At 23.7% G+C, this 247,113-nt stretch overlaps 2 protein-coding genes across 4 annotated transcripts; one reads left to right on the top strand and one right to left on the bottom strand.

The window, feature by feature from the left end:
- Positions 1-575: 575 nt before the first annotated feature.
- On the top strand, positions 576-1,624 carry LOC129614537 (RNA-binding motif protein, X-linked 2). The gene is made up of 4 exons (XM_055529191.1): positions 576-686; positions 748-875; positions 930-1,084; positions 1,168-1,624. The coding sequence occupies exons 1-4, from the start codon at positions 673-675 to the stop codon at positions 1,585-1,587; spliced, it is 717 nt and encodes a 238-aa protein (XP_055385166.1). The 5' UTR covers positions 576-672; the 3' UTR covers positions 1,588-1,624.
- A 15,624-nt stretch (positions 1,625-17,248) lies between these two features.
- LOC129614461 (acetylcholine receptor subunit alpha-like) lies at positions 17,249-241,762 on the bottom strand. Of its 3 annotated transcripts, none has more exons than XM_055529053.1 (12): positions 241,724-241,762; positions 145,613-147,159; positions 115,359-115,403; positions 97,658-97,767; positions 87,618-87,798; positions 49,220-49,335; positions 47,627-47,795; positions 39,888-40,024; positions 26,403-26,546; positions 25,817-25,936; positions 21,465-21,720; positions 17,249-18,982 (listed from the first exon to the last, which is right to left on the bottom strand). In XM_055529053.1, exons 2-12 carry the CDS (start codon positions 145,820-145,822, stop codon positions 18,785-18,787), a joined length of 1,686 nt encoding a protein of 561 aa, XP_055385028.1. In that variant the 5' UTR covers positions 145,823-147,159; positions 241,724-241,762; the 3' UTR covers positions 17,249-18,784. The 3 variants fall into 3 exon arrangements, with proteins under 3 accessions (XP_055385028.1, XP_055385027.1, XP_055385029.1); XM_055529052.1 differs by lacking the exon at positions 87,618-87,798 and adding an exon at positions 94,598-94,778 and having other exon boundaries at positions 17,251-18,982; XM_055529054.1 differs by lacking the exons at positions 25,817-25,936; positions 87,618-87,798 and adding an exon at positions 94,598-94,778 and having other exon boundaries at positions 17,251-18,982.
- Positions 241,763-247,113: the final 5,351 nt, after the last annotated feature.

Here is a 247,113-nt window from a genome sequence, read left to right as displayed (position 1 = left end):
ATATTTCGGAAAAATTGTCAACCAATAAAAAAAAAATTTTTTTTGAAATGCAAACTTCTTAATTGATTATTCTAATCCACTTCTTTTCCTTTCATTACTTTTAGGAAAACTGTAATTATATAAAAAAAAATTAATTTAAAACAAAACGAAAACAGATATTTTCTTTGCAAAACTAAAAACTTTTTAATAAGTTTTTATAAAATAGTATTCTTTTTTTAACATTTATTATTAAATATTTTATAATTTGCAATAATTAAGTAAAAAAACTACATTTGGCATTTGATGTTAATTTCAGTTTGACAATGCTCGGAGCAAATAAAGAGACTTACCTGAAATTTGTGGCTTCACTATGTTTTTTTTCAAGATTTTTTAGGAGGTAGAAACAAAGACGCTTCTTCCTTTAGTATTTGTGTTGTTGGAATCTAATGCCAATCTATTAATCTTGTGCGTGCATCTATGGATACGACTGACTAATAGCGCGGCTGACAGAGAAACCTTTGGTATGTCATGTCAATCAAGGTTTATAGACACGATTTGATTTGTTTACCAATAAACTTTTTAGTTTTTACTTTTCAGTTATTTTTCCATTACATATACTACTAGTGAAGAAATAAACTTAAAATATAAACTATTATAAATAATTTTAACTTGAAGGAACAAAAAGTCATTAAAATGAATCCATTAACGTAAGGCAATTTAATTTTAATTTAAATTAACTTATTTCAAAAATCGTCTTATATTTCATAGGAATATGAAAAATGTGTTGAAGTTAAGTGAGAATGAATTAAAATCTAATTCTAAAACATCTTGGCATGATATGTACAAGGACTCCGCTTGGATTTTTGTTGGAGGCTTACCATACGATTTGACAGAAGGTAATTTTTCGAGAAACAAATACCTAAATTTTAATATATGTATAATATTTTTAGGGGACATTATTTGTGTTTTTTCACAATATGGAGAAATTGTTAATATAAACTTAGTACGAGATAAGAAAACTGGGAAATCAAAAGGATTTTGTTTCATTTGTTTCGAAGATCAACGCTCTACTGTACTTTCGGTAGATAATTTAAATGGAATTAAGGTAAATATGTACTTTATTATATACAATTTAAATTAAACCGACTCCAGTTTTTTTAAGTGACTTAAAATTATAAATTGTTTTAGATTTTAGGGCGAACCTTAAGAGTCGATCATGTCGCTGAGTATAAAGTTCCAAAAGATGATGACAAGATAGATGAAGAAACTCGCCAGCTTCGATTAGAAGGTTGTGCGCCAAAATTACAAATACCATCAGACCTTATTAAGGAAGAAAAATCCAGTATCCCAGAAAGCGAAGGAGGGATTAAATTACCAGAAAGATTACCGATAGGAAATATTAGTGAAATGATAAAAATGAAGAAAGAGAAAAAGTCAAAGAAATCTAAGAAAGTAAAAAAGGAAAAAAAGGCAAGCAAAAAGCGTAAACATAAAAAAAAGAGCTCAGAGTCTGATTCTGGTGATAGTTCAACTAGTAGTGAAAAAAATGAACGGCGAAAGAAAAAACGTCGTAGGAGAAGTTATTCGAATAGCACTGATAGTGACTAGTAGTGATAATAGTGAATAAGAATATCAGTATAGGAATAAAGAATTTTAAAGTCTAAGTAATTTGTACATATTTTTTATTGTTGTCGTTTATTTCACTATATTTAACTTGCTTTTAAATTGGCTTTCTATTTAAGGACTTTCTATATTTCAAAAATTTGAAGATTGATTGGAATAAGGCTCCTTTTTTAATAAGATTGATATATTTTGGTGGTCCTTAAAACAGGCACCCAGTTTACTTTATCTGCAATATATCTCTAGTTATAAAGAAAAAATTGGCAATTTGAGGCTTTATAATTCAAGAAGTTTTTTGCTTATCTGGACCCATTCTAACGTCCTGCTTCGGGTTTATCATCTCTGGTATTTAAGATCTTAATAAGGTCGAAGCGTTTAACCCAATTTCTTAATTGGTCAAGCGTAATGTAATTACCAAGCTAAGTATTTGAAAAGATTTAGTTCAACATTTTCTAAAAAAAGATTAGGATTTGATACTGAAAGCAGTAGAAAATGAAGAATTTGGGTTTGAAGGTTTCTTATACATATTTATGTAAAAGTTAAAAGAGATCATTTTTAAATTTTTATAAATTTTGTTAACTAAACTAAAAAAATGTTGATTTTTGGTTAAATTAATTTAAGAAAACCTATCCAGAATTTTACATAGATACAAGGAAAGATTATGAATCATAAGCAAAAATCGGTATTCATATTTTTGAAGAGTTTTTGCGGCCAAAACGATTTCAGCTAGAAATAGTTTAATTTGAACTTTAACAACCAGTTTGGAAAAAATACACTACAAAATTTTTCGTTTGAATAAGGATTTGGCTTTGAATAAGGAAACAATTTGGTTTCATTGTAAAATTAATTTTTTTTTTATTAATTTTTCTTATTTTTTTTTTTTGCAACAATTTCATATTTCATAAAACATTTTTTTTTTTCACATAACATTATTTTTATTTATTATTTTTGTGTGTTTTTTGTTTTTGTTTAATTTTAATTTTAATTTTCTTAAACTTTTGTCGATTACTTTTAAATTCTTATTTTTAAAATTAATATTTTTTTTTTAATTTTCGTATTTTTTTTTTTGTTAGTTTAATCATTTTATTTTGTTTTTTTAAGAAATTTTTAACATACATTTTATTTTTCTTCTTTTTCTTCTATATTAATAATAATACCTTTTATTTACTCAATAATTATTTATGTATAATAATTTTCTAAAATATAAATAATAAAATGTTTGAGAATTAGGATTTTTTATATAATAATATGGAGAAATTAATTAAATTAATTTTAAAATAATGTGAAAAAAAAACTGTGGTAAAAAATTTTTTTTTGTTTTGTAATTGTTTTGTTTCTTCATCTCTATATTTTGATAATAACAATATTGCTAAATAATTAATAAAAACAACTTGTAATTTAATAATTGATTCATTTTTTTTTTAAATTTATTTACATAAAGTTTATCGCTATTAATGTTTTTCTTTATTTAAGAAAAAGTTTAGCTATTATACATACATATATACTAAATAAGGTTATTTTATTATAAATATATTTTTATATAATATTTATTTTTTTTTTATTTTTTCATTTTATTAATAAAATTTTTTCATTATTAAATATTCAACTACGTACTTAAATTGTTAAAAATGAACGATATATAATATAATATATAAATATATTTATATATATATATATAATTAAATATATTATGTTCAAATGTTATTATTCAATGTTTTTTTTTTTAATAAATTGCGAATAAATCATAAAAATCAAAGTTTTTTAAAAATTGTATGTTAATGATTTCATTGCGCAATTGTATACGGGAATAAATTAATAAAATATATAGGTTAAATAATTAACATTTAATTATAGGTAGATGTACACACATTAGATAGTTATGTATGCGCCGAATTATAATTTTATTTTTTAATTATTAGAAATAGGGAAGGCCGTTATACACATAATTAATAAATTTTGTTCTTAAAATTGCGGTAGACTTTTAAATTTATTTTGTTATAAACTTACATTCTTGCAGGTATAACAGTTTGGATGTGTTTATTCAAAGCATACGATAGTTAAGAATATTTGAATTTGAATTTTTTCGTACCTAGCAATTTGTGTTTTTCGTCTTTATTTTTTAAGTACATGATATCTTTGAGTTTTTACTCATTCAATTACTCATCTGAGGAAAGTAATAGTCTTTGATTAATTTAAATTTTTTTTCAAAAAAGGAAATGTCATTGTTGGAAAATCTGAGTTTTGTTGGAAGTCGTGAATACAAGTAATTAGTTTATTTACCATTTTATGTATGTAGGTATTTTATATATGTAGGTATGTATGTTGAATATCTATTTTCAATTGTATTTAAGTAAAAAATTAAATTATATTTTATTTCAAATGGTAAACTTTAATTTTTATGATTTTATACAATTGGATATTTTAATGAATTTTCTATTAAGAGAATGTGAAATTTTAAATTAATATTTTTAATTTATTTTTTAATTTTTCAAATTTAATATTTTAAATTTTAGTTGTTTGTATTTTACTTTAATATTTTTTTGTTATACTTTAATATGTATATTGTGTTTTCCATCACTTTATTTAGGTATTTACAAGATTTTTCATTTTTGCTTTTTTTTTATTATTTTATTAATGAAATTAACCAATTTGTAAGTTTTAATTTAATTTATAAATTTTTTCTATTATTTTTAGTTTTGGATATTATTTTTATTTTTTTTTGTTATTTTTTGAAATTTTATATGTAATATGATTTTTTTTTTAATAAATTTTATTTAAAAAAAAAATCAAATTTTTCCTAATTGTTTTCTTTTTTGTGGTTTTGGTTTTATTTAATTTATTTATTTTTTTTTACTTATAAATTATGTTAACTTTCTATTTCTTGTTTATTTAATTTTTAATTCTTCTAGCTTATAAATGTAAAATATAAATCTATATTTTTTTTATTCTTCAATTTTAATGTTTAAATAATTTTTTTTTTTGTGGCTTTTTTTGTTTAATTTTGTAACCTAATTAGTAATGTAATTAATATTATTTTATTGTTATTCAATTATAATTTATTAATTTTTTTACATATATATGGCTATATATACATATATATGTATATATATATATATATATATATATATATGTATATATATATATATTATATGTATATATAGAAATTTATATATTATTGTTTTTAGGTTTTCATTTTGCTTCTCTAATGGCAGTTGAGTATTTAAATTTATTTTTGGTTTTAATTTTTTTTTTTTGAAGATTTTTATTCAATTTTTTGTTTTTTCTTATATTTTAATTAAATTTTTTTTTGAAACAGTATACAGAAATTTGGAAAGATAAACTTGAAACGTTTTTTTTTGTGAGATTGTTCATAGTTTATTGTTTTTTTTTTCAATTTCTTTTACATTATAAATTTTTTTAATTACATAAAATGTAAATTTTTTTTTCATCTGCTATAGGATTTGATTTTTTTTTTTTAAAATATTTGAAATTTATATATATAAGTAGGTATATGGATATTTTTAAATGCTTTTAAAATATACAAATAAAATAAATAATTGAGTAAAAATTATTTTATGCTAAGAATATTTACAGAATATATTTATATACATATTATAAATGTATATTTATTTATATATATATATGTATATATATTTTTAATTACTCGTATTATGTAAATATTATTTATTTATTAAGCATGTGTACATATTGAAGAAAGTAACAGAAAATTTAAGAAATATTCATTTAAAATGAGTTAAAAAATATTTTCCATGTGTAAATGATTGATAAAATGTAGTTGTTTCACAAGTAGAGATTTTAAAAATTCAAGTATCTAAAATTAAGAAGAAATATGTGTAATAAAACATCATATTAAAAACAACGAAAAATTGATAAATTGACTAATTAAATACATACTAGTAAAGCCAGCGATATTTTTAACTTCACAATGCTTCATTTTTCAAAATGAAAAAAAAAAATTAAACAGGACGAAAGCATATTATTTGAAATTAAATTATTTGTTCAGAACATTTTTTGAACTCTGTTTATTTTAAGTAGATTTGTTCTAAGTAAAAGGCATACAGTATTACAAAAAATAAAGGATCGTTTTTTGAAAAATCTTTATACGAAAATTTATAAATATTTTCTTCAATTTGCGCCTCATTTAATTGAAATTTGCATTGACTTTTTAATTTTTTTTTTAATTGCAAAAATATGCTTAATTAAGGGTTTTCTTGAATATTAAATCTCTACTTGCACTATATAAAATGTATATAATGAATATTATATTAAGATTGATAGATTTTTAAAATTGTTATATTTAAATAAATATGCGATTTTGATTTTGAATATTTATTATTTTTGCAGAAAGAATAACTTTTATTAATTCTGTTTGTTTTTTTAGAAAGAAGGAAATCCTTCAAAAAAAAAAAATACATTGTTTCGTTTGATTATGTTTGTTTTAAAAAACAAAATATCCTATAATATGGATTTGAAACCTGAAATTCCAAAAGTGTTTTAATATTCATATATAATATGAGAATATCAGCTAGAAATAAATTATATTGAAATATTAACTTACGGTTTTCAGTTATACAAAAAAATCCTTTTCCAGAAACTAAACATTTATGTATATGGGTATGTATTATATATATTATCAATAGTATTGTGTTAAAATTCTTTGTATTAAATTCATTAAATACTTACGTATTTAATTTACCTAAATATTAAATGCATATAATTATATAATTTTTTTTGAAATAAATTTACTATTTTTTTATAATATTTAAATTATAATTTTTTAATACTAAAAATTTACTAAAAACAAAAGGTTATTTTAATATACAAAAATATTCTGTTCGGGACATTAATTGACTTAATTATATATTGAATTTATATACAATTAATGTAATTAAAAATATTTTATATATATAGTATATTTCTCAATTATTTATTTGTGAGACAGAATCATAATTAAAATTTCAATACTTAAAATGAAAATTAATTAATTTTTCAAAAATGATTTTTTCTTTACTATACCATACATAAATTGCTTTATTTTTTTTTGTTACTGAATTATGAAATCTGCGCATTCATTGCTCATATTATGTGTATATGTAGACTGGTATTGTGTTAATTTATCTGCTGCCCAAATACTAAATTCAATCACAAAATTAATTTTTTATTACATATTTATTAATCTTTTATGTTTAATTCAATGAATTTAATTAAAATTTTGAGATTTAAATTTAATAAACAAAACACAATAAATAAAATTAAATAATTTTGATGATTGCGTTTTTGTTATTAAAAAATAATTAGTTAAATCGAGAAGAGACGTTTGAGAATGAAATTAATGTCAATTCAGACAATTTAGTTATTAAGCATTTGTATTTTGTAAAAAATGTTGGTAACTATCATTTCCAAAATGGAACTGATAGTTATTTAAAGAAATTTAGTCCCGTTAAAGAAATTTTAAAAAATATGTTTTCACTCACACGTTCCTTTATGAATAAAGTGAATAAAGTGCTCTTTTTGGTGGCCTCCTTTCAGTTTACCTGAATTCTCATGAGAAACATAATTTGATATTAGCAAATTTAAATTTTTTTAATTGATTAATAAAATATATATACGCATATAAGACTATGAAATGAAAAAGAAATTGTTTTCAATAACTTATTGTGTAAAAAGTGACCAAAACAATTTTATTGCCCAGATATTAGATTTCTTTGAATTTATATATTCCCCCACATATTATGCACATAGTATGTGACGGTTGCAATATGAACAATATTACACCTAATATAATATTATATAATAAAGCTAATTTAAAAACAGTAATAATTTTACTGTTTTCGTTTTTTTTTTTTTGAAAAATTATATTTTTTTTTTATTTATTATATGCTTTTCTTCTATTGATATTTTTAATTAAATTTATGCGTGAATGGTGTAACATGAATTTATTACTTAATATTTATATTTACAACGAAAATTATGTATGTATAACAATGTGGAATTGCATATGGTGCTTTTTGATAATAAGGTTTTTTTGCTACATTTTATAATTACAGCTTTTCAATATAATTTTTTTTTCTTGTTTCTATTTAAATCTTTTGCTTTATTTATTTTTTTTTTGGTTTTAAATTTTTTGGAAAATTTAAGTTTTTGATTTTTTTTGTATACAATATTTTTGTTATTTTTAATTACCAGTTTTATTTTATATTTTTATTTTTTTTGTTTTTCTTTTGTTTTTTTTTGTTTTAGAATTGCGACGCTCCAATAGTTCAAATAGATATTTTTTTTTTAAATTTTAAAGTTTTTTTTAGAAAAATTATAATGTTTTGTTTTATTTTTTTTTTATTATATAATTTTTTAAATTTAATTCTTGGGATAAATGTAATTAATGTAATAGTTAAATTTAACTCTATATATAAATATTATGACAGATAAGAAGAGAGAAAGATTGAATACACAAATAAGATTTTTTTGTCACAATATTAAAATTTTAAAATTAAAAAATTACATCTAAATAATTTAGTATGTGTGTAGGTAATTATAATTGTAGTTATTTAATATTGTGTTCCTTGTTTTGGTTTTTTTTGCTTATGTCTTATACATATACCATTATGCTATCTGTTCTACATAATTCAATATTGAATAAATATGTACGTGTATACCTTGTTATGGTATATAAAATATTTTAAATTTTTATACTTTTTATATTTTATTATGGTATAATTATATACACGGCTTTTATACATCAACATGCGTTCTACTTTATGTATAACAAAAATAAACTCTTTATGGATTTTTAATATTAAATAGAAAACTTAGAATTAGGTTAATGTTATATAATTTGAAAGTTTTATTGAAATTTGTAATTAAAAGAAATTATCAAATGGTTTAACTTTAAATAGATAGGTAATAAGTTTTAAATTTACTAACCGCGCTACAAAATTGAATATCAAGTTAGAATGTATAAATAGCGGCAACACACATCATTAAAATACAATCGTGAATAAAACTTTATTATTCTTGATAAAGATGCGTTTAAGTTAATATGAAATTGGTTCTATAAAGTTTTGTTTTATTATGCAATTTTTAATGTATAAGTCATTTAAGAAATATTTGATGCTCGACATATTTTCTCAATTATATAATATATAACGGTTATCTGTAAAAAAAAAAACCTATACAGTGCTATAATATAAATAAAAGCCGAAATATATAAATGATCTTGTACACTCCTTTTTCTTAATAATTAATAAATAGTAATAATTTTAATATTTATATATTTTATATTTTATAATTGTTTTAATTAATTTTATTCTATTTGGGTCACAAAAAGTAATAAAGTTATAGATTGTGCAGTAAATATACTTAGAGTTATTTTACTATTCCCTTATTAATATTTAGTTTTATATGTATAGCGAATTTTATGCATTTAACTATACCGAAAAAATGAATCTATAATCGAAACTATGAACATGTTCCAAGTTTTTATTGTAAATTTGAAAATAGTGATATTAAATTAGAAAAAAGTTACTATTGGAAGAATAAATTGGTTTATTCTTTCAATAGTCATTTATATTTTTAGTATATTTTATGCTGCAAAATTGCATATGAACAGTTTCTAAGAATATAAGGTATTATGACTTTTAAAATTAACAAGCCAAAATGTTACATATATACATAGTATATCATAATATGTTAGTATATCGCACTCTTCCCTCTATCTACCTCAAATATAAAATTGCATTTTATAGGAGGGCGGTATGAAGAATAATTTTTCGTCTTTTCAATCTCGTTCGTTCTTTATTTGTTTTTAAGTACAGAATTGTTGAAGTACAGATGAGACAATTTTGATTTATTTTTAAAATTATATGTTGATGTGCTTATAAATTATCAAAACAAAAAAATTGGATTTTTTTACAAATTTGAAAAGTTAATAAATATTTTTTTTCATATATTTCTGTAGATTTATTTTAGTATTTTTGTATAAAATGTACTGTAAAATATAATTATAATAATATAAAATCTAATATTAATGGCAGTGGAATTATTTATTTATATAATTATTGTAATAAATTATTTAAATTTTTGAAAAAATGAAATGCAGAACGGGTCAAAAAGATGTAAAAATTTTTAAATTTTGTAAAATATTGTTTTCTATATTAAACTATATTGCGTACATTTTATATAATAATGGTATGTTATTTTTATTTACAAATATATTAGTTATAAAAAATTTAAAATAATTTTTACAACTTTTGATGTTTTCTACTTAAAATAAATTTTATATGAAAAATATAAAATAAATGCATACGATTATCTACTATTGTATATGTATTTTTTATTATATTAATATTAATTTATTAATAAAAATGAATTAAATTTTTTCTTTTAAATTATTAATATTTTAAATTTTTGTATACCCGCAGGTATTTTTCCTTTTCATATATAAAAAATATTATTAACTATTTTCATATATAAAAATATTACATTAAATTATACAATATATTACAATAAATCCACTAAAAATTAAATTTTTGTAAAAACGAAAAATGTTTGAGTGGAAAATAAATTGTTCAATAAATTTGAATTGAGCGTTTTAAATATGCCAATATTTTTAAAATTAATATTCGTATCCAATATTTTTTTTATCACTTTTTATATTTTTAAAATTTCCATTTTAATTAATACAAAATATGTACATAATGTAAGCATATTATATACCTTAACAATGTTTATATAATATGAATATAAAAAATTACAATTGAATTTATTTAATGAACATCAATGAAAATCCAAATATATTTGGCATTGTGCATATAGACCTAACAATTTTAATGTAATAAAATTATAACATCCTTGGTTTAATTATTAATGTTCCATTTGATAACAAAATCCATCTTGTAATTAAAAAAAAGAATAAAAATTATTTAGAGTGATTCGATGCAGAAAAAAAATAATAGCTAGCTAATTTTATAATTTATAATTTTTGTAAATTTTCTAAAAAAAAATTGTGCATATTGAAAATTAAATTATTTATTGCATACTTCCAGGATGAGAAAATTTAATTAAAAATACTTGTATTTTATAATTGGATAATCAATAAAAAATTTTGAATAAAACAAAGCATGAAGTAAACTTACATAATATATTCAATCGAAAAAATCTCTTGTTTGTTTATAACTGAATATGCATTTCGGAATTCATAACTGCTAGTTCTTCAGTCATTCGGATTACAGATTTAGTAAGTTTAAGTAAGTAATCCTATATGTATATGTCATTATAATAAAATGGTTTTAATAGCTCATACTTGGAGTTAATTAAATTTCAATTTAATATCAACATATAATCTGACCCTGGAGTTAACATAAAGTTTTAATTGTATAATTTAAATTAGAATATTGTAATAGCAAATTTTTATATGTATATTTTCAGTGAATAGCCTGTTATATATGTACATATGTATATGTAAATAATTTTCATTTTATATTTTTTTTTGTATAATTATTTATATCATGATATTTCAGTTATTTTTCCTAAACAAGCATACACGTACATATTAGTTTTAAAGTTATTGTTCTATACAATTAATTTATTTTTTTGAATTGTAATTATTTATTTAATTTATTTATGCGTTTATTAATTTCTTATTTATTTTTCTGGTAGTTTAGTTTTTTTGTTTAGCTTATATACCATTAATTTAATAACTATATTTGAATTTATAATGTAATGTGTTTAACTAACTTATTGAAACTAAGAAGTTCATAAGAAATTTCTCTTTTGTTTTAAATGTTTTGTTTATCAGTACAAAAAATTATTGGCTGTTTTTAATTTTCGTTTTTTTTGTTTTTTTTTCCCATTTTTATATATAAAAAAATTCATTTCATTAAAAAATCTAAATTATCTTATATATTTTTTGTTTTTTTTTTTTTTGGTTTTTTTTTTTGGCTTTTCCTTACTTTTTGACAATAATTAAATGGTTTGGGCTCAATGTATTCTCAAAGATATTTGAATTTAATGTAAATTTATATTAAATTTTCTTCTATAATGTTTATTTTAAAAACAAAAAATAGAAAAAAAAATTAATTTTGTTAATGTGACCATTCCTTAATTTAATTGATGAAAAATTGATTGATTATGTTAATATTGTTTTTTTTTAAGAAAACCAAAAACTATAGTATGTAATAGAAATCAATATATGCAGGGTACAGCAAAGTACATTTTAGCGTAATCTGCAATTGTATTGTAGGAAATTTAATTAATTTTTAGGGTATGACTCCAGTGAAATTTGTGCAATATTTAGTATAGTTAAGTATATTAGAATAGATTTTCATTTATTTCTATATAACTTTAATTATAAACTTTAAATGTACTGAAGTACAAAGCTATAATAACAACGTGTAGTTGTTGAAATACATAATTAAGTGAGAGAGTTAAGGAATAAAAAATAAAATTTTTGTTAAACTTTACTCGATTCCGTAATTTCCTGCTTCAAAGGCAGACGTTTTACAACTGAAATTTGCAAAGATATGAAAAAATCATTGGCAATAATCAAATTTTAATTAATCAGCTGTCTGTATAAACTGTCTGTGCATCATATCCATATACATGTATGAATACAAAAGAATACAATATATCTTCATTTTTGTCTTAGAATTTTTTTTCAAGTTTCTAAATAAATGAATTTATTGCATTTTGTTGCATAGCTTTAATATTGGTGTTGACTAAAAATAAATCTTAATATTCCGGCTCAAATAAGAAACAATATAAATTTCTTGACGGTACAGTAATGCCCTGCATTTTTTATCCTTCAAAAAGAAAACAACAAAATGGATAAAGTGAAAATGGAAAAGGTGAAGTTGAAAAGTCAAAGAAATCAACATATTAAACAACCCAATAGATATGACATTAGAAATGAAGAGTAAACACATGGCCATTCAATATTAATTGAAATTTAATAATTTAATAAAATGTTGAGGTTCTCATTCTCAATGTTTGATTTTTAACATTAGAAAAAATAATGTTATTTTTATGTTTTTTTTTCAATATATTTAATTGATTCAATCATTTTTAATGTCTCAAATTAAAATACATTACATATTTTTTAAAAAATAAAATAGTAACATTATTAATATTACATATAAAAGTTATATTGAATTAAAATGTTAATATTTTAAAGTGCATAGTATTTAAAATAGACATTGCAAATAAAATAATGTTGGAATATTATTGAATTTATGTATATGTTGTATAGAAATAGCATGTACATAAAATGAATTTTGTTAATAAATTTTCATTATTCTTATTAAAATACCTTTATATATATGGTAGAATTTTTGGATTTATATTTTTTCAAATTGATGAAATAAAATTTTTTTTGTGTAATTGGAATTTTAAATATTTACGAATATTTTGGAATATTACACATTTAATACTTTTATTAACTTCTCCAATAATCTTTATGAAAATAACATTTTTTTATCAATTCGATGAAGATATTTATTATGTTTTTTTATATTATTTAATGATATTGATAGTAACAATAGGTTCTATTATTACTTATTTATATAGGTTAATATATGATAATAAATTAAAATTATTAATAAATATTATAATTAAAATATATAAAATTTTACAATATGATGTTAAAAATGTATTTAATAAAAGATTTTTATATTTTTTATTAATTAAATTTATTACAATTTTTTATGAGCTTATCACTGATATACCATTAAATTCTCAAAATTTTCGTTTATTTGAATTAAGACATTATTTATATTGGCTACATGGTAACTATGTATATTTAATACATTTTAATTATATATCACTTTTATATGTTGGTATATTGGTAATTATAAATTATTTGGAGATATTGAATAAAAAAATGAAGGAAATATTAAATAACTTTAATTGTAATAAGAGTATGAATTAATCATAATTATGTATATATATGTATATACACATTATATAAATATACAATATAATTCTGATAATTGATTTTCCTTTTGATGAAAATAATAAAGCGATATAATTTGCACTTAAAGATTGATAAAAATTCATTTGTAAAATCATTCAGTTAAAATAAGGTTTTCAGACTTAATGAATGATTTTCTTTCATTTTTCATATTTCGGACATCTAAATAATAATAGTTTAGTAATACGAAAATTTCAAATTTTATGAAATGACGATTTTATTTCAAATCGACATAATTTAAGTTTTGTCGTATTGCCGCAGATAAAATTTCATACCGCACTTCTATTATATTTTTTATACATTTTATTTACGAATGTGTACATCTTCAAAAATGGAAAATTTTCGCTTATATCCTATTATAATATTTGGCATAAGTGTGCAAATTAATCCACAACACAATTATTATTTATCCGATTATTAGAATTGTGTTGTTTATTTTCTGTTTTTATTATATTTAAATTGAAAATATAGAAAATATAATTATTAATTAATTTTCTATTAAATTTATTTTTCTATTTTTATAGGTAATAATAATATTAATATGAATAATAAAAAACTAGAAACGAATATTAAATTATTTTGGAAATGTATAAAAATTATAAAATCATTTAATAAAATATTTAATTCACCATGTTTTTTTATACTTGCATTTAATTATATTTTAATAGTTTTATCACTTTATAAAATTATTTACCATATCGCATATACAAAAAATTTTTTTATTTTCGGTATTATTAATAATATTAAATTATATTTTGATATAATATTTTTTTTAATATTATTTAATAAAATTTCTAAAACAATAAATGTTACCAGCCATCTTTGGATCGATTGCATGTCAAATATAATATATGAAGGGGAGGTATGTATGTATGTTATACATATGTGTTGTAGTTTGAAATTTCTATAATTTCCTGAATTATTTATTGTTTTTTACAGATCGACATTCTACTTATAAGGAATCCATGTCAAAATATTAAATATTTTATTTTTAATATGTTTGTATTAGACAATCGTTTAACATTTCGTGTAATAGTTTCAACTTTTACTTCACTTATTATTTTAATTCAATTCAATTTAATTGATAATATGTAAAAGTATTTAGTATATATATGTTTAAATATAGTTTTGAGCGTTATGTTCAATTTATTTGATGTTTATTAGTACAATGTAATTGTTATTACTGTACAGATATGTAAATTTATGGCAAGACATTAATGGTGTTCCGAACTACAATTCCGGAATTCAAACATTTAGCTTTAGAATTAAGAAAACATCAAATATTTTCAGCAGTTTGTTAACAATATTTTTAATATTTTTCAAAATCTAATTCAATATGAAAATAATAATTTTGTAATTTGATAAAAATAAAATGTAATTTTGCAATACCAAAATAATTTTTTTAATTGCAATTTCTTTCTACTTTTTATTTCCAATTTTTTTTTTTTGAATCATTTTGTTTTTCATAAATAAAATTAATTGAATTTAATAAAATAATTTGTTAATATTATTTTTTTCCATTTAAATTCAATTATTGATTTGAAAACATAGTCTTTGTGCCCCGCATATCTCACACATACGAATAAAGAATAATTGGATTATAGTTGAAATTTTATGATTTCTTTATAATGCTGTTGTACTGTGATAAAAGAGTAAATAATGTTTATAAAATATTAATTACAGTATAGATTACCGTTATGTACAATAGCACATAATTGAAACGATATATTTTTATTTGAATAAAATTAATAATAAATAAAAGTAATTAGGCGAGTTTAGAATATGAATATTTTCATTATTTTAGATTCATCAATATACATACGTACGTATTATATGCAAAAAGTTGTATGTACTCGTATAAGTAATATTTTTATTTCATTTTGTTGAATTAAATATCCATATACTGTTGTACATTTGTATTGCACAATTATTATTATCGAGGAGTCATAATTGAATTTTTCAAATTGCGAATAAAAGGATATATTAATTAATTAATTTTGCTATTTTACTTTATTTTTTTTATTATTTTGTATTTCAATTAAATAGATTAACATTTTGTTTTTATTGACCAATTTACATAAACTTAATTAAATGCATTTTAATGTAATTGAAAGCAAATAAGAACTTTAATTATTAATTAATATATTACACGGGATTCACATATTTTAATGCATATAACAAATACACATGTATATATTCATAAGTATGGATATATTAATATGTACATATAAGTTAATATATTATATATCAACAGTATTATGGTGCATATTTATATTTTATATATAAGATTTGTATATAAACACATACGAGTATACGATTTTAATTTTAAAGGTGTCTGAAACCTTAATTAAAAATGAGTGAGTTTATTGTTCTTTTATTCTTAAACTTAAAAGTATATACAGATAAGTCCGTAAATATTGAATATATTATGTACAAATGAATGTATTTATGTATAATTGAAATTTTTGTTTAAGAATTTTTGAGTGAAATTTTCACGAATATTTTTACTACGAGTATACAAATAAATAAATTAAGTAACCTTTGAATTTTTTTCGTATTTCATTTTTTAATGTAGGTATTTCAGTGATTCTCAATGTTTTTTTTTTCGGTAGCGGCGTCTTTTATTAAAACATTCAACAGATAAGGCTTAAATATAAAGGTACATATATACGGAATTAAATTTTGTGCAGAATGTTTGAAATTGTAGGTCAAAAAACTCTTGCAAACTACTATTAAAATATCAATGTCTGATAAAATATACAATATTCTGAGAAAATAAAATTTAGGTAATTAAAAAAAGAAAATTATAAACCATATGAAATGCGTAGCGCTTGAATTGTAAAGCAAAATTTTTTGAGATGCTCACATATAGGTTAAGATTCGTTTATATAAATTTCATAATTAAAATTCAGTTGATTTTATTATGTTTTCTCTTATGAAGATCTTATTCTAATTTGATTTTTTGAGCTTAGAATGAATAATATTGAAAAATTAATTATGAGGTCTATGAAATTTGTCTTGACGGAAAATAATACAGCGCTAAGAATACAAAAAGTAACCAAAAATAAATTAGGAAAGAAGTGATCTAGTAAAACAAATATTTGAAAATATTGCAGCAAAATAAAAATATATCAAATAATTTTAATTAAAATAGAAAATTCATATTATAAATATTATAATATCATTTTTATATTTCTGAATCATTCAATTTTTCATCATTTTGTCTGTTCTTTGTTTTGTAATTACTTAATTTGTATAATTTAAAAATATTTGAGTTACTTTTAATATTTTTAATAAATAAACACTTTCCTAGTAAGTTGTTTTTAATATACAATTTTTCATATTCTACAATTATTTTTTTTTTATTTTTTTTTATTTTTTTTTTGATAAACTCTACTATTTTCTACATATTTCAAATTGTTTTTTTTTTTTTTAAACATCCATTTTATGATTTTTGTGTGTTTTAATTTTCTGTTTTCTTTGAATAAATTGGCATCATTGGCATAATACACTTTATTTATGTTTTATTTTCTATATTCAATCTTATAATTATTATTTTTAAATTTTTTTTTATTAATTAATTAATTATTTATATTAATAATTTTTATTTAAATTTTTGTTTTGTTTAATTTCTTAAAAAATTTCTTTTTGTTTTATAATTAGTTTTTCTTTTCTTTAAAATGGAGGATACCATTTATAACAGTAAAATATTGCTATATTTCTTGAAATTAATTTTTTTTTTAAATGTTTTTGGTACAATGTAAAGCAAGTAAGACAATGCATAAAGAATTTCGTATATGCCTACAAAACAAATTCGAAATAAAAAGCATTTCAAGTTGTTTTGTCTATAAGTATACGAGTATGTATTTCGTTGTATATTTATTTATATTTTAATTCTCGTATTTTGAGAAATGTATACTCGTAGATACTCGCAATTAATAATCGATTCGTTTGTACTCGAAATTCTATAATATTTTGCAATTGTAATTGCAATAGCATTTTTCATATTCCCTATTCATAAATTATAAATAGGAGCAACCTCTTTTTAGAAATTTTGTAATTTAAAAATTGAACAACTTTTGGTTCTCTGAACATTATTTTATAGCTCATTTTCTTCCAATAAGGCTTTTAATTTCGATTTAAGTACAAGGTATAAATTAAATTTCGAAATGGTATGAAGAAACTTAAATTTTCTTATAACTGTTTAAATAAAATGAAATCAATGAATGTGAATTTAATGTCACATACATATTATATATGTGAAAAGTGAAACAAAATAAATCTAAATCGAAATTTAAATTAATGACGATTAAAACGCTTATAATGCAATATGCAATACGCAATAAGATAGAAGTATCATATACATAGCTAGGTAATTAGAAGTTTTGAACAATCAAATGTATTGAATTTGTATAGCATTATGTATGTATGTTTATATGTTCATAAATGCATAGATATATGTATGTATTGCAATAATGTTAGTATCCTCCACATATTTTATTAAAATTTTATTTAAAAGCTATTAGAACTTCACAAATGCAATAGTAAATTTATAGAATATTTAATGTTGATGAAACAAAATATTGTGTAAGTTGTAAGTATTGTGGGTGGTATTAAAAGTAGGTAACATTTTTTTTTTGTATATTTGTTTTTTTTTTTTAATTTTTTGTAACCACATGGTTTGTTTCAAGTTTTTGACTTTTTTACCGTGATTTTTTTTTTTAATTTTTTTTTTACAAAAATTAAAAATATTCTAAAAATTTATTTTACAATTTAAAGTTCTAAAGCAAATTGTTAATTTTTATATAGATTTTGTTTTAAAAATCGACAAAAAAAATCCATTTAATTTCTATTCACTTTTTTCATTGCATTTCTCTTTTCACTAATTTTTAATTTACTTATATATTTTTTTTTTTATTTTTTTTTTTATGTAATTGATCGATTTATATAATATTGTTTTTTTTTATATAATATGTAATGTTTTTAATTATATATAATAATAATAATAATAATTAATAATAATTAATTTAAAAATAAATGAACAACTTTTGTTTTATTTTGTTTTCTTATATCAGACACCATAACACAGGCACTCATTCCTATTACACATAAAAATTTTGGGAAAAAACCATTATAATAATAATAATAGTAATAATAATAATTATAGTAGTAGTTATAAAAAATTTTTTTAAAATAAAACTGCTATTGAGGTGGACGACATTTTCCAGCTGTCGCTGTTGCAGCAAAATCTGAAAATGTTGTATCAATTGGAATTCTGTCATCGTATAATGTTGGAGCTTGTAATATTATTCCAGCTGTACCAGCTAATACTGCTAATGTAAATATCCATAAAAATAAACGATCTAATACCATTGCAACATATTTCCAATCTTCTTTCACCTATGTATGCAGAGATTTTTTTATAAAAATATCAATTGAGTATGAATAAATTTTATTTATAAATTTTAAAATTTTTATTAAAATATTTTATTTGTGAATTTTTATATTGTTAGTTTATGTCTAATCTTTACGTCAAATATAGTTAAAACGAATTTCATTATTGGATTTCATTACCTATGATCATGGATTTAGAAATTTATTGCATATGTCAAATCGTTCATTAAGATCAACCCTATACACTATAAAATTTTATTTTGGAAAAAAAAAGTTACTAGATGAATTAAAGCTAAGAATTCGAAATTTTCTGTTTAAATGACCAAGAATCACATCGGATCCTATATAAAAATCATATTGGATCCTCTTTTTTTGTTCTTTGAATATTTTTTAAGAATTCCAAAAATTTTCATTCATTTTTTTTACTAAATGTATCAATAATTTTTAAAATCAGGTAAGTTCTTTCGTACATTTGTGTTAGTAAATATTGGAATAATATAAGTATATATTGTGCATATGAAATATAAACCATTCTTGATTTTCTAGATGATATTTAAATCCTAATATAAGTTAAGAAAAATTCAAGTGATATTGAATAAAACATGATAAAATCATTTCTTAAGATTTAAATGCCCAACATCGTTATAGTTTAACTTAAATAAGTTTCTCATAATAGTTTTAAAATAAAAAAAAAAAAACATGAATTTCAAATTATTATGTAATCTCCAAGTAAATTGATTTCCAATATATATGTACATATATTTATATATATGTATTTATAAATATAAAATTCAATATAATTTTTATATTGATTTTTAAACTTACTTTAAAATTGAATTTTTTTTTCCTTTTCTGTAAAGTTTGTAATATTAAGACTTTTTATTCACTTTATACTCAACTTACATCACTTACATCAAAGTTTATTTATCTTGTATACTTATATAAGCAAATTGTACATGTGTAACAAACCTATATGACGATGCAATGAATATTGATTTATTCGCATCATTGGATATTAAGAGCTTTTAGGGTAACTAAATTGATTTAAAAAAAAAAAAATCTAAAAGAAAAACTTTTTATTTTTCTATTTTTGTTAGCGATGTGCTAAGGATAAAACATTATATAGAAAATAGGTACACACGTACATATATATAAGTAGTTTACCTATAGATACATGTATATACTTACAAAAACAAAACTTTAATACAATAATCTTCAATACTAAATATATGTTCTACGAATGTATACTTGTACATGTGAAAAGAAGAAGCCACTTTTATAATAAAAGGTTTAAAATAATTTATATTTATTTTTTTAAATAGAGAAGGGGCATAAAATTCAATTGAATTTGTGTAATGGTTTTATTTTTTATACTCTTAATTTATGTGATAAAATGGTAATGACATAAATATTAAGTAGCTATACAAGAATATCTCTATAGAGTGATAGAATTTAAATAAAAAAAGATGGAAAAATTTAACCTAAATTTTAATTTGACACATATAAGAATTTTAGGGGGAATATTGTTTCAAAAATAGCTTTTATTGAAACTGAATTTGCACTCGTAGTACCCTGGCAACTATTACCCAAAATTTTGTTTATATTTCTAGTAAAAATAAAATTAAATTATAAATTCTGTGTCATAATAATTTTTGTAATAATAAGCTCTTATATTGTACAATATTTATGTACATATATGGACAATTATATAATTCGAATTTATATTGACAAACAAAATGTATGAAAAGATCATCATAATAATAACCGAGTTAACAATAGGGCCTAGCAATAAAAAGAAAAATTGTTTCACTTTAATTGAATATGGGCAGAACTCTATTGCCAAGGTTAAATAGCTTGGGAGTTAAAATCTAATAGAAAAAATTAGTTACGCCAGGTTATCTTAGTTATAGACTTACAACAAAGAAGCATGCAAATACATATTATTCATAAAGATTAAATAATATAAAATAAGTAAGAAGCTAATTTTGGTCGTTGACAAAATTGAATATCCGTCAATTTTGAATTAAGAGTGACATTTTTTTAATGTTTTTCTAGATCTTCGCATATCTGAAGATTATTCTTAGAATCTGGGAAGGAACGCTATAAAAAAAAGTTATAGATCTGTGCGAAGTGAACATATATATTTGTTATAAATTCAAAATCTCTAGCTCCTTGCGTTCTCAAATGAGAGGAAAAATGAGCAAAAATACGGGTGTAACAAGATATTATAGTTTAACATCACAAATTTATATGGCTCATGTATTTTTTGACTACTAAGATCCCGTTCTTTTTTCTGTTTAAATTTTGTTGCCAATGAAAGTGATAAGTGAGCTTATCCATTTTAATATCTCTGTCGAAAATTGAAAACTATAGTCTTATATTAAAAAGAATCTTCGCCTGAACCTTATCAAATGATATTACAAAACGCACATATTATGCATATAAATACATAAAACGTTTCATAGGTTTCATTTAAATTTCTACTTACTTTTGTTGAATCTTCTTGCATTTTTGTATGTTCTGCAATAAAACGTACACAGAAACAACTTCTATGCACTCTCGGTGGACATTTTGAATGTGAAAATGCTGGATTATTAATAATTGGACTTTTGATACCTGATGTCGGTGGTTGTCCCATATCTAAATCTGGTACGGCAGTTAAATCATCTGATTCAGAATGTGGTATAGGTGGTATAGGTCCATGTATTTGACAACTTCCTCCAAATGGACCAGTACCAGTTAAACTGAAATTTTTCATATTATTCCGTTCAATTTATTAATTCACATTTATTTGAAAATTAGTGAACAATACGAAAAAATGAAAAAGAAAAATAAAAACAGAAGGAATGACAAATGAGATGATGTCAAAAAAAAAAACAAAAAATGACACAAAGAGGAATGAAGAAATATAAGATGTGATAGGAAAATATGAATTTAAAGGAAAAATTTAATTTCAAGAGCGATTAATAAAAAATTTCAAAAGGAAAAAAACGTAAAATGATAAACTGTGGTTCATAAAAAACAAAATGATGAAAAAGGAAATTTAATAAAATTGAAGGTTCTTTTGATGCAATCAAATTGATATCATAAACCGTTTAATGTCCTTGCAAATGAAATAGTTTCAAATTTCAATAAATTTTTTATTTTATTTCCTTTTTCTTTTAATTCATGAGAAAAAAAAAACTTTTCATAATTTTTTTTTTATTTTTCAATTATTAAATATAAAGAAGAAGAAATCCAAATTTAAAATAAAAGAAAAAAAAAGAGTCAAGGAATGTGGATGACGTCCTCAATCTTATTGAGATTTTTCATTTAAAAATATCTGTTTTACTCTTTTTCTTCAGCAAAATGGTTGATATATTTTTAAGTATAGAGCTCGTGTTTCAAATTCATTGCACAATGAAATGAAAAAATATTCAAATCTCAATTTATTACTCAAATTTTATTGAAAAATTTTATAATTTTTCATAATTTATTAATTACAAGAATTCATTAGAATTAAGAAGGTTAAAATAAATGTAAAGTATGAGAACTTGGTGGAATGCAATACAATGTAATTTAATAATTACAGCCCCCAAATAATTGATTTTTAAAAATATAATGTTAAAATTATTTGCTATCGTTAGAATGAATGTGAAAATTGCAATTGGAAATTATGTTCTAAAACAGTAAATGATAATTTTAAGTTGTTCAATATGAGCTTCTTAATTTTTCAAAAAATTTTTTATAAATGAAATCTAATGTTTCAACTAATATAAAAAGTTCTTGATTTGGGCTTGAATGCAAATTCGCTTTTGATCCTATTGTAAATTTGATCAATTAAATTAATATTCAAAATTTAAAAAACATATTTTATGTTAAGTCAATTCAGGAATTGATTTATGGAATTTGTTTCGTAACTGGTTAAAATTTATTACAAGATTTTTTATTCTAACTATTTACTGCTGATCATTTGAAGATTGAATACGGTTCGTAGTTTAATGTTGTAGAGAGTTGATTGAATGAAGTTATGCATAAATTACGAAATGATAATGAATGAAATGATGATTCCATTTAAAATAATATTAACATTTTTACATACTATATACATTATATTACAAATATTTAAAATTTTTATTCAGAAATAAAAGTTAATTCGATTCAAATGGACTACAAACTTAAAAAAACTTGATAGGTAAAATATATACGAATAATAAACCAGTTAAATAAGATTTTTTCAATTTCTCAAAAATTTTAAATAACATTAAATTTTCAATCAACATTACATTACATTTTGGTATTCCCACAGTACATATTACATAAATTGTTGGACATTACTTTAAAAAAATTCATGGACTATAAGGAGCAGTTACATATTTTCGGGGTTAACATTTTACTTCAATTTTGCTAGTTTTTGTTTTGAAGTTTTTATATGTATTTTTCGTAAGCCAGTAAAAGGTTTAGTTATAAAAATTCTTTAAATTTTTTTGTAGAAACAAGAATGTTTCATTTTCTTATTTAAACGGTTTTAAGCTATGCAAACTATTTATATGTATGTTAAGGGAAACCACTGCTTGTAGGGAAACCACTGCTTTAAATAAAATTTTTGCATATCAAAAAATGTTAGCTGGGATATTCTTTGTTTCAAGTAATTTCCCTCCGACACACATTACCACTTTAATATACAATTTGTTGATAAGTAAGAAATATTTATGAAAAAAATTCTTTCGCAATATTTTCTTAATGCAGCGCTAATTTCGAATAAATATGAAAACTCACTGTACGTCATTCCAAAAAGTGGTGGTTTTCTTCATGTGATTGGATTCATGTGCCAACTTTCAGTACTCCGAGTTTAATGAAATTTTGTTAGAATATATTATATACATATACATATAAATTTGAAAATGAAAACTGGAGGGCGGTAATATTTTGATTTTGTGATAAGTCAAGTTATATTGTTTTTCCTTATTGCCATAGAATTATTGAGAACGAAGTTGTTATATAACTACATCGAGTTAATTGAAAATCCTTTCCATGAAACATTATGAATTATTTCATATACCAAAATGAATTTTAGTTATTTATGAAAATTTAATTGACATAAATTTCTTGTCTTACTTTACTGGACTATAAATTTTGTTACAAATTTTTTAAAACTAAAGATAAAAAATACAAAAGAAGCTATGCAAAAACTAAAAAATATAAAATAATGTGAAGCCACCCTACTGTTTTTTTTTAAAGACATTTTAGAATTTTCGACATTTAAATGCAAAAGACACTAACAATGAAATAAAAAGAAATAGAAAAAAAAGGAATAAATTAAAAATTTACAACATCAAGATTTTATTAAGAATTTATCAACAGTGTATAACAGATTTATAACAGAATGCAGAGGTTTTTTAATATTGTTTTCGTAGTAAAGTCTGAGTTATCTCTTATTAAAGCTAAATATGTTGCATTGGTATAACAAGACCAAAATAATTTATACACATTTTTCTTAAAAAAAAAACTAAAATTTTAATTAATTTTCTCGTATCTAATGTTTGTATGTATGTATAATAGTATATTTTAGCACATTTACATGCAAGATATGTTATTATAAAGAAGTAATATAGACTAAGTAAAATTACAATGAAAATCGATTTAAGCAAATTTTTTGGAAAATAATATTTAGGTGCCGCTCTTTTCAAATTTATTTAAGGATTTGCCTAATCTTCTTCTGTTTTTATTAAATGGAAGTTTGGTATTTTACTTATTAAGAGAAAAATTGAAATATGCAGAAGCTATCATTGTAAAATATTAAGAAATTTTAAATGGTGATTAATAATTGGTTCTATTCTGAATTTTAGAAACTGAATTGTGAGAAAAACATATGAGACAGTGTTAAATCTTTTATTTTTAACGATCGTCTAAAATGGATTACAGTCTTAAAAAACAATATTAAACGTATATCAAGCAAAATTTCGGCAAATATTTGCAACACATTTATATGAGTTTAGCCTTATTGAATAATATTAAATATAGTCGAGGTTAAGATTTGCATCGAAATATATATATATAAATATAATATTTAATATACGTAAGATAATTGATGATCATTTATATAATATATATATATATATATATATAATTTCATGAGTGTTAACCTTAATGTTTTCTTTTTATTCCTGAAACACTAATTAAAACTACGCACCTAAAAATATGCAATTTTTTAAATGCGATTTACATACAAATTATGTCTAATAAAATGTCGACCAATGTCATTATTTAACAGAAGAATAAAACAAACAATTATTCTCATTATTTATTGATTAAAGAGATTTTGCAGTAGTGCGTGAGTGAGCCGCAAAATAATGCTTTAAAAGTATAAAAATTTTACTTTTTTTTTCAAACCTTCTCACTTGTGTGTTTACATATCTAAAATATGTATTCTGAATTTTATATATTATACTAATTAAACCACATTTGATTTTCTCAAATTAAATTTTTAATTTATGAATAATCAACTTATTACTTTTGTTAGTCTGCTATGTTGAATATTTAATATACTTAAAATTCAATAAATTCAGAATTTTCAAAATTTTAAATTAATTTTGTATGCAATTTCTTTTACCATATCCGAGCAACACCATATATTACAATTTATTTGTTATATAAATGAAATTCATTGCAATTTTTAAATATTAATTTTTACTTTAGATAATTTTTCTATAAAAAAAACTAGTATATGAAGGTATACATTTATATATAGTTGCAATATTTATTTCTTCTTACATAAGTTCATTTTTGAGGTAACCATTAAAATTATTTCATTACTTTTGTTTGATTTTTTGTTTAATTTTAAATTAACATTGAACTCACCTACTTGGTGACAAATCTTCTTTTGATGGTGTTCGACTATATCGAGTTGGGCTACGATCAAGATTTGTGGTCGAATAATAAGGATAGAAGCAGGCATGAGAATCCTTTAACAATAATCTACTGTAATATGAGAAAAATAATAATATAAAATGGAGTAAAACAAAAAAACGCAAATAGGACATTGAACAAAACAAAAAAGAGAAAAAAATAAAATAAAATGAAATAAAAAAAAAGAAATGAAAAAAAAAGGATTAAATATATTTTTTGCCAATGTTTTTTTTTTCTTCTTTAAATTCTTATTGTGATCATATAATAATTATTTTTAATCTAAAATAAGAATATTCTTTAAGTATTTTCTAAATATATAAATATATTATTTACAAATATGTATTTTATAATGTATGTACATTCAGTATTTATATATATGTAGGTATTTTTGTAAATGTATAATATGTATGTATGTGTTTATATTGTATTATAAAATATATGAGAAAAATTTATTTATTCATTTAATATTTTTTTTTTCAATTTCTGAATCAGTTTTTTATATTATATACTTATATTTTTTATTATTATATAAACTTACTTTGTTTCAAAATTATACTGAGGTCTTTTGATAAAAAGGAATTTCGGTAGAAAATTTATGAATATCCTTTTAACCCAAGGTGCCATCCGATGTGTTTGAGGTGAACGGAAGTGAACATTTAATACAACAACCGTAACACATATACTATTAAAAAAAAACACAAAATATTCAAATAAATAATATGATAAATTTATTGTTTGTTATATACTATATACCTATATAAATATTATTGTGTTGGAAAATTATTTCAAAATATTTATATTTTTTGTATAATATAATATTGGCGCGTTATTACCGGCGGAAATATTTCAATAAAATGTAATACATATATCTATATACATATATGATGAATATATTTTGAAAAATGTTGTAACATTAAAATTTAATTAAAACTCCTTTAATGGGATATATACACATAATAATTATAATATATTATTATTTTTCTTGATAAAGGATAAATATTTTTATATATAGATATTTACCCCGAAATTCTTTTTGGTGATAAATTAATGTTTGGTAAAACAATTTTTAATTTTTTTTTGATGTGAGGAGGATATTATTATTAAAATAACAATCATGTATGGTTATATTGAAAATTTGCAATATTATGATAAAATCTACCCGTATTATGTAAATAAATGGGTGTGAGTTTTTTCGAGTAATAAAACTTTTTAAAGTGTAAAAGTTAAATTAAGTTGTTCGCATATATGAAATTCTTGAAATGATCTTGATGGTTGGGTATTTATCTAAATTATTTTTTTTTTTTTTGGTTTATAATTGTGGTTTACTTGTGAATGTATGGATTCATATATAGATAAATTGTAAAAAGGTAGCAACATGATTTAAGTGTATACGGGGTCGAAATCAATCCAAGTAAATTTAAAAAAAAAAAAGAAATTTGAATAGTTTGTGTTTATCCAAATCTGTTCATCCTGTATGTAAACAAATGGAAATATTTTATGTTAGATACACTAAGGATAAATAGCGAAATAAACACTAGAGATAAAAAAAAATATTTGAATTACCGAAGGAGAACAGGTTTGATCTTGAAAAGTGATGCAAAAGGTTCAAAAAGTTTTTGGGAAGTTTCAACAACAAAGTTTTAAAATATATTGGAATATTTAATTCAATCTGAGTCTAAGATATTTATTTGTGAGGCTGAAACAGTGTAATATAAAAGTAATTTTATATTACTTTGTGTATGTTTTTAATACAGAGAAAGAATGTTTTTAATATATTTTAAGAAGTGCAAGAGAACCAAGTTATTGCTGTTAGCCTGATGGTATTTTTAAAAATTTTCTTCCAGTATTCTAAATTTTATTTAAAATAATAATGAAATTATTTGAAATAAAGGAAGGGTATGTGAGTTATTTATAAAAATGTTTGTTAAATTTACTATGTTTATTTTAATTATTCATTTTATTTGTTTAAATAATTGGAAAATAAAGCATAATATGAAATTTTTAATTTTTTGTTATTGTATATCTCATTTTTGATTTGATATCTTACCTACAAAATAATTTTAATTCATTGTATTAAAAAACTATTGAAGAATAAAAATTATTGAAATATAAATAAATACTTACATACATTATATTTCTTGTCTGTGTTTCTATTGTTGTACGAATATAACTATGCAAACATATTATGTATACTTACATATATGTATATCATTAAAATATTTTTTATTGTTTATTTTATATTGAGACCTCAAAACCCTTATAGCAAGTTATTTATTTGAAAACCTACATACATATGAAAGATATACAAATGTCCAATAAAAGCATTTCAAAATCTAAAATTTAAATACATGCATATGTATATGAATTATTGGCCCCCAAGAGTAGGTAATAAAATAATTATGAAAAAATTACTTCATTTAAAATCACATTTGAATAAAATTACTGCATGAATTATTAATATTAAAATTAAATAAGAATTAGAAAAATATTCTATTCTCATTCATAAGATTCGTTCTAAATTTTAACGAAAAATTTAAAATCTTATAATTTTATCTGCAGCCGAAAATAAATCAAATATGAAATAATTGCAGTGATTAAATTAAAAAATTTTTTAATACAAGAATTTTTAAATATTTTATTTAAAAATTTGATAATATTATATTTCTTCTATTCAAATCCGAAACCAGAATAACCAATATAGTTTCGATATTCCTATTCCATATTGCTTCTATTCCATATCGGAGTAGCAACTTCAAACGTTATGTACAAAAATATGTTCTCTGTACATGTTTTTACAGTTATATTCTCATTCAACATATTCGAGCGCACATATATGTATTTATGTGTTTTATAATGTATTCAGATATATGCCATAAAAATAATCCGAAAAAATGTGTACATACATATATACATAATATATACTATTAAATCTTTTTAAATTGCTCCCATTTTCGTTTTACAGTTCGTTTATCTTTTTCAAATAAAATATTTTTTTTTTCCAAAAATGGATTTTCCTTTTAATATTATTGTAAAAACGATGTATGTATATCTGTATATAAAGTGTGTGTATAAAATGTTAAGCGGAAAAACTTTAACAATTTTTTTTTTACTATAAAGAAATGTTCTATCAGTGCAACGTGTGAATTTAAACGGGTTTAAAATCACACGTTGTTTATCTTAATATTCTGATTCTATGTAAATTTAAAATTGAGTTTTTCAATTAGGAACCCATTTAAAGTTATATATGTTTAAGATCAAAATATAGAACCAAAGGTGTAAATCTATGATTCGGAAAACTAAATTGGAAAAGTGTGCCTCAAAAGCATTTTCAGTCAGAACATTGAAATTGGCTAATTGATCAAATTTTAAAAAAGAATATATGTATGTATATAGATAAACTCAACATTTTTATTAATTTTCAAAAAAATGTTAAATTTGGCTTAACAAATGAAGTCCTAAATTTAAATTTTTGTAGTAGTTGTTAATCTTTTTTTAAAGAAAATTAAAAAGATCGACATTTGGAACTAAATGGGGAACATATGGGGAAATTTTGTCAGAGAATAAATTAAACTATAAAATATTTGAAAAATATTTTGTATTACAAGTTTCAACAAAATCAATTTTTGGTTATTAGCGCAAAAAAAAGAATAAATTCAAAAATTTCAAATTTTTGGTCAAAAACTTCAAATTTTTCCCTTACCGTCAAAATTTCAGTTTTTGACTACTTATTTTTCCGAAACAGCATGTTTTCCGAATTTCTATTAAAGTAAAAACTTAACGAAAAATGGATTTCTAATATAATTTTTACCTATTTATAAATAAGTAGGATACAATTATTGGTCAAATTTGACCATTTATATTAACACTTCTTTTAATTTTTCTTTTCATCCTGAAAGTATGCTAAAATTAATTGGGCATATTAATGAGAATAATTTAAGTAGAAGATTTTAATGTTTAAATTTTAATATGAGAGTAAATGAAAAATTTAAAACGTCCTTATTGAAAAACCTGATTTACGTTTCGAATTCTTATCAATTATATAATCTATAGTCAAAATAACACTATAAAATTATAAGATTTTTAGTTTTTCAAAGTTCTACTTTATATACAAATTGAATGCTAAATATATTTTGAAAAGTTTTCAATATTAGGGAACAAAAAAGGTGAAAAGCATGTATTTTATACCCTCATAACCATAAATTAATTTACTATATAATGTGTACGTAATGTGTTGTATATTTCAATATATAAAATGTATTCAATGTATGGATGTTTCACGAATTTCAGATGTAGGCGTCACGTTTTTTTTCTTGTCTACACAGAATGAATAACCAAATACTCATCTTTCGTTAATTTTTTTTTTTTTTTATTTTTCAGAGATATTTTTAAGTAATGGTAATGTTTGACCATATTAGAGTGATTTGGTTTTAACGCCCTTATATAGTCGTATAACTCCTATATAAAATTTATACATATTTAATGGGGAATTTTTTATTGTTTTGAATATCCTTTCAGTGTTAAGTGGGAAATCTTGTTTTAAAATTGGTGTTTTATGTATTTAAGAAAAAATTTAACTGAAAGTATACCTATTAGAAAAAATCCATATTCCGTACTATCATTATAGGTACGAGTACCAATGAATTTTTTTTTTTAAGTATGTGTTAAAATATTTTTGTATTACTGATGCTTATTTGTGTATAATGTAGTTATATCAGGTTATATCAATGTTAAATGAGGGTTAAAAGTATAGTAAAATTTTTGGATAATAAAAAGTTTTTGTTAATTTTATTTGGTAATATTGCATGAATTTCAGGATAAAGGCTCTGTGTGCATATATACTCGTACCTATGTGTATTTATTAGTCTATTGAATATATGTGTAGATAAATATAAATTTTTAAAATATCTAAGTAAATACTTAGCTCTACTTATGAAGATTATCTTTTTTCTTCCATTAAATTTTAAACTATTAAGAATTATAATAAAAAAGTTATTGTGGGATGACATTACTAAAATAAAATTTTTCCCAAGGTCAACCAATGGTTAAATTATTAAGTTGTGAATTAAAATTAATTTTTATTGTGTATGTGAATATATAAGTAAATATGTGTTTTAAATTTTAAATTTAGAAAATTTTTACTATCATTAACAATTTTTTAGTTTTTCTTTTTTTTTTTAACTTTTAAGAGCTTTTGTATTGCCTTTTTTTTAGTTTAAACACACTTCCAAAAACAAATTGGGGGAAAAGGTGCTTATTAGTTGTACTCGATATGATCCGTGTGTCTGCCTGCAAAACTTCTGCATCCTTTAAAATGGAAAGCTAAAACTTTATACACAAATGACCTTAAAATTTTATATATTTCTCCAATTATATTTCCGAAACTATAAGATTTTTAAAAGTTCAATAAAAGCAAGAACCCATCTAATATAACCTTTATGTAAACACTTCTTTTTGTTTGTCCTAAAAGTATGCACAATAACTTGATATATTGTGGTAATCAATAAAAGTAATTTCAATAGACTTTTTAAAAGTAGTATTTTCACTTGTTTAAAGAAAAAGTTCTACTTTAGAAACCATTGGCTTGATCCGAGCTTTTCTTTTAGAATTAAATGGTCCTTGTTGATATTATTAAATTTAGAGTTTTTAAATATATTCACATATATTCGTTTATGGTAAATAAGTGTTAGTGTGGTAAATTTTCTTAGAACGTCATTTTACACATATGTGCCTACAATTATATTCGAAAGAAACCGAAATTGTTTTTTCTTTTGTTTTGGAATTGCAGGGAACTTAAAAAACTTGAAAAATTTCACAACTTCTTCAATACTTACACTTATCACTTCATTTTAAGTGTTTGTAAAAATATTTTTATTATCTTGTATGTTTACTTGTATATCTTCGAATTTTATAATTCGAAACCGGATCAGTTTTGTAGCAAGAAATAGCTTACCCTAATGCATTATCATAATGAAAAGTGGTTTTGTATTTTGCAAATCTGAAATATTCTGGGAGGGAACTAATCCATTACATTTGCCATTCCTATAATAATAATTATATGGGTAAGCAGTTGAAATATAAAAAATATCGTACAGAACGAAGCTTACCCATAAGAATATCCGTTGAATAAAAACACAAAAATTAAATTTAGCATCTTTTTTTAAAGAATGCAATTATGGAAGTAATTACGATGTACAGTTTGGTTTAATGATTAATATTTTGAACCCAGTTGCCACTTAACCACTTCATAATGTGTTTTTAAATTATTGTAAGTTAAGAATAGAACAGAGAAGCCTAATTATGGAATAAAGTAAAATTTTGCAAAAACAAATTATTAAAAATCTGGCATCTAGATTCACGAATCGGAATATTCTTGTACATTTATGTCCTATGTAATTAAAAGCGAAATTTCTTTATTTTATTCAAATATAAATAATGACACTTCCTTTAATTAATAAAAAAGAGTGAAAAAAAAAAAACATTATGTTGAATAAAAATAATTTTTAATTTATTAAAAAAAAAAAACTTTTACAAAGTCATCTCTCATCAAAATATTAAAAAAATTTTTTTTATTCTTTAAATTAATAAAGTTTTAATTAATTTTGCTTTACAAACTTGTTAAATAACTTCTTTATTATGTTCTTTAAAAATTTCATATTTACTTTACATTTTTTATTTTTTTTTTCTTTGTTATACTAATAGAAAAATCTTTAAGATAAAATGAATTTTTTATGTAAAGGAACAAAAATTAAAAAAAAGAATAATATTGTATATTATGTAATACTCTATTCGTATAGCATATTACAACTGCATCTTGATTGCGTGTAGAGATAGAAACATTTTTAAATTGTTAGTTAATATTGTAAAAAGATTCATTCGAATTAAAATAATGAATGAATTGTTTGAAAATGTGTCATTTTATTTACAAAGTTATATACTGAAGTCAACACATTTTTGTTAATTATGTCAAAACTTGGTACCTATTTTCATTTTAAGGGATAAAAGCTGAAAAGGATGATGAAAATATTTTTCAAGAACAAATAAATAAATAAAATTTATTTAATATAATATTGACATGAATTTTTAATCATAACCCTGTTGTATTTACTTTAAGGACGGTATTCCCGCATGACTAAGACTACTATAAACGAAATGCGAAATTTAATCTCTAATTTATTTCATCCTTTCATAAATTTGCTTATAAATTAAAATTTATTCACAGGAAATTACCACTTACTTATAAATAAACTTTTGAAAAATTTAAAAATTATTATTTAAAATGTTTGACTTTCTGTTTTATTCAACATAAAATAAATATGACAAAGTTCGAATTTCGGTGTGTATTTTAACAGTTGCAACTTTTCTTTCTAGCACTCTTTCTAATTTATTCAAAATTTCACACACATTTCATATCCCTCTCTTAAAATATAAAGCTGATGCATTTTAAAAACGTTTTATTACCAAATTTTTTCGCCCTATTGTCCAATTGTTATTTAAATAGATACTTAGTTAAAAACTTTAGTTTTTAACACAATAAAGTGTTCTTGAAAGCTTTCCGACAGTAGGAAATAAGTTTCAAAACTTCTCATTCTTCAATTTTGAAATCATTCATATTAATTTGGAAAAATAACATTATTTTAACCATAAAATTAAATTACATATGTATGTATTTCTGTGTTTCATACCTATACACTGAAACAATAAATTGTTTAATAAATAAATGTGCAGCAATTGTTGTCTATAACAAAACAACAATCATTTTAAAATACATATATGTACATATAAATTTAAAGTTCATAAATGTATTGAAGTAAAACAATGAATTAAATCAGAAGAATTCATTTTTGCAACAATGTTTTGCAAATGTTAATTATGTACACAATAATTATCTACATTTGAATTGAATAAATTATATAATGAATTATTATGCATGTACCTACGATATAAATTTGTAATTATGAAAAAAATTTGTGAAGGGGATTAAAATATATTTTACATTGATTTTCTGATTTATTTTTTGCATTGATTTTAAGAGGAATAATATTATAAAAGGAATTGTTGGAATTTTTATTCAAACAAAATAAATCATAAACTGTGCGTATATATGTGTGTAAGATTTAAATATTTTGAAGCTCTTGTTGTCAAATGTATAAATTACTTGATAATATTGTTTTACAAAATTGCAAGACAGATTTATTTTGACATTAACGTTATAAATTAGCAAGACAATAAATTACTTTTATCCACGTTTATGTTCAATAGATGAATCACGGATTTGCAAAATGGCTTAAATTCATTGAAATAACAGGTTTCATCAATTATTATAGAAACAAGTTTTTGTATGCAATAAATGTAATCACGGTATGGAAGGTATACATTGAAAAGATCTCACGGTATTCATACCCCTTGAGCATTTCGTCTTTTTAAACCAAAATGGTTATATTCAGCGGTTATTACCACTATAATAGAAGGGCAACGTGCAAAGCCATAAAATAACCAAAAGAACACAAACCTGGAAAGTTTAAAATATGACATGTCAATTTTCGCAATAGTTACTTATATGTAAGTACAATATGAAAGTACAAGTAGTTTTAATTAGGGTATAAGTCTTAGGATAGGGTAGGATAAGTTTTATTTTTTTTATAAAACAGTTGCTGGTTTTTATTCTCTAATTTTCCAATCGAAATAATTCAATTGAAATTCAAAAAAGACAATCATTTAATACTAAAATAGTTTAATAAATAAAAGGTTATTGCAATTACATTAACATAAACATTTAAACTGTCATGTCTCTGTCACTGCTACCGTCACCGTCAAAAATGATAATGTATTGGTAAAATGAACGAATGTAGTATTATGGCTACGTTTTTAGTAAAAGTTTTTGAAATATTATCGGGTTATATGATACATATAAAGCAACAACAGTTCGCACGATAATATTGCCATACTATTGGCAAATGTCATACAACACTTAAAATAATTCATTCAATCAAAGACATGGTCAATTCACTTTAAGTTCTCGTTACTTTGTACACTTCTCTACAATTATGGCACTAATCAACTTACATGTATCATTTCTTAGAATTATAAAGTTAGTTTTATGAGTAACACAACTTAAGCAATTTAACTTTTCTTTACGTACACATGTACATATTTGTTTTTTGCTTATAGTTACAAATTTGTTTACTTTAAAATATTTATGTATTGCTGGAGGCAAATGGAGTTACTACACTACCGCTATAGTAACAACTAAAGGGGACATTGACTTGATTCTCTGACTGAATGATTTGACAATTGTCTCCTTGAGTAAACATTTTTTTTTTTAATTTTTATATAATAAATAACATTTCAACCAAATTATCTTCATCTGTTCGTAATCTGATCACATCTCTCATACGGGACTGCGTCTTATATGATACGCGGTGCAAAAAGAAAAAAAGTTGGAAAAGTATTAGAGAATCTGTTCAGAGCTTGGGAAATTCAATGATCGTCGTTTATTGATTAAAAAATGGTTGTATGAAATTAGAGGAGCGGACAAGAGCAAGGGAAGAATTAAGTGGGGTGTTTTCCCTCAAATAAAACATCAGGAAACAAGACATAGAAAAGTGGTGGTGATTACCGAAATTGTATGCAGCTCGGTCATCAATTGCTTTGGAAGCATTGTTTCCCTAAAAGTACAATTTATAAAAAAATTTTCAATAATAAAATAATCATTTGAGAATACCAAAACTGAACAATATATTTTTTGAAGAATTCAAAAACACTTTAAATAAAATTTCAAATATTGACATTTTATTTATTATTGATACTTTAAAAGCAATATTTATGGGTAATTGAATGTTTGTTGATTTTAAGAAAGCAAACGAATGAATAATTTCCTTTTCGTCATTTATTAAAATTTTTCATATTATACTATGTACATATTATTTATTCTCAATACCGTATACTACGATGCTTCACATTTAAATTAAGAATCCCAGTTAAAACACACTGTGAATCAAAATTTTCATGTATAAAGAGTTTGTACTAATGTGTAAAAATATTGAAATTTTGATAGAATAACTTCCACAAACTTTTTTTTTAATAAAAATAATCTGCACATCATAATGCATCTGTGAGTATGCATAATATACCAGGTTATGCACTCTGAGAAATTTATCATAACATAATATTTATAATGTGTGTGTACATACGTTACATACATATATAATTTAATTTATATTTTGTATTTTCGAATATGTTGCAGGATTTCATTTTTTAATTAAATAAGAAATTTTACATTTTCAGTAATGTAAAATTGATTCCTTATGAAATTATGAGATTTCTGTTTTAGCTATACAATTGCTATATATAAAGGCAAAGATAATGGTAAAATAAAAGTGTACAAAGCCAAAAAAATTTTGTTGTAATATAAATTTGTTAATATTTTTTTTTTTTAAATTAAAAAGTTACAAATTTAAGTTCCAAACATTGAATTAGATTTTTCTATTATGTTGAAATTTAAAAAATTTGTACGAGAGTTTACATTATTGTTTCGATATATAGAGTTTTCTGCCTCCGAAAATTATGCAACTATTCTACATATTAGTTTGTGAGGGAGATACGTTGAGTTTTCTGAATTTATAAGTTCTAAATGTTCTTAGTTTGAATATCATGTACGGAATACTTTTTTATTTTTTTATTTATGCCACATCTCTAAGATATCAATCAATTCTGAAATTCCCTCAGAGTTAGGATCTATAGTAAAAATTGTATGGTTAAAGTTATTTCCACTGATTTTGCCTTTAGATATAATTAAATAATTAACCCACGCTATTATACATTGTGAATTTTTTATTAAATTATATATTTCATTTGGTTTCAAGTTATATGTATGGGGGCATATTTAGGTACATAACTATGTGTAAGGGTTAAATGAAGAATAAAATATTAGACAGAGCTGAAGTTAATTTTGACAGTGCATAGTTGACTTATTATTGTAAAATTTTTTTTGTACCTTTTAAATATTTTTTTCTTTCTTTGTTGCCAATACCGATGATTTAAGTAAATTAATTCTTTTATCTATCGTATATCGATCTACAATACATACATTTAAAGACGCACATAAAGTAACATACATATATGTTTATATTATATTTAAGTACGTTATGCAAGAATCATAAGAATTTTTGATATAATGATGTGAAAAAAAAATAATTATTATTTGGTTATCATTGATCTAATTTATATTTCTAGACTATACAGTATGAAGTGAAAAAAGGACGATTCACAATATAACAGAAATTTTTAAATTTAAATTAAAATTTGTGAGAATTCAAGTGGCTTTCCTTTTCATTTTCAATATATTTTTTTTTTTTTCTTCAATATGTACCATATTGACAAATTGTATCGTAATAATTCGGTGTACATGTGTACTAAAATTAATTTTAGTATTGAATAAAAGAATGTACACCTATAGCTACAGTATTCCATGTTTTTTTTTTTGATAAACAGTGTGGTATTTAGTATTTTAAGTATTGAATTGAAAAAGAGATTAGCTAAAATTTTCTAAAATATTTTAAAGAATTTTTTAATTGAATAAAAAAAATATTGTGGCGGTGATACAAATATCAATAGGAACCATAGATTTCACAACAAAATACGACTTTGATATTCAACAACTTTGACAAAAACCATTTTTTCACCTTATATTTTTAATTTTTTCACTCTAATAATTTAGTTCATAAATTTCATTCAACATTAAATTGCTAATAATAAAATAATAATCCGTGGTTTTGAAAAATTTTCAACCAATATCCAAACGACGGTATTTATCTCAATCGCATGGAACAAATTTTATCATGAGATACATACTCCATAAAAAAATTCAAACGAATCAATTCAAAATTAATTCCTACCAAGCCATATTTGATAAAGTAGCACATTTCCTTCAAGTCCTGTTGATTTTGGGAGGTCATAATTTGGACTGTTGGAGAGGAAGAGGAAAATTTTGTTCCAACAATTGTATGGTATTGTATTTATTTCTTTTTAGAGAAAATATATGTATATTTAAATCTTAAATTTCTTAAAAAAGTGATTGAAAATGGAAATTAAGTCAAACATTTGGATTTTAAAAAATTAGAAAAATTTTAACAGTCATTTTGCCAATTTAATGTTTATGTGTCTTTTTCAAAGTAGAAGAAGCAAGCAACTATTTTTGTACGTTTGCAAATTTTAAAAAATATTTGTCATTTTTAAGGACATAAGGGCGTCATATTATTTAGAGTAAAGGCAAGAGGTCGGTTTAGGGAATTAGGTTTCTCGCACAGATATTTTTATATAAAGTTTAAGTTTTTCATCTTAAAGCGTATAAGCAGACGCACAAACTGATGAAATGTAATAAAATTGTTTTTTCTAATTCGATTCTCTTGGAAATATTCTAAAATTGTACAAAATCAATGAAGAGACTAAAATGATGGTATGAAGGCAATATTAAATAAAAATTTTCCCCATTTTGCTCCTCAATAAAAACATGAAATTCATAATATTTATAGATTTTTTATTTGATGATTTTTAGTTTTTTTTTTCTCAATATTTATTTTATATTTTATAAATATATTTGCTTTTTTTTGCTGGCATAAGAGAGATTTGATAAAAACCTTGTACAATTTCCTCTTTTTTAATAACAACACAAAAAAAATAATAATTTTGTTTTTTTTTTATTTAATCATCAGAATTTCGTAGTGCTGAATACATACTTGATATACAAATTGTATATCGTGTTAATATATGTATGTATACATGTTTACATACTATATAAGTATTAAATTTTTCGTTCTGTTTGTGATTTTCTTGTGTTAAGGTTAAAAAAGTTAAAAAATATGTAAGTATAAAATCAATATTTGAAATGTAATTTTGTTAAAAATTTCATACAATTTCCTCATATTTTTCAAAATACAATTTTTCATTAAATTTGATTTTATTATTTAGTATATGAATAAAAAAGGAATGAAAAATAAAGTAAATTTTTTTTTGGATTAAATCGTTCCAATATAAATAAAATTATAAATTTATTAATAAAATGAATTTTCCCCATCTTCATTTGATGTATTAATAAAATTATTAAGTTATATTTATTATTAATATAAATGTTATTAAGGTAAATGATAACATATTAAAAAAAAGAGAGATAAATAACTTTTATTTCTACATATTTTTATATAGAGCAAAAACATTACAAGGATTCCCTATAAATATTCTTATATAACTTAATTATGTTTAGATGTTTCTTTTTTCAAATTTTATTTAAAGCTTCCAGTATTTCATATAGCTTCCTGCAAAATATTTTGTAATTAAGTTACCATTCGCAGATAATATTTGTACAATTTTGAATTTTCTTTTTATTAAAATATGCAATTAAGCAGAGAATTTTGTTATCTCAAGCTCATGTGATTTTACATGGTGTATTGTCTAAGGTTGGGTTCGGGTTTGTCTCCAAATGCGCCTCCATATATTCAATGGTGATTTGAACGTTTGAACGTAATTTGAACTTTTTCAAATTATTTTCTTATATAGGATAGGAGTTAACTCCAAAATTTGATAGGCGTGTATGAAAATTTGTACGTTCTTTAAATGAAGTCACTAGAGTGTTTAAAGTTTATTGAAACTTGTACAGTACAATTACCACAACTTGGTTTTACTGTTTTCATTCATCATAAATTGCAGTTCTCAAATAAAATAGAATTTAATTAATTATTAAAGGTATAAACTTATAAAATACTAGAAATGTCACAATTGAATATGGTGAAACAAAACATGCTAATTTCATTTTATAAGAATTGTGAAATCAGTTGTAAGTCCTTTGAATAACAAAAAAATTTTTAAAAAACATATGCGATATAAATTTTATATTATATCAAAAATGTTACAACATTCTTCAATTAAAAACACTTAATTTTTCCATTAAATTTTAAAAATTTATAATAAAAATTTTTATTCCTAATTCAATATCAAATATAATTATAGTATTACATTCTAAAATACTCACCTTATTGATACTAATATCATAGCAAATATAAGGTATTTTCCAAGCAAAGGCACCACTAGCGATGTTGGTGGAATAATTTCAACAACCAGCAAAAAGAACACATGAAGACTAATAAGAATTGATATTGATAACGTAACCTAAAAATAGTTATAGAACAAAAAAAAAAAAAGAACAAAATATTTTAGTATGGTTTGCATACAAAAATAAACAAAAATTTAAATGATTTTTAAAATACAAAAAAAATGTTTACTTTTTTCTCAATTTGTATATTCAGTTTATGTTCAAATTTGTTATTTTTAATAATATAATGGGCCTCTAATACAAAAAAAACAGAAATATTTTGTAAATAAAAAAAATGTTGAATATCCTTTTCAAAATATTTAAATTAAAATATTGTATCCTTGTTGAATTTTGAAAGCAATCTGAATTGTTTTACACTCAATTTGATTCTATTAAAAATGGAGGGAAGAGAAAACTTGATCAAATAAAAAAAATACGCACGCATTAAACACGCGGTTAAAAATTTATAAATTTTCATTGTTGAAAATTTAAAACGAAATAATTGAGAGTAAAATTTTGCATTAAAGAAATGAATTTGTTTAGTTTTAGAAAATTGACATAATAAAATTGCTGATTCTTTTGCAATTAGTGAAATATTATGCTTTATACTTATAATATCATTACAATACAGACCTTATGTATGACGCAATATGTTTCCTTAAAATTAAATTTGTGAATTTAAGGAATTTTTATAGCGCTTACACAAATCAAGTTAACAGTCTTCTTTTACTTAAATTAGTTCATGGACTGAATGGCGAAACAAGTTAAATTGGAGTTCTTAGTAATCGACACTTCTCATAAAATTCTGAATTATATTTCAATGTAAAATAAATTGACGACTTTGTCCTTGTGATTTCTAACAATTATCTTTTACCTCATGTTATTATATTTCCGCTTTCAAATCACTTATTCAATTAAATATTTTTATGTAATTAATATTTCTTTTAACTAAACATTTTTTGTTATAAAATGAAATATAAAAGCGTTAAATATCTGAAACAATTTTGAAAAGTTAAATGCATAAATGGAAAGGATTAAAGAATATTTAAAAATTTATTTATATACAGAATTTGTGTAGAATTCATTTGAATTATGTTATTTTAGCTGAGTTTACGTGTGAAAATTAAAAAGTATTAATTATGTTTTCATTTTATGTTTTTATTTTTATTTTATACTTTATGCTATTTATTGTTATTTGTGATTTTAATTAATTCATGTAATATCCTTTATAGAATTATCAAAATAAAGCGATCACATTATATAATGAATGGGGTTATTTAAATATTTATTCGATTAAATATTTTGGTAATGTTTGTATTTCGTAAGGGTTTTAATCTATATGTAAAAATATTTTATTTAGAACTGAAAATCATAAAGGATTTTATTAAATGCATTGTCAAAATAGATTTATGTATTAACTTAGATCTTAAAATACATTGATAATATAAAATGAATATTTAACATGGAATTCTTAAAAAAAAATTATGTAAAAAATGTAAGCAGAATGATTCAGAAAGCAGATTTTAAAAACTGGGTGTTTGAAGCTCCTATCTTTTTCGGAACGAAAGTTATTAGCAAAAGAGCATGGATAACTAAATATTTTATGAATATTCGTTAAAATCGCTGTATCCCGGAAACCTTTGACATTTGGCACTCACTCCGGAACAAAAGTTTTACACATTTTCGAGCCTCTAATTTAATGATTCGGTTTTGTTTATATTCGTTCAATGTTTATATATCTTAAATACAATTTAAGTTATTTGGATAGCACAATTGTTTGGAATAGCTACGAGCAAAGCCTATATAATTTGAGCTCGATTAAAACAGGGTTTCTATTAGCGGTTCCATAGCATTCCAAAAATAATAAAATCGTTTATAAAATTGCATAAGTTTATATCGTACATGTATTTATTAACATAAGTTTTTGTTAATTTGAATATTTTCTAAGAATAAAAATTAAAAAATAAGTTGATACGAGGGCTGTCACAGAATTAAGTAGCTCAACCAAGAAAACACAAAAATTTTGAAAAAAAAATAAGCCTGGCAGAAGGTCCTATCATTTTAAGGATTAACTGTCACACTTTTATTTATTTTTTTTTTCTTTTCAGATTACCGGCTTTTAATAGTGAAGCTATTCAGTAAATTTTTAATATGGATAAAATTTGTCATCGTTATGTCATTCAATATTTTTATTTGAAAGGTCTTACGAGTATTCCAGCCGGTATCAAAAGTGAACTAGATTCTACACTAGGGGAGTCTGCTCCCTCATATGCAATGATTAAAAATTGGGTAGCGCAGTTTAAACGTGGCCGTACGAGCTATGAAGATGAACATCGCACTGGTCGACCAAATGAGGTCACTACGCCAGAAACGGTTAAAAAAATCCACAAAATTATATTAGACGATTGAAAGTGCGTGAGTTGGCTGATATAGTGGGCTTATCAAAAAGTGCTGTACATCGGATATTGACCGAAAATAATTTATTAAAATTTTTGTGTTTTCTTGGTAAGGATACTTAATTCTGGGACAGCCCTCGTAGTTACATCATATATGTATATAAATAACATGATGTAATTAGTTTTATTCGGATATATCACAGTTTTTCACTTACAGAAATCGCAAGAAAATCGAAGCAGTTACCTTCTTTTCAATTTTTAAAACACGCTTTCCCAACACGTAATTCCCAAAAAAATTACCAGATTTGATTACTTCTTTCATCAGAAATATTTAGAATCAAAATGTGCCGTTTGATTTTTTGACATACATATGTGTGTCGGTACATATACAATACATACATATATCTACTTTATAATTCATAATTGTCTTTTCAACAAATTGCTATTATTATCAATTTGATTAATGTAGTCATAATTCAAAAACAAATTTACTTTTGTTAATAATTTTTATCAAATTCATTTTATAGTTCTTGTCAAAACGACGGCTTCTCTGATTTTAAATCTTGATTATATAAAATTTATATAAAAAGTAATGAAGTTGCCAAAAAAATGTTAATATAACCTTCTTCAAAAATGCACTTAATTTTGACAAAAACTCTAAAAAAGTGCAAGTAGAAAATAAAACATTTTTATTTTCCCGTATATTTGCGTGTAATTCCTATAAAATTATGTAGGTTCATGATATACAAATATAAGTGTGCATTTAATATAAGTTTATCGTACATATGTAAGAGAGTATGCAAGAAATAATTTATGACATAATTTATTTTAATCAATGAAATGATTAATATCATCACATTTTTCAACTTTTCTTATACCATCATTCACAATAGCAAATATGTTTTAGATGGTATGTTTTCCTGTCAGCATCAACATTTCTCTTGTTAAATACAATTTCTTATCATATCATCACAAGAACCTCATATTTTTTTTGTTTCTTTTTATTGGAAAGATCCTTTGAGTAAAACGTTTTTTGTTTCTTCATGCCATAAACTGAACGTATGTTATTATATAATATTTTGAAAAAATGTACATGTACATGTATGTATGCATATTTGTGAATTTGTTTTAGACAATATCGTTAGACTTCGCAGCATTGAGGTGAATACTTCAAAATTAAAAAATATTTTTTCGGCAAAAATCAATTGAAATATAATGTTTATTTACACATAGTAGCTTTGTGTTATATAAATAACCATTAGATGTAAATATAGGTTTTTATAGCCACAAAGGCCCACTTATTGACTATAACTATCATGAGTGCATAGTAGACCTCTTAATATTTCTGCAGAATTATAAGTAGGGCTTATTTTCCATAAATTTATTTTCTCAATAAAAAAATTGGGAAATTGTTTGTTTATCTAAAAGTTTGAGTTGTATTTTCTTGTTTTTTTCCTTTTAAGAAGTGCAAAATTTTTGTAAAACTTTGATATTTTGTTGAATAAAAAATTTTTTTCAATATATATTTTTAAATAAAGCATTATTTAAGTTATATTTGAATATGTGGCCCGCATAAAAAATTTTATTCTAAAAACGGAATGCAGTTCGAAAAATGCCGCCGTCCGCTGTTATAAACGAATAATTAAATTTTTCAAATCTCTTTTCATAACATTTCAAAATTAAAGTGTGTTCTTAGATAAATATTGAGTTCGCAATAGAGCATTAAAATATAAAAAATTCATATAGGAAAATAAAAATTTTACATTCAAACCGTTTTCAAAACTAAATTTATAAAGTTTAAAATTTATTATCCTTCTTATGAAGGATACATGTATTGGATATATTATTATACATTTAAAGTATAAAATCCTTTTATTTTTTTTAAGGTAACTATTTATAGTATCGGTTGTCACTGTCATTTATCATTCTACAAATAGAAAATCCCATATTTTAAAGGTGTGTTAAGTTGAACATAGCATGCATTCATATATTTATGCAATATAAAATGAAAATTTAAAATATGAAAAATAAAGGGCGGATATTAGAGTATTTAATACGAAACATTCGACTGCAAAAATGATAAAAATGAGCTGTTAGACTAGATATGTAGGTTTCTTAAGTTTTTGGAGGAAATAAAATTTTTTAATACATTTAAAAAGTTTTGAATGTTCGTGCTATTTAAATGTTCATAAACATATTTTTGTTTTTATAATTTTAAAGAAAGAAAGCTGTTTGGTTTGCAGAAGTTCAATTTTTTGGAACAATGTGAAAATATTTGTATCTAACCCCTTCAATTTGAATTTTTACTACTTTTGATATAATGAATAAAAATGCAAATTTTTGAGAATTCGCTGTTTCGAAACAATTTGTAAATGTAGCAATCATAGAAAGATGTAGAGTTGTATTTTTCTATAAGTAAAGAGAATTCTCTCTAATTTTAACATTTCCAATGTAATATTAAAATTAATTTAACAAATTTAAATTTTTGATCAAGTATTTCCTCGAAATTATACAAGGTGTATAAATTATACAAATTGTTAGTGTAATGAAACTGAAATCTGATTTTTAAGAATTATTATCCTATACCTGGTTTTTGGTTGAATTAGATAGCCATTAGACGTTTTTGCTGATTTAAAAAATTACATGCATAAGCTTGTGGCTAAAATTTTTAAATGGAATTGTGCTGGTTCACAAGCATATTTAAAATTTGCATCATCCGATCAAGAAGTTGAAGGGCTTTTGTTTAAAACTTAAATCCGGCTTGTTATCCACTGTATTTTTTATTTTTATAATAAATAAATTATTCAATAATTCAAAATACGTGTTTGCCACTTTAGGGATTTATTAATCTTACATAACTGTATACAATTTGATTTATGTGATTTTTCACATTAAAAATTCTTTAAGATTTTCTAAGTTTTTGGTTTTGTATCCCGATTTTTAATCTTTTAAAATTAACAAAAAGTCTGGATAATCTTGAAATATTTTGTTTCAACTATGCAATAAATAAAATATTGAGGCTGAAGGAAACTGTTATTACCTATCCATACTTTGTAAAACTTATCGATGAATATGAACATCGCAAATTTAAATTTTTTTATAGAATTTTTTAAAGTTCTGTTTTGCTACAGCAAACTCCCAGAAAATTTTTAAGTAATTTCCCAATTTTCGACGAATAATCCCACATGATCGGAAAATTTTTTTTTGTAACATATTTTATATTTTAAATTTACATTCTTTTGTTCATATATACTTATTTATGTACATGCTTCAACAAAATTTTTTTTAACATCAGAAAAAAGGATTTTCTTTCTTTATTTTTACATTGCGATTTCGATTATATTACTTTATTGCATATGGATGCAAAATATTTGTCTTTTTTTTAAATAATTTTTTACAATATTCTAAAATTTACAAAATTGTCATAATTTGGTTATAAAGTGCAAAAACATTTTTATTTTTGGAGTGATAAAGAACTTTTGTTGATTTATTTTTTGAATCTTTCATTGGTACAAAATGTCTTCTTAGGAGAATGGCTAAAATTACACCCTAGATTTTTTTAGCTTTGATAAAAACAAAATTACAGAAATTTTAAAAAACTATTTGGTAAATGATCTCATTATTCATTCCAGTCACACATATCTACAATATCAAAAGAATCTCTTTTGTGATAACTTGAAAAATTGTTCAAGACGTTTTGCTAAATTTTTATTATAAAAAATGACATTATGAAAATGTGTTAATACTGGCATTTTTATAAAAAAAAGTATAAGCAAATTATTAGAATTTTTGTATAATTTTTATAATTCAATTTGATGTTTTATTCACAAAATATTTACTCAAATATTGTTAATAACTTTTCGTATTTTCCATTTCTAAAGTTTTCATAACAGTTTTTCAAAGTCACATTCATCTTTAATATCACAATATAGGACAACAAATTTAAATAAAACATTTGATTATAGAAGCTAATTTGAATATTTTTAAATATTAAAATATTTGCCATTAGGGTTGCATAGTTCCTATCCGAACCTATCGATTCATTTAAAAACTTCAAGAATATACATATCTATAAATTGTATAACTAAACACATGACTAACAAATTTATTTTTTTCCAAATATTTTTTAAGATTCTGTGACGGTTACCCGAACCTTCTGTTTTACCTGACTACGTGGCTTAATCCAATTACAATCAATATAGAATTTGACATAAATCACACAGAATTTTATCCAAATATCCTCTACTAAGGTGTAATACAATTCAATGATGAAATAAATACATACATTGCATGATATTGATACCCAGATTTGAACTAAAGGAGAATTAATATTTTCCTACTATAAAATTTGCTTTAATATGTTTTTAGATGACATCTTTTTTTTCGGTGGGAACACACTTCTTCATGTAAGGGAAGCGCAAATAAACTATTTTTATAGAGATATCGGTCTGTTGTCCAATATTCTTGAAATTTAATGTTTAAATTTGGGGTATTAAAACAATGAACCTTTAAATTTTTTGGCAATTCATACGTGTACATCGAAAGAAAATTGTTAAGAATAACATATTATGGAGAGCGGGGTCTTACTTTCACATATACACATTTTTCTTATATATAATATTTGTAGTTACACATTTAATTGTAACATGTAATTCGCTAAAGCCTTAATAGGTTTTAAGAAAAAATTAAATTCACACAATTTCGTTTTTAATATTTCGTTTTTAATATTAATAATAGATGAAAAATTTACTTTGCCAACAATTACGGATTGATTAACTGTAAACTTTTGAACTTTAACTAAATTAATAGTCTAAAGTAATACATGAATATTTAGCAGTCATTAAATTATTTCTAATTATTTTAATTGAAAATTTTCATATCTAATATATAATTTCGATATTAACATTTATTGAACAGAATTTTTTATTACATACATATTCACATTTATATGGATATTGTTTGTGTATAGTACGAGTATGTTTAACGAATAATTCATAACAAATAAATAGAGAAGGTGTGTATATTTTTTATTTAAGAATATTACATACTTTAAATAGTTTTTCCAAAGTAAATTTATTAAATATAATTATTTTGCTAGAATTTTTTTTATATAAAATTCTATAAAGACTACAGGACATTTGTATAATAACATTTGTATTATGTATAATATCTTCATATATGTATGAAGATATAACAAGCACGTGTAGAAGGTATAAAGAAAGAATTATTAAATTATATTTGTATAATGCAACTCCTTTTTTTTAAAAAAGAATGTTATTTTACCTTTTCTCCACTGTCTGATGGCAAATAAAATGTTAAAACCGTCAGGAACGATATTCCCATGCATGGTATAATGATGTTCACTGTGTAGAACAGAGTTTTTCTCCTCATAGTAATATTAAATGTAATATCCAAATATGGTTCATCACAGCAAGTATAAAACTTTTCGTTTCTAAAAAGGAGAGAATTTATTTTTCATCTTTTAAATTTGTTGTTTTTTTTTTTTAATTTTTTTTTTGAAAATTAAATATAAAAGAAAAATAAAAGCTTTATAAGGAGAGAAAGGCGATCGTTTAAAATTAATTAAAATAGGTACGTAGATATTAAAAAGTTCATATATGGTACATATTGTGGTATGTTCATCTTTTTCAGCTTTTAGAAATTATTTAAATTAAAAATTAAATATTTATGGAATAAAAAATTAAGATTTCCCATTAGGAAAATAGTTTTTTAAATTTTAAAATTTACAAAAAAAAATTATTGTGGAACAAAAAAAAAATGTCAATAAAAGGTGCTGTTGAGGTTTCTCCTTTAAACTTTAAAAATAGGAACGTAAATTACCTTTAGGCAAAACTTTGAAGGTTATAAAATTTTTAAATGTATAAAAATTTGCGTAAGTAAGGGTATAATTAAAAAAAAAAAACAAGTATTCACTTATAGAAAGATAGAAAAATAAAATGTACATAAAAATTTGTTTTATAGATTCAAAATATTTTTAATTTATTTTAAACACGAGAATGTTAAATAAAGTTTAATTGAGTCAAACAAAATATGAAAAAAGTTAAATTAGTTTGATATTTGAAGAAATTTACAAAAAAAAATTCAGTGTAAATGATATTTTTAGCATTACTTTATTATAAATAGCCCATAGGTACAAAACCAATGTATATTGCCAATGATTCTGGAACAAAAGCAGTTGTTTTATTTATTAATTTTTATAATACTAAATCAAATCATGTAATTAAAGGTTTTTGAATTCAAAATGAATTCCGGCAAAAATTAAACTTAAAGTATAAGAAACAGCAATAACAATTTATAACCTGAAAACTCATTCAACAGTTGTTCAGTAACATCAATACCTGATGGCTACAATTGAATGTTATCTCAGAATCAGTTGTTTAAATTTATATGTTCATTCTAATGAATAGCAGTGATGAAAGATTTAATACTTTATTCAGTTTTAATGTATTTCAGAAATAACTCAGTTTTCAGATGATCTTGTGAGCAGGGAGAGGATTTGTTGGAAAGGTTTATGCTTGACTTTGTTTTCCATCACTCTTACCTACCTACTAATTGAAATATTAAAACTTTCATAACTTCTATACTAGAACACGTAGTGATGGACTCGTTATAAAGGTCCGGTGGCGACTAAAATACCAATGATAGGGTGGTTATGAGACTGACTTTTACAATCTATCTGTGAAAATTTTTGGTTTTCGGTAGGGGTAGTAAGTGGGAGTGATTTAAGAGAAAAAGTACTAGTTTTCTGTTACAAAACTTTATCGCAACAGTATTTGTAAGGCTATTTGCTAAAAACGGAGTTTTCATATACCTAGCTGAATTTATACAAGAAACATAGTTTTTTATTAAATTTACCTTACAGCAGGTACTTCTAATATATCCCATTCAACTGACATATAAAATTCTGATAAATCAACACCAATATCAACAATGTTACTATCTTGCTGTTCATCCATATGCCTTAAATCAACCTGATAATAAGTTTTAAAGTCGAAAAAAATAAAATAAAAAAAAATAATATTATTATAAAAAATTGTGATTATGAAAATTTCTAATTAAAAGTATAGATATAACAGTTAAATTTTTATAAGAGTAATAATGTTATATAAGAAAAAAATATATTTTTTAAATGATTTTCTTTTTGCTTTGGTTTTTTTTAATTTCTTTTTTTTTTCTTTTCAAAAAGGTTAAATGAAAAAACAAAACTTAAAATTCTTATATTTTTTATGGATTTTGCATTTTATTTGATTTTTTTTGTTTAAATAAAATTAAAATATAGAAAATTCGAAAAAAAAAACAAAAAAAGACAAATGTTATAAACATAAAAAATAGTTATAATATTTGGAAATTAAAAAATATTTTATTTAATCTATTAAGATCGTTAACATAGCAGCGAATTCATTCATGCAATTTTTTTCTTTATTTTAGATAATTGGGAATATAGAAAACTAAAGAGTTATAGTAGGTATATAAGATTTTACTATAAATAAAATTACTAGAAAATTAAAATATAGTATATTAAATTTATGTAGGTATATATATATATATCTTATTTATTTAGATATAAATTTCTAATTTATATGTATATATAGAAAATAATATTAAAATACTAAAAAATAATAAAGGAATTATGTATATAATGAATCGTACTAAATTAAATTAAAACTATGTAATTAGAAAATAAAATAAGGGATTAATTATTAAGAAAATTTCTATATATATGTTATACAATATATTTAAATACTTAATATTTAAGAAGATATATAGCAGTAGTTAGAAAATTATTTAGTATAATGCAAAATTTATAATAGTATAAATCCTAAAATATTGCTAAATACAAATTAAATGCAATTGCAATAAAAGAATAAATAGGGGAAAAAAAATAATATTCGTTCTCATTGTAACAAAGACGCATCCTATAATGACTTCTATATATAAATATGACATATTATTCTGCAGAAATTTTAAAAAAACTTACCATAGAATATATATTTGATTTGTACATATGTATTTACATACATTAATTTTAAAATTTTTGCCATAAAATATACAGATTATTTTTAAATTGAAAATGCTCGTGCCCCATTTAAATATTCTAATTTGAATCTAGAAATACTGTTTGAATCTAGAATTATATGAAAATCATCAAATATAATAACGAGTAAAACAAATCTATATATTATTTAAATATTTACAATTTGACGTTTTCATTACATATACAGTGTGTTTTCTCTATCTCTCATAGTTTTTCCAGTAAAACTTGTTAAATGTGTTTAAAAAACATGTGAGAAATGCATTGTTCGTGCATTTAATACATTCTGTTCAGCCGAACTTGAAATACTGATCTGCGTAAACAGACTGACAGACAGACAGAGTGACAAACATCTTTCTAAAAATGTTCTAATTACGCTTCCCTAGCATATAGAGAAACAGATTTCCGCCGAAAACTCGACATTTGACATTTTGTGTCGCTTATTTTATGCAATGCGATTGTAAAATATAAAGCCTCCACAAAGTTCAATTAGCTATACCTATATAAAACCCCGTAGTAAATTTGAAAATTAGTTTTTAAAACTTCCGTATAACAGAATTTCAATACAGAAGAGCTTTCTGTATTCAAACTATTAACAATTTCTGCGGTATTAGTTTGGTAAGAGAAATTTATACCCAATGCGTTTCATTCAATGAGAACTACATTATTAAATGTAATAAATATAAAATGTATAAATAAAAATATATTTATTAATACATAATATTTACTAATAATAATTTAAAGAAAATAATATATATATATACATATATTCATATTAATATATTTATTGGTAATACTAAATTTTCCTCATAATGTTACAAAAATTCGCAGTTTTTGGAATTTATTTGTCTTTTTTTGAATTTTCAATTTTCAATCTTTTTAATTATTACACTTCGTTCATGTAAACTATGGTTTGTGTACAGTAATGTAAGTGTTTTTTATTTAATAGAATTTTAAATTTTAAAATCCAGATTACAGTAAAAAAAAAAAAATGGAGAAAAATTTAAAATTTTTCTGAAATATTACAAAAAATTTTTGTTTTTTTTTTATATTTTTTTTAAAATTATTAAATTAAATTTTTTTGTGAATTGTGTAAGTATATTGAAATAAAATAGATGGAATTAGAATGAACGTTTTATTTAAAAAAATGTAAAATGAATTGAAGAAAAAAAAACATAAATTTTTATTTTTAATTTAAAAAATAAAAACAAATTAAATTTTATTCTTTCATATTTTATAGTGACGTTCTTTAACATTATGGCGATGAAATGATTGAAGAGCGAAAATGGGGGGTGTATTTAAATATTATTTTTGCAATTAATAATTGAATTTATACAAAATTATATACATTTATATATGTAAAATATGTTAATGAAATATATAAACATTTTGAGTAAAAATCATTGAAAATGAGTTTTAAATTTAAATGAATTTTTTGCTTGATTTAAACGAATATGTTTTTGATTTTAATAATTAATTTCCTTTATTAAAATTTTTAATAAACGGTGATTAAAACGGTGATATTTTTTTTTTGCAATAAATTTTATATTGTATACAAATATAATAATAGTAAAATAGTAATATATTTTTTAAGTAAATAAAATAAATTAAGTAAATAAGGATGAAATTAATAAAAAAAATAATATTTTCTACATTATATTTGAATTAAATATTAAAAGAAAATATTTAATTTATTTATTTATTTATTTAAACTACTTATAAAATTTTATTACAAAAATATTAAAAATTATTTACTATTTATATATATTTTTTTTAATGTTTTATGAATTTAAGCATTTATCTTATATATATTAGCAATTAAATTAAATTTTATTTTAGTATTTATAAAATGTTTTTATTAAATTGTATTTTATAAAATTATTTCTGATTAAAACTACTTAATATTTAATATAATTTCAATCTATGTACATTGTATGCATTTATTTCAATTTACATTTTTCAAATTTCTATATAATAAAATTTATATATGTATATGTATAATTTTAAGAAGCATATGCATGCATAATTTTCTAATTATACAATATTGATATAATTTGCAAGTATACGAGTATATAGAGGAACTTAATTAATTTTTAATAAAATTAGCTATTATAATATTATTTGTATAAGCTAAATTGTTTAAATCTATATTAGAAATAATAATAATAATGAAATTATATATAAAATATAAATAATATATTTAAGCATAAAGACTCAATAATAAAGAAATCAATAATAAATTTGTTCTAATCAGATATAAAGTTCAATTTCTATAATTAAATAAATATTTAGTATATTCCTTCGAATATGTATTTTAAGAGTATTTTTAAATGTGGATACCTCTATTTATGTTGCAATTAGACTTTTAACAATATAGCCTTTTAATATTGAGTAAAATTAATCTTGATCACTAACATTTTAAAATGCATTTTGACTGATGCAAAAAAAACTGAAAATTTAAGAGTTTTTTATTGTCAAATTACTTTCAAATGTTATTGAAATGCCAAAATTATTTTGAAAATCGATTTCAATTACATTTTCAACATTACGTAATTAAAAATACTATATAGTTAAATTCATCATAAAATTTATTAGAAATTTACAATAAAGTTCAAATAAATTGCTGTCAGTATTGATCCGCAATTTATTACAATATTAGTTCTAAAATTTTTCATGTGGAACGTTGTTAAAAAAAGCTTTACAGATATGTAAGCAAATTCACCAAATAAACTAAGTTTTGAAAAGTATACATTGCGTTCTCGCAAGACGTATATTTTGATACGGGTAAATTTGTAGCAAAATGTGTCCATTTGATCATATTTTTGGTATCGTACGAAACTACACTTTCTTTTTATGTAATACTCTTAATTGGTGTATTGAATAACTCAAAACGGGTTGATTGGTGATTTTCAAAATGTGAACTAATAAACTTGCACTAAAATTTTTTATTTTCACTGCAAAATTTCTGTACAAATCAACAAAAAAAATATGATTGAGGAATCCCATTCTTTCTAAAGCAAAGTTGCAATTTACATCTAAAATTTGGTATATCGTTCAGTTTTTTATCTCTAATCAAAATATACTTCAGAAAATTCTACAGTAAATTTTAACTTTTATTTTAAAGTTTTTTAAAAATACAATTTTTAACACTTAGCATTGAAAATGTCGAATAATATTATTAAAATTCAATTATCCTTTGATCACATTCATTTTGATTATTCAATATAATATTATAGATTCCTTATTGTTACAGAACTTGCAAAAAATATTTCTTGAAAGTGTACATAATAGCTATAAAATTATTGGAAGATATTTAATTTGCTTTTAAATAAAAAGTCAAAGCAGAAACGAAAATATTATTACTTATCATTTTTTCTATGTGGATGTTTATGGGAGAAAAAAGAATATAAATTTTTCTTTAAGATTTTTCCTATAATTTTATATTGTCCAGTCCAGTATTTATGGTATGTAGTTCTGGTTGATCAATTGCAATTTTAAAAATAAATTTTAGCAAACTAAATTCAAATTATAATTTTTTTAATGGGGATGAATCTTTTGACGAGGACAATATCATTTACAATAATACTCTGAATTTTCTAAAAATTAAATAGAATGAACATAGTAATTGACATTTTTCAAATACATTTACATATAGTTTTATAAATCTATATAGATATACATATATATATATCTCAATAATATGAAATTGGTAAAGTCCGTTTTTATGAAAAAACAAATGTATAGACACTATGTGTAGTATATTTTAGGGAGTTTCACAATATTAATGCATAGTTAAAAAATAGCTACAAACATTAGCAAAAAACTCGGTTCAGGATATTTTCAAGCGTCTTTTTAGTAGACAAATATTATTGTTTATACAGCTTATTATAATGTTACTAATAATTGAGCGTACTTCTGTGTTTGAACAACTTTTAAATTGTCTTTGATTTGTCAAAAATTTGCGTTATCCCAACATTTATATGAATGACTGTTCTTTTGAACTGTATAAAAGCTTTGTAATTAGACAGAAAGATGAACAGAAAAAAAACAGAGCAGAACTAATGCTTTATAAATGCAGCAAAAATACTCATTCAGTAATAAATTAAAAACAGCTTACCAAAATATTCTTACCAAAGATATTTTAATATTTTTAATCAAGTTTGCTTCGACTTGCTTTAATTAACTTCATATTTTTTTAAAAATCAAAACATAAAAATCATTTTGACATTAAATGTAAATAAAAAATAAAATATTTTTAATAATTTAAAAATTTCACAATTTTCCTAACACTAAGAGAAAAGTTGTCTTGACAAAATTTGTTATAAAGAATTTCCGAATTCAAGCGATTCTTGTCCTGAAATTTTTTCATGTTATAATTCTTTATTCCGACAACTGTACATGAACTACTGAATAAAATTTTAAAATTTAAGGAAAGTATTCATAGAATGAACACGTTTCTTTTTCATTTATCTAAGAATCGTTGATGATAACTGCTGCTTAAGGGCTTTAATACATTTTTTTTTTGCATTTATTATCTAAAATGCAAGTTTGTATGTAAGTATAACATCTATTTTGCTATTTATTTTTAGATACTTTATAAATTGGTACTTCAATTTTGGGAATAAACAAGAAGAAAGCGAATTTTCAAAAGGATATTAAAGCTGAAATGAAAATAAATTGCATATAATGAGAAGGGATTTAAAGTTAAAAATAAAATTTAATAATAATGGTGATTGCAAATGTAAGCCAATTTAGTGTATGTAGATTAACACGTAATAGAATGATTTATTACGCGAAAGGAATAAGTATAAATAGAAACTTTAGAAGTGAGGAATATCAAATAAATGGAAACGTAGTTATTCCAAGTAAATGCAAAATAAGTTTATGTAACAACGATTTTTGAATTCATGTTGTTTACTACACGGAACTCATTGATTTTTCACATTTCAAGCAAAAAGTAAGAAAAACTTTCATAAGTAATTTGTGCTCCATATTTATCGTCTCTCAAAATTATCAAAATTTTTACCCAGCATTGTAAGGTTCTTTTTTATCAAATTTTTTATCAATTGTCTACAAAAGTAAGAAGATAATGGTTAATTTTTTTTATCAATTGAAAATTAAATGTTTCCAGTGATATGTCAGTATTGTCAGCAATTTTTTCAGTTGCCCTAGAAGTATGCAATTTTTAAATAATAAAAGTTATATATAAAAAATATTACGATTTGATCTAGTTTAAATAAAATTTGTAAACCGGATAATTTTAATGTAAATGCAAGCCATATTGATTTGTTTTTAAAATATTATTTAGTTTGCTTCCAATATTTTTAAATTGTCGTACTTCCATATAAACATAATTTTATGGCATTCTCTTGATGAACAAGAAAATCAATAAATGAATCATAGAAGGCCCTCATAAAATTTATGTATATCTCAAAAATAGTTATTTTGCTAAGAATTTTAATATTTAATGCCAAAAAGTTGTTTTGAATTGGCCATATTCATTTCAATTCCACTTTAAATACATAATATGAAAATATAATACCATAAATATGAAAATGAGCAATAATTTTCTAATTTTCCCTTTCTTTTTTAATAACGATTAGTTTAGCAACTAAACACGTATCTTAAATAATATTGTGAAAAATTTAATCAATAATTAGAAAAAGAAAAACCAGTTCTTCGTTACATTCTCTGTAAATGTCATGGTTTATTTTTATTTATAGGCTACTAATTTAGATGAATATTTTTCTTAATTCTTTTTATATGGTATTGTTTATTCTAATTAATTTGCCTATCGATTTCTACCTATTATCCATATATTTTCATATATTTAATTTATGATAATAAATTCTTTTCAGGGTCTATAATAATTAAACCATTGAAAAGGAAATGAAATAAATTGCTAATACATAGAAATCTTTTAGTAATGAATAACGTGACAAAAAAATAAAGGAAGCAAAGAAGATACATTATAATAATAAAGGAGAAATTCCTGAAATTACAAAAATTCAGCTTTGTTTTTCAGGTTTTTTTTTGTGGAAGTGAATGAACCATGGTATTTGAAATGATTGGAATTTTAATACATATCCTTATGAGTACCGTGCACTATACACAATCTCTACATATACAATATGAACAAATTAACAATATATATAAACGTACATTGTACAGGTAGTAATGAATTTAACAATGATTTAAATAAAAAATCTTTGAATTGCAAGTATAGCTTAGTAAATAAGATTTGTTTGGATGAAAATGTCGTTTATAAAATGTATTTTTGAAAGGTTAGTTCTAATATAGATTTAGGCTGCAGAACATCTTAAAACTCTGTATTGCATTAAGTATTATTGTGCAATTTGTTTTACAAGATATCATTATTGTATTTTTATACAAGCGGTTCGAATCAGTTATGAATCAAACTTTCCAGGTTGTAAATGACTTATAATTCAAATAATTTGTTCTCAAAACTATATAATTTTCTTTAAAATAGTTCAAAATTTTTACACACGGAGGGAAATCTATGTACATACATTTTAATATAAAAATGAATTTATTTTAAAATTTATAGCGTTTTGAGCAATATATATTAATATGTAAAATGTCAATTTGTGTGTATAATAGTGTATTGAAAACCACTTATAGCATAACAATTGCATTGCAATTAGTGTTATACAGTAAGCCAAACTGAATTTTTCAACTAATTTTACATTTTGTTTTGGTATTCCATGGATTTGAAACCTTTTGCATGACTCTTGACCGGATCATTTTAATATTTTTAAAAATATTTGAAATCTACAAATTGATGTCATTATATGTGTACATAAGACGTGGCGTTTTGTGATTTTCAATTATTTCTAATTATTCCTTTAAAAGCAAATAAAAAAAATTATTTAATTATTTTTCCAAAAATGAAGAGTTTAAAAAGAAATTAAAAATTTTATTCTCAATGAGTTAGAGCACTAATTTTAATCTCATAATTATCTGAAATGAAACTAACCAAACATTGAACGATGTTTGAAAGAGTTTTAGCGGCCCTTAAAAAATAACTAAAATCGACGATTCCGGTCGTTAGTTGTAGGTATTCTGTTTCTTTTATTTTGGTTTTATAAGTATAGACATGTTTATGTATTGAGCTAATAATAAATTTGTTTTATCATTTTCGCTTCCCAGATTTTTTTTTTGCGGTGGCTAACAACTTTTGCAGTAATATAATATTATGGTTATATTGTAATATACACATTACCCTCCTATGTATGTATAAGTTTTTATTTGTGTTAAAATATTTGTATAATTGCAGATACTGTTGTGACATTATAAATATCAGGATATTAATAATCATAGAAATTCGTTTATTTGGTCATATATGAATAACATGTATGTTTGTATGTTTAGGATATAAAATATATTTTTATTGAGATTTGATAGAATATTTTGGATTTAGGTCAAAAGCATATAATTTAGAGCCGATTTAAGGCAACAACGTTATATAATTAAATTGAAAGATTTATCACGTGCACTAATTTATATACATACATATGTGAAATCAAGTTGTACCATATGAATATCTAACATAATAATGTATAAACATACTCATATAAATGTGTATGCTTATAATATTGTATTGTAAAATTATATATGTACATATATAGAATTAGAATTTCAGAGTATTTTGCCAACATTTTTTTGATCTTATAAAATAATTTATGTAAATTCTAGAATTGTAATCGTAACTATATATTGCTTTATATTTATATCATATGCATTTACGTTTAAATACAAAATGTATGTATATTTTGTATACAATGTCGGAAAGTTACATACACTAAATATGTATACATATTAATATACTTTAACATTCACAATGCACATGTATATATGTTATTATTTTTATATGAATATTAATGTACGCGAAAATTTTTCTGGCTTGATTTCAATATTGTGAGCCAAATATATAATAATTTTTTTTTAAATTTTTGCATAACATACATATATTTTTTTTTTTTTGGTTAGGATGTTTGTATACCTATTATTTGAATAACAGGTACAAATATATTTGGGTACAATTTATTTTTATGGTTTAAATTTTAAATTAAAGCTTTAATCCACACTTAGTTTTAATGTTACAATTATAGGGAATTATTTTTTTTTTGGCAATTATACAACTAGAGCACATTTAGAAGATTGTTGTCAATGTACCATTAGAAATTTCATTATGATCTTTCATTTTTCTATGTATATATTAGATTTGAATATCTGTTTTAATAAATATAGTTATTTTTGTTAAAAATATAAAGAAAGATACATATTTTTTAGGATGTTGTAAAATAATAATAAAATAAGTTATTTTAAGCTTTTATTTATAAAAGATTGGCAGTGGAAATCGCTTCTTTCTGGCGCTGTATATACAGTAGAACACACACTTAATTGCAACACGAATAAATACAAAACCTGGGCTAAGTAAACAATTTTTAATTTCCAATGTACCGTATAGGCAAATAGGTATTATTTATACAGGCGTACAATTTTAGTAAACTTATGCCGAAAAAGAATTAAAAAATGTCACCATATGTAAGAAGCAGAATATTTCCATATTTCGTATGGAAATCTACATTCTATGAGCTATTGTATCTTGCACCTTTATATCATCTCCATTATACATACATGTATATGCGAATATTTCAAGTTCTATTATATTTTATAATATGGGTCATATTTGCAACATATATAAATATATACGTACAAAATATAACCTTATGAAAAAATAATTCAAACAGACTGCGCGTAAGGTTTTCAATTCTGTTTTAGTAGAAATTTTTATTCATAATCAAAAATGCAATAATTTTTATACTAAAATCTTTTGAATATGGTGTACCTACTTATTTTTTAACAATTAAACATAACCGCGATTTGCATAAATTATGGAGTGTTAGGTATGATAAAGTAGTTCAAAAATTTGTAATATAACATACATTTTTTTTGTTTTATTTGATTAGCCACAAAAAGAAATGTAAGTACAAAAGAATTTTTTCTAGTCATAGATATATAAATGTAAATTTTATGATGATTTATAACATTCCGGACAAAGTGAGGTTTTTCGTATAGAATTGAATCCGTTTGCAATTTTCTAGAACGAAAATTTATGGATGTGATTCAATTGAATACAAAAGTAGAACAAAATGTTAAATTTGTGTTTATTCTGGCATACTTTTTATAAAAGAGAATGTAATGTACAGCAAATTTAAATAAATTTAATGTAAGGCAAATTTATATGAGATATAGTTAAATGAATTTCAAATTAATCTGGAATAAATTCGAATGGCAGATTTTGATTTTATCTGTCCATGTTTTCAAAAAAGTTCATTTAAATTTCTGTCTTAACATCGTTCGTGAAAGCAAAATATAATATTGTTCATAAATATATCTGAGAGAAAACATTGTTTCACCAAAAAAAAAAATTAAGCAGTTGAATTGAACTTTTCAAATATTTTCTATGCCAAACCGGACCAGAATGACAATTCGGATGGCTATTCAATTTTGATAGATATTAATGAAAATTTTAAATTTTGGTTTGTCTTTAATTTATGCAAAATGAATTATGAATTATGATCAGTATATTGCTTATTTCTTAGATTTAAAGCTAGATGTCTATGCAAAGACAAGTTCTACAGTTAAATTGTTATAAAGCAAAAATCTGCTAATTTACAAATTTTGGATTTTGTTAAATACGTTCTTGAAATAAGATGTTCTGTTAACTATTTTCTTTTGGAGGGAATAAGTAAAACCTTGTTAAATAGGAATTCCATGAATTTCATTAAAAGTTTTTTTTTTGTAGGTCATTTTACCACAATACTATATACAAACATATATTGTATGTAGTATATATTATTTTACACAAAATAAATTTTTGCTGTTTACTCAATTTTTCCACAAGAATTTGTGTATGTCAAATTATCTTTATATTTATTGCACACATATACAAGTTTTTCTTACCTAAATATTTTGACTCTATTGTTTATAAAAATTGAGGGAAATTTTCTAGGATTTTATTTTTATGAAGAATCATTATAATGTAAGATAATAGAAAACTAATTATTTCATATCCTTAGAATTTGAAGAAATTAATTGCAAAATTAATACTGTGAATATTATAAGATTTAATCATTTATTGTGAATGTTTCATTTTAGAAAATTGAAAAATACAGGGTTAAGATTATCGTAATTTTCTAAAATAGTTTCGTTTAAATATTAATTTGCATAATTAAAAGATGCTTAAAGTAAACGAAATTATGTAGATCTTTAATTTGCATGTCAGTTATCCGAAGCTATTGTATGTCTTCAAATGTATACAGTGTATTCGTATAATGGTGCATTGACCTGAATGAAGAAAATGAAGAAATATTTATTTTTGGATAGCTTAATTAAAAGTAGGCTATGATTTAGGCTGCGAGAGATATATCGTATAACGTGAATTTTAGAAATTCGATAGATAAATTATAGAATGATCTACATATATTTAACAAGATTAATCAACTAATTTCATAGCATTTTAAATATACCACAATCGTTTAATAAATGAATTTATCCCTAAAATGAATTCCCCAAGTTTCTGCGCTGATATGCCAAATAATGCCTGCTTAGTTACAGAAAACAATTTTTAATTTGGTGTTTCATCTCTACGAAAAGTCTTTAATTGGTGTACTTTTTTTTAATTTTGGAAAAACAATAATAATTATTAAAAATATATGTAATTGGTAACAGAATTATCTGTTATAGGGAAGTTGTTTGCTGTTTTTGCTTGTGTAAATGGCGATTTCTTATTTCAATTTTAAGTTGGCTGGAAAATTCACGAACTTCAAACTGAGAAATGAAATGTGTGGCATTCGAGTATTTATATACTTAGTTTCATTACTGTTGCAAAACTATTGAGCAGTTGTTAAATAAAATATGTAATTATTAATTCGAAGAATATTAAAATTCAGATTTTTGAAAATGTCTGCTTTAAATTTTAAGAGTTCGTAGCAAAATTAATTTTTAGTTCATTTTTTCTATACCAATAATTAAATTTACTCTTTTGGCAAAATCTTACATATTTGTGTTATAGTTTTTTTTACTGATAATTCACAGGTACAACCACCGCCCTTAAGATAAAACTAAAACGGTGTCATAAGCATTTTTTATGCATAATTAATTTATTAAATATTCTTAAAATACCGATTTTTCTTTTTGAAAATTTTGTTTTGAAAAAATTTAAGTAAAACAATTTTGAAAATAAAGTTGTGTGTTATCATTTGCTACCTTGAAGGCATTTAATCGGATTTAAAATATTTGCTTTCATATTATTAAAATACATAAACAAATGTTCGTATATATATATATATACAAAAACATACGTACACTTATATGCTTTTACGAATAATATCAAAGTGATTTTTTTTATTTTTCCCTTTGCTTTTTTTTTTTTTTTGTTAAAATATTTCACCTTTACAAAAATAACTGAAATAATCTCATCCTGTAAACTTTAAAAGTGTTCACAAAATAAAAAAAATTTCAAAGACTTAAAAAAATTAAATATTTTTTTTCTTGCTCTTTCCCTTTTTTTTTAACAATAAAGTTGCATTATTTCACATTTATAATGAAGAAATTGCATAAGGTTTAAAAAATATTTTATAAAATTATGTGCACAATATGCTTTACATACATACATAAATATATAATGCATAAAGGATAAAAAACATGCTAACACATTAAAAAAAAAATCTTGTTTGCATTTTTGTTAATATTATAAGATTTTATCAGATTTTCGTCCTTATAAGTTTGTTCATATAATATGTATGTATATGCAAATATAAATATTTATATAACAATACAGTTATAGCAAAAATAACAGTTAAATAACATTATTGTTGTATATGAGTGGGAAAAAAATATTTTTTTAAACTTAAATTTTCTTTTTTATTGAAAACCAAAACATTTTTTTTTATTTTATTGCTCACTTTTCAGTGGAAATTATTTTAATTTAAAAACTTGGTTACCCTTGAATTATTATAAGTATAATGGCTTAATGCAATCTTTTATTAATATTTAAAAACAAATCTTACTAAAAATAACTTGAACTGTAATTTTTCTAAATCATTGACCAATTATATTTTCAAGTATTAAAGAAGCTCATTTTAAAAATTGTATACAATTGGATAGCACATATAAATTAAAAATGTGGTTTTTTATAACCCACATGTTTTGGATGGTGTAAATTCAAGACATGTAGTTACAAAAAACATGTTTTAAGCTTTTAGTAAAAGCTTAAAACATTAATTTTGAAAGGTGAAAAATCTATTTCAAATGCGCCGATTTATCTATAGAGTATAGGCAAACTGTAGATCGGTATTAGATATATGTCGGTTTATTTGTAGATCGGTAGTTTACTTCAAGGTCAAGTTTAGGAATGAATCGGGAAGAAATAGAACGGGAAATTTGGTTTATTGGTTTAGAAAACACAACCAAAACAAAAATCAGTCCTTTTAGCACTTTTTCAAAAAATTTTTGATTAAAGTGCCTATTAGTTTCACTCTGACCGTCCGTCCGTCCGTCCGTGGACATGTTTATAAAACTTCTACACCCTTGAAGATAGAAAGATGAAATTTAATATATACATAGATTTTCACTAGAAACTTATTTCCGTAGAACAAAATTTCTACCTATCTCCCCCCCTCTAGAAGCTCCCAAAACCCTAAAAATACAATTTTTTAACTATTTATTACAGTGAAACCATTAGCATTTTTCAAACACAGAAAAGCATTGGCTTGCTTTCCCTAGCGCGGTATACTATGTCTAAAATCCGTTTTTTCCAAATTTTTTATCTCGCTTTTATTCTAGACCCCAGGTTGTGTGAGCCTGAAATTTTACCAGCTTTTAGACACTAACAAATAGTTCATTTCGCTAGAAATTTTTTTTTTCATCTCTACCCCCAAGTTATCGCTTGTTGAAATTTGTAAAATTTGAGTTTTTAACGCCTTATATTTCCGGAACCACAAGTTTTTTAAAATTTCTAAAAACGCAAAAAGCTAACGATAAATTCCATGACATTAAAAAATATAATTATTTTTCTTAACTCACATGATTAACCCTTAAAGTCGAGCATTATGTTAACCCCTATTTAAATTAATTTTTGCTTTATTTCAAAGACTGCATAAATCGTTCATCCTAAATATATGCAATCCTAGAAATAGTTTCGTATATGAATGAAAATAATTTTAATAGTGTGGGAAGTATACATAGACTGTATTTAAAAGCGGTATAGCTACTGTGAGCCGCTTTATTAGTTATAATTTGAGATTTTTTCAAATTACATAATATGTGCATAAATATTAAGCGCTAGCAATTAATTTTTGAATATACTTTAATTAAAAGTGCTTGTTCTTTCACTAATTTTATTAATTAAAATATTAAAAAATTCTTGAGAGTCATGATATGATTTTTTAATTTAAGGATTCTGATTTCATTTCAGGTTAATACTGTCATACTTTATGAAAATAAGTTATTAAGAGTATTCGAAAGTACTTCACCGCTATTTGAAAATTGAGATTTAAGAAATTATATACATGTGTACAGAACTTCCTTACAGGATTTTCTTATGTTGGGTACATTTTTTTAAAGATGTATGCATACTTTTTTGAAATTTAAAATGAAAAATTTTCAAATGTTAAAATAACAACAACAAACAAAAATCTTTCATTCTACAATATTTATTTTTGTCGCAATTGTATTTCTTAAGGATTCTTATTATACGCGTTCATCACATTTACTTTCTTCTAAGAGAAGGAAAAAAAACAACGAACATAATATTTTTTTTTAAATCTTTTTATAAAATTTTCTACTTGATCTAGTTTCGGAAATTCACAGGATATTAATATTATCGTATATACATATTTATTTATTTTAACGGTTTTTTGTAATATTTTTTATTTATTTATTTTTTTTTTTGCACTTTCATTTTATTCTAAAAGGATTTTCGAAAATACGAGCAATATATAAAAGAAAATATATATAATATTAAAATGCTTTGTGTATATGTTTAAAAAGGATGTGTGTGTAATTTCCTTCTTGTATTATATTAAAAGGATATTTGAAATTATATATTATTATAGATTGTTGAATTACAATAAGGTAAAAATAATATTAAAGTAATTTTAAACGGATGGAAGGATCTTAATTATTTTATTTTGTGATATTGTATTAAAAATTGAGAGATAATAAATTGTATACTACTCGAATGCTGCTGCTATTTTATGTTTTTTTTTTTAATGAAATAAGATTTTAAGTGATGAATTAATAATATGAAATGTACATTTTGTGTAATATTACTTCCTCTTAAAAATAAAATGATTTTTGAAAATTTTTTGAAATTTTAATCAGATTAACTTGTTCATCATATTTGGGTTGAACAAGATTTTTTGTATTGTGAAACTATATAAAATTACTTGTAATATATGTAAAGATGAATATTCTTAAATCTTTCTTATATTACGGGGAATTTTTGATGTATTTTAATCGTAGTAGGTTCTCAGTTTTCGATCTGAATTCAAATTCAGAACCAAATATTTTTTTAATATCTTCGAATGATGATGATTTAAAAATGTTAACTAAAACAAAAAACGTTATATTTTATTAAGATGCTTCTAAATCGTTCATGAATGAATGATTGAATTTAAAAACATTTTATAAATATTGCATTGGTTTTTTTATAAAATTAAAAAAATCCATTTAATAAGCCAAAAATTGTGTAATTCAATTTGTGGTATCATTATCACTATGAATTCAATACAAAAAAAAATTGATGTATGGAATAATGCGTCTTGTTTTGTTTTAGAATTAAGTGCAAAGAAATTTTTATATTACCTCTGGTGGCAACACAAGATTTAATTTAGTTCGAGATAAAAATAGTCTCTGGTTATGCTTCTGACTATCCATGTTAGATCGGTAAAAAAAAATGTAACGTAGAAAGAAGATTGTGGCTAAGATTGGATTTCTGTAATAAAACATTTTTGTGTTTAAATAATCGTTAAACGAGAGAAACTATTTGATGGGCATGAAAATAGAATGGGCCACTCTCCTATGATCACGATATCCTTTCGTGAATTTGCTTACTAAATATTTCTTCGATCCGAATTCTTTTTACAGGTCTACAATTTTTCTACTTAATTTTTAAATACTATAAATTATCCTCATTAGGTATATGTTATTTAGAATCCTTTAAACTGTAAAACATTCAACGTATAGTTCAACGTACTGCTCAATCAAATTTTACGTTAACAGTTTCAATGTTGTATTAATAATTGTTACAACTCCTCTTTACAAATGTGTTTATAAATAAAAGATGTCAAATAGCAAATCAGATACGAGTATACAAGAAAGTTTTATTAAAAAATATTTGTGCTTTGATTCAAATATATCGAAAATGTTATAAGTAATTCTTTGAAATATTCGAAAATTATAGGTGATTCTTCAAAATATTTTTGAGAAAAGTAGAGAAAAAAATTACTTTCAAAAGTGTTATTATTTTAATAAGAATTGAAATAGAAATTTTTCTGTTTGAAAAAAATATATAAAAGTTTTTTACAATCAAGCAATAATCAAAGATGTGACAGATAGAAATATTAAAGTAATAAAAGTCTTCTTAATTTTCATTAATTTTACAGAAAATTTGTAAAAATTATTTAATAAATTTTTTATTGTTTACGATTTTACTTTTATAACTTTTATTCCAAAACTTCAAAAAACTGTCACGAATGTCACATCAATCAATTTCAGAAAAGTTTGTTGGAAGAGAAAAATGTATTGTTTTTGTTTTTTATTCGAAGATGAAGAATCTCTGCAAAAATAAGTACTCGTATTAGGTAATTTAAAATACATTTCTATTCTTTCTATTCTTTCCAATATAAAAGAAATCTTTTATAAGAAGAATAGAATTTTCACCTTTAGGTATTTCGATAAAGGTAAATGTGTACTGATGTATGTACATGCATTTTTGTGGATTTTATAAGAGAACATAATTAAATATTAAAAACATTTTAGAAATAAAATTTGTTTGTAAAATGGCCTAAGTTTTGTATAAAATTAATAAAATATTAATAATGTTTTTCAAAAAATAATCAAATATTGAACTTAATATTAATTTAGAAAGCAAATAGCTCTTCCGTCGCGAGCGCATGCAAGTGTTTGTGTTGTACCACATGAGATTTATGTATATTTTATGTTAATTTAAATTAAACCAACAATCTAAGGGATATCTAGATTTTTCAGACAGAAATCATACTTCAATTTATCAATTTTATTTAGCAAATAAAATTTTAAATTGAGGTATCGTTAGAAGTTCCATTAATATTGGTTAGTGGAATTCCCACTAACAGAAGTTAAGGTAAAATTTCACGAGGAAAAGACAGGTGTCCGGGTTTGCCATGCCTAGAATGGCGGGAGTCGAACTGAGTTTGGCGGGTTGCATGCGATACCTGGGCGTGATTATGGATAGTAAGCTGTTGTGGAAGGAAAACATAGAGAATAGGGTAAGAAGGGTCAGAAAAGCGTTGTTTGCTTGCAAGGTGGCGGTTGGTAGACGTTGGGGAGTGAGTCCTCGGCTGGTCTTTTGGTTGTATTAGTGCGTGGTTAGGCTTATTCTGACGTATTTGGCATAGGTCTGGTGACCAGCGGTGCTTCGGGATAGGGAGAGGAGGAAGTTGGAGGGGGTGCAGCGTATGGCGTGTGTTGGAGTGGCTGGTGCATTGCGTGCTACACCCACTTTGGCGCCTTGAAAGACAAGCGATAGGCAACTTAAAAACAGGGAATACACACACAGTAGAATTCTGGGAGAACATGGAATGCGGCCTATGGACATTAGGCCTGACTTTGTGGTGCCATATACCGACTGTAGGGTTGATTACGGGGTTGAGGTTCCACAAAGGGAGGATTGGAGTGCGGAGGGGCTATGCATGCATGAGAGGTTGTTCATCTATACGGATGGTTCCGAAACCATGAATGGTACGGGGGATTGCATGAGGTTTTTGGGTGTTGATTTTGGAGGTTGTAGATGGGCTTTTTCTGTTGGCCTAGTGCATAGGCTTCGCACGGGTGTACGGGTGGAACCGCCCTCTCTTACTGCTAACATAAAATTTTGAGTGTACTATTTTTATGTTTTATATACGAATTTCAGTCAAAACATACTAAATTACTCAAAAATTATGTTATTTCGCAGGTGATATTTTAATATACAGAAGAAGATTAAAATCTTAATGATTTTGTTAATAAGGTAAAGGAGGCTTTAAGAAAATAGATTTAAATTAAATATCGACTAAACGAAAGTTATGATGATGAATTGACGATTGCAAGCCTGAAGTGTCTGAAATTAAAATATTTAGGTGTCTAATTGAAAATAAGCTTAAAAAATATGCAAAAAGGCATTGTTAATCAATTGAATTTTTATCGAAAATGGGGAACAAAATAGTCGTTTAATACAGCTTTTAAATTGTACAATACTATCGTCAAGCTACACTTTGAATATTTTTCGACTGTGATAGCTTTTACGGCAGATTGGGGAATTAAAATACTACTTAAATTAAATAGATATGTTAAGAACGGTTACAAATTTGTTAAAAACTTTCCACTGGTTGAGTATTAAATAGCGTTTAAAAATTTAAATGTTAAATTTTTCGTATCTACTTAATATTATTTTGTTTTTAAACGAGACACTATATTTATGTCGCAGACTGATGTATATAGGATGTGTCGAGGAATTTTCGTTTGAATTTCTTTCGTAATGAAAATTCTAAAAAGATCAATAATGTACAATGGGCTCATGATGTTTAATGATTTACCAGTACACTTAAAAACTGAAATTAATTACAATTTATTTAAAAAATTAATGGTTGAATATTACAGGCAGAACTTTTAAAATGATTAAGTTTTTTGTAATGAGTAAATTTACTTTTATATTCTTATTGTGACATTTGTTCATTAATGCGTAAATTTTTAATTTTTCTATATTCATCGCCTTCTTATATTTAATTATTATTTTTATTGTTTATTTTAATAAGTTAAGTAAATTGAAGTGTTAAAACGAAATCTTCCATAAAGTGTGCGAATGCAGAAAACGTTTACTATGTACGATGCAGTGATTATAGGAAATGCTGCGATGTTTTTATGAACATCTAGGAAGCGTAAATGGTTAATAGCCCTGACAGGAGATTTTCAAGCTAAAATAGTTAGATTTAAGTGTTATTATTGTAAAAGGTTATTTTTAAAATAACTTCATTTCTATAGTGAAATTTATAAAGTTCTTGACATGATTATAGAATTTAATTAAGATTTAAAAACCAAAATATAATAAAGAAAATTAAAAATTTTTTTTTTTCTTATGAATATTACAGAATGAAGTTTTTTTTTTGATGAATATAATAATACAAACTTTTATTAAAAAAGACGATCCACTAAACTTTTGAAATCGACAAAATGAAATGCTTAAAACTTCATCTTTAATGGTAGAACTTAAAAAAAGAAACCGATCAAAATATATCATAATCACAATTTATCTTTATTTTCAATCAATATTTTTTTTTTTTTCAAAATATGTACATAGAGCACATTTTATTTATGTATGTAGGTACATATGGTATGATGAAAATTTTATATAGTATGAATATAGTACCATTACATTTACATCTTAAATATAATATATGTACAATATTAGGTACATAAATATCGTAAATAAATTTTTATATAAATAAATATAATAATTTTCATTTTTGAAATAAATCAATTGTGAATTATTTTTTCGTAAAATAAAGCATAGTATACGTGAAGAAGAACTCAATTTTACTTTGAGAACGATCAAAATGAATTTTCCCCTGAAGGATATTTTGAGCAAAAAAAAACAATTTTTTTTTTGTTAAAAATTGTTGGAAATTGTCTCATTCTCCCGTTCAGAAAACAAATAAAAAATAAAATATTATTTCTTTATTATGATGGGCATTTTTATGTTTTTATTTTTTTTTTCTTATAGAGAGAGAGAGAAATAAGAAAATATTTTTTAAAAATTCTTTAAACTTTAGAATATCGAACTTCTTAGAAACTTTTATTAAGGAATTTTTAAATTTCATAAATTTTATTTTTTCTGTATTTTTTCTTTTTTTTTTTTAAATATCTCAAATAATTGAAATTGTTCTAATAATATTAAATTTTTTATCAAACTAAATATGCAAGCTATTTATGAACTTGTATAACTTATGTATAAAACATTGTATGAAGTTTGTACAGGGCGGCCCCTTGCAATCCATGTCCGAACTGTAAGCTTTCACAAAATTTCTGTAAAAGCAAAAAAATAACGGCAAATGCCCTTTAATCGAAAACACAATTACTTGCCTTAATTCATTATCTTAGCCATTAAATTCGATGAGTTTTTCAAGTTTTGTTATCAGCCGAAAGGCATGCAGTAATAATTACATAATATAATTTTGGTATATTGATAGAAGTAATTAAAAAAAATGGTTTTTTAAAAAAAATATTGCCATTAGTTCATTGGAAGCTTGCTACCTTACTTGTTTGATTCCAGTTTCTTTTTTCTTTCAGAAAAAAAATTTTCTTTCGATTTCATTATAAATTAAAAAAATAATCGCTTAAATGAAAAAGCAATTCTTACTAAAAACCGGAAAGAATTTCTATTTGTATTTGGAAAACTATTTGATTATTATACCCGTACGAACGTATGTTCGAAGGGTATACTAAATTTGCCTTACCGTTTGTAACACTAAGAAATAACGGTCTTAAACATAGCCTCAAGTGTATGTTTTTGATCAGCGTCGAATTCTGAGTTGATTCAGCTTTGTGTGTCCGTTCGTCCGTCCCAACGATAACTCAAAAACTAATTGAGCTAAGTTCACCAAATTTTCACAAATGATTTATTGTGCCAGAACCCTATTTAAATTGGACATGATTGGGGTACGGGTTCGGGTAGCTGCCATACAACTTCAAAATATATTTGGCTATATCTCAGAAACTATAAAAGCTGTGGTATTGAAATTTCACACAGACAAATAGGGCCAATGTGTCTTATAAAAGTCGTTGAAATTATTTGGCTCCTTCTGGTTGACAGGGTCAACTCTATTTTTTCTCATTAATCTTAATTTTGTACGAAAAATAAAAGTAATTGTTATAATTTCTTTTATAAAATACCACTTTTTTTATTTATTTTTATTTAAATTTTGTACTTGTTCAGTAATAACGTTCTTCTGCTGCTAGGAAACTCTTTGGTTTTTATTCAATTTCTTTTTTAAGTTTAAAACCTTTGATGTTCTTAATTCTTTTGTTAGAATTTTCTACTTAATAAAGATTTTAAATAAAATGAAAAAAAAACTGAGACAAATTTATTTTAAAGATCATATAAATCTTCTGTTACAATATAAAAGAATTTACAAAAACATGGTGGAAATTTTCATTTATATTTGGTGCAGTAAAACTAAGATTTTCGTTTTTTGAAAATAGTGTTTATAAGATTTAAACAATATGGAAATCCGATTATAGAATTTTAAGTAAATTCTTGAAAATATTCTTATATTTGAAAAATATGCTTCTACTTGTATACTTGAACTATTTTGTGTTTTATTCCCTCTGGAGCTCAAAAAAATTTTTTAAAAAATTATTCTTCAAAGTTTTTTTATTAAAATATTTGACACTCATAGTTTATTCACTCTTTATTTGTATTATCAGAAGAAAAAAACTTAATATTTAAGTAATTAAAAAAAATTATAAATTCTAGTATACTCAAGTAATTATGAATGAAAGTTGCACGATATTATTAATAAATGTTCTTTTAACATTGTCTTGAAATTTTAAGGATGTTAGTAAGGTTTTAATAAATGAACCTAGACTATAATGTAAATTTTGTTCTTAGTTAAGATTCTTTTGAATGAAAAGCCGCCGATGTATAAAAATTTGATAACACAATTTTATATAAATTGGATATGATCGGGTTACTGGTTCGAGTAGTGAATATTAGTGAATATATTAGTGGGGCCAATGTGTTTGATAAAAGTCGTTAAAATTGCTTGTCTGCTTCTGGTAGTTGTTATATAACTTCAACAGTAGTTTGGCCATATTCAAGAAAATATTGAAAACACAGTACTGAAATTTTGCATAAATTAATATGGTAATACGGCAACTTAAAGTCATAGTCTGTTCCATAGTCAGCTATGAAATATATATTCGCACATCGCGGATAACAAATTCGTACGTTTTGAATAAAGTATAAGGTTAAAATAAAATTCCATATAAAAAAGTCTATAAAAAGTATAATAAATTTATTTTGAATTTTGTGAAAATTCAAACTCTATTTTATGTGTATGAAAAAACCAAGAGCATATTTCTCTTAAAGACAGCAAACATTGTTAAAAAAACAGGGTAAAAAAATATTAATAAAAGTGAGTACATGTAGTTCTCATGTAATGTGGAATGTATAATGACTTTGTTTTTCGCACTTTTGTTTAGCACTTTTCCAAAAAATTTTTTGAAAAAAGTGCTTATTAGTTTCACTCTGTCCGTCCGTCCGTCCGTCCGTCCGTCCGTCCGTCCGTCCGTCCGTCCGTCCGTCCGTCCGTGGACACTTTTTTTGTTTACAAAACTTCTACACCCTTTAAGATAGAAAGCTGAAATTTCATACGTACATAGATCTTTACTAGAAACTTATTTCCGTAGAACAAAATTTTTACCTATCTCCCCCCCTCTAGAAGTTATACCCCCCCAAAACCCTAAAAATGGCCTTTTTTAAATATTTGCTGCAATGAAACCATAAGCATTTTTGAAATTTTGCAAACGCAGAAAGGCAGTGGCTTGCTTTTCCTAGCGCGATATACTATAGTTAAACTTTAGAAAAACAAAATGGCCGTTCAAATTTACCGTTATCTAAAGTCCTTTTTTTTCCAAATTTTTGATGTCATTTTTCTTCTAGACCCCAGCCTGTAGAAGCTTGAAATTTTAATAACTTTTAAACATTAACAAATAGTTCATTTCGTTAGAAGAAAATTTTTTTCCATCTCCACCCCCTCTCAAGTTATCACCTCTTGAAATTTGTAAAATTTGAATTTTTGACACCTTATATTTCCAAAACCGCAAGCTTTTCCAAATTTTTATAAACGCAAAAAGCTAACGGTAAATTCCATGAAATTAAAAAATATAATTATTTCTCTTAACTCACACAATTAACCCTTAAAATTGAGCATTATGTTAACCCCTTTTTATATTAATTTTTGCTTTATTTCAAACACTGCATATATGCGTCATCCTAAATATATGCAATTCTAGAAATAGTTTTGTATATGAATGAAAATAATTTTAATAGTTTGATAGGTATACATAGACTGTATTTAAAAGCAGAATTTTCACTTGTTGAAGGGAAAAGTGCTACAATACAAACCATTGGTTTGACCCAACTTTATTTTTTAATTAATATTATGTACGAAAATATGTTCAAAATGTCACAAGTGGGTTTTAATTACAGTTTAAGAAAAGATAGAGAAAAAAGGAAAAATACAAAAAAGTAAATGGATACATAGAACGCAAAAATACAGGCGAACCAAATTTTTAACCTCTTTCTACAAAATTTGTTAATGTTCATTATTATGCCATAATATGGATTTTTTTTTAAAGTAAAATCATAACCTTGTCAAAATGTGGGGTAACGTTTATAACAGTTTTTCTCCGTGCTTATATTTCGTTTTTGCTAAGAATTTTATGATATAACTTATATCATCGCAGCACTTCGAGGTATAGTAATAGAATTAATTGCACTCAGAAGCAGTAATGTCTAACTATCTATGGTCGAAGTTTTAAAAATTACAAAATTACGAAGTAAATACATTATTATTGTCTTGATTAGTACGAACGTACGAGTATGTATGTTCGAAGGCTATTATCAATTTTTCTGTCATCTGTCGCCTCTCACCTTTCATCTGTCAGCTGTCCCTGACATTTGTCAAGTGTCATGTGTCATCTGTCAACTGTCATTTGTCACCTTTCGCTGTCGCTGTCACTGTCAATTAAAATTTTTATTGTAAAAAGTTATAAGTTGGAGATTTAAAAGTAAGTTTCAACTAAAATAATAATTAATGAATAGTAGTATGTAGCAGAAGATAATTTTGAGAAATTAAAGTTTAAACTTAGAAGCTTTAGAAAAACTTATTTTCATCGAAAATTTTTTTAAAATTCAACACCACCGCCCCTCCCCCATCATCCCCGCTCTAAAAGTAATAGCCCCTAAAACCCTGAAAATGCAATTTTTTAACTATTTGTTGCAAGAAAAATAAAATGGCCGTAGAAAGTTACCGATATCTAAAATCTGTTGTTCCAAATTTTTGATATCATTTTCCTTCTGGTACTCATATTGTAAGAGTCTGAAATTTTAACATCTTTTAGAAAATTATTAATTATAGTTCATTTTGTTTAAAGAAAATTTTTTCCCAGTTTCACCCCCTCTGAAGTTTGAATTACTGTCGAAATATATAGATTTCCGAAACTGTAAGCTTTTCCAAATTTCTATAAATGTGGAAAGCTAACTTAAATGCCATACAATTAAAAATACGATTATTTTTCATAACTCAACTCCTTAAATTTTATTTTGCTTTATTTTGTTTTACTATCATCCTAAATGTATGCAATCTAAATATATGAAGTATATTTGTAAATGAATTAAAGTAGTTTTATTAAAGTTTTAATACACAGATCGTTTTTAAAAGCAATATTTTGCTTTTAAACCATTGGTTCGCTACAACTTTATATATTTTATTATGCTTGGTATAAGGAAGAAAAATTTTTTAATAATAAAGTTTTTTATATTTTGTAATAAAAAGTGTAGATCCAATGATATCCAATAACGGTGAGGGTACCTAGGTAATAATTCACACACTTGAATATTTCATGTTAAATTTTTTATATGTTGATTTTTCTGATTATTTTCATGAATAATTTACCTTCCTTATGCTATATGTTCGAAGTCCTTAGATATATAAATATGATTAAATGTATGTATATCGCAAATGCATATAAAATATATGAATGAACTGATTTGATTACCCTTGATTTTTAATATTTTCTACACAATCATTGTCTCTATTATATGTCTATATATATCTCTCTGTATATCTCTTGCCTATATTAAAACGCCAGTTAAACAAATCGATGTACTAAGTGCAGATTTTCGTACATATTTCTATTTATTACTTTATTTTATGATTTAAAAAAGGCTCTTTGGAATAGAACTAATAACATCCGAAATAGACGAAAAGGTTGTTTCTAGTACTGTTTTACGATTTTGAGCCGAATTTTGTTGTTAGTAAAACCGTACATTATAATTAAATAGTGTATTTTGTTGGGTGATGCATATAACAATAATTATTGTGGCCTATTTCTTATAAAAGTATAAACGCATTACCTTAAAGTTTTTCAAACTACATAATGCTTTTTTAAAGCTTTTCTTAAAAAAGTATATCTGAAAATTACGAATTTGGATTTTATATCGCTTCAAAACTTTAAACTTGAATTTCTCAAAATTATGTTCTGTTACATACAACTATAATTTACTGATAAGCCACGATAATATTTAGTTACAAGTATCTCTATGTTAAGTTTCGGAAAAAAAGCATGTTTTTAATATTTACATTTTGCATTTTTCAAACACATATGAGTGGTAGGCTCTCATTAAATTGAACATGATGTATTTCAAGGTTGTTACTTTTGTTCAATTTCATATATCATAATATAATACATGTAAAGAGAAAAAATAAAGAGAAAAGGAAAAAATATGAGAAATCAGCAATATCTTGAAATAATAGACGAACGCATATTAATATGAAAATTATTGTTATTTTAAATTTTTTCTCTTTTATTTTAACATTGTACTTTGCTTTAAATACAGCGTTCGTACTCGAGTGTACATACGCTTGTTCACAAATATGGTATTTACATATGTAGGTATGCATACTTTTTATTTTGTATAACGTTAATTGATACCCATGTGAATTTTCATGAAATATATTAAATGTAAGGATGTAACACATGAGTAAAAATTAAAAGAGAGGAAAAATCAATATTTGAAAATTATATATGGGTCAATTATTTTTTCGCTTCAAGAATCGTTAATAATTTTTTTTTATTCCACTTTGAAATGTGCATATAAATCCATACATATAGAAATTAATAAATAAAAACCAAATAAATGAAAATTTTTCTTTTTTAGAAATTCCCTCACATTTTATTATTATGCTACTTCAGCTTTTATTCTTCATAATTAATACGAAAGTATTATATAGAATCCTTTGAATTTGTAACAACCTATTTTGGTTTTTAGTTGTTCTTTTTTGTTCTCGGCCTTTAATTTTTTAAATACGTACATGTACATATATTTTACAAGTTAGTGTGTATTTATTATTTGTATATATAAACATAAATGTAAATCAATAGTTAGAATAATAAGTGCTGACATGTATAATAATTATTGTATCAAATAAATGTTATTTTCAAGAGCTTACATACATTTAATTTACATTAAATAAATACTGCGTTTCCAATTCACTAATTTCGTAAAAGGACATAGGAGATTTAATGCAAATATTGTTTTAATTATTCAAAAAAATTATATTGGTAAAAATAAAAAAAAAATAAATTAATAAGGTACAATAAAATAAAGTGTATTTTATACGTATCAATTTAAAGAAAAGAGAGGGTAGAATTGGAGACACTAAAAATTTTGCAGGAATCAACAATTTTGTTGATTGTTGTGGTTAATTCAATGGGAAATTACAAATCTTTTTTGGATTTTTGATTGTCGAGTAACTTACGACCAATTTCGGAATTAAGTATAAGTAATATTTTAATAGTATACCTTATGGCAGAATATGTTAAGACATTTGTATTCATTTTTAAAAAAATAACAAAAATTGTACTTTTCATAGTCCTAAACCACTTCAGGTATATTAACGAAGTCTAAACAGAATATGTGGTTCCAAAGGAAAATGGAACGTTTTTCCTTTTATCGTTTTTATTTTACTTTCTATTGCAACCCAAAATCATTCATAATTTGCAAAATAAAATCAATTTTCAATATTGAAATTCTATACTTAAAAGTATTGTTGAATAGCATCCTATCACCTCAAGTGACACATCTAACAAAATATGTCTGAATGTTTTATTTTTATTTTATGAATAAAAATTACCATATTTATAATGAACGTTTTTTTATTCATTTATAGTTTTGCAATTATGTACTTTTCTTATTTTTATAATTTACCATAAATAAATTGAAGGTAAAATAAAAATTCAATTAATTTAATTACTCAGGTGAATTTAAATATTTTTTAAAATTGTACCACAAAAATGTAATTTAAATCAAAACGCAATAATGTGTGAAAGCGTAATAGTTGCGTGTACTTGTGAAAATTTACTAAAATATTACAATAGCTACATTGGACTTTGAGGTTATGTGCGGCAACACATTAAAAAAAATGTATTTTATATGAGGGAAAAATTAATTAATGTTTTCTATTTGATATTGAAAATGCATTTTTGCATAGATAATTAGATAGAAATGGTTAAAGTTAAAAATATGGTTTTTTACGGCAAAACCTTGAATTATTTGTTTTGGATTTTTTAACCTCATTCTCACATAACTCAATTTTCAAACAAACACCTCCTACTACTTTAAAATTTTGCCTGCAAAACAATTTTTTCATCAAATATGAAGAGAATTTGCATATATGAGGGGGATGAGGACGAAACTTTACTCTTCAAAATATATAGCTTATTTAGTTCTTCAGACACATTTAATATTTCTCAATAAGCTATTTATGCTAATTAGAGATTAATTGAAAGTTCAAATGAAGACTATAATTTTGTCTATTGCTCCTAAATGAGTTTTATTAAATTTCTTGAGTTCTTCTCAAAATTTAATATTTAATTTATTAAGAAACTTACCGTAGGGAAATTCACTGAACTTATTCCTATATTGGCTTATTTACGTACAAGTAAAAAATCTTTTTTGTAAAGTAAGACCTTAAAATATTGAGCAACAATTATAATTCGCAACATAATAATGAAAATCATCTCTCTAAGACAATTTTACTATATATTAAACAATTGGTAAGAAATTGTTAAGAAACCGTTCGTTGACTATGTTGAAGTTTAACAAAGTTGAAGTTTTGTGAACAAAGTTATAAGTCCCTGCCTCATTTCCTTAAAAACAAAAAAGTTATTGTTATAATGTTAATTTTTTAAAATTTTAATCCCCTGAAAGTATGCAATAAGAGGAAATATTTCCTTATTAAGAGAATACCTTATCTAAATTGAAGATCACTTTAAAAAAAATATTTTTTTCAATTTTATAAAAACGTTAATATGAAGTAAATTAGATTAAACGAAATCATCACAATTTCATTCTTTATAATACTTTAAAATACAACATTTACACCAATTAAATAATATTTAAGAACACCAAAATTTTTTTATAAACAACATACATGTAAAGCATTTGTTTTAAACATTTTATGATTTCTAAAAATTATTTCACATGCCAATAGCAATTAAAGTCTGTAATTTAAAGCAATTCAATAAAATAATCATAGCAAATTACGATATTCAAATTATTATAGCAAATTTGATTTGAAAAATGCAAAATTATGTTACAATAGAATAAAGTTATGATCCAAGAGTATGTGCAAAGTACATGTCATATAAACAGAGAATGCAAACCATGCATATTTAACGCAAATGAAATTTAATTTTAAAACCTATTCTAAGAAATAAAAGTAGAGAACAATTCGAAATAAATTAAAATTTTCTTAAATTATATGAAACAAAAAAAGAACTAATATTAAATAAATTGAAAAAAAGAAATAAATTTTTCATGCGCTAATTAAAAATATTGGAACAGAGTTTTATTTTTTTTTTTTAATTAGGGCTAAATGCTAAACTATATTTCTATATATTGAATAACAAAATAATTCTAATTTTTCATCCTCTTTTAATAAAATTCAACCCTATGTGTGTAATCATTGTTTTTTTTTTCTCAATTAATTACTATGTATATAAATTTTTAAATTTCAATTAAATCTAAATTTTAAATATATAAATGTATAAAATACATAATATACAACTAAGTGTGTATATAATGAGTATATATATTATATATATGTAAATACAAAAAATAATATATAGGAACAACACAATAATTAATTTATATTATATATAGTTTTATTGTTGAAATTTTTCAAAAAAAAAAAAAAATAACAATTTAAAGCTCTAATATAAAATATATAAGTATATAACAATAATATATAAAATGTTCTTTAATTTAAATTACTTTTATTTATTGTGATTTTTTTTAAATTTATTTTATTTAGTTTTTAATTCATTTTATTTATATTACGTTGCATAACATTAACGTAATTTTTGTTTTTAATTATATATATATAAATATATTTTTTAAATTTTTATATAAATCATTTTCATAATTTTATATTTTAATTTTTATTTAAAATGTTTTATAAAAAAACATTTTTTTTTTCAGTTTAATTGGTTTGAATTTATTTGCTTTTTTTTGTTTTCTTTTCAAAAATGCTTTTATTTAAAATCTATTTTATTTATATTTTTAATTTTATTTTTCTTGTGTTTAATTTAAATAAATATGCATTCAATTTGACTATAATAAAAAATTACATAAAATGGAAACAGAAAAGAAAATTATAAAAGAATTTCATAACAAAACTAAGAAAAGTATTATTTTTTTTAAAAAATAAATTAAATTTCGAGAAAAATAAAATAGAATTAAATTAATTCAATTACTTAAAATAAGAAATGCTCTGCCATACAAATAAAAAATTTTTGTTAAAAGCTATTTCACTGATGAAAATTTTTTAATTTTTACGCAGATTTGTTAATTTTAGAGGTCTATGTCTCATCAAATTGGAAGAAATATTGAATAAAAATCCATCATGTGAATGAGCAATTGAATTTCGCATAAATTCTTTTTTCAGTTTTCGAAATGTGAGAATTTACTATACAATAAATATATTAATAAATAATGGCAAAATACACTTTCATTAACACTTTGTTTTTCGGATATTTGAAGTTTCTTATAGAAAATAAAAATTGTCTTAAGTGATTTTCTGTTAAAATTGGCTTCTTTTAAGTTAATTATGCCATTCAGATTAAGTACTAAAACTTTTGGTTTTACATATAAAAATATGTTTACAAATTTTGTCGGTACATATTTGATAAAACTTTTATTTTTAATGAGATAAAATTTGTTGAGTATTTTAAATATACATACAGGTACATGTGTTCTCTTTTATTATTATTTTTATTACATTTATTGCTCACTTGATTAGTAAAACAAATTGATTGAAAATTTTTTTTGATTTCAATTAAATAAATTTCACAAAATATCATATTTGGAAAAATTTAAATAGTTCGGGTTACTGGAAGAATTTCTTTTAAAAAATCTTACAATACGAGTAGATTGATTTTAGATTTTTTTTTACTAGTTAAATGTACTAGTTAAATTATGTGGTTAAGTGTACTAGTTAAATAAAGCACAAAATAATAAAATAACGCAATTTTCTAAGCAGGTTTTTAGAATTTTTAGAGCGACTTACTTTTTCTACTTCGAAGTAATTGGCAAATGTATTTGCGATTAAAAAATATAATTTTATAAGCATAATTATTAGTTATTGAATTTGATCATTATATTAAAGGTCTCTTAAATGCAGTTCCCATCCTTATATGTAAAATAAAGTTTTAGTATAATAATGACAATAATTTGAGAAGACAATTGCTTTTAAACAAATTCAAATTAACAATAGCAATCTAATAATAGCAATCTAATTGCTCCAAATGAATTTGGTTCAAAAAATAATTGAAATTCACTTATTGAAGGAAACAACTTTTTCTTTTAATTAATTTCATTTATTTTAAATACACCAAATATACCAAATTTCTGCATACGTTTTCAATGACGAACGCAATATATCGCGATATATAATGAATTCAGCAATTTATTTATCATAATGTCATAAACAAATGTTGCTAGATTAGATTTTTCATAAACATATCCAATTTTACGCAGTATAGTGAAATTGGTATGTGTACCGTATTTAAATCATATGAACTGCTGATTTTATAGAATAGTTATAAATATGTTGCATATTCATCACGCTATCACTTGGCAATATAGCGTTTCGCAGTTATTGTTATACAGTATAATGTTTATAAAAATTATCTTTTGTTGCTGTTAGAGTTTTTGCTTCATTTAAAATTTGAAACGGTGCGTATCTGACAAACCATATAACATTATTTCTAGTGAAATAGCTTTTAACTTTTTATATAATAAATTGATTTTTGAAAAAAAAAAAAAAATGATTTAGTAAAACGTTCTTGGAACAGAAGTATACTAAAAATAAATGAATAAAAAAAAAATAATATAAAAATTTATTCATTTCAAATAAAAAACATTATACGTTAGTATTAAACAAGTTTCATTCACAAATAAGTTTTATTTTTTTAATGTAAGTTGACAAAAAAATTTATAAGCCATTTTCTTCTTCAAATCTTAATAAATGCTTAATTTATATAACTTGTAAATTATTTTTATGAAACTTAAACTTATTAAAAACATATTTTATAGCTAATTCTAATTGTGTGTATGCATATATGTATATATTATCTATATAAACATAAGTATAAATAAAATGAAAAACAACTATTTTAAGTAATATTCGTTTAAGTATATTTTTAACAATTTTATATACATCTAGGTACTGACATGTATATACTTATAAATATATAAATAATGTACATATATACACACATATGTACATATAAATCTAAAAATAAAAAAATTAAATTAATTAAAGGCGATTTCTATCTAATTTACTATAAACTTCAATCATATCCCAAAAAAAAAATCTAATTTTATATTAATCTAAAATATTGATATTTTTTTTATTTACTTTTATTTTTTCGTTAATTTAGTTATTATTTCATTTTCTTATTTATATTTCACTAAATTATTTAACTAAAACATTTTTCTAAAACTATAGTTGCAATATTTTTTGGGATCATCAAAATAATTAAAGTTGAATACAAAATAAATAATAATGTAAACACAAATTCTGTTGTTATAATAGAAAACTCAATTTTTTGCAAAATAAATAAATACATATATTAACTAATTTTATTTAGTTATGTAATTCTTAAAAAAAAATTGATTTAAAGACAAAATGACAGATAGTGGAAATGGAATGCAGCAAAAAAATTTCCTGATACTCATTGCATTGACACTATAATATTTTTGACAATAAATTATATGAAAACGCTTTGCCAACTTAAAAGTAATAGTAATTTTCCTAAATTGTTGAAGAAATGCTTATGAATTAAGGAATTAAGGGTATTGGCAATATTTGTTTATTAACATTAATTCAGCAGAGTTTTGACTACAAAATGGTTCTATGTATTGTGGTTATGAACATCCCTAATAATATGTTGAAAATAAAAATTGATTTGTAAATATTGTATTAGCAAAAAATACATTTGACAATTGAAAATAATTGATAATGCCGTAAATTTTTGAAACTATATTCATGTCACAATTTTGACAATATCGTATAATTCACAACGAAAAAATTTTTATCGTCAATTTTTATCATTACGAAATCAATATTTCGTGACATTGGTGAGAAAATACGAAAACAAAGATTTCTCATTTTTGGTGTCATTGTTATCCGTCAATGCAATGTGATTTAAAATAATTATATTGCTGCCTTTTAAACTGAAATTGTAAAATACAAAATGGGAATTAAAAAAACTTGACTTTAGAAGATTTTTTAATTAAATCAGTGTACTTAAGTGAAGTAATTAAAGAGGTTGTGAGATTTTTAGTTTATTTTGTAAGACATTGTCATTGTCTCGAAAAAAATTTGGGTAATTATATGAAAATTTTGCATTATTTTTGACAAAATACAAATAATTTGTGATAAATGATTTTTAATTTAAATTAAAGTGAGAAAATAAAAAGAATATAATAAAAATAATATTTTAGAACGAAAATGCATTCTGGAAAAGGTATAAAATATTAGTTTATGTGTATAACGTATAAGTAAACTTTGGTACAAGAAACATATTTATTTTATTGAAAACCTAATTTAAGGTTGCGTATTTATTTCTGTTTTCTTGTGCGTTTTATTATTTTTAATCATTTCAATTTAATATTATTAAGTTTTTTAAAATGTAATTATAATTTGTTTTTAAATATTAGAATAAATATGCTATCGTTGACCATATTGACTCGTGTTTAGTTGTCAAAAAAGTGTTTAGTTTTGGAACTAGTGTAAGAGATTATAAATTGTTACGAAAATTGAGAACACGAAAATTTTTGAAATATAAAAACAATATGGAGTTATTTTATGCAACCATTTTGATTGTGATGGTAGAATTTGAAGAAGTGATAAGTTATTTGGATCTATAAGAATAAAGAAGAAAAATTAGAAGATATGAAGTATCTAATAGGCAATTTTATAAATTGTACTGTAAGGTAAAAATACGACACTAGCGTAAGCATGGCGCTCTTTCTCAATGTGAAATACGCCCTTCACGAAAACGATTGTCGTACGTTCTCTTATAAATATTACAACCACTTAAAGCTGCTTGGGCTGTTCCTGGAGAATCCAATTTTTTTTGTAGTTTTACTTGAATTATTTTAATTTGAAGCAATTTTTTACAGTTATGTCTTACCACCTAAAAAGTGTGAAACAAATAATTTTACTTAGTATGCTTAGCTTCTCAAGATAGCCTCTTTGTCCCGTCGGATATTGAAAATGAACTATACCGTCCGATGGATGTCTCGCAATTTGTCATGATCACAATTCTTTTTTTTCCGATATTCCTTCATAACATCAGATCAAACGCTAATAGTATGCACTTAGATAAATTAAATTTTCAAAATAGTCCCCGTAAGACTATCTTGTTGTGCTAAAAAAAAGCGTTAGCAAAATTCATAATAAAAAATAAAAAGGTTTCTCTTAAAGAAGAAAGGAGGCATTATTCTTCAAAAAGTGTCAAAAATTAACTGAAAGCAGTACAATATTTTTAAATTGAAATGATTAAATTTTAATTTAAAAATGTTTTTTTTTATTTTAAATTGACAAGTTGTAATTAGCGAGCATTTAGGTTTTTAAAATAAAAATTGGTTTGTTAGATTGTTTAATTTTTATCTAAAAACAATATATTTTTTTTATATTAGAAATATAGACATATACGTAAGTATGTATTTATATATATAAAAACTTGTATGGAAATATTTACAATGAAACGATGAGAATTAAAATAATTATATAAGAAGTTGAATATTGTTAATATAGGAAAAAAAAATCAAGTAAGTTTTGGAAGTAGTTACAATTACATATAAAGAAAATTAAGTATAAAATATTAGAAGATAATTTTTTATTTTATTTATTTTATTTGTGTTTTTTTTTTATTATTTTTAAATTTGATATTACATTTTATATTTGTTCACTTTAAAATTACAATAATATTTTGTTTTAGTCTTTGTTTTTGCTTTATTTTATTTTAAATGTAAATATTTCATTTTAATATTTCTTTATATATAAATATATTCTTTCTAACATATAGTTTTTAAATTTTTTTATATATTTTTTAATTTAGTTTTGATTCATAATAATGTTTCCTTTCAGGATGTATACATTTAAAAAAATATTATTTAAGTAATTTAATTTTAAATTGCATTTAATTTTAACATTTATAAACATCAAAAAATTTCATAAAAAATATTTATAATTTATTTCATATATAATTATAATAAAATATAAAGTGATTAAATGGTGCTTTTAAATTAAATTTAAAATTGCAATTCCATTTATAAAAATTTATATATATGTAAATATGTATTAGAATATACATATATATATGAGTTTGTATAAATATATAGATTTTAGAGAGAAAAACATCAAGACGAGAATTTTGCTTTAGTGTTATAGGAATTTCTTTTTTTTTTAATATAAGACTTGGAAAATTGCTTTGTTTTTAATTTTTTTTTGCAATTTTATACCTTTCCCATTAGAATTCCCACCACTGTCCATTGTGCTGGTTTTTTTTTCAGATTTTTTTTTGTTTATATTATATAATTTACAAAATAAAATTTAATTAAAAAGAAAAGTAAGAAAAAACAAACATTTATTCTTTTTTTTTCAAAGGATTCTTAGTTTTAGAGTATAAAAATAAAGGAATGCATTTTACAAAATTAAAAATTGAAATTAATTTTAAATTAAAATTAATTACATTAAATTTTCATCATTTCTTTTTATTATTATATATATATATATATAAATGAATAATTGTTTTGTTTTAAAATACAAGTATTTTTTTTGTTAAAATTATATTTTATTGTTTTTTTTTTTAAATATTAAATTGGGCGGCTAAAATAATAAAATATAAGTAAATTTTTAATAAAATTTAATAGCGAATATCCTCAAGAAGAAATTTCCCAAATTTAAGAAATAAAAAATAAATTAAAAGAAAATTATTATTTATGTAAAAATATTCTATATAGCAATTGTAAAAAATTTCCAAAATAACAAAGAAAAATTAAAATTAACAAAAAAAAATTAAAATTAAATATTTTTAATTTTTGTATAATTGTTTTAATTTATAAATATATTTATAAATTTTTTTTCAGATTTCCTTTTTTTTAATATTTTATTTTAAGTAGTTGTCTACAGTTTTTATTGGAATTGTTTAAGGGAAAAATGGATTATATTCGAAGGATAAATTTCAAAAATTTAAAAAAATTTTAATTCCAATATTAGTTGCAAATTAATTTTTGAAAAGATAAAAGAAATTTTTTTGAACTTCAATCAAATTTTGTTTTTTAGTATGAAATTTATCTTTGTCTTTTTATTTTAGTAAATATCTTTTTTTTTTTGAATATTCAGTTTACTATTTTTTGAAAAAAAAAAAACTTGAAGTGTAGGCTGAGTTTTGGAATATTGAAAGCCAGGTTCATACAGTACTAGTTTTTAGACGAAAAATTTAAAACTGAAATTAATTTATTGCTATAATTTTGGTCTTGAAAAAAATCGAACTAAAATTAAAGTAATAAATAAGATTTTTAATAAAAAATTTATTGTATAAAAATAAAATAAGATTTGTTTTTATTTATTCAAAATATTGTAAAACATAAATTAGAACATAAGCCACTTCAATGTGTACTTTCTGAATAATATTAGAAAATATGAATGTGCTATTAAAATAACGCATTCTTATTGATTGGGCGGAAGGGTTGGAGAAGACTGTGCAAATGTCTTTTAGGCATGTATTACAAATATTATGAAAACTGGAAACCTTCCAAACAAAGCACAAATACTAACATTGCTGATAAAGTAATACAAATCCAAAGTTTGGTGCATCTAAAGGCCACATTAGTATTATTAGAGAAATCAAGGAAATTCAGGACATGAAGTTGCTCAAGAACTTTGGCATGAAGGTGAAAACTATGAGGTTTTACATTGTGGACCCGTCTAAAAGCAGATATGGAACGAGGGGGCCTGGAACTTGGTCTTGGAGCTGCGGTTTTTTATAGGGATGGGTCTGAGACATATTCACACCGGATCTTTATTATATAGGACAGAAGGGCAGTTCTTGGGGTTCTTTCGTCTAATGTAGTGGGATCCAAGCTGCTAAAGCAATGTGTTGATGCACTTGACGCCCTGGCTAGGTATAAGAAGGTAACTTTGATGTCGGTGCCGGGACGCTGCAGCATAGATGGAAGAAAGAAGGTTGATGATCACGTTCGAAGAGGAGTAGCAGCTTTTTTCGTTGGGTTGAAGCCATAATGTGAGGTGTGTAGGACCATGGTTCTGCGCGCTCTATGATTGGGAGAAACGTTTCGGGGTTCAAATCATTGGAAAAATTGTGACTCTAAAAAATTTGTGTCTCCCTTGGGACCAAGGGGACGAAAATTAGCTACACTTGTTCGTTCAGATTTGAGGCTATTGGTGGATGCACTCAATTAGCATTGAGGTGGTTGTCATACAGGAATTTGCCAGGGGTAGGTATAATATGTATAGATGAGGACGGGAATCACAACAGATTCTATGGGTCGACGTAAGAAGGGCCTGAAGGCCTTGGTACCCAAGTTAATGGGCAAAAGAAAAGCACCTCCTTATTGTATACTACATAATTAATAAATATATAAATAAAATCACCAAATGAATGACGAAGTAGAGTCACTAAGTTCTATTTGCTCCACTAACAGAACTCCAGTAGTTTCAAGGGATTTGAGCTGGAAATTTTAAGATGAAATTTAAAATTGTTATACTGAGTTTTTTATACTTTTGAAATGTTTACTCGTTCGCTCATTTTTATCGTATTCATTTAAAAGAAACCGATTAAGTACTTTTAAAATCTGTGAAGAGAAAAATCACAACTTGGAAAACTTCATATTTGAAAACAAAGTATAAGTTGATAATAAAATATTAATACATATTATTATTATTTATGAAATTAGAAAATTAATTTATAGCAAATCGTAAAATATTTTATAATTTATTTACTGAATATTCAATTTGTCTAAGAACATCAAATTTTCGTATATAAAAATGTGAATTTAATAAATTACAAACCAAACACTTGCAAAAGACGTAATAAAATATTTTACAATAAATAAAAAATTTTAATTTTGATATTGTTTTATTATTCTAAAATTCACATTTTTAATACAATGAACATATTTTAAATATAAAAAACGTTTAAAACCATGTTTTTTTTTCCAATATTAAATGTTCTTTCTTCTCTATAAAACAAAACGTTCTCTAAAATCTTTAACAAAACATTCCAATATAAATATATACATAAATACATACATATATGTACGTATGTATATATAACATATATTTATAATAAAATTAAATATAAATGTAAATACGTAATATATTTATAAGTATATGTATACACATATATTTATATGTATACAATATTATTTATTTTTTGTTAATAATGAAAATAAAAATAAATTAAAGTTAAAAAATAAGAATTAAATTAAAAAAAAAAATAGAAAAAAAGTAAAAGAAAAGTACAAATTTGTCATTAAGAGAAAAAAGAAATTATTATGGAATTGAAGTGCACCTTGAAACCATCGTATGTCCAACTTCCTAATTTTAAAACACATGTTTGAACATCATATGGAAAATATTCTACATCAATTGAACATGATGATTTGTAAACGGCTGGTGGCTGCCATATCACCAGTCCATTGTTATAAACTGTTGCTTTTGTCATAAGTGTTACTTCATAATGACCATCAGCACTGAAAATACATTTTAAGTTTTCATACCATTTTTTTTTTTCTTTATATTTGTACTTTTGTTTTTTTTTTTTGTCAACTTTCTGTAACTGTTTTGTTTTTTATTCTTTAAAATAATTTAACATTTATGTATCTGGTTAAAATAATTGGTTAGGAGTTATGTTGTCCCAAATTTTTTTTTCTATATACATATTGTATATATCTATATTTGGTTGACTTCTATAGACACTACCAATTTTGAAGTTTCGATTTTAGATATTTTCATAAATTGTCATAGTTGTTTTTTAATTTTAAAATTTTTTAATTGAATATTGGCGATAAGAAAGATTATAATTTCTATATGAAAATATTTACATTTTTCATCTTATTATTTAAGCTTATCTTTTTACTAAAATGATATATGTATTATAAATTATATTGATGAAAAGCTTATATAATTTGTTAAATGTTATAAGTAAGTAGATTAAATAATAGGTTATTAGTGAATTGAATTTAAATATGCTTTTTTAGTTGTTACATACATTTTTTGCTCATTTTAAAATTTTACTAAATGCAATATAAATACAATATTTTCAATATAATGTATTTCAAATAACACTTCTAATATATTTCAGTAACATTTTATATAATTATTATATAAACATTTAAAATGATAAATTATATTATAAAGAAATTAATTCAAAAATTGTAATTTTTGTTCGGATGTTGTAAATATGTATTAAAACAACAACTTATTACAAAAAATACTGTTGTTTTTGTTTTTGGTATAGGAAAATATTTTCAAAAATAGCGAAAACGATTGAGACTTTCGAAATTTTGAAATCTATTGCAACTATAATCTTTTATATATGTATGTTCCAGTTTTTGAAAGCAATATTCGGTATTGAACATTAAGAGAAAATTTGTAACATTTCCGCGAGAATTTGGGAGAAATATTCTTAAATCTGAGAATATTTTTCTTTACTCATTATTATATAAACTTTTCTTTGTTTAAACTTTATTAAATTATAATTATTAATATTTTATTTTTTTTAATAATAATGAAATTGTAATGAGAAATTTACATCTGAAGTACATACATACACATATATCGAATATAAAATATTTTATTACAATTTTAATGTTGATGACATAAATTATTGTTTTATATACATAAATTCGATTATCTTAAATATAATATGAATGCAATATATTATAATGTTTGTAAATTTTCGATATATTGTAATATAAATAAACTTTGATTAAAAATTTTTTTTTCAACTTAAGGTTATATAAATATAAAAATTATGAATTTAATTTCAACAATTTCTATATGCGTATAAATATTATGATATATATAAATATATATAGAATTAAATAATATTATAATATAAAAATATTAATGTAAATCTAAAATAAATTATGCTGATTGTGCTCTAAGTGAATAATTTTTTTTTGTTTTGGTTGTTATGTTATAAAAAAAGGATAATAAATTATTTAATAAAATTTGATTATATATTTACTTTTCTTCAAACGTTTTTTTTTCATTTTTTTTTTTGGAAAAGATAGATTTTATAATTTTATTTACAAAAGAATTATATATATTACAGTATATAAATGCATATATAATAATAATAAATATAGTGTTTTATATCTCAAATAATTTTATATATATTTTAAATTTAACAATAATTGTAATTATTGAATACAAGAAAGGTTATATAAAATATGAAAAATAAATAATATATAAATAAAAATAAATTGATTATTTTTTAAAAGAAATTAATATTTATATATGAATTTACATTATGTATGTATATATGTATTTGATTTTTTTTAAATATTATATACATATATGAAGAGGCGGTTAAATAATAGTGGGAAATACATAATTTTGATATAAAGTTAAAATTATTAATTATATACGTACATACATATATATGTATATATATAGTTATATATGTATATATATAATTTGAATTAAAAAATTAAAAAAAAATGAAAATTAAATATTCTATTTATAATATATTAAATACATATTAAATATATTATTAGTAAAATAATCCTAACTTATTATCGCTATATAAGTAAATAATATTAGTGCTACAAAAATTTTTCTTTATATGTAGAAAACTATTGTTTTTTTTTTTGTTACAATGTTTGAAAATGTTTTGTTTTGTATTTCAAGTATTACCGTTGTTTTTGGATTTTTCAATTGTTTTTAATTTACTTATTTTACTTTTTTTTTTTGAAAATGTAAAGAAGTTGATTTTTTATTTGAAAAATAAAATGTTCCTGTATTTCGCAGGTTTTATTTTTTATTATTTCTAAATTGTCGTTTTGGGGTATTTGGTAAAAATTTTAAAAATTAAAAATTGAAAACTACTTTTAAATAAAATTATTATTTAATCATAATTAAAATTAAATTTCAATAATAAATAACATTTTGTTTTATTTATTATTTATAATTTTTTTTCTTGAAAAATAAAATTAAACAAGCATAAAATTATTATATGTATGATAGATATGTAAATATATTTTATTGTAATTCACCAAAATATTAATATTTATATATATATGTAATAATATATTAAAGACACGTGTATACAAAAATATAATATATATATATAAACGTTAGATAATAATTATTAAACACAAAAATATAGAAAATAATTATAATTTGCATTATAAGTTTAGTTTTTCCATTGAAAAACACAAAAATAAAAAAATAAAAAAACAGAAAACAAAACATTAAATTTTAAATAATAAAAAATTTTGATTTTCACTTTCTTAAGTTTAATATTAAAAAATTTTCTTACTACATTATTTGATATTAATTTTTTAACAATGAAACAAAAGAAAGAAACAAAGCGATTTTATAAAATAAAAAATAAATAAATGAAAATATAAATATATTAAACAATGAGTTTATGAAAATTTGAATTAGTTTAGGTACATGTGTTTGTTAAATAATAATAATAAAGAAAAAATATTAAAAATTTTTGAATGCAATAAAAAAATGTCCTTCTTTTTACTTATTTTCTTTGGTATTCTATTTTGTGTAAAATCATTAAATTTATTTAGGAATTTGTTACTATAGTAGATTTTGCTGAAGAGGAAAATTTTCCAATTCAATTTTTATTATAGCTAAACAAATACTAAAAATTATTATAAATAAAATAATGTATGATTTGTGAAAAGTGTATACACTAATTTTATGGAAAAATTTGTCTGTATGAATAGAATTCATTATTTAAATGTTAATGTCTATTTAATTTTCCCACTTTTGAAAGAGATAAATGCTTTAAAATATTTTAATATAGGTTTTTATAATTATAGTAAGTATAATAAATAAGTAGTGTATTGCTAGTATTTTTTCCTAATGTGTGTTGTAATATTGTGTTGCAGATTACTCAAATATTTCTGTTTTCATTACCTTATGCTACATTACAATTCTGAATGAGAGTAAGATAATCATTTGAAAACGAAATTTTGATTAGTGTTTTGACATTCATCATTGATAAATTTAGCTCTTTTGTAAGACTAAAGACATAAGTTAACAATTAGTGTTACAATAAACTAGCTTGAAACATTTTGGAGGCTAAACATTATTTTCAATGAGGGATTTAGAGATTTTTTTGTACCTATATAAAAATTCTTAAAAAACTTTCCTACTTCATAAATTTATACTACGAAAAATTAAATTTTTCTATTTTCAAGTTTTCTAATTTTTTTTTTGTTTTCATTTAAAATTGCAATTGTAGGTTATGAAATTAATTTCATATTATATTAATAAATTATAAATAAATTACAAAATTAATATTTTTTTGTCAATTAGAATTCAAAACTTCAAAAGTAGCCGGCTTATGTAATGTGTTGTCACATACTTAAGTTAAAATAATAAATACTTAAAAAAAAATTGACGAAAGCTTTTGATTGACATTTAATTAAAAAATATAAAGTTTGTAACTGATTTTCCTCAAGTATAAGATTAAAATGACAGCAGAGTAAAACATTAGATTTGTCATAATATGTAGGTACATCAAATGACCGGTCAATAAGTTTTTCCAATCATACACACAGCTATAATTGAAATCAGTACAAGGTAGAATGTAATTAAATTGTGTTTATTAAATATGAATATAGCGTAAAAACTGTACATTCTAATTTTGACCAAATTACCTGTGATCAAATTATCGAATGGAATTTGTAACAATTTTTAATATCTCTATTTGAATTCTTATTAGCTACAAGTACAGTTTACAACATAGAAAATAGAATTTTAATTTAGGAAATAAAAAAACAAATAAATGGAACAAATTGATTTTTTTTTACCAATTTTGAAATAAAATATGTTATAAAATTTAAATTTAATTTTTGAAATATAACCAAAAATTAATGAATTTGAATGCAGTGATATTATACTTGAACAGTATAGTTTGGTTATAATGAAAACATAAATTTTTGTGAATCTAAATAATTAAATTCTTAGATCAATCAAATGTTATAAAAGTTTTCTTTATTTACAATTTTTAATTAAATCTATAAATTACATTTTAAATAATTATTTTGAGTGCCTTTTGTTTTTTAAATTTGAATTTTAAGTACCCAAATTGAATGCATATGCCATATATTTTTAAAATATATTTTTATATATCCTATGTATTTTTGAATATCCTATTTAGAGTTTTCATTTCAGATTATTATTTATATTTTGAAATTAGTTATACATAATAAAAAAAATTCAACAATAGAATTGAAAATAAGGTTATCTATATATAATTATTTGTATATAATATATGGGACGGGTTTTTAACTCATGCAAAGGGGTTAAAATTCAATATAATAAATTCTTCATTAGAAAAGAAAATATAGAAACAATTAAAGGGTTATGAATCAAAAGCTTTTGCCATTATATTATGTTGGTGTACAATATATATATATAGGTTATGTAATTATGTATGTAAATATGTGAATATATAGTTATTATGTTTTATTGTTTTTTAATGACATGACAATTAAAAGTGATTGTGAAAGGATAACAAATACATATTGGTTTTTAATTTCATTTTCTTTCTTGTGATAATTCGTATTTTATATTTTATTTATGTACATATATATATATATATATATATATATATATATATATATATTTATATAAATATATGAAAAAAGGGATATAAAACATACAATTTAAAAATAAAAAACGATATAAAATAATTGTAATGTACAATATTGATGACAATAATTTTTAATGTATAACATATAAATCTATTATATAATCAATATATGTATATAAAATTTTCACATTATAAATGTAAAATTTAAATAAAAATTAAAATAAATAGCATTTATAATCGATTAAATGCCAAATTTTTAGAAAAATATTATTTATTAATTTTATGGAAATTTTTAAATAGAATAGGCTCACTTGTTGATCGTCTTACAACAATCGTATATAGATCGTATATCAATATGGAAAAATTTTTTAATAAGCATATTCCCAACAATAAATTGTAAAAATGTGTGCTTATGTATTTTATTTGTTTGTTTGTATTTTTGTCCGTATATTCATTCGTCCGATTGATTGTCTATTCACGTTCAGTATAATCTGTTATACAAAATTGACATGAATAATTTAATTCATTTTAATAAGAATCATTTTTCAATTTCTCATACCACCGTATTACCGAAATATTGTGCCATATTTGAACCGGATTTTAGAAGTTCTTAAACATAATTTATTTAATTTGATTAATGGCAAATATTTTACATACCAAAGGCAAATTATTTTGTAATTCAATTCTAGTTAAAAATTATGATCGATTGCTGCGGTTATGGCAAGACAGTACAAGTCAATTTATGACAGTACAAGTCAATTTTGAAAAATTTTCGAAAATTATACTATCTTCTATTTTGCAACCCCATAAAAAAGTTTAATGCATTAAATTACTTTTTTGAAATAAAAATTTAGTTTCTTTCGATTTAGTATATTATAATGAATACTTTAAAAACTTTGACATGAGCAACATAAGAAAATTTTCAAACTATCGCACAATTCAAAAACTTTGATTCTACTATTCTTTCTCTAAGTAGCTTTATTCTTCAAAATATTACAGAACAATTGCTAGTGTGGAGTCTTTCTCTTAATTGCGAAATATTATAAAGTTTTTTTTTTATGTTAATTAGATCGTTTTTCCCATAGGCCCTTAAACGTTATTGATTTTTAATTCTAAAAATTTGACATTTAAATAATTATAAAAATAAAAATATAAAGTGAAGAAAACGCAGAAAAAAATTTGCTTTCTAATTTTTAGTTTGCCTATTCTTTTTGTTTTTAGTTTTGGTACAAAAAATTTGCTTATCAAATAATGATCTATTTTTCTTTAGTGATTTATATATGTATATATTAATATAAATATATGAGTACATATTAATATTTATATAAAAATAGGGAAGAGATTTTAAGTAACAGAAAGGAGAAAAAACAAAATCAAACAAGGGTAAATAAATGCACAAATAAATGTTTGATGTTATAAAGGAAACGAGATAGAAACGAAAATTAACTTTATAAAACTTTTAAAATTAAAGGAGGACATTATAAGTTTTATATAATATATATATATATATTTTTTTTTTCAAATTGTTATATAAATTAATTTAACTAAAAATAACTAAATTTTAATTAAGTGATTCAAAAATCTATATTAATCCTAAATTGTAATTAATATAATTTTGCATTTTATATTTTTTTTAATTTCTTTTTTTTTTTTGTTTGTTATTTTTGTTTGGTTTTATTTTTATTCTTTTTAAGAAAACCTACCTTAAAACCATCATAAGTCCAACTTCCAAATTTTAAAACACATGTTTGTTCATCAAATGGAAAATATTCAACATCGATTTCACATGATGATTTGTAAATTGCTGGTGGTTTCCATTCAACTAAACCTCCGGAATAAATTGTTGCTTTTGTGGCCAGTGTTACTTCAAAATTACCATCAGCACTATTTTTAAGGATTTGGGGGTAATTGTTTTTTTTTTTATGTTATGGATAGTTTTAATTTAAAAAAAATATAAATTTTTGTTTGGTTTGATTGTTTTTTTTAGTTATTTATTTTTTTTTTAAATTATTGTTGATTTTTTGTTGTTGTTTTTGTTGATTTGAATTTTTAATATTAAATTTTGTATATATAGGTATATAATGTAGATCGATGTTTTTTTGTTTAGATTTTATATATTGTAATAAAATTATATAATTTATACATAATTTGTGTGTTTCATATAGGAATGACGTATAAAATTTTGAAGATTGTTTTATTCGAAAAAAATAATAATGGTTGATATTTAAAAATTTAATAAATTTTCCCATTAATTATTTGAATAAATTTAAAAAAATAAATAAAGATATAATTAATTATTATAAATAATAAATAAATTAAAACAGAAAAGTTGAATTTGTTTTAAAAAATAAATATCAAAAATTTTGTTAAATTTCAAATTTTTTGTGAAATATGCAGTTTTTTTTTTTGTCGCATGGTGTACAAGGGATATTCATGGTTGTGGAAATGTTAATAAAATTTTGGTAGTGTCACATTAAGCTTTTTTTTTCATCTTTGAATTTTTCTTTTGTGATCTTATTTGTACGGTTAATCAGTTTTAATGATAATCTTTTTGTTTTTTCTTTAAAAAATTATAATTTTTTTGGGAAATATTTATTTATTTAAAATTCAAATCATTAAAAATATAAGCAAAAAATTAAAAACTAAAAAAATAAAAGTAATAATTTGATATTTAATTCATAAATAATCAATTGATAAATAACCAAATGAAAATGATTAATGCTACACGGTTGATTGTTGAAAATATGAAAGTAAATAAAAAATGACTTCTTAGTTTGTGAAATATCTTTAAATTTTTATGCATTACTTTCCTTACTAAAATTTAACTATTGAAAATACATTTGAATCAAAGTTTTATATTTTAAAAACATTATAATATGTATGTGTTAGTGCTCTAAATGATCTTTTGAGATCAAAAAAAATGATCATAATAATATGCTTTTGATAAGTTATGTTAGTGGTTATAACAGCGGTTCTGGTAACAGAAGGGTCTCGGGCTCAAACCTTGGTCAGGTCACTATAATAAATTAAATTAATATTATGTATTAATTTAATTTATTATAGTTTAAATTTAAAGGCTTAATATAAAAGAAATGTCCCATATGTCCATGATATTCGATATTGCATACCTTAAATATTCAAGGTAACCGCCTAGCTAACTCAATGATGTATAAGGCCAAGTGGAAGTTTCTAATACTCCCAAGTCGAGTAAAGAAAAAAAATATCACTTAATAAGAAAAATTAATTAAAGCCACAATTTGTGTCGTAAGGCCCTATACCTCCACCAAAATAATAAGATTCCAAAAATATGATGTTGCGTTTTGGGATTGTTTCGATTTTGTGTTGTTTTTTTTTAGCTTCTATTACAGGATCGAGGAGTAGGTTTTTCAAATGAAGTCGCTAGGAGATATGGTTCTCAAGATATTTGAACTTCTATAAAAAGAGCTTGTTTTCTTTATTAGAATTTAAATTTAAATTTACTTAACAAATTTATCAATGAAAATAATGAATTAAAATAGACGATTGTTTAAAGGAGAAGACGAAATATTGGTTTGTTTCAAATTAAGAATTGCTATTCAAATTTTTCCGATATTTCTTAAAAAAGCATTTCTTCAATTACTTGCGTTTAATTTAAAATTGTTCTTTGTGTTAGTTTTTCACCCTTTAGTTCTATTCATATTTATGTTCATAATAATTATATATGCTTTTGGGATAAACTAAGTTACTTTTATTTGCAACTTTGAAAAGTTTGAGTAATAATATCATTTTGCAGTTAATGTATGAAATTTTCTATATAAAACTATAATCATAAGAAAATTAATGTAAAAATTTAAATTATTTCATTAATTCTTAAGTATACGATTAATTAGCATTAAAAAAGAAAAAAAAATTTCAAAAACAATTTTAATAAAATTTTAAATAATAATTTTAATTTTATTATTAGGAAAAAATATAAAATAAATCAAAATTTTTAAAAAGGACCAAGAAAAATTAGAATATTTCTCTTTTCCTGCTAAATTATGTAATAAATTATTTCGAATAAAATAAAATTATTATATAAATGTGTAAATGAAGTAAATAATAAATGTGATATTAATTATTTAAAAATTGTATGTATATAAAATAAAAGGGGAAAAAATTAAAAATCATTTTTTTTTAACTTTAAGTTTATGTTTAAATTTTGTTTTATTGAAGTTTTATAAAGTTATTAATGTAATATAGTCTTAGGATTGCATTATTATATAATATTATTAAATAATTAAAACACAATACATTTATTAAATAAACGCTTATTATTAAATAGATATAATAATGTATAATATACACGTATATTTAAATATTTAAATAAAATAATACAAAATTCAATTTATTTATGAATATTTTGAATATTAAGTAAAAAATTAAATTTTAAAACCTTTTGACAGCGACTTTATTTTTAAATTATAAAAATTCTTTTTTTTTTTTCACAAAAAATTGCTCTTTTCTATATTTTTAAGAGATATGTAATTATATTTTTTTCCTCTCTCTTTCTCTCTCTTTTTTTCAATAATAATTGCGCTTTATATTCTATTTTTTCTATATAAATTTTTTTTTAGTATTTCTATTCTTTTCTTTTTTTAATATTAAAATATATAAATTTATAATTAAAAGAAATTTTATAGCCTTCGTAAATATGAAAAGTTTGAGAAGAAAAGTTATTTTTGAACAAAAATGAAAAAAAAAACAAAAAAATGTAATTTTATATAATAAATAATTTTTCTTACTTGTTATATAACACAATATCTGGACGCCAGATATGATCTGATGGTACATGTAACATATGAACTCCTCCATATTCCTTTGGTTCCCATCGCAATTTGTAATCGTACCAAGACTTTAATGAAAATTGAAATTTTATTTTTAAAATTTAAGAAAATATAAAAAGTAATTTATTTGTTTATATTTTTATATTTAATTTCTAAGTTGTTGCTTTTTAAATTTTTCAGAATTTATGTCTATAATTTCAAGTTAATATCGAGCTTTTCATATTCGAAATTTACAATTATGAAATTTGCTACCATTTTATAGATGTGTTGTTTATCTATCAAGCGAATGTAAAGAAAACTTTAGCTAGAACAGGAAGGAAATGAGGCATCTCCAAGGGTAATTAAACTATATAATTTTTGTAATTATATAGTTTAATTACCCTTGTTTCGGAGAGATTTTCATGAGAATTACAATTGCAAAATGTAATTTCGTTGAGACTGATGTGCTTCTAAGTGACACATATAGAATAAATGTTATTGATATAGAAATAGGCGCGTGTTATTTGACTCTCCGATTATTGTTATAAATTAATCTAAAGGAAATAATTTTATTTTTTTGTAAAATGTAGATTGACATATTATTATAACATTCTCGATATCAGATCAATCCCTATAAATATTAACATAAATAAATTACTGCTTTCTTAAAAAGATGTTTAAGCTCAATTATTAATACAGCAATAAAAATTAGTTGGTTCATATATATGACATTTATTTCTCATATAAAAATACCTGTAAACCTATTATAGAAAAATGTGCCAGTTTGTTTTGTCAACCTTTTATAAGGACAGCACAATTATTATTGCGAACAAAATTAGAATATTCTCACATTTCATATATAATGTGCGCAGAAAATTTTCTTTTTGGTTTTTTTTTGAACAATTTGATTTATTTTTAACTTTAGTTCCGAAGTTTTTAAAATTTTAGGCCCATGGAAGTTTTTTAAGAAATTCTTTATATTATTCACTCTTTGTTAACTGACAATAACATTAAAAAACTAAGCTCCGCAATAATATTAAAAAATAGGTTATTCGCAAAATTATACAATTTAAGAGCGGAGAAACGATGGATTCCAGCTTATATTTAAATTATAAGATACATTGAACTAATAAAATTCAATAATTTTATAATTTAGTACGAGTATTCTATTTCAGAAATTGGAAATACATAAATTTGGATTATATATTATGTGTTATACAATGTGTTTATATCTATTCATAAATACTTGTATACAAATATTTTCAAATTAAATTCATATGTATTTCCTTTTCTTTTATAAATTTATTATGAGAATTTTTATAACATGATTTATGTATAAATTTGTAAAAATATTCAGAAATTTCAGTAGTTTTATTCAATTTAAACTAAATTTTATTAAATATCTTGATACTCTTATGGTACGAGTATACATAAATTTTTATATATTATTTATTGATATATTTTGGTAATCATTTCCATATTAGATTTATCATAATATTTTGTTACACTTATGTACAGATTAAAATGTACTTTATAATATATAATATCAAAAAAATATAAAAATATAGAATAAAATAAATTAAAAATTAATGGGAAATGACTAAAATATTCTTTATTATATTTATTGTATATTATATAAATTAAATATCACCAAAAATTTAAATTGATTGATTTCATTTAATTTTTTATTTCATTGGAAATATCATCACATTTAGTTCAAATTAGAAATGTGAAATTTTTTCGATATTATTTATACAGAAAAAGTTAGGCAAAGAAAAAAAACGAAACAAATAATTTAACCAGTATTTTTTTATTTGACATTTTTTCTCATCTAATCTATCGAATTTGAGTTTATCTATTATTATTTATAACTTATAAGATAAATCCCACGCATTTTTATTTTTAGATTTCAAAGAAAAAAAAACTTTCTTAATAATTTAGCGTTTTTATTACTTGTAATTTACGATCTAATTTTTATTATCTAAAGTGTAAAATGTGCGTTTCTACAATTATCTATCATTTCTCTTCACTGATTTTTCCATGGTTTTTTTAAATCAAATCTACATTTACGAGCATAACACAGAAAAAATGTAAAAATACATTTTTTTACAGTTTTTTTTTGATATGTTCGATTTTGAATTTGTTGTTAATGCATTTTAAATATGCTTTAAAAAAATATATTTTTTTAGTCTCAGTCTGTTCTTTCATTTGTGCGTCCCTTTATAAAATTTCGGCATCTCTAAAATTCAAAATTTAAGATTTGAACACCTTGATTTGGTATGTATGTTTTCTTTCGTTTAATTACCTCCTAAATGTATGCAGAACACGACATTTTGTTCTAAAAGAATAATGTAGGTAGAACGTAATTTGAAAAAAATGCACTAGTTTTAGGAAAATGTGTTTGTTTACAAACCTGTGGTTTGATTCAAATTTAATTAAAATGACACTATTAAATATTGTAGGTATTTGGATGTTATTTTTAGATTTTATTTCGTAAAATTTGATAAAATTAATAATTAGAGCTTTAGATGCATGTAGGTTTTTAATTAATTAAAAATATTTATGTGTTGTAATAAAATAATTTTCTAGATTACATGATAAAATCTGAGTTTTTTAAATAGTTATGATTTTTCACTAATATTTATGATGTAATGTAAATTGTTCTAAAAATTATGCATAAAATTACTTTATGAACAATTTTAAAGGTTTAATTAAAAACGAAAATCGTGACACCAAAATTAATTTTTGAAATGTTTGATTTACTCCAAATAAGAGATTGTCTTCTCACAGGAATATTGAGCTATTTGGAAAATTATGTGAAAGATTTAGTTGGTGATTTTATATCAATCAACTAAATTTATTTATAGCGAAGAAATTTAAAGAAATTTTCTTCCAAATATTTTAACCAAAAATTTTAACCTAATGAACCCATTGTTGAATAAATTACAAATATGGAAAAATATACGTTTAAATAAAAATTTAATTTATGATAGTTAATTATTGCTTATTAGTAGACGTGTGTGTCTTGTTAAAATTATTAAATGGAAAGTGCTAAAATAGCTTATTTGGCAATTTTTAAGACTTAGTAAAATTATAATTTAATTTTTGTATTCTATTTTAAAATATTGTAAAAATTTTTGAATGAAGAGAAAATAATATAACCACAATAATGTAAAAGTAATATGAGAAAATGGTAGTAGAGAGTTCAATCATACACATTTTTCTCTTAAAAATATTTTTACTACTTTTATTTTCTAAATTCGGTTTAATTTAGGACTTTCTTTCTTCACATATAAATTGGATGGTTGTTTTTTATTTAAAATCAGTTTATTTATAGTTGTCATTTCATTAACATATATATATCACTCCTTGACATTTTTTATTTATTAATTTATTTAAAGTAGTTGTAATTAATTTATTTTTATTGAAGGAAATTACAAATTTCAAGTGATTAAAAAATAATATTAGAAATTAGAGAAAACAATAAATATGAATTTGAAATGTTTTGTTGTTATCTGTTTGGCTGTTTTTCAAGGAAATGGTAATTTACATTAATAATTTGCAATTATGCAAACGTTAAAAAGGATTAACTAAAATTTTAAAATTTTTAAGTTTTCATATTTTAAATATTAAAATAATTCGTGCGGAAATTAATATAATGATGGTGACGCTGTATGGGCATTAAATTAAAAAAAATAATTTTTTATCTTAATTTTCTATAAAAGTAAAATGTGGTTTTGCAAATAAGAAATTATAATGAATTGTTATTCGAAATAACACATATTACCCACCATGAAAAACACGTATTACCCACCAAAATATTTTTTGGAGTCAGAGTCTTAATGAGCACTTATTAGTACAGCAGGTGGCTCACCAGCACCTTGTTTATATTTGACATTTATATTTTGAACAATATTGGTGATAAGGTTGCTATACATAATGGTGGTAAATTTTGATAAATGTAGTATAAAATCGTATTACATTCTTATCACTAATTGTGATAAGAACGTAATTACAATCGCAAGTTCTTTTTTAGAACATTTTTGTTTTTAACTTAATAACTTTTAATATTTCATCAACAATGCAGTTTTAATTAAGGAAAAGAAAGGCCTGATCTAATTGTATGTGTATAACAAAAATTTCTCTAACTGAAGACTTGAATTATGTACTGTTTTCAGTAGCATAAATTATTTAAATCAAAGTATTGACTTAACATATACAATAAAGAAGAAAAATTATTAACAGTTATTCTATGTAATTTTGCATTGCTTTGTGTTTCTCTTTGATTATAATTTCGTTTTATGTCCATGTATTGCAATTCTATTACAGAATTGTTTACTACATCCAATAAAGTACTCAGTTCCTACTCTGGTTTCTTTCTCAAGATATCTTATAATAATTGTTAGCAATTAAACGAATTGCTTTAGTGACAACATTACTCCTTAAATTATTGTAATATTCTTTTTATATTCATAAATTTGTTTTTGTTTCATCCCTTTTAGGATTTAATACAATTGTTCAAGCTGCTAAAATAAATGAAGAATTTGCTGAAAAAATTAAAATTCAACGGCCAATCAAAGCTATTCTACCTGTTAATGAACATTCAAAAGCTTATATAATTCCAAAAAGTCATCTTTTACAATTAGAATTACTTAAAAATTTGTACCCAGATGCAAAATTTGCTTTAAATATAAAAAGAACTTTACTAAATAACATAACAAATGATTCTGTATTGAAATTACCATCAGTACCAGCAATTACAGTAAATGCGATCAATAATAACAATCAAAATTTAGAAGAAAATTCGAAAGATTTAAATTCACATCCTAGTACTCGATACAATGTTATAGAGAATAATAATTATGATTATGATGAAGATGAGTCTGAATATGCTCCTAAGTATTCAAGTGATAATAATCAGGAGAATGATTATGATTCGGATGATTATTATGAAAATGATGATTTAAAACAAAGTTATTTTATACAAAAAAAACCAAATAGTGCTTGTTGTAAAGAAGCTTATATTTTAAGAAAACTCTTGGAACGTATGCTGAAACGACCCAGTAACGTTGAAACAATAAAGAAGAAAAACAATAGAAAATTTAATCGTAAATCACAATATTATAATTGATATACTAAATAATAGCCGCCGAATTTTCTTGTAAAACATGTAAAGCTTTTTGTGAGAAAAAAAAGTATTTTTATCTTATCAAAAATTGAATAGATTTCTATTGAAGTAATAAATTTGAATAGGAAACAGAAAACGAAATCGTTTAAATTTCTTTAACTACTAATAATTTCAGCAACCATATGCTTTAAATGTTATTATTGAATATACAATATATTCTTAAAATATTCAGTGGTATACATGCAACTTATAATCCCAACAGGGTAGTATTACGAAAATGTGAGATAAGTGCAGAATTAAAACTGCTATTAACATTGAAATATTGATATGATAAAATGTCAATGAGATGAGAGCTCGAAATTAATTATGCGAAATGATGTTAATTCATGTCTGAAAAAGATAGGGGGTATAAACCATTGAGATTTAAAATCATTTGTGGGTAAAAAGACCACAGACAAACACATTAATAAAGAAAATCAATAAGAAATATTTGTGTTAGCTTACAAGGTTAATGCAATGTTACTGTATAGATAAAGGCACTTATATGCAAAAACAGTAAAAATTTTGTAGTACATGTGTCATGTATATTACACACTATGTAAATTTTCTTTTATATAAACATATTCATTATTTTGACATAAATACTATTGTATGATTATGTGCTAAGCATCAAAATGATTTGTTTTACAAGCTTATTAAAGTTTCTTATGCATAATTTCTAAAAGAGTTAAAACAAATGAAAGGTGAATTTTTTTTCAAATTTGGTGATGATTCTAGTGGCTTGTCTTTAAAAGAGTAGAAATAAAATATTAGAGAGCTTATATAATTGAGTTATACCATCTTCGTATACTTTGTATAAGCAACAAGGAATTGGGTTTAATTTCAAATTTTATTAAACTTGCAGTATGAGCTTATGATTAACCTTTTGTATTCCGTTGTTTGTATTCAGTATATCCTATTTGGCCGTAGCGGCGACATGGTTGTTTGCTGCCTCGGCACCCTTAACAGTTAGGTAAGCAAAATAGTCTATCCTTATCTTATAGTGTTTATGATACGTTTGTTATACTTACATTGCAATTAGAGTGAAAAGTGCTCTATTTAAGTTTATTTAATACTTTCATAACGTTATAACCCTTCGTGTAGTGAAGATGGAAGGCAAAAATTTTGACGATAGTTGTGAAATAAGTGATGTGTAAAATAAACTCGATTTTGCGTTGATTGACAACGATTTAAGTGAAATAGAATTAGAATATTATTTGGAGACAGATAGTCATGTAATAGTAGTTGGAAAAAAAAGAAGAATTGCAGTTATTGAATCTTATTTAGAGGACGAAGATACACTACCTGTAGATGGCGATGTATGGAGTAATATTGCGGGAACCGCCACTCCTTTGGAAAAAAATTAATTTTTGAACAGGAAATAAAATATACACTAATTTAGCTAATTTTTATAAAGGAGATGTGAAAACTGGTTTATATATCAAAGAGGTTTATAAAAAGAAATGCCACTAAAAATTCAGAATTCGAAAAGTTTTTAATGGAACTTCTTTGCCCAAACAGTTGAACTTATTTTAAAAATTAAAAATTATTTTGAAATAATACTTTCAACGTACTACTAATAGTTACTAGATTTTAAGTACACCATAATTCAGATGTTATTAAATATACGAAAAATTTAAGTTTTTAGATATTTACTTTTAAGTTTTCCGTTTTTTCAAACTAAATAAATCATATTTGTCTGTGTTAAAAGAAAATGATTAATCCTTTACTTTAAAAAAAAGTCTTCGTTTTTGCTTTTTAATTCCAAAATATTATCTTTTCATCTTTTGAATTTCACCAAACTCCTATTTTGCCTTTTCTTTTAAATATTATCCTTTCATCGAGGATATTTTAAATATATAAAAAGTTCCTATTTTTGCAGTCTCATTTTTTCAATTTTTAATGAAAGTAAACAAAATTTTACACTTGAAAAAAAAAATTATGTAAAAAAAAGTAAAAAAGTAGAACAAAATAAAGAGAAAAAGAACTTGTACATACACATTATATCCTTATCGATTTTTTGTCCTTTTTTTTAATAGCTTTTCCATAAGAACACAAAAATATAAACCTACCATACTATCGAAAATACTGACAACGACAACAAGAATAAAATTAATAATATGAAAAAGAGAAAAAAAAATGTCTACTGGCCAGATTTGTAATATTTGAAATTTACAAAACTTTACATACATACATATTTAATTATACACTTATACATGACATACATATTATGTATATATTAAATATATATACTGTATACATGGAAAATGTAACATTTGTAGATTATGTTGAAAGTAAATGATCTCATGTACTTTGTAATATACAGAAATACGTGTATAAAATAAGGTGTAATGTTTTTTTTTACTAAATAATTTAAGTAGACGAAAATATTTTTAAGGACTTTTCCCAAAAGTCTCTTTTCAGTTATTTTGTTAATTTTTAATGTCATTCTACGAGTATCAGGAGTCATGATGTAAATATTTTTGGTTTACAAAATTATATCTGTATATGTATGTAAACATATTTATGTAAATGTATATTAAAATTTCATTGATTAAAGAAACTTAAGAATTCTGAGTACGAGTATGAGTTTTTTTTTGCTTTTGGATAAATTTTTAATAATGTGGTTTGAAAATAACAAATTAAATACATCCGATATCTGTTGGATTTTTAAGGCAGAGAAAAAAATATCATCATATAAAATTGGACTTTTGAAAATATCAATAATTTCTGTTGAAAATATTCCAAAATGTGAACTTAAATTTGTTTCAAAAATTGATTCATAAAAACAAAATTATTTAAAAAATATTTGAGATTTGAGGATGTTTTATTGATACAAAATCGTTTCTAAAATTTTATTAGAATATTAATTATTCTTCAAAATACCAAACTACAAGAATAAATATTTTTAGCATTCAATTATGAATAAATTAAATTTTTCATTAGAGCGAGTTTTACAGAATTTGAAAACCTGAACTATAATATTCCTTCCAAAACAATTCAATCAACAATAAAATCTTATAATTATTATGCTCTTAGGAATATCATAATTTTAAAGTTAATTTGCTTTCATTGTCATTTCAATTTGATGGTGGAGAAATGGTTTTGTGTTAATATTTAATTAAATTTTATAAATCGACTCTTCCGGATACAACTATTGTATCTCAAAAACATGGGTTTTCAGGAGAGCAAAAAATCTTCTTATTTCGTTATAAATAAAAGTATCGCAATGAAATAAAAGGGAAAATATTGGAATTAATTTTATTATTAGGTCCTGCTAAAAATTTGGACAAATTTAGAAGAGTAAGGACAAATGCATTTTGTATGAAAATATTGAAACTCTTTTTGCAAAATCTTAATATTTTATGATTATTATTGCAACTTTCGTTAAAACTTATATTTTAACGAAATATAAATGAAAGATAACAAATGATAAAAAATTTACGATATCTTATTAAATCCCTTTAGAATAATGTTCCAGAAACTTAGATTCTGCAAGTGCAAATACAATATTTGTGGAATTTCTATTAAAGCTAAGTTTACAAAAATTTGTAGGTGCACGCGTTTGGTTACAGAGCATTCACAGAAGCAAGGAAAACTTTTATTGCAAGTGCGCTTAGAATAGATTCATTTAGAGCTGTCGGAATATAAATACGAGTAATATTAAAGTAAACTGAGAGCTAAGATTTTTAAGCTCTTATATTTTTTCGACTTATACTTATTCTATTAATAACAATAGAATGGAAACTGCCGTTTTTTAATTAGGTGACCTTAAACTACTGCGTTCGTTAGTTCGGATTGGATATAAATAAAAACTGTAATTCGTGAGGCGAAAAATTTGAAATAACATTCAATTTTGCTTCTACTCATATATGGTTGATATTGCTAATTGTAAAATAACATGAAAACTGAATTGAAAGTTAATTTATTAGAATTAAATTTTTTTTTTAATAAGGTAAAATCAATAAAATTTTTAATTGATGACTTTGATTTAATAAAAAGAATTATCTATTTGCTTTGTAAAGAATTAAAAAAAAATTATTTTGTTTTTTTTTTTTTTCCAATTTTACACAATTTGGAAATTTTAAAACATTTGAAATTTTTTTTTTGCATTTCATTTCATTGACCATATAAAATTGATTTAGTGTTTTTTCTAACATTTGAAATTTTTGATTTTTTTTTTTTAATTAAATGTAACAGATTTTTTTTCTGATTTGTTTTTTATATAACGGGGACCTTAATGAATTTTATGTAACACGGGCCATGGATATGCAATTTTTATAGTAAATTAAAGTAATTAGTTTGCATGGCATTATTGTTTATAAAAAATGCAGATTGTTTTAAGCTTTTTATTATTAATACTGACTCCATATGATTTGTATAACCTTAAAACAAGGTAAAACAAATGAAAAATTATATATCTACGTAGTGCACCTAATTTGTACTAATTTAATTAAAAAATAAAGTTGGGTCAAACCAATGGTTTGTATTGTAGCACTTTTCCCTTCAACAAGTGAAAATTCTGCTTTTAAATACAGTCTATGTATAGCTATCACACTATTAAAATTATTTTCATTCATATACAAAACTATTTCTAGGATTGCATATGTTTAGGATGAACGATTTATGCAGTCTTTGAAATAAAGCAAAAATTAATATAAAAAGAGGTTAACATAATGCTCGATTTTAAGGGTTAATTGTGTGAGTTAAGAAAAATAATTATATTTTTTAATTTCACGGAATTTACCGTTAGCTTTTTGCGTTTATAGAAATTTGAAAAAGCTTGCGGTTTCGGAAATATAAGGTGTCAAAAATTCAAATTTTACGAATTTCAAGAGGTGATAACTTGAGAGGGGGTGGAGATGGAAAAAAATTTTCTTCCAACAAAATGAACTATTTATTAATATCTAAAAGCTCCTAAAATTTCAAGCTTCTACAGGCTGGGATCTAGAAGAAAAACGACATCAAAAATTTGGAAAAAAGGACTTTAAATAACGGTAAATTTGAGCGGCCATTTTGTTTTTCTTAAGTTGAACTATAGTATACCGCGCTAGTGGAAGGAAGCCGCTGCCTTTCTGCGTTTGCAAAATTGCAAAAATGCTTATGGTTTCATTGTAACAAATAGTTGAAAAAGGCCATTTTTAGGGTTTTGGGGGGGTATAACTTCTAGAGGGGAGGAGATAGGTAAAAATTTTGCTCTATGGAAATAAGTTTCTAGTAAAGATCTATGTACGTGTTAAATTTCAGCTTTCTATCTTCAAGGGTGTAAAAGTTTTGTAAACAAAAAAAGTGTCCACGAACGGACGGACGGACAAAAATTTTTTGGAAAAGTGCTAATGATGTTGTTTTTCTAAATAATGACATCATAAAATTCATGTATTTAAATTTCAGCTAGACCTCATTAAAATTCATTAATTTTTAGAAGTTGCTAGTGTTTTGAATGAATTTGACCTAATAAATATTTCGATAAATGATTTATCCCCACAATCTGCTTACATACATAGAGAAAAGTGTAAAAAGGAGCTTGAACAAGAATAAAAACCAATTAAATATAAGTAAAAATTACCCAATTAAATATTAGCCGAAAAATTTCCCAAATCTCTGATTTGGAAGCTTAACTTTACATACATTAAAATTTATATATATATATGTAATTGGGCCAGTTGTACTGTTTTCATTAGAGATTTACATAAATTGTTGACAGTTAAATTGTTGTTTTAAAGAAATCTCCATTTTAATTAATAAAAATAATGATGATCGAAAAAATAATGAAATGAGAATTTTCATTTTTAAGTTTTTTTTTCTTATTAGGAAGAGGTTTTAGTGTACAATTCACTTATTACTTGTTAATGTTCTATTTTTCGTTTTAGTGTAATTTTTATCTCCACGAATTATTACTAGGATCACTATATTCAAAAATGACCATAAATGAAATGTCAATATTTTTAATGAATAAAAGAATTATTTTGACATTCAATTTTCATCAATTTGTTATTGAAATATAAGAAAGTTGGGCATAAATATTTTGACATTATTTTATTTTTATATTATCATAAATTTTTATTTAAATTACTGAAGTTATTTTTTTTTTTGAATTTTGCTTTCTAATGTATACCAACGCTAATGATCATTGATTTGAATTGAAATTTAACTGACAGTATGTCAAAGCATCACTCCCTCCTATCTCTTTCAGTATTAAATAAAAGTTATACGAGTACAACGTTTTTCATATTATTTTTTATTTGAATAAATATTTTTAGCAATTATACGATTTTCTTATTTCTTAACATATTTTTTCATTTCCTATACATATAGATAATAACATGATAATAAAGTCAAAAAATTCAAAAGGGCCAAATATAAAACAAAAACATATGAAGTCCCTTGACTGTTACAAAAAAATTTATATGAATTTACCTATAGAACCACGATCTATAATAAATCCAGTCTCATCTCATCAAATTATTTTTTTCTTTTATTACGGAGAATTGTAGGATTTGGTAGTAAAACTTCCATATAACAAATTTTCCATACATTTTTCTGGTACTTGCATACGTACCATTTGAAGAAAACAAGCAGAGTGTTCTACTTTTTAGACTTACTTTGGAAAGCTAATACTTGACTCCATTTTTCGACCGTACATAAAAATTTTCATTTTTAATACAAAATAGTAGTAATTTGTTTTTAAATGTTAATGATAAATCTTAATTCGGCTTCTTCAAACCTGAAAAACTTAACTTTCGCAATATATCATGTTTTAAGTGTTCAGTTTATAAAATCTTATAAAACCTGTTACAAAAATATGGTTGTTTTGTGGTGCAGGTGTTAACAATGAATTGTCAATCGATTAATATATGTATGTATTGTATGTTAGTTAATTCAGCAGATGTCTGAAATTCTGTGAATGGCAAACCAAATCAACAAAGAAAAAAAAGAAAACATCACCCGCTGAGAAATTTTTATTTGATTGGAGAACACTCTCAATTTTTGTTTCTATTTTTAATACTTTGTTTCTCCAATTTAATTCTTTAATATCTTGCTATGCATGCTTTTTTCTCAACACATAATGTAATACATAATACGAAATGCTTGTAAGTATAATATATTATAATTACTGACTTAATCTTAGAAGTTAGAGGGGAAAGAAACGTGGTTCGAGCAGATTTTTTATATTCATAACATTAAAACAAAATGAATTTATGTGGCTATCATCGATGTTCTAATCTAGAATATGATTATTTTTATTATAACATTGGAAAAGAAGTAGGGGCCCTTATGAATTTTTATCATTATTGTTATTTCTTCAACTTTTTTACTTTTGTTCGTATTTTATTACTTTTTCTCATAATTTATGTAGCGTTATTGTAGGTATCGTTTATAAATTAGATTTAGAGAAAAAACGGTAATTTCATAAATAAAAGTTTAAGAGAATTCTCAATTTATTTTTGTTTTTTTTTTTTTTTGTTTGTGAGTGTACGAGTATTTCTGCGGTAAAATAACTTTTATAATATATAAAGGTGGGTGAGTAATTTTTTTTCTTATATTTTTATCTCGTAGGGTGGTAAATCAGTCAGATATTCATGAAATTTATGGAAAATAAGTTTTTCAATGATAGCTGGAACTGATGAAAGTTAAAATGTATAAGAAGAAAATAAAAAAAACGAAAAGGTAGATACAAAGTATACTTAAGATAATATAGAAAAAGTATTCAATGTTGAGATCTTGGAGAGAAGAAAAAAAATACCAGAAAAAGAACCAAAAAAATTCGATAAGAAAAACTTTTTGGAAAGTTAATTTCATATTTAAGTAATAATTTTTCTGCTAACTTATATAAAATCGAAAAAGAATTTCCATTTCAATAATTTGACAGCCATTTGAAAAGAATTTGACTTTTGATAATTTTATATAAGAAAGTAAAGTAACTTCAACATTTGCGCTCATTGAATATGAATAAAAATTTATGAAACATTTATTTGAAATATGAATGAGGAGGAGGAAAGGTAGGTACTCTATAAGTTGAAAAAAAAGTTATTTTTACCAATTTTTTTGTATTTTCAAATATTTTTTTTTCTGTTTTCAGAAAATCATGTTTGTGTAAAATGAAATAGGTTCCTATATAAAGGTATCTGTACATTTTCTTATAATATTTTACTATGCGCCATTTAGTTTTGAACTCTTGCTGTTATATTAAATGTTTTAAATTATGATTTTTAATGAACCAAATATGAAATGAGAAAAGAATTTCAATAAAATAAAGTTGGGTCAAACCAATGGTTTGTATTGTAGCACTTTTCCCTTCAGCAAGTGAAAATTCTGCTTTTAAATACAGTCTATGTATACCTATCAAACTATTAAAATTATTTTCATTCATATACAAAACTATTTCTAGAATTGCATATATTTAGGATGACGCATATATGCAGTGTTTGAAATAAAGCAAAAATTAATATAAAAAGGGGTTAACATAATGCTCGATTTTAAGGTTTAATTATGTGAGTTAAGAAAAATAATTATATTTTTTAATTTCATGGAATTTACCGTTAGCTTTTTATGTTTATAGAAATTTGAAAAAGCTTGCGGTTTCGGAAATATAAGGTGTCAAAAATTCAAATTTTACAAATTTCAAGAGGCCATAACTTGAGAGGGGAAGGAGATGGAAAAAAATTTTCTTCTAACGAAATGAACTATTTGTTAGTGTCTAAAAGCCCATAAAATTTCAAGCTTCTACAGGCTGGGGTCTAGAAAATAAACGACATCAAAAATTTGGAAAAAACGGACTTTAGATAACGGTAAATTTGAGCGGCCATTTTGTTTTTCTAAAGTTAACCTTTAGTATACCCCGCTAGGGGAAGTAAGCCACTGCCTTTCTGCGTTTGCAAAATTTGAAAAATCCTTATGGTTTCATTGCACTAAATAGTTAAAGAATGGCATTTTTAGGGTTTTGGGGGGGTATAATTTCTAAAGGGGGGGAGATAGGTAAAAACTTTGTTCCACGAAAATAAGTTTCTAGTAAAAATCTATGTACGTACAAAATTTCAGCTTTCTATCTTCAAGGGTGTAGAAGTTTTGTAAACAGACACACGGACGGACGGACGGACGGACAGAGTGAAACTAATAAGCACTTTTTTTTCAAAAATTTTTTGGAAAAGTGCTAAAAATGTGAAACGAATGTCGGCTGGCTCACAATTTTCAAGCTGATTTTCTTTGGAATACCCAAAAACTGCTAAATTTTTGATTTGTGTAAAAATTTTTCACTGTGAATCAAATTATAAAATAAAATAAAAATTTTCTTAAACTTTTCAGAAACAATAGGAATAGAAAAGCGATTTTCACGTTAGTTTTTAAAATACTGGATTTACAAAATTTCTTGTTCACTGCAATTCAAACTATGCAAGACTAGGTTTAGATATTTCTACACAGCAGCGGATCTTTCATATATGCAAAGTAACCATTTGCAATGAGAGCCAGAATACCGTGGAGCCATTGTAAACTTAAAAAAAAAAACTTTTTTTTTCTGTTTCAAGTCAGAGTCGGGCCTGTTTATACAAACAATATGAATATTACATATACGATTTTTAATGAATGAATAACATGTAGGAGACCCAAATAAAAATAAGTTTACGATTTAATTAAAAATGTCAATAAATAGTTCTGAATGTTAAATTTATATAACAAGAACATGTATTGTATATAATCTTTGAAGAAATTGTAATATGAAATAATTCCTTTTTTCTTGCTATAATTTTTATATTTGTCATTAAAATTGGGAGTCATAAAATCGTTGATTTACTAAAAGTGCTTGTAATTATTCAAATTTGCGATAAAAATTCGAAAATTACCTTGCGAATTTAGATGACAAAAAATTCGAACTTTTTCTTAAAGACAGTTTAAGTTCAATGGAATTCTCAATTAAATGAAGCAAAAATTTATTGAACTTACAATTTATGTTTTAGTTTTGCAATGTTATAAAAATTTATTATGATTACCAATTGAACGAGCACATAATTTTCTAATTAAAATATAAGAGAATTTTGTTAATTTTTGATAATTTAGTTCTGTAAATAAATAATAAATTATAAAGTTGGTATTCTTCGTTATATTCTTCTACGTCCAAGCTGAACTCTTTAATATATATGTTGAGTTTCGATATCCACGCCATATTTTTATTCAAAGGTGTATTGGTATATCAATTACCGAATTTTATAAAATTTTATATAATTGATGCACAAACATATAAATTTAAGTTTTATTAAGTTTTTTGGAGTAATTTATATTTAAAATGTAATAAATAGACTCCTTTGATGAAACAATACTACCGTTCTAAAAATTCATAGAATACGGACCGGTCCGTAAAATAATTACAAAAACATCCTTTTTTGGGTTACGTAAAACGCATAAAATTGATATGTAAACAAATACTTTTAATTGTTTACGACGTACTTTTTCAATACGTCTGCAATTTTAACGGGGTTTAGGCTATTTATATAGCATGTATATATGTATATAGCCTATTGTAGGTTTTTAATATAAAACAAGAAAATATATTAAAAATTTTTATTTCGTACACATGCAATAAGTTCTTTTTTGGAATAAAATTTGTAATAAATAATTTACACAAGATATAAAAAAAATAAAATTCGTAACAATTTCTTATCCTTTTTTGTGATTTTATGACGGTATATTGGATTAGATTTTAGATCTAGGCTCTTAAAGGTCTTCAGATTTCAGATTAGATTTCAGATCTAGGCTCTTTAGATCTTCAGATCTATTCTTTTATGCATAAGTATGCAGCATAAATTTACATTTTCTACAAAACGTAAAAAACTTTATGCATTCTAAAAAAATTTTAAAAAGCTCATGTTTAAGATTTTTTGGGATATTTCACATTTTCATGAAAATTGTGGACTTCTTTACGTTTTTGTGAAAGACAAGAAGTTTTTGACTTTTTTACGGAAGAAATTAATCTTTTACATATAGTGTAGTATTTTTTGTATATGGATGACAAAATTTAGATTTCTTTGCGCTTGAAAAACACTCAGATTCTAACATTTTTGTGTAAAAAAAGAGCAGCAAGAGCATTTTTCAGTTTTGTGTGAAAAATAATAAGAGTGTTTACGTTTTACAATAAGCGTAAGAATTTTTTTATCTTTCCACATAATCTAGATAAAAACACTGAATTTCTTAAATTTTTATAGAGAAATAAGGAGTTTTTGAAGTTTTTTTGTACGGTAGCAAAAAAATTTTCTTATGATATGAAAAAAGAGCATTAAAACTGGTGCTATAAAGTTGGTCAAAACTTGCACATTTTTGTCTCGCTTTATTTCACAATTTAAGTAGTAATTAAAATCATTAATGTTTATTGTTAGTAAAAACATTTTGTGTACAGGAGGGATTAAATTATTTTTTTTATGTGTCAGATTTAATAATAATTTCAATATCAAATATTTACAGTTTGAAAATAAAACTCATTCATAATTATTTGGAGAAATTTCTACAATGACTAACAATGGCGCTTGTAAGAATAATACAGACCGGTACATTTTAAGTTTAAACTAAAAAAATATTAACAATGAAAATTTTATTTCTTTAAATTTCAATAATTAAAGAATTGTGTTACCTATTTAAAAAAATACGGTGAAGCTTAATAAAAAAGTATGAAAAAGAGAAGTAATCAAAAAAATTTTTCATTTTGAAATTTCAGTAATATGGTTAAAAAGAATAAAATTATTAAAATGTTATTAAAATATAGACTAATAGGTTAAATTAAAAAATTGTAGTAAAATCAATAAGCACAAATTTAAAAGCAACAAAATCGTTTTGTAACCGTAAAAAGTGGCGCTTTAAAGTTTTTGAATCACCACGTGCTTACCATTTATAAAAAAAATATGAGTAATAATATTTAAAATGAAAATTTCCTAATAAGGGAACAAATGATTTATTTATGGGAAATTTCAACTTTTTTAAGTTTATGAACTGTTATACTTATTAGAGATTTTCAAATTTTTATTATAATTTTATGGATTACTTCATCTTTCATTAAAAATAAATTTATAACTTGGATGAAATTGATTTTGATTTTAGGTTTTGATGGTAGAAATGAAAATAAATTTTGAATATTAATTAAATATTGTAACTCTCGAATTTGTGAACGGTCGGTTTCGAATTTTGAAACGATTAAATGCGATAGTATTATGCCAACTATACATGTATGTTTACAATACTTTAACTTGTAATTATAAATAAACGAAATTTATTGGAATAATTTTTAAAAATTTTGACTTGGCAGTATTACCCTGGTTTAAAAGTTCCATTAAGTATGGGACACCCTGAATACAAGTACATTAGTAAAATGTTATGATGTTATAAATTTCTAATCTACATACATACATATGTATTGCGTGTCGAACGAAAAGTTTTTCATAAGTTGATTCATAAATTTTATAATAATATTGATTTTAATAAATATCTTTAGAAAGGTGTTAGAATGTAATATAAACATTTTTTTTTTCTTACCTGTTCGACCCACAGATTCGTTGTCATAATCTGATTTTTTAGATTCTGCAAAAGATAAGAAACAAGAATAAAAAAATTTTAAATTAATTGCGTTTTGCATATTCTTGAATAAAATTAGAAAAAAATTTTTTTCTTAAAAATTTTTATTACTCGTATATAAAAATAACACAGAATTTTCACGGAAATAAAGTTTTGCGTGACTAATTAGAGTAAGGACATTTTATTGCTTTTCCATCAAAATTCTTCAAAATATAAATTGCATCGCACCAAATTAAAATGTGTTTATAGGTACGTATATACGGAAAAATTAAATTTTAACCTCATAACAAATTATTGTAAAGAAACATAAAAATTTTTGAAAATTTAACTTTATATTTTGCCTCAAGTATTTTTCACTTCATACGTTTCGCACCATCTTTTAATACTTACATATTTGTGGACTTGTGTATGTGTTCATGTGCGAAAGATAAAGTTTTAATTGCGTTTACCAAAAGTATATATAAAGAGAGAGACACAGAGAAAGAAATAGACGAAAAAAATGTCATGATCTTGCAATTCCCTTGAAGTTTATCTAAAAATGAAAATATTAAGAGCAGCACCTTGGTTTACTGCAAAATTTTAATTTATAGATATATTTTTTTTAAAGATAGCTGTGCGGAGTATTTTATAAGATATCTATCTGTTAGGTATAAGAATAATATGTTTACATATGGTATGTATGCATAAATATGGTGGTGATTAGGTTTTTTCAAACACTATATTCATTGCATTAAGGTTGGGTTTTCAAGATATTTTGTTCACGAGTTCTGTTGTATTATGTAAATGCGTTGTGTATGGGGTAGAGAAATAACTTCAACATGAAAAATATTGGCATCTTATTTTATTTATAAAATTGATATTACTTTAAAGAGGAAAAAACTTTTAGAATTATTAAATTACAAATGAAAATTATTATTAAATAAGTTTGACGAATTTATTTTGAGAGAAAATTTGTGTATAATAGTATTTATGATTTACTTTCATATTCATTTTATGATTTTTAATTTAATTTAATAATTAAGTTTTTTAATAATTGAGTTTATTATTAATATAAGGATATTATGATTTTTCAAATGCCATAAAAATATCTTCGAAGGCAAACTTTTATAACAACTTATACAGCCGCAGTTAAATTTTATTGAAATATTGTTCTTATAGCTAAACTAATTTTTAACAAACCAACTGATTTGTAAATTGTAAGAATTTTAACTTTTTAATATTTTTTATTTTTATTAGATTTTAATATTTTTTGAATGTTCCATTTGAATATAGATTTGTGCGTGTATGATGTGAAAATCTGTTTTAGCATTTAGGGGAATTCGATCAATTGGTAGAAACTCTTAAAAAGTTTCTGCTTCCTTTCAAAACTCAAAAAATCAGTTCTTTGTAAAGAGGTAAATTGTTGTGTTTCGAAATGTTTTGCTTTAAGAATATTTCTTTAAATGCCTCAGTTCTGGCTTATTTCAAATATTATTATATTTCACCATATTTACCACATTTAAAATTACTCGCTTTAGAAGTATGTGATTGATCTATATAACAAACCCATAAACAATTTCAGAGAATTGAATGTTTTGGTAAGCTTTCACCAATTGCAATGACAATTTCATGGTACATGAAATATATTTTTCTTCTCACAGATTCTTAAGGTATTTTTTTTATTTTTGCTTAACTCAAATTGCTGGAATTTTCTATAATAAACATTTTTAATTTACTTCACTAATTAATTATTGGATGGAATCTTTGAACATAGAATGAAATTCGATGGAATTTTAAAAAATAAATATTGTACCTTTTTTCTAATTTTTTATTGAAAAAGGTAATATAAAATTTGACATGTTATGCTGGGAACATTTTATCATGATTTATGATGACATAATTTATTACACCAAAAAAAAAGTAGATTTTCTTGAGATGTTAAAAAGTAAGCATGTCTGCATATTAAACAAAACGTGTTAAAAAAAATAACTGGATTAGATCAGTTGAAATATTTGAGTCCGTGATATTTAAGAGTCAGCAGTGAATGGATAAATTTTGGTCAATATATATTCTTTATTATGGCGTGATATCGCATTTCCAATTAAAAATTTTCTACCTTTTCTTATCGTCTAATCATTTATGCGGACTGTATTTTGACTTACAAGGAACTAGAATGAATTTTTCATTATAAAATTTATAAGATCATAGAAATTATGTGGATGCAAGCGTGTGTAAATTATGGTCAATGCGGAAATGCTTGTTTTTTATAGAGAATGGTGATGGATGAGTCGTTCAATAAATAATTGAAATCATTCATTTTTAATTTCAGAACAAAATCACATTTACAGGAAAATTTGGGTTTTTGTTTTTAATCTTAATCGCTTATATCGTAACAGACAGGAGCCACAGAGACACAGAGAGAGAGAGAGAGAGGATAATTATTTAAGCAAAAGTGAAAACGTTCAAATTTTAGTACATTAAATTTTTAAATTTATAGAACAACACACATATTTTTTTCGAAGGATATTTCAAAGCAAATGATAGAATATAATGAAAGACAAGTTTAAAATTGAAACAGAAATTTTAATCTTAATAAGTTATAAAATTTGTTTTTGCGTTAAAAAAAATATTAAAAAGTGTAATAATATTTTACGCTTATGTTAATGTTCGCCGTGTAATAAATGTTCCACTAATAAATTAAAATAATATGGGGTTTATCAGTAGACAAGGATATTTTGGACGCGAATAATATTTATAAGAAATTTTCAACGTACCTAAATGAAAAATATAAAAAATATGTTTTTTGATTTTTTTTTGTTCTGTTGTGATGAGGGTTTTTTAAAGCACCTGGGGTATAATAATGATTTACCTGCATTTTGTTTTTGTGGTTGGTGTACTTTTTTTTATTGTTTTAATGTTTTGAATTTTATCAAGATTACATTCGTCTTATTTTTTCAAAATTTGGTTATTATTTTTTAAAAAGTATGTTGTGGTGTTGTTTTTTTAACACTTTTTAACAAGTTATAAGTATAAACAAAAAAAAAATTGAAGAAAATCTTGTCGTTGACTCAAAAGTTTTTAAATTTTTTTTTTAAGAGATTTTCTTTTTAAAGATTTAAGGTTTTGTAATTTGAAATGAATAATTGCTATAATTTGCAATTTTGATAGTAAACAGAAATTCTCTCTGGTAAACAGCAGACGATATTTAATTTTCTCCGAGTCATCTGAAATTTATTTTAATAACATATGAAAAAAATCATTTTTAATTTCTAGTCCTTTCAAAGGTAATATTCATATGGTTTGATAAAGGCCAATATCATAACCAAAATTTTAACTGAGCAGGATGATGAGGCAATTGCTTAAGGACTGAATATACAAAAACGACTAAAAAAATTCTTGCTAAATTGTCAACCCTTCTTGCTATCAGCATTTGAAATTTTAACATTATCTCGAATTGACACTATAATAAAACAATAAAATTTTCAATTCAAATAATAAAAATGTATGTTTGCTCTAATTTTGCATAGCAATCATAGATTTTTAAATTTCTAGTTTTTAATAATCTTTAAATAAATAAAAAAATTCTCTACAATAATTTTTTATTTGTACATTTATTTATTTTTAATTTATAAATTTAAATCAAATTTTCCATTATAACTTCTGTGATATCGAACATGAGTATTAGGTTTAAAATATTTACATAGCATAGAAAATAAATTAAAGTAGATTTAATTTTACTTTTTGTACTAACTAGATTGCATGTAAAAAGCGAAGTATTGTTATTAAATCAAATTTGAAATATGCCAGTATATTGACGCTACGGATGTAGGCTTCAATAAATCTTCTTGGCATGAATGTAAAAATTAGATATAATGTATTTAAATGTATATATTTTCAACTAGATCCTTGGTATTTAAACGTTTTTGAAATTTGTTTGAATAAAAAAAACAGAACGTTATCCTAATCTTGTCAGATAAAGCACAAGAACAATATCGAAAGTCTAAATTTTCTTGTATAATTGTGACCATATATCTTAAATAAATAATTTATGGTTCTTGTACAATTCTGTTTGTAAAATAAATGAAGACGAAAATGATTTGAATGTCGGGTGCCATACTGTTACTACCAATCAATTTCGTGTATTCCTGGACATTATAATGATCTATTGTCTACATTTTGAAGTATAGGTTGTATTACCATGTGTAGATTCCTTGTTAGGCCAAAAATATTTTGTAATTATATTTTAGGAAAAATGCACTGGTTTAACAGTGAGCATATCAATTTTATACTTTTTTAAAAACTAATACCTTTATATTTGTCCGAAAATATTTTCTTCATAAGTAAATTTATATTTTTAAATAATTATTATTCATTTATTTTTTGTTCGAAAATTGCATTTTAAATATTTATTGAGAAAATTTAAAATACTTTAAATCAGAGTATTATTGTTCCTCTTAAAGAGAAATAAAAATTTCATTAAATTATTGAATAAATTATTGAATCAATTTTATGAAGAAAAAAAATCCTAAAAAAATTTTCAAAATTGAGTTGAATTGTAATTTAAATCGAATTCATTTAAAAGCAAATTATTCTAAAAAGCAAAAATTATTTAAAATTACAATGAAAAAAAAATGTTCATTTAATACAAGCGCTGATAAAATGCAATTAGTTGAATTCTCGTCAATTGGTATCACCACTTCATACAACATCTTTGTTTAGGTACTTACTCATACATCAAGCGACGCCGTTTTTATACTAACAGAATTTTTGAAATTTCAGAGAAATAAGAACTTATTTCTTGAATTTTTCTTTATAAATGTATAGACAGAATTTCGCAATTCTTGACTATCCTCAATATTATAGGGGAATTAAATATTTCTAAAATATACAGAAAGATCTACTTCAGATAATTCTCACAATAGCGAATACAATTATTTCCAATCAAGTATAAGTTCTATATTTTTAAATGATTTTCATTATACAAGAGAATATTTACGATATATATGTATACTTGTACTTAATTTATTTATTGGAATTAATAATTTTGATAATAATTGTCAAAAAATGATCATATTTGTAAAACAGGCAATGTTATGTACCTATATAATTAAAAAGACTATTTAACTATCTTCATTTTTATTGCACAGATTCTAAAGTAAAACTGAAAAATACATACATAAAGCATTTAACTTTATAACTGAAGTGAAATTATAACTACATCCCAATGAGAAATAAGAGCAAAAATATAACAATGTATTTTTAGTGTACGAGTATAATTAGATTTATTATACCATATAGACATTTTTTCATGTTAACATTCATTTCATAGCAAATATAGTAATTAATATTTTTTCTCATTCGTTGACTAAACGAATATTATAAGTGTTTCGGTAAAATTTGAAATAACATTTTTAAAGTAATGTAGTTTCCAGGTTGAATACATGCAAATACGAGTATAAAATTTTCAAAGAAAAATTATAAGTTTTATGCAAATAAATGTTGTAATAACAAAAAATTTTTAGTAAAGATTAAAAAGTCGAGAATTTGTTAAACAAAAAGGATAAGATAGAATTTTTTATTTTTTCAAATTAAATATTTTCTATGTTGTTAGATAAATTTAATCCATCTAAATTTAAATAAATATAAAGTTGTAAATTTTTACGCCCTGAATAAAAAGAAACTTACTTTAATTTACTGACCTATTGTCCAACTTTGTTTTTCTATTTTTATGTATAAAGTAAGAAATAAAGAAGTAATTGTATTGCAAAAAAAAAAAGCAAAAAACCGAAGAATTGGAAATGGAAAATTTTAGTGCCAACTTCTTACATTCTGGTATGCAACAAACAGTTTTCGTTTTATAAAAATTTTCATTTTCTTTGTTAAAAATAATGAATTTTCATAAGCTTCATTTTAATTTTTCATTTTTTTCTTCTTGTGTTTTTTTTTCCTTTTTTTTCTTATTGTGTTATAAATTTTATAAACTCAGAGAAAAACTCTTTTAACAGCGTAATATTTTAAATATCAAAAAATGCAAAAGAAGTTAGAAATTTGTTCATAAAAGTTATGAATCTATTGTTTTTGGTTTTTTTTTTATTTTAATTTTTATTCTTTTTTTTTTATTTTTGTTGTTCATATTGTAGAGAAAAAAAAAAAGAAATAAGTTTTTTTTTTTTTTTTTGGATTTGCTTTAAATTGACCTACTTTTTGTTTGTGGTTTCATTATGCCAGAATAAAAATAACAAGCATAAAATGACAATAAGAAAAACCAGAAAAAGAATACAAAAACAGAAAAAGAAAAAATAATTTATATTTTTTCATATCCTTTTTATGGGAAACCGCGAATAACAAAGGAACCGAATTATGTTTTACTTACATACATACTATTCCTATAAGATCAAATTTGTGTTTGTGTGTGTGTTTGCGTTTTTTATATAGTCTTTAAGTTTTTACGCTTTTTTATGATTTTAAAATAACTTTTTTTTTTTTTTGTTAAAATAACTTGTAAAAAACTCTATAAAAATTATAAAAGTTATTCTTTTTGTCATTTAGGTCCTCATCTTTTTGGTTTATTTCTAAAAGTACACATACATCTCTATTATACGCACTAGCATGCATTTTTTTGTGTTTTTGTTTAAAGTCAAAAATGAGTGTATTTATAATTTTAATTCTGAAATAATGGTAGGTGATTTAAGTCTCAAAATTTTTATATTTTGAGGTATAGAGTTTTATCTCAATACTGAATACACATTTTTGAGTATTAAAATTTAGACAATATTTTAATTATCTAATAATTTTGTAATAGACTGAAAAAAAAGCTTTAGTTTACAATCTTTCTTTGGTATTAATAATGACAAAAAAATTGCATACTTTTGGGAGTAGAAGAAAAAATTTTAATTGTGAATTTATTATTTGATTTAAAAAGAAGCTGTTCAATGATTTTAACATTGTTTGACGTTATTTTGTTACTAAATTCCTTACAAAAAAAAAATTGTTGTTAATCAAAATCTATAGAACGTCAAAGTCATGTTACTTAACAATTCATTTACTATTGTATCGGAATTTATCAACTCTTTTTCTGAAATTCTGCCATTAAGTCAAATATTTTTTTTTTTTTACTGTCATAAAATTTCGTATTCAATCGTTAAATATTATTAGTACGGCTTGGATTGAGTACTTTCTAAAGGATCTCTTATCCTATTATTCAGTTTAAAAAAAAATTTAAATTTATTTGTGTTCCGATTTGTTTTTATGTGTTTTAGTTGCTTTTCATGTGTAAACCTTTTAATGAGAAAATAAATTCGTTCGGAAAGTATTTTTTGTTGCAAGTTGTTTATTTATTTCATAAAAAATATTTCTTGCTTTTAACATAAACCAGTTTCAGTACCATATATGAATGGATTTAAGGGTTATATTCAAATATTACATAAATTTTCTGTATATTATGTAATAGTAAAATTTTAAGTGAATTTTTACGTTTATAGAAAAACAAAGAAAAAAAATTTAAGTACATTCTTAAGCATAAAAATAGAAATTTTTCTCAAAGATTTAAATCTTAGATTAAGATATTTTTTCGTACATTATTTTCTGGAAAAATATTTACTTTTGTTGTATGTTGTACGTTTATTTTAAGAAAGTACATAGATTTATAATTTAAGGAAGCTTTTATAATAGAAATATATTTATCATGATTTTCGAACCATAAACTCAATTGCATGTAAAATAAAGACAGGAATGTATTTAAAGTTAAGTATTGCATTAAATTGTTGGGAATTTGAAATAATTCTAAAGTTAAATCAAGAAATTTGTTTCTATTTCAAGCAAAACTGGACGAGTACTTGACTGTCAAAGAAATTGTATTCTAAGTTTTTAAATTATTTTTACATAGAGATTCAGCTATTATCTACTACAAAAAAAATACGGTTTAAACTTAATGCCCCATGCTTTGTTCATGGACAAACTTTTATATATTAATGAAAATCATAATTTTTTTTATTACCATAAATACGCATAATTATATAGTGTGTGTAAGTATGTTTTATAAATTTGCATAAGTTTTGTATTTATCGTTCATACAGAACAAAAGAATATGATGAACGATATTTTCTGTTTTAAACTTTTTGTCATTAACAAAAGAAACTAAAAAAAAATTATACACTTTAAACGAGTATTTTTTTTATTCCTATGAATTTCATAGGGTGTACGACTTCCATTTTGTAGAGGTTTATAACGAAACAAAATTTTTGTATAAAGTCATAGTTAGTTATTCAAAAGCACATTCTTGAGATAATCAGGCTTAAATTGAATTTAAGTTTTTTTTTAAGTTTTGCGTTTTTATTTGAGGGTAGATTCATTTATGTTCAAATTTATAATAATGCGTTAGGTAATATTGTTCAATTTTGGAAGCACATTAAGATCTTTAGTTTCAGAAGCTGAAAAATATTAATTTTTTAACTTTTATATTTAGCATTCCTTTAAAAGTTCTAATTTGATATTTTAATCACCGTTATTCCTGTTATAGTTTGGCATTTATACTGATTTTTATAACTTACTATAAACTTTTTCAAAAACTGGTACGTGGAGCGAGTCTCCTATTTTTCATTTATAATTTCGGTTTGCAAAAATCTCTTCATAGTACAGCAATCTTTTAACTGGCTGATAGCAGTATACTTGAAAAGTGAAGACCCTGCGCATAATTTTAATAAATTTTCTTTTAATTTTTTTTCTTTTTGTCATCAAACTGAAATGTGATTTACAGCATTAATTAGAGAAAGAAATGTTTTTAATTTTTTCTTCGTCATTTTTTCATATACACAACGTGATGAAATTGATTCGACAACTGTTTTTTAATTGTACGTAGTGGTAACAATACATAAACATCATTATCTTTGCATTAAAATTAATTCTTATTACTTCCTTTTTAATTTGTAATTCTTAAGAAGTATTATTTGTAATTTAGAAATTTTCTGAAGTTAATTGTCACGGAAAATTTTGTACATTTCATTTTAAAATATGGAGAGGATGACGATAGCTTTATTAATTTTGAAATATAATTGGCAAGTTGAATTATCCTGTCAAAAACATAATTTCGTAAATATTTAATTCAGATTTTAAAATAACATAAAAATTGCTCTAAAATTGAGAATATGAAATGTTATTTATAAAATAACTTTATTGGAACAGTTGAATGGCTAGGCAAACTGTTTTTGGTACATTAAATTCAAATTTTGCATTTGGCTTTCAAAAAAAAATTAAATGTTTTCATATTTTTTAAAAATCATGCAATTTTGTAATACTAAATAATTAATACAGAAAATAGAGCAAACTTGGGAGCTCAAAGCCAATATAAAAAAAATATTTTTTATCTGACACGATTTAGGAAATACAGGTGCTTAAATACATAAATTTTGATATATAAAATTAAGTTAACGTTCTTGAAAATTTGTTTCTATTCTCTCGATAAACCAAGCTAATATTAGAACTACAATATACTTAATAATATTAAAATACTTTTGCAGAACTAATTTTAATAAAATTTAAAAGTATAATTGAGTAAAAACTGTGTTATATTTTATTAAATTTAATTAAAATAATTGAAAATATTTAAAACTTTTTAAAGTAATTCATAACAAAACTTACTTTCTTAAAGTTTCGATTCCATTAAAATAATAATATACTTTCAAGTCTCTTATACCTCATTAAACATATTGAATTAAATAGAGCATTATAAAACATATATATTTTGTATATGTGTAAAAAATTATGGTTACTTCTATGACGTATGTAAGTATATATTTATATTAGTACTATATACTCATATTAGTCATATTGCATATTATACTCGTAGTATAAAAAAAGTGAAGTTTTCGTAAATTAAAGTTTTTTTTTTTAAAGTTTTAAAAAATTTTATAAAATAAAGAAATAGATAACTTTTTGAGTTTGGCTACCAAAATGGCACAGTTACATAAAATATCGTAAAAAGAATAATAAAAGTTTGAAATGGCGATAAAAGGGGTGATGCTTTAGAAAAGGAAAAAGAAAATAATTCAAAATTATATGAAAATTTTATGAGAAATTAAAATATTTTATCACTCTTTGTACAGACGATAAAACCGTCACCTAAGGTAGCGCCGAACATTAAAAGCTAATAAAAAAGTAAATTCATTAAATTTTTTTTATGGAATCGTTTATTTCCCTTTTGAACATTAATTAAATTAATTATTTTTAAAAATTATTTTAATGATTTTAATTTATAAATAGATATTTTTAATGATTTAATGATTTTTAAATTATTTCAAAAATTTTAAAAGTAATTTTGTAAAGAAAATTTTTAAACTATTTTATTTTAGTTGAAAAGTTTTTGCGAGTTTTTGTTGTAAAAATTGAATAAATTTTGCTAATATCAAATAACTTTTCATTTAGTACTATATAATTGAATGACTCATTTAAAATTTTATGAGAGAAACGGCAACATACATGTATCTACAGGATTATTTAAGTCATCACTGTCGGCCGAGTAAGGTCAATGTGTCGCGGAATTCATCCCTAAGATGAAGTCTTAAATTAAAAGAAATTCAACACTTTTCAATGGGCAAATAAGGAACAATGAAAAAAAATCTGAAGAAACGAATTTCTGAAAGTTATGATGTTTACTAATAATGACTTCTTTTTTTTGGAAATTTTTACTTTTAATTGGTAAAATGAAAGCTTTATTGCAAAAATCATTATTTTGTTATTACATTTTTTGTTCCTTTTTCAAATCTCTAATTACTAATTTGATAAAGTAGATCTACCTTAGTTTAAGCAATAAAAGCAACAACTTTTTGAAAAACCTTTTTTAAAAGAATATGTATATATACTGCAGGTATGTGAATCCAAATTGCCTACAGCTTACATAGAATTATTATCCATTAGTAATTGCTTTTGTAAATTTTTAATAAAATTATTAAAAGTACATTCTTTTTTATTGGGCAAAAATTTTTTGGAAAATAATCTTTGTGTTGTGGAAGCAGTTAGGCTCTCATTGTTTGATGTTATTATCATTATAATGTCCCTAGATTACTAATTGTTAAATGATGTACTTCTACTTATATCTTAATTTATTTTTCTACTTATATATTAATTTATAATACCAACAATGTATTATTAACAATTTGTTAATTGATACAATGGCTGACGCCCTTTTAATTTGAATCAAATGTCGCTTTTTCATATTCAAATTTATATAGAAAAAATTTGAATTAAATTATGGAACAAAATAAATAGCTTTTAGCAATACATAAATTTATAATATAATATTATTATATTATAAATTAATGTTTAATATTTACAATACAAATAAAAATATAAAAAAATTAAAGAAATATGAAGCGAAAAAATCTAATTTTTTACCATTTGAAATTTATGAAGAAAATTAAATATGGTCATTTTGTATAATTACTGAAAAATTCATTATCCATGAAAAAGGAAACTTTTTTTTTTTCATATATAAATTTTTTGTAGATAGGCAATGAAAGTCTTTCGAATATTTTCCAATTTTTTTAATTTCCCTTTTTTTCTTTATTTTTTGTTTCAAATTTTAATTTGTTTTACTTTTTCGGTTTTTTAATAAAGCCAACCAAATAATTTAGTCCATTTACTTCTTTTTTTTAATGTTACAAAAAATTTATTTATTTAGTTTCCTCTTCTGCTTTTTTTTTTTTTGGTTTTCATTATTTTATTAAAAAAATATTTTTCTTATTACAAAAAGGAATAAAAAAAAAGTAAATAAAATTATTTTACTTAAATATCCTTGTTATTTTTTTTTCTACCCAAGTATGAGTATTTTTTCCTTAAAGGTTACATTTAGGTTTAGTTTATGTCTTTCATCCATATTTAAAAAATGCCAATACTTATATCAATATCATTTATTTGTGGAAAATATATAGAATGTACAAGGTGTCTTTTATTATTATTAAGAATTTGATTTTTAGAATTATTTTGTTTTGCGAAATTATTGAACTTGTTAAAAGCCATATTTAAAACCAATCTTGATGATATTAATCAACTTTATCAAAAATTACAATTAAATAGTAACGAAAAATTATTTTAGATTCTTAATATAGCATAACTGTTGTGAGTTTTTTATAATTGTACTGTAATTTGCCATCTTAAATCAAATGGATTTGGGATAATTTCAGAAAAATGCAAGTGATAATTATTTGTTTTCAATTTTACTTGAAGTAGGCATTAATTAATAAATTTAAATACTATAAAGTTGATATTTGCGTAGATTGCTTACTAACAGGTAAAATCCGAAATAACGTAAGGCAAAATTAAAATTCTTTCCTTAAAATTGAAACAAAAGCCGGCAATAGTTTTTAGGCTTAAAAGAATTGCTTGATTAACTATTACAAAATTAATTGATTAATTTAATAAATTCCATTTCAAATAGGAAATTCTATAATAATTTCCGCAGTTTTACATAAATTTTTTACAATTTGTATAAGATATTTCAAATTTTTGAATAAACTTGAAAAATTTAAAATTGAAATTTACAACATCTTGTACAGTTACACACACATAACGCAAATATAAATATTTATACATACATATATATATTTTTTTTTGGAAAGGACATTGTGTAACGATCTTTGGGTGCGGTTTGTTTATATATACATACATATTGAGGTAAGTATCCCAATTCACAGAAGTTTCCTCAAATTCAAATGAAACATAAATTTATTTCATTTTTGTTATTATTACAAATTTCTTGACTCTTATAATGGTTTTAATTTTTTTGGTTTATTATTTTTGTTTTTTTCCTTTTTTTTTTTTTGTTATCCTTAGCACCTATTAAATGAAGTGAAATATAATTTCCTTTTTAATATATTTTTTTTTCTGTGGTTTCATATTAAATATTCTGAATTTCTGTGTAAAATTAAATTTTTGAAATTGTGTTAAAAAAAATAATTTGTTGCTTTAAATTGTAGAAGTGAAAATTTTTTTAAAATTTAAAAAAAAAATCTTTGAAAATATGGGCTAGAATACTTAATTTTAAGGTAAAATATTCTGCAGATTGATTACTGTTACAAATTAATTAGTTATTGGCATATTTAATGCTTACATTTAATATTAACGCAACTTTCTAAGAAACAGACAAGAGTATTTGTAGTTTATAAAGTCGAGTAAGTGTAGATTTTGCGTACAAAATTCTTACGGTTGAAATAAATTTAGTAATCGCATTCTTAAAGCTAAGAATGATAGCCACGTGAAATGTCCGTAAAAAGATTGATATAATAATATTTTTCTTCAGCATGCCTGGAAAATTGAGAAAATTTGATTGAAAAAAAGTAACTTTGACTTGAGCTCAAATGAATATTTTTGCTTGTACATTCTATAATAAGATTTTTATAATAATTGATCTCAAATACTAAATAAACCAAAAATCCAACGCAAATGCGACTGATGTGCTAAAATATTGGAAGCATTAATTTGTTTTACCAGTTTTTCCAATAGGCATACTTTTTTGAAATGCTTAAAGCAAAATTTACGCCTCTAATTTATGGGAAATTTTTTTAGCATCCTATAAAATCATTTGTAATTGATAGTACTCAGACAAATCTCACTCACATAAATTACCTACAATAAAAGCTCACTTTTCATAAAAATTTTCATAGAAAAAAAAAGGAAAAATTTTAGTATTGAATTTAGCGTTTATTTTTTTTTGTATTTGGTATTTTACTTTTTTGCTTTATGAAATGAAAACCTCTATTCAATTTTTTTATTTTATAAATTTTTTCTATTTTAATATTTTCCTTTACGAATTTTAAATACTTAATTTTTTATTATATTATGCAGTCTTTAAATTTGATTGCTTTAAAACTCTAGTTCAGTAGAAAATTTATATTTTTTTCAACTTTTATTGAAAAGGGAAAAGAAAAAGTAATATGATCTAGACAAGACAGGATCAAAAGAGTAACAAGGATATAGAGAACAATTCTTATAAAAAGAAACACATTCCAAATTTAAAATTGTAGATTTTACAAGGCTTGTCTTATGTAAGCAAAATAATTTTACAAAAGAATTATGCAACAATTTACTAATAGGTTTTCCGATAGTGTAAAGATTTTATAAATAAATGTTAAAGTTTTGAAAATTAACTTACCGCGTTTAACAAGACAAACATAGGTGATAAATAGGAAGTTTGATAAACAGACGCACAGCCAGCTGTGTTTAAAAATTTAGCAAGTAATTGGTAATATTTTGGTAAGTTTTGTGGAAAATGTACTTAAGTATTTGTCTTGTTTTTTTTTTTTGAAAAATTTGGCATACGATTCTGGATTTTATGAATGGATTTTTTGTTTGAATTGCTGTGGGAGAAAACAACAATCGGGCTTGGTAATGCTCATTTTTGTAAAAAATGATTAATTTAAATTTGGGTTTAACTTCACTAAGTATTAAAAAAATATTCTTCAGGCATTTAGATTTTATAACAATATTTAAGTTTCATTTTTATATTTCTGAAGGATTTTTTTTAATTCAAATTTTTAAGTGCAATTCAAAGGGTTTTAATCATATATCCCGAGCTATGAATAAAAACATAAAAATTGGACAATTTCCAGAAATTTTAACTTTATGGTCTTATAATTCGAAACTACCATCTAGTCTCGGATGCCCTACATACATACTTCAATTTGGAAATATTTTAAAAAAGTACTCATATTATTCTTTTTAAAAAAAGAAATTTCAAAATAAAAATAAGAAAATATTTTTCAATAAAAATGTAAATCGAACACATTTATTTGATTGCATACCAAGGTACACAATTAAACCAATATCCAATAAATCCATTAATTTCCATTATTTTTTGCTCGTTCTATATGTAGTTTTGAATTGTGATTCCCCAAAAGAATAAAATCATTTCTTGAGATATTTACTTTTTTTTTTGCTTCACTTAATGTACATGTAATGTTCAAGCACATATCAACACAAACTTAAACCTCCTTGTAAGTATGGCATGTGTATATAATTTAAGAACATATAAATTTAAAAAAAAAAATATAAAAATTTATAAGGTTGTTGGACTTGCTTTAAAAAGAACTTTGAAAGCATAAAATTTGAGCGTTTTTTTCCAACCATACAAATCGAATTTTCGAGTCTTCTTCTTCTTCTTCTTGTCTAAAAGATAATTTTAATATTGCGATAAGATTTTTTTTATATTAAAATAAATTATTATGTGCTTGTATTAAATTGATGATTTTGCATGACAATCCTTGGAGATTTTATTTGATATTTTCAGAATTTATTTTTAATCTAGCTCAAATACAATGTAAATATTTATTTCTTTATGATTCAGATAACTTATCACTATATCACAAATAAGAGAAGAAAAAGTTAATGAAGAAATCAAGAATTTTTTTGTTTCATTCTTCCAGTAAAAGGAAAATTGATTGATCCAGACATGTTAATAAGACAAGATAAACGAAAACGATAAATTCATTTTTACTCGCAAAAAATTCCATTATTTCTGTGTAAGAAAACGCAAAAATATTTACGATTATAAGCGATTTTTTGCATACTGAATATAAATTGAGTTGTTCATAATTTGTTTGAAGTAAAGAAGTGTTATAAATGTTAGCTACAAATTCTGCATATCAAAGTGACTAATTGCTTTTAAATTTCCGTTGTTTGAATAATTGGAGGTTTGGACTTATAATGTAATTGCTTTTGGTTAAATTCAATTAACAGTTTAAAAATATTAATATGAAGAGCAGCGCCTAACTTTAACTAATAACACATATCCACAAAGCCACCAAGGCACCAAGCTGAATTGAAATTTTCCGAAGTATTCCGAAGTAAACCCGAAGAGCTCTGAAGTACTGCGGTTGACATATTACGAATATTAGGTATTTTTTTTTTCAGTTAAATTCTGAGTTTTCATTTTTTGTACGTTTTTAAAAGCCTACTAAAAATATTAAAAAAATAGTTTTTTTTTTTTCAAATTTAACATTAAATATTCCAATAATATGTATGTGGATGGTAGATCCAACAGAGGTAAAATAAATTAGTCAATTTCAAATTGCAATTTTCTCACAAATGTAGAAATTACTTTTGATTTCTTCTCTGAGCTTGGCTGCCAGATAGATATGTCATATGTCTTTAATAAAAACAAAGTTTTTTTTTTTAAATTTTAAATTAATATAAAAATCAAAATTTAATTTTGTCAAGCATTTCAGTTTAACAACCTCTCCTTAAATGATTTCAATTTTGAAAATAAAAATTTCTATATGATTAAATTTTGTAGAAAAATATCACTGAAGACCAAAAACTGTTTTTTAAATTGAAAATATAAAATAAATTATGTGAAAAAATTAGTATATGTATGAGTGTATGTTCGGGCATACACAGCATTATACAAATATGATGGCAATTTTTGTGTATTGGCAAAATAAGCCGAACACTTGAAAATAATTAAATTAATAATATTTAATAGGGTAGAATCTTTTATCATGAAAGGAAGAAGAAAAAAAAAACGAAACTTCAAAGGAAAACAACTTCATTTAATCTTTTCTAATAGATTTTTAACAAATGATGTTAAATTGACCAGAATTAATCGAAGCTTATCAATTATTTATACTTAATACATCAACGAGTTTTTCAATATTTGAAAACTTAAAAGGGAAATCTTTAATCCTTTCAAAGAAAATTACCAAAAAGAAAGAAAACAAAAATTAAGTGAATTACTCAATGTTCGAAACCATTTAATTCGACCTTGAAATAGAAGAAAAGGAAAACAAAATTTGTTTGTTTTCTTTTTTGAAAAATCTCAAAGGGAAATCTCAGTGTGAATTTGTATTATATGATTATTTGTTTGTTGTAACGAAGGTTTAAAATCAAAGTAAATGTATATGTGTTTGCGATTTTTGTCATTGTATTTTGTCGTTGAAAATGGGACTCTATTATTAAGGTACGCATTTGTATTCTTTGAGCAGTGTTACTTTTTCTTTTTCTTTAAACTTAGAAATCTGAAAAAATAAACTTGGATGTAAATTGGTTTTCGTTTGTAATGCAATATTTTCGTATTATATAGAAACTATGATGTTAATTTTAGGATTTAATTATACGATCAAATTAGTAAGATTTTCGATTAGATTAATTTTAGTTTTTGCTTGTCATTGTATTTTTATATTGCATTGTACGGCTTATATTCGATGAAGTTTTCCAAAGAAAATTGCTTTTAACCCATTGTAAACTTTGTCAATGGTTGTAGAAATACATCAATAATGCAAAGACAACTTGACCAGTAGCCCACTCAAAAAGCCTGTGCGGAAATAGTTAAGAATCGCGTTTGAAAAACTGTTATGAAAATAAGTATCTATACAATATACGAAATATCACCTCATCTTCTAGAAGGAGTAGTATAAATATGGGGATTTTAAATATTATGACGCCACTGAATAGTATAGAAAAACATGCGAAATTATCGGAACAGGTATAAAGCAATTGTTTTTGAATTCATAATGACGGCGCATAAAAATGTGTTGCAGACTGAGAGCAACATGCTGCTTACGACATGCGGTGTTGAAAACGCAAAATGTATCGCAGTACTTATGGCATACTGTAGAGGAAAGTTGGCGTGCGGCTGGTTCTTCATTGTTTTTATTTACTATACTCGACATTTTATTTATACTTATAACGATTAGAGATAAACAGATCTGCCATAAAAATTTTGTCAATAATTATTAACAAAATCATAGTATTAAATTAATGTTACCTGTAATTTGTTCCAAAAACAATAATTAATAAAATTTCTTTCATTAAAATATTTCTCTTGACACGCGCTATCAAACTAAAGAGTGTTGTTCACTTCATTTTATTTTCATCATTCATTATTTTCATTGTTGTGTTTTCTGTCTCATTTTTAATAAAATCAAGAAAATTTTATCAATTCGTCTTCTTATTTTTTAATATAATTTGTGAATATCTTTTATACAATATGTTTGTGTGAATATTCCTTAACAACTTACATACCTAAGTATACGTAAATTAAAAATTAATGTTTGCACAGGGTGTGTGTGTAATTGTGAACTTGAATGGGAATTTCAAAATCATTCAAGATTTTGGGGTCAGAACAATGACAGGATAAACTTTTATGAATTGATTTGAAAACCATAGTAAACCACAGTAATTCCAGACTAATTTATTCACAAAAAACTGAAAGAGAAAATGTAGATACATATACATACATATATAATTATATATATTATGAACAAACATTAACACATGCTCAAAAAAGTATACGGGTACCTACATATATAAAAATAATATGTACTTTTGAATGAGTGTATTAAAATTTTCTCTTTTCTTCTGCTTTTCTTTTAATGAGCAATTTGTTATGTAAGGTTGTTTGAGTTTCAGGTATTTGGGTGCATACGTATTGGTAAATTACCATGCTTTTTTTTGTAAATTTACAATAGGTGTTTATAGAGTAGAAAAAAACATAAGAGAAAAACATAAAAAGAAAAAGTAAACGTAAAAAAAAGATAGAAATAAAAATAAGCTTAGTAAATTCTTTGAATTATAAAAAAAAGACCTAGTCCTAAAGAACGAATAATAAAAAAAGAAGAATAAGGAGAAAAAACGATAATCCTTTTAAAAATAACTTTACTTTTTACAACGTTTCTCTTTCATTTTCGTTCCATTTTTATTTTGTTTGCCGTCAATGAGGATTTGAAAAATTTGGGCTTTACAAAGACTGAGAATTTATTACCAAGTGAAAAACATTTGAAAAAAAAAATGTTTTTTTTTTCCTATTTTTAATTTTTTTTTCTCGCTTTATTTTACGGATTTTTATATTACGGTTTATACCTAAGTATTTAAAAAATAACGTAGAAATACAGGAGAGTGTCGAATATTTATGATAAAAGCTTTGGGTAATTTTTTTTTTATAAAATTAGGTGAATTTTACATGTAAGTAAGCAAATTGGGAATAAAGACTTTAATTTTGAAAATGAAAATGAAATACGAAAATGATATTAAACCGTAATATTTAAATTAAAGGTAATCGGTATAGCGTTCCATTTTATATTAAAAATTTGAAAACAAAACTTTTAGGTAATTGTAATTATCAAAATTTTGATTCCAAATAAAAATTTAGAAAACTTATAATTTTAGAACTATTTTTGAATCAATTGAAATATAGAAACGAGCAATGTCGTTAAAAATATGTAGAAATACAAACTCTTAAAAATGATAAGGCGATGAATTAACCTTGAAAAATTTTATATCCATTTTCACTGGACAAATAACAAAATATCACAGTTCATTACGTTTTATTTTAATTGGCATAGTTCAACCCAACAATAATTTTAAAATCAATGATTTTCAGAATTTTAAATGTTTCTGATTAATGTACAAGTAATTAAATTTTGGTCTTGTCTCTCAATTTATTTGATCTTGAAATATAAATTCAGCTTTCTCTGCGATAATTGTGAGAACACTCCTCATATAGTTCAATAAATAAATATAGTTTAATAAAAGTTTTCCTTCATTTTGGTAAAATTTTAGAATATTGAAAGTTATTCTTCTTACGAGTATATTTGTTCTTTTTCGTTACAAGAGTGAATTTTTAATTGATTTGATTAATTTAAAACAATATTTATTAACACAAAGATCTTTTAACAATAATTTCCAAGTTCTTATGAAAGCCGATGTTAAGTTACAAGAATCAATTTTTAATGGTAAAATTTTTTATTTTACTTCTTAAATTCAAATTTGATTATATATGTTGACGCTGCTCGAATTACAAATACTTCAAAGATTATTGAATCGATTTCAACAAATTTTAATATATATGGACTTCTACAAAATATAACAATTTTAATTACCTAAAATGAAATAAGTTAGTACAGACCTATAAGTAGTATGGGTTGTTTCCAAGTTGCATATTTTCTTCTATACTTTGTTTTTAAACTCGTCGACTTAACTGTTTTTTCTTATTAGAACAATATGTAGAAAATAGATTACCGGATTCAATCAAAATCTCTATTTAACCAGGTTGGTAAACTTGAAAGCTCAACCGTCAGTGATCTTTAGTATATTTTAAGCATTGAAGTGAAAAAATGTTAGAATTAAAGACACAGGCGTCGCATGACTATAGCACCACAAATATGATAATTTTTTTTATATTTTTGTTTTTAGTGTTACAAAAGAAACGACAACTTCAAAATTATATTAAACAAGACAATATGTCATTCAACATTACAGTTCTCAAAAAACATAAAAACAACAATTTAGATTTTATGAAAGGCAATAAATTTTCAGGTTCTCTTCAGGGTTATTTCTTATATTTCAAGTTGTTTTATCTGAAAATCGATATTTTATCATTCCCAATTACATCTAAAAAAAAAATGAATTTAGTATGCCCATTTTATATTTATTGTAAAGGATTACATTTTCTTTTGTTGTTTGTTTGTTTGTTCCGATAATTTTATCTTGGGATCATTTTATTAAATTATATACATTGAACTTAGATATAATATACATATACCTATTTACATAATATTATATTAGGTATAAAAGAAACGTCTTAAAATTAACTAATATAGAAAATAGCCCAATATTGAGTGTGTACTTCATGTTATATACATAAGAATGAGCGTACGCCTTTGTATTGAAATTTTGTTCAAAAAAAGGATACGATAATTCAATTTATATTTTTATATGTATCTATACATGTATTCAAGTTTAAAATAAATGTCCTGTATTTAGAAAGCTATTAATCGTTAATGATTTGATAATATTTTATGAAAACCAGTCATACAAAGATTCACAAAATATATACATGAATATTTAATTTAGGCAAATTACCCGTGAGAATCTAGAAATAAAATAAATTTAAATTAATTTTGTTTTTGGATTTAATATAAGATGGTCGCTATTTCGAATGTCATTTAAAAAAAATTAGGGGTTTTTCTGTTCTTCTTAAATTCAATTTTATTTTTGATTATAAAGGTTGGAGATTTGGGCGAATGACATAAAATAATTCGGACTTCATTTTTTAAATCATTTTCTATTTAAAATTTTGTACATATATATTACATTAGATGTTTAATTAGGTGTGAATTTTTAATTCTCATTATTTGATTATTCAAATATTTTTATTAGAACTACTAGATATTATATACTTTCATATTGTTAATATACATATATTTGAAAAATATAAAGCACAATTTACTTGAATTTTCTTTAAAAAAAAATAATATTTTTCTCAAATTGTTCTCATGATTGTACGTAGTGTGTCACATTTTTGTGTAATGAATTAAAAAATCATTGCATACTTTAAGGATGATATATTTTTTCAACATAATGGTTGGATTCCACGGTTAATATTAGATGAGTTAAGATAGAAATTTCCAAAATCTGTTCGTCGTTGTCACGTTTCTCTAAGCTGTTTCGTAAAAGAAGAAACAAATCACTATTTTTGGCTTTTATGGAATGTAATAAATATTTGTGGCTTCGATACAATAAAATAATTGTTGTATTTTTAGGGCATGATAGGATTATAACTTTTAGAGCAAAGAGGTATAAGGTATTTTTTTTAATGGGATTCTTCTAGAAATTGATATATATATAAAATCTTAGCATTTTATTTTAATCGCTTAGAATTTTGGTCTTTTTACCATTCGTAAAGAAGTTTTATTTCATAAATTTTAAAAGTTTGAAAAACGTGTTACATAAGTGGTATTTTTTAGGAATAGTTTAGGATTAGCAAGGTGAGAGTAAGCGATCTACGTTTGTGTTATAAATAAAATGAAATCTTATAAAATCATCAATGAAGTCCAATGTCTTAATTTTGAATAAAGGAAAGTATTATGAAATCTTTTTAATTTGCTCTTAGATTTATAACCCTTTAATCAGTTTGTAATACAACAAAATTGTGGTTTTGTTTTTAAATAAATATATACATACCATTAGTATACGTATTCACAGAACACAAATTTCAGATTAGAGCATACTACAAATACTACAATTTGTTGATTTATGTTTAGTTACAGTACATTACAAGATTCTAGTAGTAGTAGTAGTAGTAAGAGAGGGGGGCTCCATTTGTACACCAGCGCGAAGCCCATGCACTAGACCAACAGAAAAGGCTCATCGGCAACCCCCAACAGCCAACACCCAACAATCCCCATGTAATCCGACCCAAGAGACACCCCAGAAAGGTCCCCCAGGCCATCGTAAAAATAGGCCCCCAAGGCACGCCTTCTCTTCCACATCAAAAACGGACGGGCACAGAGGACATCCACCTCCGCCACATACCAACATAAACGACATACATTCGTCATAGCGACCTCGAGCCTACTGGCCACTTTCCCCAAAAGGTAATGCTCCGTCTGGGCCCTCACCAGTATGCTGAGATCAGCCCTATGATACCTCAATAGCATCCTCGTCCTCCTTTTGTCCCTAATAGGCTACATTGTTTCGGTCACCCTAAGCGTGTGAGCCTCCGCCCACAAGACCCGCTCCTCCTTCTACACTTACTATCTATGAGGTTAAGATAAGCTACTAGCGTCAGACGAACCGACCCATCTACTATGTCAGCATCCCTGCCAGCCCTAGCCCTCGCAAGACGATCTACCATCTCATTACCTCGTATCCCGCTGTGACCGGGAGCCCAGCACACAGTCACCCTGCATATATTACAAAATGTCCTAGTGCTCCCCAGCATCGACCCACCAAAGCCGACCCAACCGAATAGAACGCGAGGGCCCCTATCGCCGCCCTACTATCCACAAAAATTGATCCCACATCCATCAGGCAGCCTAATCGATAGCTCTATCCCCAACTCCTCGGAGAAGACCCCCGCTTCTGTACCATCCATGGTCCTAGAACCATCCTTGTAGATGGACAACCCCTCATGCATGCATAACTCCTCCGCACTCCAATCCTCCCTTTGTGGAACCACAACCCCGTAATCAACCCTCCAGTTGATATATAGCACTACAAAGTCAGGCCTAATGTCCACAGGCTGTATTCCATATTCTCCCAAAATCCTACTGTGTGTGTTTTTAAGTATGCCTATCGCTTGTAGCCTTAAGGCACTCCTCGCAGCCGCCGCTTTCATCTGCTCACTCACCGGATCCAAGTCGAGAATAACCTCCAAACCTAAAGTAGATATAGTGCGCAATGCACCAGTCACCCCAGCGCACAACATACGCTGCACCCTCTCCAACTTCCTCCTCTCACTATCCCCAAGTGCCGCTGGCCACCAGACCAATGCCCCATACGTGAGAATAGGCCTAACCACACACTCATACAACCAGTAGACCATTCCCCAACGTCTACCAGCCGCCCTCTTGCAGGCAAACAACGCATTCGTGGCCCTCCTTACCCTATTCCCTATGTTTTCCTTCCACAGCAGCTTACTATCTAATCATGCCCAGATATAGCGCACAACCGCCAAACCCAGTTCGACCCCCGCCATCCTAGGCAGGGCAAACCCGGTCCTCTTCCTTTTCCTCGTGAACAATACCAGCTCCGTTTTCACGGGGTACACAGAAAGACCGCATCCCCGCGCCCAGCCATCCAGTTTGTCAAGACCCCCATGCATTATTGCACTCAGCACTTCCGGATTCTTACCCGAGACCAGGATTGCCACAGCATCCGTATAGGCAGTAACTCTACACCCACTGTAAACCATGAGCCTAAGATAACCTTCCATAACCAGGACCCATAGATATGGTGACGGGACCCCCCGTGACGAGTGCCTCTCACCGACAACATTTTCACCTTACTTCAGCCCCGCTCGGCCACCACCACCCTAGTAGAAAGCATTTGCTCCATCCATCTGATTATGCCTTCCTCTACACTACATCCTCAAGACCCCCTACGATAGCCTCAACCTTCACATTATGGAAAGTACTCTCAACATCCACGAAAGCGGCAACATCCAACCAATGTATACTCCTGCACTGCAGAGACACCTCCAGTTAAAAATGGTTGAATATTGTTAATCAAAAAATTTAATGTAATTCAATATTTCTCTTTTTATTACAATTTACTTTGAAGATATCCTATAGTTTACTCTACATTAAATGAAAATTTTATTGTTCATGAATCGTTCTTAAAAGAGGCTAAAGTACATAATGTATGTGTGCATTTATATTATGTAATGAATTAGAAAAAAACAGATTTCATTTAAAGAGTATATATGTACGTACATAAAATTCAAGTTAGTTTTTTAAAAGTTTTTCTGATTTCATTTATGTTTCAAGTTAAAAACATATGGTATTGCATGTACATACTATGTGTTGAGTAAGGTGGTGCACATTGTGTGTTATTTAGAATGTCACGTTTCAATTGAGGAAGGAAAACAGTTTGTTTCATATTTCAAAATCAACAAAGTGCTTCGTAATGAAAGTTCTTGTGTAATAAAGTATACTCATATATATATATTATATATGTACATGTTTGAACATAATTTATTGTTTTTATAATAAATACATTTGTTTTCTTCTGCTACAGTGAGTTAAGAAAAATTTAGTGTTTTGCAAGTGTTTTGAATGTAAGGGTATTCGCAGTTTATTTTTGTTGTTCAGCTTAACTATTTATAAAATTTTTAAACTGTGGATGTTATTATTTATCTATCTCTGTGATCCATTTTGGTATTATTTATATACATAAAACGTTTAGAGGGATTTTTGCTCAGTTTTGGGAAAGGATTTTCAGAAAAATTGAAGCTAGACTGATTTACTATATTAAGTTTTTCAAATAGAGTTAAAATATTTAATGCGATTGTCTTATAATATACATGAAAGATAACACTAATAAGTCCATCTTCCTGACTGCTGTCAATTCGTTGTTTTGTCTATTAACAAAACTTCTACGCTCTACGAGACAGATAGCTGAAATTGGCGTTCTAGAACAAAACTTTTAATTACTCGTACTTCTCCCACTTTTAAAATCCTAAAAACGACATTTATTAATTAAATTTTTATCGAAACCACAAACATTTTTTTTATTCTGTAATCGCAGTTTGCTTTTTTGTGACGATTAGCTTTTTGAGAAAACAACTTAGGCTTACATTACAATGATAGGAGACCTTTTGCAATCTGTTCAATGGAAAGTTTTACTCTTCCAACCATTGATTTGATCCGACTTTATTTATTTATTTAGAAAAGTACATATTTTGTATAACTAGAAACTTTACACGTCTTGTTTATTCCTTTAGTGAGATTTCTTTTCATTAAAAAATTTCGAAGTTATTTTGCAGATTTCTTACCACGCTATACGCAATCGCATTTTTGATTCGAATTTAGAGTATAGCGAAAAGTGCTTTGTTTAAAGAAAATTGAAATCTGCCGAACACAGTACTTTTTTTTTTATTTTTATTATTTTATTTTTAATTAAGAAAAATTTCAAATTAAAATTACAAATTGTTCAACTTTTTTTAAATCGGAATTTATTTTTTTTCCAAATGGCAGGTTTTAAAAATTATTTGGGAAATTTAATTAATTAGTTTCATTACAAAACGAGGTGTTGATGTTGTTCAAAACATAATATTTTGTTTGGCGGAAGGCAAAAAAGTGATCCACAAGCCTCAACAGAGTGCGATTCGAATACTATGTAAAGACGTCTTGTTCCTTCAGAAAGCGACAGAAAAATAATTTTCGAATTGACGTTATATTTTATATTTCGACCACATTGTTGACATTAGAATTGGATTTATCAATTAAAGATGGGACTAAAGGGTTGCTGAACAAAAAAAGTAAAAACTAATTTGTAAAAATTTCATTGTTTTAGAGAACAATCGAATTGTTTTAAATTTGCAGAAAAAATCAATTAAAAATAAGATTTACCACTAGTGCAAAACTGGGATTGTTTTCTTATAGATAATGATGAAACTTTGAAACAATTCAGAATAATCTTTTTTTCTTCATTTTCAAAAAAACAAATAAGATTGTTTAGAAAGTTATGGAACAAATACTTTTTGATTGGAGTTTTCTGTACTTAGAGAGTATTTTCAAGTACTTTTTGATTGGAGAATTCTGTACTTAGAGAGAGTCAAATGTAATATTAATAGTCAAACTAAGATGAAGTTATACTGACCTTTAGCAACGATTCATCTGCTAGAAATGAAACGTCGTATTATAAAGAAAACTGTTATTATTATACCAAATAAATTTTTATTGCCCAAAATTTGTAAAATCTCAAGTGAAAAAATTTGAATTTCTACACAATAGATTTGAAATTTTAAAAGTTGAATGTTGTCTAGACTGTAAGACCAATGTTTTTCTTTTGACTAATGTAAAATTTTTTCTTTTTGTTTTTGGAAAATTTATCAAAAAAAAGGATGGAAAAACTTCAATTTTTAAATTTTGAAAAACACATAACTATTATTGAATTACTGTACGTACGTGCGTGTATATATGAAAATACATTTGCAATATATGAATATATTGTAAGAAAAAAAAAACTTTATGAAAAACAAAGTTTTTAGCAAAATTTTTGTTTTAAAATAAAAATGAAAAATAAACTTATAAAAATAAGCATTTTCGAAAAGAAAAAACGAAATTGAAGATTTCCTTTATTTCTTTTTGTTAAACAAAATAAAAATTTTTGGCTACGAAAGAAATTTTTCAAATGGAAAAAGGAAACTTTCAAGTATTAAGCAAAGCAACCAAAGGATACCAGCAAATATATTTCCTAAATGATCACATTCTCATTACCGTAGGGCCTTTAAAATACGGATTTGCTTTACAATTCTGTTAGAAAGAAAAAAGTTTTCTTTAATTTCTTATAAAGTCGTGGTGGTACAGAGTTAGTGTAATTATAGTGACAGTATTCATTGGTGATTACCTTGATTAGAGTATTCCTTTATTAGCAGAAAATCTGTTATTCTCAGAAATTTTTTAGTATTGCGAAATTTTTTTATTATTTTTCTAAAATATATTGTATATTTGATGATTGCTATTCTATGACGCTTCCTTTGGATGACATTGAAAGAAGGATACTTCAAAGTTTAAAAATAAAAAAATTTTTTTAAAATATAATTTGAGAATATTTTTATAACAAGCCTTAATCAAAAGCTTGATTTAAAGCACAACCAATTTTTTGTTTTTAAGGAAAAAACCAAACACAATTTTTCAAAAATGCCATTTAGGGCTTCCAGTATAAAGGAGTGCTGAAATTTTTGGTATGTGCCAGAAATTTTCAATTTTGTAAACGAACGCATTATAAACGAACCTGTAAATAATGAATTAACAACCTGAAAATTAACTGTATTCTTTAGAGAGCAATAAATTTGAAAAAGAATTTCCCGTTCTTTTGAAAAAACTTTTTCATTATTTTGTTTTTTGTTGAAAGAGAATAAAACTTTGGTTTTATTTAGATATAGAAATGCGTGCAGCATTGGTTTATATTAATCTTATATACAAGTAAAGTAATGTCTATATTTTCAAATTTTATAAAATGTATTGAAAACGTATAATATATTTAAGATTTCGTTAAAAATAAGTTTTTATTTTAAGCACACTGTTCATTTATTTTCTATCTTAAAATCTTTAAATTATGACCATTTGTTTTAAAGCTAGTTCAAATTGTTTTACTATAATAATTTTGTTTATTAATACTATTTATTGTTTACAGAAGGTCTAAAATTACTGACATTCCGCTATTATGAGTTAACTTTCAATGATTTTAGGATTAAGTATAGTCTTATTTTTACTTCCAATATTTCTTTAATTTTATATACTTATAGTATATACGATTACAATATTCTGTATAAGACTTTTTTTTCATTGTAATTTCTTATTGTACTTGAAATAAGTTTAAGAGCTCTAGAGAAATGAAAAAAAATTCGAAAAAAACTTTCGCACTTCATTCTTATAAAATTGCTTTTGTAATCATTAAAATAAATCAAAAGCATTTTATAGCTATATTGAATATTGTATTCGGGCGTCATTTCATATATAATACTTACATCTACATATATATACACATATATCTATATAATTTTGATAATTCATTTTCATATAACGTTCCAAAAGAAAAGGAACCAAAGAAAAGCATTTTTATATTGCCGTCACTTCAAGAAAATATTAAAATTTTTTCCATATTGCATTGTTTTCTTTGACTTTTTATGTAAGTACAAAAGAGCATTAATGTTAAATTTACAATATTGTATTTTTTTTGTAAATCTTTAACATTTCAGGAATGACTGTATTTCATATAAAGAAATGAAAAACACGCAATTAAAAACAAGAAATTCTTCAATGGATATGAGTTTTATTCTTGCAAAATTTTGAGGTTGATGGTTTTAAAGTTTTATATTTTAAATTGAATTCAATAAAATAAATAATATTGGTAAGCATTCTTCTTGTTTACCCTTGGTTACAATCAAAAAGATTTATTCACTTCATTGTATTAAGTTTCTTTATAGATTCCATATGTTAAAAAATTATATTTTGCAAAATATATTATAATATGTTGTTTAATTTATACAATAAATCAGCTAGAGAATTGTAACATATAAATACAAGTGTAAATTTAAAATTTAGCTGGAATAGCCTTAACGTTGTCTTAGATAAAGACCTTTAACATGCTATTTAATATGTGAAAAGAGCAGTCATGAGAATTATTGTTCACTATGTGGTTTGAACTGTGCAATCACAGTCAATCTTTGTGATTGAAAAACTGCAGTTTTTTTCATTTGAACACGGAATATTCTGAAAATCTAAGAAGCAATTTTTAGGAGTACCTTGGTAACTTTACTTTAGTATTTTAGGAGTACTTTAGTAACGAATAAAAAGTAACGAGTATTCATGAATACCACAAAGTACCTTAAACATCCCTACTCAGAAAATTATGAAACAATTATAAAATTATCAAGATGCTATGAAATCTAGAGAAACTAATGTAATGAATGTCCATTACGTACTGTCACATAAAAATATGTGTGTTAAATTTAATAAATTAAAATCTCAGGGTTATATTCCTTTTATTCATAATATACTTAGTTTTAAGTACTTTTACAGTTATTTTTTATTAAAAAATTGTAATTCTATATGTTCATATACATATTGTACATATATGAACCTTATGTTTTGAAAAAAATTAAAAAAAAGTCGTAACATTTGTATGAACACCATACATACATACATTTTTTGAGAATAAAATATGCAAATTTTTTATAAAATTGAAAATGGAATCTTTTGTTTAAATTTAAGAATTGTAAATATTAAATGAACAAAATGTAGAGACCACTTAGACATATTGAAATTGCATATTTTTGTTTTTTTTTTTAATAAAAATAATTAAATTTTTTATATGGATTGAATCAAACAGCTTCTTTTACTGTAAAATTTAATATTTAAATAATTATTTTGTCAAATTATTGGAGTGAGAGTTTTAAATTAATGTTTAAAAAAAGTGTTTCTTGAAAAAAAACTTTAATAAAAATATTAAAATATTTTTTCCAAAGTGAAAATCAAATAAATTTCAATAGTAGAATTACGAGATTTTCAAGTAAAATCTTCAAAATTAAATTTCATAGACACATGTGATTATGAATTGAGTAACTTGAGATAAGTGTTGAATAAAGCTAACATTTTAGTGCATGTGTAAATTTTTATAGGAATGTATGATGAAGCTTTTGTTTTAAATGTAAAATATAACTGGGAAAATATTTACGATATATGAATAGCAAATGCTAAAAAATACAAACGAAGTTTAAGAATTGTTTAAAAGTGAAAATTTTTTTAAGAAATTCTAAATATTCTACATTGCATTGTTATACTTTTGCACGAAAAAAATTAGGTATAATTTTCTTATTCACATTCTAAAATTACCAGATAATTGATCTGAATTAAAATATGTCCTTAAACTTAAACGCATAACGAAATTCCTTGTTAAGTCAATTAAAATAAGTTTCAAGACCCACAGTTTTTGAATTTTTTTTTCAATTCAGCAAGTTGTGGAATTAATAATGCATTCTTGTTGGAATTAAGAATTAATTAATAATTTTTTTTTCATTTTTTACAGCGGTTTGCATGCTTTTGATACAAAATTTTGTTAGCCAAGAATTATAACTCTTTAGAAGACCTAAATAGCATAATTGTGTACACTAAATTTAAAAACATCAAATATATTTTCCTCTAATAAATATAGTATAAAATATTAAAATTTATGTTAAAAATAACAATAAGAAAGTAATAATGTATGGATTTTTTTGTTTGTTATTATTATCTTATACTTACCACATCGATCAGTTGTGATAATTTTAGTTTAATACAAACTTTTAGTACATCTGTTGTATTAACAACTGGTCGAACTAATTTATTATAATTGCTTAATAAATCATCGTACAGTCTTTTTGCATCCGGATTACCAGCGACAGCACCATGAACCACAAGAGCTGATAACAGCCAGGCTCTTATTGTTTCACCAGTAGTCGGAGAAATTCTCATATTAGCCAGAGTTATGGTCTTTTTCTTTTTCCTGATAACGTTCTCCAGTTTTATAGCTTTATATATTATTACTTCCTTTAGAATAACAAATTTAATATTTTATTTAAAATAAAATATTATACAATAATGTTTTTTCTTTTATGTATATTTATATAATATAACTGTTTAAAAAATTATAACAGTTATACTAAATACATATAATTTATAATTTTATTTTAAAAGTTTTCTAAATGTTTATTATTTTTGTAATTTTCCATAAAATACTTCATTTCCAGAATGGCAGAAAAACATAACAAATTTTTATAATTATTCGTTTCAGAATGCTCTGAAGGATTTCTTAAATAATATTTTAAATTTATATTTTTCATTTTTAAATATTTTATAATAAAAATTATTTTAAAATCCTGTGATAGTAATATTTTGTTTGTGGTGTTTTATTTTTGGTCGAATTTGAGATTTTCTCTTTCTTGTTTTCTTATTATAAATTTCCTTGTATAACAATTCAATTGATTTGTTTGTTTACGTGTGTGTGTTTTGTTATATTTTTGTCTCAATATGTTTTCTATATATTTTCACCATTTTATTAATATTTATTGTTTTTTTTATTATTCTTAATTTTCTTTCATCTTCTTTTATTGTACATACATATACATTTTCTTTATTTCTTCCTCCTTTTTCCTCTTGTTTCAATAAATTCTCATTTAAAATTATATTTTTTTTTCTTTGCTGTTCAAATCGTATTATCCTTTTCGGCTAACATTAAACGCAATATTTAATTGTATTTGTGTGTTAAATAATGTGTTAACATTGACATTTATATTATTGTGAATTATTGTAAAAAAAAGGGTATATAAACTTTAATGAATATTTTTATATATAAATTATTCTTTTATGTACACGAGTACATTTTATTTTGTATTATATATAATACTAAACATGTATGTGTATATTGTTAACATCGATTAAGCTGTTGTAGCGTTTTACACACCCATGACCTATTTTTATGCGTTTTAACAAGATAATAAAAATAATATTTTACATGTGTGTGTGTAGAATGTTTGTTCTTTTCAAAATTTTACACATATTATATAATTCATAAATTCCTATAAATTTAATTTATTTTTATAAAAAAATTTAAAATTAAATTATTTTTTTGGCGTTTTGTTGTTCAATTTTATATTATGTTTTGGCTTTTTGGCAATGTTATTCACATATATTTCTTTTGTTTCATGTGAGTGTTAATAAAGAAGGATTTTAAGAAACTAATTAACAATAAATATCCGGAAATCTTGTGGAAATCCTCTCGGAATATTAAAAGGTGATTAAAAATCCGTTATCTGTAAGAAAAATGAAAAAGGATTTAAATTAATATTTAACAATTTTTAGTTGACAATAATTAATTAGAAAATTTGTTAATTAAATTTTGAAATAAAAAATCACAAATATTAACTTGATGATTTGGGTACTGCTAAAAGTGGGAAAAAAAAGTTTCGTAAAATTTTTATCAATTCTTATACTTATTTTTCAGACGGATTTCGAATTAAGATCAGATTCGAACTCAAAGGTGTAGTCTGAGTTATAGTTCAAATGGAAGTCAATGTCAGATTCAAACTTCAAATTTCATTTTATTTTAAAATTTGCAATAATTTGTAATATAGAAGCGTATAATGTACATGCTTATGTATATTAAAAATTAAAACTGATATACGAGTATGATAGTGTAGGAAAATAAAAATTCTAAATACAAATTCTCTATTTTATAAAGATTTTTAATAAACAACCTACATAAATTACCTACATAATGAGCGAGCGAGAATAAGATAAGAAATTGCAAGACAACTGGGCTTATGAAAAATTACACTAAATTGGCAAAATATTTGGATGTAAATTGTAAATGGAGCAGATGTTGCAGTTTTTACATTTTTCTTGTAACAGCTGAATATGTAAGTTTTAATGTGTATTTTCAATATTTTCTAGTTTTACAAATAGTTGGCACTCATGTTTTGATCCGTAATTTCTTAATTGTTGAATTAAATTCTATTTTCAAATAACATACGAACCTACATATAGCAATTATACCATTGCATTCAAAATATGGGCATTATTAGAAGACAGAAGCGTATCACAAAATGAAGCAAAGGTCTAGTTAATCAAAGAGGTAATCCATAACAAATACTTTTCTTCAAATTTACTACTCTAGGAAATGTATGTGTATGATGCAAAAAAATTTATTGAAAACATAAACTTTACTGCATTTCATTAATTTCTATTTCAATCTTTTATTACGAGAAATACTATATTTAATCATTCCAATAGATATTATTTTAGATATTTGAGCGATGGCCAAACGTAAAAAGAAAGCACTTAGTATGAACAAATCAATAATTTCATTGCCGTTTATAAAGTGTTTAAATTTTTTTTCTTTAGATTTTTAAATTATTCGGTTAATAATTTCACTTTTGTTTTTTTTTTTTTCGGTCTTATGCTTTAATTTATAAAATATATATGTATATATATGTATAAGTAGAATTAATTTCTTTCCACTATATTAAATATAAATAGAGTCCTCACTTAAACTTAAATAACTCACAAGGTTAAAAACAAAAAAATATTTTATATATATAAAAAAAATGGTAAATAATCATAAAAGAAAAGAAAATGTTTAAGAGTTATTAAGTGCCAAAAAAAAAAAAAGAGAAAATATGAAAAGAAAAGCGAAAAGAAAAAGGAACAAACTATACCCTTATACTAACTATGTAACAAATTGTAAGGATATTTTTTAGCAGTATTATGACAATAAGAAATGAACAGTAAAATGAAATATGATTTTTTAAGCTCGAATACAATTTTTCCCTTATATTTTATTATATTTTTTCATATCCGATTGTTTCCGATTTGTTTCACAAAATTTTCATTTTTGATATTCTTCAAAAATTGTTTAAAATTCACTGTTTATACCTAGATATACATATATGTTCATAAAAGGTTACTGTAGCAGGCAGAAATATCAACGATAATTTTTGCCTTACAATTGAAAAAATTTGGCTATGTATTTTAAATATTCGATAAAAGTTAATATATTCCAATTAGTTCAGAGATATGGAATGACAATAGAAATAGTGAGGGTTTTTTTTTCAAAATTAAATTTTACTTTAGTTTCTATAACAAATTAAATTTAAATTTTATAATATTGCTTTCTCGACATATAATATTGCAAAAGGACATGATCAAAAGATTATCATTCGGCTACAACATGACTATTTCTAAATTTACAGTCAAACGAAGAGCTGCCATATAGTTTTTCCAATTAAATTTGAATTTTTCAGTATGTGAAAGTACTTGAAACGCAATTTGATACGATTTTCATTAGAATCACGCAATATTAAAAATATTTTAAAGTTGAACTAATTAGTAAAAAATTTTAAATTGAAAATCAATTCATTTTATTACTTTAGTAAAACAGTCCTCGACTCATATGTGCTTAGTATATGTGCGTTTAGATTCTGTCTGCAAAGCAAACAATGAACCTTCTTCGTTCAAAGTTCTTTAAATAAAAATCTTCAAAGATTATTATATTCTTTTTAAAATATTAAAAATTAATAAATATTTTTTATGAAATTGATTGAATTTTATTAAAATTTGTTATAGTTACCATGCACTAAGCAAAACATATTCAAATTTTTAAATATGAAAGGAAAATACATGTAAAATTTACGTATAAGAAAAAAATCATTCAATAAATAATCGCATTTAAAGAAATTTACGATTTTCGGAGCTTCATTGTATCTAATGTTTATAATGGTATTTTTTTATAAGTGAACCTTTCCTTCTAGAAATTCTTACTTTCTCTTCATAATTTTCTATTTTTTTTTTTTTCATACAGTGTTTTTTCATTTCTTTTTATTTCAATTTCGAAATAAATAAGTATGTCGAGGTATATAATAATATATTGTGCACAATAGAGTATATTCATTGCAAATACATATACATACATATTATATAACTTTATGTACATTTATATGTTTCAGAAAGGTCTTCAGAAGGATTTTTTTGCCAACGTTTCTTAAGTAGAAAACAGTATAAAAAAATGAAAATCTCATCTTATATTGAATTTTTCATTCGATGTACACTTGAGGTTAAAAAAGTGCGACATTTTCTTTATTGTATCGTTATGGCAGTGTCACTGTAAATGAATGAAACAGAAAAGAATGTGGAAAAAAATTTTAAAATCATTTATTTTTCCCCATTTTTAAAATATATTTACGTTAAGTCTGTAGGAAATTTGAAAGTATTAGACGGAGTTATAAATGGTTTGGAGAAAGTTAGTGGAAAGTGAAAGCATTCTATATATATGACACGAAAAAAGAATATAATAAGAAAAATGGAGGAAACAGAAAAAATTTACCATAAATATGAAGAAGAAAATAGAAAAAAAAAATGAAAAAAATAATATAAAAAAGTAATAAAAGGGTGAAATGTTTAAGAGCTGTCATATTGTTTTAAAGTTGATAAAAGTCAATCCGTATAAAGAACATTAAGTTGATATAAAGTATATTACGTACATATTTATAAATTTGCAATAGACAATGAGAACCATATCAATGTATTGAATGTAGAAAACTAAGCTTATATAATAGATTTAAAAAATTTTAGTTCAAATTTAGTTTGGAAAAAAAAGAAAATGGATTAAATAAAATTTTATATTATATAATAAGAAATATCCTTGTTCTTGTACCTATGCATGTATGCCATGGTTTCTGTAATCCACAGCAAAAATGTTTTTATACTGACTTAAAATTTTTTGACTTAAAATTTGATGCTTGCTCATACAAACTTGCTTAATCTATTCACCTTGATAATGGTTGTTGTTGCTGTTAGTTCTTAAATATAAAAGGTAGAAGCCTTTAAGGTTTAAATTAAATGATACTTAATCCGTAACGTTAGTTCGTGCAAAGTTGTTAAGTAAAAGTGACGCAAATACGTTTTCTTCTTAAAGCTTTATGGCATCAAAAAGGCTGTGTATTTATTCACAAACCTCTTAGTTTTCATGTATTTGCCTAAAGAATTTCATTTATTGGTAACATAGTAATTGAAAAAATGATCACAGCAACCTGACTAAATGATTTTTCGAGCGGTTCAATTTTTTTAATAAAATTTTTGTTTCCCTTAGATTTTATGTGTTGCTAAACAATATTATTAAAAATTTTTACACTTGCTATAAACCTTTTATATGTACTGAAGGTTATCAACTGAGCTAAATTTTTTTTTCAGTTCTGTACATAGCCAATACATTTTCATAATATTATCTTAACAAAATATTAACATTTATTCTATTGATAACAAATTATCTGCCCCCAAATATATGCAATTTTATAGTTTACTTGATTTGCTTAAAATGTTGTGCTGCTGAAAAGAATAAGTGTAACAACAGCATATTTACATTTTAGTTCTATTCATGCTATTATCACTTTCACAACATGAATCACCCTCTACTATTAACTAATTATTACAAGTGCAGTTTTAATTACAGCTACACAAACATGCAAAAATCAATTTAAATTAGCAGAATATTACATTTGATCACATTTTTTTTAAAATATCTGTTATACTTCTGTAACATTTAATCAAAATCATTTCCTCTTATAAATTCTTAATTATCATTATTTGTATGTACATAATATTATGTATACATAATGTAGTTTCCATAATGAATAACTATGCAAATATGTATGTACATTCTCTTTAAATCTCTATTTAAATTGGTCTTCTTTTTGACTTCATCAATATCATCTATAAATTTTAAATATTTTATTTTTAGCAATGTTAATGTATATAACAAAAATAATATATATGCGAAAGCGTGATGTATATTTTTTATTAATACGATAATTACATAATTTCCTAATTGTATTTTAATTCGATAAAGTATTTTCATATTATAATTATGTATTTAATTAGATTAAAATGTTTCAAAGGTAATTAATAATAAGATTTATGATAATTTATTCATAAATACGTCTGTAATATTACACTAATTGTGTATTTGTGCTTGCTTATATATGTGTATGTAGATCAATGTATGTAAAATATAATTCATAAATTTTTAATATTTTCTTTTTGTAAATCCAAATTCTTTTCTAAGAGTATCTGTCATCTCCTTCATTCTTTTTATATTATGAAAAATTGGGGATACAAGTAAAATTTATTCAATATTAAGCTTCTTCCTTTTCCCTTAAATTTTTGCTTCCAAAATTTCCGCTTTATTTTGTTTACTTCTTAATTAAAAAAAATTTCTCTTATTTTGTACATGTTTCATTAAATTGGAGAATTTTATTTTCATATTCATTCTCTTTCTTTTTTTTTTCACTTTATGTTCTCTCCCTCAATCACTCAACTCAATTCATGAATAATGAATAAATAAAAGTGAACGTGAGTACAGAAGTTAATTTAAAGAGGAATCAGAGAAAATATTACATAAAAAAAGAAAAAATTAAGGAATTTTTATTATGAAAATGTCAATAATGTTGTGTCAAATCTGAAGCTAAATTTTCTTTACAAGATATATTTATATTGACATTGAGAGAAGGTTTGTAATGTCATAGTGTATTAATAAAATTTCTTGTAATTAAAATGGAGAACATACACATGTAAAATATGTGACAAATTGACTTGGCTTAGTTTTCGAAAACATTTGATGAAAAGTAATCTATTGAGTAAATTTTCTAACTTTTTTTAAATATATAAATTATAATTAACATAATATTCGTAAACTTCTAGAAAAATTGGTAAGTATAAATGCAATTTAGAATAACATAATGTAAATTTAAAATTTAAATCTTATTTTGACACACGCTTACTCGAATATGTTTTTCAATTTCCACATTTAATTTTAATAAGTGTACGAAATAAGTACACCGATTTGGGTGTCAGCTCAATGATTAATCAAAAATTGTGACTGAATGAAATTCTCGATGCATTCGTATAATTTATAGAATTTATAATAATTTCCAGAAATTTTTTACTAGGTTTGTTTTTGGTTTGTTGCAATGTTCCATTAATAATATTTTCAATTTAATAGAAAATCATGTTTTTCAAATTATTAGTGAAAGTTTGAATTTTTATTACGTTCTTGAAATCTAAGAAGATATCCTTTTTATGACTTAATGCTAACCAGGTGTCATAATTATTTAGCTATCAAAAAATAATAAAAAGCGAAACAATAAATCATGTTTAATATTATTTTACATTAAAATCAAATTAACTTACATTATTTAATATTGTATCTAGCGTGATATCAATTTCAGCAAATTTTTGGCCTAATCTTAAAATACAAATTGTAACCCCAATCAAATATAAATGTAAAAACGTTTCTAATTTCAAAATGAAATTTTTAATATCACATAAATAATATTTGAATTATTAACTTGTAGCATATCCTAGGGTTTTCTTGATTTATTCCTTAATTTCGTTTTAAATTATTATATTGTACCCGTATATCCTTTTTATAGAATTTGATATTTTGTATATGTTTGTAATAAATTTTTCTTTTTTTTTTTATTTTTTTTTTATTCAGAAATGAACATAATTTAATATTGGTTTTCTATATATACCTATACTTTTAAATTCTTTATTTCATCTTTTCTTGTTTGTTGACGTGAAATTAAAGCGCTGGTTTAATTTTTTGTTATTTCGAATAAAAAACTTTTTTCCTTTTTTTTTTTTGCAAAAATTAAATATAAATGGAGTAGCATGTATACAAGAAAAAAGTGACAGCCAATTAAGATGTTTCATTATTTATAAAAATAAAGAACAAATCAGGTGAATTTGATTGCTTTTGACCCCATAAAAAGATTTTATTTTTATTTTTTAACACCTCATTTTTAAGGACATAAAAAAAAACATAAATATAAAATAATAATAAAAATATTATGAAAGGGAATTACTTGTGATACACCACGAAACGATCATTGTTCACTTGTTAGGGATAAAAATGAACATAAAGATTTTTAAACTGAAGCTGTTTAACAATGTTTAAGGAAGGAATTCAAATATCTTACATATACGTATATATATATATATATATATGAAATTAAATTTTTAAAGCTGATCTGAAAATTGTTTTGTTATTCAAGAATCGATTAAGTTTTTTTGGGCAGAACTTTCAAATTATAATTCCAGATTTTTACCAAATTCTTAAATTTATTTTGATGTTAGTGCATAATAGTGCCATATCATATCTATCTAGGCCACCAAGCTGAAATTATTTATACTCGTAAACATGGCTTGTTGAAAAATGTTCATACAAATTTAAAAATTATTTTTGACTTACTCTTTGAGCTTGGTGGCATTAATTCAAACCATAATATTACAATTTTAAATTTAAAAAAATGTTTGTTCTGAAAATAATTTAATTTTTCTTTGTAGATTTTCAAGTTTATTAATAATTTCAAGTTAAAAAAAAACAAATTCATAAATATTTACATTCATTGTGTATGTATGTATATTAAAGTTATTTTATTTTTTATTCAAAAATTACATCATATACCGCTAAGAATCTAAGAAATATGAAAATAAAATTTTGTATACAGTTGCAAAGACAATATTAAAATATTCAATTATAGTTACTCACACATTAGTGCCAACAATAATATTGTAGTCGTAATAGGAGAAAAAAGCTAAAAATAAATTAATTTTCACCTCTAACAAACTGTAAATTTGTAAAACATCTGTACTACACAACATCTATGTACAAGTATATAGATATTTGAACTTTGAGAGTATATAGATATTTGAACAAATTTAAAAATGAAATGTGTGAATTTTGATTGTTACAAAAAACTTAGGCATTCAAATATTTTGTGTATAAGTATAAGTATTTAGAAATATACTATATAATACTACATGTATTATATTTATATCTTTTGTCATTGTAAAAAATCTTTAAGAATTTCATTTGTACGTGTTCAATTAAGGGAAGCTCTAACAGCAAGAACATTAAAATAAAACTTTCCATTTAAATTTTTATGGATTTCGCTTTTAGATTAACAATTATATATACATACTCGTAGCTACATATTTTTGAGAATTTTCATATATAGGTACAAGGTATGTACCTTTGTGATACATTTTATCCATATATATATATTCATTTTTACACATATGAAGAAATAAACGGTAAAACAAGTTTAAGTGTCATTTAAATACCTATCCCATTTTTATGATACGAGTATGTCTTAAAAATATTATTAATATAAGTGAAAATGTGTTTTGTATGTATTGCACAAAAATACTTAAAATAATGGGATACTGATGAACATTTTCGTTTTTTTATTTTAATGTTATTAAAATAAAATGTCATTCATTACAATTCTGTTAAAAAAATAAGTAAAATGTATAAAGAAATTAGCTAGACGATCTCATTAAATTTAATGCCTTCAAAGTCAATTTGCGCAATAGAAAAATTTGTATTTGTAGTCTTTTAAGAAAATACTCATGTATTATTCATTTTCTTGTTTTTTTTTTGTTTTTTTTTTATTTGCGAATTAAATTAACGTGAGCAGACATAATATTAAGAGTTTTTAAATTTGTCTTAAAGAATTTTGAGAAACGCCTTGTAACATAAGAGCAGTCAAAGATGTTAACATAAGGGACGAGTAAAAATTTTTCAAATTATTTTGACAAATTTTTAACTCATTAGTTCAAAAATTTACCACAACTTTTTGATAGTGTTATGACAAACTTTTTTTGTAACTCACTGAATTATTAAAATTACGACCTTAGTAAAAGTATTGAAGAGTGGACTTCGTCAATTTTAGAACTATTGAAGGAAAATATTTATGTGAAGTAATTTGATTTTACGGAATAACCGCTATTTTTGAAAGATTATTGAATTTACGAACATTTTAATTTCACATTTCGCTTAAATCGTATTCTATTGCATACAAAAATAAAAAATTTTAAAAACTTTATTCCAATAATAAAGATTCTATTCAAAGAATTTTAAATTTAATATTAAGGTTTAAAGGTTAAGTATATTCTTTTAACGCTTTTCTGGGGTTGAATAATTTAGTTCGCTATTTAATGAATTTTGCGACAACATAAATCCATTAACTCATTATCAATTTCATCAATTTTTATTAAAGTTTCTTTATGAAAGTTCTTAATAATTCGGAAATAATATTTTACGTTTGGAAATTTGAATTTCCAACAGGAAGTTGATATAAGTATTAAATCAAATTAGTTTTGTAAGTAATCTGATTGCTGTGTCTATCCTTCAAGATATTATAAAAAGCACCTATTCCAAACTGATATATAAAATCCAGTATTTTTTTGCAAGTTTATGTCGGTACACAATAGTATGTATCAATGTATTGCAAAGGAAGTTGTAGTTGTATATATAATAATTGTGAATGCGGTTAAGCAACTTACAAAATTTTTTATTTTTGCGAAATCCCCTACAAAATTATAAAAAGTTTTGTTGTTTTTGTTTTCTCACAAAAGTTTAATGATATTATTAAAAGATTTTTGTTTTTTTAGGAGTATAACAAAATACTTTCTAAGAAATTTGATATAAGATAAAGGCGGCTCTCGAATATTAATGATGTAAAATGTGTTAAATTTTTTTTTTGGTTTCTTGCTTTTAAACTAACAGTAAAATCTCTTAAAATGAAAATTAAACTCTTTCTATATTAATTTAAAGTTATTTGAATGTTCTTTTTAGTTATAAAATTACATACATATTTAACAGTATAAATTGCCGCAGTTCTTTTGATTTGTTAAGCGACACGCTTAAAATGTGTAATATTAAGCAGAAGTTTACTGTGCTTCATAACAGAAAAACTATTTCAACAAATTATGTAAGGGGAATTTTAACCATAAATTCATTTATAAATTTCAAACATATATGTATATTTTTGCTCTTTTAAAATGGCCATTTAAATGATCACTAAATTTTTTAATATTTTCTCAAAAATTCAATTTATTGAGATTTCACTTTACAGTACTTAAAAAGATTAAGTTCATTTTTTGTAGAAGCATTAAACAAGTAACAGAAAGGCAAGTAATTTAATAATATTATAATAATTTTCAAAACACCCTCTGGTGTTCATAATAAATATAAAAATTTTAATATTAAATCAGTATAACACCTTTTATGTTTACACAGAGAAATTAAATTATTGTTGTTTTTGTTGATTGTTAAAACAGTAAAAAAAAAAAAAACAAAAATTATTTAGAAGAAATTTCGTGGAGAACGAAGAGAAATGGAAAGTTCTCAAAAAATAATTAAATTAAAATTGAAATTCTTTTCTTATATATGAGATACTTATGAAATATTCGAGGCATCTTATAGATTATTTTGTTATACATATATTATAGGATTCTTCGGTTTTACATGTATTATTACACATTGTGTAGTATGCGTACTCGCATACGTACGTTTGTAATTATGTATATCTTAAAATCTCTTTTTATTTTTTTAAATTATTTCTTTTTTAGAATGAAATTTCAAGTTAAATTTTATTTAATCGTATCCAATCCACACGCTGAATAAAGATTGTGAAGAACACAGATAATACGTATGTAAGAAAATTTTAAATTTGAACAAAAATATATGTATTGGGTAATTTTTACAAATATTATATGTATAACACATTACGTATAAATACGTATTTCAATAAAAGTATTGTTTTAATATAATAAAAAACTCAACAATAAATTTGTCAATATATGAGATATACGAAATAACATTTTTTCCCCTCAAAAATTACATTATTCATACTTATAAAAGGTATGTTATATATACTTGATTTAAATTTATATCTATTTATGTTTTGTATGTGTAAATGTTTTATGTTATATAAATTTGTATTGTGTTCTATTATACAGTGGAGTAAAATTAAATGCACTTCGAAGGGTAAAATAATTCGTTGACTTCAAAATTGCAAAAATTTAAATTTTAAAATATGTGCAAAAATTTCGAGGGGTATGGCAAATTTTTGATGTCCTTCGACATAAAAATCTAAAAATAGTAATATAGTATACATTTAAACTGCATTTAATTTCTATTAGATTTTCAATGCCACCCAATTTATTATTACATGTTATGCGCAGAACTTGTAATTTTGTTAGATTAATCAAAAGAATTTTGAATTTAAGTGAGCATATTTTGCATTTTGTTTTATAGTTTTCACTTTAAGTAGAATATTAAAAAATATTAATAGAGATTACTATAACTTAAACAAGTTTTAAGAGAAAGCGTCATTATTTCTAACTAGGATGGCCTCGTTCTTTGAACTGACCGTGCTTCATAAGTAGATTATCAGCTGTTGTAATTGAAAAATTTACGTTTAATAATTTGAAAGTGGCTTGTAAATTTTCAATTTAAGGAATAAACTACTAACCAGATCTAATGTACACCAGTTTGGTATGTTTTAATTTTAAAAGAGTTTCACTGTTTAACGTAAACTGCATTTAATATTTCTGTATATATAAATAAAAGGAATTATCTTCTTTAATGTTATTTTATTTGTTTTTTTTTTTTGTAATAAAAATGAATATCCTTTTTGGGGAGAATATTATATGGGTGGAGAAATTTATGTAATACTTGGTTTAGTAATTTCAATATTATAGAATTCTTTAAGTATTTTATCTTAAGTTATTTTTATACTGTACAATTTATTTTATTTTTGTTATTTATTTTTTAAAAAAAAAATTTTATAATTTAATATAAGTAATTTCATGTGCTATTTTTGTTGTTTTTTTGAAATTAAATTTTAAGGTTCGAGTAAATTATGGTATAATGAATGGCAATTCAATAACGATATAATAATATTTGTAATAAAATATCGTAATGTGAATTACTTAGAATCATTTTAAATTGACTATAAAATTATATTATTTTACTGTATTATATTTTTTATTTAGGTAATCATTCGAAACAATGAAATTTAGAGAGTTAAACCCTTAATAATAAACAAAATTTTAAGTCCTTGAAAATTGTATTGGAAATTTATATTAAAGTATAAAATGGATTTATTTTATTATAAGTATATTGACAATTTAAAAGTAAATTTTTCTTTTGTTACTACTTAAATTTATAACAATATTTTAAAATATTTTTTTTTTTGTATAAATTAAATAGCAATTTTTTTGGGTTTAATTTGGTTACATTAAGCAATATTTTTATTTTATAAAAATATTGTTTAATATAAAAATTCGAAAAATTAAATTTAAAAGAACTTTTTGGGAGTAATTTGAATGTATTTTAATGAATGAATACCAGTTTTGAGTACATTCATATATTAAATAATTATTTTCCTTATTATAGGAATTTTATTAAATTTAAATTAATTTCTGCTAGACTAGGAGAAGTTTAGAGTACAGATTTTCTAAGTTGAAAATTTGGACTTATTTAATACGAGAAGAGTATAAGATACTGTTTAAATCGCAACTATTTTTCTTTTTAATAGTACCATACTTACATATATTTGATTTTAGTATTTTTGAATTTTTTTTTAAATTTTATGTTTTTAGCAAACGTTATTAATTTGCGATTGTCAACAAAAATTAAAATTTAGATTCAAAAAAATGGACCTCTTCCTCTATCAAATAGTGTCGAACAAAAATTTATAAATCTTTGCATGTGCATTCAATTAGTGTAACAATGTAACATTTATAATTATTAATATTATTGATTTTTACAAATAAATATATTATCTGTACAGTATATCATAAATAATGAATTTATTAAAATAATTGAATTGTGAACATTGCTATAAATAAATAAGTTTTACAATTTTAGTTTGATACAGGTCCTTTGCATATATAAGTAAAATATAAATGGGGTTACATAAAATAAGTCTTTATATAGAAAAAATATTATTTAGTATACCGTATAACGCGCTCAGCTCATTAATGACTTCTCATAAACATTTTTTGTGACAAAGTTTATTACGGCCTTATTTTATGGCTTCAATTTAGTTACTTTTTCCCTTTTCATTTTTCTGTTTTTTTTTTTGTTTTTCCTAGTATTTATATTATAAATTTATATTAATTGATATTGATTTACATTTTAAAATATTTTTACTGATTTCAATATAATATAAAAATAATGTTCTTAAAATAGAAATTATGGGGCATTAAGCGAGGAGAAAATATTCTTTAATTTTTTTTTTCCCAATATCGAATATTATTTACGAAGAAGGACAAGGAAATGATAAAAGAGAAAAAAAAGGACAACAACAAGAAACTGTATTAAAGTGTCCTTTAAAAAAATCTTATATTTTTATTTATGATAAAGAAAGAATAAAAAAAAATCGACAAAATGAAGGACACAAAGGAGAAAGAGACACATAAAAATGTCCAATATTGGCATAACAATATTTTAAAGCCTTCTACGTTTAAAGGAAATACATATTGTGCATATTTATATTTTTTGTAGTATGTAGACGAATATACACATACGTGTAGTCAAATGTATTTCGAATGAATTATAGAGATCGTGCAAAACGGCCGCTTTGAATATACATACTTAAAATTTACTCCCTTAATTTTTTTGTTTTTTGATTTCGTTTATAGATAATTTGCTTTTTTAAATTGCTTTTTAATGGGATTATACGGTCAAAAATTTAGAATCTGTTCTTTCTCTAAAATCTGTTCTTTTCTCTTTCTGGAAAATGGTTTTTTTTTTTTTGTCATTTTTATTTTAAAGCGATGTAGCTTTGCTAAGCTTTGTGTAAATATTATGTTTGACCCTAAATGAAACTTGAACTTGAAAGGCTTTATAAAACTGAATCCTATAAAGACACATTTTCTCAATTTAGTTATTCTAAATTTGTATAAGATACAGTAAGGTATATTTTCAGTTAAAAAAAAATTCACATTGAGTTGAGTGAAAGAGATTGATTACAGAATGGCAATATTTTGGGTAAATTTACTTAGAATTTTAAGAAAATTAGTAATCTATTATCATAGATATTTTCAAAATACAAAATTATCTTCTATAGTAAGGGTTCAGTTTATATGAAAACCAATTTTATTGAAAAATCCATTAGTCTAAATCATTCTATGCATTATAACACTAAACTATGGTATATAAACTTTGAAGAGGATCCATTAAATTAATGCCTAAGATATGATTAAGAATGGTCAACAAAAGTATTAAAAAATGAATTGTGTCACATTATTCATTAATTTTTTTTTTTACAAATTCCGACACAATATTATAATAATTTTATTTTATGTTTAGTTTATTTAAGTAATAACACTATAAATATTGTTATATGTATCACATGTACAATATAATCTAAAAATTTTCAATATAAAATATTTTTATATTTTATTGTCCTTTTTATAATATACCAATCTATTTACATATAGTGTAATAAATTTAAAATACCATAAACTTAAAATACAGAAATTCAAAAAAAAAAAACATAAAAGATATTCAAAGTTTTAGAAAAACTCTCCTATAATCATTTTTGACATATTTACTAATATTAATCAATATATACAACAGAATACGGTTATTCAATTTTTAAGTTCATTGAAAAGAATAAAAAGGATAACCTAGATTTTATAGAATCATGCTGAGTATTTTTTTTCTCAATACGTTTTGCTTGCCATTTCTTCTTCTAAAAAATTTATTGGGTACTTTATAATAAGTTTGTTTCTACGTTTGTTTCATCGTTTCTTGTAGGTAAAGCGTCTAAAGCCAATAAGTATTACAAAACTTTATCTACTGTAACGAGACTAAAGAAAAATAAGTCGGTTGATTCAGTGCTTTGGACAGTATAAATAAACTTCAAAAATCACATAGGTTTTTTAATTAAATTTTGTGTACATACAATTTTGAGCGAAGTTTGACTATTGTAAGTGAAATACCAACAAAATAATCTCTCAAGGATTTCTTCCACTTTTTTAATCAAATGCATTTTATATTATACATAATCCATTACACATTGAATCCCATAGTTGAATTTATAAACTCTTAAATTCCCCATTTATGAAATCAATACATACTTTTTATTTGAAATTCAATATAAATTTATAGGAAATTTTTACAATACTTTTTACATGTGTATTTGTACAACGTATACTGATACAATTTGGAAATATGGTATAATACCATTATGTCGTTTTTTTTTTCTTTGTTATTACGAGGATTTTTTCATCAAAATTATAAGGGTCTAACACAGATTTTAAATTAGGAATAATTCAAATATTTCTTTTATAAGGCAAAGAGAAAATACAAAAAAAAACTTAACTTCGAACAATGATTGATGATGGTTTTGAGGTGTCATTGAATAATTGCTTCATTTTTACTGATAATATTCGTGAGAGACTTTGAATTAAAGGAAAATCTAAATACGTTTCAATAATTTTCTTTTTGTTTTACTTATTTTGTATTTTTTGATTCTCTTTGGTAGAATTTTTTTTAAGTAAAATTTTTGACGTAATTGAAAATAACAACAATTAAAATTCAAATCACGTTATATTATGGTGGTATATAAAAAAGAACTAGGGGTAGATGAGAAAAACTTTTCTCTTTCATTTTGATTTATTGCTTTTTGGTATTTTAAAGTAAAACAAAATAATTTAAAGTTTACACAATTTGTTAAAGAAAGATACGAGTACGTTTATTAAATTTTAAAATTTGCTCCTCAAATAGGGCCAAATATAATTTCGCGAGCACAATATTGAAATTTTCTTTTTGAAATTTTATTTGCAATGAAATATTCTATATTAATGAGTTTTTAGGATATTTATTGCGGATAATATTTTCAAAAGAATTACGAATGCGATTTATATTTGGATTTCCAACGAAAATAATGATATTTTTGTTGAGGGGTACAGAAAATTTGTATAGGAGCTTTATTGAAGACGTTATTTACATACCTTTATTGTTTAATTGTGGATCACCATTTATGGGGAAGAGCTAACTTAGTTAACAAATAGATAAAGTTTTAATTGTGTATTCTTAAAATCCTATAATTTTTTAACAGCATTAGATCGTATTTTACAATAGATGCTTATGCTTTTCTCAAATTTGCAATAATAAAAAATGTAATTCAAATCATATCATAGTTAATTCTTTAATTTATAGGAAAAACGTGTTAACATCCTTAACGCGTCGGATTTAAGATCCCTTTGAGTTCAGAACGAGTTAAGTTAAAAGTAGGCAAAACTTTATTTTGGCCGTTTCGCTGACTAACACAAAATTATATTAATTTAGGTAAAATCACAGAATGTAATCTATTTTATTACATAATATGTCTATTTTATAGCAAAATATTTTGGAAATTCTATCTAGAATCACATTTTACAGCAGTACTTTACTGTACTGTAACAATTTTGTAATTCTTTATGATATTTGATTTTAAGCACCTACTTACAATTTATAGTTTTGGTTTTTCATTTTAATTGCCTGATTTACAAGTACAGCACTTTTTTTTTGTGTCATTTTTTTTTATCAATATATCAATAACATTTTCAAATTATTCCCAAGTTAATCCAATGGATTTATATTTATTATCTTAAAAGTAATAAATCATAATGTGAAATATTTTATTCCACTAAAATTTGACTAAAGTAACAGTTCAATATTGGAATTTTAATAAAAGTAAATTGAGGTGTGGAATTACCATTAAAAGAACTGATTACACTTTAAAAATTTTATTTTCTTTCAATGCTTGGATCTTAAAAGTTATTTTTACTTACACATAACAATTTTGGGCAATTTACTACCCAATTAGAATAAAAATTTCATTTTAGAAAGGATGCTATAGCATTGATGCTTCATTCTTTTTAGAACATGAACCCAAATATGAAGTAATAAGAGAGCTTTTAAAATTGTAGATAACAATTATTTTTTACTTTCAACAAAGCACAATTTTGATTTTCTGGTTAATGGTTTCGTTAAACTAACACTCGTTGCATAATATAGCTTATCAAAATACAATTTATTGTACAAAGAATGTTGCAAAATTCAAATATATTTTAATTAAAAAAGTAATTTAATATTGCTATTAATATTTTAATATTAAATAACCTGGCCAGATATAGAAATATTCAAATTGTACACCTAAATATTTATTGTATGACTACTATGAAACTATATGCAACAGCATTTTGTTTCCGAAAATTTTTGTTTTAAACTAGAAAGGATGAAAAGATAAAGTTCTTTCGAAATATAAGATTTTTTAATGAAACTTTTATAAAATATTTATAAAAATATAAGCATGAAAAACATAGAGATTGACTTTTAATTTTTTTTAATAACGCATCATGCTTTAAGCATTCAAAATATTGAAATTTCAAATTTTATAAGTTTTCGTGATTTTAAAGCCAAGAAATTTAATTAACGAGGTAGTGCAAGAAGAAGATTCTTTAAATTTTAACAGTTTACTTTAAAAACTTTTTATTTATATTAGTAAAATATGAGCTTGGATGACTAATTTTAATGGCTAAATATTGTCATAAACTGGCGTATAAAGAAGATATTTTCATAAGATGGCGTACAATTAATGATATTTATTAGTGACCAACAAAAATCGCATGTTTTTGCTTTTGCTAAAGGAATAAAATTTCCTTATTTGCGTATACAAAGAAGTAATATGCTTTTTTCGCTTCTGTTTCAAAATCCATAAACATAATCCCTGAATAAAGTTGGGTCAAACCAATGGTTTGTATTGTAGCACTTTTCCCTTCAACAAGTGAAAATTCTGCTTTTAAATACAGCCTATGTATACCTATTACACTATTAAAATTATTTTCATTCATATACAAAACTACTTCTTGGATTGCATATATTTAGGATGATGCATATATGCAGTCTTTGAAATAAAGCGAAAATTATTATAAAGTGGGGTTAACATGATGCTCGATTTTAAGGTTTAATTGTGTGAGTTAAGAAAAATAATTATATTTTTTAATGTCACGAAATTTACCGTTAACTTTTTGCGTTTATAGAAATTTGAAAAAGCTTGCTGTTTCGGAAATATAAGGTGTCAAAAATTCAAATTTTACACATTTTAAGGGGCGATAACTTGAGAGGGGGTGGAGATGGAAAAAATTTTCTTCTAATGAAATAAACTATTTGTTAATGTCTAAAAGCTCCTAAAATTTCAAGCTTCTGCAGGCTGGGGTCTAGAAGAAAAACGACATCAACAATTTGGAAAAAAAGGACTTTAGACAACGGTAAATTGAACGGCCATTTTGTTTTTCTAAAGTTTAACTATAGTATACTGCGCCAGGGGAAGCAAGCCGCTGCCTTTCTGCGTTTGCAAAATTTCAAAAATGCTTATGGTTTCATTGCAACAAATAGTTAAAAAAAGCCATTTTTAGGGTTTTGGGGGGGTATAACTTCTAGAGGGGGGGAGATAAGTAAAAATTTTGTTCTACGGAAATAAGTTTCTAGTAAAGATCTATGTACGTTTTAAAATTCATTTTCATAAAATATTAAATTTTAAAGGCTTTCAAGATATATACAGCTAATTTTTTTATATGGAAAACCTAAACATTATTTCTTAAGACCTTTACTCCGATTTTACTAGTTTAATAAATATTTAAATTAGTAAGGTAATTCCAAAAATAAGAAAATATATAAGAAATAATGCTTTTAGAACTTTATTCTGCTATTTACATCGTTTTTGCATCTAAAAGTTACAATTTAAACTTATTTGAATTATTCTGAAATTGGTAATACCTTTCCATAAGTATAAAATATAATATGCATTCAAATGTGGATATTTAGTGTAGCAATGACTTTAAGTTTAATAGGATTTTATAATTAAGGCTCTGCAGCCCGAAAATATTGTAAGCTTTTATTACTTTAAACTTTTTCCAAGAACAATATTAAAATTTAATTTTTAATAACATAATAATTCAAACATTTATTTAAATTTTAAGCCAGTCAAACAATTCGAACAAAAGTGAATTTCTAAAAATATTGCCAAATATAAAAATATAAAAATATTGGCAAGCTTATAGTTAAATCTCTGCAAGCTGTTTCTCTGCAACTATGAAAATATGAAAATGAATAAGAGAAATTGTAAGAATGCATACAATCATTTTGTGTACAAAATCAAGTGCAAAATTTTTTCTATAAAATATCAAAAAAATTAGAGATTTAAAACGAGAAAAAAATAGAGTTGACCTTGTCAACTCTGTGATACCCGTACGAATTTGTTATCCTATGTGCGAATAACTAATGTGCCATAACTAACTATGGGGCAGACTATGACTTTAAGTTGCTATAGCTTTAATAGTTTCTGAAATATAGTCAAATAACTTTTGAAGTTGTATGGCAGGTACCAGAAGGAGATAAGTAATTTCAACGACTTTTACCAGACACATCGGCCCTACTAATATATTCACATGTGTGAAATCTCAATATCACAGCTTTTATAGTTTCTGAGATACAGTCAAATAACTTTTGAAGTTGTATGTCAGGTACCAGAAGGAGCCAAGTAATTTCAACGACTTTTATGAGACACATTGGCCCTACTAATATATTCGTTTGTGTGAAATTTCAATACCATAGCTTTAATAGTTTCTGAAATATAGTCAAATAACTTTTGAAGTTGTATGGCAGGTCCCAGAAGGAGCCAAGTAATTTCAACGACTTTTATGAGACACATCGGCCCTACTAATATATTCGTTTGTGTGAAATTTCAATACCATAGCTTTAATAGTTTCTGAAATATAGTCAAATAACTTTTGAAGTTGTATGGCAGGTACCAGAAGGAGCCAAGTAATTTCAACGACTTTTACCAGACATATTGGCCCTACTAATATATTCACATGTGTGAAATCTCAATATCACAGCTTTTATAGTTTCTGAGATATAGCCAAATAACTTTTGAAGTTGTATGGCAGGTACCAGAAGGAGCCAAGTAATTTCAACAACTTTTATGGGGCATATTGGCCCTACTAATATATTCGTTTGTGTGAAATTTCAATACCATAACTTTTATAGTTTCTGAGATATAGCCAAATAAATTTTGAAGTTGTATGGCAGCTTCCGAACCGGTACCCCAATCATGTCCAATTTAAATAGGGTTCTGGCACTTACTACAATAAATCATTTCTGAAAATTTGGTGAACTTAGCTCAATTAGTTTTTGAGTTATCGTTCGGACGGACGGACGGACGGACGGACGGACGGACGGACAGACAAAGCTAAATCAACTCAGAATTTGACGCTGATCAAAAACATACACTTGAGTCTATATCTAACACCGTTATTTCTTAGCGTTACAAACGGTAAGGCAAATTTAGTATACCCTTCGAACATACGTTCGTACGGGTATAAACAATAATAGATAAGGAACGAGAAAAGCAGAAAAAATAAACAAAGAAAACACAAATATATTCAAGTGTAAAATTTCATATTTGAAAACCAAATAAAATGCTCGAAGGAATTCCAAAATATAATCAGGAGACAAGAAACAAAATATTTTAAAAGCACATTTATAATAATTACCCGTATAATATGAGTATTTTTAAATCTATACTGCCAAGGGGTTTCTAAGGACATCAGTTTTTTTTTGTTTGGATTAATGCAATATTATGTATGTATGAATGTAAACAGATATTCTAAATTTACATAATATGAGATACTAATATTTAAAAATTTTAATTTTGTGAAGATTTAAATAAATCTAAAACTATTTAGATTTAAATAAATCTAAAATGCAACTAAAACATCTAGAAAAAAATATTCAAGAACAAATAGGGGAAAAATTTATAAAATAGGCTTTTATGAAAATTAAAAAAGGGGTAATGTATATTTGTTATTGCACTTTCCGAGAATTTCAAAATTTTTAATTAATATTATTCAACCATATGCATATATTTAAAAATATTTAATGCCTTAATATTAAAAATGTTTAAAAAATTATAAAATTAAAATTGTCAAAAAATTTCAAAATGCCTGTAAAATTTCCTTTAAAACAATCTCTTAAGGTTTTACATATTTAGATATATTGTAAATTTTGTTAGAAGACTAATGTATTTTAGTATAACAGATCCTTTTAGCATAATAATATAAGACGCAATAATAATTCGGAATGTAATTTTAAGAGGTTGTCGCTACATTATATGAGTTAATTTAGAACTTAACAATAAAACAAAGTTCCATATTTTGTGATTCTTATAAGTGATCGTGTAATTATAATAAGTGGGCAGGAGAAGCAATTGGGTAAATATCATTAATAATACCATTTCAATAAATATGGTTGTTACAAAAATTATTTTAATTAAAATTTCCTGTCAGTATCCCATTTTAATAAATGTCTTTATTGTAGTTAAGAAAGACTATTTACTATTTGTATTTGCCAACGCTCATGTATTTTTTGTACCTAATTATATAATAAAACATTCTAAAATTTGATTAATGTTAGTTAAACAATTAATTTTAAAAATTTATTTTAACCATAAATGAAACTAATTATATACGAATTTAATTATTTTACAACCATTTGTATTTTTGATTAATTTCCAATAATTTCCCGAAAGTTCATATTATGAAATTTTTCATGGGGAATTTTCGTCTCAGATGTTTATAAATTACCCTAATCGGCAGGTTAATATTTTTCAAGTAAAACCAAGTTCTAATTTAGTTACAAAATATCATAATTTTTTAGAGAGAGAAAGAAAGAGAATAATGAATAAATATTATGATAAATTTCATAAAAAAAGGGAATTTTCGTAAATTGTTATGTGAGAATGCTTTTTCATGAAAAAAAAACAAAAGACCTTTTTGAATAGATTAAAAAAAAAAATTTCTGTTGTATTATATGAAACTTTCCTATTGCTTAGAACATTCGTATACCTAATATTGTTGAGTTACGAGTTATTTATTAAAATATTATTCAACCTGTCGCGAGTAAGTGAAGTAAGGAAATGCAATTTTTTTTCAATTTTTGAGTTCCTTTTCGATAAATTTTTTCTCAAGTCTACAAAACTCCATCATTAACATATTTTTTTCTGAATATTTTTTTCGAAATGTAGGCCCTGATATGGCTGATTTTCAAAAACCAAAACGAATTTTATTGATTTCGACCAGATATTTTTAAAAATATCCTGTATGTTTTCATATGGGATATTTTTGCAAAGTCGGCAGCGAGATCTGCAACTTTGTTTTATTAATCAGTTGCCTCTTCACTTTAGCATCACTGTATAATAAAAAATCTGATGTGGTCAGCACATAACCGACCGCATTGTATATTGCCTAGTTAAGTGAAAGGGTTACAGAATATTATAAAAACGTCTTTTAAATACTTCTTTCCAATTTTTAGGACATTAGTAAGGTTATAGTTAACATACCTAGAAAAATGTAAATTTGGCTCTTAGTAGAGTTCGCTTTGTGCTACCGGAATTCTCAGAAATGCTCGCCAGTTAACCAGAACTCACATATTAAATTTCAAGAAATTCCATCAATCCGTTCTGTAGATATGGTGAAAAATATAAAATCGGCCCGCAGATCAGTTTTCGAGCCCTGATCTTTTCAAAAAATTTATATGTTCATTGTTTTAATACGAGGAATTCAAATATTAAACTTCAATGAAATCGGTCGATTATTTCTCTTTATATACGCAAAAACGTATATTTGGCCCGTAGTAAACGTTCAGTTGCTGGTGCCTGATTTCTTCCAAAAGTTAGGATTTTTTACGGACGGTCGAGGAAAGCTTATATATGAAATTTCAAGTAAATCGGTTGAATACTTTCTTCAAAATGTTCAAAAATGTAAAACAGGCCCGCTAAAAAGTGCAGATATATCCCAAAAGTTGATCAATCCGTGCCATGGTGGAAATAAACTTACATATAAAATTTCATCAAAATCGGTTCAGCCGAACTTGAGATACACGCGTGCACACACAGACCGACAGACCGACGGACCGACAGGTTGCTAAAAATAGTTTACTTACATTTCCCTACTATGGAGAAGTGCATTCCCACCGAAAACTCGATATGCAAAATTTGTTGACATCACATAACCTACCTATTGTTTACACAATACGGTCGGTAAAAAGGCACAAATCCATTATGTTTGAATAATTTTAAACAAATGTTTTTTTAATTAGGTAACATAATGTTTTTTCATAATTATATTAAATACACGTTTTATTGACATTTTGTATTATTAAATTTTGTAGGCAAAAATTTTTTCTATATTTCCAGTTTTGTTTCGCAAAATTATTATTAAAAATATAAAAACTAAATGATTATTTTGTAACAATATCCAAAAAATATAAGCTATTTATTATTTTAAATTGACATATTTAGGTTGCATTTTCTTAAATTTTTCTCTAAAATTTGACACTTTTATAAAAATTAATGAAAAATAATATTTTGTTAACCCTTTATTTTTATTTAAAAAAAGAAAAACTAATTATGAATTCTTCTTTTATTATTATTATATACTAAAGTAATTTCACAAACATACATAAGTATATACATTTACATATACCATATGTATGTATTAAAGTATGTTGAAGTATATACGTTAAAATATGAAAACACATATACTTATTATCATTACTGAAATAAACAAAACTAAAATTTTCTGTTGTCACATTATGATTTATTTCTCTTTTGTAAAAATAATTATTATTATTAAAAAAAGGAATAACTAACTTTTACTATCCCTTCCACAGCTTCATATTTCCCTTATATATTTATAACACTTACAGAAATAATAATATTTCATTTGATAGTAAACCCCTTTTTTCTTAAAATACCTAACAGATATTTTTGTGTCATTTTGACTTCTTTATTCTGTCAATTAAGTTTGTGTAGGTTTCTTTTAGGTTTATGTGAAAGATTTTGCAAATTTATGCACACATAAAATGTGAAAATAAATCAAAAAATATACCTTTTTTCTCAAACATTTCGAATTTTCATAGAAAATCACTATGCAAATATGGAAGAAAAGATACTTGAAACTTAAGTAACATTATTTACGATATGATTATGAAAAAATTGATTTTGTAATTAAAATATTAGTGGAATAATTGAATTGTAATCGTAATTGCACCCCATTTTCCAAGAAAGTTTGAAAGAAATAATTTCTATCTGTGTCAGTCCGGTCATTAATAGTTTTAGACGAAAGTAAGTACTAAATTTTATTAAAATAAAATTTTTTCTGCATCTTTGTCCAATCCAAGATATCCTAGTTATCACCTCACAAAATTATCAAAATATCAAGTTTTCGTGCTGTAGCTCATTATTTTGAAACTGCACCTTTTTCCAAATTTCTGTAATAGACAAATGGCACGTCATTAAGAATATACATAATTATTTGTCTTAACTAACTTGAATAGTCGTCGAACTACGCTTTTTCTTAATATTTTATTTATTCCTCATCCTAATTATATGCAATTATTATGACATGTAATTGAGATTTTTATGAAAATCATATTTATGAAAATAATTGAAATAAAATACAGTTTTTTAAAAAACTTCGAGTTGTGAAAAAACATGCTACTTATGAAAGTTTCTTTGAGAGCAAAATTAAAAGGCAATCATTTTGCTAAAGTTTTTAATCTTTGGTGGTTTAGTTAAAACTAAATTAATTATTATAATATGTACTACATAGTATATTGAGGGAAATGATTCTATGTGGTGAATATGGTGTTGTACCGTTAGATAACAAGATAATTCTCATAACAGATGCTACAAATAAGAAAATGTTAACACAAAACTTAACCATACTATTTTTTAAACCTTTCGATTCATCCGAATTTATTTATTTTACCCTTTATTTTATTAAGCATAGAAAAAAACTAGAAATATTGAAAGATTTTTGCAAATAAAGTACCGTTTGCAGCACGTTAAATTGAGCATTGAGCGGCTCAAATTAATGTAATTTTACTTTTTATTAATATAGAATTAATATTTAAATATAACTATTGAAATAAATTATTATGTTAGACTGAAATGTGTGAATTAAAATGTCACATTTTTATTAATTTTGTCTACTTTAAAAAAACAAATATAAATGCATATAGAATTTTGGATAAAATACTTTAAATTTTCAAGCCAAATACATTAAAATTCATTTCGTTTAAATTTGATATTAAAAATAAAAATTTCTATGTGTATATGATCACTCAAGAATAAATTTTAGCACGATTCGCTTCGTGTTTCATAATAAACCTTAAACATGAAGGATACTTGTTTCGAGAGTTTTTCAAATTGTTATTTAACATTTTTTTATTTATATTGTTGCTCATTTCTAGCTTTTATTTTTTCTCATTTTTGTATGTTTACCTACATAAAATAATAACAAAAAGATAACAGTTTTTTTTTTCGTACCGTTTGTCATTGAGAATTGCCCTTTAACAAAACTTTCCTAATGTTCTCCTTTTTTGCTTCACTTTTCACGTATTTTAAATACTTGTACAACAAAAATAATATGAGAATAGAAATAATAAAAACTAGAAATAAGTTAGAGAGCTATTATTCTAGCATCTTCTTTCTCTCTCTATCCCTTTCTGTGAAAATTTACATCTTAAATTCATTAATACACCTGTGCATAAATGTTGATGTATGCAAACACAAATTTTACTTAATTTTTTTTCTTGTTTACCTTGAATATACCGGATGACAATTTTTCGCTCGTCGTTATGTCTTCTTTTATTGCTATATTTTTTTTTGTTTTTCATTCCATTCTCCCTTAGCATCAATAAAATGTAGTGTCATACTCGTAACGTCAAAAGTTGCCATGTTATAAACAACATAAAACAATGCTGAAACATAAATTTTTTTTTCTTCACGTTTTTTTAAACTTTTCTTCATTCATTTGGAAAATTATATGGAAAAATGTGTATGTATTCAAAAGTATATAATGTAAACATAAACAGGCCCGTATTAAAATATAAAAAAATATGTTTAAAATCGGTTTTATACCAAATTCAAAGAGGAGAAGAGATTTTTAATGAAAAATTTTCTTTTTTAAGAGGGTTATCTTTTACGCATAATTCAAAAGAAAACACGTATTCACATTATTTTCAAAACCTTAAGAGTTTGCTTTAAATCACATTGGCAAAAATCGAAAATAACTATTTTTTGCACAAGGATTTCCGAACATTCGAATATTATTAAAATGGAAAATAATTTTGTCTTACATAGGTGTGGGTGTAATGGATACGAATGCTAGTTTAAAACTGAATATTGAACATGACGTCACAGTACGAAAGTTTGTGCAATCTAAAATTTCGATTATTATTATACAACCAAATTTCAGCTCAGTTTTAGTTGGCCAAACTGGTTGTAATCGTTATACTCGTAGATTTTGGTAAAGTATTTTCTTGCCCTAATTTTAAGATTCTATCTTCAAGTACGTAATTTTTTCATATGAAATTTATTATCACTTTTACAAATGTTAATTTCAAAATTATTCTTATATTTTAAATATTTGCACTTTCTCATGATTATCAAATGTCATTTATATTCGTTCTCAAAAAAATTTTTTTTGGGCCAATAATTGTTACGTCCCAGTGCACAAAATAAGTCAAGGTGTTAATGTATACATGCGAATGTATAAATAAATATAATGAAAATTGTTTAAAATATATAAAAAAAAAAGCAAAATTTTATTTCTTTTTTCTTTTCTATTATATGCTCTCATAAATATTTAGATTATGTATTAAAAAATACACTAATATTTTTAAATATCTTTATATGTACAATTTTTAATATCTAATATGTGTTTATACAAAATGCATGTGCAGTCATTTAGAAATGTACTCATTCTTTTCTATATGTAAATGCTTAAATATTGTTATTTATATAACATGTCATCTAGAAACAAAGAAAAACTCATTTTCGGAACTATAACGCTATACATAAGTTTATTATATTATTCAAGTATATTTTTTTAAATAATAAGAAGTTTTCTTCGTTTCACTCCATATACGTATATTCGTAGATTTTGTGATTTGCATCTGTGAAACAGAAAAAAAAATAATAAGGAACAACTAACGTATAATCATATTAAGTATTCAGTTTCAATTATAAAGGTACATCTTGTCATGCACTGAACTCACATTTTCTCATATTTATAGTACATTTTATTATAAATACACTCAACTTCGTACAGTGAATTTGGTGCCAATTTTAATACTATTACACTTTAATCTGAAAAATCCAATATATGTTATAAGATTTACATAAATGTGACAAATTTGGATTAAACCAATGTAAAGTAGAAAATTTCTTTTATGCAATTGAAAACAATTTTTTTAAATAATGCTCTATTTACATACATAACATTCTCTCTCTTCATTATAATATGTTTTGAGCATACTTCTAGGGGAGCTATAAAAATATTTAAAGAAGCATTCATTATAATCACGGAATTACAATTAAATTGACTCTGCTAAAAAAATTATTGTATTATAACAAAGTGTTTACCTTTGCTATATGCAACTTTTGAAATAAGTGTTAGCGAAAATTTAATGTTTGCTAATTTTTGAGAAATAATAACTCAAATCATTTTGCTAATGTTCTCAAATTATAAAAATTTCATTATTGTACAACTTATTCTTCATAGAACATTTACGATCTTTGAGATTTAAGAAGAGTTTTAGTACAGTTAATCAAAAACATTTTAGAAGCACAATTTTCATAATTTAAATTTTACGTATTACATAAAATATGAAAAATTTAAATATTATTTAAATCGTAATTAAAATTTTTAACAACTTCATCCACATTTTATTAATATAGCCCTATATAACAATTATTTTACTAATAATTCAGTACGATAAAATAAAAATAATTAAAATTAAAAAGATTTTATTGCATTATTTAAATTTTTTGTTGAAAGTAAACAGATTTCTGCTTAAAAATTTATTGTAATCTTTTAATTTTGTTTTATTCATTTGAGCAAATACAATAAAAAATTTTATCTTTAATTTATATACAATATGTACATTTACATAAATATATACATTTAATAATGTACTCAGACGAATTTATTCTTTGGTAAAATTTTATCTTTTTTTGTTCAATTTATAATATTATTTACATAATTATTATTTAGACGTTATATAGTATATAACAATTCGTTCATACATTAAATAGCCTTTATATTTCTAAATAAGTAAATAATTTAAAAGAGGATTGCTTAGAAGGACGCTAATAAGGATGCTAACAATTTGAATTGCTTAATCTTCACTATAAACAAAATAAAAATTTTTATGATATTTTTTTTAGCCGAGTTACAATGATTTATGGTGGAAAATTATAATACAAATAATTTGAATTAATAATTACCAAAAACCGGCATTTGTTTTTAAAAAATGAATAATTGATTATTTTAAGTGAAGAAATTTTTAATATTCTTTATGATGTAAAATTTAGGAAATTGGTGATTTGACAGTTTTCCTAACAATAATAAGTACAAACTGCAATTAATTATTACAGAATTTTCGGACGAATATTTTTCGGTGATTCAAAAACTTATTAAAATGCCTTATTTATTAGATAATAATTATAAAAAATATTGGCGTTTTTTTTTTGTTAACTTATACAATGTAAACTTTTTATCATAATATTATAGAATTCTTATAAAATATTAAATTATAAATGCTTATTCCTTCAAGGATCTTTATTCCTTTTGTAATATATTATGAAAAAGGATTCAATTACATTTTTTTTGTTATTGTGTCCTAAAGAATTTGAATTTTTATAAACCTTTTGAAAATTTTAAAAAATTTTTATGGAGTTTTTAAGACTAAAGCAAATTTAATTCATGCATATAAAATTAAATTTTTTGATTATTCATTCTAAAAGATATTGAAGTAGATTTGTCATTAATATTAAAGAAAATAAATTGCGTCTGACGTATGTTATTTAAAAAAAAAACTAAACTCTGTTAGTAGTACAGCAGACAGTACAGGAGATGAAAAAAAACTAATTAAGTTTGCAAAAGAAGAAAAAATAAAAATTCTTGAAGAAAATTCAAACGTAAAATTAAAAGAAAAATTATGAAATTAATTTGAACGAAAAAAGCAAACAAACCTTACAACTAAAATTGAAAAACTTCACAGTCTTTACTCTATTTAATTCTAAATGGAACATATAATTACAATTTAATTACAGTATCTTCTTCCTTTTTATTTGAAATTGTGTGTCTTTCCGAATTTGTTAATTTTTAATGACATAACAGCATTTTTACAAAATTTCAATATTTCATTCAATTATGAAAATAATGTCCTTGCACATTAATTCTTATCTTAAGTGTATTTTTTTATTTTTAATGCTTATATTTTGCTTTTAAAAAATCTGTAAGCCATTTTTTTAAATCAATTCAATAATTTGATGATGAAATTAAAGTTTCCACTCCACAATTTGATTTCAACGATTCTCGGAATATTTTTTTGTAATTTTATATTTTATCGTTTTGAAATTTTAAGAGTGTCTTATTACCAATATCACATTTTATTATTGTCAACTATGATTATTTTTTATCTTCCGATTTATTTTATTCTTCAACAGACTTGAAATATTTTATCGTACGTATACATGAACATACTTAAAAGCTAATGAAATGCATATCTTCATGTTTTATTCAGGAATTCGGAAAAGAATAATGGGAAAAATTAACGTTCAAACACATATTTTACATTTTGAATACATTTTTTTTTTTGATAAGAGAGGTGTTGAGACCGCAACGAATTTGGGCGGTCGATTTGCTGCTTTTCTGGTTTATCTGTACATTTTTGTATTAAAAACTCTATTAAATCGATGTTGAAAACATTACGCATACACCTAATGGGTTTCCTAGTGAATTGTATGAATTGATTAATAGTATCAGTATGTATGTAGTTGCAGCGATTGTATTTTACTTATGACCGATTCTACATTTTGGATTACAGTTAAGAAAATTGTTGGGAGAATAATTTATTGAAGTTCTTGTAGAAAGGATCACATAAACAAGACCTTAAAATACAAAACGGGATCTTATCAAGATATTGTTTTGTTCAAATTTTGGAAATGCGTCTGGTAATTGCATTAACTGTCATTAATTGCATTCGCCCTTTGTGCAATACTTTATTCAAACCAAGGTAAATAATATAATTATTTTTCTTGTACAAACTTTATTGGGGGGATATACAACACGGTCGGTCGTGTGCTGATCTCATCATATTTTTTTGTTTGATTAATATATGAATTTCTTTTTTTCAGAATTTTCTCTTTAAATCCTCATCAGGTGGCGTATCAATATATACGCGTTATGTACTATATGTACATAATGTGTGTACATTAAAACGAATGAAATGAAGGATGTGAAAAACATTTTTTTCCTCATAATTCTAGCGAAACGTTGCCTGCAAAGATATAAAAAATTGTTGTTATTGTGCATAATTTGAAATTCTTACGTTGAAATATGAAATCAAGCTTTTAATGAATGATGTGCAAAGGATTTAAAAATATTTTATCATTTCATTTTTTATTCATAAATTGATAAAATAAAATGCACTCATCCTTTAGTCATCAATTTTTTGGAATTTCAAAATTTAAATTTGCAATACTATATAAAATGTGGATTCAGTTGTATGGAATAATACTTATTTTGTAAGTATTATATAATATTATATAATATTATAGTGACAAAAAATTTCATAAAATTTACTTAATTAAGATGAAGCTGTGGTGCTGTAGACTACGTATGCTATAGTATAGGCAGTTTGAAATAATAACTATATACATATACATAGGAAGAATTTTGCATTACAAATTAGAATTGGAAGCGCTCTTGTATAAAATTATTATTCTCTTCTCACATCTGTTGTATTTGGGAAGAGTACTGTATGTATTTAAGGGAAATATTAGAAAAAACAATTTTGAATCAACTACGATGTACAGTGCATTTTTCGATAAAAGTGGTGCTACGACAATAAGGGTTTTGTAAGTGGTCACATGAATGGAGACTTGAAGATCATAGACATATTGGCTCTTGTAACATAATAAAATAAAAGTGTGAACAAATAAAAAAAATGCGAGATCTTTGAATGCTAAATTGCATTTTTTGAAAAAGTAAGTTCTTGTAAATAGGTAATTTTGCTTTAGTGTCGACGAAATTTTTATGTACTTATAGATTGAGTAAAAATGTAACCTTCCATACTTACAACTCGGTGCATAAAACCTACTGGTTTTTTTATTTTTTCAATGATCAAATGATGATCATAAAATCATGTTAATTTTCCCCGAAAATTTGTGTATTAAAAAAAATTTTAAAATTCAGTTGTTTTAGCAAAATAACGGTTGTCAAAATTTTCAACTGCTACCTAGAATGATTTTTTTATATTAAAGTTATTAATTATTTATAAAAATCAGGAATAGTAGCCATTGCTTGAGTTTATACTTCTTATTAAAGCCTTTAATATATAAATGGCTTTTTTGCTATATCTCCTGTACAATAAAAGATTTTTAACATTTAGTGACATAATTTAAAACCTAAGGGCAAAATTCTATAAACAGCACTTTAGAAGCTTAAAAAATTTCTTGAGAAATTTTCCGTGCAAAAACAAAATAAAAAAAAAAAACATGACGAAAATTCGTAAAATTCGAATTCTTGTATTTTCAAAAAACATAATTATAACACCAAATAACGCGTTATTCTTTGTTTTAAGCTGTATAATAGCCCTTTCAATAACGCGTTTTGTTTGAGTTTTTCATATTTATAAAACAAAACTTGTAAGCAAAAAAACTTAGGTATGTTCAAATTTCGCCAAACTTTCTTAAAATCGCTGTAGCTCGAAAACGGTTCCGATTTGACAAACAACAATTTTAGCCATTTTCGACCGTCTACCCGATGGTATATGGCTCCTAGCTTGTAACTCAATGATTATATATTGTATGTGAATTTATGTACCTATACATATGTATATATGACTTACTGATTTAATTATAAGATGTACATAGAGAAATACATAATATGTAAATATGCATGCGTATGTAGATGATAATTTATATACGCATATAAGAAACTGTAACGTGTACATAATAAGAGTAGATCTCAAAAAAGAATATTAAAGAAAAAAACTTAAATTGATTCTTTTCTTAAAATGCAAGTCATATTATGTAAAAAAAGAAATTTTATTCAATCTAAGAGCATTTTAGAATGTCATACATACTAACAATCTCTTTTTTCTGAAAAATCGATTAAAAATGAAACTCAATTTTTTCTTTTCCTTTTATTGACATCTTTGAAATGTAAACAGATTTTTCTTTCAAAAGTTTTTCCTTTTTAGCATACCTAAATAAATAAAATAATTTGCACAAGTTCAAAGATTCACAAAAAAAAACCAAAAAAAAAAGTTTTTTTTCAATAAAATTATTTCAATTAAATTTGAAAAATATTTTTTTTTTTCAATTTAGAATTTATTCTGATATTTTAAAAAATGAATAAAGCCAAACCAGCGGTTTGAAATTTAAATTCATTTCTGTCAAAAGAACTTTTGTTACTAGGACACAATTTCCTTATTTTCTAAACAGACGTGGTAAGAATAATTTCTCAAAATATTTTGTCTCAACAAAATTTTTGTACTTTCGCTAATTTTAGGAAAAAGGGCTAATAAAAAAATTCTTCAGTTTCGATTTAATTATTAAATATTAAGATTAGAATTGATAGTTGTTCTGTTAACCATTACTGTCGCACACGCAATTCTGTTGCCATCATGAAATTCAAGCTCTGTGATAATCGTACGAATTTGTTATGCAATTTGCAAGTAAATATGTCATAGCTAACTATGGGACAGACTATAATTTTAAGTTGCTGTATTACCATATTAATTTATGCCAAATTTCAGTACAATGTGTTTTTCAAAATACTGTGTGTGCCAAACTACTATTGAAGCTGTATGGCAGCTGCCAGAAGGAGCCAAGCAATTTCAACGACTTTTATCAAACACATTGCCCCTACTAATATATTAATCTGTGTGTAATTTCAATATCACATCTTTTATAGTTTCTGAGATATAGCCAAATAACTTTTGAAGTTTTATGAAAGCTACCCAAACCAGTACCCCAATCATATCCAATTTAAATAGGGTTCTCGCATTTACTATAATATATCATTTGTGAAAATTTGCTCAATTAGTTTTTGAGTTATAGTTGGGACGAACCTACGGACAAAGCTAAGACGACTCAGAATTCCTGTTCAAAAACAAACACTTGAGTATCTTAGACCATTATTTCTTAGCGTTACAAACGGTAAAGCAAATTTAGCATACCCTTCGAACATACGTTCGTATACAGGTATAAATAGTTCGATGGCTATCGGAAATTTTTCCAGTTAATCGAAGGCTGGTACAACTAGTAGGTACAACTGGTTAACGGGTCAACTGATACAACTTACGAGTATTATTAATTAGACAACTCTACAATTTATTCTCTTATTTAATTATGGAAAATAAATATTCAGGCTACATCTATTAGAGTTTCTGACTGGAGTACATGTGATAAGATTACTTTGCAGAAAATTTTAACAAAATTGAGGGTTGAAGCGGTCTGTTTTTAGGATTTTTCTTTTAATAGTAAAAATTTTTTTTTTATTTTTTTTTTATTTTATAAAAGTTCTTTCATTCTTGAATAATTCTATAAATTCGTGGAAATTCTTAAGTATGTAAGTATAAAAAAACAGAAAAAAATTTATTAAAAAAGTATCTTTGAAATGAAAGAAATTTGTATAAATATATGTATGTGTGTTTTTGTGTGCATATATAGATTTCCATTAAAAAAATAATTTGATTTATTCGTTCTTTATTTGTGTAAAGTTTGAAATTGTCATCAAATTTTAAATAACAAGGAGTTTTCAATGAATTTGTGTGTTTGTTTTTATTTTGTGTTGTCACCTAAGTTTTACCAAATCAAACTGAATTCTTATTCAATTTCTAATAATATGGGGTGTTCGCACATATATATGTACATATATGCAAAGGATGTGTTATTGTGTTAAATGTAAAATGAACTTGAATTCAAAATCAAAATTTGAAAATTTCTATTTGAAAAGATTTTTTTTTTGTTGAAATTTTTCTTTTTTAATTTTTTTTTTTTTTTGAAATGCTAATTCACTCATCATTTAGAGGTTATCGAAGCAGTTACAAAAAGAAAAATGAATTAAAAGAATAAAAAACAAATTATAAAGGAAGAGTTAAAAGTGAAAAAAAAAACAAAAAAAAAAAAAAGATTTAAAAAAAACCGAAATTTGCCAAAGTTTTTTTTTATTTTTTTTTTCAAAAACAAATCAATTTTCTTTTTCACCCGAAAGAGTGTGTGCATGTAGTATGTAATGAAAAGAATTATAATATACATGTGTAGTTGCATAAGATTTGCACCCCCAATGTAAAAATTTAATATTTTGAAAATTATAATTTCTACAATTCAAAGTTGATATTGTCAAAAATAATAAAAATCTTATGAGAAATTGAAAACTAAGAATATTATTTAAGCCAGAATGCGATAGTGCACAAGACAGATTTGCTTTGCGATTAGTCAAACTCAGTTATAATGTTAGGGCTCAGACAGACATGCAATTTTTACTGTTTGATTGTTGATAAGCATGCAATTAAGCAATGCGATCGCTATGTGCGATCACTATTATAGCAATGCGATCACTATCAAAGCGGGCACATATTGCATGTGTGCCCGCTTTAATATAAACCCATATAATACAAATAAGCAATCAAAAGTTCCAACACTAAAAATTGCATGTTTGTCTGAGCTCTTAATTTAGAAAAAGTTTTACTCATAAATTAATTAGAAAAGAGTTTTTCAAGTTTGATTAAGCAAAAAGTGATTTAAGATCATTGCTTCACTTTTATCACTCCAAATTTGAATCCCAAGTAATCTGGTCCCAACAAAAACAATCTAGTGCTTTATCGTTTTAATTAGAGGGTGCGATATTGATTACGTGATATTGTATGCAAGGGTATTTATAAATTATATTATTTTATATGCATGTAATTTGTTATACGTATATCGTATATATTTTATCTTTTAGTACGTTATGTACATATACATATATTATAGCGGTATAGAAACAGGCTTAAGATGAATTGATTTTTTTTTGAAAATGAAAAGATTTATTATATTACAAGTATTTGCTTTGTGATAAGCTGCATGTATTGTGTTTTATAAACTTGTATTAGAATAAAAGATGTGAGTATATAGATATTGTATGTATTTCCTTACATTTTTATATAAATAATTTATTAAAGTCATTTACGTAACATGTATATTGGTATATGCATATTATGTATTTGCCAGAAATTTTGCAATAAAAAATTATATCGTATACAGAGTTGCTAATGAGTCTTTAATTTTTATATTATTCCATAAATGTTTAATTAAAAGAAAAATAACAAAGGTGTGGTAATTGAAGATATTTTATTAAATAGAAATTTATATTTATGTTTAATAGTCGCCCTAGTAATTAAGTAATTGGGTTTAACGCATATTTAATAAACATTTAATATAAAAAATTTAAATTAATTGATGGAACAAGTGAATTAATTCAAGTATTTGATGGAAAGTTGAAATGTAACACATGCGCAGAATATTACTAATTACAAATTTAATACTAAAGACTGTCAAAAAACCAGTTTGCTACGCACTTTTCAATAACCATAAAAATTATGGAGTTAATCTATGGGGTACAGTTTAAATCAAATAATTGACGAAATCCAAGAGATTCAAAATAGGGCTTTAAAAAGCCTGTATTACTACAGCTGGCGTGAAGGTATTGTACATATTCAGAGTGAAAGAAAATTACTTTTAGTTAAAGATTTTGTTAATCTGAGTTTGAATCTTTATATTCATAATATGATTAACTTAAATATACAAACCACAATAACTTTGTCTAGTCAGAGAGATCATTATGATGTTTTTACCAGGAATAAAGGTTTAATTCACTTGCATAAAAAAAGAACGTTTTATTTAGGACTAGGTACAACATTTTGTCGTGGAATCAAGTTATGTAATTATATTTACAAATAAATTAAATCACCGCATTTAGAAAAGAATCACAACTTGGAAATCTTGTTGTTTAATAAAAAATTATTAAGGAATTATTGAAAAGTAAAATGTTTGGTTTACATTCCCTTTTCAATTTGTTAAAATAGACAAAATTTTTAAGTCCAAACTTAAGCTAGTTGAACCATGCATTTTTACGGGAATCTGCAGTTCGCGTAATTTTTATTTCTGGTCTTTCTCATTAAGATTATGATTTACAAAATAGGTTAAATTTTAGTATGACTTTGTTTTCACAACAAAAGTAGTGAAATAAATTGTAAATATAATACAAAGCGCTGATAGATGCTGTCCAACATTTGTTTTCATAATTTATAAAAAATAAATCTAAAATATTGTTGGTGAAGCACAAGTAGAATGAATAAAATATTTTCTTTAAATTTATTTTTAAGATGAAATAACAAAATAGCTATTTCATAAGAAAATTATTTTTGTAATAAAATTTCTAATTTCATTTCACGCAAAGAATTTTATGCTTTTGTTTTATTTTAATAACAACACTGACTGCAAAAAATTCATTTTTGTAAAAGAAAATTTTGATGAAAAATTTCAATAACGTAATCTACAAAAGTATGTATGTATATGTATGTAACAATGACACAATTTGTATATATATTTACATATCATGATTTAATATAATACATAAGTTAAATGCAAGCATGTTCACTTACATGTACGTATAATTATTTAAGAAGAGGGAGAAAAAAACATTTCAAAGAGATTTTCATTGAAATCAGTAAATATTAAAATTTAATAAAAGAACAAAAACGACTTAAAAGAAAAAAGGGAAATTTCATTTTATTTTAAGGACCTTCCCCAAATATTGTAAAAACAAGAGAGAGTTTATATGTAGTATGAGTGAATGTATTTTATATAGCTATATAGAGAATTAACAAAAAAAGCATACCCACTCATATAATAAAAATTTTTATTATATTTTTTTCATTTTAAATTTTCAAAAGAATTAAAAAGTTTTTTAATATATAATCATTGTATATGTAAGAATTAAGACTTGCCAAACTATGGGTGCTATATTCACTTTCTGGCCCTCTTTGTATAATTGTAGAAAATTTATTTAAATAATGAAATTCGACGCATTAATTTTATTTTAAAAATTTGTATTCATTATTTGTGATGTCTTTGGAAGTCTTTGAGGGCTATTGCAAATTTTGAGTTCTAATTTGAAACCAATAACTTAAATTAACGTTGAAGTCAAAAGCTTAGTCAAAATTATAAAATTTCGTATATTACTGTGCTTTTGTTATTATAAATACTGCATAATAACATAACTGATGATTACTCATTGCTTCTTAGAGTAATCGAATATTTTTTATGTATTTAATACGTAATTGATTTCGTTGCACTTAAACCGTACACTTTTATTCAAAATTTTCAACCATATTTTATATATTTCTGCCTTTAGCATTATTATTATTAATTTAATAATATACTGTTATATTAGAAATGCCTTTTATAATGTTATATCACAAATTAAAAAATAAATAAATGAAAAGTATGAAAAATTAGTTATTAATAAAAATTATGAATGTCCTTTTTTCCAATTCTTTCTAAAATGGTAATCTTCGTTCTTTTCTATATTAAAGTAATTTGAGTGTTTCTATATAAAAATTGCTTGTAATAATAGCTATATACTAATTTGGTGGTATATTTGTTTTTCAAAAAAGTAAAGTTAGCAATTTAAAATCTGGTAAGCATTAAAGAGTAAAAAACAAAGAAAAAAAATTATAAAAACCAAACACATAGCGACACACACATTGTATATTTTTAATACCATTCTTCTTTTGAAGAATTTTTCTCTGTGTTATTTTGAATGTCAAAATTTCAGGACAAAAAATGAATTATATGTATGTATGTATATAATAATTAAAATAGAAAAATAATACTTTTTGGTGTTAACAAATTAAAAATGATATTTAAAATATTTTCAATTAAATAGATAGGGGAGACATTTAATTTTTGTTTTCAATCAGGAAATCAATTAAAAAATAAAATAAATAAAATTTCATTTAAAACGAGAAAAAAATAGAGTTGACCTTGTCAACTCTGTGATACCCGTACGAATTTGTTATCGTATGTGCGAATAACTAATGTGCCATAACTAACTATGGGGCAGACTATGACTTTAAGTTGCCGTATTACCATATTAATTTGTGCAAAATTTCAGTACTATGTGTTATTCAAAATACTGGTTGTGCCAAACTACTATTGATGTTGTATGGCAGCTACCAGAAAGAGCCAAGAAATTTTAGCGAATTTTATCAAGCACATCGGCCCTACTAATATATTCACTTGTGTGAAATCTCAATATCACAGCTTTTATAGTTTCTGAGATATAGTCAAATAACTTTTGAAGTTGTATGGCAGGTACCAGAAGGAGCCAAGTAATTTCAACACCTTTTATGAGACACATTGGTCCTACTAATATTTTCGTTTGTGTGAAATTTCAATACCATAGCTTTAATAGTTTCTCAAATATAGTCAAATAACTTTTGAAGTTGTATGGCAGGTACCAGAAGGAGCCAAGTAATTTCAACGACTTTTACGAGACACATCGGCCCTACTAATATATTCACTTGTGTGAAATCTCAATATCACAGCTTTTATAGTTTCTGAGATATAGCCAAATAACTTTTGAAGTTGTATGGCAGGTACCAGAAGGAGCCAAGTAATTTCAACGACTTTTATGTGAGACATTGGCCCTACTAATATATTCGTTTGTGTGAAATTTCAATACCATAACTTTTATAGTTTCTGAGATATAGCCAAATAAATTTTGAAGTTGTATGGCAGCTACCCGAACCGGTACCCCGATCATGTCCAATTTAAATAGGGTTCTGGCACTTACTACAATAAATCATTTGTGAAAATTTGGTGAACTTAGCTCAATTAGTTTTTGAGTTATCGTTCGGACGGACGGACGGACGGACGGACGGACGGACGGACGGACGGACAGACAAAGCTAAATCAACTCAGAATTTGACGCTGATCAAAAACATACACTTGAGTCTATATCTAACACCGTTATTTCTTAGCGTTACAAACGGTAAGGCATACGTTCGTACGGGTATAAAAGAACCATAAAACAATTTTAGTAATTTATTTTTTTAAATTAAATGAAAAAGGGTGAATATTTTATACAATTCTCTCGGTTTATGAAAGAGAAATATGTTAATTTTATCTACTTTATATTTATGTGTAAATAAATAAAAAGATCAAAATGACGGAGGGAAAAAACTTCAATAGTAAACGCGTATTTAATAAGTACGAATATGTATTTGAGGTGAGAAATTTTTCTTATACAAAAAATTCATAAATTTCTTTATGTGTTTGGTTAATACGTAAAGTAACCAAGCCACACTAACTTATTCAAGTTTTTTATTTTTATTAGCCAATGGTTATTAATTGATTTCTTGAACTTTCTTTTGATATTAATAAAATTTTTCTCACTATTTTTTAAGTAATACATATGGCTATTATTTTACCAGCTTTGAGGGTTTATTGTAGAAACTTTTATAAAAAACCGGTATACACTTTTCAATTTGAAAGTTGTGATTCAGAAAAATGAGTTTTAAGCTTAAAGTATAATACAATAATAAAGTATGTTGAACATTTTATCTTTGAAATTTAAGAAGTGTTGCATTTGTACTTCAGTATGTTAGTATTGTGCAGCGTAAAGTTTTTTCTATTAAAATGAAAATTGCTTTGTACGATAATAAACCAATTTATTTAAGAATAAAATCAAATTGTAATTCATTTACAAAAAGACCTAATTTAAATTTTTTATTAAAAAATTAAAGCTATTATTTTGAGGAAATAAATTTCAAACTCTCCAATGTAGATAACATTAATCTAAAAGTCAACAATACTACAATGTATAGATATTACGATAATAGTATAACAGTATTATAAAGTAAAAAACCCTGATATGTGGTCAGCACATAACCAACCGCATTGTGTGTATAATGCATAACATAATATTTCTGACAAATTTATTTTTATTAGTTTAGAGAAACTTTTGTAAAATCAAAAGGCTGAAGTAACCTGCAATTTAATATACCTTCAAAAATATTAACTAGATGTCAATGCATTTAGTATAAGGCTTACCGGGGTTTAATTTTCCCCTTAAAATGTATCACTTAGTTTCGTTGATAAGCAGAAATTAAATATTTCCTGATTGGTTCCTCGAATCTGATAAAAATTCCCCTAATTATTTTCTTATAGATATAAAGATATAATGGAAATTAGAATAATAAATATTTTAACAGAAAGATCGTCATATTATAATGTTCGGTTGCAGAGACCTAAAATATATTAAAACTTGAACAATTCTTCAATCATACTATAATAAAAATAACTCTCTGTTAAAAACTTGAAATTTGAAATTTGCTGCCATTACAGTACCTTTCTTATTTTATTTAATGCGGTCGCTAAAAAGTAATAAAAATTAAGATTATCTTTTTATTATACAGGCGCGTTTTTATTCTCTTATAAAATTTTCAAAGGACTTTATATTTATTATTATAATAAGTTTGTAATTATTATTCACATTGAAACAGTATTTTGGTTTGAATGTTGATAGCAATATAAAATTTTCACGATATTATGGATGCTTCGCTGAAATATGAATTTCATTATAAAAAAAAAAACAATGATAAAAATTATTACGAATAGGGGAAGAAGAGAAAATGGTAGAATTTATTATGTTATTTAAAAAAGAAATGTTATATGATATTGAAGATACCGTAATATTAACTGCGGTAAGAAAATAATAAAAATGAAATTTTTTGTAGGTATACAATACTCGTATATTATAAAATGACAATCCTCTTAAAAATGTTATACATAATGGGTAAATTTTATAGATTAATAATTTAAATGGGAATTCTTTAAGTACAATACTTATGACCTTATCTCTTTGGTTAATAGACCATTAAGTGCATATGTAATACACTTTTTGTTGGACATAACTTAAAGTTAATTTCGAAAAAAAAGTCTATAAATTTGATGTTTATTTTCATTATTGACAAATTTTATACAAAGTGCTGTTATTATGTTCAGGTGTGATTTCAAAATTATTATTTGTTAATTGAATTCTGTTATTATTAGCTAATAAAAATGAAAATTTTATTCAAGAATATTATCAAGAAATTTTTATACCTATAAATATTTTTTAATAATTTTGAATTTGAGAGCTAAATATATATGTACTCAAATTTTTTCGTCATAAAAAATATTCAATATTAATAAGATATTACAGATTATACACGCGTGTCAAACCTAAGCAATTTATAATCAATTACAAGTAAAGTATTCGGCGATAATTTTTTGATTAAATTGAAATATCTAATTTTAGAAAAACTGGTTGAACCATTCCAAGTCTGCTATAATAAAATATATTTTTGTTATACAGAACTGTATGAGATTCAGAATTCGTAATGGAATATTGGTTAAAAGCAATCGATATTAGTTCCGGTAGAACAACCATATATGAAAGATAGAATTTATTATTTTTGGTTTTCTTAAGAGAATTCAAATTTGGCTCTAAAAATCAAATTATCATAATTTTTTTTTCTCACTTTTTTATAATAGTGTATTAAGCCTGAACATAAATTTATGCATTTTCTTTTACATAAATGTGTCAAATAATGATTTATGTTAAAAGACCCATAATTTTGTGGATTATAACTTCATGCCCTGATAATGATTAAAAACTAGTTCAACAATTATTTTAAAATAATCCAAATTATTAGTGTTTTATTGCCGTTATAAAATATATTATAGATTTTTCTAATATAAATTCAAAAACACTTCATTTTGACTCAAAAAAGTTTATTTTACAAAATCATATTCATATTATTTTGAAAAATGACTTGTTAAAAGTTACCATTATGAATACTTTTAGTTTTACAGAAATTTATAGTCTCTAGACATATGAATTTGTTTCACACACTAATTCAAGATTAATTTTTTTACTTATACAAATTTTATCAAAATTCGATATTAAATTAGATTTGTAAAACAAAAAGTAAAAAAAAAGTACTGTAATAATAAATAATATGTATTAAGTAAACCGCAGAGTAATGGGAATTTTCGTTGCAAAATTGATAGCTATTACAAGAATTTAATTTATAATTGCATATTTTTCGTAGACCCTCCAAAATATAAATATTGTCAAGTATATGAATGGACGGGACTAAAAATTAATCTTTAAGATTTATAATCTGACTTTTACAAATGGTGTTTGCAACAATATAAATGAAGCTATTTAAATTTATATTTTCGATATCATAAAATTTATTAAATTTCAAAAATACGCATAAATATTTCTGAATTATTTTATTAATAAAATTAAAAACTTAAGTAAAATAGGGATAGCAGCTTTAAAAATTTTGCGAAATAGTGCCGATATACTGTTATTATTGCCGAAATAACATTGCCGATATTGTGTTTTAAAAAATAAATTGGTAAATTATAGAGTTGTACAATTTCGCAAATATTCATAATTGCGGCTTAGAAATTCTCCGACAGTAAAATTGAATTTTGCGATAATAAAATAAGTTATGTATATGAAGATTTTTTAAAATTTTGTCTTAAAATATTAAGACAAAATTACTTTAGCTTCGATATCTGGTTCTTTATGAAAATTTGGTAATAAATTTACCGGAATTTGCTCATCATTTAATCCTTTCTTCTTTTTACAACGATTTTTAATTATTACAAATTTTAATGAAAACTGACAGCTATAGAATATAAAAAATTGCAATCTACTGTGTACTAGCTGACCACGAATCCGATAAGATATGGATTATTCATATGATCACTTAATTTATTTATCGAATTACAGAAAAATTAATATGTTGTCCGAAAGTATGCAATTTTAATTAAATATATTTGGGTTTTTTGTTTCTGACTCTCAAAACCTATATTTAGTTTTTAATATCTTATCAGTATTGAAAACTGCTGTGGATTTGACGTGATATACAGTAGCAAATGAATTAAGTTTTAAGAGCTTCAATAATTTTTATACCCTGCACTTCGTGAAGGGTATATTAACTTTGGTATAGAGTTTGTAACTACTTGAAGGAGTCATCTGCGGTATGGACATATATATATATATTCTTGCTCAGCGTAAAATTCTGCGTCGACTTAGACATGTCCGTCCTTCCGTCCGTCCATCCGATCGCACGATAACTCAAAAACGAATAATGCAATCGACACCAAACTTTCACAAGTTTTTTCTTTTGTGCCAAGGACGAACCCTATTGTTATTGGACTAAGTCAGACAACAGGTTCGGGTAGCTGCCATACAACTCCAAAAGTTTATTTTAAATATTTCAAAAACTAATAAAGCTATAAATATAAAATTTTGTATACGTGTGTCCAATTATATTCTACACATGCTTTAAAAATTATAACGGGATAGCTGCACCGGTTCGGGTGGCTGCCATACAACTCCAACGGCAAATTTTTTATATTCGGCAAAATAATAAAGTCAGATTCATGAAACTTGGCAGTCATGTGTCCAATTATAGGTCAAATATATTTCTGAAGTTTTAGAGGAATTGCTTGACAGGTTCGGGTATCTGCCATACAACTCCAGAACCTAATTTTAAATATTTGGAAAAATAATAAAGTCAGATTCATGAAACTTGGCAGTCATGTGTCCAATTACGGGTCAAATATATTTGTGAAGTTTAGATGCAATTGCTTGACAGGTTCGAGTAGCCCCCATACAAGTCTAAAAGCTTACTTTAAATATTTGGAAAAATAATAAAGTCAGATTCATGAAACTTGGCAGTCGGATGTCCAATTATAGGTCAGACATGTCCGTGAAGTTTCTATAGAATGATTTCACAGGTTCGAGTAATTGCTATACAATAACGAAAGGTGCAGGGTATAATTCAATCGGTTTATACCGATTGAAACGTTTTTACTTGTTAATATATAGGTTTGTGCAAAACATGTTTTCGATTGAAAAATCTTCAGCACAGAAACTTTTAGGTTTGGATTGGTTATAATATTGCTTTGTTGTATATATATTTTATTTGGTTTCCTAAAATTGATTTTGTTTGTGTTCTTGTTTTCTAAAATTATTTTCCAAAGTTTATGCAAATGCATTTTTACAATTTAAAATAAATTCCATTAAAAAATAATCCATTTTAAATTTCATTTGAAATTTTTACCAACCATTTGCAATCACTATAGTTTTTATATTTTTTGAATATAAAAGCAATAGCTAGTGATTTATAACAGTTTGAATGTTTATAAACTATAAAAATAAACAATGTATTGTATATCAATTGAACATACATTTAATATGTGTATAATAAAACGGTTTTTTAATGATTATATTTATGATTCTGGAAGATTGTTTTGTTTCTTTTTTTTTTGTGTTATTTATATTGCAATTCGCGGCAAAATTGTTTTCATTGCTTTTCTTTTTTATTATTTGGATTTTATTTTCGTGGTCACAACAATTCGTTTCGATTTGATTTATTACAAATAAATTACATCACGTTTCATTCAGGAGCACCATAGAACAATTTTTGAAAATTTCTAAAAGAAAATTTATTATTTAAGAAAAAAAGAAATGTAATTCTTTTTTTCCACATCTGCAAATGAAGGAGCATTTTATTATTGAAATTTTAAAATTTTGTTTTCAAAACACGTTTTCTAAATGAAATATTTCTTAATTTACAGAAATCGAATCACATAAACATTCACACAACTAGTATGTGTACATAATATTATAAAAGTTAATGTTGAAAAATGAGAAAATGTTCTGAAAAAATATTTGGTTTGGTTTGTTGTTTGTTTTTGTTTCTTTTTTTTTCAATTAATTATTTATTTTAAATGAAAATCGCTGTTTTTTTTGTTTTGAAATTATTTTTAAGAGAAAACGTCTTTTCTGAATTGAGACAAAATTAAATTATTGATTGTAAAATTAAAAATAAATTCTTTTCATTCCGTAAGGATTATAAATGAATCGCGATTTATTTTGTAAATTTAAAATTTTCTTCAAATCATTGAAGAACTAGTTTGCTTTCTAGAAATTTTTTTATTAAAATTGAATTGCACAATTGTATTTAATTGAAAAATTTATATTTTATTATGTGGGATAATTCAAATATTAGAAAGATAATCAGGAGATATTTCTGAAGTTGTATAGAAACTAGAAAATAACTCTTAATTCTAATATTTTTTACTTTAATTAATTTACTAAAAAATTTATTCATTTATTTTTCTACGCATGAATGTGAATAACAAACAAAACAAACAAAATGATGTTTGAGTAAAATTCGAAATGAATTTTTTTTTGTGAAGCATAATAATTTTATAAGGTAAGTTATCTAAATGGCAAGTCAAAATGCAGTACATTAGGAAATTAGGAAGCAATTAGCTTTTTAAAAAACATTAGGTCTTGAAACTTGACTTCTTCTACACCAGTACGGTATAGTCAAACATTTAAATGATAAAATGGGCATTAAAATTAACCGTTATCTGAAACCTATTTTTAGACTAATAAAATATTTTATTTCGTTTTTCCATATCTACTTCCTCCCATGTTGTCACCTTCGTAAAATTTGAATTTGAAAAGCTTTATATTTCCGAAACTTCAAACTTTTAAAATTTGTATTAAAGCAAAAAATTAACAGAAGTGACATGCCACCAAAAAATTATTTTTCATTAATTCACTTAGTTAACTGACGAATTCAACCTTTATGTTAACGCTTCTTTAAATTTTTTGTAGATCTGACTTTGTTGATACAAGAAATTTTGTTGAAAACACAAATGTTTTTTTAAGTTCTACAAAACCACCTGCGTTTAGAGACAATTTATTCATAACAATATATTTTGAGAATTCCATACGTCACTTTGAAGTAATTTTTTTAAATTAATTTTTAATTTTTTAAATTTTCAATTTTTAAATTTTCAACAAGAGAGTTTCACCGTATTTTAAAATATGTACCCATTTATTCAAAAAATTCAACACAAAAATTTTTCAATTTATTCTAAAAATTTTACAATTTTTCTTAAAAATTTTACATTAGAATTAAAGTTTTAGGCTCATTTCAGAAATAAAGAATGTAAACAAAAGTCTCAAGTAAACAAACCAGAACAAAAACCTTATAATATTCTCCGGCGGTATAAAAATCAACGAGCTAATATGGCTTTTTTAAATTGTTGGGAATTTGATGATTGTTTCTAGACAAACTTAAAGAGCATACGTTTAAAGACTTTAAAAAGCAAAAAAGAAAAAAACAAAATTTACAACAAAAAATGAATTTTGTTTATTTTTATTTATCCTCAAACGCCATTAAGAGAGATCTACTATATGTTTTTCTGAACATTATTATGGTTCAAAAGCCATAAAGATTAAAATATCGGGGAAGGAAGAAAATAGAAAGAAGTAAAATAGAAAACAAAAAGGAACCAAAAAATAAAAATAAAAAAAAATGTATTCGTCAATTCCATGGTTTTTAAAATTGCACATTTCCTAAATTTTTGTAAGAGCTTGTATTTGTAAAACTTGAAGGTATAATGAAAATGATCAGTCTATTGTTGTAATGTCGTAAGTACATGGAGGAAATATCCTAGAATAATTAATTTCGAAAAACATAAAGTCTGAACTGTATTGCTAATGAATGTGGCTAATTTTAAATTTTTAGATAAGAGGAAGATCGCTATCACAGTTTTATTTAATACAAATCCAATAGGACTTATGTTTTCGCAAAAATAAGGAATCGAAAACTGAATTTTGCAAAATTTAAGTTGTAATTGCCGAAGAAGAGGAGAAATAAATCGTTACAACTTCGGACAAATTTTTTAGATAACAGTTAAAAATAATAGTTTGAGATAGAAGTTAAATTGATGATTGTAAACTCGCCAATTTGCCATCTGTTTGTAGTTTCTTAAAATAGAAAAATTTACAAATGGCGTTTTGTTTAGACACGAACTTTGAAGAAAACTTGGAGGAGGAGAGGAAACAAGAAAAAGAATTTTTACAAAAACATAATGTCTTTCTTAAGATTTAAATTTTGCAAACAGACGGACAATCGAACGGATATAGAGAACGGCAGACGATGAGACTAGCCAAGTGGACAAACGGACATAGTTTTGCCAAATTTTTTGGAAATATGCCAAAAAAGTGAAAAAAAAAAATAGCACAATCATGGAAATAATAACAATAAATTTGAAAACAAAGAATTTGTAACTTAACCTAAGATCAAAAATATTTCATCCTTATTTTCATTGTCCTTTGTTATTTCAAATTTTCATATGAAAGGATGAATATACGTAATGTATGTACATATATAGTTTTTTTTTTAAATTTTTAAAGATGTCAAAATTAATGTCGAAGCTTAGACAAGTCTTAAGTGCCGAAATGAGACAGGGAGCAAATCTAAACTTGTACAAAAAACTAATAGTATATTTTACAATATATATTTATCTCTTGGGCCAATTTGTTTGTTTGATTGTGTAGCAAAACCTTTTTTTTAAATTACGAGTTTAAATTTTTATAAAAACCAGTTTTCAATTTGTTATTGGCAATACCAATATAAATATGTCAAAATTTGTATATTAAGTAAATGTTTTATAGTTTCGATTGAATTTGTATTTTGATTATCAAAACTGGCTGGCTGTCCAAATTGTCAAAATATATTGTTTTCTTTTCTCTACAAAATAAAGATTTTTGTGCTATATATGCTGTAACATTTGGATACTCAAATTGGTCTTTTTTTTTAAATTCTTCTAGTATTTTGTGAACTGAGGATAGTTGTAAAACCATTCTGTTATGGATGAGTATATATTAACTTATAAATTTAAAGGTTACGAATTTGAACTTACATATCTCCATATGAAAAAATTAAAGAATCTATCAGAATAAATATTGTGAACTATTTCTCTATGCTACTGCTTTAATAATATGCGCTTGTTTGCGGATTGCTGTACGTTTGGAGTATTACATATTCTTAAAAGCGAAATAGAGAAGATCGCAATATTAGTAGAAATTAAATTATTATTGAAATGAAAATATTTTGAATAAATACTTTTCCTGTTTTATTGTCCTAAACTAAAACGTAATTTTTTGAGGCATACGTAGGCAATCCGTTATAAAATTTTCATATTTGACATGTAAATTTGGTTTCCTTGAAAAATAAAATGAGATATCAAAAAAAAAAATTTTCATATTTCAACTCAAAGTTTACTTTTTGAGACTTTTAATTTTCTTGCTCTCTCTTTCTTCCATTTTCTTTATGTATTTCCTTTTAATATATTTTTATTTGCTATATTGTTGTGTTACATCTGATGCGTTCATACTATATTTTATTTATATGGATACAAGCACCATCCCCCACCATCAGTGTAACATTTGTAAATAAAGATAATTCGCGATTTGGTGTTTTTTTGTTTGTTTTGCTTTTAATTTTTTTTTTCACTGTTGATAAAAAAGAATACCTAAAGATTGTAATGGTGAATTTTGTTTTTATTTATTAGTACGAGAAGTTTATCCTAAGATGAAGTGTGGTGAGCCATAAATGAGAAAAAAATAAAATATAAAATATATGCAAAAAAATTTTTAATGTTTTTGATTATTATTTTTTTTTTTGTTCCTTTTCCTCAGATTTGTTTTATTTTTATTATAAATTCAAGGAATTAGAAAATCGTAGCGGGATTCTTTTTCATTAATTTGTGGTGTTTATGAAATTTTTATGCTATATAAATGCGAAGGCATTTAATAAAAAATGGTTGAAGAAGAATAAATTAACGGTGTGGCTGAAATTGTAATTAATTGAAGAAAATGGAATGAAATTCGTATTGTAGCAGGAAATTCAAAATAATAAAATAAATTTTCGTTGCATCATAATAATAATATAAAAAATATCTGATAAGGTCAGTACATAACCGATCGCGAATTGTATTTTCTAGTTTAGCTAAACTGTTGCACAAAATTATGGAAAAGTCTTTTAAAAATTTTTTTTTTAATTTCTCGCAAGGCTACAAATCTTTCCTACAACTACTTACTTTCCAGTAAATATGCCTTTTAAAAAATGTTAATTTGATTCTTAATTTAGGTTAATTTTCAGCGATCCGATTTTTCTTAAATGTCCATCAGCTTGTTTTGTTGACGATTTAAAATAAAATTTGAAGTTGACGAAATAATTTTTTTTTATCATCTTTCAACGATCTCCCTAAAAATTTTATTTCCATTTCTCTATTACAGAAAAATATACTTCCACCGAAAACTTAGCATGCGAAATTTGATTCCATTGAAATTTCGACATGCGACATGGCTTCACATAACTTCTTTTACTGTATAAAATCGGATAAGAAAAAATAGAATAAATTTATAAAATTTTTAAAATTCTTACAAAACAATAGCATTTTTTTTTTAAGATTTCTTTAATGCTATTAAAAATTTGAACATAAAATTATGGTAGAAGTACACGATTCCAAATAACTTAAGGAATTTAGGATGTGTATTTGCCGTTATATTAGATTTTCATGGAATTAAATAAGAAAATCTTTGAAATGAACGGAAATTAAATTTTCTGTTTATGAAAAATAAAATTTAAATTTATGTTTAGGAAAGGTTAGTATTTAACAAGATACAGGAGTATATGGGAGACACATAAATATTATATAGGATGTACAGATTTTATTACAGCAAAAAATTTTCTTTTTCTATGAATTTGGTCTTAAAATAAGTTTCTCGGATAAAATTTATTTAAAATTTAATTTTGAATGAGAGATCCGTTATAGATCTAACTACAATAGTTAAAATATTTTGCCAGTTTTTATTTGAAAGTGTTTTAACAAAATTAGAAAATTTTGGTTCATTAACTTTTTTAGCCGCTTTAAGATAGAAGAATATTATACGTTGACCTCAATTATTCCATTATGAGAAAACTTTTCAGACAAAATGCGCTACACGTTTCTTTAAAATTAAAAGTCACTCAAATTTGCATTTTTAGAATTAAGAAAATGTTTTAAGTTCCAAAACCTGCACTGTAAGAAACTTCCAAAACCTGTTATTTCCGCTTAATTTCTAAAAATCCGTTTTGTTTTAATGGCATAAAACCGTAATCTTAAATATTTTTTCTTTTGACGCGCGAACAGTTGTGGTGTAAGAATTTAATATCTTAACATTAATGAATACCTTAAATCGTTACACTCAGAAGTTTCGGCTCCTTAAAACCGGTTAAAAGTAACCGGCTTTTTTTCTGAAATGTAATTCTTAGCAGTCTGGTTAACAATTTCAGCATGAAGATACTCATGACATTGTAACCCTTCCGTAATCAATTCATTCAAAGTTTTGGACTATTGTATGCATTGAGAGATAAAAATTTTCCCATCATAATATTGTTATAATTCTAAAGCTACGTTTATTGTCCTAGTTAACTATGTGATTCGATTATTATTATAATTTTTTTTTTTTTCCTAAAAGTATGCAATCCTTGTAATGTATTAGAAAGAAAGTACATACAGCTCTTGTATGTAATTTCAAATAATGTAATAAAAATTTATTACTGACTTTATTTTAAAAATTTTTTTTTTTCGTATTTTTCATATTTTTCAAATGTCTTAACTTTTCAATATTTTTTAATTGACATTTTGCTTTTAATTGAAACACGATTGTCTTTTTCACGTCAATGCTTTAACTTTGATTTCTTTTTATCCTATTACTGTGAGCTTATAAGACAGTATGTATATCTCTTTAAATATGTGTGCAAGTTTATGTGTAAGTGTAAGTGACCTTGTATCTTATTTTGTAAATAGAAAAGAATATATTTTTTTTAAAAGTTAAAGTTGAAAAATCTTAGAAGTTGTTTTTTCTAACTGAAGCACAACACCAAAAAATTCTATGTAAAGAGCAATAAAAAATTAAGATAGTAAAAACATGTTGATTACTGAAATACACACATATAAGAAAGAAATTTAATAATATGATAAGGATATTATACTTTGACATATGTCACCTAATTTAAATGGTGTTAATACTTTGTCAATTTATATTTACAAAAAAAAATATTCTGACACAAGTTACTAGATTCAAATTGTATGTAAGTATATATAGGAAAATTAATCCTCCTGAGATCTCTTCTTTTAGAATCAAGAATATAAAATATAAAAAAAATGTGTATAGGTACACGATAAATTGACATTTTTCATGATCGGAGAAAAATTATTATTTCTGCATGAAAAAATAAAAATTCTTGATGAAAATTACGATTATTCAATATGAAAGCATGAAAATAAGATACTTTTGATATTAGAATCAATGTCTTCAGTCATGCATAATATGTTTTTTTTTGTTTTACATTAGAATTTTTTAGTAATCACAAAGAAAATTTAAAAAAAAATAAATATTTCTGAATTTCACTGAAGAATGTCGTAGCACTCTTAGGAGTTCCGTGCGAAATTTGCGTTTCATAAATAACGTTTTATATGCGTTAAGTTTGTTTTCGTATAAAGCTGAAAAACTTTCAAAGTTAACAAAAAGCAAGTAACTTAACAAGTTGGATCAGTTTTTATTCTTATTTTTTTACAAATAATTTCTAGAATAAAATAAGCTGGTGGTTTGTTTTTCGATTTATTATGTGTGCTTCGATTTATTATGTGTGCTTTATTCAAAAGTATTACAGAAAATTCTCGCTAGAAGTAGAAATTGTAACACCGGAATCTTCTTTACTAGGTAGTAACACGGTTTTCTAAAGACTTGTATCAGTCCATCATTAGGTTTCTCATAACATGAAACCTTGAAATTTTCTTTGAAAAGTTATTAATTTTTTGATAACGAATGGCGAATAGCGATTGCCATCAACATACATCAATTTCCCTATCTTTGGAGTACCCATAGCTGGCTTTTCTCTTGACAACTTTTATTTTAATTTCTAACGATTGTATTTCCAATATTATGTGGTTTTTTTTACATAAGATAATTAAAAAATATTTTTCAGTTTCTTCATTCAAAAAAAGCAAAAAAAATTTAACAATTTTTTTCAATAGTCAAAGCCGAGAAGCAGGAAATTGAAATGCCATGACAAAAACATTGTGGTAAAAGCGTGCATATGCATTGAAAATTATAAATAAATCTGTCATAATTTGCATGTCAGGACTTTCAAACCATTTCTGTTTGTTGTGGTCGTTTTTCATTTATTTGCTGCAAAGTTTTTTTGTTTAATTTTATTCGAATTGAATTCGTTTATAAAGTATAACACTCCATTTTTGTTAAAAAAGAAACTCTCTTTGGAGTTTTTCAAGAATTTGAAATAAATATTTTCAAAAAAAAAATAACAAAATAAAAAAGGAATTTTTTGTAGTTGTTGTTTTTTATTAAAAAATATTTTTTTTTTTTTTTTGTAAACAAAGAGTAAGAGAAATTCTTTTATTCTAAAATAAATTTTTATTTCTTTATAAAAATAAAATAAAAATTTAAGGAATTTTATTATGTGAAAGGAATTTCTACTGTGAATAAAATTCTTCCCTTTTTTACAAAAAAAAAAAAACAGAAAAGAAAAAAAGAAACGAAAAACAAAAGTGAAACACAAATTTGAACGAAAATGACTCTAGGACATAAATGTTAAAATAGAACAAGAAAAAAAAAATATAAATACTTATATTTTTGCATACTTTCAAAATATTTGTACGTCAGACAAGCCGAAAAATTTTGTTAATTTATAAAGTTGGCGTTTGACTTGTATTTTATAGGTTTTAAAAATTGGAGGAGGAATCAAATTTATGTATAAATTAAGAAAACATTCTAATACCTTACGCAACACTATAATTTGATATGCTTTCCAAAACGACACTGATTAATGATTTGAAACAAAATATTTAGAGAAAAATGTTGAATTAAAACTTCAAGTCTATTCTAGAAGTAAGTTAAATTATTCTGACAACTTTCATGAAAGTATTTTAGTGTAGTTCTCATGAGTTAAGTACAATTAAAGATAAAGTCTCCTTTTTACAATGCGTTATAAATTATTTCGTAATGAAGTGTTTCAAGAGTGTAACATAGATTTTAATATTGTTCTCAAAATAATTAATAGACGCATTTTACAATAAAAACAGTTTTAATAAAAATATGAAGGAAAAAAAGGGCAATAAAATATAATAAGGGACAAATACAAATTTTTGAAAGTTACACTAATGAAAGTTGTAAAAACTGTAAAATATTTTCAATTTCTAAAGAATAAAACAAACAAACAATAAAAATTCTTATATAAATGATTTGTTAAAAAATATTTTCAACATTGTAATTTTTTCAAAAATAAATTATGTATACATACACAAAAGTGGGCTATTAAAATTTTAATGTACCGTTTTAAGATCCTGTTATACAAGTAAGAGGATATCCACTTAATTTTTTTCTACAAGATTTCATTAATGTTGTTAATGTTATCATAGGATACTGCGAAAGAGGCTTAACTATATTTTATATAACAGACATCAAGTCCCAATTGAATAAATAAATTTTTAAAAAATTGTTAAACTTCGCTTAGCCATAAACTGCGCCAAATTAAGGCCGCTTGCAAATATTTCAAAGATTCAACGATCATGTTAATCATGTAATTCGGTTGATTTTGCGAAATGACAATCATTTGCAAGCGATTTTCGCAATTGGAATTTTAAAAATTATTCGTCATTCATTTTGTCTTTGTCATTCATTTTGTCACTATAAAAATCACTTATGCATCAGCCTTTAAACAAATACAAAAAAAAACGAGAAAAAAAGTAGAGTTGACTTTGTCAACTCTGTGATACCCGTACGAATTTGTTATCCTATGTGAGAATAAAGATGCCAAAACTGACTATGGGACAGACTGTGACTTTAAGTTGCCGCATTACCATATTAATTTATGCAAAATTTCAGTACTATGTATTTTTCAAAATACTGGTTGTGCCAAACTACTATTGAAGTTGTATGGCAGCTACCAGAAAGAGCCAAGAAAATTTAGCGAATTTTATCAAGCACAACGGCCCTACTAATATATTCGTTTGTGTGAAATTTCAATACCATAGCTTTTATAGTTTCTGAGATATAACCAAATAACTTTTGAAGTTGTATGGCAGGTACCAGAAGGGGCCAAGTAATTTCAACAACTTTTATGAGACACCTTGGCCCTACTAATATATTGATTTGTGTGAAATTTTAATACCATAGCTCTTATAGTTTCTGAAATATAGCCAAATAACTTTTGAAGTTGTATGGCAGGTACCAGAAGGAGTCAAGTAATTTCAACAACTTCTATCAGACACATTGGCCCTACTAATATATTCGCTTGTGTGAAATTTCAATACCATAGCTTTAATAGTTTCTGAGATATAGTCAAATAAATTTTGAAGTTGTATGGCAGCTACCCGAACCGGCACCCCGATCACGTCCAATTTAAATAGGGTTCTGGTACTTACTACAATAAATCAATAGTGAAAATTTGGTGAACTTAGCTCAATTAGTTTTTGAGTTATCGTTCGGACGGACAGACAAAGCTAAATCAACTCAGAATTTGACGCTGATCAAAAACATACACTTGAGTCTATATCTAACACCGTTATTTCTTAGCGTTACAAACGGTAAGGCAAATTTAGTATACCCTTCGAACATACGTTCGTACGGGTATAATTATTTCTTAGCGTTACAAACGGTAAGGCAAATTTAGTATACCCTTCGAACATACGTTCGTACGGGTATAAAAGCTAAAATAATAATGAATTACATTGGCAACGTATGCTTGTATAACAACAAGCATTTTAATTAACTTACTGAATTCCTTAAACTAACTTACTAAATACTTTATTATTGAACATTTTAAATGTTATATGAGAGAAGAGAAAATTAATTAATTTCTTTTATGAATTTTGTTATGGAGAAGAGAAGAGAGTTGAGAGACATCGTGCCATGTGAATTGGAATATTTCTTAGCAATTCTTTAAAAATTCATATGAGTTATTTCAATCCTATTTTGGTTAAATTTCTAATATTAATTTCGAAATCTGAAAATTATTATACGATTACGAATTTTTATTCAATATCTTTTGTAATCTTTGTACATAAATCCTTGAAATTTATTTTTTTTTCTTTAGTTTTGAATTTTGGTTTTTAGATTTTAGTTATTATTCTTTTTTATTTGTATTTTTATACAACACTAACCCGTTTATTATTCTAGTAAACTCCTAAAACTACATAATAAAGAAAATTTCTTTATTCGTATCACACACATTGGGTACACAATGAAAAATAACAGAAAAGAAGAATTTTTTTTTGTTGAAGAAACAAAGGGAAAATAAATTATATTTCAAAAACATTGTTAAATTATCCAATTTTTTTTTCGTATTTCCTGTATGTATGTTAAAATATATATGTTTGTATATGCACATATAATACACAAAGCAAAAATAATTAAGTGTGTACCTTTCCCTGAGTGATAATTACATAAAAATAAAGCGAATGTATCTAAGGACGTAACATTCTACGATAAATAAGTGCTTTACAATGTATATAATATACTATTTTGAGGAAATAAGCGTATATATTTTATACATATTATGTGTCTATATATATATAGGTAATATAAACAATTTAACCTATATATTACGATATAAAGACAATTTAAAGAAAAATAACTTTCTATACGCATCCAATTCTCATTCAGTATAATAAAATGTATGAGTTTATTTACACAAAAGTATACTACAATATAAATAATATCGTATTATATATGAATATTCTTATACAATATCGAAGATATAACATTTCAAATTTTTAAATATGGGATTTTTCGCATCACGCGAAACAAATCATTATTAAGCCAATATAAAATTTTGATAAAATAAACCAGTTATTGTTTATAATATTTTTGACGATATTTCATTGACTTATGTACCTTTTGTATAGCTAGTCAAATATTATACAATATTACAAATGCTAGGCTAGTGCTAATTACACTGTTATGGACTACTTTACTGCAGGAATATAATAAAAAAAATTTTTATATGATAGCACTGTACTAGCTTCCTGAAAGAGGAGTCTTCTTCCTCTTATATACAAAATAAGAAGTATAACTTATTTTTGGTTATTGTCATTTTGAAAGAAAATATTATGAAGTTATATAATATAAATAATATTTACCATTTTTCCCTGCAACAAAGAAGAATCGCTTTTAAAAAGAATCTATGTAGCTATGTATTATATTATTAAAATATTACTTTCATTCATATACGAAACTATTTCAAGGATTGCATACATTTAGGATGAACGATTTATGCAGTCTTTGAAATAAAACAAAAAAAATTTTTATTTGACTTTAAGGGGTTAATTGCGTGAGTTAAGAAAAATAATTAAATTTTTAATGAAATGGAATTTACTGTTAGCTTTCTGCATTTGTAGAAATTTGAAAAAGCTTGAAGTTTTGGAAATATAAGGTGTCAGAAACTCGGATCTTACAAATTTCGAGGTGGAATTAGAGCAAACAGCTCTTCTAACGCAATAAGCTATTTATTAGTGTCTAAAAGCTGTTAGAAGTTTTGCGAACTAGTCTACAGACGGACAAACAGAGTTAAATTAATAAGCACTTTTTTCAAAACTTTTTTGGAAAAGTGCTAAAAATTTACTATTTAGCATTCAGTAAAACACATACTACTTTAAACTCCAAAAAAAAAATTTGGAAAGATGTACTTTTTTGTCTGTTTGTCCGTTCGTGTATCTTTTAACAAAAATTCTACACCCATTGAGAAGAAGTTATTAGAACAACAAACTTATTTCTGGTGAAACCCCCCCGCCCCACCCCCTTCACAAACCCATGCTTAGATTCAACTTTGTTAAAAAAAAAAATTTATCGCCATCACAATCTATTTACTACATTTATTTAATAGAAATAAATTTTGGATACAAGCAAAGCATTTTTTGATAAAATATAACAAAACGTAAAAATTATAATTTTCAATGATATACTTTTAGGGGTGCAATATCTAATATCTTATTATCTTATCTGTATATATAACATTTTTCTACAGAAATATATTACACTGTATATTTTTCATATAAATACATTTACATGAATATGATTTAATATTTTGTTTGCGTGCTTTCACAGCTGTTAACCTGAAAATAAAAGGATAATATGAAAAAGCTGATGAGATAATAATAATAAGGAATACCTAGTGTCTATATAAGGAATAATAGAAAACTGAATTACAAATATATTCTATTTTCAGCACAATTTTTATATTAATACCATCATATTAATGCATACATACATATATAAATATATTATTATGTTTGATATCATGTGTGGGACGATATGTACATATATAGGTAAATATTGATAATATAGTGTACATAATATGTAAGTATTCATATACGTACTTCAAATTTTTTTTTTTGGTTAAATTTACGTGCTTGTTGTTTTGACACATCCAATTTCAATTAATGTTGATAATTTAATGTTTGAATTTAAATTTGTACAATAGATTACGAGAAAATGTATGTATGAACTATATTAAAATTTAAACATTTTCATGGAATTTTCATTTTATTGAAAAAATTATTTAAAAACGCAAAATGTTTTTATTATGAAGTATTCATATAACATTTGAAACCATCCCTACCTTGATTAATTAAGAAAAATAATTTAAAAATAAATTTAATTTTTATTTTATAAGTTATAAGTATCACATCGCTTGCTTAAATGGGAATGCCTTTATTCGTAGGCATTTGAAATTTACACCGATAAAAGTTAAGAGTTAAACAGATTTGAAAAATTGTTTTAAGCTCAAAACAAAATTATATTAATTTGAACAATAAAAATTGAGGAGAATTTATTATTTTAGTTAATCAAAATAACTACATTCTGAAATTTTAAGAATATTTTTTTAAATTTGCTTTATAAAATTATTTGTGTAAGTGCTTCCTTATATGATTATAATATATAACCCTATGTTGAAATTTGAAGCGTCTCCGGTGGAATTTTAAATTTCATTTTACTTAATTTTTAAATTTAATTTTAATATAAATATTAAAAATTTTATTAAAATGAGGATTTTTGAAAAATGGTTTCATGTACGATATAAATATACGATATGAATGAAAAAATAAAAATTATAAACCACTGAAACAATTTCACTCATATATTTTCTTAAAATTAATGCAATTTCTATGAATCACACTAAAATCATTCAAATATTTTATAGTTTCAATAATAACAATTTTAGTCTTTACACGTGAAAAATAACCAATTTTTTGCAATAGTTTACATATTTATTCAGTATCATGTCGATATCCTATGTAAACGCCTTTGTTTTTCATTTATTATATTATTAATAAATAGTTTAAAATAAATATACTAGTTTTATGTTTCTATAGAATTCTAATATTTATTCAAATTTATTCAATAATTTTCGTATATTACTCGTATATATTTCCAATTTTCGTATATTTACTCTGGATAAAGCACAATTTGTTTATACCCGTACGAAGGTATGTTCGAAGGGTATGCTAAATTAGCCTTACCGTTTGTAACGCTAAGAAATAACGGTCTTAGATATAGACTCAAGTGTATATTTTTGATCAGCGTCAAATTCTGAGTTGATTTAGCTTTGTCTGTCCGTCCGTCCGTTCCAGCGATAACTCAAAAACTAATTGAGCTAACTTCACTAAATTTTCAAAAATGATTTATTGTAGTAAGTGCCAGAACCGTATTTAAATTGGACATGATTGGGGTACTAGTTCGGGTAGCTGCCCAATTTCAAAATTTATTTGGGTATATCTCAGAAACTATAAAAGCTATAGTATTGAAATTTCACAGAAGCGAATATATTAGTAGGGCCAATATGTTTGATAAAAGTTATTGAAATTGCTTTGCTCTTCCTAGTAGCTGCCATACAACTTCAATACAACTTTATAGTTTGTTACACTAAGTATTTTGAAAAACATAGCACTTACTGAAATTTTGCATAAATTAATATGGTAAATTATTATGGAAAATTTATTCTCACATAGGATAACAAATTTGTACGGGTATCACAGAGTTGACAAGGTCAACTCTGAATAGAAATAATAGACTATAATGTTGTGTCACAAAAAAATACAATAAATAATGTTATACAGGTAATTTTAATATTATGGCCGTGATAGTGTTATACCTAAGCCAGTTTTTTATTTATTTTGCTAATTAAGGGAAAAATAAAGCTTAATGGTAAAAACCAGCATTAAAATGAACAAGGATAAAAATAATATATACAAATTATGTATACGCCTAGCTAGTTAATTGTTTAGAATTCTAATAATAATAATATTCATAAAGAAAATGAAAATTTCTATAGAAATAGAAAAATAGGTAGAAGTTAATTCATCATTATTTTGTCTATTAAAATTTGTTTGATTGTAGAGGAATTAAATTGAAATAGAAATTTTTTTTTTGTGAATGCCTAAATTTACGCAATTTTTAGTAGTGAAATTTTGAAAAAAAAAATGTATATTAAGTTTTAATGAAAGAATTATTTCCTTCAGCCATCTTGCTCAAGTCCCACGTATTTTGATCTCTTTTTTACCTAGATTATTATTTCTTTTTATAAAACTAATTTTTTCATGCTTGAAAAGAAAATTCAGTTTTTATCCTGTTTTTCCAACATGACTTACTTGTAGAGGAAATTTAAGCTATAAGAAACACGTAGACCATAATTTTTTTATTTTTTAATACAATATATTGTTATACTGAATAGAAAATTTAATAAATATTTTATTCTCTCTCATTTTTGAATTGTTTTCTTAGATTGTATTTTACGAAGTAACTAATAAAACATTATTGGTGCGTGATCTACGATTTATGGCATAACTATCCATACATTTTTTTTCAAGTTTTACTTTTAAAATTTCGCTTGATTCTCTCTTACCCAATTGTTAGATATTTAAAAACCGGTGTCGATATTATAATGTAAGAAATTATACCAAAAAATTATTCTATGAATTGTAATTTTTTCTAGAAAAATTTTTAATGCTGAGCAAGCATCAAATGTAATATAAAACTTTGAATTTAAATTTTATAAAAAAAAAAATGATTTCAATATCAGTGACCTCAAATTCCATCAAAATCTGGTACGGAATAAAAAATGTTTTTTATGCATAAAAAGGATACAACTAATGTTATGAAAAATATGATGAAAAACTCAATATCGGAAATTCGAGTATAATGCCCTTAGTTTTTACACAATTTAATTGTAAAATGGATAAAGTTCACTCAAATAGATATAATATTATTTTTGGTTTATATATAGAACCGCAAGAGCCAATTTCTAAATCAAATAGCTTACGTAAATGTACATAAATTGTATATATAAATACGCATATACACCTATGTTTCATTATCCGTAATACTCTAGAATTTCTAAAGAAATAAAGGAGAATAAAAGAAAATCATTTTAAATCAAAAGTCAAATTGTTACATACACCGCATTATTATACAAGTACATATCCTTCATATCCATGTGCTTGTACTCGTATATAGTAATATTGTATAACATAAAGTACATGTGTATATTAATATACATAAATAAATTTGTATCTCATGTATAAAATTTATATTATGATATTTGTTTTTTAAACCTTAAAGCGCATGAAGAGATCCTATCATCATCAGAATTTTCTTCTTATCTTAAGTGAATTTGTAAGAGAAAGAAGACAATAAAAATTCACACGCAAATTTACATTTTTCACAAAAGTTCTCTAGAAAACCCGAAGAAAAATGAAACTTAATAAAAGAAATCCTTTTCTTTATCTTTAATTTTGTCTTTTGAATTTTTTTTTTTAATTTAAAGTGAAGTTTTTGTTCGAAGCTTTTACATTACAAAAATAGAAGAAACGAAATTTGATGAGGCCGCCATATAATAGTATCTAGTACTTTTTCCCAAAAGCGTAGAAAATTTAATTTAATGTTGTATTGAAAACAACTACAATATCCAGCAAGATAAGAATAATAGTTTTTAGCACTTTTCCAAAAAATTTTTTGAAAAAAGTGCTTATTAGTTTCACTCTGTCCGTCCGTCCGTCCGTCCGTCTGTCCGTGTGTCTGTTTACAAAACTTCTACACCCTTGAAGATAGAAAGCTGAAATTTTATATATACATAGATCTTTACTAGAAACTTATTTTCGTAGAACAAAATTTTTACCTATCTCCCCCCCTCTAGAAGTTATACCCCCCCAAAACCTTAAAAATGGCCTTTTTTAAATATTTGTTGCAATGAAACCATAAGCATTTTTGAAATTTTGCAAAGGCAGAAAGGCAGCGGCTTGCTTCCCCTAGCGCGGTATACTATAGTTAAACTTTAGAAAAACAAAATGGTCGTTGAAATTTACCGTTATCTAAAGTCCGTTTTTTCCAAATTTTTGATGTCGTTTATTTTCTAGACCCCAACCTGTAGAAGCTTGAAATTTTATGGGCTCTTAGACATTAACAAATAGTTAATTTCGTTGGAAGAAAATTTTTTTCCATCTCCTTCCCCTCTCAAGTTATTGCCTCTGGAAATTTGTAAAATTTGAATTTTTGATACCTTATATTTCCGAAACCGCAAGCTTTTTTAAATTTCTATAAGCACAAAGAGCTAACGGTAAATTCCATGACATTAAAAAATATAATTATTTTTCTTAACTCACATAATTAAACCTTAAAATCGAGCATTATGTTAACCCCACTTTATATTAATTTTTGCTTTATTTCAAAGACTGCATAAATCGTTGATCCTAAATATATGCAATCCTATAAATAGTTTTGTATATGAATGAGAATAATTTTTATAGTGTGATAGGTATACATAGACTGTATTTAAAAGCAGAATTTTCACTTGTTGAAGGGAAAAGTGCTACAATACAAACCATTGGTTTGACCCAACTTTATTATTTCTAGATTTAATAAAGAAAAATTATATTAAAGTTTGAAAAATTGCAGATTTTAATATGATGCAGTTACAAATTTTTTCATAAGATTTGATATATTGGAGTTCTAATCAAAAATTTGTCAGAAGTTAATATTGCAAACCAGTTCATTAGGATTTAATTATGAGTTTCCTTATGAGAAGTTAATTATCCAAAATGCTAATGAAGATTTGTAAATAAGCACTTGGGATCCCATTTATACATGTAATTGAATAAATAAACAGTTTATTTAGTAAAAATAATATTTCCTCTATGATTTTACTAATAACTTTTTTTGTAGTAAATCTGGAAACTGCAGTTATCATATTGTAAAATAATCTTCTAAAAAATGTTGAAAAAATGTTGAATTTAAAATTGCTCCCCAACTCTAAAAAAAAATGTGATTGAAATATCATGTTAGGATAAAGACAATGCCTCCCTTTTGTCAATTTTACATAGTGTTGTTGAAAATTTAAATAACAAAAGAAAAACTTAATATCAAAATAAGATGAAAATTTGGAAAATAATTTTTAGTAAAAACTTTTATGTTTATTTTTCTATTCATTTTATCCTGAAACAAAAAGGAATAACAAGATTTTGTAAGAAAAAGAAGAAAATAAACTTTTCAAATATTTAGTAGTGCCAGTAATTGTAAAAATTTCGTAAATATTTATGCAAATATAAAAGAACACGAAATGGAAAAACTATGAAATATTAAAATCAAATTAATTTTGTTAATTTGGATTTTTGTGTTATATACAAGTGAAAAAATTAAAGATTTTTCATTGGGGATTTTTCATGAAAAATTCGTTTATCTTAAAAAAGATATACAAAGAAAATTTTTGTAATTGAATAAGAGTTTTTGTTTCTAGATTTATTAAAGAAAAATTATATTAAAGTTTGAAAAATTGCAGATTTTAATATGATGCAGTTAGTAAGCAACACATGCAACCAAATAAATACATTTGAACATAACCATAAGAATAATATAAGAAAATAACACGGGAAAGTCAAGAGTTTTGACCAAACTTATGTAAAAATTTTGTTAAAAAATCCCAATATTTATATTGGTTTTTCACAAATCAGTAAAAAACAAATACTTAAACTTTTAATTGTAAATTATAATCTAACAACCATATAGATATTTGGAAAAGAAATCGTTATTATTACTACAATTCTATAAATATAATAAATTTACTTCTAATCTACAAAGCAATGAAATCTGTATACAAATTAATGAAACCTTCAAATTACTTAAAAAAATACGGTATGAATTTTTAATCAGTTTTCTGAAAAATTAATCTAAATGTAAAATCTTTAATGTAAACAGATTCTTTACTTTATTATTTTATTATCCATATCCTGCCATCTTAGAATTTTCGGTAGCTTTTAGACAATATAAAAAATATTTTAGTATGAGCACAAGTGTAATTTACTTTTCTATAATAAAATGTAGGTGTTTCTTTTTTGATAAGAATCGGTTCAAAAAACAAAATGAATTCTCTTATCATTGATCATTAATTTTAGAAGGTGAATTTTTTTTTGCCTTTTCTTTTTGGAAAAAGATGAAATTTTTTGAATTTTAATAAATTTAATATAAATGAAAATATTTACTTTGATATTTCTAAAAAATTAAAACAAAAAGGAATTTTTAATAAAGGATCCTTCGATAGATATTACATAAAGTTGATAAATACGAGTATATATAAATACTATATTATATAATATTATGTGTATGTTAAGCGCATAACTACACACAAATCACTAACTATATAAAATAAAGAAGGAAATTATTAATTACTAACAAAGATTTGCTAAAAAAATATATGATGTTGCTGTAATCAATGGTTTGTAAAGAAGCACATTTAATTTCGATAAGATGAATTATAAGCCCGGCGTTTTTTTAAACTTGTTAGAGCTAAATATTATAAAGAAAAAGGTTTTATTAAAATTTTTTTACTTTTAATCAAATCCTATTGCATATTTTTAACAAAAAATATTAAAAAATAGTTAAATTACGGTTAAATTAATTAACAGTTAAATTATTTTCTCTCTCCTTTTTACTCCATCCGAAATTGGATACGGAAGGTATTAAGGATTTTCAAAAAAACAAAATATCTTAAATTTCTAAATTTGAGAAGCAATAAGTCAGAAAAGAAAAACTAAAGAATATAGTAAACTTATTTTAACAAAAAAAAAGCATTATTATTAATACTTTATAAACTGTTTAGATTTTAAGACATTCAGACTTGATTTTCAGCTGAAAAAGCATGTTAAAATACTTGACTCTTTCTTGGGCTTGAAATTTTAACATTTTTTATTATTTTAACATGATAAGCTCACAAAATCTAGTATTTTCAGAATTTTGTTGAGTTTTACCTGTAGGGTAAACAGTTCGTGTTACTAGTATGGAAGTTGCATTCTTAAAAATTACATTATATCTAAATAAATTATATTATATCAATGTTAATTGTTTTAATCTCAAACTTTTATGCAGAAACGCATAGAAAGTAATTGACAGACTCATTGAAACGAAAATAAGTCCACTTTTTCATAATTTTTTTAGAGAAATGTTCTTAAAAAAAGATGATTCCTGAATATTATTTAAATAAAGAAAAAAAAATATAGGTACAAATTTTTTAAGTCCTTTCATTTTTTTTTCATTTTTCTCTTAATTGCTCAGTGAAATGAACCACTTAATGAGCGATATTCAAGCGATAGCCTTCTGTCATGGTAAATGGAAAATATTTTATTATTTTTTCTTAGAAAATTAAAATTGACAAATAATACTCTTGGCGCAATCAAATACCCCACAGTTGAAAAATTATTTTGTTTTCTCTTGTTTTTAGTATTTTGTTTTTTTTTTCTTGAAAAGGAAAAAATGAAATTATTGTTATAATTTGTTTTTATTTTTTTTTTATCATTCCATATTTTTTAGTCGTCATAGTTAATTAAATTTTCATGATTTTTTTTTTTTATTTATTCTTTATTTGAGAAAAAGGAGAACAATTTTTATGATAACGTAAAATTTTTTTCTCTCCGACTGACGATTTACCAAATGATAATGGTAATTAAGTCACAAGAGGGAAGAAGGCATAATATCAGCGAATTATATTGAATTTTATTCTCATTTTTCTTTGTTCTTATTTTTCTTATTTTTAATTATTACGTTCCATTTGAAATATCGCAAATATTTAAAAAATATTTTCTGCTTTTATTTAATTTATTATTAAAATCAATTTATGTATTTTTTTTACTTTTAGTAAAAAAACATAGAAAGGCAGAGAATATTATACATTTTTGTAATTTCATTCATTCTTCCATAATGAAATTTCATGACTTTCAAAAAAAAAACAGAGAAAAAAAAAACAAGAAAACAGACAAAATGAAAAACATTTAAGAAGGATAATAAGATAATTTAATAATTCAAGGATTTACTTTGTAAAATTTTAAAATTATTAAATTTAGAATATTATTTGTAGCATGTGTACTATTTTTATTTATTTGTTGAAAAAAAAAAAAATAAAAACAAAATTTAATTTTTAATTCTACAAATTTTTCATTGAAATTCAGTCTTGAATTTTTAATAACTTTAGAATTTTAGATTTATTTTATTTTCTAATTGATATAAAAAAGGATTAATATTTACTGTTCATCACTTAGCGATTTTTTTAATTGGCCGTCCGATTGGAAATTGAAATCAAATATTCATCATAATGATTTGATTTATTTGAAAAAAAAATTACGAGTACATAAGCTATTTTACTTAATTTGATTAAAATTTTGTTATTCAACGAGAATTATGTATTCACTTTTTTTTGAATTTTAAATTTTAAAAAAATCAAACGTGTGTTTTTTTGGACAATTCCTAGTTTAGTGAGTATCAGAAACTTAGATCTTACCTGAAAATAAATTGGAATTTAATTTTTAAATTAAATTTTGTATTAAATTTTTTATATTGATTCATGGTTTTTTAATAAAAATTATATTTTTATGGAATTAAAAATTTTCTAATATTTACAATTAACAAAACCTTAATTTAACGCACCGGAATATTTTGTATATATTAAGTCTTTTATTACATGAATTCGTAGAGAAAGAATATGTTAAAGCGTTCGATTATAAATATTTTGTTTCAATAAACAAATGTCAATTAAAATCACTAAGCTTTTTTAGATCAGAAAAATAGTTCATGTATTTCAATAATGTAGATAAAACTTCCCTATCCATATAGTTTCGCGTATTTATTTTTGAAATTCTTAAGCAATACATAGGTTAAGTCAGATTACGTTAACGCGACTTCAGGAAGGGCACACTTAAATCACTTGGGCTCGTTGTGGTTTCGCCGGATTTTTCGAAGCAAGCAAGAAATCTCTGCCTGGAGTTCATCAGCTTCGGATATTATCATAGAAGGTGGGTCACCATAAGTAATACATAACATATATTACCTATTCGTATAGATTCATATACAGGGTGTCTCGTATCAAAGAGCACTGCCATATTGCCCTCGTTCATAATGTTCACAGCTTTTACAGGTTCGGAGTTGTAGGGGCTTAAAATCAATTTCGACTGATTATTTATACTTTTTGAAATTTTAAGTATAACTCTGTGCCTGTTTAAGACAAATCTTATTATAAAATATGATTAAGAAACCTCAGAATAAGGTTCTTTTTATGAATATCTAAATTAGTTATAATCTGTTCAGATTTCGGAATCACATGATTTTAAGGTTCAAGAAATTTAAAATTTCAACTTTTCATTTTTAAAAGAAGTAAATTTTCTAGGTGACGTAACATGGGATCTCTTTATAGTTTTAGTACAGCTGGAAACTTTGTGTATTGACCTTTAATTTAGAATACGGGTTATATTCGTACCTGCTCTGGTTAAGGGGTTGCTGAGGAAAATAAAGTACTGCAATATCTTATTATATACCAAAATTTTTCTCTTCAATGACTTAGAAAAATGTACAAGAGTCGTTCAAAAGGGTGTCTCCCTTCTGAAAACTAGATCGGATTCAATAAATATGAAGGACACATTCAACTTATGGTCCACAATCGATTTTGGTAGCGTGAGTGGTGTTGGGCCAACGCCACAATGGACTATAACATTTATACTATTGAAAAATTTTTCAATAGTACAAATGTTATACTGTTAAACTTTATTCATAAAACAGTCCAATTATAATTGAATTTCTTTTATGGAATAAAGTGAAACGTTTAAATATACCAAATTCACTAAAATTCGGTTAAAAAGCTAGTCATTTTTATTTAAAAATTGTAGATTTCTATAGCTGAACCTATTCATTTTTGAATAGTAATAGATTTCACTGTTGAACTAAACGATTTTTTCAAGTCTTTAAAATTAAATAACGATTTTATTCATATAAAGTGTTAAATATTTAACAATGCTTATCAGAACGCTTTAAGAAATTTGGTGTTCGGAATGATGAGAAATTCTGGGAAATATACGTATGTATAAAAGAGAAGTATGGAAAATAATATGTGAGTAAAGCAATCATAAAAATCGCAAGTGGTTTGCTTTTTTTCTTTTTGCAAAAACAAGGTATTAAATTTGAAATACAAAATGATTTTCTTTTTGTTTTCTGGCAACTTGTATGGTCTAAAAATAGAATGTTGAAAAAATTTTTGCAATCTTTGGTTTTTTGTTCCTTTTACACTTAATCAAAGCAAAAAAATGAATAAGAACGTGCTCATACTGCTTTTATCAATTTTATTCCAAGTTTAATTTTTAATATTTTAGTATTTTTAGTATAAATGTATAACTGTAAGTTTTGTAGTCTTTATTTCTTTTACAGTTCTTGAATAGCGACTATGAATTTTTTGTATTACACAAATAGTATTGAAGTAAAAGTATTTAATAAAGTTTTTCAATTTTCATTTTTAAGAGAAGGCTGAAGAAACTCTTATTCTTGAAATTGTTTTCGTGGGACTTTCGTATGCTATGAACTAGAACGACAACAGAATCAATTAATTAAAGCAAACAATTTTGAAGCCGATACATACAAGGATAATAGAACAAAAGAATATTTAAAAATAGAAATTTTTTAAAAACAAAAGACAAAAAAAATACGGTGAATGAAGAAGAACCTCTCACATATTACCACATTGAGCATGTAAGTGATTATATGGTTAAAATCTTTTAATATAAGACTTGAATTTTTTTGTTGTTGTTTATTTTGTAAGTAGCTTATATAATAAATATAAATACGTAACAATATGCGTAACCATAAATACGGAATAACAACTTTTCTATTACATAATATAAAGGGTGCCTTTTTAACAGTTTGATTTTTCAATTTAAAGAACAAGGCAAAAAAAAATAATAATTTGTGTATAAATTTTAAATGAAGCATTACAGATTATTTATCTTGTCCATGGCTATAAGTTTTACATGTTCACTTCAAGTTGTATAATTTTGGGTCACTATCACCATTAATCACAATTTCAATAGTGTTTTCAAAAGCTTCAGTCATTCTTTGGCTGAGATGAACAAAAGATTTTATGTACATCCAACGAAAATATTCTCGACAAGTGTAAAATTGCATGATTCCGTTTTTGCAGTCACATCCAAAAGTTTGGATCAATTGCTTTTCCAATACATTTCAATATAATGATTGTTAAATATGTGTCAATAGTTTGGATGCATTTTTTAGCCAGCAGTTTCGCGATCATTAATGTGAAATCAAATAAAATCAGTTTGACAAAATTGATTGTAACGATTCACGAAGTATAACCAACTTAACAACAAAAATATCACCATTTACTTGAGAGGATTTAAAATTTTAAACTTTTTGCAAAACTGGAAGAATGTGTGGTATACAATTTGAATTACTTGAAGAGGTTCTCTATAAAATTTTATATCTTTCAACATTTAAATTTTCTGGTTGTAAATATTAAGTGGGATGGTAAGTTAATATTACACATTACATAACAATATGCATGTTTTTATATTATGTATGAATATGTTATGTATATAAATATACCAGCGTGTATGTGCAATTATGTATATTATATATACATATACAATCGTTATTGTGTGTAAGAAAATACTAAAAAAAAAGTAGATAATAACAATTTCAAAAATGTGCTAGCACATTATTCAGTACATACATACATATGTGCTCTTGTAATAATTTTTCAAGAGAATGTAAAATAATGTAGACGATAATAGAAGAAAATAATGAATGAATAATTAGAATGAAATTTGAAATTAATACTCTTTAAAATTGATACTTTGTACAATTACATACATTATTATAATATACGTGAAATTGTTATTAAATGAAAAGCTATAAAGTCTTTTATTAATTTTTTTGTTCTAAATAACTGAGCATTTAATTACATAATTTTAATTTAATCGGATACTTTTTTGAATTTCTTTAAAATGAAGATGTTTTTTGTTCACAATTAAATTCAATGCTTAATGGGGGTATACTAATAGGGTGTGTAAGTTTATAATATTCTATATTGTTGTAAGGTAATTTTTCTTTAATTGGCATCTTATAAATTGTTAATACTTAAAATTAACAGGATATAGTGAGGAATTATTTAGGATTATTAGTTCATTTAGGAATTTAGTTTTTGAAAATTATAACAAGAGTGTAGGGAACAAAAATGGTACAATAGTGAATGTTATAATTTTATTTACTGTAAAAATTTGAGTAATATGCTGGTCCTTTTTTAATGACTTGTAAAAATTTTGTAAATTATAGAGCAAACAGAAATGCTCTATTCAAGAAAAGGTTTATAAAAAATTGCAATAATTATTCAAGGTAAGTAACTGAAATTTTTAATTTTTAATGAATTTCAAGAGTTGTATAATATATTAATAAGCTCTTGAAATTAATTAAAAATTGTAAAACTGAAGCATTTTAATAAAATTGAAATAAAATTGTATTTGAGCTTAATACTTAAAAATTTATTACTCGTATTGTTCAACCATATGTGAACTTAAAGATTTCTTTTCGTTACGGAAGGATTTAATTTTTTGCGTGTAAGATATTCAAATATTAACTGATTCTTTTTTTATATCCTTATTCCAAAAATATTTTTCTTTAAATAATTTTCTTATACGCTTGGTATATACTTATGTCTATATATAGACATTTCATGTATGTACTATTGTATATATGCATATGAAATCTTGAATTGTATGTATTGAGAATAATATATTTTAACCGCAATCTTGTTCTTTGTGAGGTTAAAAATGTGTTGGGACCATCAAAATTACATGTTTGGGAATAAATGAAATAAGCGACAACAATAACAGCAAAAAAATTGAGAGAAAAAAAAAAGCAGAACGCATTTTACAAAAATAAAATAAAAATCTCTTTTGAGTTTTATAAATTGAGTGTGACGATAGAGATTTGATGTGTATATTTGTATATATATACAGAATGTATGTCGATATTTTTATATCAGGGCTTAAAGTAAAAAATTTTCGCTTTCGTAAATTTTAAAACAGTCTAAAATTGAAATTTTCTGTAGAAGAGATTAATATTTGCGTATACAAGAGAAAAATCGATTAACCAGAATTTCCAAATTTTGATTATTTTTCTGTACCTATATCATTTTTAGTATTTGCTAATTTATTCCATAGTAATGGATTGTGGAGTAAATCGTCTATCTGATATCGAAATAACTCGGTTGACCTTAAGAATGTAATCTGCGAGTGATCCTTTTATTATATTAAAATTTTAAAACTCCACAAATGTTTTAGCAATATTTTTAAATTTCTTTAATTTAAAATATAAAGTCGATGCTGTCATTTGGATATATTACCTTATTATATACAAACTCTACCATAAAAAAGTACAATTGTACCGAAAGTATCATCTCTGACTTGATATACTAAAAATATAAAAGATTTATAAAAAGCTTTTATTTTAAGTTTATATCCTTTATATCTTAATGCATATACGTATATGGTGTGTTATTCCGTGAAATTGGGAATAAATTCATGCATGTATATGAGATCAAAAAATATTCAAGGCAAAAAAAAAAGGAATTGAATTTTTTATTTCCATTTTTCTTAAATTTTTATACTTTTATTTCTCGATTTTTTTGGAAATTTAAATTTTTTTTCGGTTTGATGATTTATTTGTTAACCAGCTGTTTTTATATTTTATACACTTCTCATCTAATTTTTTCTCGCACACATATCTGAAATCAATATTATAAGAACCAAAAAGAGCAACAATAAGAAGAGAAAGCAGAAACAAAGAAATTTTAGATATGAAAAAAAACTAAAAACAGAATTTTCCTATTATATTTTTGTTTTTTATTAAATTTTTTTTGTATGCTCTTAAAATTCTGGGAAAATGTTAAGTATGAGGGTTGACAAGTTGTGGGAATTCATTTACAATTATGGTTATTTTTTTTTTTTTGTCTTTTTATTCGTATTATATAAGTAGTGATTTTATACATAATAATTATATACATATAGAATGAAAAATAAAAAAAAATTTATAGAACAATAAAATATTTGTGATTTCCTTTTTGTTTTCATTGTGGTATAAAGGATGCGACTTTCTAAGACCTTTAAATATCAATATTATTATTTTTTTTGCGTCTTTCTTTTGTTTTTTTTCTGTGTATTTTTTTTTCTTTTGGTTCCCTGAGGAAATTCATGTGCAAATACTAAGAAGTTCCTTTTCCTAACCAAATTGGGTAGAAATTTTTCATTTTGGGAAAAATTTAAAAGCTTAAAATGCCAAACGCTAAAGAAAAAACTAATCATTTGTTTGTTATTTTAGGATCTTTTCTAAATATCCTTTAGACAGAAAGCTAACAAAAAGAAAACAAAATTTATTTTTGTTTTTAGAGAAAAAAAAATAAATATTTTCTATTCTTTCTTTAAAAATGTTTATAAGTAAATTAAATAATTATAACAAGCTCTATACATAATTATATTGCAAATGTTTACTTTAAAAGATTTTTTTTTTGAAATCTTTTATTATTATAATGTAAGCCATGTTAAGAATATTTGGAATTTTTAAGCTTAAAATAATATTATACAATTTTTAATTTTATAAAAATGGTAATTTTATAAAAATTATCTGAATTATCTCTCAAAATTATTAAATTATCTTTCAAAATATTTAACCTTAAAATTTGCACATTATTTTAAAATTAACCAATTGGAATAATAGCTGTTAAATAATTTCATACAAGTTACTTTTGTTATTACGAAAATTCTTCAACAAAATCAAATTTTACTACTGAAGACATAATGTAATTTCATTAGCTTGCAAAGGAAATCGGTGTATTTCTGGCAAATTGAAATCCTGCCGGAGTAATCACATTCAAATAATTTTAATTTCAAATTATATTTAGGTTTAGATAATATTCATAAATGTAAAATTATTATTTATAATCATTATATTATTAATTATACTTATACCCTATATAATTAAAAAAGTAAAGGGTGCACTCAACTAAATAATATTATTCCAAACAGCACTAATTAATAATTAAATGCCATTTTTTTTAAATTTATTCTCATTTCATATCTGGTTCTGCTCCATATAAAATACTACATATTCCATTTGACATAAATATATTGCTGTGATCTATATAGAAAAGAATATAGCTACTTGTTATATTAATTCAATTTTGTAAATAAGATGGTATAAAACCAAACATTTTCGAAATTGGTACAATTTTCGTATTTTATATTATAAAAGCCAATTAAAAAAATCACATTAAATATTGATATTTTCCGAATTTTAACAATATCCTTTTATATACTTTAATGCAATATACAATAACAATTCTTTTATATAATGTTATAATATACGGGTATAAGTATATATTACATTATGTTACACAGAATATACAATGTTGATCAAGTTGAAAGTATAAAAGAGAATTGATGAAATTTTTAGCTTTCTATTGTGACCGCAAAATTTTATATTGCTAGTTATTTTGTACCTTTTCATTTTGTTTTCATGAAATATACATTAAAATTGGGAAATATATACAAAGTTAAAAATCCCTTCAAATACTACAATTGCCGAATGCTATTACATATAAGAAGAGATAATCTTGGATTCAAAATAATTTTTATTTCTTGTATTGTACATAATATATAAAGCATTTTCTTTTTTTTTTTATTTCAATTCAATTAAATATTTAAATGAATAAAACCGCTTATAGAATTATCCTATTAAAAAAGGAACTTTTTGAAATGAAAAAAAAAACCCTTGGCAACACATTTTTATTATATACGTTCATTTTACATGGTTTTTTACCTGTACTTATCTCACAATATGTAGGTATATAATGTATGTATATATGTAGAATGTAAAAGAAGAAAATAATTGCAAATATTGTGGAATATAAGGACAACAACGTGAAAGAAAAAGGTTTTTTTTTATGCTAATTAAATGAAAATTTTAAGTTTAATGAAATTGTACAATGATACGCCAGAAAAATAAAATCATTTAATTATAATTGAAAGAAATTAATTGTTCTTATTAGGAAAATTTGATTATGAAAAGATTAATTTTTTATATTTACATTGAATTTTTACAATGTTCTAGTTTAATATATAGAAGGAATGATTTTAACAGTCAATCTTCCAACTTAAATAGGAAAAACTATTGAATCGCCAGTACGCTTTAAAGTAAAATTATATTGTATTCGCAAAAATACCTTAATACGAGTACGCAAATTATGATTGAATAATTTTTTATTATACACTTAAAAACAGAACTTTACAACATTCTACAAAAATATTTTTAATATCGGAAAATTCGTGGAAAATTCAAAATTTTTAGCATTACTCGTAATGGGCTTTGTAATAGTATCACAGTTGACTTGCCAGACTGATACAAATATGTGTTATTAAAAAAAAACATATTTTGTAAGCAGTTATTCTGAGCTAAAAATTACAAGATAATATTTTGATTTGTAAAATTCATTTGCATGAGATTTAATTACATCATTCTCGTTATTCTGAATTATCTTTGACTGATTTCATGATATTATATCTGTTAATGTTATCAAGAATAAATCTTCTATGTCGTTATAGTAATAAAACTTCATGTAATTTTCTTCTAATTCAATAAAAATACTACTGATCTTCTGTTTCAATCTTACATAATATGCGTGTAAAGTTACAGTAGACAAAACGTGCTAAAAAGCAATAAAATATTTTGTTGTTATTTTTCCTTATATTAGTACGAGTATAAACCTTACCTGTTTACTGTCTAGTATTTTAAGAAAAATACCCAAATATTTTTGTGTTCTGAGAAACTGTTGTGAGTGCGTATATATATCAGCTTTATTGGTATATTTCTTTTCAGAATTTATTCTATAGATAAAAACAAAAATTTAGACTAAACACGAAATTGAAAGACAAATGAAAAGTCAAAAATAACAAAAAAAAAAATACTAAAAGTAAGAGAAACAAAAATGAGAAAAGGAAGTTTGTAGATGAACGAAACTGATGCGGATAGCAGTTTTAATTTTTACTTCCTGTTTTTTTAATACTTAGCTTTTCTCCATATTTATTTTTTTATTTTATTTTTGAACTGGCAGAACTTACATATAAATATAATATAAACACAAACATGTATACATAATATATGTATATATTATGTTATACATATATGTATATTTATTATTTATTATACACATTACTTAAAGGCATTAAAACTTTTCCAAATTGTGTATTTCTGTATATAGAAATGGACAAGAATATTTTTCATTTTTAATTTTGAAAAGGAAAACTATAGTTGAGAATATAATCGGCTTTTTTTTTATAAAATATTGCATTTTTCGAAAAATCCAAATAATGCGGAAATAATGAAAGTTTTACCTTGAATAAAATGTGAGTAGCTATTGAAATAAAAAGAAAACTAAAAAAATATTTTTGGAAAAGTAAGAGATTTGTTTTTAGTACAGAAAAAGTTTATATAGCTACAATATTTTTAGATTTGTTTTAAAATTTATTTTAGAATAATGGGATTTTGTTTTAAGTAAAAATAATGTGAAAAATTGAACAGATTAGGTGTATTTTATTGCAAATATATTCCAATTTTGTTAAAAAAATATTATAAATATATTCTAGAAATTTAAATTGATTTTTGTGCTACAAGAGAATTTATACAAAAAAGTTAATATTTGACACAATGACAACTGAAATAGTATAGAAACTTAATTCCAAATTTTGATGGGCCGTCCCTTTCTAATAGGGTATAAGAGCTATTATTTATGCTAAGTATTTTTGTATAGTGGAATATATATGGTTTGCATTTGTAAGATATAGATATGTTTCAAATTGTTTGATTCAACATTGCTTTCCATATTATTCTGCTCGGATTGATAACATTGAATACCCCATTTAGCATAGGTTTTTCTGTTGTTAATGGAATTAAGAAATGACAATATATATGAGGCGCTCAGCACATGCAGTGGCCTACTTGCAAAAATGACATTACCAGTAAAATACGATTGAAATATTTAAAGATTTAATTTTTAAGAAAATTTTTAAAAGTCCAAAAAAGACCTATGTTAAAATAGAGTAAAAAGAGGAGTAAACTAAGTATTTTTAAAATATAGAACAATTCTTTATCGCATTACACCTCTATTGAATTCAATAACTCATTTTTGGAAATATGTTGGATAGGCCATTATTGTACTGACCCCCTCAAATATATAGTATATTAAAAATTTGTTAGTGTAATTAGTTTTTCAAGCAATCAATAATTTTTTTATTGTGAGTTTTAATTTAAATATTTTGATTTCATATTCTGTTTCAGTTTAACTTAATTTGCTTTTCCTAACTTCAGTTGGCTATTTATAAAAATTTTACAGAAAACAGTTCTTATACCATTATATTCAAAAATAAATGTAGTAATTTTAAAAGCCATAGAAATTTTACATAACAATTTATTTTTAATTATATGTTTAATTTGCAATTAAAAAATTATTTTTAACCCAAAACAAAAACAAAATTTGTATTTGGCAATAAAAACAGCAAAGAGAGATTTTGTTTTTTAATGCCACGAAAAATTCGCAATTTTTGAAAATCTTCCGTTTTCTGAACAAGAAAACCATTAAATTTTAAATGTAATGAAAGCATTAAATTTAAATTATATTCATTATTTTTTTGAAATATAAAAAAAAATTCGAAAATGAGGAAACAATGAATTGCAATTCAAGATTACTAAATTTGATTTTGCATACTTATAATTCCATGAAAAATGTTATCCTTGAATTTATTAATGTTTTTAACAAATTTATTTATGTATTTTTTTTTTAGAATGTAGGTGGTACCTTTATAACCTTAATTTTCTATTAAATTTATTTTCTCCTTTAAAAAGGAATGGTTTTTGTTGTAAATATTATAGAATGAATCTCAAAATTTTATTTCTTAAATTTATATCTTTTTTTTCTGATTGTTGTTGTATATAAAATAAATTGTGTATAACTGGAGGGCCTAGATAATAAAAGTAGAGACAAATTTCAAAAATAATTTATGATAAACGAAAAAAATATAAATAATATAATAAAAATGCCAAGTGAAATTCAAATAATGAACAGGACTCTTGCTTCATACTGATTTTATTATAAAATTGTCCCTTTTTATTACTATAATACTATTGGGTACGTTTTCTTAACGATAGCAAAAGAAAACGTAAAGAATTTTGTAGTTTTACTTTTATATTTTTTAGTATTTTATTATAGTTTCTTTGGTCTCTAGGTAAGCAAAAATTATTTACTTTTTAGATCGTGAGCAGAATAATAATTATGTTATATAAGTAATTTGAAAGAGAAATCAAGTTACAGTACTTACAGCAGAATAGTATATATGGAAAAAATAGGGCTAAAATCAAAATAAAGAATAAATAGACTTACATTTTATATTACTGAAATGATTTAATAGTCTCGTGAGGAAAATGTTGAAGGAAATTTTCATTAAAAATTAAAGAAATCGATTACAGTTTATTACAAGAAAGAAAAATATGAGAGTTAATAATTGTAAATGGACTGCTTTCCGAATTTCGGAAGAAATTTTTGGATTCCTATTAATAACACTTAAACTCGTACACAAAACATTCCTTTGAAGTTTTAATGAAGTGAACATTAATATGTAAATTTACTTTTATGTGCAGTAATAATGGAGTACGGAATTTTATGGTTAGAAAAAAAAAATATTAAAAAAAATTTTCTTTTAAAATTTTAATTGAGAAAAATGAAAATTAAATTAAAAACTGTTTGCGTTAACGCATGCAATATAGAAATTTGTTAATTTTATTTTAATTTATTCCAATGCGGTTAAAAAATTCTTAACACATATAAAATTAGATTTAATAATAAAAATTTTGAAAATGAAAAACTCCTTGAATTAGAAAAAATGTCAAATAAAATTTTTTGCATATTTAATACTGACAAATTATTAATCACACGGGCTTACATAGAATTTTTTTTTCTTATGAAATATGAAAGAAATGTGCAATTAATTTTATTTGAATTCAAGGAAATTTTCTTAAAAGACTTCAAATGATTGTAATTTTATTAACTTTTTACGAATTTTAACTAAAGCATGTGTTTAATATATGTTTTTTGAATTAAGTACTTGCCTTGTAGTTTGAAATTTTCCTTCTGATTTCATGTTGGTCGGAGTGCGGTCTTTATTGTGGAATGCTAATATGAAAATTTAAGCCAAAACATTTTTTTGCAAAAATTATGATAATACGAAAATTTTTAGGGAAATAAAAACAAAATTTTTAATTTAACAAAATATAATTATAAAATGTGAGCAAATAAAAGAAAACCAAATCCTAAGAATTGAAAATAAATATCTATAACAGTGAATAAAATACAACTAAGGTGCAAACTAGTGGCCCGTGCCAATCCGATTGAGAAAGTAAAGTCTTTTAAATAAGTCTGAAATTTAAAGTCTCAAATCAAAGTTCAGGCAGACAAAGCCTCATTAGCCTCTGAATGCTAAACGCGACACCGTTTTGGGCAAGAAATTATTAAAGTATAGCTGGGAAAGTTAGATTACATTAATCGTCCATAATACCAATTTTAACTTATGCTCTAGAGTGCCGGAAAGATACCTCAACAACTAAGCAGTTATTTCGAACCACAGAAATGAAAGCCATATGGCAGAACTTGTAAAACTCTAAGAGATCGTCTCAGAAGCGCAAACATCAGATAATAAGGTAATGTAAAAGATGTAATTCATTGCTCGAAACAGAGAAAACGTAGTTGGAGGGAACATATGTAAAAAATGAATGCAAATAGGCTTGTGAAAATTGCCTTTAACAACTTGTCCCCTTGAACACACACCAAAAAAAGTGGCGAGAATAAGTTAATCCCAGGAAGATGCTATTTAGAACAGGACATACACGACGTACATAATTAAGATTTTAGCTGCAATATCGTGATATTTTCATCACAAAAGTGTAAAAAAAAGTTTTGCAGTCATTTTGGTTGAAGTCCTTTTTTTTTAAATTAAATCCCATACAATATTTTTTTCTTTTCTGTCACTTTTCCTTTTCAATTATCCAACAAAATTATTTTTATTTTATATTCAAATATTAATTATTTAAATTAGAACTTGACATAAGTATTAAAAATATGATCAGCAACGTGTTTCCTTAGTTATTACTTAGTTTTATTTAAATTTCCCTCAAATATTAAATGTTAAATATTTATGGGCAGATTTATAATAAAATATTAGTTATTTAAATTCAGATTTTCTCTTTGTCATTTTAAAGAAATTATTTAGTTTTTATAAATTTTAATATACATAAACTGAAAAGTTTATTATTTTGAACCTTTTTAAGGTAAAATTCATAAATTTATTGAAAAGTTTAGTATATTTTTTTGGGGGAAAATTGGAAAAATATTTATATAAATGACAGAATATTCCCAAAATGGGAAACTTTTATATATCAAGTTTCTTTTTCAAAAAAAAAAAAAGGAAAAACAAAATAAAATACATGAGTTTATTTGATCCTGACAAAAGATATTTTTTATGCAAAACAGTTATACGAAAACTTTGTCTAAAACTTAAAAGTTCTATTGTTTTTTCAAGTATTCGTATATTTTTTTTGTTTTAATTTAAAATAGCACTTTATTAATTCTAGTAGAATAAGAATTTACAAAAAAGAAGTTGTAATTTCTTTTTTCATATTTACAATGTAGCTTTGTGTTATAAAACTAGTAGTATTAAAAAAAATACTGACCCAGGAGCCAATATAAATTAAATAAAGGAATTGTTTAAGGTTAAGCTCATGGAAAATTAGAAATATAAGTATGAGTGTGTATATATATATGTATATTAAACATAAATTCATGATATTATAAGAAATACAAGAAGAGAAAAGGCTTTAGGATTTTTTCTTATTCAAAGAAAATTTCCTGTATTCTAAGAAGGGTTATAAAAATCCGATAAAAATTTATTTGTAATACAATAGAATATAATTTGATTACCTCATATAGCCAATATACTTCTTATAGCTAAAATAAAGTCGACATATATATTAAACCCATGTATTAAATATATTATTTATGTTCATATAGATAGTTGTATATATTTTTTTAATATTTGAGCAAACTCAAGAACTGAAGAAAAAATAAAATTTTATTTATAAAAAAATTTAGTAAACATTTTGTTGTTCAGCTTTCAGTCATATTTGAAATCGGCACTTTAGAGAAACACTTTTAGTAAAGCGTTAACATTAAAAAGATTTTTAAAAATAAAAAAATTATTATAAAGTTTGAATAAGATTCCATATGTATGTATGTATATAATAATAAAAAGAAATATTTTATTAATGACCTACATATATGATGTTACCATAAAAATAGAATTATGTCAAAATGTGTTACATATATATTCTTTCTATGTGATTATTATATGCCTAGAAAGATTGAACGAAATTTTGGATTCTATTTTCGGGCAATATAATTTTAATGTAACCTTATATGTTTACACAATATCATTATACATATATATATGTATATGCGTCTACAATATTATACAACAATTTTATATAATATTTTATGGTCTAAAGAATTATGTAAACTTTAATTTGAAGTTTTCTTGGGATACGCACGGAATCGAATTAAATTTTTGTAAACGAAATTTTTGCTTGCCCCTTAAGTTATGCAATTTTACTTTTTATTGTTTTAGTGCCAATATTAGGTTCAAATATATCTTTAAATAATTATAAATGTTTCAGTAGACCTTAGTCGAGTGAATTATACCTTATACCTTAACAACAAGCTTAGAGGTCTATGGCAGCTACTCGAACTATTTCACAAAAACTTCTACATGAACGCCAAATTTAATGCAGTTTGCTTTACTATATTTTTGAATATTTAAAATTACCTTTAGGAAATGTTTGTCGGTTACGCAAACCAGTACAATTATTTCATTAAAATTTTTAGGATTCATGTATGTAAATTTGGAATATATGGAATTATTTTAACCACAATAATAGTAGCCGTTCTTCGCAAAAAAGAAACAATTTATTAAAGTTTGATGTTGTTTAAGTTTTCTCCGAAATAATCCGGCATTCAAAACATTTTATAAAAAATTAAAATTATACGTCTTAATTGACAAAATAATAATATTTTGTTATCGGTCACCTTCTGGAAATTTGTGACATATTGGTTTTTAATCATATCATATTTTTATTGAAGTTTTGCTTACAGTTGTAACCAAATTTTTTGGTAACTAAATGTATTGGAAAAAAATTATTTTACTTTAATTTTTTTATGAAAATGAAATATAAATTTTTTGGAAAATAAAAATATTCTTGGTTTCTTCAAGAAAATTTAAATAAATAGAACCTTTTACTTCGAATTATTAATGTAAAAAATAATTTGTACATATTTACTATGAAATACTATAATGAATGTAAATATTATGTAGGTACTTATCAGGGTATATTAGAGGTGAAGTTATGACAATTTTTTTATAAACAAGTAGTGCGGCTTCGAGATATCCTTTTCTAATAATTTCTTCGAAAACTCACAAACATTCAAAAAATTTAAATTTCATTTTCTTAATTTTCCTATTTTGACAAATTTATTAAAGAAGGTTTCCAACTCCAGAAATAAAAATTGCTTATACATCCTGAATTTATTAAAAATTTTACCTTTCTATTTTTTAAGAAAAAGTTTTATGATTTTATTTTTGATAACTTTTTTTTCTATCATGATTTAATTTTCTGCATATTTTATAACTTTATTATTATGTAAGGTTTTTGATTCGAATTTATTAAATCTGTTTTAACATACAGCTAGCACTTAAAATTAATTACCGAATATCATTTCAAATATATACAGCGTATATTTGTAAAGGTCAAATTTTATGTTAGCCTATTTTATGTCTTTCAATTTATTTGATATAGATATTTTGGAAAGAAAAAAGGATCTTTTCTTATTTCTGGTAATTTTTTTTTCCATCATTAATTAAATTCTTTTAGAAAAGCCTTTTGTTTTTATAACCCATCAACATGATAACACTATACATATAACATATACACATCACACTGTAATATATGCAATACAATGATGTACATATCCTTAAATGTATATATAAATTTTCAATTGAAATGATCAGAACCAGGTCATAAAAATGAAATACAATAAAATGAAATGTAAAAGCTAAAAACAAAAAAAAGGAAGAAGAATATACAAGAAAAAATAAAAAAATGATAAGGGAAAAAATTAATCATCAGGAAATCTTCAAATTGTTCGGTTTTTATTTTATTAAAGAATCTGCTCATATATATTTTATACACAGAAAAAAACAAAAAAAAAAACACAACAAAACCAGAACACGACTGAATAAGGATTTTTATTATCTTCGCTAAAGAAAGAGCTTTAGATTTATTATTAATATAATTTTTTTTTGTTATTTTAAGATAATATAAATGAAATATTGTACAAATATAAATAGAGGGAGAAAATAGGATTAAAACAAAGCATGGTATTATTAAAATTATGTAAAAAAAAATATTGTGTAAAAATAATTTAGAAAAGTCAAAACAATAAAAAACTCAAAATACGAAAATAAAGAAAAACGGCAAGAAAATTCATTCAAATCTCGCACTAATTTCAAAAATAGAAAAATTAAATATTTTGTTTTGTCCCGTTTCACATTAGAAACTAAAATTTACTATTTCTAAATTTAGAATTTATTTAAGCCCGTGTAATATTAAAAGATTATTTTCATTTTTTTGACTTTGCGTTGATTTTACTTCTATTTCTAATTTATATTGTTGCTATTCAATTCAATGAGGTTCGACTTTGACAATTTTACAGCACACATTGTGTCTATTTTGTTGATTTAAAAAGGCAACTTCTACAGTTGACAAGTTCGGCGGTTGATATGGATATGTAACTTACGCATAGCTAGAATATTAATTTAAAATTCTGTTATCAAATTTTGAATTTAGTTTTTAGTACTTTTCCCAAGAAATTAAAAAAAAAAGTGCTTTTAAGTTCACACTGTCTGTCCGTCCATCAGTAGACATGTTAACAAAACTTCTACATCCTAAAATATAGAAACCTGAAATTTCTAATGTAGATAGATTTTTAGTAATTAAATTTACTTCTGTTCGCGTCTTAAAGTTATAGCCCCTCAAAAATACCATTTTTGACTATATATTTTAAAAAAATTATAAAAGTTTTTCAAATTTTGCAAACACAAAAAAGGAGTGGCTAGTTTCTTTATTCGCGGCATAGCATAATTGACAAGAATAAAAATGACTGTAACATTATTGGTACTATAAAATTTGTACTAGTGTCGATAACTGCTACAAAAAATTTATGAAAATTTGGATAACTTAGCTTAATGCCCCTAAGCACAAAATTGGATAAATAAACCTAACCACTTGTACATTGATTCAACATTCGAACACTTACTTGTTCGTAAGAATATAGAAAGCTATCTTTTTTAAAAATTGATATAACAACTGAATTGTAATACAGTAAACTAAAAATCTAACAAATTAGTTTATTGTTTTTATTATGAGGTAAGGTGTAGTAATTATAATTCTTTATAATATTAAAATTGGTAAGGAATTAATTTGTTATTTTCTAATCATGAATAATAATATCAATTATCCTTAATAACGAAAAAATAATAAATTATTAATATTTAACTTTTATATTGTTCTAATGTACGTATGTGCACAGTATGATCGGTAGACAATAATATAACTGGAACATTGCATGTTTGCGGTGAAATTATTTATTACGAATATTTTTTTCTTATTATTAAGAATTCATCATAGCAATCAAATATTCTATTTTTAAGGAAAATTAATTAAATTGAAATTCCCATTAACACGTGTTTTATGTGTACTTATTTTAGTTATTACGAGTATTATTTTTTATTACCAAATAATTTTATTTTAACTCAATTTTTAACCAAGTAATTAAATATTATTATAATGACCAATCACAAATATAGAATAAGCGATTTTATAAATTGATAATTTTTTAAGCAAATAATATGTAATAAAAAACAAAGGGGGTATAATAAATTAACTTAAACAGAAAACGTGCTAAAGATAAAAAAAAGACTCGATTTAATGTAAAGATAAATTACAACAACGAAATTATAAGGTAATAAAAATAACAAAAATATAAAAATTATTTTTATGTTCATAGTTTAATTTCAAAATAATTTGAATATTAAAAGAGTTGTTAATTTGTATAACACTATAATGAATGACGTGAACACTTCAAGAATTAAAAAATAATCCCACAATGCAAAAGCAGTTTTTCAATTATCAAACATTTATATTGTAAGGGAAATTTCATGAGACCGATATGTTAAAAAATGTCTATAGAAGATAGTTTTAAAATTACTTTCTTAGATGCCTAAAACATTCTTAAATTGATAATGAAATTTACAAAATTTGTTTCGTAATCTATTTTTTACAATGAAACTTTTGTTATAAATAGTAAAACTGAAATATCACCTATTAGATAGGTATCATACAACTGCCTTATTTTTGGAGTTTCTCATACAAATTATAAACATATTTATTAAAATTTGGTTTTTTCGTATTCTATTGCAAAGCTCTGGAATACCTATATTAATTTTAGAAAAGTGTTCAAATTTAAGTTCTCAATCTCCAACTTATCATACATGTACGTACCTACTTTCACACTCCAATACTGCCACATTAATTCCAATATTATCTTATTAAATGCCTATGGCCACACATGTTATGTATGTATTTCATTTCAAAAAAATTCAATGAATAAATTTTTCTTTTATTTATTTTTTGCTTTTTAAATGGAGCAAAAGTAATATTTTCCGAAAGAGAAATTCATAAAAAGAAGCGCCTTTTATAATTGTCCATTTTTTTGTCTATTTCTTACTCATTTCATTCATACGCACAACATAAAACATAATTAGAAATGAATCGAGGTTTAGGTAGATAGTATATAACACATAATAATGTATATTATACATATAAATAGTGTTGTTTTCATACAATATGGTTCTATACCATATCAAACATGTTGTTCATGTTTAATGTCATTTACAGTTTATAAATATACAATAATATTATGTATTATAATATTATATCCTCCCCATTGGAAACGGAACAAGGAAACAATAATAGAAAAAAATAAGAATAATAAAAAAATATAAAAAATTATAAATGAAAGTATGTATATTTTTTGTCATTATTATTATGAAAAATAAAAATAAATACATTTCTTTTGTATTTTGTATACAATTCTGAAATAGAAACACGCAGAGTGATTTTTGATTTGGTCCAATGTTTTTGGCCTTATTTTTGTTAAAGCGTTAGAGACTTATACGAGTATTTTATAATATTATATCAGATGTATGTGGGTACATACATATTATAATATGAAAACTTATATAATCTTAGTTATATTTATTATGTATAAAAGTATAACAAAAGTCTATCTATAATAAAAAATAATACAATACAATGTCATTATCAGAGAGAGAATAAAATATCACAATAGAAAATCGCTTGACATTATATACGAAAACTTATTAAATTCAAAATTGTTAATGTATGTTCCATATAATCATATTAACATTTTATTATGTTTGAATGTATTTTAAAATATAAGAGAATCTTATGGGATGAGAACATAGGGCGAGGTGAATGGGTGATATTAAGAATAAAGATGTGGATAGTATTTTTACTGTATGTGTGTTTTAAAGCATTTTGTCTTGCTTTTTTATCTCATATATGAAAAAACAAAATTAAAAATAAGCACAAAAAAAAAAAAAAAACAAATAAAAACAGTAAGGAAAAGAAAGTATTTGTTAACAACCGTTATGTTTCTGATTATTACCGTTATGGGATATATTTTTGTTTTTATTTTTATTATAACTTTTTTTCCTCATTTTCTGTTTATTATTTTCAGTATACTAAGGTCGTTTCGTTGGTTTTTTTTTTGTTTTAGATATGAGTTAAGATTAAATTATTAATATATGTGCATTTATTTTTTTTTCTATATTAAAAACAGTATATATAGAAAATATTAAAAAATATTAACAATAGTATAGAAACATTTAAAGATTAAGTCAGCATACAATGTTCGGGGAATTAAAAATGAAAATTGTTTTTCATTCTCGTTATCGAAGCTAATGTCGGGACTTTGTATTATAAATATTGAATTAAAGGAACAATTTACACTTAAAACTCAGAAAAAAGTCAAGTAAAGCAATGTCAGAGGTAATTAAAAAACATAAAAAAAGAGAAACATTTTTTTCTTGATTTTGTTTCCATTTTTTTTTTTTTTAATTTTTTCAAGTATGGGTACAGATTTTATATTCATTTTAGCGTCTCTTGAGGTCACATTTTTATGTGTGTTAAATTTAGAGGTTTTTTATTTTTATTTCATTCTTATTTTTCATTCATTTTTGAATATATAATTTGAAACACGTACAAAATTTTATGGTAACATTCTTTAATAGAATTTGAAAAGAGCTAAGTGTATTGTGTTTTATTGCATATACAATAATATTATGTAAGAACGGATGTATTTTTGCAAAAAAAAATATGTGGGAATATAATAATGAAAATTATTAAAAAAAAAATGAAACGAATGTTTAATTCATCATTTTTTCCATCATGGGATTTTTCTTAGAACATGTCATATTGTTATGAATTGTTGTTTATAGTTCCTAAAGCGAAAAGCTATAAAAAATTGTCGCTTATTATAAAATATTTTTGCTTTTTGTAACATTTTTTTTCCGCTTTATTTAGTTCTTTTTCAATATTATTTCGTATCGTATTTGCCATATACCCATAAATTAAATATAATTAATATAAATTATAATTTTTATATTCTAGTACTAAAAATTTTCGAAGGGCTTATTAATTTTATTAAGATACAGGTCTTCCAAAATTTATTTAACCAAAATAGTCTTCAAGGCACATTTATATACTATAGTCATTTTTAGTACATTTGAGAGCCATTTTTATTAACACATTGTTGACCGGGTGTTTTTTATAAGAACTAACGCGTGTGTCCGGCGATTTTTGGGAAAAATTGAAAATTCTCAACACTTTTTTTACATAATATATTTATTAGAAACTTTTTTATTGCATAATATATTTATAAGGAACTTTGCACACATTGTATTAAATTACATGTTTTAATATTTTTTAAGAGTATGATAGGCTTCGTTATCGAAAGACGTCATATGAAGTTCCCGGTTAACAATGTGTTAATGGCAATTTACTGACCTGGCCACTGCACCCAAAAATTTGCAATTATACAAAATTTATAAATTTCTCTTCTCTTACAAATAAACTCCAGCTATAGCTTTAGTTAAATACAAGAGACTGAAATAACACATCCTTAAATAAAAAAAACTTAGACAGAGGTGCAATTTTGATATTATAATAGCAGTTAGAGTTTTGAAAACATTCGTATGGCTATCACCAGAGTTAGCAAGGTAAACTCTACCTATTATTTTGTTCTTGTTCTTTTATTATTATCAAATTCATCATAAATCTTAGTTATTTAAATTGTGTTTTTTTCTTGAATTTCTTATAAATGACAATTTCCTATTGCTCGACAAAATAACATTTTTATACGTACATATTTTTATATATTTGAGTTTAATAAATGAATCGTGAAGAAAATTATTATAAATTGTAATAAAAATTTATTTGAATTTTATGGAAATTGTATATTTTATTACGAAGAGTAACAAAAAATCAAGTCAATAATTAGTTTCAAAAAATTTCTCCTTCATTTACAATAATGACTCTGGTTGATATAAAATAATTTTAATTATGTTTATTGAGTATATATAGATGTTGTTCAATTACAATAAAATTAATGAGAAAAAGTAAATCATTTTAATCTTAATTTATTTTTTTTATATTTATATTATCATCTATTTTGATTTATAACAGTACAAATATAGGCTGCCATAATAAAATATGAATGTAGCTGAGTATAATTAAAGATAATAAAAATTTTTTGTGTGATTTTTTAATTTTTAAATTGAAATATTTTTTGTTTTCTTTTTTAATATTTAATTTTTAAAATGTTTTTTAATTAATGCTGTTTAAAATTATTTGTTATATTATGATTAATGAGCTCAAATGGGAATTTTTTTGATTAAATCTTGTAAAATAATTAAAAGAAAAAATTACTTGGGAGGGAAAAAATTACTGTTCTTATAGATGAAGTTTCTATATATGCTACGTTCACGCAAATATTTTCTTTAGAAATTACAATAACTAAATTGTAGTTTGGTTTAGAAATAAAATTGTCCTTCTGTTATACAAATATTTCTATATTATACTGGAAATCACATATTTTATCTTAGCATTTAAAAATATTTTAGTTGAAAACCTAAATAACGAAATGTTAATATAAGGATATATAAATGATGATCTTTTAGGATATTGTTAAGGGTAAGGCTGCTGTCGTTAAATATGACGAAAGCGGCGGCATGTTTAGTTGATAAATGTAATAAAAATTTTTAAACCAAAACTAAAACATAAAAATATATGTAAAAATGTGAGTTGGTAATAGCTTGAAGTCTCAATTGTTCCTGTAAAAAAATTCTAATAATCGTTTGCAATAAATATTTTTAAAAACAATACGAAAGATATTTTTTTTACTTTTGATTCCAACCCTTTATATCTCAAATAATTTTACTTTTTTTATAAAACAAAAATAGAATATTATGTAATTGTTATACCGGCTAATTTAAAATTTCAATAAAAAACCTATTACAAAATATTTTTATAATATTTTCAAGAGGAATTAAAATTCATTATCTAGGACCAAAGATACATATATCCAATATTACGTATGCATCTAATATTTATGTAACAACAAGAAGAAAAAAAATATTCTATAATTACATTGCATCTTTTTTTTATTAATTTTAAAATTTTTGCAAATGTTTCATTACCATATAAGTATGTACATAATGTTGTCTAAAACATATTTTAATTAAAACTTTTAATTTTTTCTGCTTAATTATTACTTAATTACGGCATTTTCATTTTAATGCAAGGATATTATTTTTTTCTCTCAAGGATACATATAATATTAAATTTATTCAAACAACAAGCATAATAATATCTTTGAACCTGTCATCCTTAGGGCGTCTGTAAGAATTTATCTTAATATATATGCCTTAGACTTCTAAAAATAATAATAATATTGAGCTCATGGAAAACAAAGTATGAATTAAGACGGTAGGTTGAAATATTAAAAAGCTGACATAAGAGAGTGAGTATGTTCTGTCCTCATATACAATATAAGATTAATTTCTTTTTATTCTTAAACTTCATTCCAAATAATAAACTGACAAACGAATTTTATTGTCGTAATATAATGTAGGTTTATTTAAAAATCTTATTTCAAGGACTTCTAAATAAAACGGTAAATATAGTAAATATGCATAATTTTCAACAATTATCTCTTTAGTTGTACAATTTAATAGTTATACCTACTTATGTTTTAATCAAAAAGTTTTTTAGTAAAATTTTATGTATAAAAATATTTTTTTATAAATGAATAGCTAATTACTTTCCCTAATCAAGTAAGTAAAAGCAAAAAAAAAAATTAAATCATGGAAGAAAATTTAGTTTGAAAGCACTAATAATTATCCTTCTGTAACTATATCCATTTTTTTTTAAATACTATGACCTTCATAATTTTATAATATTTTATTATTGTTTCTAGATTCGTTATAATTAAAATTCAAGTGTACATAACGTATAAGTATGTAGCGTCATTTTTCATTTTTGTAACAGTATAATTATTTACTTGTATTTATTTAAAATAAAAGTAAAATTTAACAATTTTGACTCATTTTAATATTTTTGGAAAATCGTCATAATGAAATTCCCTACTTTTAGGGAAGCGACAATTGAAGAATCTACTGAGTAATTAAATTAGTCAGTTGAAATATGTTTGTATTATGGCGACATCGTTTATTTTTTGTGTAGGATTTTCAATTTATAGCTAATTTTAATCTTTTTTAAATCATAGTTAGTTAGACTTGCAAAAGAGTTGTTTGTTATACCCATATTGGACGTATATTCGAAGGCTATACTAAATTTGCATTACCATTTATAACCCTGAGATAAATGGTCTGAGATATATACACTCAAATGTATATTTTGAATTAGCATCGAATACTGAGTCGATTTAGCTTTGTCTGTCCGTCCGTCCCAACAATAACTCAAAAACTAATTGAGCTAAATTCACCAAATTTGCAAAAATGATTTATTGTAGTAAACGCCAGAATCGTATTTAAATTGAATATGATTGAGATACTGATTCGGGTAGCTGCCATACAGCTTTCAAATTTATTTGGCTATATTTCAGAAGCTATGTGGGCATTGAAATTTCGTACAAGCGAAAAAATTAGTAGGACCAATGTGCTTGATAAAAGTTGTTGAAATTGCTTGGCTGCCATACAACTCCAAAAGTTATTTTGCCATATTTCAGAAATTATTCAGCAAATAGTTTAGAGCGAGAGTATTTTCAATAAAACTTTTTTATATTATACAAGTTTATGTGGTAAATACCATTTATGTATAAAATAGCACTAGACAAATAAAAAGTAAAAAAGTTATATGAAACTGAATGTCGGTTATCTCATTAATTTGTGCGCGTATCACAGAGTTATACAACTAAAATTTGGTAATAGCTTTAAATGTTTTTTTTGCTCCCTTGCAAGATAAAATATTGCGTTGATTAGCTATTTTCAATTGAGTCGCTAAAAGAGAGGCGCGTCTTACAAAATTAACGTAATAGAAAATTATTAACGTGTGCTCACCTAATAATAAAATAATGTCAAGGTTTTTAAATTTGCTGACAAAATAATATTGTCAGCATTACAAAATTAATGATGCACATTAGTTTAAAACTATTATGTACAGTAAAATAGATGAATATAGATAAAGTATAGTAGATGTACAATAAAAATCTGTGCACAAAAAATTTATTTTGAAAAATTTAAGATTTTTTAGTTTTCGAAAAATCATTGAGAATTTTGTATGTAAATATTTGTACTACATTTTTGTAAAAATATTTCTATTCTTAAAAATTAAATACTTTTTTATTTTAGAAACTTCTGAAAGTTAATTTCCATGCATATTGTGTTCTGATTGAAATTTTCCATCATGTGCTGTTTATTTTTAAACTTACATAGTGAAAGAAGGAAATTAAGAAAACTTCTTATAATTTTATGTTTATTGAAAATATTGTAAAATTTCTTAAAATTTTATTTTAACACTTTCTAGTTATTGGCATTTACATAGTATTTTTTAATATATTACCAATACCTTCTGAGAATTGAGAACAAATTTGTTTAACACTCAAATGTTAAATTTATTTTATTTGCATAATGCATGGTTGAAAAAAGTTTTTTTTTTTTCAAAATTTAGAAAATTTTTTATTTTTCTTAAAGGACATTTTATTTATTTTCGTTATCTTTGTTACGCTCTGAAATTTGTTTTTCCTTTAAATTTGTTAGAAATTTAAATAAAAAAAAAGAAAATTTTTTCTTTAAGAATTTAAAAACAATTTCTACATAGTTATAAATTTTACCATTCCAAACTTATGCTTTACACTAAGGTACAATGTATGTACATATATTGTATTTTTAATGATACTCATGGAGTATATATGAAGTAGAAGAAGTAAAATGTACAAGAAATGTATAGAAGTGAAAGAAATTTAACAAAACTGTCAATACTTGACACATACACGCTTGGCAAATAAAATATGTAGTTCATAACTTATATTTACTCAGTCAGTCACTATATAACTAAACAAAATATTTAAGTCAAATGTTAAAACAGTACTCAAAATGTGTGATATTATTTACAGTGTAAGGGAGAAATGAAAACACTCATATTATTGTAGAAACACCAATAAAAGAAATTTTCTACAATAAAACCGTAGAAGAAAAGAGAGAGAAAAGGACAACGACCACACAATATATAAAGTTTACTAATGCCCGCAAGGGTTTATTTTGTTTATGTTTTACAAAGCTTAAGATCTTAGAATCTAAATACATTGTATATGAAAAATGTATAAAACAGATTTCATTATAATAGGATAAAAATATGACGATAAGAATTCTTCTATATACAATAAACTTTTATGTATTAAATTTTTATAAATGTTTTTGTTAGAATAGAGTAAAGAACTTTAGAAATTTAAAATAAAATTCTTAGAAAATCTTGAAATACAAACCTTTGTATAAGAAGAAATACTTTAACTTATAGGAAAATATTGTTCTGGAATAAAAATTTCTAGTTTAGTTTAGAAAACAAATTGCTTGTAAAATGAAAAAATTTTAATTACAATTTATTTTGCTTGAATTGTGAAAAAAAATCTGTAGCAATAAGAGGGCTGTAGTCGTCTTGATTCCCTTACAAAGAAATTTTAATATTGCTCTTATTACAGACAATAACAATCAACAAATTATATTCAATTTCGATAATTGTAAAATGAACAAGTTAAAAGTGAAAATATTTTGGAATTACTTGCTATGATTTCGAAAATTTCAAAAATGTTAAATTAGTTAAGTATAATGATATATAAATATTTCCTCCAAAAACTTGACATGCGAAATTTGGTGCATTTACCGCATGCAATGTAGTCGTTAATTAAAAATTAAATTTTTAAACTTGTTTTACTCGAAACTACTAACTTTAGAGGCTTGATTTCAACAAAGTTACTAAAAATAATACACAATTTAACAATCAGAAACAGTTTTAAATAAAATTTTTAAAAATAAAATAGTGTTTGCGAATTTTCTTATTATCATGGGAGGATTCATGAAATTGCCGTGTTTAATATTGACATTATTAGTTGTTACACCAAAATTATGCTCTATGAATTCATTCTATATAAAATAGATAAAATTGTGTCTTTAAATAAAATTTGTCTAGCTCTTATAGTCAAATTGTTCAAGTTCTATGAACGTAATATGCAATTATTTTGAAAGATTAATTCTATAAAGAAACATTAATTTTGTAGATTAAAAAACGTGACAAACTGCATAAATTGCGAACATTTGTTAATTTAGTAATAAAAAACATGAACAAATAAAGCCAATACTAAAAACCAATTTCTTTTACATCAGAATATTATAAAAAATTTTGTTAATGTTGTGTTAGGTTCTATATGTTAAAATTGCAATGTGACTTTTTTAGCACTTATATAATTACTTTTCTTGACTCGCACAATCACCCCTTAAATACGAGCATTTTGTAGAACGTTTCTTTTAATTTTTTTAAAGATTGCTTACATTGCTCATCCTAGAAATATGCAATTTTCGATATTTATTCGTATGTGAATGAAAGTAATTTTAATAATGTAGATTATTTGCTAAAGCAATATTTTCATTTGTTGAAGGGAAAAGTGCTACATTACTATCCTAACTTTTTTTTTAAATTACTGTGTTAAACTTTTATTTCGTGTTGTTATTGTTAAATTTTTCTTTTCGGATAAATTTTACATTGTGTGAATTTAATAATGACAAGAGAACTTTGAATCCACTTTCGTTTTAATAATAATTTCTTTGTTTAAAATATTCATAACTTAAATGAAATTTCTACTCATTGTATATGTGTATCAGTGTATTATTTGTTCCCCATTCAACTGGATATTATTATTACATTTTTCTAAATTCAAATATTGCTCATAACATATATAGCAATGCATAAATATGAGTACATACATAACGTGCTTACATTTTTATAAATATGCTTAATATATGCATAATATATGTATGTGTTTAGCTACATTATATCTGAAAGGTTATAGTATCATTGTGAACCAAATATGAAATAAAATATATGCATGCCTGTGTATGAAAACTTAGTGAATATTTTAAGCTTCTTTATTTTTTAAATGATGATTTCTACAAAATAGAACTTGGTTTACTAAAAAAATATTTTCGTGATATTTTTAAAATTATATGAATTTTCATTTCATATATGAATGAACACGTACAAACAATAAAGAGTATAGAGACAAAGCAAGTGATCTGAATAGAAACATAAAATGCACACAATATAATAAAAATTTCGGAAGTTTGTAAACTCAGAAAAAAAAAACACAAAACATTTGAAAAAACATTTTAGCAATAAGTTTTGTTTCCTTTTATACACAAATACAATTTCATTTCCTGATTAGAGTTATTGCGCTAAACTTTTGATTTAATAATAATTTAGAAAAAAGGAAAAAAAAAATAAAAAGGTTTTTATTGGAAAAGTTTTTCAATGTGTACATAGCATTAAGTAAAGTAAAATTTCAAATTTCACGATATTGTGAAAAGTTTTATTTTGTTTTAGAAAAAGAAAAATAGATGATGGACCTAGAGGTCTCACAATACAATATATATGAGTACTTATTTTATATACATACCTCCATTTTAAATTTCAATATAAACTTTTAGATTTAACTTTATAAATTTATGAAATATGAGAATTCACATTGTATGGAAATCACGGAGAGAAGTTCTTATACAAGAACAAATTCGAGAATTCTGTGTGTAAAGGTGAAATTATTATTTATAAACTTTATATAATGCTATATATATATAGATATTTTATTGTATATTTTTTTTGAATTTATACAAATCACGTAGCTATTAACATTTGAATAAATCTCTTTCTTAATTTTATGTTTCAACACGGACGAATATTATGAAAAATTATTTAAGGACGGTTCATTCTAAGTTATTCTCAGAACCGATATTATTCTACAATAGTAGTGAATATCCTATAAAAACAACATAAATTTTTCTACTAAAATATTCGAAAATCTTCTATGTCATTAAAACTTTTGATTCATAATAATATATGAAAAAATTCATATTTACGATAATTAAGTACGATCATATTTACGATAAGTAAGATAATTTAGTTTTTACTATTTTTGGTCAAAATTTTAAGAAATGAAAAGGAAAATATTGATTATTACAAAAACTTTTTATGATATTTTGTATAATAGCCACCATAAAGTCTAATGCAATGACAATGACTTGTTTTTGACAATAAAAAACCTATTCGTTTGATCGAAACTTCAATACCGTATGCCCTATAGCGTGTAAATATGGACAGCGCAAATAAAATTACTGTTCGGATTGTATTCAAATTAAATATGAGAAATTGAGGTATCTCCTCGCAAAACCAGAATATGAAGAAGTATTATGATATACATATTATGTCTATAATTCAGATGATGATTGTTATGAAAGGACAGTTTATATGCTATGGTATAGCATATAAACTAGTCCTTTCATAATAATATGCTAGTATAATTTCACCAGTATAAGAAAGCAACATAATGCCCGTAAAAAGAATCAATTTTCAAAACATGTACAAGCTTAAGAACTTGCAATCATATCTGATACTTACCGTTTTTCTTGTAAACTCTCGTTTTTCATCACACTGAAAATGAAAAAATAATATCAATTAATATGAGGAGATATGGCTTACTTAGTTTCGAGAAAATGTAGTCAAAACAATGGTTTGTAAATCTGACTTAAAAAATCTAAGTTTGGAACTTGTATTAGCGTACTCTTAATATATTAAAAATCATATTCTAATATTTAACTAATAATTTTTTGATTAATGTCGGTAAATGGGTAAGTCGAACAGAAAGACATAAGAACAATTATATGTGAAATTAAACGATTTTATTAAATTAAATTTTTTAGAAGAGTTCGAATGCGTCAAAGCATGCTTTTTAATTTTAAAAAACTCAAAATTGTTAAATAGATTACGTTTAGGTTTATTTATTTTTTTTTACGGAATTCTTAAAAATTTCTTTAAAAAAAGTATTAAATGAGATCAAATATTTATGGCCCCTTTTAAATAAATCATTTACGTACGGAAGATATTACGAAATATTAATGTTACATAACATATTTATTCATGTTTGTATATATATATATTCATTTGATATTATGCATTATAGAAGAATTTTCAGTTTAATCTTACATTTTTCTTTATTGTGACATCGAAAAGCTTTTAAGCTACTTTAAGATCAAATTGTGAATAATCACTTAAGTTTTATCCCATAGAGTGCAATTATTATATCATCACATACCTATATATAAACACAAACAAGAAAATATTATAATATACGAACTTACATATATTATCAAATTAAATATGGATAAAAGTTTTTAACGAAAGGGAAAAACTTTTTTCATTATTTCAAATCAAGAGTTATCTGCAACGACAAAGAAAGAAGAAGAAAGTAAGAATATGGTGGATGAAGAAAATAAATATAGAAAAAGAAGGAAAGAAAAATAAGAAGAAAACTCATGGCCTAGACCATTTTGTACAACTGCAAAAACAAAAAGACAAAAAAAGAAATTGAAAAATATTTATATTGCTTCCACCATTTTGGGGTTCGCCACTTATGTTAAATTTCTAAATTAGTTTCTTTTTGTTTTCCCAGCAGCAGCATTCCTATGCTAAACTTAGCTTAAATGTTAATGACATGGTCCACAACATTTTTATTTTTTTTTGCTTATTTTTATTTGTTTCCAAATTTTTACTTATTTTTTTTTTCTCTTATGCTCTCCGTCTCGCTAAAGTAAAGCTCTCTTTTTTCAACGAAAGAAAAATCTAGTTTGTCTTGGTATTATTGATATACTTAAACGTTTTTTACTCAGTGCTTAAAGTGAAACCGCAGTTTTCAATATTTTATTTTATTATAAAAATTTTAAACAAATGAATTAATAATTAATATTATTTCCTATAGATGAAGGGAAAAATATATTTTAATCATTGGTCAATTTACTTAAAAAGTGGGAGATAAGTTTTATGGTTTTCTTTATCTCAATTTGAGTTAAAAAACAAAATGAAGGAAGTAAATTGTTACGGGAATTCTGCAAGTAACAAAAGGATTTCTTACATAAACAATTGAAAACTAATTATTTTGTCTACAAAAAAATTTATTAATTTTTTTTTTGGAGTGGAAAAATTAAGAAATTTTCGATTGCTCCATAATTTTATTTATTTTTAACTTGATGTCTGTAAATGCACTTATTATCATTGCATCACATTGAATTTATAAATTTTAAAAGTAATAAAAATTAATTCATTGACACTCATGTTTACATTGCATTTCCACACACATTTTAATATGTTAAAGCAAAATTACGAGTATAGATTTAAAATTTTATTCGCATTGCAAATAATAATAAGAAGAGCCTAGAGTTTCATTATTCAATATAATCGATAACATGCACCTACTACCACTTCATACAAAACCTTTTTATTCTAATATTCTTTTCGGTTCTTTCTCCACTCTTTTCTTTTGTAAAATATTATTTGTTTTCTTTATATTTCTTTATATTATTCTAATCTTATATTAAAATTAATGCTTGTTATTTTTTGTTTAGCACATCTGGTGGTGGACTTTTCAATTTAACATATAAACAGAGATTCTTTTTCTGGAGTGTGAAAATCGACATTTTGAAAAACTATTGAAAAAAAAACAAAAGAAAACTCTTTTAAAGTGATATGAAAAACAAACGACAATAATGAAAGTTTTAAATGACAAAAACAAAACTTAAGAATTTTATTAAAATAGTATGTGCAAGCAAACAGAGGAATAAAAACAAAAGTAAAGAGTAATTTACGAAAACAAATATGAGAAGAAAGTTAAAAAATAAAATAAAGTATAGAGAGGAAGAGAAATTCAATAAATCAATATTTTTCTATGTGTATGTGTTTTTTCATTTTTTTTTTGAATGGAGATGGGAAAAATATTAACCCTTTCCTAAATCGATGACCAATATTCAATTGGATAAAAAGTAAATTTCAAATAACAATAAGTTAAGGTATCTAATTTTTTTATATCAGGCTTTTTTTTTTTGAAACTTTCAATGGCAAACAGACTATAATTGTTGGTTCTATTACCCTATACCCGTCTTATAAAAAAATTGTTATTCTTGAGTTGTTAATTTTAATTTTGTAAGAAATCCGTATTTTGTACATATATCGCACATTGGGAAGAATAACGACACATTTCAAAAAAATAACTTCGACTTTCGGAATTTGAAGTATTTATAGTCGAGTGTAAATTACTATCGAAGTCTAAAACAAGTTGTTCTATACCAACTGAAAGTATGTGAAAGTACTCGGATGTCAAATTATTCTAAAAGTATGTGAAAAAATGTTATATATTACTTTGTTACAGAAAAGCTTTATATCTTAAAATATAATAGTAATAAGAGCAAGTTTGCGGCTCTACTTTTTGACTTAAGGCATTGCTCTCACAAATGTCCGACGTATTATTAATTAGCATAAATTTTTTTTTTTGTTAATATTTCAGAAATTAGAAATTTACTACACACTTTTAATTTCATAAATACAGGTCTAATGGACATACAATTAATTCTTTTATTAAACGTATAATTTGAAGTTTCCCGCAAGGGTTAAAAATTTATTAAAAAAAAAAAAAACAAGGAGAGAAAATAAATAAAAGTTAAAATAAATGTTAAGTTAACCATTATCGGTAGCTTTTCTCTCTATATACATTATAAGAATATTATGTATTAGAGAATATCCAAACAAAATAAAATTATTTCTCAACTTTTGCATATTATTTTACTGTTTTTTTTTCTTTCTAATAAAATTTACAATATTCTAGTTCTTATTGTTGCTATGTAATACACTTTATTACTTGATGATATTGAAACTTTTCCACAATTTTTTTTTTTCTTTCTCAAAGTTGTTCTTTTACTATAATGCATATAATAAGTTGTGTATGTATGTATGTAGTTTTTCTATATAAATTTTTTTTTTTATAGAAAAAGAATCAAAAAAGAAAATTCTTTTATTTTAGCTGCTAGTATTTTAAAAAAAATAAAATTTTTTTTTTTTTTTTGGTTTCAGATAAAAAGACAAAAGTTGCAGCATTATTGGATTAAAAAGATTCTTGATTATGTTTTTTTTTTCTCGTTAATTGAGATGAAATGATATATGGTTGTATGACAGAATAAAATTCTAATTGAAATATAATCAAGAAGTGGATTTAAAATTTTGTGATTAAAATCATAGAAAAGTTCAATAAAATAAAGTAATTAAAAAAAAATAGTTTGAAACTTTTTAATATTAAGTATATAGAATTTCTTTCACTAGACGTGCTTCGGGTCTAATGGATATTTGCATATTTGGAATATTATGTGTAGTTCGCTTAATTATTTTAAATATGGGGAAGGAAATTTGAGTTGTAACTATAATAAATATAATAACGTAATATTTTGAATCGGGTGCATATTTCTAAATCGTCCTCGTCGTAATCAAAAAAAAATTTTAATATTTTTAAATTTTATTTATTTTGAATTTTTTACTTTTGAATAATTTTATTTTCGTAAATATTTTAATTCAAGATTTGACTGTTTTATTTTTGCCTACTAATTTCAATATTTAATTTTCGCCATTGAAAAACTTTGTGTACAGTTCAAGTTAGCTAGTATGTACTATGCTAATACATTATTCTTACAAAACATACCATGTAGTACATTAAAACTTTTGAATAGCAAACAAAAAGAGTTGCAAAAGAATTTTGTTCTGTGCTTGAACTTGGAAAAATTACGTTTTATTTAATGATATTAGTTATTTAAAATTCCTTCAAGAAGGTATCTTATAAGAAGACAACAAATATTTAACATCTTTAAACTTTAGGTAAGGATTTCAATGAATATAATCAATTTTACTATTATTTATTCCGCTCTACTAGGTCCTTTTAATGAAAAAACGAATATAAACTTTTTGCATTAAATTTTTCCATTCTCTTAATATTTATTAGTAAAATTGTTAAAAAATTAAAATATTAACAGTTTTCTATAATATGTACACATATTATAATATATTTAATATATAAGCTAAATTATTACATAAAATTGTGCATATTATTTTGTCTTTATATTTTTTTTGTTAAATTGCGTTAGTGTTAATTTATTTAGAGAAAAAAATCAAAATCTCACATTTATATAAAATAATTATATAAAATAATTTTTCTCCACTGTTATATTTAGTTGTATTTAAATTGTGTTTTTAAGTATGCCTAGCTAGAGCTACGTAACATTAACTAAAGGTATATCTATCTACTTTATAAAAGTTTACAGCTTCATAATTCCAACTGTTAATAAAATATTAATTAGTTCCATAATTTGAATAATGACAAACTAAATTATAGTACAAATTTTACTGCTAAGGAAAATTTGTTGAATATTAATTTAAATTAAAATTTTTTTTGCAAAAATCACATAAAAAAAGTTTATAATATAAAAAATTTTTTCTTAAGACAAAAACTGTTCCAGAACAACTTTTGACAGAAAATTAAATTTCAATTTTGAAATAAATTTTCTTAAAAATAAAAAACAAGAAAAAAATTAAATAATAATTAATTTCAAAACAAATATGAATTTTATAAAATAAGAAAGAAAAATCTTAACCAAAAACTCATAAATAATGAAAACTTTCAACAAATATTAAGAAATTTAGTCGTTAGTTTATTTTTGATTAACTTTTATAAATTTATTAACAAAACAATGAAATTTTACGTTTTCCTCTTGTTTTTTAGTTTGACAAATTTATTACTTTTAAATTTCCTAATTTCCAACAAAGTAAATAATTTTTGGTTGTAAAATTAAATTTCGAAATAATTTGTTTTGTTTTTTTAAAAACCAAAAAAAAAAACACAATTTTTCATTTTTCTTCCTCGTTTTTAGCACTTTTCCAAAAATTTTTTGAAAAAAAGTGCTTATTAGTTTCACTCTGTC

This window comes from Condylostylus longicornis, unplaced genomic scaffold (genome assembly GCF_029603195.1).
Source record: "Condylostylus longicornis isolate FDR11 unplaced genomic scaffold, ASM2960319v2 ptg000110l, whole genome shotgun sequence".
In the NCBI taxonomy this organism is placed as follows: domain Eukaryota; kingdom Metazoa; phylum Arthropoda; class Insecta; order Diptera; family Dolichopodidae; genus Condylostylus; species Condylostylus longicornis.
This window is presented reverse-complemented; position numbering and strand designations above follow the sequence as displayed.

What these genes read in the sequence shown, in the direction of transcription:
- LOC129614537 (XM_055529191.1), top strand. An exon ending in ACCATACGATTTGACAGAAG is followed by an intron (nt 876 to 929) that starts GTAATTTTTCGA and finishes TAATATTTTTAG; the next exon opens with GGGACATTATTTGTGTTTTT. An exon ending in ATAATTTAAATGGAATTAAG is followed by an intron (nt 1,085 to 1,167) that starts GTAAATATGTAC and finishes AAATTGTTTTAG; the next exon opens with ATTTTAGGGCGAACCTTAAG.
- LOC129614461 (XM_055529053.1), bottom strand. Translation starts at nt 145,822, where the DNA reads ATGAGAATTTCTCCGACTACTGGTGAAACAATAAGAGCCTGGCTGTTA. An exon ending in GGACATACGATGGTTTCAAG is followed by an intron (nt 49,336 to 87,617) that starts GTGCACTTCAAT and finishes ACTTATTATCAG; the next exon opens with GTTGATTTAAGGCATATGGA. An exon ending in CATCAGACAGTGGAGAAAAG is followed by an intron (nt 40,025 to 47,626) that starts GTAAAATAACAT and finishes AACTATTTTTAG; the next exon opens with GTTACGTTATCAATATCAAT.